This window comes from Miniopterus schreibersii (genome assembly GCF_964146895.1).
Source record: "Miniopterus schreibersii genome assembly, chromosome: 6".
Classification (NCBI taxonomy): domain Eukaryota; kingdom Metazoa; phylum Chordata; class Mammalia; order Chiroptera; family Miniopteridae; genus Miniopterus; species Miniopterus schreibersii.
In genome coordinates this window covers 916,721-1,200,951 of record NC_138107.1, presented here as the reverse complement: position 1 = coordinate 1,200,951, position 284,231 = coordinate 916,721, and the positions used below count along the sequence as shown (strand labels likewise).

At 45.8% G+C, this 284,231-nt stretch overlaps 1 pseudogene across 1 annotated transcript; it reads left to right on the top strand.

The window, feature by feature from the left end:
- Positions 1–12,074: 12,074 nt before the first annotated feature.
- On the top strand, positions 12,075–18,191 carry LOC308558662 (prolactin-releasing peptide receptor pseudogene; annotated as a pseudogene). The gene is made up of 2 exons: positions 12,075–13,179; positions 18,164–18,191. The product of its transcript is annotated as a prolactin-releasing peptide receptor pseudogene (transcript).
- Positions 18,192–284,231: the final 266,040 nt, after the last annotated feature.

Genomic DNA, 284,231 nt, shown 5'->3' with positions numbered 1-284,231 from the left:
CTGGTCCCCTGTCCCCGTCCCCGTGTGTGCAGCCGCCTGGTCCCCTGTCCCCGTCCCCGTGTGTGCAGCATCCTGGTCCCCTGTCCCCGTCCCGTGTGTGCAGCCTGGTCCCCTGTCCCCGTCCCCGTGTGTGCAGCCTGGTCCCCTGTCCCCGTCCCCGTGTGTGCAGCCTGGTCCCCTGTCCCCGTCCCCGTGTGTGCAGCCTGGTCCCCTGTCCCCGTCACTGTGTGTGCAGCCGCCTGGTCCTCTGTCCCCGTCCCCGTGTGTGCAGCCTGGTCCCCTGTCCCCGTCCCCGTGTGTGCAGCTGCCTGGTCCCCTGTCCCCGTCCCCGTGTGTGCAGCATCCTGGTCCCCTGTCCCCGTCCCGTGTGTGCAGCCTGGTCCCCTGTCCCCGTCCCCGTGTGTGCAGCCTGGTCCCCTGTCCCCGTCCCCGTGTGTGCAGCCTGGTCCCCTGTCCCCGTCCCCGTGTGTGCAGCCACCTGGTCCCCTGTCCCCGTCCCCGTGTGTGCAGCCTGGTCCCCTGTCCCCGTCACTGTGTGTGCAGCTGCCTGGTCCCCTGTCCCCGTCCCCGTGTGTGCAGCCTGGTCCCCTGTCCCCGTCCCCGTGTGTGCAGCCTGGTCCTCTGTCCCCGTCCCCGTGTGTGCAGCCTGGTCCCCTGTCCCCGTCCCCGTGTGTGCAGCCTGGTCCTCTGTCCCCGTCCCCGTGTGTGCAGCCGCCTGGTCCCCTGTCCCCGTCCCCGTGTGTGCAGCCTGGTCCCCTGTCCCCGTCCCCGTGTGTGCAGCCTGGTCCTCTGTCCCCGTCCCCGTGTGTGCAGCCGCCTGGTCCCCTGTCCTGGATGAAGAGACATGTGCGCAGGGGCTGGGGACGCAGGTGGAGCCTGTTGCTCTTTCAGGTGGTCATCGGGGTCACAAAACACCCCCCGCCCGGAGGAAGAAGCAGAGAGTCCCCGAGACCCGGGCCAGGCCTCGCTGTGCTGAGGAGCAGGTGCCCCGGCCCCTCACTCCCCCGGCCTGGGTCTCCTCACCTGTAAAAACCCCCTTTGCCCTCAAGTTCCGCGCCCGGCCGTCCCCGGGCCTCAGGAAGAGCCTGGGCGCCCTGGATGGAACCCACAGCTGAGCTCTGCGAGCGGAGCAGCCTCCGGTGGCCTGGTGGCCTGGGAGTGACACCCTTCCCCTGAACGAAAGGATCGGGCTGCTTCTGACGCCTGGGGTCCAGCCTGAGAGAACCGGGTCCCGGGGATAGCCCTGCTCTCGCCCCATGCCCAGCTGGGTGCCAGACTCAGCGCTCTTTTGTTTTATCTCAGTGTAATTTTAATTTGCATCTCTCAAAATCTCAATAGACAGTCTAGATGTGGATGAATGTGAAGGAAATGTGTAAAAATACACCAGCTCTTTTGACCCTGAAAGATGTTCCTGTTTCTCTGCAGATATAACATTGTAGTTTCTGAGTACAGGAAAAATCAATTATTTATTAATTTGGATATTTTCTAAATTGGGCACAGACTCAGCACTTTCTGAATTCAGCCAACCTTCCCCCAATATCGAAAGCCAAATGCCCCTGTGAAAGTATGGGGTTTGCCAGAGGTTGGCAGGAGGGAGAGAAGAGGTCACTTTGTCCAACAGGAAAGCTGTGCTGAACTTCCCTTAGTGCTGAGGGCGCCCAAAGCCCGGCTGTGGCCACGGGATCTTGTTAAAATATAGATTGTGGTTCCTGAGGTCTGGGGTAGGGCAGTGATTCTGATTTCTTTAAAAAAAAAAAATATTTTTATTGATTTCAGAGAGAGGAAAGGAGAGGGAGAGAGAGAGAGAGAGAAACATCAATGATGAGAGAGTCATTGATTGGCTGCCTCCTGCACGTCTCCTGCTGGGGATCGAGCCCGCAACCTGGATATGTGCCTTGACCGGGAATCGAACCCTGATCGCCTGTATCCTAGGTCGACTCTCAACCGCTGAGCCACGCCCGGCTGGGCGCGATTCTGATTTCTAACAAACTCCCCCCAAGGCCGATGCTGCCAGCCGGAGGACCGAGCTTTGAGTAGCAAGTCCCTGAAACATTTAAATCCATTTTTGATAGGCAGTAAATAGTATTGAAAAAATAAAATGAAGACATGAAATCAAGACGGTCTCAAGGCCTAATACGTCACCAGGATTGTCAGCAGCTTAAGCATTTTATTTACGACCATACATTTCCTAGGAAAACACCTTGTTGCCTTGTGTCCTGTGTGTGTCCTTTTTGGTTGCTGTCTATGAAGATATTGCATAAGAAACATCTCAGGGAGCTCTCTAGCTATGTTTAATTTTGTGGGTTTGATGTAAAAAAAGAAACCCCACTGCAGCCTTTAATTATGTTTTTGAAATTTGTGATATGAAAGGAAAGTAGCTGGGGGAATAGTAAACAGACTAGTACAAGGTTTTTAAGTCTTGCCTGCAAAAGCCTCATGGAGCCAGCAGGGTGTTCACATAACCGGAAAAGGCCCCAAGGGCGAGATGAGGAACTGTTTTGAATGGATCTGGTGAATCGTAGGAATCAAACAAAAGCCAACTTACTGAACTCCGAAGCCTGCCAGCAATTACACAGGCCGACTTTGCTCGTGCTGTTTAAAGCTTGAGAGCGGAATCCTTGGGGAGAGCACACGTGGACTGAATTATTTCCCCCAGGGATCCTTCCCTTAGCGAAGCGTGAACCCACGGGCCCAAGGTTACTTCCTAGATGTGTCAGAAGGCCAGCCCCTGGAGAGAAAAACCAAAGCCAGGCTTAAAGGATGGCAGGTGCATCAGATAGAACAGGGGCCGCCTTTTATTAAGCAGACAGGTGTTGCCAGGCAGGTGTGTGGATAGGTAATGTCATCCAGGTGGGTGCAGAAACTGATGTCATCCAGGTGGGTGCAGAAACTGATGTCATCCAGGTGTGTGCAGAAACTGATGTCATCCAGGTGGGTGCAGAAACTGACGTCATCCGGTGGGTGCAGAAACTGATGTCATCCAGGTGGGTGCAGAAACTGACGTCATCCGGTGGGTGCAGAAACTGACGTCATCCAGGTGTGTGCAGAAACTGATGTCATCCAGGTGGGTGCAGAAACTGATGTCATCCAGGTGTGTGCAGAAACTGATGTCATCCGGTGTGTGCAGAAACTGACGTCATCCAGGTGGGTGCAGAAACTGACGTCATCCAGGTGGGTGCAGAAACTGACGTCATCCAGGTGGGTGCAGAAACTGATGTCATCCAGGTGGGTGCAGAAACTGATGTCATCCAGGTGGGTGCAGAAACTGACGTCATCCAGGTGGGTGCAGAAACTGACGTCATCCGGTGTGTGCAGAAACTGATGTCATCCAGGTGGGTGCAGAAACTGATGTCATCCGGTGGGTGCAGAAACTGATGTCATCCAGGTGGGTGCAGAAACTGATGTCATCCAGGTGGGTGCAGAAACTGATGTCATCCGGTGGGTGCAGAAACTGATGTCATCCAGGTGGGTGCAGAAACTGATGTCATCCAGGTGGGTGCAGAAACTGATGTCATCCAGGTGGGTGCAGAAACTGACGTCATCCAGGTGTGTGCAGAAACTGACGTCATGCAGGTGTGTGCAGAAACTGATGTCATCCAGGTGGGTGCAGAAACTGACGTCATCCAGGTGTGTGCAGAAACTGACGTCATGCAGGTGTGTAGATAGTTGACTCTCTCGGGATCAGTCTTGGACTCCTGAACTGTCAGAGCTTGTAGAGACCTTCAGGATGCTCCCTCCCGCTGGCCCCCCGACCTGCTTACAGATGAAGAACAGAGGTCCTGAGCTGGACAGGGCTTGCTCTGGTGCCTGGGCTGTGGCTGTCAGTGTGGGAATTGCACCGGGGGCCTGATTGCAGGCCTGGGAACGTCAGTGGCTCCCCAGGGCCTCTTGCCGCTGCCCCCTCCTCACCCCAGCTCACTCCTGCAACGCCCCGGCTGGCGAGGTCCCGGCCTCTCCCAAAGACTCCACCTGACCCAGGGGGTGGGTGGCTGAGATTTTGTCCTTAGACATTTTATTAACCATGGGATCATGAGCTTAAGTGAAGACACCGGCGGGCACCTAATTTTAAAAACATTAAAACAGAGGTCCCTCTCCAGGTGGAAAGCAGTGTCTGCCTGACACACACACTTTATACAGGTCGTTCCGGGTGAGCCAGTGCCCCCTCCCAGGCCATGAGAATTCATCCTTCCCAGCAGCTGCCATGAGGCCCTGGTTGGCACTGAGCTCTGTGAGGACAGTGGCGGTCTGCTGTGCCCGTGGAGCTCTGGACAAGTGTGCCCACCGGGAGGAAGGGGGACAGGCAGGTGTGGGGTCAGATGAGGAGGTAGCCCGATGTCCCTTCCAGTCGGTGGGATGGAGTCCACCTGGCCAGCGGCCACAAGGGGCAGAGCAGTGCAGACCCAGGTGCCTTCCCACGTCCTTGACAGAGAACAAGCCTCACCAGGCTCTTTGTCCATGGCTCCCCCTCCCCACTCTGCTGGTTAAGCCCCTCTCTGACCCTGGCCTAGTACAGTAACTTACTCATCAGGTCTTAATAAGTAAGTAATAAAGGCTGTGTCCTTCCCCTCTGGTCCCCTGAGTGGCTTTTTCGGACTAGTGAAGGACAGCATGGTGCTCCCGGGATTGGAGCCCTTAGGCCACAGCAGGGAAGACCCAGTTGGGGGGCCGTGGCGGCCAGTCCCAACATCCATGAAGAATGCTGCTTGGTTCAAGGGCAGTGTTCCCATCCACACTCACCTGACCATCATAAGCACTCACGCCGATGTAATGAGCTCTTACAATTCATTCAGCAAAGAGAGTCCCCTGCAGTGTGAATTGGGCCACATCTTGTGACTCAGAAATTTCTCTTTGCTGAATGGACCCCTGAGAAATCCTCCCCAAAGAGGCATATGGAAAAGTGTTTATTTTATTTTTATTTTTCTGAATTTGAATCCTGAGTTTTTACAAAATAGATGATTATTGAGCAGCATTAGAATGTTATGGTCACTGGAAACATCACCACTGATAATATATATGCTTCACTCTTAATCCAAATACTGGAATAGCATATGGATCTTTTGCTACAGATTTATTGAGATATAATTGACATATTGTATAATCGTGAGGTGTTGATTTGACACACTTGTATATTGCAGAATGATTCCCACCATAGCACCTCCGTCATACCACATAACTACCATTTATTTTATTTGTGGTGAGAACATTTCAGATCCACACTCTTAAGCAACTTTCAAGTATATAATACAGTATTATTAACCATGATCACCATGCTGTCCGTTAGATCCCTAGAATTGGTCATCTTAGGGCTGGAAGTTTATAGTCTTTGACCTATATCTGGAACATCTTTATTTTGGTAAAGCCTATAATAGCAAAAAGTTGCAAATAACTTAAATGTCCATCAATACTACTTTTCCGTGGCTTCAGGCATATATATGTTAACACACAGGGAAAGAACAAGTGTAACCTCAGAGAGAGGGACTGAGATGGAGGGTGGAGGTCAAAGGGAGCTTTAGGCTCATCTGTTTCATGTCTATAAAACATGAGAATGTGTTCATGTGCTATTTATGTCACTAAAAATAACTTGAAAAAGACAGAATATAGGAAAAGCACTGAGCTCCTACAGTACAACTGTCTTCCCATATTTATCATGTAAGGGCAGGGGACGGGCTGAGACCCAGTGTGGCTCCTCTGGTGGCAGGCCAGGCTGGGTTTGGTGGCTGCATCTCAGTCACGGTGGGGCCGTAGGGAGCCAGGGTTCCGTAGACTCACTGCCTAGTGGCAGACTGTAGGACACGGTCCTCACACTTGAGTACGCATCAGAACAACCCACAGTGCCTGTGAGATTTTCATTTCCCCAGCTCTCGCTTTCAGCAGTGCTGATTTAATAGGTCTGTCTTGTGGTCCATCAATCTGCAGTTTTTAAAATAAGCACCAGAAGTGATGCTGACATAGGTGGCCTTTGAGCCACAGTGGACGAGAGGCATACAATCCATGTTATTCGCCCTCTGCAGAGACACTGCTCTCGGTGTCCTCAAGGGTGAACGCTGGGCTGTTTCCCTGGTGACAAAGGCCCACTAGCTAAGAAAAAGCACAGGGAGATCACACCTTCCTAGACATCTGAACTGTCAAACTGCCGTCCCTGGATGTCGTGCACGTACACACACGTGTAAATCACTGGGAAAACACAAGGACCATTCCAGTTTTGCATTTTGTTAAAAACTAAACAGGAAGAGGCCCTAGCTCACGAGACAGTAGCACCAGAATGGTGTCTAGAGAACAACTCAGAGGGGGGACCTAGAGAGACGTGGTTTGGGTCCGTCTCTGTGTTTGGTCAGGAGGCAACCGGAATGAGGGGCTTCTACAAGGTCCAGTTTTCTATCTAGATGTGACCACAAAGAGCCCTTACTGCTAAATGCCCTAATGCAAACACAAGATGATTGTAACCAGCCATAAAAGCCATTTCCAGTTGATTATGAAACAGGATTGGAATCAAAAATAGGAAAGCAAATTGCCTGCCTTTGGAAAAGAATGTTATAGAAATGGCTTTCGAGTGTTTTGTTTTATTTATTTATTTATTTAATCATTTATTTATTTATATTTTCTACTCCTGATAGACTAAGCTGAGATATGCCATCCCTGCTGCTCATGTCTGAGCATCGACAAGAATCCAATCAAAAGTTAAAAAATAGAATGTGCTAAGATCTTAAATTGAGTCAATTGGTCAAGCCTTGTGTCTCTTAGTGCTTCTTTTTGGGGTACAGAATGTGACCTGGCTGGGTCCTGAAGAGGAATGCGGTGAGACCCAGGGATGTATGCAATGAGGCTGCCTGTGGCGAGAGGCCCTGGATAGGCCAAGGTCAGGGACTAAAGCTGCCCTAGAGTTTTGGGGGTGGGGGGAAGCAACTCAGCCAGCCTGGGTCTCCCCTCAGCCCTGGATAATCCTATCAAAACAGGCCACACTGTCAGCATCACTCATGGACCACTTGGGATATTATTAAAGGCATGCATTTCAAAATTAAACCACAGAAAGGAGGAGAAGGGAGCTGTGCCATGCAGCAAGCCTGCCTAGTTACTCCACCCCAGGACCTGACAGGGATGCAGGAATCACCGCGAGCCCTCCCCTGGGAAAAGCAGGGCTGGGGAAAGAGGGAGGTGGGTTCCTCACACAAAGCCTCAGCCTGTAGAACATTCTGATGATTAGAGCACTCACTTTTCAGTCATTTCCTGCCACCTGAACACTCATAGAGATTCATAATGGCTCTAAATTGTTGTGTATGTTCTACATAAGCATAGGAAGGAGTCACATTTAAACAACATGTGCAGTGTTGATACAGTTGAGTAGAAAATGTTATGAATACTTTAACGATTCTTGTGAATTAAAATAAATATGCTCTATAAGGGTAAACACAATTCTGATTTGCTAAGGCAATTAGTAAATTTCCCAGTGGTCGTTAATGCGCCCTTTCACAGCAGGTGGTGGCAGGGGCATTTTCCATGGGCCTACATCAGTGACCCACGTGGGCTTCCTTCTTACTCGCTGAAGTGCACATTTCCAGCCAATAATGTTTGGTTGTTGTTTTCTGTCCTTGATTTTTTACACAGTATCTCACCGGGGGCGTTGCATGACTGGTAAACAGTAATACAACGAAGGAGAGCATTTAGACCGAAAAACGGTGAACTCTCCTCACCACAGACAATCTTCTGGAGGAATGTTCAAGTGGAAGGGTTTAGGGAATTGCTCCCCTGAAACCCTCTTGACAAGAGACAGTGACATAAGGCAGGACAAAGGAGCATCCAAGAGTGGTCGCCATTACTAGGTGCCACTATGTGCAGTTCCGTCACATATGGGATCTTCTCAACATCCTCCAGAGGTGGGTATTTTTATGAATTTCTTATATTCTCCAAAACGGGGGTTCTTGCAGAATAAAATGCCCAAGGCCCACATTGAGTGATGGCGGAGCCCCTACACAAGCTCAAGAGCTGTGTCTGTTCCTTACTTGGGCTTTGGGCTTTGGGCCCAGTGATCGCCTCTGTTTGGCAGTCAGCTTGGGCTTATCTTAGGGTTTTCTTAAACATCATCTTTTCCCATTTGCCCCGCTGCTCTTTCAGGAAGCGATGAGTAGACAACCTGGTAAATGCAGGGTTTTTGGAAATACAATTCTGGGGTTCAGATGTCTGAAGAGAGCTGACTGTGAAGGCTGGTAGCGCTTTCAAGCAGAGGACTTTGTGAACTTTTAAAAAATATATGTTTTTATTGATTTCAGAGAGAGGACGGGAGAGGGAGAGAGATAGAAACATCAATGAGAGAGAGTCATTGACCAGCTGACTCCTGCACGCCCCCTGCTGGGGATCGGAACCCGAAACCCAGGCATGTGCCCTGACCGGGAATCGAACTGTGACCTCCTGAGTCATAGGTTGATGCTCAACCGATGAGCCACGCTGGCCAGGCGACTTTGTGAACTTTAAGAGTGCTGAATTGGTGTAAGGCACTGGTTCTCAGCCAGGGGTGATTTGGCCCCCCACTCTCACCCTCAGGGGGATACTTGGCAATTTTTAGAAACATTTTTGGTTGTCACAATTGGGTATGTGCACTCCTGGCATCTAGAGGGTAGAGGCCAGGGATGCTGCTAAACATTCTACAATGCACGGGACAGCCCCACATGACAGAATTACCCTGCCCCCCATGTCACTAGTGTGGAGGGTGAGAAACCCTGGTATGAGGGGCTGCTACATTTCTTATATATTTGGAAGCTAGTTTTTTCGGGGCTTTAGCTAAATTGATTATAACTTGGAGAGCGTGGGTTTAGAATGGATACAGGTGCATAAAATTGATTGCTTTTGTTCCAGTGTTGACTTTTCCTCCTCTATCAGTGAATCATTTGAATTTGGAGGGTGAAATAATTTTACTTCTATCAGCCCTAACAGAGATATCTGCATCCAGAAGACAAAGGACAAGGGCTTGCTGGAGAGGGGCGAGGGAGCTCCACCCTCTGGAAAAAGGCAGTAAGATGTGAGGGGGTGAGATAGCTTCAGAGGAGTGTCGAGTAAGAAACATCTAAACCTGTAGAGAATTTTTATGGGTTTATCTGAGCCAAACTGATGACAATAGGTAGGAAGCAAAATCTCAAAAGATTGAGAAAATGCTCCAGAGGACAATAGCTAGGAAGCAAAATCTCAAAGGATTGAGAAAATGCTCCAGAGAATGGTAGTTTATTTTATACATTACAATCAAAGGAGGAGACATAAGAGGGTTACATGAAGTCCACTGGTGGTATATTAGGGACCAGGGAGAAAGCAAAGCTGGGAAATCTCTAGGGTTGGATAAAGAGTAGAATGGAGAGACGCCTGCTTCTTTTACATTGGTGGGAGTGGGACAGTTACCAATGAACACTTACAGCACTTAGAGGTGTATTCGGAGGACAAGATAGCAATGAGGGGTTCCGTGGTCAAGCCCTCTGGTGTGGTCTGGGCCCTCAGGGGTCTGGAAAAAGAGATTACTCTCATATTTTAAAGGTATGTTGTCTTTGATGCAAAAAGACAATTGAAGGGCTAATTTAAGGTAACGATTCATCTTTGTAAAGGAAGCTACCGACCTGGGGTGTGACTGCCCGCCATAATCCACTTTCAGTTAGGAATTTTCCTGAGCAGGCCACGCTATGCAATTACTTTCAGTCTCTGAGTTTGTAGGGTTTGCCTTGCAGGCCTGTGCTGAGTTGTCAGGTTTAGTATGGGGCCCCTTTTTGCCCACAGAAGGGAGGTTACAAAGCCCCCTCCCCTCCCCTCCCCTCCCCTCCCCTCCCCTCCCCTCCCCTCCCCTCCCCTCCCCTCCCCTCCCCTCCCCTCCCCTCCCCTCCCCTCCCCTCCCCTCCCCTCCCCTCCCCTCCCCTCCCCTCCCCTCCCCTCCCCTCCCCTCCCTTCCCCTCCCACTGTGGTCCAGGCTAATTTGCATTTCAAGGACGACTTAATACAACTAAAATTTTATGTAACTTTTAAGCTTCTCAAACGTTTGTTACTTCTGTTTTCCAAGTGGAAATCCTGCAATTACTAGTATGGACATATTTCACTCTAAAATGAGGTGAGGAGGCCTGGGGGGTGTTCGTACCAGGGGAGAGGGTAGGGTCCGGGCCCAGGAACTTAGATTCTGCCCTGGGAGAGCCACGCAGATGAGGGACAGGGCCTGGCGGCTGAGAAAGAGCGGGAAGGGCGGTTGGGGAGCAGCGGGCCGGGTGTTAAGGTGTCTGTGCAGTGTGGCTGGCCTGAGGGCTGTGTTTTCTGACCTAGAGAGGGGACAGAGTCACACCCTCCGACGCCCAGGGGCCCCTGCTCACTGGCCTGCACTCCACCTGCTGCGCTTGGAGGCGCAGCCGCAGCCCCAGGAACCGGGCTGGACCCTTTTCCCAATGCTTCGCGCCCAGACAGGGGTCGGAACCCCCCGCAGCACCGGGCTCCCGAAGCCCGGGCCGGGAGCTGTCCGCGGTGCTGACCCCTGGGCTGGGGGAGCCGCAGCCCCAGGAACCGGGCTGGCCCCTTTTCCCAATGCTTCGCGCCCAGAGAGGGGTCGGAACCCCCCGCAGCACCGGGCTCCCGAAGCCCGGCCCGGGAGCTGTCCGCGGTGCTGACCCCTGGGCTGGGGGAGCCGCAGCCCCAGGAACCGGGCTGGCCCCTTTTCCCAATGCTTCGCGCCCCGACAGGGGTCGGAACCCCCCGCAGCACCGAGCTCCCGAAGCCCGGCCCGGGAGCTGTCCGCGGTGCTGAACCCTGGGCTGGGCGGAGCCGCAGCCCCAGGAACCGGGCTGGCCCCTTTTCCCAATGCTTCGCGCCCAGAGAGGGGTCGGAACCCCCCGCAGCACCGGGCTCCCGAAGCCGGGCCCGGGAGCTGTCCGCGGTGCTGACCCCTGGGCTGGGGGGAGCCGCAGCCCCAGGAACCGGGCTGGCCCCTTTTCCGAGTGCTTCGCGCCCCGACAGGGGTCGGAACCCCCCGCAGCACCGGGCTCCGGAAGCCCGGCCCGGGAGCTGTCCGCGGTGCTGAACCGTCCTGGGCTGGGGGAGCCGCAGCCCCAGGAACCGGGCTGGCCCCTTTTCCGAGTGCTTCGCGCCCAGACAGGGGTCGGAACCCCCCGCAGCACCGGGCTCCCGAAGCCCGGCCCGGGAGCTGTCCGCGGTGCTGAACCGTCCTGGGCTGGGCGGAGCCGCAGCCGGGGGAGCGCTCGGGGTCCCGGGAGGGCGAGGGCCCGCAGGTCTGCGGGGAGCTCAGGGCTCCCCATTTCAAATCCCTGCAGGAGCCCCCACGCTACTCTCTACCCCCAGCCTGGGCTCTGCGCAGGATCCAGCGCTTAAGGACGGGCCCTCGCTCTCCCCACACCCGTGGTGCATCTCAGTCCCCACCCCGCTCCTCCAGCCCCTTCCCTCTGACACTGCACCAGGTCCCGAGAGACCGGGCGCTTCCCGCCCCACGCTCCCCTCGTCCGCCCCCCCTCGGAGCGGAACTCCCCCGGGGCGCAGCAGCTCCTGCAGTCGCGTCTCTGCCGCCCAGGCTTGTCCACCCCTCCTTCCCTTGCCGTTTCCGTCCTTCTGTCACTCGCCCTTCTCCCCAGTTGTCTAAGCGCCGAGCCTGGTGGTGTGCGCTCCGCCCCCATTTTCCATACAAGGGCGCTGGAGTGGGGGCGCGGCAGGGGGGGCTCCCGGCCCCCCTCAAAGCTGCGAGCCCGCTGGCAACTCCGGCATCTGTTCAGCTCCCGCGGAAAAGCGAGAAGCCGGCACCGCAGTCGCGGGCGGAGCACGCCAGGGGGCAGATCGCGCCTCTCCCTCCCTCGACCGCTCTCCGTCCGCCAAGTCGCACTCGCCAGGTAGGAGCGCGCCCCTGGGTCTAGCCTGCGCCCACTGAGAGCTCTAAATGGGTTAGAAGGCGTTTAAATAACCTGTGCGTGCATAACCACGCACCGATTTATTTTTGCAGAGGTGGGAAGGCAGCACTTTAAATTGTTATTTATCTTGGCCAGTTACTCCAAAGGGAGTATTTGGGTAACTGGGGAGGGAGCGGTTGGGTAGGAGGGGTAGATAGAACATGAGAATTTATGGACTTTGATTCTCTTTGGAAGGTAGCCGTGGCTTCCCTGCCTTCTCAGGAGCCCCTGGTCCCTGACTTATTCTCTGAACTTCCCCGGTGGCCTCAACCCCAGGGAACCAGAGCGCAGGGGCCTCGGTGGCAATGGGTCGGCGGCTGGCCCGGCGCCCAGGGCGCCCTCCGTTCCAGAGCCTGCAGCTGGTGCATCGTCTGAAGGGGCCGATCCTGCTGCTCCACAGCGTCGTGGTGACCGCGGGGCTGGAGGGCAACTGCCTGCTGGTGCCGGCGATCGCGCGCGTGCGCCGGCTGCACAGCGTCACCGACTTTCTCGCCGGCAGCCGGGCCTTGCCCGACGTGCGCACTGCACGGCCTGCGTGCGCTCGCGCTGGCCTAGGCCTCGAGCCGCGCAGCTGGGGGTCCGGCGGGGCCTGTGCCGCCTGGTCTTCTCCCTGCGGCCCGTCACCGTGTACGTGTCGGTGTTCACGCTCACCACCTTCGCCGTGGGCCGCCACGTCGCGCCGGTGCACCCGCTGCGCCCCGCGCGGGGCTGGGCACCTGGGCGCTGTCCGCGGTGCTGGGCACCTGGGCGCTGTCCGCGGTGCTGGCGCTGCCCGCCGCCCCGCACACCCACCACGTCGAGCTCCAGCCGCACCCCGTGCGCCTCTGCGAGCAGTTCTGGGGCCCCAGGAGCGCCAGCGCCAGCTCTACCTTGGGGGCTGGTGCTCGTCACCACCTGCTCCCCTGCTGGGCATCCTCCGTCTTACGTCCGAGCATCGGTGAAGCTGCGAAACCGCGCGGGGCCGGGATGCGTGACCCGAGCCAGGCCGGCTGGGACCGCGCCGCCGCCGCCCCTTCTGCCTCCCGGTGGTGGCCGCGGTGGTGCTCGCCACCTGCTGCGGCCGCTGCACGTCTCCAACCTGCTGCGGGACCTCCGCCCAAGCGCCATCGACCCCTGCGCCCTCGGGTGGAGCAGCTGCTCGGCCACTGGCTCGCCCTGAGCTCGGTCGGCTACAACCCGCTCATGGACGCCTGGCTGCAGGACGGCTCCCGCCAGGAGCTGCGCAAGCTCTTGCTCGCCCGGCCCGCAGGACGGCGCCGCAGGGCCAGAGCATGACGTCAGCGAGGTCATCTGATGCCGCTGCACCTAGGCCAGCCTCATCTGATGCCCTCCAGCCCCGCCCTGGCCTCCGAGGGTGCCCGCGAGGCTGGACTGGGGAACCTGTTCCCAGAGCCAGAGCTAAGCCAACACGGGCAGAACACGCCGCCCAGCCCTCTTACTCAGCCGCCCTGCCTTGTCCTCGAGTCTTTGTAAAACGTTCCATGGGCTTTGCTGCTAGTGCTTTGCTTGGAGGACGCCGGGGAGAGGGAAGGAGATTTACTATTTTCTATTTGTGCTTTAAAGGTCAAGCAAAGCTCTTTCTCTGGTTTTCAAACAGTGTTTCTGAACTGTGGCCGCCTTCCTTGCTTTTCCTTCTGTTTGCCACAGGGTGAGACCAGAAGGGGCAATGAGGTAGGACGTAAAGCCTGTCGGTTTGCCTTTTTAAAAGTTTGCAACTCGGATATAATACCTGATATCGCTTAGCTGACTGGAACCCCGTTTGTTTCTAGAATTCCGGGGAGGCGTGTATTACCAATCGACATCTAGGATGTTAGCGTTTCCTGAATAAGGTCTTGACACATCAAAGGGGGTTTTCATTTTAAATCCACTTGCATTTATAGTGCAAAAGACTTACAAGTCCCCTTCAAGAAGGTCTTGCTATTGTTTTTCCTCTCCTTACCCCCAATTTTATTTGAAAATGATGAGATAAATTAGTCAATGAAGAGATTAAATAGGAACAAAGTGGGAAAGGTACCAGTCACTTAAGGGGACATACAGCTGTGCATAGGACAGACGTCCTACCTGTGGGTATGTTTGTGTGTACGCACCCAGTGTTTGCCACAAGGTGGGCGCTCAGGTATTTGCTTTTCTGAAACTGGGTGTAATCTGTGAGCTACAGCATTCTCCTGCATCGTCTAATTGCTCGGTCCCAGGAGACCCACGGCGGTGGTCTTACAACTGCTCGCCACCTGCTCTGTAGCGACACACCTGGGACACGATCAACTCCGAATACAAGGACCGGGAGAAGCTTACTTAAGGTCAAAAGAGAAAAATAAACTGTCACTCCCCAGGATACACAGAACACGTAATTCCAATCCCATGGTTAAGGGAACAGGTGAAGACTGTTGGGCTGTGATACCAGGCTGATAATTCTCACCGTAACCTCCTGAGAGTTCTGTAAATGAGGACAAGTGCCCAGGGACAGGGGTTTCCCATTGATGTTGCAACAGAGACTGGGCAGTGAGAGCAGGAGTCTTAGGCAATGATACCTGGTATGCAGCTGTCAGATCAGCCCTGTGGCATCCCAGGGACCGGCTCCTGCGCTTCCAGCAGCGCCATTACCGGGAGGCTCAAGGCCACACACCCCATGTTTCCTTAGAGCATTCTTGGGGTATGTGTGGAGAGTGGGGGCGATGGGGAAAGGATGGGATTCGTTGGGGAGAAATATGATTGATTGTGGTCTCTTTGTTGCCAGGTTAAATTCACTGCTTCTTAGCTCTGGTAGCTCCTAGAATCACCTGGGGAGCTTTCAGATAACATCACTGACTAGGCCCTGTCCTCAGAGAGTCCAGTCGATTTGAGATGGGCCTGGGCATAAGGGCTTTTCAAAGCATTTTAGTTGGTTTTAATATACGTTCAAGATTCAACTTTATACTTTTTAAAATTGGCTTTAGAGAGAGAGGAAGGGAGAGGGAGAGAGAAACATCAATGTGTGAAAGAGACATCGACCAGTTGCCTCCTGTACATGCCCCTACTGGGGCTCTAACCTGCAGTCTGGGTACGTGCCCTGACGGGAGTTGAACCTGTGACCCTTTGGTGGACAGGATGACCCTCCAACCAACTGAGCCACATTGGCCAGGGTAAGAAGTATCCTCTTTTTAATTAGTCTCAGAAACATCTGAGTGAAGCTTTCATTGTACCTGTCACAGGTGTTAAGAATTTGAAGTTGAATTCTGACAGTGAGTTACTTGGGGAAAACTCTTTTAAGCCTTCAGACAATACCTGATGAATCACATAGAGACAACTCGTTGTCATCAGGAATATATAGGTATGCTTTCAACAATTTCCTTACATGTCTCCTATGTGTAAGGCACTGCGTGAGTCCAGTCAGATCAATTGCATTATAAAGTTATACACTACAAATTATTCCAAATCCAAAAATTGAAGTGTTCCCTGATTAGCTTGATGTAAGTAAGTCTATATCAACTGTGAGAAGAAGGTATCCCAATAATTAATAGAAAAGCTGCCACCTGTTTCTATCATGCTTACAACTTAACATTTTTAATATTTATATGGATTTTATGGAGAGCCTAATGAGGTTGGAGAATTATGCTGTTTATAAACATTTTTACAAACTAAGCAAATTGGCAAATGAATAGCAACTAATTAATTCTTACCTTATGTGAAATCTCTTTGGGACTAGTTTGGCTATAAAACGAACTTTAGCACTGGCCGGTGTGGCTCAGTTGGGTGAGTGCTGTCCCATGCACCGAGAGGTCGCCAGTTTGATTCTCAGTCAGGGCACATGCCCAGGTTGCAGGCTCCATCTCAAGTAGGCTGCATGCAGAAGGCAGCCGATGGATGTCTCTTTCTCATTGATGTTTCTCTCTCTCTCTCCCTTTCCCTCCCTCTCCCTCTAAAACACATAAAAATATATATTTAAAAAAATTATTCTAAACAATTTAAAAACATATATTTTTAAAATGTTATGAAAAAACTAACTTTAAAAAAATCTATCAGAAGTGAGTCCTAGAGAAATCCACACAGGGTTGAAAGTGGAAAATTTTATTTAATATAATCCACTTGAGGTAATACCAAGCATCCAATCCTCTCCTGCAAGGAGTCATGCAGGCCATAGAACCTGGAACTGAACAAGTCTGGTACTTGGCAGCAGCCCTCTCCGAGGCTGACGGGGGTTTCTGTAATCCGTTTGCAAGCATTGTCACCAGGTCTCACTTTTGGCAGTAAATCAATAGATTTATCACACCAAATCGGCTGGGGAGTGTTTCAACATGTTTTGGCATATATTCATTATGTGATGGTTTCATCGAGAACATGAAGTCAATCATGCTTTTCCACTCTGCAACCGATAGAAATGGCTTTTTGTAATTGCCCGTCTGAATTTCACGGAAAAATGCCCGTCTTTCTGCTTTCTTGCATCTTCTCAATGCATTAGGTGAAAGAGCGTGTTTGAGCAAGAGTGATGACCTGTGCGTTTTCCTGGATTTCAAGTGATTTGGGAAACATAATCCGCGTTTTTCGAAATTTTCTAAGAAACAACATAGATGGCTGCACATGAGGCTTGCAAGAGATTGAAACAATGCATCCCAAAACGTATTCCAGCAGTGAAAACACACGATTCTACAAAGACTTTGAAGGAGCAAGCAAAAGGATAGTGGCTGAGTGTTCTTTCAGAGAGAAACACATGCATTTCATCCTTCTGGAGTGAGTTTTCAGCCTGGAATTCATATGCATTTTGTACTGTGCAGAATGTAGCTACCTGCTAGGGGGTTGTGTCATAGAAGCACCTTTCCTGCAGGAGCTTATTGCAACATTCATTGTTTGGCTAAGTTCTTTAGGGTTGGTGTTGGAAGGTCTTTCAACATTGGCCAAATCTCCCTTTGTACAAAATTTTTTCACAGCGCTGTTTCCAAGTGTCCACAAACAGCTGCTGCTTGAAACTGTCCACATGCACATCTCCCATACTGGTGTGCTGGTTTCACTACCTGGATTTTGGTTTCCTCTTCTTTCTTTGAAATGACAAGCCTTCATTCAGCATGCTACACACACCTTGTAGGAGTTTCAGTTTTAAGCATGTTGGTGCTCTAAGAACGCTGTGTAAGCTGTGTAGAGTGTGTCACTCTCCAGCACTGAATACACAACTTAGAGCTCCTGTCGCCACAGACACGCAAACACATCTTTTTGGGAAAGTCCTAACTCAGGTAACTTGGAAATGTAAGGGTTTCATCGAGAACATGAAGTCAATCATACTTTTGCACTCTGCAACCGATAGAAATGGCTTTTTGTACATGGCCGGCTAAAATTCACTGCAAAATGCCCTTCTTTTCTGCTTTCTTGAATGTTCTCAATGTAATAGGTGAAAGAACGTGTTTGAGCAAGAGTTTAGCCGGGTGCATTTTCCTGGATTTCAAGGGATTTGGGAAACATAATCCGAGTTTTTCAACATTGTCTAAGAAACAACATGAGGCTTGCAAGAGATTGAAACAATGCATCCCATAACGTATTCCAACAGTGAAAACACACGTTTCTACAAAGACTTTGAAGGAGCAAGCAAAAGAATAGTGGCTGAGTGTTCTTTCAGAGAGAAACATCCATTTCACCCTCCGGGAGTGAGTTTTCAGCCTGGAATTCATATGCATTTTGTACTGTGCAGAATGTAGCTACCTGCTCGGGAGTTGTGTCATAGAAGCACCTTTCCTGCAGGAGCTTATTGCAACATTCATTGTTTAGGTAAGTTCTTTAGGGTTGGTTTTGGAAGGTCTTTCAACTTTGGCCAAATCCCACTCTGTACGAAATTTTTTCACAAGCTGTTTCCAAGTGTCCAGAAAGAGCTGCTGCTTGAAACTGTCCACATGCACATCTCCGATACCGGTGTGCTCGTTTCACTACCTGGATTTTGGTTTCCTCTTCTTTCTTTGAAAAGACAAGCCTTCATTCAGCATGCTACACACACCTTGTAGCAGTTTCAGTTTGAAGCATGCTGGTGCTCTCAAAAAGCTGAGTAACCTGTGTAGAGTGTGTCAATCTTCAGCACTGATTACAAAACTTAGAGCTCCTTTTGCCACAGACACGCAAACACATCTTTTTGGGAAAGTCATAATTCAGGTTACTTGGAAAAGTAAGGGTTTCATTGAGAACGTGCAGTCAATCATGCTTTTGCACTCTGCAACCGAAAGAAATGGCTTTTTGTACATGCCCGTCTGAATTTGACTGCAAAATGCTCTTCCTTTCTGCTTTCTTGAATGTTCTCAACGCATTAGGAGAAAGAGCGTGTTGGAGCAAGGGTAATGCCGTTTGCGTTTTTCTGGATTGCAAGTGACTTGGGAAACATACTCCTTATTTTTCCACATCGTCTAAGAAAGAACATGAGGCTTGCAAGAGATTGAAACACTGCATCCCAAAACGTATTCCAGCAGTGAAAACACATGTTTCTACAAAGACTTTAAAGGAGCAAGCAAAAGAATAGTGGCTGAGTGTTCTTTCAGAGACAAACACACGCATTTCTTCCTTCTGGAGTGAGTTTTCAGCCAGGAATTCATATGCATTTTTTACTGTGCAGAATGTAGCTACCTGCTCGGGGGTTGTGTCATGGAAGCACCTTTCCTGCAGGAGCTTATTGCAACATTCATTGTTTGGCTAAGTTCTCTAGGGTTGGTTTTGGAAGGTCTTTCAACTTTGGCCAAATCCCGCTTCCTACCAAATTTTTTCACAGCGCTGTTTCGAAGTGTCCAGAAAGAGCTGCTGCTTGAAACTGTCCACATGCACATCTCCCATACTGGTGTGCTGGTTTCACTACCTGGATTTTGGTTTCCTCTTCTTTCTTTGAAATGACAAGCCTTCATTCAGCATGCTACACACACCTTGTAGCAGTTTCAGTTTGAAGCATGTTGGTGCTCTCAGAACGCTGTGTAACCTATGTAGAGTGTGTCACTCTCCAGCACTGAATACACAGCTTAGAGCTCCTGTCACCAGAGACACGCAATCACATGTTTTTGTAAAAGTCCTACTTCAGGTCACTTGGAAAAGTAAGGGTTTTATTGAGAACATGAAGTCAATCATGCTTTTGCACTCTGCAACCAAGAGAAATGTCCTTTTGAACGTACCCGTATGCATATCACTGCAAAATACCCTTCTTTTCTGGTTTCTTGAATGTTCTCTATGCTTTAGGAGAAAGACGTGTTTGGGCAAGAGTTATGTAGGGTGCGTTTTCCTGAATTTCAAGTGATTTTGGAAACATAATCCGCGTTTTTCCACATTGTGTAAGAAAGAACATGAGGCTTGCAAGAGATTGAAACACTGCATCCCAAAACGTATTCCAACAGAGAAAACACACGTTTCTACAAAGAGTTTGAAGGAGCAAGCAAAAGAATAGTGGCTGAGTGTTCTTTCAGAGAGAAACATGCATTTCATCCTTCTGGAGTGCATTTTCATCCTGGAATTCATATGCATTTTGAACTGTGCAAAATGTAGCTACCTGCTCGGGGGTTGTGTCATAGAAGCACCTTTCCTACAGGAGCTTATTGCAACATTCATTGTTTGGCTAAGTTCTTTAGGGTTGGTGTTGGAAGGTCTTTCAACTTTGGCCAAATCCTGCTTCGAACGAAATGTTTTTACATCGCTGTTTCCAAGTGTCCACAAGGAGCTGCTGCTTGAAACTGTCCACATGCACATCTCCCATACTGGTATGCTCGTTTCACTACCTGGAATTTGGTTTCCGATTCTTTGTTTGAAATGACAAGCCTTCATTCAGCATGCTACACACACCTTGTAGCAGTTTCAGGTTTAAGCATGTTGGTGCTCTAAGAACGCTGTGTAACCTGTGTAGTGTGTGTCACTCTCCAGTACTGAATACACAACTTAGAGCTCCTTTCACCACAGACACGCAAACACATGTTTTTGTGAAAGTCCTACTTCAGGTCACTTGGAAATGTAAGGTTTTCATCGAGAACAAGAAGTCAATCATGCTTTTGCAATCTGCAACCAATAGAAATGTCCTTTAGTTCATACCCGTCTGAATTTCACTGCAAAATGCTCTTCGTTTCTGGTTTGTTGATAGTTCTCAACACATTAGGAGAAAGAACGTGTTTGAGCAAGAGTGATGCAGTGTGCGTTTTCCTGGATTTCAAGTGATTTGGGAAACATACTCCTTATTTTTCCACATCGTGTAAGAAAGAACATGAGGCTTGCAAGAGATTGAAACAATGCATCCCAAAACGTATTCCAACAGTAAAAACAAACGTTTCTACAAAGACTTTGAAGGAGCAAGCAAAAGCCTAGTGGCTGAGTGTCCTTTGAGAGAGAAAAACACGCATTTCTTCCTTCTGGAGTGAGTTTTCAGCATGGAATTCATATGAATTTTGTACTGTGCAGAATGTAGCTACCTGCTCGGGGGTTGTGTCATAGAAGCACCTTTCTTGTAGGAGCTTATTGTAACATTCACTGTTTGGCTAAGTTCTTTAGGGTTGGTGTTGGAAGGTCTTTCAACCTTGGCCAAATCCCGTTTCGAACGAAATGTTTTTACATCCCTGTTTCCAAGTGTCCAGAAGGAGCTGCTGCTTGAAACTGTCCACATGCACATCTCCCACACTGGTGTGCTCGTTTCACTACCTGGATTTTGGTTTCCTCTTCTTTGTTTGAAATGACAAGCCTTCATTCAGCATGCTACACACACCTTGTAGCAGTTTCCGTTTGAAGCATGTTGGTGCTCTAAGAACGCTATGTAACCTGTATAGTGTGTGTGACTCTCCAGTACTGAATACACAACTTAGAGCTTCTTTCACCACAGACACGCAAACACATGTTTTTGTGAAAGTCCTACTTCAGGTCACTTGGAAATGTAAGGTTTTCATCGAGAAAAAGAAGTCAATCATGCTTTTGCACTCTGCAACCAATAGAAATGTCCTTTAGTTCATACCCGTCTGAATTTCACTGCAAAATGCCCTTCGTTTCTGGTTTGTTGAAAGTTCTCAACACATTAGGAGAAAGAACGTGTTTGAGCAAGAGTGATGCAGTGTGCGTTTTCCTGGATTTCAAGTGATTTGGGAAACATACTCCTTATTTTTCCACATTGTGTAAGAAAGAACATGATCCTTGCAAGTTATTGAAACAATGCATCCCAAAACGTATTCCAGCAGTGAAAACACACGATTCTACAAAGACTTTGAAGGAGCAAGCAAAAGAATAGTGGCTGAGCATTCCTTCAGAGAGAAACACATGCATTTCTTCCTTCTGGAGTGAGTTTTCAGCCAGGAATTCATATGCATTTTGTACTGTGCAGAATGTAGCTACCTGCTCGGGAGTTGTGTCATTGAAGCACCTTTCTTGCAGGAGCTTATTGCAACATTCATTGTTTAGCTAAGTTCTCTAGAGTTGGTTTTGGAAAGTCTTTCAACTTTGGCCAAATCCCGCATCGTACGAAATTTTTTCACAGCACTGTTTCCAAGTGTCCACAAAGAGCTGCTGCTTGAAACTATCCACATACACATCTCCCATACTGGTGTGCTCGTTTCACTACCTGGATTTTGGTTTCCTCTTCTTTCTTTGAAATGACAAGCCTTCATTCAGCAGGCTACACACATCTAGTACCAGTTTCAATTTTAAGCATGTTGGTGCTCTAAGAACGTTTTTTAACCTATGTAGACTGTGTCACTCTCCAGCACTGAATACACAACTTAGGGCTCCTTTCACCACAGACACGCAAACACATCTTTTTGGGAAAGTCCTAATTGAGGTAACTTGGAAATGTAGGGGTTTCATCGAGAACATGAAGACCATCATGCTTTTGCACCCTGCAACCGAAAGAAATGGCTTTTTGTACATGCCAGTCTGAATTTCACTGCAAAATGCTCTTCCTTTCTGCTTTCTTGAATGTTCTCAACGCATTAGGAGAAAGAGCATGTTTGGGCAAGAGTGATGCAGTGTGTGTTTTTCTGGATTGAAAAGATTTGGGAAACATACTCCTTGGTTTTCCACATTGTCTAAGAAACAACATGAGGCTTGCAAGAGATTGAAACACTGCATCCCAAAACGTATTCCAGCAGTGAAAACACATGTTTCTACAAAGACTTTAAAGGAGCAAGCAAAAGAATAGTGGCTGAGTTTTCTTTTACAGAGAAACACACGCATTTCTAACTTCTGGAGTGAGTTTTCAGCCAGGAATTCATATGCATTTTGTACTGTGCAGAATGTAGCTACCTGTTCGGGTGTTTTGTCATAGAAGCACCTTTCCTACAGGAGCTTATTGCAACATTCATTGTTTGGCTAAGTTCTTTAGGGTTGGTGTTGGAAGGGCTTTCAACTTTGGCCAAATACCGCTTCGTGCGATATTTTTTCACAGCGCTGTTTCCAAGTGTCCAGAAAGAGCTGCTGCTTGAAACTGTCCACATGCACATCTCCGATACTGGTGTGCTCGTTTCACTACCTGGAATTTGGTTTCCTCTTCTTTGTTTGAAATGACAAGCCTTCATTCAGCATGCTACACACACCTTGTAGCAGTTTCAGGTTTAAGCATGTTGGTGCTCTAAGAACGCTGTGTAACCTGTGTAGTGTGTGTCACTCTCCAGCAATGATAACAACTTAGAGCTCCTTTCACCACAGACACGCAAACACATCTTTTTGGGAAAGTCCTAATTGAGGTAACTTGGAAATGTAAGAGTTTCATCGAGAACATGAAGACCATCATGCTTTTGCACCCTGCAACCGAAAGAAATGGCTTTTTGTACATGCCAGTCTGAATTTCACTGCAAAATGCTCTGCCTTTCTGCTTTCTTGAATGTTCTCAACGCAATAGGAGAAAGAGCGTGTTTGAGCAAGAGTGATGCAGTGTGTGTTTTTCTGGATTTCAAGTGATATGTGAAACATACTCCTTATTTTTCCACATCGTCTAAGAAAGAACATGAGGCTTGCAAGAGATTGAAACAATGCATCCCACAACGTATTCCAGCAGTGGAAACGCACGTTTCTACAAAGACTTTGAAGGAGCAAGCAAAAGAATAGTGGCTGAGCGTTCCTTCAGAGAGAAACACATGCATTTCTTCCTTCTGGAGTGAGTTTTCAGCCAGGAATTCATATGCATTTTGTACTGTGCAGAATGTAGCTACCTGCTCGGGAGTTGTGTCATTGAAGCACCTTTCTTGCAGGAGCTTATTGCAACATTCATTGTTTAGCTAAGTTCTCTAGGGTTGGTTTTGGAAGGTCTTTCAACTTTGGCCAAATCTCGCTTCGTAGGAAATTTTCTCACAGCGCTGTTTCCAAGTGTCCAGAAAGAGCTGCTGCTTGAAACTGTCCACATGCACATCTCCCATACTGGTATGGTCGTTTCACTACCTGGAATTTGGTTTCCTCTTCTTTGTTTGAAATGACAAGCCTTCATTCAGCATTTACACACACCTTGTAGCAGTTTCAGATTTAAGCATGTTGGTGCTCTAAGAACGCTGTGTAACCTGTGTAGTGTTTGTGACTCTCCAGTACTGAATACACAACTTAGAGCTCCTTTCACCACAGACACGCAAACACATGTTTTTGTGAAAGTCCTACTTCAGGTCACTTGGAAATGTAAGGTTTTCATCGAGAACAAGAAGTCAATCATGCTTTTGCACTCTGCAACCAATAGAAATGTCCTTTAGTTCATATCCGTCTGAATTTCACTGCAAAATGCCCTTCGTTTCTGGTTTGTTGAAAGTTCTCAACACATTAGGAGAAAGAACGTGTTTGAGCAAGAGTGATGCAGTGTGCGTTTTCCTGGATTTCAAGTGATTTGGGAAACATACTCCTTATTTTTCCACATCGTGTAAGAAAGAACATGAGGCTTGCAAGATATTGAAACAATGCATCCCAAAACGTATTCAAGCAATGAAAACAAACGATTCTACAAAGACTTTGAAGGAGCAAGCAAAAGCCTAGTGGCTGAGTGTTCTTTCAGAGAGAAACACACCCATTTCTTCCTTCTGGAGTGAGTTTTCAGCCAGGAATTCATATGCATTTTGTACTGTGCAGAATGTAGCTACCTGCTCGGGAGTTGCGTCATTGAAGCACCTTTCCTGCAGGAGCTTATTGCAACATTCATTGTTTGGCTAAGTCCCTTAGGGTTGGTTTTGGAAAGTCTTTCAACTTTGGCCAAATCCCGCATCGTACGAAATTTTTTCACAGCACTGTTTCCAAGTGTCCACAAAGAGCTGCTGCTTGAAACTATCCACATACACATCTCCCATACTGGTGTGCTCGTTTCACTACCTGGATTTTGGTTTCCTCTTCTTTCTTTGAAATGAGAGGCCTTCATTCAGCAGGCTACACACATCTAGTACCAGTTTCAATTTTAAGCATGTTGGTGCTCTAAGAACGTTTTTTAACCTATGTAGACTGTGTCACTCTCCAGCACTGAATACACAACTTAGGGCTCCTTTCACCACAGACACGCAAAGACATCTTTTTGTGAAAGTCCTATTTGAGGTCACTTGGAAATGTAAGGGTTTCATCGAGAACATGAAGACCATCATGCTTTTACACCCTGCAACCGAAAGAAATGGCTTTTTGTACATGCCAGTCTGAATTTCACTACAAAATGCTCTTCCTTTCTGCTTTCTTGAATGTTCTCAACGCATTAGGAGAAAGAGCATGTTTGGGCAAGAGTGATGCAGTGTGTGTTTTTCTGGATTACAAGTGATTTGGGAAACATACTCCTTGTTTTTCCACATTGTCTAAGAAACAACATGAGGCTTGCAAGAGATTGAAACACTGCATCCCAAAACGTATTCCAGCAGTGAAAACACACGATTCTACAAAGACTTTAAAGGAGCAAGCAAAAGAATAGTGGCTGAGTTTTCTTTCACAGAGAAACACACGCATTTCTAACTTCTGGAGTGAGTTTTCAGCCAGGAATTCATATGCATTTTGTACTGTGCAGAATGTAGCTACCTGTTCGGGTGTTGTGTCATAGAAGCACCTTTCTTGTAGGAGCTTATTGCAACATTCATTGTTTGGCTAAGTTCTTTAGGGTTGGTGTTGGAAGGGCTTTCAACTTTGGCCAAATACCCCTTCGTACGATATTTTTTCACAGCGCTGTTTCCAAGTGTCCAGAAAGAGCCGCTGCTTGAAACTGTCTACATGCACATGTCCCATACTGGTGTGCTCGTTTCACTACCTGGAATTTGGTTTCCTCTTCTTTCTTTGAAATGACAAGCCTTCATTCAGCATGCTACACACACCTTGTAGCAGTTTCAGGTTTAAGCATGTTGGTGCTTTAAGAACGCTGTGTATCCTGTGTCGTGTGTGTCACTCTCCAGCAATGAATACACAAGTTAGAGCTCCTTTCACCACAGACACGAAAACACATCTTTTTGGGAAAGTCCTAATTGAGGTAACTTGGACATGTAAGGGTTTCATAGAGAACATGAAGACCATCATGCTTTTGCACCCTGCAACCGAAAGAAATGGCTTTTTGTACATGCCAGTCTGAATTTCACTGCAAAATGCTCTTCCTTTCTGCTTTCTTGAATGTTCTCAACGCATTAGGAGAAAGAGCATGTTTGGGCAAGAGTGATGCGGTGTGTGTTTTTCTGGATTGCAAGTGATTTGGGAAACATCCTCCTTGTTTTTCCACATTGTCTAAGAAACAACATGAGGCTTGCAAGAGATTGAAACACTGCATCCCAAAACGTATTCCAGCAGTGAAAACACATATTTCTACAAAGACTTTAAAGGAGCAAGCAAAAGAATAGTGGCTGAGTTTTCTTTTACAGAGAAACACACGCATTTCTTCCTTCTGGAGTGAGTTTTCAGCCAGGAATTCATATGCATTTTGTACTGTGCAGAATGTAGCTACCTGTTCGGGTGTTGTGTCATAGAAGCACCTTTCCTACAGGAGCTTATTGCAACATTCATTGTTTAGCTAAGTTCTTTAGGGTTGGTGTTGGAAGGGCTTTGAACTTTGGCCAAATACCGCTTCGTACGATATTTTTTCACAGCGCTGTTTCCAAGTGTCCAGAAAGAGCTGCTGCTTGAAACTATCCACATACATATCTCCCTACTGGGGTGCTCGTTTCACCCCCTGAATTTGGTTTCCTCTTCTTTCTTTGAAATGACAAGCCTTCATTCCGCATGCTACACACAACTTGTACCAGTTTCAATTTTAAGCATGTTGGTGCTCTAAGAACGTTTTTTAACCTATGTAGAGTGTGTCACTCCCCAGCACTGAATACACAACTTAGGGCTCCTTTCACCACAGACACGAAAACACATCTTTTTGGGAAAGTCCTAATTGAAGTCACTTGGAAATGTAAGGGTTTCATCGAGAACATGAAGACGATCATGCTTATACACCCTGCAACGGAAAGAAATGGCTTTTTGTACATGCCAGTCTGAATTTCACTACAAAATGCTCTTCCTTTCTGCTTTCTTGAATGTTCTCAACGCATTAGGAGAAAGAGCGTGTTTGAGCAAGAGTGATGCAGCGTGTGTTTTTCTGGATTGCAAGTGATTTGGGAAACATACTCCTTGTTTTTCCACATTGTATAAGAAACAACATGAGGCTTGCAAGAGATTGAAACACTGCATCCCAAAACGTATTCCAGCAGTGAAAACACACGATTCTACAAAGACTTTAAAGGAGCAAGCAAAAGAATAGTGGCTGAGTTTTCTTACACAGAGAAACACACGCATTTCTAACTTCTGGAGTGAATTTTCAGCCAGGAATTCATATGCATTTTGTACTGTGCAGAATGTAGCTACCTGTTCGGGTGTTGTGTCATAGAAGCACCTTTCTTGCAGGAGCTTATTGCAACATTCATTGTTTGGCTAAGTTCTTTAGGGTTGGTGTTGGAAGGGCTTTCAACTTTGGCCAAATACCGCTTCGTACGATATTTTTTCACAGCGCTGTTTCCAAGTGTCCAGAAAGAGCTGCTGCTTGAAACTGTCTACATGCACATGTCCCATACTGGTGTGCTCGTTTCACTACCAGGAATTTGGTTTCTTCTTCTTTGTTTGAAATGACAAGCCTTCATTCAGCATGCTACACACACCTTGTAGCAGTTTCAGGTTTAAGCATGTTGGTGCTTTAAGAACGCTGTGTAACCTGTTAGTGTGTGTCACTCTCCAGCAATGAATACACAACTTAGAGCTCCTTTCACCACAGACACGAAAACACATCTTTTTGGGAAAGTCCTAATTGAGGTAACTTGGACATGTAAGGGTTTCATCGAGAACATGAAGACCATCATGCTTTTGCACCCTGCAACCGAAAGAAATGGCTTTTTGTACATGCCAGTCTGAATTTCACTGCAAAATGCTCTTCCTTTCTGCTTTCTTGAATGTTCTCAATGCATTAGGAGAAAGAGCATGTTTGGGCAAGATTGATGCAGTGTGTGTTTTTCTGGATTGCAAGTGATTTGGGAAACATCCTCCTTGTTTTTCCACATTGTCTAAGAAACAACATGAGGCTTGCAAGAGATTGAAACACTGCATCCGAAAACGTATTCCAGCAGTGAAAACACATATTTCTACAAAGACTTTAAAGGAGCAAGCAAAAGAATAGTGGCTGAGTTTTCTTTTACAGAGAAACACACGCATTTCTAACTTCTGGAGTGAGTTTTCAGCCAGGAATTCATATGCATTTTGTACTGTGCAGAATGTAGCTACCTGTTCGGGTGTTGTGTCATAGAAGCACCTTTCCTACAGGAGCTTATTGCAACATTCATTGTTTGGCTAAGTTCTTTAGGGTTGGTGTTGGAAGGGCTTTGAACTTTGGCCAAATACCGCTTCGTACGATATTTTTTCACCGCGCTGTTTCCAAGTGTCCAGAAAGAGCTGCTGCTTGAAACTATCCAGATACATATCTCCCTACTGGTGTGCTCGTTTCACCCCCTGAATTTGCTTTCCTCTTCTTTCTTTGAAATGACACGCCTTCTTTCTGCATGCTACACACACCTTGTAGCAGTTTTAGTTTGAAGCATGTTGGTGCTCTCAAAAAGCTGAGCAACCTGTGTAGAGTGTGTCAATCTACAGCACTGATTACAAAACTTAGAGCTCCTTTTACCACTGACACTCAAAAACATCTTTTTGTGAAAGTCCTAATTGAGGTAACTTGGAAATGTAGGGGTTTCATCGAGAACATGAAGACGATCATGCTTTTGCACCCTGCAACCGAAAGAAATGGCTTTTTGTACATGCCAGTCTGAATTTCACTGCAAAATGCTCTTCCTTTCTGCTTTCTTGAATGTTCTCAACGCATTAGGAGAAAGAGCGTGTTTGAGCAAGAGTGATACAGTGTGTGTTTTTCTGGATTGCAAGTGATTTTGGAAACATACTCCTTGTTTTCCACATTGTCTAAGAAACAACATGAGGCTTGCAAGAGTTTGAAACACTGCATCCCAAAACGTATTCCAGCTGTGAAAACACATGTTTCTACAAAGACTTTAAAGGAGCAAGCAAAAGAATAGTAGGTGAGTTTTCTTTCACAGAGAAACACACGCATTTCTACCTTCTGGAGTGAGTTTTCAGCCAGGAATTCATAAGCATTTTGTGCTGTGCAGAATGTAGCTACCTGCTCGGGGGTTGTGTCATAGAAGCACCTTTCCTACAGGAGCTTATTGCAACATTCATTGTTTGGGTAAGTTCTTTAGGGTTGGTGTTGGAAGGGCTTTCAACTTTGGCCAAATTCCGCTTCGTACGATATTTTTTCACAGCGCTGTTTCTAAGTGTCCAGAAGGAGCTGCTGCTTGAAACTGTCCACATGCACATCTCCCATACTGGTGTGCTCGTTTCACTACCTGGATTTTTGTTTCCTCTTCTTTCTTTGAAATGACAAGCCTTCATTCTGCATGCTACACACACCTTGTAGCAGTTTCAGTTTGAAGCATGTTGGTGCTCTCAAAAAGCTGAGTAACCTGTGTAGAGTGTGTTTTTGTTGAGAGCTAGGGTTAGAGAGACGGTTCGGGTTAGGATGGGATCTAGGGTTAGGGTTATGTTTAGGGCTAGGGTTAGGTAGACGATTAGGGTTAGGATTGGACCTAGGGTTATGGTTATGTTGAGTGCTAGGGCTAGAGAGATGGTTCGGGTTAGAATTGGACCTAGGGTTAGTGTTACGTTGAGGGCTTGGGTTAAGGAGACGATTAAGTTAGGATTGGAGCTAGGGTTAGGGTTATGTTTAGGGCTAGTGTTAGGTAGATGATTAGGGTTAGGATTGGACCCAGGGTTAGGGTTATGTTGAGGGCTAGTGTTAGGTAGACCATTAGGGTTAGTATTGGACCTCGGGTTAGGGTTATGTTGAGGGCTAGGGTTAGGTAGACGATTACGGTTAGGATTGGACGTAGGGTTAAGTTGATGTTGAGTGCTAGGGTTAGAGAGACGGTTCGGAGTAGGATTGGACCTAGGGTTAGGGTTATGTTTAGGGCTAGGGTTAGATAGACCATTAGTGTTAGGATTGTACCTAGAGTTAGGGTTATGTTGAGGGTTAGGGTTAGAGAGACGATTCGGGTTAGTATTGCTCCTAGGGTTAGGGTTATGTTGAGTGCTAGGGTTAGAGAGATGGTTCGGGATAGGGCTGGACCTAGGGTTAGGTTTATGTTGAGGGCTAGGTTTAGAGAGACGGTTCGGGTTAGGATTGGACCTAGGGTTAGGGATATGTTGAGGGCTAGGTTTAGAGAAATGGTTCGGGTTAGGATTGGACCTAGGGTTAGGGTTAGGTTGAGGGCTAGGGTTAGAGAGACGATTAGGGTTAGGATTGAACCTAGGGTTAGGGTTATATTGAGGGCTAGGTTTAGGTAGACGATTAGGGTTTGTAATGGACCTTGGGTTAGGGTTGTGTTGAGGGCTAGGATTAGAGACTATTAGGGTTAGGATTGGAGCTAGGGTTAGGGTTATGTTGAGGGCTAGGGTCAGAGAGACGATTAGGGTTAGGATTGGACCTAAGGTTAGGGTTATGTTTAGGGCTAGGGTTAAGTAGACCATTAGGGTTAGTATTGGACCTAGGGCTAGGGTTATGTTGAGTGCTAGGGTTAGTGAGACGGTTCGGGTTACGATTAGACCTAGGGTTATGGTTATGTTGAGGGCTAGGGTTAGATAGACGTATAGGGTTAGGATTGCACCTAGGGTTAGGTTTATGTTGAGGGCTAGGGTTAGAGAGACGGTCGGGTTAGGATTGGACCTAGGGTTAGGGTTAGGTTGAGAGCTAGGGTTAGAGAGACGGTTCGGGTTAAGATTGGACCTAGGGTTAGGGTTATGTTGAGGGCTAGGGTTAGAGAGACGATTAGGGTTAGGATTGGACCTAGGGTTAGGGTTATGTTGAGGGCTAGGTTCAGAGAGACGGTTCAGGTTAGGATTGGACCTAGGGTTAGGGTTGTGTTGAGGGCTAGTGTTAGAGAGACTATTAGGGTTTGGATTGGAGCTAGGGTTAGGGTTATGTTGTCGGCTACGGTTAGAGCGTTGATTAGGGTTAGGATTGGACCTAGGGTTAGGGTTATGTTGAGGGGTAGGGTTAGGTAGACTATTTGGGATAGGATTGGACCTAGGGTTAGGGTTATGTTGAGGTCTAGGGTTAGGTAGACGATTAGGGTTAATATTGGACCTAGGGTTAGGGTTATGTTTAGTGCTAGGTTTAGATACACGATTAGGGTTAGGACTGGACCTAGGGTTAGGGTTATGTTGAGGGCTAGGGTTAGGTAGACGATTAGGGTTAGTATTGGACCTAGGGTTAGGGTTTTGTTGAGGGCTAGGGTTAGGTAGACGATAAGGGTTAGGATTGGAGGTAGGGTTAGGGTTATGTTGAGGGCTATGGTTAGGTAGACGATTAGGGTTAGGATTGGATCTAGGGTTAAGGGTATGTTGAGGGCTAGGGTTAGATAGACGATTAGCGTTAGGATTGGACCTAGGGTTAGGGTTATGAAGAGGGCTAGGTTTAGAGAGACGGTTCGGGTTAGGAATTGACTTAGGGTTAGGGTTATGTTTAGGGTTAGGTTTAAATAGACGATTAGGGTTAGGATTGGACCTAGGATTAGGGCAATGTTGATGGGTAGGGTTACAGAGACGATTAGGGTTAGGATTGGAGCTAGGTTTAGGGTTATGTTGAGGGCTAGCTGTAGGTAGACAATTAGGGTTAGGATTGGAGCTAGGGGTAGTGTTATGCTGAGGGCTAGGGTTAGGTAGACGATTAGGGTTAGGATTGGATGTAGGGTTCAGTTTATGTTGAGGGCTAGGTGTAGGTAGACGATTAGGGTTAGGATTGGAGCTAGGGGTAGTGTTATGTTGAGGGCTAGGGTTAGGTAGACGATTAGGGTTAGGATTGGATGTAGGGTTCAGTTTATGTTGAGGGCTAGGGTTAGACAGACGGTTCAGGTTAGGATTGGAGCTAGGGTTAGGGTTATTTTGAGGGCTACGGTTAGAGAGACGGTTCGGGTTAGGATTGGACATAGGGTTAGGGTTATGTTGAGGGCTAGGGTTAGAGAGACGATTAGGGTTAGGATTGGACCTAGGGTTAGGGTTATGTCGAGTGCTAGGGTTAGGTAGACGATTAGGGTTAGGATTGGACCTAGGGTTAGGGTTATGATGAGGGCTACGGTTAGAGAGTCGATTAAGGTTAGGTTTGGACCTAGGGTTAGTGTTATGTTGAGGGCTATGGTTAGGTAGACAATTAGGGTTAGTATTGGACCTAGGGTTAGGGTAATGTTAAGGGCTAGGGTTTGAGAGATGATTCGGGTTAGGATTCAACCTAGGGTTAGGGTTATGTTGAGGGCTAGGTTTAGAGTGTGGGTTCGGGTTAGGATTGGATCTAGGTTTAGGGTTATATTGAGGGCTAGGTTTAGAGAGACGGATCGATTTAGGATTGGACCTAGGGTTAGGGTTATATTGAGGGCTAGGGTTAGGTGGACGATTAGGGTTAGGATTGGACTTAGGGTTATGGTTATGTTGAGGGCTACGGTTAGAGAGAAGGTTCGGGTTAGGATTGGACCTAGGGTTAGGGTTGTGTTGAGGTCTAGTATTAGAGAGACTATTAGGGTTTGGATTGGAGCTAGGGTCAGGGTTATGTTGTCGGCTACGGTTAGAGGGTTGATTAGGGTTAGGATTGGACCTAGGGTTAGGGTTATGTTGAGGGGTAGGGTTAGGTAGACTATTAGGGATAGGATTGGACCTAGGGTTAGGGTTATGTTGAGGGCTAGGGTTAGGTAGACGATTAGGGTTAATATTGGACCTAGGGTTAGGGTTAGGTTGAGGGCTAGGGTTAGGTAGACGATTAGGGTTAAGATTGCAGCTAGGGTTAGGGTTATGTGGAGGGCTAGGGTTAGATAGATGATTAGCGTTAGGATTGGACCTAGGGTTAGGGTTATGAGGAGGGCTAGGTTTAGAGAGACGGTTCGCGTTAGGATTTGACCTAGGGTTAGGGTTATGTGTAGGGCTAGGGTTAAATAGACGATTAGGGTTAGGATTGGACCTAGGATTAGGGTAATGTTGATGGGTAGGGTTACAGAGACGATTAGGGTTAGGATTGGAGCTAGGTTTAGGGTTATGTTGAGGGCTAGGTGTAGGTAGACGATTAGGGTTAAGATTGGAGCTAGGGTTAGTGTTATGTTGAGGGCTAGGTTTAGGTAGACGATTAGGGTTAGGATTGGATGTAGGGTTCAGTTTCTGTTGAGGGCTAGGTGTAGGTATACGATTAGGGTTACGATTGGAGCTAGGGTTAGTGTTATGTTGAGGGCTAGGGTTAGGTAGACAATTAGGGTTAGGATTGGATGTAGGGTTCAGTTTATGTTGAGGGCTAGGGTTAGACAGACGGTTCAGGTTAGGATTGGAGCTAGGGTAGGGTTATGTTGAGGGCTAGGGTTAGAGAGGTGGTTCGGGTTAGGATTGGACCTAGGGTTAGGGTTATGTTTAGGGCTAGGGTTAGATAGACGATTAGTGTTAGGATTGTACCTAGGGTTAAGGTTATGTTGAGGGTTAGGGTTAGAGAGACTATTCAGGTTAGTATTGGACCTAGGCTTAGGGTAATGTTGAGTGCTAGGGTTAGAGAGACGATTAGGGTTAGGATTGGACCTAGGGTTAGGGTTGTGTTGAGGTCTAGGGTTAGAGACACGGTTCTGGTTAGGATTGGACCTAGGGTTAGGGTTACTTTGAGGGCTAGGGTTAGAGAGACGGTTCGGGTTAGGATTGGACCTAGGGTTAGGGTTATGTTGAAGGCTAGGGTTAGGTAGACGATTAGGGTTAGGATTGGACCTAGGGTTAGGGTTGTGTTGAGGGCTAGGATTAGAGAGACTATTAGGGTTAGGTTTGGAGCTAGGGTTAGGGTCATGTTGAGGGCTGGGGTTAGGTGGACGATTAGGTTTGGGATTGGAGCTAGGGTTAGGGTTATATTGAGGGCTAGGGTTAGATAGACGATTAGGGTTAGGATTGCTCCTAGGGTTAGGGTTATGGTGCGGGCTAGGGTTAGATAGATGATTAGGGTTAGGAATACACCTAGGGTTTGGGTTACGTTGAGGGCCAGGTTTATGGAGACAATTAGGGTTATTACTGGATCTAGGGTTAGGGTTATGTTAAGGGCTAGGGTTAGAGAGTCGATTCGGTTTAGGATTGAACCTAGGGTTAGGGTTATGTTGAGGTCTATGTTTAGAGCGACGGTTTGGGTTAGGATTGGATGTAGGGTTAGGGTTTTGTTGAGGGCTAGGTTTAGAGAGACGGATCGGTTTAGGATTGGACCTAGGGTTAGGGTTATATTGAGGGCTAGGGTTAGGTAGACGTTTACGTTTAGGATTGGACCTAGGGTTAGGGTTATGTTGAGGGCTAGGATTAGAGAGACGGTTCGGGTTAGGATTGGACCTAGGGTTAGGGTTGTGTTGAGGGCTAGGGTTAGAGAGACTATTAGGGTTAGGATTGGAGCTAGGGTTAGGGTTATGTTGAGGGCTAGGGTTAGAGAGACGATTAGGGTTAGAATTGGAGCTAGGGTTAGTGTTATGTTGAGGGCTAGGGTTAGGTAGACGATTAGGGTTATTATTGGACCGAGGGTTAGGGTTATGTTGAGGGCTAGGGTTAGGTAGACGATTAGGGTTAGGAGTGGACCTAGGGTTAGGGTTATGTTGAGGGCTAGGGTTAGGTAGACGATTAGGGTTAGGATTGGCTCTAGGGTTAGTGTTATGTTGACGGCTAGGGTTAGGTACATGATTAGTGTTAGGATTGGACGTAGGGATAGGGTTATGTTGAAGGCTAGGGTTAGATAGATGATTAGGGTTAGGATTGGACCTAGGGTTAGGGTTATATTTAGGGCTAGGGTTAGAGAGACGATGAGGTTTAGGATTGTAACTGGGTTAGTGTTAGGTTGAGGGGAAGGGTTAGAGAGACGATTAGGGTTAGGATTGGAGCTAGGGTTGGGGATGTGTTGAGGGCTAGGGTTCGGTGGACGATTAGGGTTATGATTGGCCTTAGGGTTAGGGTTATGTTGAGGGCTAGGGTTAGAGAGAAGATTAGGTTTAGGATTCTACCTGAGTTAGGGTTATGTTGAGGGCTAGGGTTAGAGAGACGGTTAGGGTTAGGATTGGAGCTAGGGTAAGGGTTAATTTGAGGGCTAGGGTTAGGAAGACGATTAGGGTTAGGATTGGACCTAGGGTTAGGGTTATGTTCAGGGCTAGGGTTAGGTAGACGATTAGGGTTAGGATTTGAGCTAGGGTTAGGGTTATGTTGAGGGCTAGGGTTAGAGAGACGGTTCGGGTTAGGATTGGAGGTAGGGTTAGGGTTATGTTGAGGGCTAGTGTTACGTGGACGACTAGGGTTAAGATAGCAGCTAGGGTTAGGGTTATGTTCAGGGCTCGGGTTAGATAGACGATTAGGGTTAGGATTGGTCCTAGGATTAGGGTTATGGTGAGGGCTAGATTAGATAGACGATTAGGGTTAGGAGTAGACCTAGGGTTTGGGTTATGTTGAGGGCTAGGGTTAGAGAGACGATTAGGGTTAGGATTGGAGCTAGGGTTAGGGTTATGTTTAGGGCTAGGATTAGATAGACGATTAGGGATAGGATTGGACCTAGGGTTAGGATTATGTTGAGTGCTACGGTTAGAGAGTCGATTGGGGTAAGGATTGGACCTAGGGTTAGGGTTATGTTGAGGGCCAGGGTTATGAAGACAATTAGGGTTACTATTGGATCTAGGGTTAGGGTTATGTTAAGGGCTAGTGTTAGAGAGTCGATTCGGTTTAGGATTGAACCTAGGGTTAGGGTTATGTTGAGGGCTCGGTTTAGAGAGACAGTTCAGGTTCGGATTGGATCTAGGGTTAGGGTTAGGTGAGGGCTAGGTTTAGAGAGACGGTTCGGGTTAGGATTGGACCTAGGGTTAGGGTTTAGGTTGAGGGCTAGGTTTAGAGAGACGGTTCGGGTTAGGACTGGACCAAGGGTTAGGGTTATGTGGAGGGCTAGGGCTAGAGAGACGATTAGGGTTAGGATTGAACCTAGGGTTAGGGTAATATTGAGGGCTAGGGTTAGGTAGACGATTAGGGATTGGAATGGACCTTGGGTTAGGGATGTGTTAAGGGCTAGGATTAGAGACTATTCGGGTTAGGATTGGAGCTACGTTTAGCGTTATGTTGACGGCTAGGATTAGAGAGACGATTAGGGTTAGGATTGGACCTAAGGTTAGGGTTATGTTTAGGGCTATGGTTAAGTAGACCATTAGGGTTAGGATTGGACCTAGGGTTAGGGTTATATTGAGTGCTAGGGTTAGTGAGCCAGTTCGGGTTAGGGTTAGACCTAGGGTTATGGTTATGTTGAGGGCTAGGGTTAGATAGACGTATAGGGTTAGGATTGCATCTAGGGTTAGGTTTATGTTGAGGGCTAAGGTTAGAGAGACGGTTCGGGTTAGGATTGGACCTAGCGTTAGACTTAGGTTGAGGGCTAGGGTTAGAGAGACGGTTCGGGTTAGGATTGGACCTGGGTTAGGGTTATGTTGAGGGCTACGGTTAGAGAGACGTTTAGGGTTAGGATTGGACCTAGGGTTAGGGTTATGTCGAGGGCTAGGGTTAGGTAGATGATTAGGGTTAGGATTGGATGTAGGGTTAGGGTTATGTTAAGGGGTAGAGTTAGAGAGACGATTCGGGTTAGGTTTGAACCTAGGGTTAGGGTTATGTTGAGGGCTAGGTTTAAAGAGAGGGTTCGGGTTAGGATTGTATCTAGGGTTAGGGTTAAATTGAGGGCTAGGTTTAGAGAGACGGATCGATTTAGGATTGGACCTAGGGTTAGGGTTATATTGAGGGCTAGGGGTAGGTGGACGATTAGGGTTAGGATTGGACTTAGGGTTATGGTTATGTTGAGGGCTAGGTTCAGAGAGACGGTTCCGGTTAGGATTGGACCTAGGGTTAGGTTTGTGTTGAGGGCTAGTGTTAGAGAGACTATTAGGGTTTTGATTGGAGCTAGGGTTAGGGTTATGTTGTCGGCTACGGTTAGAGCGTTGATTAGGGTTAGGATTGGACCTAGGGTTAGGGTTATGTTGAGGGGTAGGGTTAGGTAGACTATTTGGGATAGGATTGGACCTAGGGTTAGGGTTATGTTGAGGTCTAGCGTTAGAGAGACGATACGGGTTATTATTGTACCTAGGGTTAGGGTTATGTTTAGTGCTAGGTTTAGATACACGATTAGGGTTAGGACTGGACCTAGGGTTAGGGTTATGTTGAGGGCTAGGGTTAGGTAGACGATTAGGGTTAGTATTGGACCTAGGGTTAGGGTTTTGTTGAGGGCTAGGGTTAGGTAGACGATAAGGGTTAGGATTGGAGGTAGGGTTAGGGTTATGTTGAGGGCTATGGTTAGGTAGACGATTAGGGTTAGGATTGGATCTAGGGTTAAGGGTATGTTGAGGGCTAGGGTTAGATAGACGATTAGCGTTAGGATTGGACCTAGGGTTAGGGTTATGAAGAGGGCTAGGTTTAGAGAGACGGTTCGGGTTAGGAATTGACTTAGGGTTAGGGTTATGTTTAGGGTTAGGTTTAAATAGACGATTAGGGTTAGGATTGGACCTAGGATTAGGGCAATGTTGATGGGTAGGGTTACAGAGACGATTAGGGTTAGGATTGGAGCTAGGTTTAGGGTTATGTTGAGGGCTAGCTGTAGGTAGACAATTAGGGTTAGGATTGGAGCTAGGGGTAGTGTTATGCTGAGGGCTAGGGTTAGGTAGACGATTAGGGTTAGGATTGGATGTAGGGTTCAGTTTATGTTGAGGGCTAGGTGTAGGTAGACGATTAGGGTTAGGATTGGAGCTAGGGGTAGTGTTATGTTGAGGGCTAGGGTTAGGTAGACGATTAGGGTTAGGATTGGATGTAGGGTTCAGTTTATGTTGAGGGCTAGGGTTAGACAGACGGTTCAGGTTAGGATTGGAGCTAGGGTTAGGGTTATTTTGAGGGCTACGGTTAGAGAGACGGTTCGGGTTAGGATTGGACATAGGGTTAGGGTTATGTTGAGGGCTAGGGTTAGAGAGACGATTAGGGTTAGGATTGGACCTAGGGTTAGGGTTATGTCGAGTGCTAGGGTTAGGTAGACGATTAGGGTTAGGATTGGACCTAGGGTTAGGGTTATGATGAGGGCTACGGTTAGAGAGTCGATTAAGGTTAGGTTTGGACCTAGGGTTAGTGTTATGTTGAGGGCTATGGTTAGGTAGACAATTAGGGTTAGTATTGGACCTAGGGTTAGGGTAATGTTAAGGGCTAGGGTTTGAGAGATGATTCGGGTTAGGATTCAACCTAGGGTTAGGGTTATGTTGAGGGCTAGGTTTAGAGTGTGGGTTCGGGTTAGGATTGGATCTAGGTTTAGGGTTATATTGAGGGCTAGGTTTAGAGAGACGGATCGATTTAGGATTGGACCTAGGGTTAGGGTTATATTGAGGGCTAGGGTTAGGTGGACGATTAGGGTTAGGATTGGACTTAGGGTTATGGTTATGTTGAGGGCTACGGTTAGAGAGAAGGTTCGGGTTAGGATTGGACCTAGGGTTAGGGTTGTGTTGAGGTCTAGTATTAGAGAGACTATTAGGGTTTGGATTGGAGCTAGGGTCAGGGTTATGTTGTCGGCTACGGTTAGAGGGTTGATTAGGGTTAGGATTGGACCTAGGGTTAGGGTTATGTTGAGGGGTAGGGTTAGGTAGACTATTAGGGATAGGATTGGACCTAGGGTTAGGGTTATGTTGAGGGCTAGGGTTAGGTAGACGATTAGGGTTAATATTGGACCTAGGGTTAGGGTTAGGTTGAGGGCTAGGGTTAGGTAGACGATTAGGGTTAAGATTGCAGCTAGGGTTAGGGTTATGTGGAGGGCTAGGGTTAGATAGATGATTAGCGTTAGGATTGGACCTAGGGTTAGGGTTATGAGGAGGGCTAGGTTTAGAGAGACGGTTCGCGTTAGGATTTGACCTAGGGTTAGGGTTATGTGTAGGGCTAGGGTTAAATAGACGATTAGGGTTAGGATTGGACCTAGGATTAGGGTAATGTTGATGGGTAGGGTTACAGAGACGATTAGGGTTAGGATTGGAGCTAGGTTTAGGGTTATGTTGAGGGCTAGGTGTAGGTAGACGATTAGGGTTAAGATTGGAGCTAGGGTTAGTGTTATGTTGAGGGCTAGGTTTAGGTAGACGATTAGGGTTAGGATTGGATGTAGGGTTCAGTTTCTGTTGAGGGCTAGGTGTAGGTATACGATTAGGGTTACGATTGGAGCTAGGGTTAGTGTTATGTTGAGGGCTAGGGTTAGGTAGACAATTAGGGTTAGGATTGGATGTAGGGTTCAGTTTATGTTGAGGGCTAGGGTTAGACAGACGGTTCAGGTTAGGATTGGAGCTAGGGTAGGGTTATGTTGAGGGCTAGGGTTAGAGAGGTGGTTCGGGTTAGGATTGGACCTAGGGTTAGGGTTATGTTTAGGGCTAGGGTTAGATAGACGATTAGTGTTAGGATTGTACCTAGGGTTAAGGTTATGTTGAGGGTTAGGGTTAGAGAGACTATTCAGGTTAGTATTGGACCTAGGCTTAGGGTAATGTTGAGTGCTAGGGTTAGAGAGACGATTAGGGTTAGGATTGGACCTAGGGTTAGGGTTGTGTTGAGGTCTAGGGTTAGAGACACGGTTCTGGTTAGGATTGGACCTAGGGTTAGGGTTACTTTGAGGGCTAGGGTTAGAGAGACGGTTCGGGTTAGGATTGGACCTAGGGTTAGGGTTATGTTGAAGGCTAGGGTTAGGTAGACGATTAGGGTTAGGATTGGACCTAGGGTTAGGGTTGTGTTGAGGGCTAGGATTAGAGAGACTATTAGGGTTAGGTTTGGAGCTAGGGTTAGGGTCATGTTGAGGGCTGGGGTTAGGTGGACGATTAGGTTTGGGATTGGAGCTAGGGTTAGGGTTATATTGAGGGCTAGGGTTAGATAGACGATTAGGGTTAGGATTGCTCCTAGGGTTAGGGTTATGGTGCGGGCTAGGGTTAGATAGATGATTAGGGTTAGGAATACACCTAGGGTTTGGGTTACGTTGAGGGCCAGGTTTATGGAGACAATTAGGGTTATTACTGGATCTAGGGTTAGGGTTATGTTAAGGGCTAGGGTTAGAGAGTCGATTCGGTTTAGGATTGAACCTAGGGTTAGGGTTATGTTGAGGTCTATGTTTAGAGCGACGGTTTGGGTTAGGATTGGATGTAGGGTTAGGGTTTTGTTGAGGGCTAGGTTTAGAGAGACGGATCGGTTTAGGATTGGACCTAGGGTTAGGGTTATATTGAGGGCTAGGGTTAGGTAGACGTTTACGTTTAGGATTGGACCTAGGGTTAGGGTTATGTTGAGGGCTAGGATTAGAGAGACGGTTCGGGTTAGGATTGGACCTAGGGTTAGGGTTGTGTTGAGGGCTAGGGTTAGAGAGACTATTAGGGTTAGGATTGGAGCTAGGGTTAGGGTTATGTTGAGGGCTAGGGTTAGAGAGACGATTAGGGTTAGAATTGGAGCTAGGGTTAGTGTTATGTTGAGGGCTAGGGTTAGGTAGACGATTAGGGTTATTATTGGACCGAGGGTTAGGGTTATGTTGAGGGCTAGGGTTAGGTAGACGATTAGGGTTAGGAGTGGACCTAGGGTTAGGGTTATGTTGAGGGCTAGGGTTAGGTAGACGATTAGGGTTAGGATTGGCTCTAGGGTTAGTGTTATGTTGACGGCTAGGGTTAGGTACATGATTAGTGTTAGGATTGGACGTAGGGATAGGGTTATGTTGAAGGCTAGGGTTAGATAGATGATTAGGGTTAGGATTGGACCTAGGGTTAGGGTTATATTTAGGGCTAGGGTTAGAGAGACGATGAGGTTTAGGATTGTAACTGGGTTAGTGTTAGGTTGAGGGGAAGGGTTAGAGAGACGATTAGGGTTAGGATTGGAGCTAGGGTTGGGGATGTGTTGAGGGCTAGGGTTCGGTGGACGATTAGGGTTATGATTGGCCTTAGGGTTAGGGTTATGTTGAGGGCTAGGGTTAGAGAGAAGATTAGGTTTAGGATTCTACCTGAGTTAGGGTTATGTTGAGGGCTAGGGTTAGAGAGACGGTTAGGGTTAGGATTGGAGCTAGGGTAAGGGTTAATTTGAGGGCTAGGGTTAGGAAGACGATTAGGGTTAGGATTGGACCTAGGGTTAGGGTTATGTTCAGGGCTAGGGTTAGGTAGACGATTAGGGTTAGGATTTGAGCTAGGGTTAGGGTTATGTTGAGGGCTAGGGTTAGAGAGACGGTTCGGGTTAGGATTGGAGGTAGGGTTAGGGTTATGTTGAGGGCTAGTGTTACGTGGACGACTAGGGTTAAGATAGCAGCTAGGGTTAGGGTTATGTTCAGGGCTCGGGTTAGATAGACGATTAGGGTTAGGATTGGTCCTAGGATTAGGGTTATGGTGAGGGCTAGATTAGATAGACGATTAGGGTTAGGAGTAGACCTAGGGTTTGGGTTATGTTGAGGGCTAGGGTTAGAGAGACGATTAGGGTTAGGATTGGAGCTAGGGTTAGGGTTATGTTTAGGGCTAGGATTAGATAGACGATTAGGGATAGGATTGGACCTAGGGTTAGGATTATGTTGAGTGCTACGGTTAGAGAGTCGATTGGGGTAAGGATTGGACCTAGGGTTAGGGTTATGTTGAGGGCCAGGGTTATGAAGACAATTAGGGTTACTATTGGATCTAGGGTTAGGGTTATGTTAAGGGCTAGTGTTAGAGAGTCGATTCGGTTTAGGATTGAACCTAGGGTTAGGGTTATGTTGAGGGCTCGGTTTAGAGAGACAGTTCAGGTTCGGATTGGATCTAGGGTTAGGGTTAGGTGAGGGCTAGGTTTAGAGAGACGGTTCGGGTTAGGATTGGACCTAGGGTTAGGGTTTAGGTTGAGGGCTAGGTTTAGAGAGACGGTTCGGGTTAGGACTGGACCAAGGGTTAGGGTTATGTGGAGGGCTAGGGCTAGAGAGACGATTAGGGTTAGGATTGAACCTAGGGTTAGGGTAATATTGAGGGCTAGGGTTAGGTAGACGATTAGGGATTGGAATGGACCTTGGGTTAGGGATGTGTTAAGGGCTAGGATTAGAGACTATTCGGGTTAGGATTGGAGCTACGTTTAGCGTTATGTTGACGGCTAGGATTAGAGAGACGATTAGGGTTAGGATTGGACCTAAGGTTAGGGTTATGTTTAGGGCTATGGTTAAGTAGACCATTAGGGTTAGGATTGGACCTAGGGTTAGGGTTATATTGAGTGCTAGGGTTAGTGAGCCAGTTCGGGTTAGGGTTAGACCTAGGGTTATGGTTATGTTGAGGGCTAGGGTTAGATAGACGTATAGGGTTAGGATTGCATCTAGGGTTAGGTTTATGTTGAGGGCTAAGGTTAGAGAGACGGTTCGGGTTAGGATTGGACCTAGCGTTAGACTTAGGTTGAGGGCTAGGGTTAGAGAGACGGTTCGGGTTAGGATTGGACCTGGGTTAGGGTTATGTTGAGGGCTACGGTTAGAGAGACGTTTAGGGTTAGGATTGGACCTAGGGTTAGGGTTATGTCGAGGGCTAGGGTTAGGTAGATGATTAGGGTTAGGATTGGATGTAGGGTTAGGGTTATGTTAAGGGGTAGAGTTAGAGAGACGATTCGGGTTAGGTTTGAACCTAGGGTTAGGGTTATGTTGAGGGCTAGGTTTAAAGAGAGGGTTCGGGTTAGGATTGTATCTAGGGTTAGGGTTAAATTGAGGGCTAGGTTTAGAGAGACGGATCGATTTAGGATTGGACCTAGGGTTAGGGTTATATTGAGGGCTAGGGGTAGGTGGACGATTAGGGTTAGGATTGGACTTAGGGTTATGGTTATGTTGAGGGCTAGGTTCAGAGAGACGGTTCCGGTTAGGATTGGACCTAGGGTTAGGTTTGTGTTGAGGGCTAGTGTTAGAGAGACTATTAGGGTTTTGATTGGAGCTAGGGTTAGGGTTATGTTGTCGGCTACGGTTAGAGCGTTGATTAGGGTTAGGATTGGACCTAGGGTTAGGGTTATGTTGAGGGGTAGGGTTAGGTAGACTATTTGGGATAGGATTGGACCTAGGGTTAGGGTTATGTTGAGGTCTAGCGTTAGAGAGACGATACGGGTTATTATTGTACCTAGGGTTAGGGTTATGTTTAGTGCTAGGTTTAGATACACGATTAGGGTTAGGACTGGACCTAGGGTTAGGGTTATGTTGAGGGCTAGGGTTAGGTAGACGATTAGGGTTAATATTGGACCTAGGGTTAGAGTTATGTTGAGGGCTAGGGTTAGGTAGACGATTAGGTTTAGGATTGGAGCTAGGGTTAGGGTTATGTTGAGAGCTAGGGTTAGGTAGACGATTAGGGTTAGGATTGGACCTCGGGTTAAGGTTATGTTGAAGGCTAGGTGTAGAGAGACGATTAGCGTTAGGATTGGACCTAGGGTTAGGGTTATGATGAGGTCTAGGTTTAGAGAGTCGGTTCGGGTTAGGATTTGACCTAGGGTTAGGGTTATTTTTAAGGCTAGGGTTAAATAGACGATTGGGGTTAGGATTGGACCTAGGATTAGGGTAATGTTGAGGGCTAGGGTTAGAGAGACGGTTCGGGTTAGGATTGGACCTAGTGTTAGGGTTGTGTTGAGGGATAGGATTAGATGGACTATTAGGGTTAGGTTTGGAGCTAGGGTTAGGGTTATGTTGAGGGCTAGGGTTAGGTGGACGATTAGGGTTAGGATTGAAGCTATGGTTAGGGTTATGTTGAGGGCTAGGGTTAGATAGACGATTAGTGTTAGGATTGGTCCTAGGGTTAGGGTTATGGTGAGGGCTAGGGTTATATAGACGATTAGGGTTAGGATAAGACCTAGGGTTTGGGTTATGTTGAGGGCTAGGGTTAGAGAGACGATTAAGGTTAGGATTGGAGCTAGGGTTAGGGTTATGTTTAGGGCTAGGATTAGATAGACGATTAGGGTTAGGATTGGACTGAGGGTTAGGGTTATGTTGAGGGCTACGGTTAGAGAGTCGATTAGGTTAGGATTGGACCTAGGGTTAGGGTTATGTTGCGGGCCAGGTTTATGGAGACAATTAGGGTTACTATTGGATCTAGGGTTAGGGTTATGTTAAGTGCTAGGGTAAGAGAGTCGATTCGGGTTAGGATTGAAGCTAGGGTTAGGGTTATGTTGAGGGCTAGGTTTACAGCGACGGTTCGGGTTAGGATTGGATGTAGGGTTCGGGTTTTGTTGAGGGCTAGGTTTAGAGAGACGGATCGGTTTAGGGTTGGACCTAGGGTTAGGGTTATATTGAGGGCTAGGGTTAGGTAGACGATTAGGGTTAGGATTGGACCTAGGGTTAGGGTTATGTTGAGGGCTACGATTAGAGAGACGGTTCGGGTTAGGATTGGACCTAGGGTTAGGGTTGTGTTGAGGGCTAGGGTTAGAGAGACTATTAGGGTTAGGATTGGAGCTAGGGTTAGGGTTATGTTGAGGGCTAGGGTTAGAGAGACGATTAGGGTTAGGATTTGAGGTAGGGTTAGGGTTATGTTGAGGGCTAGCGTTAGGTAGACGATTAGGGATAGGATTGGACCTAGGGTTAGGGTTATGTTGAGGGCTACGGTTCGAGAAACGATTAGGGTTATTAGTGGACCAAGAGTTAGGGTTTTGTTTACGGCTAGGGTTAGATAGACGATTAGTGTTAGGATTGGACCTAGGGTTAGGGTTATGTTGAGTGCTAGGGTTAGGTAGACGATTAGGGTTAGGAGTGGACCTAGGGTTAGGGTTATGTTGAGGTCTAGGGTTAGGTAGACGATTAGGGTTAGGATTGGCTCTAGGGTTAGCGTTATGTTGACGGCTAGGGTTAGGTACATGATTAGGGTTAGGATTGGACCTAGGGATAGGGTTATGTTGAAGGCTAGGGTTATATAGATGATTAGGGTTAGGATTAGACCTAGGGTTAGGGTCATGTTGAAGGCTAGGGTTAGAGAGACGATCAGGTTTAGGATTGTAACTGGGTTAGGGTTAGGTTGAGGGCTAGGGTTAGAGAGTCGATTAGGGTTAGGATTGGAGCTAGGGTTAGGGTTATGTTGAGGGCTAGGGTTAGGAGGACGATTAGGGTTATGATTGGACTTAGGGTTAGGGTTATGTTGAGGGCTAGGGTTAGAGAAAAGATTAGGTTTAGGATTCTACCTGAGTAAGGGTTATGTTGAGGTCTAGGGTTAGGTAGACGATTAGGGTTAGGATTTGAGCTAGGGTTAGGTTGAGGGCTAGGATTAGAGAGAAGGTTCGGGTAAGGATTCGACCTAGGGTTAGGGTTATGTTGAGGGCTAGGGTTAGAGAGACGATTAGGGTTAGGATTGGACCTAGGGTTAGGGTTATGTTGAGGGCTAGGGTTAGGTAGACGATTAGGGTTAGGATTGGACCTAGGGTTAGGGTTATGATGAGGGCTACGGTTAGAGAGTCGATTAAGGTTAGGTTTGGACCTAGGGTTAGGGCTATGTTTAGGGCTAGGGTTAGGTAGACAATTAGGGTTAGTATTGGGCCTAGGGTTAGGGTTATGTTAAGGGCTAGGGTTAGAGAGACGATTCGGGTTAGGATTGAACCTAGGGTTAGGGTTATGTTGAGGGCTAGGTTTAGAGAGAGGGTTCGCGTTAGGATTGGATCTAGGGTTAGGGTTATATTGAGGGCTAGGGTTAGGTGGACGATTAGGGTTAGGATTGGACATAGGGTTATGGTTATGTTGAGGTCTAGGGTTAGGTAGACGATTAGGGTAAGGATCTGAGCTAGGGTTAGGGTTATTTGAGGCTAGGGTTAGGTAGACCATTAGGGTTATAATTGGATGTAGGGTTAAGTTTATGTTGAGGGCTAGGGTTAGACAGACGGTTCAGGTTAGGATTGGAGCTAGGGTTAGGGTTATGTTGAGGGCTAGGGTTAGAGAGACGGTTCGGGTTAGGATTGAACCTAGGGTTCGGGTTATGTTGAGGGTTAGGGTTAGGAGACGATTCGGGTTAGTATTGGACCTAGGGTTAGGGTTATGTTGAGTGCTAGGGTTAGAGAGACGATTAGGGTTAGGATTGGACCTAGGGTTAGGGTTATGATGAAGGCTAGGGTTAGGTAGACGATTAGGGTTAGGATTGGACCTAGGGTTAGGGTTGTGTTGAGGGCTAGGTTTAGAGAGACAGTTCAGGTTAGGATTGGATCTAGGGTTAGGGTTTAGTTGTGGGCTAGGTTTAGAGAGACGGATCGGTTTAGGATTGCAGCTAGGGTTAGGGTTATGTTGAGGTCTAGGGTTAGGTAGACGATTAGGGATAGGATTGGACCTAGGGTTAGGATTATGTTGTGGGCTAGGGTTCGAGAAACGATTAGGGTTATTACTGGACCTAGGGTTAGGGTTTTCTTTAGGGCTAGGGTTAGATTGACGATTAGTGTTAGGATTGGACCTAGGGTAAGGGTTATGTTGAGGGCTAGGGTTAGGTAGACGATTAGGGTTATTATTGGACCTAGGGTTAGGGTTATGTTGAGGGCTAGAGTTAGGTAGACGATTAGGGTTAGGAGTGGACCTAGGGTTAGGGTTATGTTGAGGGCTAGGGTTAGGTAGACGATTAGGGTTAAGATTGGCTCTAGGGTTAGCGTTATGTTGAGGGCTAGGGTTAGGTAGACGATTAGGGTTAGGAGTGGACCTAGGGTTAAGGTTTTATTGAGGACTAGGGTTAGGTAGGCGATTAGGGTTAGGATTGAACCTAGGGATAGGGTTATGTTGAAGGCTAGGGTTAGATAGACGATTAGGGTGAGGACTGGACCTAGGGTTAGGGATATGTTGAGGGCTAGGGTTAGAGAGACGATTAGGTTTAGGATTGTACCTGGGTTAGGGTTATGTTGTGGGCTAGGGTTAGGTAGACGATTAGGGTTAGGATTTGAGCTAGGGTTAGGGTTATTTGAAGGCTAGGGTTAGGTAGACCATTAGGGTTAGTATTGGATGTAGGGTTAAGTTTATGTTGAGGGCTAGGGTTAGACAGACGGTTCAGGTTAGGATTGGAGCTAGGGTTAGGGTTATGTTGAGGGCTAGGGTTAGAGAGACGGTTCGGGTTAAGATTGGACCTAGGGTTAGGCTTATGTTTAGGGCTAGGGTTAGATAGACGATTAGTGTTAGGATTGTACCTAGGGTTAGGGTTATGTTGAGGGTTAGGGTTAGAGAGACGATTCGGGTTAGTATTGGACCTAGGGTTAGGGTTATGTTGAGTGCTAGGGTTAGAGAGACGATTAGTGTTAAGTGGACCTAGGGTTAGGGTTATGATGAAGGCTAGGGTTAGGTAGACGATTAGGGTTAGGATTGGACTTAGGGTTAGGGTTATGTTGAGGGCTAGGGTTAGAGAGACGATTAGGGTTAGGATTGGAGCTAGGGTTAGGGTTAATTTGAGGGCTAGGGTTAGGAAGATGATTAGGGTTAGGATTGGACCTAGGGTTAGGGTTATGTTGAGGTCTAGGGTTAGGTAGACGTATAGGGTTAGAATTTGAGCTAGGGTTAGGGTTATGTTGAGGGCTAGGGTTAGGTAGACCATTAGGGTTAGTATTGGACCTAGGGTTAGGGTTATGTTGAGGGCTAGGCTTAGAGGGACGATTCGGGTTAGGATTGGACCTAGGGTTAGGTTTATGTTGAGTGCTAAGGTTAGAGAGACGGTTCGGGTTAGGATTAGACCTAGGGTTATGGTTATGTTGAGGGCTAGGGTTAGATAGACGTATAGGGTTAGGATTGCACCTAGGGTTAGGTTTATTTTGAGGGCTAGGGTTAGAGAGACGTTTCGGGTTAGGATTGGACCTAGGGTTAGGGTTTGGTTGAGGGCTAGGGTTAGAGAGACGGTTCGGGTTAGGATTGGACCTAGGGTTAGGGTTATGTTGAGGGCTAGGGTTAGAGAGACGATTAGGGTTAGGATTGGACTTGGGTTAGGGTTATGTTGAGGGCTAGGGTTAGGTAGACGATTAGGGTTAGGACTGGACTTAGGGTTATGGTTATGTTGAGGTCTAGGGTTAGTTAGACGATTAGGGTTAGGAATTGAGCTAGGGTTAGGGTTATTTGAGGGCTAGGGTTAGGTAGACGATTAGGGTTAGGATTGGACCTAGTGTTAGGGTTGTGTTGAGGGCTAGGGTTAGAGAGACGGTTCGGGTTAGGATTGGACCTAAGGTTAGGGTTAGGTTGAGGGCTATGGTTAGAGAGATGGTTCGGGTAAGGATTGGACCTAGGGTTAGGGTTAGGTTGAGGGCTAGGTTTAGAGAGACGGTTCGGGTTAGGATTGGACCTAGGGTTAGGGTTATGTGGAAGGCTAGGTTTGGGTAGACGATTAGGGTTAGGATTGACCTAGGGTTAGGGTTGTGTTGAAGGCTAGGATTAGAGAGACTTTTAGGGTTAGGATTGGAGCTAGGGTTAGGGTTATGTTGAGGGCTAGGGTTAGGTGGACGATTGGGGTTAAGATTGGAGCTAGGGTTAGGGTTATGTTGAGGGCTCGCCTTAGATAGACGATTAGGGTTAGGATGGTTCCTAGGGTTAGGGTTATGGTGAGGGCTAGATTCTATAGACGATTAGGGTTAGGATTAGACCTAGGGTTTGGGTTATCTTGAGGGCTAGGGTTAGAGAGACGATTAGGGTTAGGATTGGAGCTAGGGTTAGGGTTATGTTTAGGGCTAGGATTAGATAGAAGATTAGGGTTAGGATTGGACTTACAGGTTAGGGTTATGTTGAGGGCTAGGGTTAGAGAGAAGATTAGGTTTAGGATTGTACCTGGGTTAGGGTTATGTTGAGGGCTAGCGTTAGGTAGACGATTAGGGTTAGGATTGGACCTAGGGATAGGGTTATGTTGAAGGCTAGGGTTATATAGATGATTAGGGTTAGGATTGGACCTAGGGTTAGGGTCATGTTGAAGGCTAGGGTTAGAGAGACGATCAGGTTTACGATTGTAACTGGGTTAGGGTTAGGTTGAGGGCTAGGGTTAGAGAGTCGATTAGGGTTAGGATTGGAGCTAGGGTTAGGGTTATGTTGAGGGCTAGGGTTAGGAGGACGATTAGGGTTATGATTGGACTTAGGGTTAGGTTTATGTTGAGGGCTAGGGATAGAGAGAAGATTAGGTTTAGGATTCTACCTGAGTAAGGGTTATGTTGAGGTCTAGGGTTAGGTAGACGATTAGGGTTAGGATTTGAGCTAGGGTTAGGTTGAGGGCTAGGATTAGAGAGACGGTTCGGGTAAGGATTGGACCTAGGGTTAGGGTTATGTTGAGGGATAGGGTTAGAGAGACGATTAGGGTTAGGATTGGACCAAGGGTTAGGGTTATGTTGAGGGCTAGGGTTAGGTAGACGATTAGGGTTAGGATTGGACCTAGGGTTAGGGTTATGATGAGGGCTACGGTTAGAGAGTCGATTAAGGTTAGGTTTGGACCTAGGGTTAGGGCTATGTTGAGGGCTAGGGTTAGGTAGACAATTAGGGTTAGTATTGGGCCTAGGGTTAGGGTTATGTTAAGGGCTAGGGTTAGAGAGACGGTTCGGGTTAGGATTGAACCTAGGGTTAGGGTTATGTTGAGGGCTAGGTTTAGAGAGAGGGTTCGCGTTAGGATTGGATCTAGGGTTAGGGTTATATTGAGGGCTAGGGTTAGGTGGACGATTAGGGTTAGGATTGGACTTAGGGTTATGGTTATGTTGAGGTCTAGGGTTAGGTAGACGATTAGGGTAAGGATCTGAGCTAGGGTTAGGGTTATTTGAGGCTAGGGTTAGGTAGACCATTAGGGTTAGTATTGGATGTAGGGTTAAGTTTATGTTGAGGGCTAGGGTTAGACAGACGGTTCAGGTTAGGATTGGAGCTAGGGTTAGGGTTATGTTGAGGGCTAGGGTTAGAGAGACGGTTCGGGTTAGGATTGAACCTAGGGTTAGGGTTATGTTGAGGGTTAGGGTTAGGAGACGATTCGGGTTAGTATTGGACCTAGGGTTAGGGTTATGTTGAGTGCTAGGGTTAGAGAGACGATTAGGGTTAGGATTGGACCTAGGGTTAGGGTTATGATGAAGGCTAGGGTTAGGTAGACGATTAGGGTTAGGATTGGACCTAGGGTTAGGGTTGTGTTGAGGGCTAGGGTTAGAGAGACGGTTCGGGTGAGGATTGGACCTACGGTTAGGGTTAGGTTGAGGGCTAGGGTTAGAGAGATGGTTCGGGTTAGGATTGGACCTAGTGTTAGGGTTAGGTTGAGGGCTAGGGTTAGAGAGACGGTTCGGGTTAGGATTGGACATAGGGTTAGGGTTATGTTGAAGGCTAGGTTTGGGTAGACGATTAGGGTTAGGATTGGACCTAGGGTTAGGGTTGTGTTGAGGGCTAGGATTAGAGAGACTTTTAGGGTTAGGATTGGAGCTAGGGTTAAGGTTATGTTGAGGGGTAGGGTCAGGTGGACGATTACGGTTAAGATTGGAGCTAGTGTTAGGGTTATGTTGAGGGCTCGGGTTAGATAGTTGATTAGGGTTAGGATTGGTCCTAGGGTTAGGGTTATGGTGAGGGCTAGATTAGATAGACATTAGGGTTAGGATTAAACCTAGGGTTTGGGTTATGTTGAGGGCTTGGGTTAGATAGACGATTAGAGTTAGGATAGGACTGAGGGTTAGGGTTATGTTGATGGCTAGGGTTAGATAGACGATTAGAGTTAGGATTGGACCTAGGGTTAGGGTTATGTTGAGGGCTAGGGTTAGAGAGACGATTAGGGTTAGGATTGGAGCTAGGGTTAGGGTTAATTTGAGGGCTAGGGTTAGGAAGATGATTAGGGTTAGGATTGGACCTAGGGTTAGGGTTATGTTGAGGTCTAGGGTTAGGTAGACGTATAGGGTTAGAATTTGAGCTAGGGTTAGGGTTATGTTGAGGGCTAGGGTTAGGTAGACCATTAGGGTTAGTATTGGACCTAGGGTTAGGGTTATGTTGAGGGCTAGCGTTAGGTAGACGATTAGGGATAGGATTGGACCTAGGGTTAGGGTTATGTTGAGGGCTACGGTTCGAGAAACGATTAGGGTTATTAGTGGACCTAGAGTTAGGGTTTTGTTTACGGCTAGGGTTAGATAGACGATTAGTGTTAGGATTGGACCTAGGGTTAGGGTTATGTTGAGTGCTAGGGTTAGGTAGACGATTAGGGTTAGGAGTGGACCTAGGGTTAGGGTTATGTTGAGGGCTAGGGTTAGGTAGACGATTAGGGTTAGGATTGGCTCTAGGGTTAGCGTTATGTTGACGGCTAGGGTAGGTACATGATTAGGGTTAGGATTGGACCTAGGGATAGGGTTATGTTGAAGGCTAGGGTTATATAGATGATTAGGGATAGGATTGGACCTAGGGTTAGGGTCATGTTGAAGGCTAGGGTTAGAGAGACGATCAGGTTTAAGATTGTAACTGGGTTAGGGTTAGGTTGAGGGCTAGGGTTAGAGAGTCGATTAGGGTTAGGATTGGAGCTAGGGTTAGGGTTATGTTGAGGGCTAGGGTTAGGAGGACGATTAGGGTTATGATTGGACTTAGGGTTAGGGTTATGTTGAGGGCTAGGGTTAGAGAGAAGATTAGGTTTAGGATTCTACCTGAGTAAGGGTTATGTTGAGGTCTAGGTTTAGGTAGACGATTAGGGTTAGGATTTGAGCTAGGGTTAGGTTGAGGGCTAGGATTAGAGAGAGGGTTCGGGTAAGGATTGGACCTAGGGTTAGGGTTATGTTGAGGGCTAGGGTTAGGTAGACGATTAGGGTTAGGATTGGACCTAGGGTTAGGGTTATGATGAGGGCTACGGTTAGAGAGTCGATTAAGGTTAGGGTTGGACCTAGGGTTAGGGCTATGTTGAGGGCTAGGGTTAGGTAGACAATTAGGGTTAGTATTGGGCCTAGGGTTAGGGTTATGTTAAGGGCTAGGGTTAGAGAGACGATTCGGGTTAGGATTGAACCTAGGGTTAGGGTTATGTTGAGGGCTAGGTTTAGAGAGAGGGTTCGCGTTAGGATTGGATCTAGGGTTAGGGTTATATTGAGGGCTAGGGTTAGGTGGACGATTAGGGTTAGGATTGGACTTAGGGTTATGGTTATGTTGAGGTATAGGGTTAGGTAGACGATTAGGGTAAGGATCTGAGCTAGGGTTAGGGTTATTTGAGGCTAGGGTTAGGTAGACCATTAGGGTAAGTATTGGATGTAGGGTTAAGTTTATGTTCAGGGCTAGGGTTAGACAGACGTTTCAGGTTAGGATTGGACCAAGGGTTAGGGTTATGTTGAGGCCTAGGGTTAGAGAGACGGTTCGGGTTATAATTGAACCTAGGGTTAGGTTGATGTTGAGGGTTAGGGTTAGGAGACGATTCGGGTTAGTATTGAACCTAGGGTTAGGGTTATGTTGAGTGCTAGGGTTAGAGAGACGATTAGGGTTAGGATTGGACCTAGGGTTAGGGTTATGATGAAGGCTAGGGTTAGGTAGACGATTAGGGTTAGGATTGGACCTAGGGTTAGGGTTGTGTTGAGGGCTAGGGTTAGAGAGACGGTTCGGGTGAGGATTGGACCTAAGGTTAGGGTTAGGTTGAGGGCTAGGGTTAGAGAGATGGTTCGGGTTAGGATTGGACCTAGTGTTAGGGTTAGGTTGAGGGCTAGGGTTAGAGAGACGGTTCGGGTTAGGATTGGACATAGGGTTAGGGTTATGTTGAAGGCTAGTTTTGGGTAGACGATTAGGGTTAGGATTGGACCTAGGGTTAGGGTTGTGTTGAGGGCTAGGATTAGAGAGACTTTTAGGGTTAGGATTGGAGCTAGGGTTAAGGTTATGTTGAGGGGTAGGGTCAGGTGGACGATTAGGGTTAAGATTGGAGCTAGTGTTACGGTTATGTTGAGGGCTCGGGTTAGATAGATGATTAGGTTTAGGATTGGTCCTAGGGTTAGGGTTATGGTGAGGGCTAGATTAGATAGACATTAGGGTTAGGATTAAACCTAGGGTTTGGGTTATGTTGAGGGCTACGGTTAGAGAGTCGAATAGGGTTAGGATTGGACCTACGGTTAGGGTTTTGTTGAGGGCCAGGGTTATGAAGACAATTAGGGTTACTATTGGATCTAGGGTTAGGGTTATGTTGAGGGCTAGGGTTAGATAGACGAATAGAGTTAGGATTGGATGTAGTGTTAGGATTATGTTGAGGGCTAGGGTTAGAGAGACGGTTCTGGTTAGGATTGGACCTAGGGGTAGGGTTATGTTTAGGGCTACGGTTAGATAGACGATTAGGGTAGGATTGGACCTAGGGTTAGGGTTATGTTGAGGGCTAGGGTTAGGTAGACGATTAGGGTTAGGATTGGACGTAGGGATATGGTTATGTTGAGGGCTAGGGTTAGAGAGAAGGTTCTGGGTAGGATTGGACCTAGAGTTAGGGTTATGTTGAGGGGTAGGTTTAGAGAGACGGTTCAGGTTAGGATTGGACCTAGGGTTATGGTTATGTTGAGGGCTAGGGTTGGAGAGTCGATTAGGGTTAGCATTTGAGCTAGGCTTAGGGTTATGTTGATTTCTAGGGTTAGAGAGACCGTTCGGGTTAGGATTGCACCTAGGGTTAGGGATATGTTGAGGGCTAGGTTTAGAGAGACGGTTCGGGTTAGGATCGACCTAGGGTTAGGGATATGTTGAGGGCTAGGTTTAGAGAGACGGTTCGGGTTAGGATTGGACCTAGGGTTAGGGTTAGGTTGAGGGCTAGGTTTAGAGACACGGTTCGGGTTAGGACTGGACCTAGGGTTAGGGTTATGTTGAGGGCTAGGGTTAGAGAGATGATTAGGTTTAGGATTGAACCTAGGGTTAGGGTTATATTGAGGGCTAGGGTTAGGTAGACGATTAGGGTTTGGAATGGACCTTGGGTTAGGGTTGTGTTGAGGGCTAGGGTTAGAGACTATTAGGGTTAAGATTGGAGCTAGGGTTAGGGTTATGTTTAGGGCTAGGGTTAAGTAGACCATTCGGGTTAGGATTGGACCTAGGGTTAGGGTTATGTTGAGTGCTAGGGTTAGTGAAACGGTTCAGGTTAGGATTAGACCTAGGGTTATGGTTATGTTGAGGGCTAGGGTTAGATAGACGTATAGGGTTAGGATAGCACCTAGGGTTAGGTTTATGTTGAGGGCTAAGTTTAGAGAGACGGTTCGGGTTAGGATTGGACCTAGGGTTAGGGTTAGGTTGAGGGCTAGGGTTAGAGAGACGTTTCGGGTTAGGATTGGACCTAGGGTTAGGGTTATGTTGAGGGCTAGGGTTAGAGAGACGATTAGGGTTAGGATTGGACCTAGGGTTAGGGTTATGTCGAGGGCTAGGGTTAGGTAGACGATTAGGGTTAGGATTGGACCTAGGGTTAGGGTTATGATGAGGGCTACGGTTAGAGAGTCGATTAAGGTTAGGTTTGGACCTAGGGTTAGGGTTATGTTGAGGGCTAGGGTTAGGTAGACAATTAGGGTTAGTATTGGACCTAGGGTTAGGGTTATGTTAAGGGCTCGGGTTAGAGAGACGATTCGGGTTACGATTGAACCTAGGGTTATGGTTATGTTGAGGGCTAGGTTTAGAGAGACGGTTCGGGTTAGGATTGTATCTAGGGTTAGGGTTATATTGAGGGCTAGGTTTAGAGAGACGGATCGATTTAGGATTGGACCTGGGTTATGGTTATATTGAGGGCTTGGGTTAGGTGGACGATTAGGGTTAGGATTGTACTTAGGGTTATGGTTATGTTGAGGGCTAGTGTTAGAGAGAATGTTCGGGTTAGGATTGGACCTAGGGTTAGGGTTATGTTGAGTGATAGGGTTAGAGAGACGGTTCGGGTTAGGATTGGACGTAGGGTTAGGGTTATGTTGAGGGCTAGGGTTAGATAGACGATTAGGGTTAGGATTGGACCTAGGTTTAGGGTTATGTTTAGGGCTAGTGTTAGATACACGATTAGGGTTAGGACTGGACCTAGGGATAGGGTTATGTTGAGGGCTAGGGTTAGAGAGACGGTTCGGGTTAGGATTGGACCTAGGGTTATGGTTATGTTGAGGGCTAGGGTTAGAGAGACGATTAGGGTTAGGATTGGACCTAGGGTTAGGGTAATGTTGAGGGTTAGGGTTAGAGAGACTATTAGGGTTAGGATTGTAGCTAGGGTTAGGGTTATGTTGACGGCTAGGTTTAAATAGGCGATTAGGGTTAGGATTGGAACTAGGGTTAGGGTGATGTTTAGGGCTAGGGTTAGATAGACTATTAGGGTTAGGATTGGACCTAGGGTTAGGGTTATATTGAGGGATAGGTTTAGGTAGACGATTAGGGTTTGGAATGGACCTTGGGTTAGGGTTGTGTTGAGAGCTAGGATTAGAGACTATTATGGTTAGGATTGGAGCTAGGGTTAGGGTTATGTTGAGGGCTAGGGATAGAGAGACGATTAGGGTTAGGATTGGACCTAAGGTTAGGGTTATGTTTAGGGCTAGGGTTAAGTAGACCATTAGGGTTAGGATTGGACCTAGGGTTAGGGTTATGTTGAGTGCAAGGGTTAGTGAGACGGTTCGGGTTAGGATTAGACCTAGGGTTATGGTTGTGTTGAAGGCAAGGGTTAGATAGACGTATAGGGTTAGGATTGCACCTAGGGTTAGGTTTATGTTGAGGGCTAAGGTTAGAGAGACGGTTCGGGTTAGGATTGGACCTAGGGTTACGGTTAGGTTGAGGGCTAGGGTTAGAGAGACGTTTCGGGTTAGGATTGGACCTAGGGTTAGGGTTATGTTGAGGGCTAGGGTTAGAGAGATGATTAGGGTTAGGATTGGACGTAGGGTCAGGGTTATGTCGAGGGCTAGGGTTAGGTAGACGATTAGGGTTAGGATTGGACCTAGGGTTAGGGTTATGATGAGGGCTACGATTAGAGAGTCGATTAAGATTAGGTTTGGACCTAGGGTTAGGGTTATGTTGAGGGCTAGGTTTAGGTAGACAATTAGGGTTAGTATTGCACCTAGGGTTAGGGTTATGTTAAGGGCTAGGGTTAGAGAGACGATTCGGGTTAGGATTGAACCTAGGGTTAGGGTTGTGTTGAGGGCTAGGTTTAGAGAGAGGGTTCGGGTTAGGTTAAACCTAGGGTTAGGGTTATATTGAGAGCTAGGGTTAGGTGTACGATTAGGGTTAGGATTGGACTTAGGGTTATGGTTATGTTGAGGGCTAGGGTTAGAGAGAAGGTTCGGGTTAGGATTGGACCTAGGGTTAGGGTTGTGTTGAGGGCTAGGTTTAGAGAGAGGGTTCGGGTTAGGTTGAACCTAGGGTTAGGGTTATATTGAGAGCTAGGGTTAGGTGTACGATTAGGGTTAGGATTGGACTTAGGGTTATGGTTATGTTGAGGGCTAGGGTTAGAGAGAAGGTTCGGGTTAGGTTTGGACCTAGGGTTAGGGTTGTGTTGAGGGCTAGTGTTAGAGAGACTATTAGGGCTTGGATTGGAGCTAGGGTAAGGGTTATGTTGTCGGCTATGGTTAGAGCGTTGATTAGGGTTAGGATTGGACCTAGGGTTAGGGTTATGTTGAGGGCTAGGTTTAGATACACGATTAGGGTTAGGACTGGACCTAGGGTTAGGGTTATGTTGAGGGCTAGGGTTAGGTAGACCATTAGGGTTAATATTGGACCTAGGGTTAGGGTTATGTTGAGGGCTAGGGCTAGGTAGACGATTAGGGTTAGGATTGGAGCTAGGGTTAGGGTTATGTTGAGGGCTAGAGTTAGGTAGACGATTAGGGTTAGGATTGGACCTCGGGTTAAGGTTATATTGAGGGCTAGGGTTAGATAGCTGATTAGCGTCAGGATTGAACCTAGGGTTAGGGTTATGATGAGGGCTAGGTTTAGAGAGTCGTTTCGTTTTAGGACTTGACCTAGGGTTAGGGTTATGTTTACGGCTAGGGTTAAATAGACGATTAGGGGTAGGATTGGACCTAGGATTAGGGTAATATTGATGGGTAGGGTTACAGAGATGATTAGGGTTAGGATTGGATGTAGGGTTCAGTTTATGATGAGGGCTAGGTGTAGGTAGACGATTAGGGTTAGGATTGGAGCTAGGGTTAGTGTTATGTTGAGGGCTAGGGTTAGGTAGACGATTAGGGTCAGGATTGGATGTAGGGTTCAGTTTATGTTGAGGGCTAGGTGTAGGTAGACTATTACGGTTAGGCTTGGAGCTAGGGTTAGTGTTATGTTGCGGGCTAGGGTTAGGTAGACGATTAGGGTTAGGATTGGATGTAGGGTTCAGTTTATGTTGAGGGCTAGGGTTAGACAGACGGTTCAGGTTAGGATTGGAGCTAGGGTTAGGGTTATGTTGAGGTCTAGGTTTAGAGAGACGGTTTGGGTTAGGATTGGACCTAGGGTTAGGGTTATGTTTAGGGCTAGGGTTAGATAGACGATTAGTGTTAGGATTGTACCTAGGGTTAAGGTTATGTTGAGGGTTAGGGTTAGAGAGACGATTCGTGTTAGGATTGGATTAGGGTTAGGGTAATGTTGAGTGCTAGGGTTAGAGAGACGATTAGGGTTAGGATTGGACCTAGGGTTAGGGTTAGGTTGAAAGCTAGGGTTAGGTAGACGATTAGGGTTAGGATTGGCCCTAGGGTGAGGGTTGTGTTGAGGGCTAGGGTTAGAGACACGGTTCGGGTTAGGATTGGACCTAGGGTTAGGGTTACGTTGAGGTCTAGGGTTAGAGAGACGGTTCGGGTTAGGATTCTCCCTAGGGTTAGGGTTAGGTTGAGGGCTAGGGTTAGAGAGATGGTTCGGGTTAGGATTGGACCTAGGGTTAGGGTTGTGTTGAGGGCTAGGATTAGAGAGACTATTAGGGTTAGGTTTGGAGCTAGGGTTAGGGTTATGTTGAGGGCTAGGTTTAGAGCTACGGTTCGGGTTAGGATTGGATGTAGGGTTAGGGTTTTGTTGAGGGCTAGGTTTAGAGAGATGGATCTGTTTAGGATTGGACCTAGGGTTTGGGTTATATTGAGGGCTAGGGTTAGGTAGACGATTAGGGTTAGGATTGGACCTAGGGTTAGGGTTATGTTGAGGGCTAGGATTAGAGAGACGGTTCGGGTTAGGATTGGATCTAGGGTTAGGGTTGTTTTGGGGGCTAGGGTTAGAGAGACTCTTAGGGTTAGGATTGGAGCTAGGGTTAGGGTTATGTTGAGGGCTAGGTTTAGAGAGACGATTAGGTTTAGGATTGGAGCTAGCTTTAGGGTTATGTTGAGGGCTAGGGTTAGGTAGACGATTAGGGATAGGATTGGACCTACGGTTAGGGTTATGTTGACGGCTAGGGTTCGAGAAACGATTAGAGTTATTAGTGGACCTAGAGTTAGGGTTTTGTTTACGGCTAGGTTTAGATAGATGATTAGTGTTAGGATTGGACCTAGGGTTAGGGTTATGTTGAGGGCTATGGTTAGGTAGACGATTAGGGTTAGGATTGGAGCTAGGGTTAGGGTTATGTTGAGGGCTAGAGTTAGGTAGACGATTAGGGTTAGGATTGGACCTCGGGTTAAGGTTATGTTGAGGGCTAGGGTTAGAGAGACGGTTCGGGTTAGGATTAGACCTAGGGTTATGGTTATGTTGAGAGCTAGGGTTAGAGAGAGGTATAGGGTTAGGACTGCACCTAGGGTTAGGTTTATGTTGAGGGCTAGGGTTAGAGAGACGGTTCGGGTTAGGATTGGACCTAGGGTTAGGGTTAGGTTGAGGGCTAGGGTTAGAGAGACATTTCGGGTTAGGATTGGACCTAGGGTTAGGGTTATGTTGAGGGCTAGGTTTAGAGAGATGGTTCGGGTTAGGATTGTATCTAGGGTTAGGGTTATATTGAGGGCTAGGTTTAGAGAGACGGATCGATTTAGGATTGGACCTGGGTTATGGTTATATTGAGGGCTAGGGTTAGGTGGACGATTAGGGTTAGGATTGTACTTAGGGTTATGGTTATGTTGAGGGCTAGTGTTAGAGAGAAGGTTCGGGTTAGGATTGGACCTAGGGTTAGGGTTATGTTGAGTGGTAGGGTTAGAGAGACGGTTCGGGTTAGGATTGGACGTAGGGTTAGGGTTATGTTGAGGGCTAGGGTTAGATAGACGATTAGGGTTAGGATTGGACCTAGGGTTAGGGTTATGTTTAGGGCTAGTGTTAGATACACGATTAGGGTTAGGACTGGACCTAGGGATAGGGTTATGTTGAGGGCTAGGGTTAGAGAGACGGTTCGGGTTAGGATTGGACCTAGGGTTATGGTTATGTTGAGGGCTAGGGTTAGAGAGACGATTAGGGTTAGGATTGGACCTAGGGTTAGGGTAATGTTGAGGGTTAGGGTTAGAGAGACTATTAGGGTTAGGATTGGAGCTAGGGTTAGGGTTATGTTGACGGCTAGGGTTAGATAGACGATTAGGGTTAGGATTGGAACTAGGGTTAGGGTGATGTTTAGGGCTAGGGTTAGATAGACTATTAGGGTTAGGATTGGACCTAGGGTTAGGGTTAAGTTGAGGGCTAGGGTTAGAGAGACGATTAGGGTTAGGATTGAACAGAGGGTTAGGGTTATATTGAGGGCTAGGGTTAGGTAGACGATTAGGGTTTGGAATGGACCTTGGGTTATTGTTGTGTTGAGAGCTAGGATTAGAGACTATTATGGTTAGGATTGGAGCTAGGGTTAGGGTTATGTTGAGGGCTAGGGATAGAGAGACGATTAGGGTTAGGATTGGACCTAAGGTTAGGGTTATGTTTAGGGCTAGGGTTAAGTAGACCATTAGGGTTAGGATTGGACCTAGGGTTAGGGTTATGTTGAGTGCAAGGGTTAGTGAGACGGTTCGGGTTAGGATTAGACCTAGGGTTATGGTTGTGTTGAAGGCAAGGGTTAGATAGACGTATAGGGTTAGGATTGCACCTAGGGTTAGGTTTATGTTGAGGGCTAATGTTAGAGAGACGGTTCGGGTTAGGATTGGACCTAGGGTTACGGTTAGGTTGAGGGCTAGGGTTTGAGAGACGGTTCGGGTTAGGATTGGACCTAGGGTTAGGGTTATGTTGAGGGATAGGGTTAGAGAGATGATTAGGGTTAGGATTGGACCTAGGGTCAGGGTTATGTCGAGGGCTAGGGTTAGGTAGACGATTAGTGTTAGGATTGGACCTAGTGTTAGGGTTATGATGAGGGCTACGATTAGAGAGTCGATTAAGATTAGGTTTGGACCTAGGGTTAGGGTTATGTTGAGGGCTAGGTTTAGGTAGACAATTAGGGTTAGTATTGCACCTAGGGTTAGGGTTATGTTAAGGGCTAGGGTTAGAGAGACGATTCTGGTTAGGATTGAACCTAGGGTTAGGGTTGTGTTGAGGGCTAGGTTTAGAGAGAGGGTTCGGGTTAGGATTGAACCTAGGGTTAGGGTTATATTGAGAGCTAGGGTTAGGTGTACGATTAGGGTTAGGATTGGACTCAGGGTTATGGTTATGTTGAGGGCTAGGGTTAGAGAGAAGGTTCGGGTTAGGATTGGACCTAGGGTTAGGGTTATGTTGAGGGCTAGGTTCAGAGAGACGGTTCCGGTTAGGTTTGGACCTAGGGTTAGGGTTGTGTTGAGGGCTAGGGTTAGGTAGACGATTAGGGTTAGGATTGGAGCTAGGGTTAGGGTTATGTTGAGGGCTAGAGTTAGGTAGACGATTAGGGTTAGGATTGGACCTCGGGTTAAGGTTATGTTGAGGGCTAGGGTTAGAGAGACGGTTCGGGTTAGGATTAGACCTAGGGTTATGGTTATGTTGAGAGCTAGGGTTAGAGAGAGGTATAGGGTTAGGACTGCACCTAGGGTTAGGTTTATGTTGAGGGCTAGGGTTAGAGAGACGGTTCGGGTTAGGATTGGACCTAGGGTTAGGGTTAGGTTGAGGGCTAGGGTTAGAGAGACATTTCGGGTTAGGATTGGACCTAGGGTTAGGGTTATGTTGAGGGCTAGGTTTAGAGAGATGGTTCGGGTTAGGATTGTATCTAGGGTTAGGGTTATATTGAGGGCTAGGTTTAGAGAGACGGATCGATTTAGGATTGGACCTGGGTTATGGTTATATTGAGGGCTAGGGTTAGGTGGACGATTAGGGTTAGGATTGTACTTAGGGTTATGGTTATGTTGAGGGCTAGTGTTAGAGAGAAGGTTCGGGTTAGGATTGGACCTAGGGTTAGGGTTATGTTGAGTGGTAGGGTTAGAGAGACGGTTCGGGTTAGGATTGGACGTAGGGTTAGGGTTATGTTGAGGGCTAGGGTTAGATAGACGATTAGGGTTAGGATTGGACCTAGGGTTAGGGTTATGTTTAGGGCTAGTGTTAGATACACGATTAGGGTTAGGACTGGACCTAGGGATAGGGTTATGTTGAGGGCTAGGGTTAGAGAGACGGTTCGGGTTAGGATTGGACCTAGGGTTATGGTTATGTTGAGGGCTAGGGTTAGAGAGACGATTAGGGTTAGGATTGGACCTAGGGTTAGGGTAATGTTGAGGGTTAGGGTTAGAGAGACTATTAGGGTTAGGATTGGAGCTAGGGTTAGGGTTATGTTGACGGCTAGGGTTAGATAGACGATTAGGGTTAGGATTGGAACTAGGGTTAGGGTGATGTTTAGGGCTAGGGTTAGATAGACTATTAGGGTTAGGATTGGACCTAGGGTTAGGGTTAAGTTGAGGGCTAGGGTTAGAGAGACGATTAGGGTTAGGATTGAACAGAGGGTTAGGGTTATATTGAGGGCTAGGGTTAGGTAGATGATTAGGGTTTGGAATGGACCTTGGGTTAGGGTTGTGTTGAGAGCTAGGATTAGAGACTATTATGGTTAGGATTGGAGCTAGGGTTAGGGTTATGTTGAGGGCTAGGGATAGAGAGACGATTAGGGTTAGGATTGGACCTAAGGTTAGGGTTATGTTTAGGGCTAGGGTTAAGTAGACCATTAGGGTTAGGATTGGACCTAGGGTTAGGGTTATGTTGAGTGCAAGGGTTAGTGAGACGGTTCGGGTTAGGATTAGACCTAGGGTTATGGTTGTGTTGAAGGCAAGGGTTAGATAGACGTATAGGGTTAGGATTGCACCTAGGGTTAGGTTTATGTTGAGGGCTAATGTTAGAGAGACGGTTCGGGTTAGGATTGGACCTAGGGTTACGGTTAGGTTGAGGGCTAGGGTTAGAGAGACGGTTCGGGTTAGGATTGGACCTAGGGTTAGGGTTATGTTGAGGGATAGGGTTAGAGAGATGATTAGGGTTAGGATTGGACCTAGGGTCAGGGTTATGTCGAGGGCTAGGGTTAGGTAGACGATTAGTGTTAGGATTGGACCTAGTGTTAGGGTTATGATGAGGGCTACGATTAGAGAGTCGATTAAGATTAGGTTTGGACCTAGGGTTAGGGTTATGTTGAGGGCTAGGTTTAGGTAGACAATTAGGGTTAGTATTGCACCTAGGGTTAGGGTTATGTTAAGGGCTAGGGTTAGAGAGACGATTCTGGTTAGGATTGAACCTAGGGTTAGGGTTGTGTTGAGGGCTAGGTTTAGAGAGAGGGTTCGGGTTAGGATTGAACCTAGGGTTAGGGTTATATTGAGAGCTAGGGTTAGGTGTACGATTAGGGTTAGGATTGGACTCAGGGTTATGGTTATGTTGAGGGCTAGGGTTAGAGAGAAGGTTCGGGTTAGGTTTGGACCTAGGGTTAGGGTTATGTTGAGGGCTAGGTTCAGAGAGACGGTTCCGGTTAGGTTTGGACCTAGGGTTAGGGTTGTGTTGAGGGCTAGGGTTAGGTAGACGATTAGGGTTAGGATTGGAGCTAGGGTTAGGGTTATGTTGAGGGCTAGAGTTAGGTAGACGATTAGGGTTAGGATTGGACCTCGGGTTAAGGTTATATTGAGGGCTAGGGTTAGATAGCTGATTAGCGTTAGGATTGAACCTAGGGTTAGGGTTATGATGAGGGCTAGGTTTAGAGAGTCGTTTCGTTTTAGGACTTGACCTAGGGTTAGGGTTATGTTTACGGCTAGGGTTAAATAGACGATTAGGGGTAGGATTGGACCTAGGATTAGGGTAATATTGATGGGTAGGGTTACAGAGATGATTAGGGTTAGGATTGGATGTAGGGTTCAGTTTATGATGAGGGCTAGGTGTAGGTAGACGATTAGGGTTAGGATTGGAGCTAGGGTTAGTGTTATGTTGAGGGCTAGGGTTAGGTAGACGATTAGGGTCAGGATTGGATGTAGGGTTCAGTTTATGTTGAGGGCTAGGTGTAGGTAGACTATTACGGTTAGGCTTGGAGCTAGGGTTAGTGTTATGTTGCGGGCTAGGGTTAGGTAGACGATTAGGGTTAGGATTGGATGTAGGGTTCAGTTTGTGTTGAGGGCTAGGGTTAGACAGACGGTTCAGGTTAGGATTGGAGCTAGGGTTAGGGTTATGTTGAGGTCTAGGTTTAGAGAGACGGTTTGGGTTAGGATTGGACCTAGGGTTAGGGTTATGTTTAGGGCTAGGGTTAGATAGACGATTAGTGTTAGGATTGTACCTAGGGTTAAGGTTATGTTGAGGGTTAGGGTTAGAGAGACGATTCGTGTTAGGATTGGATTAGGGTTAGGGTAATGTTGAGTGCTAGGGTTAGAGAGACGATTAGGGTTAGGATTGGACCTAGGGTTAGGGTTAGGTTGAAAGCTAGGGTTAGGTAGACGATTAGGGTTAGGATTGGCCCTAGGGTGAGGGTTGTGTTGAGGGCTAGGGTTAGAGACACGGTTCGGGTTAGGATTGGACCTAGGGTTAGGGTTACGTTGAGGTCTAGGGTTAGAGAGACGGTTCGGGTTAGGATTCTCCCTAGGGTTAGGGTTAGGTTGAGGGCTAGGGTTAGAGAGATGATTCGGGTTAGGATTGGACCTAGGGTTAGGGTTGTGTTGAGGGCTAGGATTAGAGAGACTATTAGGGTTAGGTTTGGAGCTAGGGTTAGGGTTATGTTGAGGGCTAGGGTTAGGTGGACGATTAAGTTTAGGATTGGAGCTAGGGTTAGGGTTATGTTGAGGGCTAGGGTTAGATAGACGATTAGGGTTATTATTGGTCCTAGGGTTAGGGTTATGGTGAGGGCTAGGGTTAGATAGACGATTAGGGTTAGGATTAGACCTAGGGTTTGGGTTATGTTGAGGGCTAGGGTTAGAGAGACGATTACGGTTAGGATTGGAGCTAGGATTAGGGTTATGTTTAGGGCTAGGTTTAGATAGACGATTAGGGTTAGGATTGGACCGAGGGTTAGGGTTATATTGAGGGCTACGGTTAGAGAGTCGATTAGGGTTAGGATTGGACCTAGGGTTAGGGTTATGTTGCGGGCCAGGTTTATGGAGACAATTAGTGTTACTATTGGATCTAGCGTTAGGGTTATATTAAGGGCTAGGGTTAGAGAGTCGATTCGGTTTATGATTGAACCTAGGGTTAGAGTTATGTTGAGGGCTAGGTTTAGAGCTACGGTTCGGGTTAGGATTGGATGTAGGGTTAGGGTTTTGTTGAGGGCTAGGTTTAGAGAGATGGATCTGTTTAGGATTGGACCTAGGGTTTGGGTTATATTGAGGGCTAGGGTTAGGTAGACGATTAGGGTTAGGATTGGACCTAGGGTTAGGGTTATGTTGAGGGCTAGGATTAGAGAGACGGTTCGGGTTAGGATTGGATCTAGGGTTAGGGTTGTTTTGGGGGCTAGGGTTAGAGAGACTCTTAGGGTTAGGATTGGAGCTAGGGTTAGGGTTATGTTGAGGGCTAGGTTTAGAGAGACGATTAGGTTTAGGATTGGAGCTAGCTTTAGGGTTATGTTGAGGGCTAGGGTTAGGTAGACGATTAGGGATAGGATTGGACCTACGGTTAGGGTTATGTTGACGGCTAGGGTTCGAGAAACGATTAGAGTTATTAGTGGACCTAGAGTTAGGGTTTTGTTTACGGCTAGGTTTAGATAGATGATTAGTGTTAGGATTGGACCTAGGGTTAGGGTTATGTTGAGGGCTATGGTTAGGTAGACGATTAGGGTTAGGATTGGAGCTAGGGTTAGGGTTATGTTGAGGGCTAGAGTTAGGTAGACGATTAGGGTTAGGATTGGACCTCGGGTTAAGGTTATGTTGAGGGCTAGGGTTAGAGAGACGGTTCGGGTTAGGATTAGACCTAGGGTTATGGTTATGTTGAGAGCTAGGGTTAGAGAGAGGTATAGGGTTAGGACTGCACCTAGGGTTAGGTTTATGTTGAGGGCTAGGGTTAGAGAGACGGTTCGGGTTAGGATTGGACCTAGGGTTAGGGTTAGGTTGAGGGCTAGGGTTAGAGAGACATTTCGGGTTAGGATTGGACCTAGGGTTAGGGTTATGTTGAGGGCTAGGTTTAGAGAGACGGTTCGGGTTAGGATTGTATCTAGGGTTAGGGTTATATTGAGGGCTAGGTTTAGAGAGACGGATCGATTTAGGATTGGACCTGGGTTATGGTTATATTGAGGGCTAGGGTTAGGTGGACGATTAGGGTTAGGATTGTACTTAGGGTTATGGTTATGTTGAGGGCTAGTGTTAGAGAGAAGGTTCGGGTTAGGATTGGACCTAGGTTTAGGGTTATGTTGAGTGGTAGGGTTAGAGAGACGGTTCGGGTTAGGATTGGACGTAGGGTTAGGGTTATGTTGAGGGCTAGGGTTAGATAGACGATTAGGGTTAGGATTGGACCTAGGGTTAGGGTTATGTTTAGGGCTAGTGTTAGATACACGATTAGGGTTAGGACTGGACCTAGGGATAGGGTTATGTTGAGGGCTAGGGTTAGAGAGACGGTTCGGGTTAGGATTGGACCTAGGGTTATGGTTATGTTGAGGGCTAGGGTTAGAGAGACGATTAGGGTTAGGATTGGACCTAGGGTTAGGGTAATGTTGAGGGTTAGGGTTAGAGAGACTATTAGGGTTAGGATTGGAGCTAGGGTTAGGGTTATGTTGACGGCTAGGGTTAGATAGACGATTAGGGTTAGGATTGGAACTAGGGTTAGGGTGATGTTTAGGGCTAGGGTTAGATAGACTATTAGGGTTAGGATTGGACCTAGGGTTAGGGTTAAGTTGAGGGCTAGGGTTAGAGAGACGATTAGGGTTAGGATTGAACAGAGGGTTAGGGTTATATTGAGGGCTAGGGTTAGGTAGACGATTAGGGTTTGGAATGGACCTTGGGTTAGGGTTGTGTTGAGAGCTAGGATTAGAGACTATTATGGTTAGGATTGGAGCTAGGGTTAGGGGTATGTTGAGGGCTAGGGATAGAGAGACGATTAGGGTTAGGATTGGACCTAAGGTTAGGGTTATGTTTAGGGCTAGGGTTAAGTAGACCATTAGGGTTAGGATTGGACCTAGGGTTAGGGTTATGTTGAGTGCAAGGGTTAGTGAGACGGTTCGGGTTAGGATTAGACCTAGGGTTATGGTTGTGTTGAAGGCAAGGGTTAGATAGACGTATAGGGTTAGGATTGCACCTAGGGTTAGGTTTATGTTGAGGGCTAAGGTTAGAGAGACGGTTCGGGTTAGGATTGGACCTAGGGTTACGGTTAGGTTGAGGGCTAGGGTTAGAGAGACGGTTCGGGTTAGGATTGGACCTAGGGTTAGGGTTATGTTGAGGGATAGGGTTAGAGAGATGATTAGGGTTAGGATTGGACCTAGGGTCAGGGTTATGTCGAGGGCTAGGGTTAGGTAGACGATTAGTGTTAGGATTGGACCTAGTGTTAGGGTTATGATGAGGGCTACGATTAGAGAGTCGATTAAGATTAGGTTTGGACCTAGGGTTAGGGTTATGTTGAGGGCTAGGTTTAGGTAGACAATTAGGGTTAGTATTGCACCTAGGGTTAGGGTTATGTTAAGGGCTAGTGTTAGAGAGACGATTCTGGTTAGGATTGAACCTAGGGTTAGGGTTGTGTTGAGGGCTAGGTTTAGAGAGAGGGTTCGGGTTAGGATTGAACCTAGGGTTAGGGTTATATTGAGAGCTAGGGTTAGGTGTACGATTAGGGTTAGGATTGGACTCAGGGTTATGGTTATGTTGAGGGCTAGGGTTAGAGAGAAGGTTCGGGTTAGGATTGGACCTAGGGTTAGGGTTATGTTGAGGGCTAGGTTCAGAGAGACGGTTCCGTTTAGGTTTGGACCTAGGGTTAGGGTTGTGTTGAGGGCTAGTGTTAGAGAGACTATTAGGGTTTGGATTGGAGCTAGGGTAAGGGTTATGTTGTCGGCTATGGTTAGAGCGTTGATTAGGGTTAGGATTGGACCTAGGGTTAGGGTTATGTTGAGGGCTAGGTTTAGATACACGATTAGGGTTAGGACTGGACCTAGGGTTAGGGTTATGTTGAGGGCTAGGGTTAGGTAGACCATTAGGGTTAATATTGGACCTAGGGTTAGGGTTATGTTGAGGGCTAGGGTTAGGTAGACGATTAGGGTTAGGATTGGAGCTAGGGTTAGGGTTATGTTGAGGGCTAGAGTTAGGTAGACGATTAGGGTTAGGATTGGACCTCGGTTTAAGGTTATATTGAGGGCTAGGTTTAGATAGCTGATTAGCGTTAGGATTGAACCTAGGGTTAGGGTTATGATGAGGGCTAGGTTTAGAGAGTCGTTTCGTTTTAGGACTTGACCTAGGGTTAGGGTTATGTTTACGGCTAGGGTTAAATAGACGATTAGGGGTAGGATTGGACCTAGGATTAGGGTAATATTGATGGGTAGGGTTACAGAGATGATTAGGGTTAGGATTGGATGTAGGGTTCAGTTTATGATGAGGGCTAGGTGTAGGTAGACGATTAGGGTTAGGATTGGAGCTAGGGTTAGTGTTATGTTGAGGGCTAGGGTTAGGTAGACGATTAGGGTCAGGATTGGATGTAGGGTTCAGTTTATGTTGAGGGCTAGGTGTAGGTAGACTATTACGGTTAGGCTTGGAGCTAGGGTTAGTGTTATGTTGCGGGCTAGGGTTAGGTAGACGATTAGGGTTAGGATTGGATGTAGGGTTCAGTTTATGTTGAGGGCTAGGGTTAGACAGACGGTTCAGGTTAGGATTTGAGCTAGGGTTAGGGTTATGTTGAGGTCTAGGTTTAGAGAGACGGTTTGGGTTAGGATTGGACCTAGGGTTAGGGTTATGTTTAGGGCTAGGGTTAGATAGACGATTAGTGTTAGGATTGTACCTAGGGTTAAGGTTATGTTGAGGGTTAGGGTTAGAGAGACGATTCGTGTTAGGATTGGATTAGGGTTAGGGTAATGTTGAGTGCTAGTGTTAGAGAGACTATTAGGGTTAGGATTGGACCTAGGATTAGGGTTAGGTTGAAGGCTAGGGTTAGGTAGACGATTAGGGTTAGGATTGGTCCTAGGGTGAGGGTTACGTTTAGGTCTAGGGTTAGAGAGACGGTTCGGGTTAGGATTCTCCCTAGGGTTAGGGTTAGGTTGAGGGCTAGGGTTAGAGAGATGGTTCGGGTTAGGATTGGACCTAGGGTTAGGGTTGTGTTGAGGGCTAGGATTAGAGAGACTATTAGGGTTAGGTTTGGAGCTAGGGTTAGGGTTATGTTGAGGGCTAGGGTTAGGTGGACGATTAGGTTTAGGATTGGAGCTAGGGTTAGGGTTATGTTGAGGGCTAGGGTTAGATAGACGATTAGGGTTATTATTGGTCCTAGGGTTAGGGTTATGGTGAGGGCTAGGGTTAGATAGAAGATTAGGGTTAGGATTAGACCTAGGGTTTGGGTTATGTTGAGGGCTAGGGTTAGAGAGACGATTACGGTTAGGATTGGAGCTAGGGTTAGGGTTATGTTTAGGGCTAGGTTTAGATAGACGATTAGGGTTAGGATTGAACCGAGGGTTAGGGTTATATTGAGGGCTACGGTTAGAGAGTCGATTAGGGTTAGGATTGGACCTAGGGTTAGGGTTATGTTGCGGGCCAGGTTTATGGAGACAATTAGTGTTACTATTGGATCTAGCGTTAGGGTTATATTAAGGGCTAGGGTTAGAGAGTCGATTCGGTTTATGATTGAACCTAGGGTTAGAGTTATGTTGAGGGCTAGGTTTAGAGCTACGGTTCGGGTTAGGATTGGATGTAGGGTTAGGGTTTTGTTGAGGGCTAGGTTTAGAGAGACGGATTTGTTTAGGATTGGACCTAGGGTTTGGGTTATATTGAGGGCTAGGGTTAGGTAGACGATTAGGGTTAGGATTGGACCTAGGGTTAGGGTTATGTTGAGGGCTAGGATTAGAGAGACGGTTCGGGTTAGGATTGGATCTAGGGTTAGGGTTGTTTTGGGGGCTAGGGTTAGAGAGACTATTAGGGTTAGGATTGGAGCTAGGGTTAGGGTTATGTTGAGGGCTAGGTTTAGAGAGACGATTAGGTTTAGGATTGGAGCTAGCTTTAGGGTTATGTTGAGGGCTAGGGTTAGGTAGACGATTAGGGATAGGATTGGACCTAGGGTTAGGGTTATGTTGACGGCTAGGGTTCGAGAAACGATTAGAGTTATTCGTGGACCTAGAGTTAGGGTTTTGTTTACGGCTAGGTTTAGATAGACGATTAGTGTTAGGATTGGACCTAGGGTTAGGGTTATGTTGAGGGCTAGGGTTAGGTAGACGATTAGGGTTAGGATTGGAGCTAGGGTTAGGGTTATGTTGAGGGCTAGAGTTAGGTAGACGATTAGGGTTAGGATTGGACCTCGGGTTAAGGTTATGTTGAGGGCTAGGGTTAGAGAGACGGTTCTGGTTAGGATTGGACCTAGGGTTAGGGTTAGGTTGAGGGCTAGGGTTAGAGAGACAGTTCGGGTTAGGATTGGACCTAGGGTTAGGGTTATGATGAGGGCTACGGTTAGAGAGTCGATTAAGGTTAGGTTTGGACCTAGGGTTAGGGCTATGTTGAGGGCTAGGGTTAGGTAGACAATTATGGTTAGTATTGGACCTAGGGTTAGTGTTATGTTAAGGGCTAGGGTTAGAGAGGCGATTCGGGTTAGGATTGAACCTACGGTTAGGGTTATATTGAGGGCTAGGTTTAGAGAGATGGATCGATTTAGGATTGGCCTAGGGTTAGTGTTATATTGAGGGCTAGGGTTAGGTGGACGATTAGGGTTAGGATTGGACTTAGGGTTATGGTTATGATGAGGTCTATGGTTAGGTAGACGATTAGGGTTAGGATTTGAGCTAGGGTTAGTGTTATTTGAGGGCTAGGGTTAGGTAGACCATTAGGGTTAGTATTGGATGTAGGGTTAAGTTTATGTTGAGGGCTAGGGTTAGACAGACAGTACAGGTTAGGATTGGAGCTAGGGTTAGGGTTAATTTGAGGGCTAGGGTTAGGATGACGATTAGGGTTAGGATTGGACCTAGGGTTAGTGTTATGTTGAGGTCTAGGGTTAGGTAGACCATTAGGGTTAGGATTTGAGCTAGGGTTAGGGTTATGTTGAGGGCTAGGGTTAGAGAGACGGTTCGGGTTAGGATTGGACCTAGGGTTAGGCTTATGTTTAGGGCTAGGGTTAGAGAGACGATTCGGGTTAGTATTGGACCTAGGGTTAGGGTTATGTTGAGTGCTAGGGTTAGAGAGACGATTAGTGTTAGGTGGACCTAGGGTTAGGGTTATGATGAAGGCTAGGTTTGGGTAGACGATTAGGGTTAGGATTGGACCTAGGGATAGGGTTATGTTGAGGGCTAGGGTTAGGAAGACGATTAGCGTTAGGATTGGACTTAGGGTTTGGATTATGTTGAGGGCTAGGTTTAGAGAGACGATTAAGGTTAGGATTGGAGCTACGGTTAGGGATATGTTGAGGGCTAGGGTTAGAAGGACGATTAGGGTTATGATTGGACTTAGGGTTAGGGTTATGTTGAGGGCTAGGGTTAGAGAGAAGATTAGGTTTAGGATTCTACCTGAGTTAGGGTTATGTTGAGGGCTAGGGTTAGAGAGATGATTAGGGTTAGGATTGGAGCTAGGGTTAGGGTAAATTTGAGGGCTAGGGTTAGGATGACGATTAGGGTTAGGATTGGACCTAGGGTTAGGGTTATGTTGAGGTCTAGGGTTAGGTAGACGATTAGGGTTAGGATTTGAGCTAGGGTTAGGGTTATGTTGAGGGCTAGGGTTAGGTAGACCATTAGGGTTAATATTGGACCTTGGGTTAGGGTTATGTTGAGGGCTAGGCTTAGAGAGACGATTCGGGTTAGGATTGGACCTAGGGTTAGGGTTATGTTGAGTCCTAGGGTTAGAGAGACGGTTCGGGTTAGGATTGGAGCTAGGGTTAGGGTTATGTTGAGGGCTAGGGTTAGGTAGACGATTAGGGTTAGGATTAGAGCTAGGGTTAGGGTTATGTTGAGGGCTAGGGTTAGGTAGACGATTAGGGTTAGGATTGTACCTCGGGTTAAGGTTATGTTGAGGGCTAGGTTTAGATAGACGATTAGCGTTAGGATTGAACCTAGGGTTAGGGTTATGATGAGGGCTAGGTTTAGAGAGTCGGTTCGGGTTAGGACTTGACCTAGGGTTAGGGTTATGTTTAGGGCTAGGGTTAAATAGACGATTAGGGGTAGGATTGGACCTAGGATTAGGGTAATGTTGATGGGTAGGGTTACAGAGACGATTAGGGTTAGGATTGGAACTGGGTTTAGTGTTATGTTGAGGGCTAGGGTTAGGTAGACGATTAGGGTTAGGATTGGATGTAGGGTTCAGTTTATGATGAGGGCTAGGTGTAGGTAGACGATTAGGGTTAGGATTGGAGCTAGGGTTAGTGTTATGTTGAGGGCTAGGGTTAGGTAGACGATTAGGGTCAGGATTGGATGTAGGGTTCAGTTTATGTTGAGGGCTAGGTGTAGGTAGACGATTATGGTTAGGATTGGAGCTAGGGTTAGTGTTATGTTGAGGGCTAGGGTTAGGTAGACTATTAGGGTTAGGATTGCATGTAGGGTTCAGTTTATGTTGAGGGCTAGGGTTAGACAGACGGTTCAGGTTAGGATTGGAGCTAGGGTTAGGGTTATGTTGAGGGCTAGGTTTAGAGAGACGGTTCGGGTTAGGATTTTACCTAGGGTTAAGGTTATGTTGAGGGTTAGGGTTAGAGACGATTCGTGTTAGGATTGGATTAGGGTTAGGGTAATGTTGAGTGCTAGGGTTAGAGAGACGATTAGGGTTAGGATTGGACCTAGGGTTAGGGTTATGTTGAAGGCTAGGTTTAGGTAGACGATTAGGGTAGGATTGGACCTAGGGTGAGGGTTGTGTTGAGGGATAGGGTTAGAGACAGGGTTCGGGTTAGGATTGGACCTAGGGTTAGGGTTACGTTGAGGCCTAGGGTTAGAGAGATGGTTCGGGTTAGGATTCTACGTAGGGTTAGGGTTAGGTTGAGGGCTAGGGTTAGAGAGATGGTTCGGGTTAGGATTGGACCTAGGGTTAGGGTTATGTTGAGGGCTAGGGTTACAGAGACGAGTAGGGTTAGGGATGGACCTAGGGTTAGGGTTATGTTGAAGGCTAGGGTTAGGTAGACGATTAGGGTTAGGATTGGACCTAGGGTTAGGGTTGTGTTGAGGGCTAGGATTAGAGAGACTATTAGGGCTAGGTTTGGAGCTAGGGTTAGGGTTATGTTGAGGACTAGGGTTAGGTGGACGATTAGGGTTAGGATTGGAGCTAGGGTTAGGGTTATGTTGAGGGCTAGGGTTAGATAGACGATTAGGGTTAGGATTGGTCCTAGGGTTAGGGTTATGGTGAGGGCTAGGGTTAGATAGACGATTAGGGTTAGGATTAGACTACGGTTTGGGTTATTTTGAGGGCTAGGGTTAGATAGACGATTAGGGTTAGGATTAGACTACGGTTTGGGTTATTTTTAGGGCTAGGGTTAGAGACACGATTACGGTTAGGATTGGTGCTAGCGTTAGGGTTATGTTTAGGGCTAGGTTTAGATAGACGATTAGGGTTATGATTGGACCGAGGGTTAGCGTTATGTTGAGGGCTACGGTTAGAGAGTCGATTAGGGTTAGGATTGGACCTAGGGTTAGGGTTATGTTGCGGGCCAGGTTTATGGAGACAATTAGGGTTACTATTGGATCTAGGGTTAGGGTTATGTTAAGGGCTAGGGTTAGAGAGTCGATTCGGTTTAGGATTGAACCTAGGGTTAGGGATATGTTGAGGGATAGGTTTAGAGCTACGGTTCGGGTTAGGATTGGATGTAGGGTTAGGGTTTTGTTGAGGGCTAGGTTTAGAGAGAGGGATCTGTTTAGGATTGGACCTAGGGTTTGGGTTATATTGAGGGCTAGGGTTAGGTAGACGATTAGGGTTAGGATTGGACCTAGGGTTAGGGTTATGTTGAGGGCTAGGATTAGAGAGACGGTTCGGGTTAGGATTGGACCTAGGGTTAGGGTTGTGTCGAGGGCTAGGGTTAGAGAGACTATTAGGGTTAGGATTGGAGCTAAGGTTAGGGTTATGTTGAGGGCTAGGTTTAGAGAGACGATTAGGGTTAGGATTGGAGCTAGGGTTAGGGTTATGTTGATTTCTAGGGTTAGGTAGACCATTAGGGTTAATATTGGACCTAGGGTTAGGGTTATGTTGAGGGCTAGGCTTAGAGAGACGATTCGGGTTAGGATTGGACCTAGGGTTAGGGTTATGTTGAGTGCTAGGGTTAGAGAGACGGTCGGGTTAGGATTAGACCTAGGGTTATGGTTATGTTGAGAGCTAGGGTTAGAGAGAGGTATAGGGTTAGAACTGCGCCTAGGGTTAGGTTTATGCTGAGGGCTAGGGTTAGAGAGACGGTTCGGGTTAGGATTGGACCTAGGGTTAGGGTTAGGTTGAGGGCTAGGGTTAGAGAGACGGTTCGGGTTAGGATTGGACGTAGGGTTAGGGTTATGTTGAGGGCTAGGGTTAGAGAGACGATTAGGGTTAGGATTGGACCTAGGGTTAGGGTTATGTTGAGGGCTAGGGTTAGGTAGACGATTACGGTTAGGATTGGACCTAGGGTTAGGGTTATGATGAGGGCTACGGTTAGAGAGTCGATTAAGGTTAGGTTTGGACCTAGAGTTAGGGCTATGTTGAGGGCTAGGGTTAGGTAGACAATTAGGGTTAGTATTGGACCTAGGGTTAGTGTTATGTTAAGGGCTAGGGTTAGTGAGGCGATTCGGGTTAGGATTGAACCTACGGTTAGGGTTATGTTGAGGGCTAGGTTTAGAGAGAGGGTTCGGGTTAGGATTGGATCTAGGGTTAGGGTTATATTGAGGGCTAGGTTTAGAGAGACGGATCGATTTACGATTGGCCTAGGGTTAGTGTTATATTGAGGGCTAGGGTTAGGTGGACGATTAGGGTTAGGATCGGACTTAGGGTTATGGTTATGATGAGGTCTAGGGTTAGGTAGACGATTAGGGTTAGGATTTGAGCTAGGGTTAGGGTTATTTGAGGGCTAGGGTTAGGTAGACCATTAGGGTTAGTATTGGATGTAGGGTTAAGTTTATGTTGAGGGCTAGGGTTACACAGACAGTTCAGGTTAGGATTGGAGCTAGGGTTAGGGTTAATTTGAGAGCTAGGGTTAGGAAGACGATTAGGGTTAGGATTGGACCTAGGGTTAGTGTTATGTTGAGGTCTAGGGTTAGGTAGACGATTAGGGTTAGGATTTGAGCTAGGGTTAGGGTTATGTTGAGGGCTAGGGTTAGGTAAACCATTAGGGTTAGTATTGGACCTAGGGTTAGGGTTATGTTGAGGGCTAGGGTTAGAGAGACGGTTCGGGTTAGGATTGGACCTAGGGTTAGGCTTATGTTTAGGGCTAGGGTTAGATAGACGATAAGTGTTAGGATTGTACCTAGGGTTAGGGTTATGTTGAGGGTTAGGGTTAGAGAGACGATTCGGGTTAGTATTGGACCTAGGGTTAGGGTTATGTTGAGTGGTAGGGTTAGAGAGACGATTAGGGTTAGGATTGGACCTAGGGTTAGGGTTATGATGAAGGCTAGGGTTAGGTAGACGATTAGGGTTAGGATTGCTCCTAGGGTTAGGGTTGTGTTGAGGGCTAGGGTTAGAGAGACGGTTCGGGTTAGGATTGGACCTAGGGTTAGGGTTAGGTTGAGGGATAGGGTTAGAGAGATGGTTCGGGTTAGGATTGGACCTAGGGTTAGGGTTAGGTTGAGGGCTAGGGTTAGAGAGACGGTTCGGGTTAGTATTGGACATAGGGTTAGGGTTATGTTGAAGGCTATGTTTGGGTAGACGATTAGGGTTAGGATTGGACCTAGGGTTAGGGTTGTGTTGAGGGCTAGGATTAGAGAGACTTTTAGGGTTAGGATTGGAGCTAGGGTTAGGGTTATGTTGAGGGCTAGGGTTAGGTGGACGATTAGGGTTAAGATTGGAGCTAGGCTTAGGGTTATGTTGAGGGCTCAGGTTAGATAGACGATTAGGGTTAGGATTGGTCCTAGGGTTAGGGTTATGGTGAGGGCTAGATTAGATAGACATTAGGGTTAGGATTAAACCTAGGGTTTGGGTTATGTTGAGTGCTAGGGTTAGAGAGACGATTAGGGTTAGGATTGGAGCTAGGGTTAGGGTTATGTTTAGGGCTAGGATTAGATAGACGATTAGGGTTAGGATTGGACCTAGGGTTAGGGTTGTGTTGAGGGCTACGGTTAGAGAGTCCAATAGGGTTAGGATTGGACCTAGGGTTAGGGTTATGTTGAAGATCAGGGTTATGAAGACAATTAGGGTTACTATTGGATCTAGGGTTAGGGTTATGTTAAGGCCTAGGGTTAGAGAGTCGATTCGGTTTAGGATTGAACCTAGGGTTAGGGTTATGTTGAGGGCTAGGTTTAGAGAGATGGTTCGGGTTATGATTGGATCTAGGGTTAGGGTTTTGTTGAGGGCTAGGTTTAGAGAGACGGATCGGTTAGGATTGGACCTAGGGTTAGGGTTATATTGAGGGCTAGGGTTAGGTAGACGATTAGGGATAGGATTGGACCTAGGGTTAGGGTTATGTTGGGGGCTATGGTTCGAGAAACGATTAGGGTTATTACTGGACCTAGGGTTAGGGTTTTGTTTAGGGCTAGGGTTAGATTGACGATTAGTGTTAGGATTGGACCTAGGGTTAGGGTTATGTTGAGGGCTAGGCTTAGGTAGCCAATTAGGGTTATTATTGGACCTAGGGTTAGGGTTATGTTGAGGGCTAGAGTTAGGTAGACGATTACGGTTAGGAGTGGACCTAGGGTTAGGGTTATGTTGAGGGCTAGGGTTAGGTAGACGATTAGGGTTAGGAGTGGACCTAGGGTTAGGGTTATATTGAGGGCTAGGGTTAGGTAGACGATTAGGGTTAGGACTGGACCTAGGGATAGGGTTATGTTGAGAGCTAGGTTTAGGAGGACGATTAGGGTTAGGAGTGGACCTAGGGTTAGGGTTATATTGAGGGCTAGGGTTAGGAAGACGATTAGCGTTAGGATTGGACTTAGGGTTTGGATTATGTTGAGGGCTAGGTTTAGAGAGACGATTAATGTTAGGATTGGAGCTAGGGTTAGGGTTAATTTGAGGGCTAGGGTTAGGAGGACGATTAGGGTTAGGATTGGACCTAGGGTTAGGGTTATGTTGAAGTCTAGGGTTAGGTAGACGTATAGGGTTAGGATTTGAGCTAGGGTTAGGGTTATGTTGAGGGCTAGGGTTAGGTAGACCATTAGCGTTAGTATTGGACCTAGGGTTAGGGTTATGTTGAGGGCTAGGCTTAGAGAGACGATTCGGGTTAGGATTGGACCTGGGGTTAGGGTTATGTTGAGTGCTAAGGTTAGAGAGACGGTTCGGGTTAGGATTAGACCTAGGGTTATGGTTATGTTGAGGGCTAGGGTTAGATAGACGTATAGGGTTAGGATTGCACCTAGGGTTAGGTTTATGTTGAGGGCTAGGGTTAGAGAGACGGTTCGGGTTAGGATTGGACCTAGGGTTAGGGTTTGGATGAGGGCTAGGGTTAGAGAGACGGTTCGGGTTAGGATTGGACTAGGGTTAGGGTTATGTTGACGGCTAGGGTTAGGTAGATGATTAGGGTTAGGATTTGTGCTAGGCTTAGGTTTATTTGAGGGCTTGGGTTAGGTAGATCATTAGGGTTAGTATTGGATGTAGGGTTAAGTTTATGTTGAGGGCTAGGTTTAGACAGACGGTTCAGGTTAGGATTGGCGCTAGGGTTAGGGTTGTGTTGAGGGCTACGGTTAGAGAGTCGATTAGGGTTAGGATTGGACCTAGGGTTAGGGTTATGTTGAGGGCCAGGGTTAAAAACAATTAGGGTTACTATTGGATCTAGGGTTAGGGTTATGTTAAGGGCTAGGGTTAGAGAGTCGATTCGGTTTAGGATTGAACCTAGGGTTAGCGTTATTTTGGGGGCTAGGTTTAGAGAGACGGTTCAGGTTAGGATTGGATCTAGGGTTAGGGTTTTGTTGAGGGCTAGGTTTAGAAAGACGGATCGGTTTAGGATTGGACGTAGGATTAGGGTTATATTGAGGGCTAGGGTTAGGTAGACGATTAGGGATAGGATTGGATCTAGGGTTAGCGTTATGTTGGGGGCTAGGGTTTGAGAAACGATTAGTGTTATTAATGGACCTAGGGTTAGGGTTTTGTTTAGGGCTAGGGTTAGATTGACGATTAGTGTTAAGATTGGACCTAGGGTTAGGGTTATGTTGAGGGGTAGGGTTAGGTAGCCAATTAGGGTTATTATTGGACCTAGGGTTAGGGTTATGTTGAGGGCTAGTGTTTGGTAGACGATTAGGGTTAGGAGTGGACCTAGGGTTAGGGTTATGTTGAGGGCTAAGGTTAGGTAGACGATTAGGTTTAGGATGGGCTCTAGGGTTTGCGTTATGTTGAGGGCTAGGGTTAGGAAGACGAATAGGGTTAGGATTCGACCTAGGGTTAGGGTTATATTGAGGGCTAGGGTTGGGTAGACGATTAGGGGTAGGATTGGAACTAGGGATAGGGTTATGTTGAAGGCTAGGGCTAGATAGATGATTAGGGTCAAGAGTGGACCTAGGGTTAGGGTTATGTTGAGGGCTAGGGTTAGAGAGACGATTAGGTTTAGGATTGTATATGGGTTAGTGTTATGTTGAGGGCTAGGGTTAGAGAGACGATTAGGGTTAGGATTGGAGCTAGGGTTAGGGTTAATTTGAGTGCTAGGGTTAGGAAGACGATTAGGGTTAGGATTGGACCTAGGGTTAGGGTTATGTTGATCTCTAGGGTTAGGTAGACGTATAGGGTTAGGATTTGAGCTAGGGTTAGGGTTATGTTGAGGGCTAGGGTTATGTAGACCATGAGGGTTAGTTTAGGACCAAGGGTTAGTGTTATGTTGAGGGCTAGGCTTAGAGAGACGATTCGGGTTAGGATTGGACCTGGGGTTAAGGTTATGTTGAGTGCTAAGGTTAGAGAGACGGTTCGGGTTAGGATTAGACCTAGGGTTATGGTTATGTTGAGGGCTAGGGTTAGATAGACGATTAGTGTTAGGATTGTACCTAGGGTTAGGGTTATGTTGAGCTTTAGGGTTAGAGAGACGATTCGGGTTAGTATTGGACCTAGGGTTAGGGTTATGTTGAGTGCTAGGGTTAGAGAGACGATTAGGGTTAGAATTAGACCTAGGGTTTGGGTTATGTTGAGGGCTAGGGTTAGAGAGACGATTACGGTTAGGATTGGAGCTAGGGTTAGGGTTATGTTTAGGGCTAGGATTAGATAGACGATTAGGGTTAGGATTGGACCGAGGGTTAGGGTTATGTTGAGGGCTTGGTTAACCAGTCGATTAGGGTTAGGATTGGACCTAGGGTTAGGGTTATGTTGAGGGCCAGGTTTATGGAGACAATTAGGGTTACTATTGGATCTAGGGTTAGGGTTATGTTAAGGGCTAGGGTGAGAGAGTCGATTCGTTTTAGGATTGAACCTAGGGTTAGGGTGATATTGAGGGCTAGGTTTAGAGCGACGGTTCGGGTTAGGCTTGGATGTAGGGTTAGGGTTTTGTTTAGGGCTAGGTTTAGAGAGACGGTTCGGGTTAGGATTGGACCTAGCGTTAGGGTTGTGTTGAGGGCTAGGGTTAGAGAGACTATAAGGGTTAGGATTGAAGCTAGGGTTAGGGTTATGTTGAGGGCTAGGGTTAGAGAGACAATTAGGGTTAGCATTGGAGCTAGGGTTAGGGTTATGTTGAGGGCTAGGGTTAGGTAGACGATTAGGGTTATTATTGGACCTAGGATTAGGGTTATGTTGAGGGCTAGAGTTAGGTAGACGATTAGGTTTAGGAGTGGACCTAGGGTTAGGGTTATGTTGAGGGCTAGGTTTAGGTAGACGATTACTGTTAGGATTGGCTCTAGGGTTAGCGTTATGTTGAGGGCTAGGGTTAGGAAGACGATTAGGGTTAGGAGTGGACCTAGGGTTAGGGTTATATCGAGGGCTAGGGTTAGGTAGACGATTAGGGTTAGGATTGGACCTAGGGATAGGGTTTTGTTGAAGGCTAGGGTTAGATACACGATTAGGTCAGGAGTGGACCTAGGGTTAGGGTTATGTTGAGGGTTAGGGTTAGAGAGACGATTAGGTTTAGGATTGTACCTGGGTTAGGGTTATGTTGAGGGCTAGGGTTAGAGAGACGATTAGGGTTAGGATTGGAGCTAGGGTTAGGGTTATGTTGAGGGCTAGGGTTAGGAAGACGATTAGGGTTAGGATTGGACTTAGGGTTAGGGTTATGTTGAGGGCTAGGGTTAGAGAGAGGATTAGGTTTAGGATTGTACCTGAGTTAGGGTTATGTTGAGGGCTAGGGTTAAACAGACGATTAGGGTTAGGATTGGAGCTAGGGTTAGGGTTGATTTGAGCGCTAGGGTTAGGAAGACGATTACGGTTAGGATTAGACCTAGGGTTAGGGTTATGTTGAGGGCTAGGGTTAGGTAGATCATTAGGGTTAGTATTGGACCAAGGGTTAGGGTTATGTTGAGGGCTAGGTTTAGAGAGACGATTCGGGTTAGGATTGGACTTAGGTTTAGGGTTATGTTGAGTACTAAGGTTAGAGAGACGGTTCGGGTTAGGATTAGACCTAGGGTTATGGTTACGTTGAGGGCTAGGGTTAGATAGACGTATAGGGTTAGGATTGCACCTAGGGTTAGGTTTATGTTGAGGGCTAGGGTTAGAGAGACGGTTCGGGTTAGGATTGGACCTAGGGTTAGGGTTTGGTTGAGGGCCAGGGTTAGAGAGACGATTAGGGTTAGGATTGGACTAGGGTTAGGGTTATGTTGAGGGCTAGGGTTAGGTAGATGATTAGGGTTAGGATTGGACTTAGGGTTATGGTTATGTTGAGGTCTAGGGTTAGGTAGACGATTAGGGTTAGGATTTGAGCTAGGGTAGGGTTATTTGAGGGCTAGGGTTAGGTAGACCATTAGGGTTAGTATTGGATGTAGGGTTAAGTTTATGTTGAGGGCTAGGTTTAGACAGACGGTTCAGGTTAGGATTGAAGCTAAGGTTAGGGTTATGTTGAGGACTAGGGTTAGAGAGGCGGTTCGGGTTAGGATTGGACCTAGTGTTAGGCTTATATTTAGTGCTAGGGTTAGATAGACGATTAGTGTTAGGATTGTTCCTAGGGTTAGGGTTATGTTGAGGGTTAGGGTTAGAGAGACTATTCGGGTTAGTATTGGAACTAGGGTTAGGGTTATGTTGAGTGCTAGGGTTAGAGAGACGATTAGGGTTAGGATTGGACCTAGGGTTAGGGTTATGATGAAGGTTAGGGTTAGGTATACGATTAGGGTTAGGATTGGACTTAGGGTTAGGGTTGTGTTGAGGGCTAGGCTTAGAGAGATGGTTCGGGTTAGGATTGGACCTATGGTTAGGGTTAGGTTGAGGGCTAGGGTTAGAGAGATTGTTCGGGTTAGGATTGGACCTAGGGTTAGGTTTAGGTTGAGGGCTACGTTTCGAGAGACGGTTCGGGTTAGGATTGTACCTACGTTTAGGGTTATGTTGAAGGCTAGGTTTGGGTAGACGATTGGGGTTAGGATTGGACCTAGGGTTAGGGTTGTGTTGAGGGCTAGGGTTAGAAAGACAGTTCGGGTTAGGATTGGACCTAAGGTTAGGGTTAGGTTGAGGGCTAGGGTTAGAGAGATGGTTCGGGTTAGGATTGGACCTAGGGTTAGGGTTAATTTGAGGGCTAGGCTTAGAGAGACGATTCGGGTTAGGATTGGACGTAGGGTTAGGGTTATGTTGAGTGCTAAAGTTATAGAGACGGTTCGGGTTAGGATTAGACCTAGAGTTATGGTTATGTTGAGGGCTAGGGTTAGATAGACGTATAGGGTTAGGATTGCACCTAGGGTTAGGTTTATGTTGAGGGCTAGGGTTAGAGAGACGCTTAGGGTTAGGATTGGACTAGGGTTAGGGTTATGTTGACGGCTAGGGTTAGGTAGACGATTAGGGTTAGGATTGGACTTAGGGTTATGGTTATGTTGAGGTCTAGGGTTAGGTAGACTATTAGGGTTAGGATTTGAGCTAGGGTTAGGGTTATTTGAGGGCTAGGGTTAGGTAGACCATTAGGGTTAGTATTCGATGTAGGGTTAAGTTTACGTTGAAGGCTAGGGTTAGATAGACGGTTCAGGTTAGGATTGGAGCTAGGGTTAGGGTTAGGTTGAGGGCTAGGGTTAGAGAGACGATTAGGGTTAGGATTGGAGGTAGGGTTAGGGATATGTTGGAGGCTAGGGTTAGGAGGACGATTAGGGTTATGAATGGACTTAAGGTTAGGGTTATGTTGAGGGTTAGGGTTAGAGAGACGATTCGGGTTAGTATTGGACCTAGGGTTAGGGTTATGTTGAGTGGTAGGGTTAGAGAGACGATTAGGGTTAGGATTGGACCTAGGGTTAGGGTTATGATGAAGGCTAGGGTTAGGTAGACGATTAGGGTTAGGATTGCTCCTAGGGTTAGGGTTGTGTTGAGGGCTAGGGTTAGAGAGACGGTTCGGGTTAGGATTGGACCTAGGGTTAGGGTTAGGTTGAGGGATAGGGTTAGAGAGATGGTTCGGGTTAGGATTGGACCTAGGGTTAGGGTTAGGTTGAGGGCTAGGGTTAGAGAGACGGTTCGGGTTAGGATTGGACATAGGGTTAGGGTTATGTTGAAGGCTATGTTTGGGTAGACGATTAGGGTTAGGATAGGACCTAGGGTTAGGGTTGTGTTGAGGGCTAGGATTAGAGAGACTTTTAGGGTTAGGATTGGAGCTAGGGTTAGGGTTATGTTGAGGGCTAGGGTTAGGTGGACGATTAGGGTTAAGATTGGAGCTAGGGTTAGGGTTATGTTGAGGGCTCAGGTTAGATAGACGATTAGGGTTAGGATTGGTCCTAGGGTTAGGGTTATGGTGAGGGCTAGATTAGATAGACATTAGGGTTAGGATTAAACCTAGGGTTTGGGTTATGTTGAGTGCTAGGGTTAGAGAGACGATTAGGGTTAGGATTGGAGCTAGGGTTAGGGTTATGTTTAGGGCTAGGATTAGATAGACGATTAGGGTTAGGATTGGACCTAGGGTTAGGGTTGTGTTGAGGGCTACGGTTAGAGAGTCGAATAGGGTTAGGATTGGACCTAGGGTTAGGGTTATGTTGAGGATCAGGGTTATGAAGACAATTAGGGTTACTATTGGATCTAGGGTTAGGGTTATGTTAAGGCCTAGGGTTAGAGAGTCGATTCGGTTTAGGATTGAACCTAGGGTTAGGGTTATGTTGAGGGCTAGGTTTAGAGAGATGGTTCGGGTTAGGATTGGATCTAGGGTTAGGGTTTTGTTGAGGGCTAGGTTTAGAGAGACGGATCGGTTTAGGATTGGACCTAGGGTTAGGGTTATATTGAGGGCTAGGGTTAGGTAGACGATTAGGGATAGGATTGGACCTAGGGTTAGGGTTATGTTGGGGGCTATGGTTTGAGAAACGATTAGGGTTATTACTGGACCTAGGGTTAGGGTTTTGTTTAGGGCTAGGGTTAGATTGACGATTAGTGTTAGGATTGGTCCTAGGGTTAGGGTTATGTTGAGGGCTAGGCTTAGGTAGCCAATTAGGGTTATTATTGGACCTAGGGTTAGGGTTATGTTGAGGGCTAGGGTTAGGTAGACCATTAGGGTTAGTATTGGATGTAGGGTTAAGTTTATGTTGAGGGCTAGGGTTAGACAGACGGTTCAGGTTAGGATTGGAGGTAGGGTTAGGGTTATGTTGAGGGCTAGGGTTGGAGAGACGGTTCGGGTTAGGATTGGACCTAGGGGTTTGCTCATGTTTAGGGCTAGGGTTACATAGACTATTAGTGTTAGGATTGTACCTAGGGTTAGAGTTATGTTGAGGGTTAGGGTTAGAGAGACGATTCGGGTTAGTATTGGACCTAGGGTTAGGGCTTATGTTGAGTGCTAGGGTTAGAGAGATGATTAGGGTTAGGATTGGACCTAGGGTTAATGTTATGATGAAGGCTAGGGTTAGGTAGACGATTAGGGTTAGAATTGGAACAAGGGTTAGGGTTGTGTTGAGGGCTAGGGTTAGAAAGACAGTTCGGGTTAGGATTGGACCTAGGGTTAGGTTTAGGTTGAGGGCTAGGGTTAGAGAGATGGTTCGGGTTAGGATTGGACCTAGGGTTAGGGTTATGTTGAGGGCTAGGGTTAGAGAGACGATTAGGTTTAGGATTGGAGCTAGGGTTAGGGTTATGTTGAGGGCTAGGGTTCCAGAAACGATTAGGGTTATTACTGGACCTAGGGTTAGGGTTTTGTTTAGGGCTAGGGTTAGATTGACGATTAGTGTTAGGATTGGACCTAGGGTTAGGGTTATGTTGAGGGCTAGGTTTTGGTAGACGATTAGGGTTATTATTGGACCTAGGGTTAGGGTTATGTTGAGGGCTAGAGTTAGGTAGACGATTAGGGTTAGGAGTGGACCTAGGGTTAGGGTTATGTTGAGGGCTAGGGTTAGGTAGAGGATTGGGGTTAGGATTGGCTCTAGGGTTAGCGTTATGTTGAGGGCTAGGGTTAGGAAGACGATTAGGGTTAGGATTGGCTCTAGGGTTAGCGGTATGTTGAGGCCTAGGGTTACGTAGACGATTAGGGTTAGGATTGGACCTAGGGATAGGGTTATGTTGAAGGCTAGGGTTAGATACACGATTAGGGTTAGGAATTTACCTGAGGTTAGGGTTATGTTTAAGGCTAGGGTTAAATAGACGATTAGGGTTAGGATTGGACCTAGCTTAGGGTAATGTTGAGGGCTAGGTTTACAGAAACGATTAGGGTTAGGATTGGAGCTAGGTTTAGGTTTATGTTGAGGGCTAGGTTTAGGTAGACGATTAGGGTTAAGATTGGGGCTAGGGTTAGTGTTATGTTGAGGCCTAGGGTTACGTAGACGATTAGGGTTAGGATTGGACGTGGGGTTAAGCTTATGTTGAGGGCTAGGGTTAGAGAGACGGTTCAGGTTAGGATTGGAGCTAGGGTTAGGGTTGTGTTGAGGGCTAGGGTAGAGAGACTATTAGGGTTAGGATTGGACCTAGGGTTAGGGTTATGTTGAGGGCTCGGGTTACGTGGACGATTAGGGTTAGGAATTGAGCTAGGGTTAGGGTTATCTTGAAGGCTAGGGTTAGATAGACGATTAGGGTTAGGATTGGTCCTAGGGTTAGGGTTAAGTGAAGGCTAGGGTTAGATAGATGATTAGGGTTAGGATTGGACCTAGGGATAGGGTTATGTTGAGTGCTAGGTTTAGGTCGACAATTAAGGTTAGGATTGGACCTAGGGTTAGGGTTATGTTGAGGGCTAAGGTTAGAGCGACGGTTTGGGTTTGGATTGTACCTAGGGTTAGTGTTATGTTTAGGGATAGTTTTAGATAGACGATTAGGGTTAGGATTGGACCTAGGTTTAGGGTTATGTTGAGGGCTACGTTAGAGAGACGGTTAGGGTTAGAATTGGAGCTAGGGTTAAGGTTATGTTGAGGGCTAGGGCTAGGTAGACAATTAGGGTTTATGAATGGACCTAGGGTTATGGTTATGTTTAGGGCTAGGGTTAGAGATAAGGTTCGGGTTAGGATTGGACCGAGGGTTAGGGTTATGTTGAGGGCTAGGTTTAGAGAGACGAATAGGGTTAGGATTGCACCTAGTGTTAGGGTTGTGTTGAGGGCTAAGTTTAGGTAGACGACTAGGGTTAGGATTGGAGCTAGGCTTAGGGTTATGTTGAGGGCTACGGTTAGAATGGATTAGGGTAGGTTTCGAGCTAGTGTTAGGGTTATGATGAGGGCTAGGGTTCGGATGATGATCTGGAATATGATTGGAGCTAGGGTTAGGGTTATGTTGAGGGGTAGGGTTAGATAGACGATTAAGGTTAGGATTGGACCTAAGTTTAGGGTTATGTTTAGGGCTAGGGTTAGGTAGACGATTAGGGTTAGGATTGGACCTAGGGTTACGGTTGTGTTGAGTGTTAGGGTAGAGAGACTATTAGGGTTAGGATTGGACCTAGGATTACCTTTATGTTGAGGGCTAGGGTTACGTGGACGATTAGGGTTAGGAATGGAGCTAGGGTTAGGGTTATCTTGAAGGTTAGGGTTAGATAGACTATTAGGGTTAGGATTGGTCCTAGGGTTAGGGTTAGGGTGAGGGCTAGGGTTAGATAGATGATTAGGGTTAGGATTGGACCTAGGGTCAGGGTTATATGGACGGCTAGGGTTAGAGAGACGATTAGGGTTAGGATTGGACCTAGGGTTAGGGTTATGTTGAGGGTAGGGTTAGGTCGACAATTAGGGTTAGGATTGGACCTAGGGTTAGGGTTATGTTGAGGGCTAGTGTTAGGTAGATGATTAGGGTTAGTATTGGAGCTAGGGTTAGGGTTATGTTGAGGGATACGGTTAGAGAGTCGATTAGGCTTAGGTTTGGACCTAGGGTTAGGGTTATGTTGAGGGTTACGGTTAGAGAGACGATTAGGGTTAAAATTGGACCTAGGGTTAGGGTTTTGTTGAGGGCTAGCATCAGAGAGACGGTTCGGGTTAGGATGGGACCTAGGGTTAGGGTTATGTTTAGGGCTAGGGTTAGGTAGACGATTAGAGTTAGGATCGGACCTAGGGTTAGGGTTATGTTGAGTGCTAGGGTTGGAGAGACGATTCGGGTTAGAATTGGACCTCGGGTTAGGGTTACGTTGAGGGCTTGTGTTAGAGAGACGATTAGGTTAGGAGTGGAGCTAGGGTTAGGGTTATGTTGACGGCTAGTGTTAGGTAGACCATTAGGGTTATTATTGGACGTAGGGTTATGGTTATGTTGAGGGCTAGGGTTAGGTAGACGATTAGGGTTAGGATTCGACCTAGGGTTAAGTTTATGTTGAGTGCTAGGGTTAGAGAGATGCTTCAGGATAGGACTGGACCTAGGGTTAGGGTTATGTTGAGGGCTAAGTTTAGAGAGACGGTTCGGGTTAGGTTTTGACCTAGGGTTAGGGTTAGGTTGAGGGCAAGGTTTAGAGAGACGGTTCGGGTTAGGACTGGACCTAGGGTTAGGGTTATGTTGAGGGCTATGGTTAGAGAGACGATTAGGGTTAGGAGTGAACCTAGTGTTAGGGTTATATTGAGGGCTAGGGTTAGGTAGACGATTAGGGTTTGGAACGGACTTTGGGTTAGGGTAGTGTTGAGGGCTAGGATTAGAGAGACTATTAGGGTTAGGATTGGAGCTAGGGTTAGGGTTATGTTGAGGGCTAGGGTTAGAGAGACGATTAGGGTTAGGATTGGACCTAAGGTTAGGGTTATGTTTAGGGGTAGGGTTAAGTAGACGATTAGGGTTAGGATTGGACCTAGGGTTAGGGTGGTGTGAGGGCTAGGCTTAGAGATACTATTAGGGTTAGGACTGGAGCTAGGGTTAGGGTTATGTTGAGGGGTAGTGTTAGGTAGACCATTAGGGTTAGAATTGGAGCTAGGGTTAGGGTTATGTTGAGGGCTACGGTTAGAGAGTCGATTAGGCTTAGGTTTGGACCTAGGGTTAGGGTTTTGTTGAGGGCAAGGGTTAGAGAGACGGTTCCGGGTTAGGATGGGACCTAGGGTTAGGGTTATGTTGAGGGCTAGGGTTAGGTAGACGATTAGTGTTCGGATTGGACCTAGGGTTAGGGTTATGTTGAGGGCTAGGGTTAGAGAGACGGTTCGGGTTAGAATTGGACATAGGTTTAGGGTTACCTTGAGGGCTAGGGTTAGAGAGACGATTATGTTAGGATTGGAGCTAGGGTTAGGGTTATGTTGAGGTCTAGGGTTAGGTAGACGATTAGGGTTAGTATTTGAGCTAGGGTTAGGGTTATGTTGAGGGCTAGGGTTAGAGAGAGGATTAGGTTAAGATTGGAGCTAGGGTTAGGGTTACGTTGAGGTCTAGGGTTAGGTAGACGATTAGGGTTTGGATTTGAGCTAGGGTTAGGGTTATGTTGATGGCTAGGTTTAGGTAGACCGTTAGGGTTAGTATTGGACCTAGTGTTAGGGTTATGTTGAGGGCTAGGCTTAGAGAGACGATTCGGGTTAGGATTGGACCTAGGGTTAGGGTTATTTTGAGTGCTAGGGTTAGAGAGACGGTTGGGGTTAGGATTAGACCTAGGGTTATGGTTATGTTGAGGGCTAGGGTTAGATAGATGTATAGAGTTAGCATTGCACCTAGGGTTAGGTTTATGTTGAGGGCTAGGGTTAGATAGACGATTAGAGTTAGGATTGGACCTAGGGTTAGGGTTATGTTGAGGGCAAGGTTTAGAGAGACGATTAGGGTTAGAATTGGACGTACGGTTCGGGTCATGTAGAGGGGTAGGGTTAGGTAGACGATTAGGGATAGGATTCGACCTAGGGTTAGGGTTCGGTTGAGCGCTAGGGTTAGAGAGACGATTAGGATTATTATTGGACCTAGTGTTAGGGTTTTTCTTAGGGCTAGGGTTAGATACACGATTAGGGTTAGGACTGGACCTAGGGTTAGGGTTATGTTGACGGCTAGGGTTAGGTAGACGATTTCGGTTAGGATTGGACGTAGGGTTAAGTTTATGTTGAGGGCTAGGGTTAGAGAGACGGTTCACGTTAGGATTGGAGCTAGGATAGTGTTATGTTGAGGGCTAGGGTGAGAGAGACGTTTCGGGTTAGGATTGGACCTAGGGTTAGGGTTATGTTTAGGGCTAGGGTTAGATAGACCATTAGTGTTAGGATTGTACCTAGGGTTAGGGTTATGTTGAGGGTTACGGTTAGAGAAACGATTCGGGTTAGTATTGGTCCTAGGGTTAGGGTTATGTTGAGTGCTAGGGTTAGAGAGACGGTTCGGGTTAGGACTGGACCTAGGGTTAGGGTTATGTTGAGGACTAGGGTTAGAGAGACGGTTCGGGTTAGGATTGGACCTAGGGTTAGGGTTATGCTGAGGGCTAGGGTTACAGAGACGGTTCGGTTTACGATTGGACCTAGGGTTAGGGTTAGGTTGAGGGCTAGGGTTAGAGAGACTGTTCGGGTTAGGATTGGACCTAGGGTTAGGGTTATGTTGAGGGCTAGGTTTAGAGAGATGATTAGTGTTAGGATTGGACCTAAGGTTAGAGTTATGTTGAAAGCTAAGGTTAGGTAGACGATTAGGGTTAGGTTGGACCTAAGCTTAGGGTTTTGTTGAGGGCTAGTGTTACAGAGACGATTAGGGTTAGGACTGGACCTAGAGTTAGGATTATGTTGAAGGCTGGGCTTAGGTAGATGATTAGGGTTAGGATTGGACCTAGGGTTAGGGTTGTGTTGAGGGCTAGGATTAGAGAGAGTATTAGGGATAGGATTGGAGCTAGGGTTAGGGTTATGTTGAGGGCTAGGGTTAGGTGGACGATTAGGGTTAAGATTGGAGCTTGTGTTAGGGTTATGTTGAGGGCTAGGGTTAGATAGACGATTAGGGTTAGGATTGGTCCTAGGTTAGGGTTATGGTGAGGGCTGGGTTAGATAGACGATTAGGGTTAGGATTAGACTGAGGGTTATGGTTATGTTGAGGGCTAGGGTTAGAGAGAACGTTCGGGTTAGGATTGGACCTAGGGTTAGGGTTATGTTTAGGGCTAGGATTATAGAGACAGTTCGTGTTAGGATTGGACGTAGGGTTAGGGTTGTGTTGAGGGCTAGGGTTAGGTAGACGATTAGGGTTATTATTGGACCTAGGGATAGGGTTATGTTGAGGGCTAGGGTTAGAGAGACGATTAGGTTTAGGATTGGACCTAGGGTTAGGTTTATGTTGAGGGCTAGGGTTCGAGAAACGATTAGGGTTATTACTGGACCTAGGGTTAGGGTTTTGTTTAGGGCTAGGGTTAGATGACGATTAGTGTTAGGATTGGACCTAGGGTTAGGGTTATGTTGAGGGCTAGGGTTAGGTAGACGATTAGGGTTATTATTGGACCTAGGGATAGGGTTATGTTGAGGGCTAGGGTTAGGTAATCGATTAGGGTTAGGAGTGGACCTATGGTTAGGGTTATGTTGAGGGCTAGGGTTAGGTAGACGATTAGGGTTAGGATTGGTCCTAGGGTTAGGGTTATGGTGAGGGCTAGGGTTAGGTAGACAATTAGGGTTAGGATTAGACTTAGGGTTATGGTTATGTTGAGGGATAGGGTTAGAGAGAACGTTCGGGTTAGGATTGGACCTAGGGTTAGGGTTATGTTTAGGGCTAGGATTATAGAGACAGTTCGCGTTAGGATTGGACGTAGGGTTAGGGTTGTGTTGAGGGCTAGGTTTAGAGAGACTATTAGGGTTAGGATTGGAGGTAGGGTTAGGGTTATGTTGAGGGCTAGGGTTAGAGAGACGATTAGGTTTAGGATTGGAGCTAGGGTTAGGGTTATGTTGAGGGCTAGGGTTAGGTAGACGATTAGGATTAGGATTGGACCTAGGGTTAGGTTTATGTTGAGGGCTAGGGTTCGAGAAACGATTAGGGTTATTACTGGACCTAGGGTTACGGTTTTGTTTAGGGCTAGGGTTAGATGACGATTAGTGTTAGGATTGGACCTAGGGTTAGGGTTATGTTGAGGACTAGGGTTAGGTAGACGATTAGGGTTATTATTGGACCTAGGGATAGGGTTATGTTGAGGGCTAGAGTTAGGTAATCGATTAGGGTTAGGAGTGGACCTATGGTTAGGGTTATGTTGAGGGCTAGGGTTAGGTAGACGATTAGGGTTAGGATTGGCTCTAGGGTTAGCGTTATGTTGAGGGCTAGGGTTAGGTACATGATTAGGATTAGGATTGGACCTAGGAATAGGGTTATGTTGAAGGCTAGGGTTAGATAGACGAATAGGGTTAGGATTGGACCTAGGGTTATGGTTATGTTGAGGACTAGGTTTAGAGAGACGATTAGGGTTAGGATTGGAGCTAGTGTTAGGGTTATGTTGAGGGCTAGGGTTAGGAAGACGATTAGGTTTAGGACTGGACATAGGGTTAGGGTTATGTTGAGGGCTAGGGTTAGAGAGAAGATTAGGTTTAAGATTGTACCTGAGTTAGGGTTATGTTGAGGGCTAGGGTTAGAGAGACGATTAGGGTTAGGATTGGAGCTAGGGTTAGCGTTAATTTGAGGGCTAAAGTTAGGAAGACGATTAGGGTTAGGATTGGACCTAGGGTTAGGATTATGTTGAGGTCTAGGGTTAGGTAGACGATTAGGGTTTTTATTTGAGGTAGGGTTAATGTTATGTTGAGGGCTAGGGTTAGGTAGACCATTAGGGTTAGTATTGGACCTAGGGTTAGGGTTATGTTGAGTGTTAGGGTTAGTGAGACCTAGGGTTATGGTTATGTTGAGGGCTAGGGTTAGATAGACGTATAGGGTTAGGATTGCACCTAGGGTTAGGTGTATGTGGAGGGCTAGGGTTAGAGAGACGCTTCGGGTTAGGATTGTACCTAGGGTTAGGGTTAGGTTCACGGCTAGGGTTAGATGACGATTAGTGTTAGGGTTATGTTGAGGGCTAGGGTTAGAGAGACGATTAGGATTATTATTGGACCTAGTGTTAGGGTTTTGTTTAGGGCTAGGGTTAGATACACGATTAGGGTAGGACTGGACCTAGGGTTAGGGTTATATTGAGGGCTAGGGTTAGGTAGACGATTACGGCTAGGATTGGACGTAGGCTTAAGTTTATGTTGAGGGCTAGGGTTAGAGAGACGGTTCACGTTAGGATTGGAGCTATGGTTAGGGTTATGTTGAGGGCTAGGGTTAGAGAGACGATTAGGTTTAGGATTGGAGCTAGGGTTAGGGTTATGTTGAGGGCTAGGGTTAGGTAGACGATTAGGGTTAGGATTTGACCTAGGGTTAGGGTTATGATGAGAGCTACGGTTTGAGAGTCGATTAAGGTTAGGTTTGGACCTAGGGTTAGGGTTATGTTGAGCGCTAGGGTTATGTAGAAAATTAGGCTTAGTATTGGACCTAGGGTTAGGGTTATGTTAAGGGCTAGGCTAAGAGAGACACGATTCAGGTTAGGATTGGACCTAGGGTTAGGGTTATATTGAGGGCTAGGGTTAGGTGGACCATTAGGGTTAGGATTGGACTTAGGGTTATGGTTATGTTGAGGGCTAGAGTTAGAGAGAAGTTGCGGGGTAGGATTTGACCTAGGGTTAGGGTTATGTTGAGGGCTAGGATTATAGAGACGGTTCGGTTTAGGATTTCACCTAGGGTTTGGGTTGTGTTGAGGGCTAGTGTTAGAGAGACTATTAGGGGTTGGATTGGAGCTAGGGTTAGGGTTATGTTGTCGGCTACCGTTAGAGTGTTAATTAGGTTTAGGATTGGACCTAGGGTTAGGGTTATGTTGAGGGCTAGGATTACCGAGATGGTTCGGGTTAGGATTGGACCGAGGGTTATGGTTATGTTAAGGGCTAGAGTTAGAGAGATGATTAGGGTGAGGATTGGACCTAGGGTTATGGTTATGTTGAGGGCTAGGGTTAGAGAGACGGTTAGGGTTAGGATTGGAGCTAGGGTTAGCGTTATGTTGACGGCTAGGGATAGGTAGACAATTAGGGTTTATGAATGGACCTAGGGTTATGGTTATGTTTAGGGCTAGGGTTAGAGAGAAGGTTCGGGTTAGGATTGGCCCGAGGGTTAGGGTTAGGTTGAGGGCTAGGTTTAGAGAGAGGGTTCGGATTAGGATTGGATCTAGGGTTAGGGTTATATCGAGGGCTAGGTTTAGAGAGACGGATCCATTTAGGTTTGGACCTAGGGTTAGGGTTATATTGAGGGCTAGGGTTAGGTGGACGATTAGGGATAGGATTGGACTTAGGGTTATGGTCATGTTGAGGGCTAGGTTCAGAGAGACGGTTCTGGTTAGGATTGGACCTAGGGTTAGTGTTATGTTGAGGGGTAGGGTTAGGTAGACTATTTGGGATAGGATTGGACTTAGGGTTAGGGTTATGTTGAGGTCTTGGGTTAGAGAGACGATACGGGTTATTATTGTACCTAGGGTTAGGGTTATGTTTAGGGCTAGGGTTAGATACACGATTAGGGTTAGGACTTGACCTAGGGTTAGGGTTATGTTGAGGGCTAGGGTAAGGTAGACGATTAGGGTTAATATTGGACCTAGGGTTAAGGTTATGTTGAGGGCTAGGGTTAGGTAGACGATTAGGGTTAGGATTGGAGCTAGGGTTAGGGTTATGTTGATGGCTAGGTTTAGGTAGACGATTAGGGTTAGGATTGGACCTAGGGTTAAGGTTTTGTTGAGGGCTAGGGTCAGATAGACGATTAGCGTTAGGATTGGACCTAGGGTTAGGGTTATGATGAGGGCTAGGTTTAGAGAGAAGGTTCGGGTTAGGATTTGATCTAGGTTTAGGGTTATGTTTAGGGCTAGGGTTAAATAGACGATTAGGGTTAGGATTGGTCCTAGGATTAGGGTAATGTTTATGGCTAGGGTTACAGAGACGATTAGGGTTAGGATTGAACCTAGGGTTAGGGTTTTATTGAGGGCTAGGGTTAGGTAGACGATTAGGGTTTGGAATGGACCTTGGGTTAGGGTTGTGTTGAGGGCTAGGATTAGAGAGACTATGAGGGTTAGGATTGGAGCCAGGGTTAGGGTTATGTTGAGGGCTAGGGTTAGAGAGACGATTAGGGTTAGGATTGGACCTAAGGTTAGGGTTATGTTTAGGGCTAGGGTTAAGTAGACGATTAGGGTTAGGATTGGACCTAGGGTTAGGGTTGTGTGAGGGCTACGGTTAGAGATACTATTAGGGTTAGGACTGGAGCTAGGGTTAGGGTTATGTTGAGGGCTACGGTTAGAGAGTCGATTAGGCTTAGGTTTGGAGCTAGGGTTAGGGTTATGTTGAGGGTTAGGGTTAGAGAGACGATTAGGGTTAGAATTGGACCTAGGGTTAGGGTTTTGTTGAGGGCTAGGGTTAGATAGATGGTTCCGGGTTAGGATGGGACCTAGGGTTAGGGTTATGTTTAGGGCTAGGTTTATGTAGAAGATTAGGGTTAGGATTGGACCTAGGGTTAGGGTTATTTTGATGGCTAGGGTTAGAGAGACGGTTCGGGTTAGAATTGGACCTAGGGTTAGGGTTACGTTGAGGGCTAGGGATAGAGAGACGACTGGGTTAGGATTGGAGCCAGGGTTAGGGCTATGTTGAGGTCTAGGGTTAGGTAGACGGTTAGGGTTAGGATTTGATCTAGGGTTAGGGTTATGTTGAGGGCTAGGGTTGAGAGAGGATTAGGTTAGGATTGGAGCTAGGGTTAGGGTTATGTTGAGTGCTAGGGTTAGAGAGACGGTTGGGGTTAGGATTAGACCTAGGGTTATGGTTATGTTGAGGGCTATGGTTAGATAGACTTATAGGGTTAGCATTGCACCTAGGGTTAGGTTTATGTTGAGGGCTAGGGTTAGATAGATGATTAGAGTTAGGATTGGACCTAGGGTTTGGGTTATGTTGAGGGTAAGGTTTAGAGAGACGATTAGTGTTAGAATTGAACCTACGGTTAGGGTTATGTTGAGGGGTAGGTTCAGGTAGACGACTAGGGATAGGATTGGACCTAGGGTTAGGGTTATGTTGAGGGCTAGGGTTAGAGAGACGATTAGGATAATTATTGAACCTATTGTTAGGGTTATGTTTAGGGCTAGGGTTAGATACACGATTAGGGTTAGGACTGGACCTAGGGTTAGGGTTATGTTGAGGGCTAGGGTTAGGTAGACGATTACGGTTAGGATTGGACGTAGGGTTAAGTTTATGTTGAGGGCTAGGGTTAGAGAGACGGTTCAGGTTAGGATTGGACCTATGGTTAGGGTTATGTTGAGGGGTAGGGTTAGAGAGACGTTTCGGGTTAGGATTGGACCTAGGGATAGGCTTATGTTTAGGGCTATGGTTAGAGATAGGATTAGGTTAGGATTGGACCTAGGGTTAGGGTTATGTTGAGTGCTAGGGTTAGAGAGACGCTTGGGGTTAGGATTAGACCTAGGGATAGGCTTATGTTTAGGGTTAGGGTTAGAGAGACGAATAGGGTAGGATTGGAGCTAGGGTTAGGGTTATGTTGAGGGCTAGGCTTAGTTAGACGATTAGGGTTAGGATTGGTCCAAGGGTTAGGGTTATGTTTAGGGCTAGGGTTAGATACACGATTAGGGTTAGGACTGGACCTAGGGTTAGGGTTATGTTCACGGCTACGGTTAGGTAAACGATTAGGGTTAGGATTCAACCTAGACTTAGGGTTATGTTGAGGGCTATGGTTAGAGAGACGGTTCGGGTTAGGATTGGACCAAGGGTTAGGGTTATGTTTAGGGCTAGGGTTATATAGACGATTAGAGTTAGGATTGGACCTAGGGTTAGGGTTATGTTGTGGGCTAGGGTTAGAGAGACGGTTAGGGTTAGAATTGTACCTAGGGTTAAGTTTATCTTGAGGGCTACGGTTAGAGAGACGGTTCGGGTTAGGATTGGACCTAGGGTTAGGGTTATGTTTAGGGCTAGGGTTAGATAGACGATTAGGGTTAGGATTGAACCTAGGGTTAGGGTTAGGTTGAGGTCTATGGTTAGAGAGACGGTTCGGGTTATGATTCGACCTAGGGTTAGCGTTATGTTTAGGGCTAGGGTTAGAGATACGGTTAGGGTTAGGATTGGAGCTAGGGTTAGCGTTATGTTGAGGGCTAGGGCTAGGTAGACCATTAGGGTTTATGAATGGACCTAGGGTTATGGTTATGTTTAGGCCTAGGGTTAGAGAGAAGGCTCGGGTTAGGATTGGACCGAGGGTTAGGGTTATGTTGAGGGCTAGGTTTCGAGAGACGAATAGGGTTAGGATTGCACCTAGGATTAGGGTTGTGTTGAGGGCTAAGTTTAGGTAGACGACTAGGGTTAGGATTGGATCTAGGGTTAGGGATATGTTGAGGGCTAGGGTTAGAGAGACAATTAGGGTTAGGATTGAAGCTAGGGTTAGGGTTATGTTGAGGGCTAGGGTTAGACAGACGATTAGGGTTAGGATTGGAGCCAGGGTTAGGGTTATTTTGAGCGCTACGGTTCGGTTGACGATTAGGGATAGGAATGGAACTAGGGTTAGGGTTATGTTGAAGGCTAGGGTTAGATAGTCGATTATGGTTAGAATTGGACCTAGGGATAGGGTTATGTTTAGGGCTAGGGTTAGATACACGATTAGGGTTAGGACTGGACCTAGGGTTAGCGTTATGTTGACGGTTAGGGTTACCAAGGCGATTAGGGTTAAGATTGGAGCTAGGGTTAGGGTTATGTTGACGGCTAGGTTTAGGTAGACGATTAGGGTTAGGATTGGACCTAGGTTTAGGGTTATGTTGAGGGCTACGTTAGAGTGACGGTTAGGGTTAGAATTGGAGCTAGGGTTAAGGTTATGTTGAGGGCTAGGGTAGGTAGACAATTAGGGTTTATGAATGGACCTAGGGTTATGGTTATGTTGAGGGCTAGGGTTAGAGAGAAGTTTAGGGTTAGGATTTGACCGAGGGTTAGGGTTATGTTGAGGGCTAGGTTTAGAGAGACGAATAGGGTTAGGATTGCACCTAGTGTTAGGGTTGTGTTGATGGCTAAGATTAGGTAGACGACTAGGGTTAGGATTGGAGCTAGGCTTAGGGTTATGTTGAGGGGTAGGGTTAGAGAGAAGATTAGCGTTACGATTGAAGCTAGGGTTAGGGTTAAGTTGAGGGCTAGGCTTAGAGAGACGATTAGGGTTAGGATTGGACCTAGGGTTAAGGTTATGTTGAGGGTTAGGGTTAGAGAGACGATTAGGGTTAGGATTGGAGCTAGGGTTACGGTTATTTTGAGCGCTAGGGTTCGGTTGACGATTACGGATAGGATTGGAGCTAGGGTTAGGGTTATGTTGAGGGGTAGGGATAGACAGACGATTATGGTTAAAATTGGACCTAGGTTTAGGGTTATGTTTAGAGCTAGGGTTAGATACACGATTAGGGTTAGGACTGGACCTAGGTTTAGGGTTATGTTGAGGGCTACGGTTAGGTAGACGATTAGGGATAGGATTGGTCCTAGGGTTTGGGTTATGGTGAGGGCTAGGGTTAGATAGATGATTATTGTTAGGATTGGACCTAGTGTTAGGGTTATGTTGACGGCTAGCTTTAGAGAGAAGATTAGGGTTAAGATTGGAGCTAGGGTTAGGGTTATGTTGACGGCTAGGTTTAGGTAGACGATTAGGGTTAGGATTGGACCTAGGTTTAGAGTTATGTTGCGGGCTAGGGTTAGAGAGAATGTTCGGGTTAGGATTGGACCTAGGGTTAGTGTCATGTTGAGGCCTAGGATTAGTGAGACGGTTCGGGTTAGGATTGGACCGAGGGTTAGGGTTATGTTGAGAGTGAGGGTTAGAGAGACAGATTGGGTTTGGATTGGTCCTAGGGTTAAGGTTATATTGAGGGCTAGGATTAGAGTGACGATTAGGGTTAGGATTGGAGCTAGGGTTAGGGTTATGTTGAGGGCTAGAGTTAGGTAGACGATTAGGGTTAGGATTGGACCTAGGTTTAGGGTTTTGTTGAGTGCTAGGGTTAGAGAGACTATTAGGGTTAGTATTGGAGCTACGGTTAGGGTTATGTTGAGGGCTAGGGTTAGGTGGACGATTAGGGTTAGGATTGGACCTAGGGTTAGGGTTGTGTTGAGGGCTAGGGTTAGAGAGACGATTAGGTTAGGATTGGAGCTAGGGTTAGGGTTACGTTGAGGTCTAGGGTTAGGTAGACGATTAGGGTTAGGATTTGACCTAGAGTTAGGGTTATGTTGAGGGCTAGGGTTAGGTAGACCATAGGGGTTAGTATTGGAGCTAGGATTAGGGTTATGTTGAAGGCTAGGGTTAGAGAGACGGTTCGCGTTAGGATTGGACCTAGAGGTAGGGTTATGTTTAGTGCTAGGGTTAGATAGACGATTAGGGTAGGATTGGACCTAGGGTTAGGGTAATGTTGATGGCTAGGGTTACAGAGACGATTAGGGTTAGGATTGGAGCTAGGGTTAGGGTTACGTTGAGGGCTAGGCTTAGGTAGACGATTAGGGTTAGGATTGGAGCTATGGTTAGGGTTATGTTGAGGGCTAGGGTTAGAGAGAAGGTTCTGGTTAGGATTGGACCTAGGGTTAGTGTTATGTTGAGGGCTAGGTTTAGAGAGACCATTCAGGTTAGGATTGGACCTAGGCTTATGGTTATGTTGAGGGCTAGGGTTGGAGAGACGATTACGGTTAGCATTTGAGCTAGGCTTAGGGTTATGTTGAGGGCTAGGTTTAGAGAGACGGTTCGGGTTAGAATTGTTACCTAAGGTTAGGGTTATGTTGAAGGCTAGGGTTAGACAGATGGTTCGGGTTAGGATTGAACCTAGGGTTAGGGTTATGTTTAGGGCTATGGTTAGATAGACGATTAGGGTTAGGACTGGACCTAGGGTTAAGGTTATGTTGAGGGCTAGGGTTAGGTATAACATTAGGGTTAGTATTGGACTTAGGTTTAGGGTTTTGTTGAGGACTACGGTTAGAGATTCGATTAGGGTTAGGATTCGACCTAGCGTTAGGGTTACGTTGAGGGCTAGGGTTAGAGAGATGAATAGGTTAGGATTGGAGCTAGGGTTAGGGTTATGTTGAGTGCTAGGGTTAGAGAGACCTTTCGGATTAGGATTGGAAGAAGGGTTATGGTTATGATGAAGGCTAGGGTTAGATAGATGATTAGGGTTAGGATTGGGCCTAGGGTTAGGGTTATGTTTAGGGCTAGGGTTAGATAGACGATTAGGGTTAGGATTGGAACTAGGGTTAGGGTTATGTTGAGGGCTACGGTTAGAGAGTCGATTAGGGTTCGGATTGGCCCTAGGGTTAGGGTAATGTTGAGGGTTAGGGTTAAAGAGACGATTAGGGTTCGGATTTGAGCTAGGGTTAGGGTTATGTTGAGGGCTAGTGTTACGTAGACCATTAGGGTTAGAATTGGAGCTAGGGTTAGGGATATGTTGAGGGCTACGGTTAGAGAGTCGATTAGGCTTAGGTTTGGACCTAGGGTTAGGGTTTTGTTGAGGGCTAGAGTTAGAGAGACGGTTCCGGGTTAGGATGGGACCTAGGGTTGGGTTATATTTAGGGCTAGCGTTAGGTAGACGATTAGGGTTAGGATTGGACCTAGGGTTAGGGTTATGTTGAGGGCTAGGGTTAGAGAGACGGTTCGGGTTAGAATTGGACCTGGGGTTAGGGTTACCTTGAGGGCTAGGGTTAGAGAGAAGATTATGTTAGGATTGGAGCTAGGGTTAGGGTTATGTTGAGGTCTAGGGTTAGGTAGACGATTAGGGTTAGGATTTGAGCTAGGGTTAGGGTTATGTTGAGGGCTAGGGTTAGAGAGAGGATTAGGTTAGGATTGGAGCTAGGGTTTGGGTTACGTTGAGGTCTAGGGTTAGGTAGACGATTAGGGTTAGGATTTGAGCTAGGGTTAGGGTTATGTTGAGGGCTAGGGTTAGGTAGACCATTAGGGTTAGTATTGGACCTAGTGTTAGGGTTATGTTGAGGGCTAGGCTTAGAGAGACGATTCGGGTTAGGATTGGACGTAGGGTTAGGGTTATGTTGAGTGCTAGGGTTAGAGAGACGGTTGGGGTTAGGATTAGACCTAGGGTTATGGTTACGTTGATGGCTAGGGTTAGATAGATGTATAGGGTTAGCATTGCACTTAGGGTTAGGTTTATGTTGAGGGCTAGGGTTAGATAGACGATTAGAGTTAGGATTGGACCTAGGGTTAGGGTTATGTTGAGGGCAAGGTTTAGAGAGACGATTAGGGTTAGAATTGGACCTACGGTTAGGGTTATGTTGAGGGTAGGGTTAGGCAGATGATTAGGGATAGGATTGGACCTAGGGTTAGGGTTATGTTGAGGGCTAGGGTTAGAGAGACGATTAGGATTATTATTGGACCTAGTGTTAGGGTTTTGTTTAGGGCTAGGGTTAGATACACGATTAGGGTTAGGACTGGACCTAGGGTTAGGGTTATGTTGAGGGCTAGGGTTAGAGAGACGGTTCGCGTTAGTATTCGAGCTAGGGTTAGGGTTATGTTGAGGGCTAAGGTTAGAGAGACGTTTCGGGTTAGGATTGGACCTAGGGTTAGGGTTATGTTTAGGGCTAGGGTTAGATAGACCATTAGTGTTAGGATTGTACCTAGGGTTAGGGTTATGTTGAGGGTTACGGTTAGAGAGACGATTCGGGTTAGTATTGGTCCTATGGTTAGGGTTATGTTGAGTGCTAGGGTTAGAGAGACGGTTCGAGTTAGGACTGGACCTAGGGTTAGGGTTATGTTGAGGACTAGGGTTAGAGAGACGGTTCGGGTTAGGATTGGCCCTAGGGTTAGGGTTATGTTGAGGGCTAGGGTTAGAGAGACGGTTCGGTTTACGATTGGACCTAGGGTTAGGGTTAGGTTGAGGGCTAGGGTTAGAGAGACTGTTCGGGTTAGGATTGGACCTAGGGTTAGGGTTATGTTGAGGGCTATGTTTAGAGAGACGATTAGGGTTAGGATTGGACCTAAGGTTAGGGTTATGTTGAAGGCTAAGTTAGGTAGGCGATTAGGGTTAGGTTGGACCTAGGGTTAGGGTTTTGTTGAGGGCTAGTGTTAGAGAGACGATTAGGGTTAGGATTGGACCTAGGGTTAGGGTTATGTTGAAGGCTAGGCTTAGGTAGACGATTAGGGTTAGGATTGGACCTAGGGTTAGGGTTGTGTTGAGGGCTAGGATTAGAGAGAGTATTAGGTTTCGGATTGGAGCTAGGGTTAGGGTTATGTTGAGGGCTAGGGTTAGGTGGACGATTAGGGTTAGGATTGGAGCTAGGGTTAGGGTTATGTTGAGGGCTAGGGTTAGATAGACGATTAGGGTTAGGATTGGTCCTAGGGTTAGGGTTATAGTGAGGGCTAGGGTTAGATAGACGATTAGGGTTATGATTAGACTTAGGGTTTGGGTTATGTTGTGGGCTAGGGTTAGAGAGACGATTAGGGTTAGGATTGGAGCTAGGGTTAGGGTTATGTTTAGGGCTAGGATTAGATAGACGATTAGGGTTAGGATTGGACCTAGGGTTAGGGTTATGTTGAGGGCTACGGTTCGAGAGTTGATTAGGGTCAGGATTGGACCTAGGGTTAAGGTTATGTTGAGGGCCAGGGTTATGTAGACAATTAGGGTTACTATTTAATCTAGGTTTAGGGTTATGTTGAGGGCTAGGTTTAGAGAGACGGTTCGGGTTAGGATTGGACCTAGGGTTAGGGTTATGTTGAGGGCTAGGATTATAGAGACGGTTCGGGTTACGATTAGACCTAGGGTTAGGGTTGTGTTGAGGGCTAGGGTTAGAGAGACGATTAGGTTTAGGATTGGAGCTAGGGTTAGGGTTATGTTGAGGGATAGGGTTAGGTAGACGATTAGGGTTAGGATTGGACCTAGGGTTAGGTTTATGTTGAGGGCTAGGGTTCGAGATACGATTAGGGTTATTACTGGACCTAGGGTTAGGGTTTTGTTTAGGGCTAGGGTTAGATAGACGATTAGTGTTAGGATTGGACCTAGGGTTAGGGTTATTATGAGGGCTAGGGTTAGGTAGACGATTAGGGTTATTATTGGACCTAGGGTTAGGGTTATGTTGAGGGCTAGGGTTAGGTAGACGATTAGGGTTAGGAGTGGACCTAGGGTTAGGGTTATGTTAAGGGCTAGGGTTAGGTAGACGATTAGGGTTAGGATTGGCTCTAGGGTTAGCGTTATGTTGAGGGCTAGGGTTAGGTACATGATTAGGGTTCGGTTTGGACCTAGGGATAGGGTTATATTGAAGGCTATGGTTTGATAGACGATTAGGGTTAGGGTTGGACCTAGGGTTATGGTTATGTTGAGGACTAGGGTTAGAGAGATGATTAGGTTTAGGATAGTACCTGGGTTAGGGTTATGTTGAGGGCTAGGGTTAGAGAGACGATTAGGGTTAGGATTGGAGCTAGGGTTAGGGTTATGTTGAGGGCTAGGTTAGGAAGACGATTAGGGTTAGGATTCGACATAGGGTTACGGTTATGTTGAGGGCTAGGGTTAGAGAGAAGATTAGGTTTAGGATTGTACCTGAGTTAGGGTTATGTTGAGGGCTAGGGTTAGAGAGACGATTAGGGTTAGGATTGGAGCTACGGTTAGCGTTAATTTGAGGGCTAGAGTTAGGAAGACGATTAGGGTTAGGATTGGACCTAGGGTTAGGGTTATGTTGAGGTCTAGGGTTAGGTAGACGATTAGGGTTAGGATTTGAGCTACGGTTAGGGTTATGTTGAGGGCTAGGGTTAGGTAGACCATTAGGGTTAGTATTGGACCTAGGGTTAGGGTTATGTTGAGTGCTAGGTTTAGTGAGACGGTTCGCGTTAGGATTAGACCTAGGGCTATGGTTATGTTGAGGGCTAGGGTTAGATAGACGTATAGGGTTAGGATTGCACCTAGGGTTTGGTGTATGTGGAGGGCTAGGGTTAGAGAGACGGTTCGGGATAGGATTGGACCTAGGGTTAGGGTTATGTTGAGGGCTACGGTTCGAGAGTTGATTAGGGTCAGGATTGGACCTAGGGTTAAGGTTATGTTGAGGGCCAGGGTTATGTAGACAATTAGGGTTACTATTGGATCCAGGTTTAGGGTTATGTTGAGGGCTAGGTTTAGAGAGACGGTTCAGTTTAGGATTGTACCTAGGGTTAGGGTTACGTTGAGGGCTAGGATTATAGAGACGGTTCGTTTTAGGATTGGACCAAGGGTTTGGGCCCTTCTTTTCTGCTTTCTTGAATTTTCTCAATGCATTAAGTGAAAAGCGTGTTTGAGCAAGAGTGATGCACTGTGCGTTTTTCTGGATTGCAAGTGATTTGGGAAACATACTCCTTGTTTATCCACATCGTCTAAGAAAGAACATGAGGATTGCAAGAGATTGAAACAATGCATCCGAAAACGTATTCCAGCAGTGAACACACACGTTTCTACAAAGACTTTGAAGGAGCAAGCAAAAGAATAGTGGCTGAGTGTTCTTTCAGAGAGAAACACATGCATTTCTTCCTTCTGGAGTGAGTTTCCAGCCAGGAATTCATATGCATTTTGTACTGTGCAGAATGTAGCTACCTGCTCGGGAGTTGTGTCATTGAAGCACCTTTCCTGCAGGAGCTTATTGCAACATTCATTGTTTGGCTAAGTCCTTTAGGGTTGGTTTTGGAAAGTCTTCCAACTTTGGCCAAATCCCGCTTCCTAGGAAATTTTTTCACAGCGGTGTTTCCCAGCGTCCACAAAGAGCTGCTGCTGGAAACTGTCCACATGCACATCTCCCACACTGGCATGCTCGTTTCACTACCTGGAATTTGGTTTCCTCTTCTTTCTTTGAAATGACAAGCCTTCATTCAGCATGCTACACACATCTCGTAGCAGTTTCTATTTTAAGCATGTTGGTGCTCTAAGGACGCTGTCTAACCTGTGTAGAGTGTGTCACTCTCCACCACTGAATACACAACTTACAGCTCCTTTCACCACAGACACGCAAACGCATGTTTTTGTGAAAGTCCTACTTCAGGTCACTTGGAAATGTAAGGCTTAAATTGAGAACATGAAGTCAATCATGCTTTTGCACTCTGCAACCGAAATAAATGGCTTTTTGTACATACCAGTGTGAAATTCACTGCAAAAGGCCCTTCTTTTCTGCTTTCTTGAATGTTCTGAATGCATTAGGTGAAAGAGCGTGTTTGAGCAAGAGTGATGCAGGGTGCGTTTTCCTGGATTTCAAGTGATATGGGAAACATAATCCGCGTTTTTCCACATTGTGTAAGAAAGAACATGAGGCTTGCAAGAGATTGAAACAATGCATCCGAAAACGTATTCCAGCAGTGAAAACACACGTTTCTACAAAGACTTTGAAGGAGCAAGCAAAAGAATAGTGGCTGAGTGTTCTTTCACAGAGAAACAAGCGCATTTCTTCCTTCTGCAGTGAGTTTTCAGCCTGGAATTCATATGTATTTTGTACTGTGCAGAATGTAGCTACCTGCTCGGGGGTTGTGTCATAGAAGCACCTTTCCTACAGGAGCTTATTGCAACATTCATTGTTTCGCAAAGTTCTTTAGGGTTGGTGTTGGAAGGTCTTTAAACTTTGGCCAAATCCCGCTTCGAACGAAATGTTTTTACATTGCTGTTTCCAAGTGTCCAGAAGGAGCTGCTTCTTGAAACTGTCCACATGCACATCTCCCATACTGATGTGCTAGTTTCAGTACCTGGATTTTGGTTTCCTCTTCTTTCTTTGAAACGATTAGCCTTCTTTCTGCATGCTACACACATCTTGTAGCAGTTTCAATTTTAAGCATGTTGGTGTTCTAAGAACGTTTTTTAACCTATGTAGAGTGTGTCACTCTCCAGCAGTGAATACACAACTTAGAGCTCCTTTAGCCTCAGAGACGCAAACACATGTTTTTGGGAAAGTCCTAATTGTGGTCACTTGGAAAGGTAAGGGTTTCATCGAGAACAAGAAGACCATCATGCTTTTTCACCCTGCAACCGAAAGAAATGGCTTTTTGTACATGCCAGTCTGAATTTCACTACCAAATGCTCTTCCTTTCTGCTTTCTTGAATGTTCTCAATGCATTAGGAGAAAGAGCATGTTTGGGCAAGAGTGATGCAGTGTGTGTTTTTCTGGATTTCAAGTGATTTGGGAAACATACTCCTTGTTTTTCCACATCGTCTAAGAAAGAACATGAGGCTTGCAAGAGATTGAAACAATGCATCCCAAAACGTATTCCAGCAGTGAAAACACACGATTCTGCAAAGACTTTGAAGGAGCAAGCAAAAGAATAGTGGCTGAGTGTTCTTTCAGAGAGAAACACACGCATTTCTTCCTTCTGGAGTGAGTTTTCAGCCTGGAATTCATATGCATTTTGTACTGTACAGAATGTAGCTACCTGCTCGGGGGTTGTGTCATAGAAGCACCTTTCCTACAGGAGCTTATTGCAACATTCATTGTTTGGCTAAGTCCTTTAGGGTTGGTTTTGGAAGGTCTTTAAACTTTGGCCAAATCCCGCTTCCTACGAAATTTTTTCACACCGCTGCTTCCAAGTGTCTACAAAGAGCTGCTGCGTGAAACTGTCCACAGGGACATCTCCCATACTGGTATGCTCGTTTCACTACCTGGAATTTGGTTTCCTCTTTTTTCTTTGAAAAAAACAAGCCTTCATTCAGCATGCTACACACATCTTGTAGCAGTTTCAATTTTAATCATGTTGGTGCTTTAAGAAAGCTGTCCAACCTGTGTAGGGTGTGTCACTCTCCAGCACTGAATACAGAACTTACAGCTCCTTTCACCACGGACACGCAAACACATGTTTTTGTGAAAGTCCTACTTCAGGTCACTTGGAAATGTAAGGGTTTCATTGAGAACATGAAGTCAATCATGCTTTTGCACTCTGCAACCGAAATAAATGGCTTTTTGTACATACCAGTGTAAAATTCACTGCAAAAGTCCCTTCTTTTCTGCTTTCTTGAATGTTCTCAATGCATTAGGTGAAAGAGCGTGTTTGAGCAAGAGTGATGCAGTGTGCGTTTTCCTGGATTTTAAGTGATTTGGGAAACATAATCCGCGTTTTTCACATCGTGTAAGAAAGAACATGAGGCTTGCAAGAGATTGAAACAATGCATCCCAAAACTTATTCCAGCAGTGAAAACACACGTTTCTGCAAAGACTTTGAAGGAGCAAGCAAAAGAATAGTGGCTGAGTGTTCTTTCAGAGAGAAACACACGCATTTCTTCCTTCTGGAGTGAGTTTTCAGCCTGGAATTCATATGCATTTTGTACTGTGCAGAATGTAGCTACCTGCTCGGGGGTTGTGTCATAGAAGCACCTTTCCTACAGGAGCTTATTGCAACATTCATTGTTTGGCTAAGTTCTTTAGGGTTGGTGTTGGAAGGACTTTCAACTTTGGCCAAATCCCGCTTCGAACGAAATGTTTTTACATTGCTTTTTCCAAGTGTCCAGAAGGAGCTGCTGCTTGAAACTGTCCACATGCACATCTCCCATACTGGTGTGCTCCTTTCAGTACCTGGATTTTGGTTTCCTCTTCTTTCTTTGAAATGACAAGCCTTCTTTCTGCATGCTACACACATCTTGTAGCAGATTCAATTTTAAGCATGTTGGTGCTTTAAGAACGTTTTTTAACCTATGTAGAGTGTGTCACTCTCCTGCACTGAATACACAACTTAGAGCTCCTTTCGCCTCAGACACGCAAACACATGTTTTTGGGAAAGTCCTAATTGTGGTCACTTGGAAAGGTAAGGGTTTCATGGAGAACATGAAGACCATCATGCTTTTATAACCTGCAACCGAAAGAAATGGCTTTTTGTACATTCCAGTCTGAATTTCACTACCAAATGCTCTTCCTTTCTGCTTTCTTGAATGTTCTCAACGCATTAGGAGAAACAGCATGTTTGGGCAAGAGTGATGCAGTGCGTGTTTTTCTGGATTGCAAGTGATTTGGGAAACATACTCCTTGTTTATCCACATCGTCTAAGAAAGAACATGAGGCTTGCAAGAGATTGAAACAATGCATCCGAAAACATATTCCAGCAGTGAAAACACACGTTTCTACAAAGACTTTGAAGGAGCAAGCAAAATAGTGGCTGAGTGTTCTTTCAGAGAGAAACACACGCATTTCTTCCTTCTGGCGTGAGGTTCCAGCCAGGAATTCATATGCATTTTGTACTGTGCAGAATGTAGCTTCCTGCTCGGGAGTTGTGTCATTGAAGCACCTTTCCTGCAGGAGCTTATTGCAACGTTCATTGTTTGGCTAAGTCCTTTAGGGTTGGTTTTGGAAAGTCTTCCAACTTTGGCCAAATCCCGCTTCCTAGGAAATTTTTTCACAGCGCTGTTTCCCAGCGTCCACAAAGAGCTGCTGCTTGAAACTGTCCACATGCACATCTCCCACACTGGCATGCTCGTTTCACTACCTGGAATTTGGTTTCCTCTTCTTTCTTTGAAATGACAAGCCTTCATTCAGCATGCTACACACATCTTGTAGCAGTTTCTATTTTAAGCATGTTGGTGCTCTAAGAACGCTGTCTAACCTGTGTAGAGTGTGTCACTCTCCACCACTGAATACACAACTTACAGCTCCTTTCACCACAGACACGCAAACGCATGTTTTTGTGAAAGTCCTACTTCAGGTCACTTGGAAATGTAAGGCTTAAATTGAGAACATAAAGTCAATCATGCTTTTGCACTCTGCAACCGAAATAAATGGCTTTTTGTACACACCAGTGTGAAATTCACTGCAAAAGGCCCTTCTTTTCTGCTTTCTTGAATGTTCTGAATGCATTAGGTGAAAGAGCGTGTTTGAGCAAGAGTGATGCAGGGTGCGTTTTCGTGGATTTCAAGTGATATGGGAAACATAATCCGCGTTTTTCCACATTGTGTAAGAAAGAACATGAGGCTTGCAAGAGATTGAAACAATGCATCCGAAAACGTATTCCAGCAGTGAAAACACACGTTTCTACAAAGACTTTGAAGGAGCAAGCAAAAGAATAGGGGCTGAGTGTTCTTTCACAGAGAAACAAGCGCATTTCTTCCTTCTGGAGTGAGTTTTCAGCCTGGAATTCATATGAATTTTTTACTGTGCAGAATGTAGCTACCTGCTCGGGGGTTGTGTCATAGAAGCACCTTTCCTACAGGAGCTTATTGCAACATTCATTGTTTGGCTAAGTTCTTTAGGGTTGGTGTTTGAAGGTCTTTCAACTTTGGCCAAATCCCGCTTCGAACGAAATGTTTTTCATTGCTGTTTCCAAGTGTCCAGAAGGAGCTGCTGCTTGAAACTGTCCACATGCACATCTCCCATACTGGTGTGCTCCTTTCAGTACCTGGATTTTGGTTTCCTCTTCCTTCTTTGAAATGACAAGCCTTCTTCCTGCATGCTACACACCTTGTAGCAATTTCAGTTTGAAGCATGTTGCTGCTCTCAAAACGCTCTGTAACCTACGTAGAGTGTGTCACTCTCCAGAACTTAATACTCAACTAAGAGCTACTTTCACCACAGACACGCAAAGACATCTCTTTGTGAAAGTCCTACTTCAGGTCACTTGGAAAAGTAAGGGTGTCATAGAGAACATGAAGTCAATCGTGCTTTTGCACTCTGCTACCAATAGAAATGTCTTTTTGAACATACCCGTCTGAATTTCACTGCAAAATGCACTTCTTTTCTGGTTTCTTGAATGTTCTCAACACATTAGGAGAAAGAGCGTGTTTTGGCAAGAGTGATGCAGTGTGCGTTTCTCTGGATTACAAGTGATTTGGGAAACATACTCTTTGTTTTTCCACATTGTCTAAGAAAGAACATGAGGCTTGCAAGAGATTGAAACAATGCATCCCACAACGTATTCCAACGGTGAAAACACACGTTTCTACAAAGACTTTGAAGGAGAAAGCAAAAGACTAGTGGCTGAGTGTACTTTCAGAGAGAAACACATGCATTTCATTCTTCTGGAGTGAGTTTTCAGCCAGGAATTCATATGCCTTTTGTACTGTGCAGAATGTAGCTACCTGCTCGGGGATTGTGTCATAGAAGCACCTTTCCTGCAGGAGCTTATTGCAACATTCATTGTTGGGCTAAGTCCTTTAGGGTAGGTTTAGGAAAGTCTTTCAACTTTGGCCAAATCCCGCTTCCTACTAAATTTTTTCACAGCGCTGTTTCCAAGTGTCCAGAAGGAGCTCCTGCTTGAAACTGTCCACATGCACATCTCCCATACCGGCATGTTCGTTTCACTACCTGGAATTTGGTTTCCTCTTCTTTCTTTGAAATGACAAGCCTTCATTCAGCATGCTACACACATCGTGTAGCAGTTTCAATTTTAAGCATGTTGGTGCTCTAAGAACGCTGTCTAACCTGTGTAGAGTGTGTCACTCTCCAGCACTGAATACACAAATTAGAGCTCCTTTCACCACAGACACGCAAACGCATGTTTTTGTGAAAGTCCTACTTCAGGTCACTTGGAAATGTAAGGGTTTCATTGAGAACATGAAGTCAATCATGCTTTTGCACTCTGCCACCGAAATAAATGGCTTTTTGTACATACCAGTGTGAAATTCACTGCAAAAGGCCCTTCTTTTCTGCTTTCTTGAATGTTCTCAATGCATTAGGTGAAAAGCGTGTTTGAGCAAGAGTGATGCAGGGTGCATTTTCCTGGATTTCAAGTGATTTGGGAAACATAATCCGCGTTTTTCCACATCGTGTAAGAAAGAACATGAGGCTTGCAAGAGATTGAAACAATGCATCCGAAAACGTATTCCAGCAGTGAAAACACACGTTTCTACAAAGACTTTGAAGGAGCAAGCAAAAGAATAGTGGCTGAGTGTTCTTTCAAAGAGAAACACACGCATTTCTTCCTTCTGGAGTGAGTTTTCAGCCTGGAATTCATATGCATTTTGTACTGTGCAGAATGTAGCTACCTGCTCGGGGGTTGTGTCATAGAAGCACCTTTCCTACAGGAGCTTATTGCAACATTCATTGTTTGGCTAAGTTCTTTAGGGTTGGTGTTGGAAGGTCTTTCAACTTTGGCCAAATCCCGCTTCGAACATAAGGTTTTTACATTGCTGTTTCCAAGTGTCCAGAAGAAGCTGCTGCTTGAAACTGTCCACATGCACATCTCCCATACTGGTGTGCTCCTTTCAGTACCTGGATTTTGGTTTCCTCTTCTTTCTTTGAAATGACAAGCCTTCTTTCTGCATGCTACACACATCTTGTAGCAGATTCAATTTTAAGCATGTTGGTGCTTTAAGAACGTTTTTTAACCTATGTAGAGTGTGTCACTCTCCTGCACTGAATACACAACTTAGAGCTCCTTTCGCCTCAGACACGCAAACACATGTTTTTGGGAAAGTCCTAATTGTGGTCACTTGGAAAGGTAAGGGTTTCATCTAGAACATGAAGACCATCATACTTTTATAACCTGCAACCGAAAGAAATGGCTTTTTGTACATGTCAGTCTGAATTTCACTACCAAGTGCTCTTCCTTTCTGCTTTCTTGAATGTTCTCAACGCATTAGGAGAAACAGCATGTTTGGGCAAGAGTGATGCAGTGCGTGTTTTTCTGGATTGCAAGTGATTTGGGAAACATACTCCTTGTTTATCCACATCGTCTAAGAAAGAACATGAGGCTTGCAAGAGATTGAAACAATGCATCCGAAAACATATTCCAGCAGTGAAAACACACGTTTCTACAAAGACTTTGAAGGAGCAAGCAAAAGAATAGTGGCTGAGTGTTCTTTCAGAGAGAAACACACGCATTTCTTCCTTCTGGAGTGAGGTTCCAGCCAGGAATTCATATGCATTTTGTACTGTGAAGAATGTAGGTACCTGCTCGGGAGTTGTGTCATTGAAGCACCTTTCCTGCAGGAGCTTATTGCAACGTTCATTGTTTGGCTAAGTCCTTTAGGGTTGGTTTTGGAAAGTCTTCCAACTTTGGCCAAATCCCGCTTCCTAGGAAATTTTTTCACAGCGCTGTTTCCCAGCGTCCACAAAGAGCTGCTGCTTGAAACTGTCCACATGCACATCTCCCACACTGGCATGCTCGTTTCACTACCTGGAATTTGGTTTCCTCTTCTTTCTTTGAAATGACAAGCCTTCATTCAGCATGCTACACACATCGTGTAGCAGTTTCAATTTTAAGCATGTTGTTGCTCTAAGAACGCTGTCTAACCTGTGTAGAGTGTGTCACTCTCCAGCACTGAATACACAAATTAGAGCTCCTTTCACCACAGACACGCAAACACATGTTTTTGTGAAAGTCCTACTTCAGGTCACTTGGAAATGTAAGGGTTTCATTGAGAACATGAAGTCAATCATGCTTTTGCACTCTGCCACCGAAATAAATGGCTTTTTGTACATACCAGTGTGAAATTCACTGCAAAAGGCCCTTCTTTTCTGGTTTCTTGAAAGTTCTCAATGCATTAGGTGAAAAGCGTGTTTGTGCAAGACTGATGCAGGGTGCATTTCCTGGATTTCAAGTAATTTGGGAAACATACTCCTTGTTTTTCCACAGTGTCTAAGAAACAACCTGAGGCTTGCAAGAGTTTGAAACAATGCATCCCAAAACGTATTCCAGCAGTGAAAACACAAGTTTCTGCAAAGACTTTGAAGGAGCAAGCAAAAGACTAGTGGCTGAGTGCTCTTCCAGAGAGAAACACATGCATTTCATTCTTCTGTGGAGAGTTTTCAGCCTGGAATTCATTTGCATTTTGTACTGTGCAGAATGTAGCTACCTGCTTGGGGGTTGTGTCATAGAAGCACCTTTCCTGCAGGAGCTTATTGCAACATTCATTGTTGGCTAAGTTCTTTAGGGCTGGTTGGAAGGTCTTTCAACTTTGGCCAAATCCCGCTTCCTACGAAATTTTTTCACAGCGCTGTTCCCAAGTGTCGACAAAGAACTCCTGCTTGAGACTGTCCACATGCACATCTCCCATACTGGTGTGCTCCTTTTACTACCTGGATTTTGGTTTCGTCTTCTTTCCTTGAAATGACAAGCCTTCTTCCTGCATGCTACACACATTGTAGCAGTTTCAGTTTGAAGCATGTTGCTGCCCTCAAAATGCTGTGTAACCTACGTAGAGTGTGTCACTCTCCAGCAGTGAATACACAAGTTAGAGCTCCTTTAACCACAGACCCGCAAACACATCTTTTTGTGAAAGTCCTTCTTCAGGTCACTTGGAAATGTAAGCGTGTCCTCGAGAACATGAAGTCAATCGTGCTTTTGCACTCTGCAACCAATAATAATGTCATTTTGAACATACCCGTCTGAATTTCACTAAAAAATGCAATTCTTTTCGGGTTTCTTGAATGTTCTCAAAACATTATGAGAAAGAGCATGTTTCAGGAACAGTGATGCAGTGTGCCTTTTTCTAGATTACAAGTGATTTGGGAAACATACTCTTTGTTTTTCCATATTCTCTTAGAAACAACATGAGGCTTGCAAGAGATTGAAACAATGCATCCCAAAACGTATTCCGGCAGTGAACACACACGTTGGGTTTGGATTGGTCCTAGGGTTGAGGTTATATTGAGGGCTAGGGTTAGATAGACGATTAGGGTTAGGATTGGACCTAGGGTTAGGGTTATGTTTAAGGCTAGGGTTAGATACACTATTAGGGTTAGGACTGGACCATAGGGTTAGGGTTTTGTTGAGGGCTAGGGTTAGGTAGACGATTAGGGTTAGGATTGGCCCTAGGGTTAAATTTATGTTGAGTGTTATGGTTATGTTGAGGGCTAGGGTTAGAGAGAAGATTCGGGTTAGATTTGCACCTAAGGTTAGGATTATGTTGAGGGCTAGGGTTAAATAGACGGTTAGGGTTAGGATTGGACCTAGGTTTAAGGTAATGTTGAGGGCTAGGGTTAGAGAGACGATTAGGGTTAAGATTAGAGCTAGGTTTAGGGTTATGTTGAGGGCTAGGGTTAGGTAGACGATTAGGGATAGGATTGGACCTAGGGTTAGGTTTATGTTGACGGCTAGGGTTTGAGAAACAATTAGGGTTATTACTGGACCTAGGGTTAGGGTTTTGTTTAGGGCTAAGGTTAGATAGACGATTAGTGTTAGAATTGGACCTAGGCTTAGGGTTATGTTGCGGGCTAGGGTTAGGTAGACGATTAGGGTTAGGATTAGACCTAGGGTTAGGGTTATGATGAGGGCTATGGTTTGAGAGTCGATTAAGGTTAGGTTTGGACCTAGGGTTAGGGTTATGTTGAGGGCTAGGGTTAGGTAGAAAATTAGGGTTAGTATTGGACCTAGGGTTAGGGTTACGTTGAGGGCTAGGTTTAGAGAGACGATTGGGTTAGGATTGGAGCTAGGGTTAGGGTTATGTTGAGGTCTAGGGTTAGGTAGACGATTAGGTTTCGGATTTGAGCTAGGGTTAGGGTTATGTTGAGGGCTAGGGTTAGGTAGACTATTAGGGTTAGTATTGGACCTAGGGTTAGGATTATGTTGAGGGCTAGGCCTAGAGAGACTATTCGGGTTAGGATTGGACCTAGGGTTAGGGTTATTTTGAGTGCTAGGGTTAGATAGACGTATAGGGTTAGCACTGCACCTAGGGTTAGGTTTATGTTGAGGGCTAGGGTTAGATAGACGATTAGAGTTAGGATTGGACCTAGGGTTAGGGTTATGGTGAGGGCAAGGTTTAGAGAGACGATTGGGGTTAGAATTGGACCTACGGTTAGGGTTATGTTGAGGGGTAGGGTTAGGTAGACTATTAGGGATAGGATTGGACCTAGGGTTAGGGTTATGTTGAGGGCAAAGGTTAGAGAGAAGATTAGGATTATTATTGGACCTAGTGTTAGGGTTATGTTTAGGGCTAGGGTTAGATACACGATTAGGGCTAGGACTGGACCTAGGGTTAGTGTTATGTTGAGGGCTAGGGTTAGGTAGACGATTACGGTTAGGATTGGCCGTAGGGTTAAGTTTATGTTGAGGGCTAGGTTTAGAGAGACGGTTCAGGTTAGGATTGGAGCTAGGGTTAGGGTTATGTTGAGGGCTAGGATTAGAGAGACGTTTCAGGTTAGGATTGGACCCAGGGTTAGGGTTATGTTTAGGGCTAGGGTTAGATAGACCATTAGTGTTAGGATTGTACCTAGGGTTAGGGTTATGTTGAGGGTTAGGGTTAGAGAGACGATTCGGGTTAGTATTGGTCCTAGGGTTAGGGATATGTTGAGGGCTAGGGTTAGAGAGACGGTTCGGGTTAGGATTGGTCCTAGGGTTAGGGTTATGTTGAGGGCTAGGGTTAGAGAGACGGTTCGGGTTAGGATTGGACCTAGGGTTAGGGTTAGGTTGAGGGCTAGGGTTAGAGAGACGGTTCGGGTTAGGATTGGACCTAGGGTTAGGGTTATGTGGAGGGCTACGGTTAGAGAGTCGATTAGGGTTAGGATTGGACCTAGGGTTAGGGTTATGTTGAGGGCCAGGGTTATGTAGACAATTAGGGTTACTATTGGATCTAGGGTTAGGGTTATGTTAAGGGATAACGTTAGAGAGTCGATTCGGTTTAGGATTGAACCTAGGGTTAGGGTTATATAGAGTGCTAGGGTTAGGTAGACCATTAGGGTTAGGATAAGACTTAGGATTATGGTTATGTTGAGGGCTAGGGTTAGAGAGTCTATTAGGGTTAGAAATGGACCTAGGGTTAGGGTTATGTTGAGGGCTAGGATTATAGAGACGGTTCCGGTTAGGATTGGACCTAGGGTTAGGGTAGTGTTGAGGGCTAGGTTTAGAGAGACTATTAGGTTTAGGATTGGAGCTAGCGTTAGGGTTATGTTGAGGGCTAGGTTTAGAGAGACGATTAGGTTTAGGATTGGAGCTAGCGTTAGGGTTATGTTGAGGGCTAGGGTTAGGTAGACGATTAAGGATAGGATTGGACTTAGGGTTAGGTTTATGTTGAGGGCTAGGGTTCGAGAAACGATTAGGGTTATTACTGGACCTAGGGTTAGGGTTTTGTTTAGGGCTAGGATTAGATAGACGATTAGTGTTAGAATTGGACCTAGGGTTAGGTTTATGTTGAGGGCTATGGTTAGGTAGACGATTAGGGTTAGGATTGGACCTAGGGTTAGGGTTATGATGAGGGCTACGGTTAGAGAGTCGATTAAGGTTAGGTTTGGACCTAGGGTTAGGGTTATGTTGAGGACTAGGGTTAGAGAGACGGTTCGGGTTAGAATTGGACCTAGGGTTAGGTTTACGTTGAGGGCTAGGGTTAGAGAGAGGATTAAGTTAGGATTGGACCTAGGGTTAGGGTTATGTTGAGTGCTAGGGTTAGAGAGACGGTTGGGGTTAGGATTAGACCTAGGGTTATGGTTATGTTGAGGGCTAGGGTTAGATAGACGTATAGGGTTAGCATTGCACCTTGGGTTAGGTTTATGTTGAGGGCTAGGGTTAGATAGACAATTAGAGTTAGGATTGGACCTAGGGTTAGGCTTATGTTGAGGGCAAGGTTTAGAGAGACGATTAGGGTTAGAATTGGACCTACGGTTAGGGTTATGTTGAGGGGTAGGTTTAGGTAGACGATTAGGGATAGGATTGGACCTAGGGTTAAGGTTATGTTGAGGGCTAGGGTTAGAGAGTCGATTAGGATTATTATTGGACCTAGTGTTAGCTTTAAGTTTGGGGCTAGCGTTAGATACACGATTAGGGTTAGGACTGGACCTAGGGTTAGGGTTATGTTGAGGGCTAGAGTTAGGTAGACGATTACGGTTAGGATTGGACGTAGGGTTAAGTTTATGTTGAGGGCTAGGGTTAGAGAGACGGTTCAGGTTAGGATTGTAGCTATGGTTAGGGATATGTTGAAGGCTAGGGTTAGAGAGACGTTTCGGGTTAGGATTGGACCTAGGGTTAGGGTTATGTTTAGGGCTAGGGTTAAATAGACCATTAGTGTTAGGATTGTACCTAGGGTTAGGGTTATGTTGAGGGTTAGGGTTAGAGAGACGATTTGGGTTAGTATTGGTCCTGGGGTTAGGGTTATGTTGAGTGCTAGGGTTAGAGAGACGGTTCGGGTTAGGATTGGTCCTAGGGTTAGGGTTAGGTTGAGGGCTAGGGCTGGAGAGACGGTTCGGGTTAGGATTGGACCTAGGGTTAGGGTTATGTTGAGGGCTAGTGTTAGAGAGACGATTACGGTTTACGATTGGACCTAGGGTTAGGGTTATGTTGAAGGCTAGGCTTAGGTAGACGATTAGGGTTAGGATTGGACCTAGGGTTAGGGTTATGTTGAGGGCTAGGGTTCGGTGGACGATTAGGGTTAGGATTGGAGCTAGGGTTAGGGTTATGTTGAGGGCTAGGGTTAGATAGACGATTAGGGTTAGGATTGGTCCTAGGGTTAGGGTTATGGTGAGGGCTAGGGTTAGAGAGTGGATTAGGGTTAGGATTGGACCTAGGGTTAGGGTTATGTTGAGGGCCACGATTATGTAGACAATTGGGGTTACTATTGGATCTAGGGTTAGGGTTATGTTTAGGGCTAGGGTTAGAGAGTCGATTCGGTTTAGGATTGAACCTAGGGTTAGGGTTATGTTGAGGGCTAGCTTTAGAGAGACGGTTCGGGTTAGGATTGGACCTAGGTTTAGGGTTATATTGAGGGCTAGGGTTAGGTAGACCATTAGGGTTAGGATAAGACTTAGGGTTATGGTTATGTTGAGGGCTAGGGTTAGAGACGCTATTAGGGTTAGGATTGGACCTAGGGTTAGGGTTACGTTGAGGGCTAAGGTTAGATAGACGATTTGGTTTAGGATTGGACCTAGGGTTAGGGTTATGGTAACGCCTAGGGCTAGGTAGATGATTAGGGTTAGGATAGGACCTAGGGTTAGGGTTATGTTAAGGGCTAGGTTTAGAGAGATGATTACCTTTAGGATTGTACCTAGGGTTAGGTTTATGTTGAGGGCTAGGGTTAGACAGACGATTAGGGTTAGGATTGGAGCTAGGGTTAGGGTTAATATGAGGGTTAGGTTTAGAGAGACGATTCGGGTTAGTATTGGTCCTAGGGTTAGGTTTAGGTTGAGGGCTAGGTTTAGAGAGACGGTTCGGGTTAGGACCGGACCTAGGCTTAGGGTTATGTTGAGGGCTAGGGTTAGAGAGACGGTTCCGGGTTAGGATGGGACCTAGGGTTAGGGTTATGTTTAGGGCTAGGTTTATGTAGAAGATTAGGGTTAGGATTGGACCTAGGGTTAGGGTTATGTTGAGGGCTAGGGTTAGAGAGACTGTTCGGGTTAGAATTGGACCTAGGGTTAGGGTTGGGTTGAGGGCTAGGGTTAGAGAGTCGATTGGGTTAGGATTGGAGCCAGGGTTAGGGCTATGTTGAGGTCTAGGGTTAGGTAGACGGTTAGGGTTAGGATTTGATCTAGGGTTAGGGTCATGTTGAGGGCTAGGGTTAGAGAGAGGATTAGGTTAGGATTGGAGCTAGGGTTAGGGTTATGTTGAGGGCAAGGTTTAGAGAGACGATTAGGGTTAGAATTGGACCTACGGTTAGGGATATGTTGAGTGGTAGGGTTAGGTAGACGATTAGGGATAGGATTGGACCTAGGGTTAGGGTTATGTTGAGCGCTAGGGTTAGAGAGACGATCAGGATAATTATTGGACCTAGTGTTAGCTTTATGGTTAGGGCTAGGGTTAGAGACACGACCTAGGGTTAGGGTTATGTTGAGGTCTAGGGTTAGGTAGACGATTACGGTTAGGATTGGACGTAGGGTTAAGTTTATGTTGAGGTCTAGGGTTAAAGAGACGGTTCAGGTTAGGAATGGAGCTAGGGTTAGGGTTATGTTGAGGGCTAGGGTTAGAGATACGTTTCGGGTTAGGATTGGACCTAGGGATAGGCTTATGTTTAGGGCTAGGGTTAGAGAGAGGATTAGGTTAGGATTGGACCTAGGGTTAGGGTTATGTAGAGTGCTAGGGTTAGAGAGACGGTTGGGGTTTGGATTAGACCTAGGGTTATGGTTATGTTGATGGCTAGGGTTAGATAGACGTATAGGGTTAGCATTGCACCTTGGGTTATGTTTATGTTGAGGGCTAGGGTTAGATAGACGATTAGAGTTAGGATTGGACCTAGAGTTAGGGTTATGTGGAGGGCAAGGTTTAGAGAGACGATTAGGGTTAGAATTGGACCTAGGGTTAGGGTTACGTTGAGGGGTAGGGTTAGGTAGACGATTAGGGATAGGATTGGACCTAGGGTTAGGGTTATGTTGAGGGCTAGGGTTAGAGAGACGATTAGGATTATTATTGGACCTAGTGTTAGCGTTATGTTTAAGGCTAGCGTTAGATACACGATTAGGGTTAGGACTCTACCTAGGGTTATGGTTATGTTGAGGGGTAGGGTTAGGTAGACGATTACGGTTAGGATTGGAAGTAGGGTTAAGTTTATGTTGAAGACTAGGGTTAGAGAGACGGTTCAGGTTAGGATTGTAGCTAGGGTTAGGGTTATGTTGAGGGCTAGGTTTAGAGAGAGGTTTCGGGTTAGGATTGGACCTATGGTTAGGCTTATGTTTAGGGCTAGGGTTAGATAGACCATTAGTGTTAGGATTGTACCTAGGGTTAGGGTTATGTTGAGGGTTAGGGTTAGAGAGACGATTTGGGTTAGTATTGGACCTAGGGTTAGGGTTATGTTGAAGGCTAGCTTAGGTAGACGATAAGGGTTAGGATTGGTCCTAGGGTTAGGGTTGTGTTGAGGGCTAGGATTAGAGAGAGTATTAGGGATAGGATGGAGCTAGGGTTAGGGTTATGTTGAGGGCTAGGGTTAGATAGACGATTAGGGTTAGGATTGGTCCTAGGGTTAGGGTTATGGTGAGGGCTAGGGTTAGATAGACGATTAGGTTTAGGATTGGACCTAGGGTTAGGGTTATGTGGAGGGCTACGGTTAGAGAGTCGATTAGGGTTAGGATTGGACCTAGGGTTAGGGTTATGTTGAGGGCCAGGGTTATGTAGACAATTAGGGTTACTATTGGATCTAGGGTTAGGGTTATGTTAAGGGATAACGTTAGAGAGTCGATTCGGTTTAGGATTGAAACTAGGGTTAGGGTTATATAGAGTGCTAGGGTTAGGTAGACCATTAGGGTTAGGATAAGACTTAGGGTTATGGTTATGTTGAGGGCTAGGGTTAGAGAGTCTATTAGGGTTAGAAATGGACCTAGGGTTAGGGTTATGTTGAGGGCTAGGATTATAGAGACGGTTCGGGTTAGGATTGGACCTAGGGTTAGGGTAGTGTTGAGGGCTAGGTTTAGAGAGACTATTAGGTTTAGGATTGGAGCTAGCGTTAGGGTTATGTTGAGGGCTAGGGTTAGGTAGACGATTAAGGATAGGATTGGACTTAGGGTTAGGTTTATGTTGAGGGCTAGGGTTCGAGAAACGATTAGGGTTATTACTGGACCTAGGGTTAGGGTTTTGTTTAGGGCTAGGGTTAGATAGACGATTAGTGTTAGAATTGGACCTAGGGTTAGGTTTATGTTGAGGGCTATGGTTAGGTAGACGATTAGGGTTAGGATTGGACCTAGGGTTAGGGTTATGATGAGGGCTACGGTTAGAGAGTCGATTAAGGTTAGGTTTGGACCTAGGGTTAGGGTTATGTTGAGGGCTAGGGTTAGAGAGACGGTTCGGGTTAGAATTGGACCTAGGGTTAGGTTTACGTTGAGGGCTAGGGTTAGAGAGACAACTGGGTTAGGATTGGAGCCAGGGTTAGGGCTATGTTGAGGTCTAGGGTTAGGTAGACGGTTAGGGTTAGGATTTGATCTAGGGTTAGGGTTATGTTGAGGGCTAGGGTTAGAGAGAGGATTAGGTTAGGATTGGACCTAGGGTTAGGGTTATGTTGAGTGCTAGGGTTAGAGAGACGGTTGGGGTTAGGATTAGACCTAGGGTTATGGTTATGTTGAGGGCTAGGGTTAGATAGACGTATAGGGTTAGCATTGCACGTTGGGTTAGGTTTATGTTGAGGGCTAGGGTTAGATAGACAATTAGAGTTAGGATTGGACCTAGGGTTAGGCTTATGTTGAGGGCAAGGTTTAGAGAGACGATTAGGGTTAGAATTGGACCTACGGTTAGGGTTATGTTGAGGGGTAGGTTTAGGTAGACGATTAGGGATAGGATTGGACCTAGGGTTAAGGTTATGTTGAGGGCTAGGGTTAGAGAGTCGATTAGGATTATTATTGGACCTAGTGTTAGCTTTATGTTTCGGGCTAGCGTTAGATACACGATTAGGGTTAGGACTGGACCTAGGGTTAGGTTTATGTTGAGGGCTAGGGTTAGGTAGACGATTACGCTTAGGATTGGACGTAGGGTTAAGTTTATGTTGAGGGCTAGGGTTAGAGAGACGGTTCAGGTTAGGATTGTAGCTATGGTTAGGGATATGTTGAAGGCTAGGGTTAGAGAGATGTTTCGGGTTAGGATTGGACCTAGGGTTAGGGTTATGTTTAGGGCTAGGGTTAAATAGACCATTAGTGTTAGGATTGTACCTAGGGTTAGGGTTATGTTGAGGGTTAGGGTTAGAGAGACGATTTGGGTTAGTATTGGTCCTGGGGTTAGGGTTATGTTGAGTGCTAGGGTTAGAGAGACGGTTCGGGTTAGGATTGGTCCTAGGGTTAGGGTTAGGTTGAGGGCTAGGGCTGGAGAGACGGTTCGGGTTAGGATTGGACCTAGGGTTAGGGTTATGTTGAGGGCTAGTGTTAGAGAGACGATTACGGTTTACGATTGGACCTAGGGTTAGGGTTATGTTGAAGGCTAGGCTTAGGTAGACGATTAGGGTTAGGATTGGACCTAGGGTTAGGGTTATGTTGAGGGCTAGGGTTCGGTGGACGATTAGGGTTAGGATTGGAGCTAGGGTTAGGGTTATATTGAGGGCTAGGGTTAGATAGACGATTAGGGTTAGGATTGGTCCTAGGGTTAGGGTTATGGTGAGGGCTAGGGTTAGAGAGTGGATTAGGGTTAGGATTGGACCTAGGGTTAGGGTTATGTTGAGGGCCACGATTATGTAGACAATTGGGGTTACTATGGATCTAGGGTTAGGGTTATGTTTAGGGCTAGGGTTAGAGAGTCGATTCGGTTTAGGATTGAACCTAGGGTTAGGGTTATGTTGAGGGCTAGGTTTAGAGAGACGGTTCGGGTTAGGATTGGTCCTAGGTTTAGGGTTATATTGAGGGCTAGGGTTAGGTAGACCATTAGGGTTAGGATAAGACTTAGGGTTATGGTTATGTTGAGGGCTAGGGTTAGAGAGGCTATTAGGGTTAGGATTGGACCTAGGGTTAGGGTTATGTTGAGGGCTAAGGTTAGATAGACGATTTGGTTTAGGATTGGACCTAGGGTTAGGGTTATGTTAACGCCTAGGGCTAGGTAGATGATTAGGGTTAGGATAGGACCTAGGGTTAGGGTTATGTTAAGGGCTAGGTTTAGAGAGATGATTAGCTTTAGGATTGTACCTAGGGTTAGGTTTATGTTGTGGGCTAGGGTTAGACAGACGATTAAGGTTAGGATTGGAGCTAGGGTTAGGGTTAATATGAGGGTTAGGTTTAGAGAGACGATTCGGGTTAGTATTGGTCCTAGGGTTAGGTTTAGGTTGAGGGCTAGGTTTAGAGAGACGGTTCGGATTAGGACCGGACCTAGGCTTAGGGTTATGTTGAGGGCTAGGGTTAGAGAGACGGTTCCGGGTTAGGATGGGACCTAGGGTTAGGGTTATGTTTAGGGCTAGGTTTATGTAGAAGATTAGGGTTAGGATTGGACCTAGGGTTAGGGTTATGTTGAGGGCTAGGGTTAGAGAGACTGTTCGGGTTAGAATTGGACCTAGGGTTAGGGTTGGGTTGAGGGCTAGGGTTAGAGAGTCGATTGGGTTAGGATTGGAGCCAGGGTTAGGGCTCTGTTGAGGTCTAGGGTTAGGTAGACGGTTAGGGTTAGGATTTGATCTAGGGTTAGGGTCATGTTGAGGGCTAGGGTTAGAGAGAGGATTAGGTTAGGATTGGAGCTAGGGTTAGGGTTATGTTGAGGGCAAGGTTTAGAGAGACGATTAGGGTTAGAATTGGACCTACGGTTAGGGATATGTTGAGTGGTAGGGTTAGGTAGACGATTAGGGATAGGATTGGACCTAGGGTTAGGGTTATGTTGAGCGCCTGGGTTAGAGAGACGATCAGGATAATTATTGGACCTAGTGTTAGCTTTATGGTTAGGGCTAGGGTTAGAGACACGACCTAGGGTTAGGGTTATGTTGAGGTCTAGGGTTAGGTAGACGATTACGGTTAGGATTGGACGTAGGGTTAAGTTTATGTTGAGGGCTAGGGTTAAAGAGACGGTTTAGATTAGGAATGGAGCTAGGGTTAGGGTTATGTTGAGGGCTAGGGTTAGAGATACGTTTCGGGTTAGGATTGGACCTAGGGATAGGCTTATGTTTAGGGCTAGGGTTAGAGAGAGGATTAGGTTAGGATTGGACCTAGGGTTAGGGTTATGTTGAGTGCTAGGGTTAGAGAGACGGTTGGGGTTTGGATTAGACCTAGGGTTATGGTTATGTTGATGGCTAGGGTTAGATAGACGTATAGGGTTAGCATTGCACCTTGGGTTATGTTTATGTTGAGGGCTAGGGTTAGATAGACGATTAGAGTTAGGATTGGACCTAGAGTTAGGGTTATGTGGAGGGCAAGGTTTAGAGAGACGATTAGGGTTAGAATTGGACCTAGGGTTAGGGTTACGTTGAGGGGTAGGGTTAGGTAGACGATTAGGGATAGGATTGGACCTAGGGTTAGGGTTATGTTGAGGGCTAGGGTTAGAGAGACGATTAGGATTATTATTGGACCTAGTGTTAGCGTTATGTTTAAGGCTAGCGTTAGATACACGATTAGGGTTAGGACTCTACCTAGGGTTATGGTTATGTTGAGGGGTAGGGTTAGGTAGACGATTACGGTTAGGATTGGAAGTAGGGTTAAGTTTATGTTGAGGACTAGGGTTAGAGAGACGGTTCAGGTTAGGATTGTAGCTAGGGTTAGGGTTATGTTTAGGGCTAGGGTTAGATAGACCATTAGTGTTAGGATTGTACCTAGGGTTAGGGTTATGTTGAGGGTTAGGGTTAGAGAGACGATTTGGGTTAGTATTGGACCTAGGGTTAGGGTTATGTTGAAGGCTAGCTTAGGTAGACGATAAGGGTTAGGATTGGTCCTAGGGTTAGGGTTGTGTTGAGGGCTAGGATTAGAGAGAGTATTAGGGATAGGATGGAGCTAGGGTTAGGGTTATGTTGAGGGCTAGGGTTAGATAGACGATTAGGGTTAGGATTGGTCCTAGGGTTAGGGTTATGGTGAGGGCTAGGGTTAGATAGACGATTAGGTTTAGGATTGGAGCTAGGGTTAGGGTTATGTTGAGGGCTAAGGTTAGGTAGACGATTAGGGATAGGATTGGACCTAGGGTTAGGTTTATGTTGACGGCTAGGGTTCGAGAAACAATTAGGGTTATTACTGGACCTAGGGTTAGGGTTTTGTTTAGGGCTAGGGTTAGATAGACGATTAGTGTTAGGATTGGACCTAGGGTTAGGGTTATGTTGAGGGCTAGGGTTAGGTAGACGATTAGGGTTATTATTGGACCTAGGGTTAGGGTTATGTTGAGGGCTAGGGTTAGGTAGACGATTAGGGTTAGGAGAGGACCTAGGATTAGGGTTATGTTGAGGCCTAGGGTTAGGTAGACGATTAGGGTTAAGATTGGCTCCAGGGTTAGCGGTATGTTGAGGGCAAGGTTAGGTACATGATTAGGGTTAGGATTGGACCTAGGGATAGGGTTATGTTGAAGGCTAGGGTTAGATAGACGATTAGGGTTAGGATTGGACCTAGGGTTATGGTTATGTTGAGGACTAGGGTTAGAGAGACGATTAGGTTTAGGATTGTACCTGGGTTAGGGTTATATTGAGGGCTAGGGTTAGAGAGACGATTAGGGTTAGGATTGGAGCTAGGGTTAGGGTTATGTTGAGGGCTAGGGTTAGGAAGACGATTAGGGTTAGGATTGGACTTAGGGTTAGGGTTATGTTGAGGGCTAGGTTTAGAGAGAAGATTGGGTTTAGGATTGTACCTGAGTTAGGGTTTTGTTGAGGGCTAGGGTTAGAGAGACGATTAGGGTTAGGATTGGAGCTAGGGTTAGGGTTAATTTGAGGGCTAGAGTTAGGAGGACGATTAGGGTTAGGATTGGAACTAGGGTTAGGGTTATGTTGAGGTCTAGGGTTAGGTAGACGATTAGGGTTAAGATTTGAGCTAGGGTTAGGGTTATGTTGAGGGCTAGGGTTAGGTAGACCATTAGGGTTAGTATTGGACCTAGGGTTAGGGTTATGTTGAGTGCTAGGGTTATTGAGACGGTTCGCGTTAGGATTAGACCTAGGGTTATGGTTATGTTGAGGGGTAGGATTAGATAGACGTATAGGGTTAGGATTGGACCTAGGGTTAAGGTTATGTTGAGGGCTAGGGTTAGAGAGACGGTTCGGGTTAGGATTGGATCTAGGGTGAGGGTTATGTTGAGGGCTAGGTTTAGAGAGACGGTTCGGGTTAGGATTGGATCTAGGGTTAGGGTTTTGTTGAGGGCTACGTTTAGAGAGACGGGTCGGTTTAGGATTGGAAATAGGGTTAGGGTTATATTGAGGGTTAGGGTTAGGTAGACGATTAGGGTTAGGATAAGACTTAGGGTTATGGTTATGTTGAGGGCTAGGGTTAGAGAGAACGTTCGGGTTAGGATTGGACCTAGAGTTAGGGTTATGTTGACGGCTAGGATTATAGAGACGGTTCGTGTTAGGATTGGACCTAGGGTTAGGGTTGTGTTGAGGGCTAGGTTTAGAGAGACTATTAGGGTTAGGATTGGAGCTAGGGTTAGGGTTATGTTGAGGGCTAGGGTTAGGTAGACGATTAGGGATTGGATTGGACCTAGGGTTAGTTTTATGTTGACGGCTAGGGTTCGAGAAACAATTAGGGTTATTACTGGACCTAGGGTTAGGGTTTTGTTTAGGGCTAGGGTTAGATAGACGATTAGTGTTAGAATTGGTCCAAGGGTTAGGGTTATGTTGAGGGCTAGGGTTAGGTAGACGATTAGGGTTAGGATTAGACCTAGGGTTAGGGTTATGATGAGGGCTATGGTTTGAGAGTCGATTAAGGTTAGGTTTGGACCTAGGGTTAGGGTTATGTTGAGCGCTAGGGTTAGGTAGAAAATTAGGGTTAGTATTGGACCTAGGGTTAGGGTTAAATTGAGGGCTAGGGTTAGGTGGACGATTAGGGTTAGGATTGGACTTAGGGTTATGGTTATGTTGAGGTCTAGGGTTACAGAGACGATACTGGTTATTATTGTACCTAGGGTTAGGGTTATGTTTAGGGCTAGGGTTAGATACACGATTAGGGTTAGGACTGGACCTAGGGTTAGGGTTATGTTGAGGGCTAGGGTTAGGTAGACCATTAGGGTTAATATTGGACATAGGGTTAGGGTTATGTGGAGGGCTAGGGTTAGGTAGACGATTAGGGTTAGGATTGGAGCGAGGGTTAGGGTTATGTTGAGGGCTAGGGTTAGGTAGACCATTAGGGTTAATATTGGACATAGGGTTAGGGTTATGTTGAGGGCTAGGGTTAGGTAGACGATTAGGGTTAGGATTGGACCTAGGGTTAAGGTTATGTTGAGAGCTAGGGTTAGATACACGATTAGCGTTAGGATTGGACCTAGGGATAGGGTTATGATGAGGGCTAGGTTTAGAGAGACGGTTCGGGTTAGGATTTGATCTAGGGTTAGGGTTATGTTTAGGCCTAGGGTTAAATAGACGATTAGGGTTAGGATTGGACCTAGGATTTGGGTAATGTTTATGGCTAGAGTTACAGAGACGATTATGGTTAGGATTGAACCTAAGGTTAGGGTTATATTGAAGGCTAGGATTAGGTAGACGATTAGGGTTTGGAATGGACCTTGGGTTAGGGTTGTGTTGAGGGCTAGGATTAGAGATACTATGAGGGTTAGGATTGGAGCTAGGGTTAGGGTTATGTTGAGGGCTACGGTTAGAGTGTCGATTAGGGTTAGGTTTGGAGGTAGGGTTAGAGTTATGTTGAGGGTTAGGGTTAGAGAGACGATTAGGGTTTGAATTTGACCTAGGGTTAGGGTTTTGATGAGGGCTAGGGTTAGAGAGACGGTTCCGGGTTAGGATGGAACCTAGGGTTAGGGCTATGCTTAGGGCTAGGGTTATGTAGAAAATTAGGGTTAGGATTGGACCTAGGGTTAGGGTTACGTTGAGGGCTAGGATTAGAGACACGATTGGGTTAGGATTGGAGCCAGGGTTAGGGCTATGTTGAGGTCTAGGGTTAGGTAGACGGTTAGGGTTAGGATTTGATCTAGGGTTAGGGTTATGTTGAGGGCTAGGGTTAGAGAGAGGATTAGGTTAGGATTGGAACTAGGGTTAGGGTTATGTTGAGTGCTAGGGTTAGAGAGACGGTTGGGGTTAGGATTAGACCTAGGGTTATGGTTATGTTTAGGGCTATGGTTAGATAGACGTATAGGGTTAGCATTGCACCTCGGGTTAGGTTTATGTTGAGGGCTACGGTTAGAGAGACGGTTGGGGTTAGGATTAGACCTAGGGTTATGGTTATGTTGAGGGCTAGGTTTAGATAGACGTTTCGGGTTAGAATTGGACCTAGGGATAGGCTTATGTTTAGGGCTAGGGTTAGAGAGAGGATTAGGTTAGGATTGGACCTAGGGTTAGGGTTATGTTGAGTGCTAGGGTTAGAGAGACGGTTGGGGTTAGGATTAGACCTAGGGTTATGGTTATGTTGAGGGCTAGGGTTAGATAGACGTATAGGGTTAGCATTGCACCTTGGGTTATGTTTATGTTGAGGGCTAGGGTTAGATAGACGATTAGAGTTAGGATTGGACCTAGGGTTAGGGTTATGTTGAGGGCAAGGTTTAGAGAGACGATTAGGGTTAGAATTAGACCTACGGTTAGGGTTATGTTGAGGGGTAGGGTTAGGTAGAGGATTAGGGTTAGGATTGGACTTAGGGTTATGGATATGTTGAGATCTAGGTTCAGAGAGACGGTTCGGGTTAGAATTCGACCTAGAGTTAGGGTTGTGTTGAGGGCTAGTGTTAGAGAGACTATTAGGGTTAGGATTGGACCTAGGGTTAGGGTTATGTTGAGGGGTAGGGTTAGGTAGACTATTTGGGATAGGATTGGACCTAGGGTTAGGGTTATGTTGAGGTCTAGGGTTAGAGAGACGATACGGGTTATTATTGTACCTAGGGTTAGGTTATGTTTAGGGCTAGGGTTAGATACACGATTAGGGTTAGGACTGGACCTAGGGTTAGGGTTATGTTGAGGGCTAGGGTTAGGTAGACGACTGGGTTAATATTGGACCTAGGGTAGGGTTTTCTGTGGGCTAGGGTTAGGTAGACGATTAGGGTTAGGATTGGAGCTAGGGTTAGGGTTATGTTGAGGGCTAGGTTTAGGTAGACGATTAGGGTTAGGATTGGAACTAGGGTTAAGGTTATGTTGAGGGCTAGGGTTAGATGGACGATTAGCGTTAGGATTGGACCTAGGGTTAGGGTTATGATGAGGGCTAGGTTTAGAGAGACGGTTCGGGTTAGGATTTGATCTAGGGTTAGGGTTATGTTTAGGGCTAGGGTTAAATAGACAATTAGGGTTAGGATTGGACCTAGGATTAGGGTAATGTTTATGGCTAGGGTTACAGAGACGATTAGGGTTAGGATTGAACCTAGGGTTAGGGTTATATTGAGGGCTAGGGTTAGGTAGACGATTTGGGTTTGGAATGGACCTTGGGTTAGGGTTGTGTTGAGGGCTAGGATTATAGAGACTATGAGGGTTAGGATTGAAGCTAGGGTTAGGGTTATGTTGAGGGCTAGGGTTAGAGAGACGATTACGGTTAGGATTGGAAGTAGGGTTAGGGTTGTGTGAGGGCTAGGGTTAGAGATACTATTAGGGTTAGGACTGGAGCTAGGGTTAGGGTTATGTTGAGGGCTAGTGTTAGGTAGACGATTAGGGTTAGAATTGGAGCTAGGGTTAGGGTTATGTTGAGGGCTACGGTTAGAGAGTCGATTAGACTTAGGTTTGGAGCTAGGGTTAGGGTTATGTTGAGGGTTAGGGTTAGAGAGACGATTAGGGTTAGAATTGGACCTAGGGTTAGGTTTTTGTTAAGGGCTAGGATTAGAGAAACGGTTCCGGGTTAGGATGGGACCTAGGGTTAGGGTTATGTTTAGGGCTAGGGTTATGGAGAAGATTAGGTTTAGGATTGGACCTAGGGTTAGGGTTATGTTGAGGACTAGGGTTAGAGAGACTGTTCGGGTTAGAATTGGACCTAGGGTTAGGGTTACGTTGAGGGCTAGGGTTAGAGAGACGATTGGGTTAGGACTGGAGCCAGGGTTAGGGTTATGTTGAGGTCTAGGGTTAGGTAGACGGTTAGGGTTAGGATTTGATCTAGGGTTAGGGTTATGTTGAGGGCTAGGGTTAGAGAGAGGATTAGGTTAGGATTGGAGCTAGGGTTAGGGTTATGTTGAGGGCTATGGTTAAAGAGACATATAGAGTTAGCATTGCACCTAGGGTTAGGTTTATTTTGAGGGCTAGGGTTAGATAGATGATTAGAGTTAGGATTGGACCTAGGGTTAGGGTTATGTTGAGGGCAAGGTTTAGAGAGACGATTAGGGTTAGAATTGGACCTACGGTTAGGGATATGTTGAGGGGTAGGGTTAGGTAGACGATTAGGGATAGGATTGGACCTAGGGTTAGGGTTATGTTGAGGGCTAGGGTTAGAGAGACGGTTAGGATAATTATTGGACCTAGTGTTAGCTTTATGGTTAGGGCTAGGGTTAGAGACACGATTAGGGTTAGGACTGGACCTAGGGTTAGGGTTATGTTGAGGTCTAGGGTTAGGTAGACGATGACGGTTAGGATTGGACGTAGGGTTAAGTTTATGTTGAGGGCTAGGGTTAAAGAGACGGTTCAGGTTAGGAATGGAGCTAGGGTTAGGGTTATGTTGAGGGCTAGGGTTAGAGAGACGTTTCAGGTTAGGATTTGACCTACGGATAGGCTTATGTTTAGGGCTAGGGTTAGAGAGAGGATAAGGTTAGGATTGGACCTAGGGTTAGGGTTATGTTGAGTGCTAGGGTTAGAGAGACGGTTGGGGTTAGGATTAGACCTAGGGTTATGGTTATGTTGAGGGCTAGGGTTAGATAGACGTACAGGGTTAGCATTGCACCTTGGGTTATGTTTATGTTGAGGGCTAGGGTTAGATAGACGATTAGAGTTAGGATTTGACCTAGAGTTAGGGTTATATTGAGGGCAAGGTTTAGAGAGACGATTAGGGTTAGAATTGGACCTACGGTTAGGGTTATGTTGAGGGGTAGGGTTAGGTAGACGATTAGGGATAGGATTGGACCTAGGGTTAGGGTTATGTTGAGGGCTAGGGTTAGAGAGACCATTAGGATTATTATTGGACCTAGTGTTAGCGTTATGTTTAGGGCTAGCGTTAGATACACGATTAGGGTTAGGACTGGACCTAGGGTTATGGTTATGTTGAGGGCTAGGGTTAGGTAGACGATTACGGTTAGGATTGGACGTAGGGTTAAGTTTATGTTCAGGACTAGGGTTAGAGAGACGGTTCAGGTTAGGATTGTAGCTAGGGTTAGGGTTATGTTGAGGGCTAGGGTTAGAGAGACGTTTCGGTTTAGGATTGGACCTAGGGTTAGGGTTATGTTTAGGGCTAGGGTTAGAGAGACCATTAGTGTTAGGATTGTACCTAGGGTTAGGGTTATGTTGAGGGTTAGGGTTAGAGAGACGATTTGGGTTAGTATTGGTCCTAGGGTTAGGGTTATGTTGAAGGCTAGCTTAGGTAGACGATTAGGGTTAGGAGTGGTCCTAGGGTTAGGGTTGTGTTTAGGGCTAGGATTAGAGAGAGTATTAGGGATAGGATTGGAGCTAGGGTTAGGGTTATGTTGATGGATAGGGTTAGGTGGACGATTAGGGTTAGGATTGGAGCTAGGGTTAGGGTTATGTTGAGGGCTAGGGTTAAATAGACGATTAGGGTTAGGATAGGACCTAGGGTTAGGGTTATGTTGAGGGCTATGGTTAGAGAGTGGATTAGGGTTAGGATTGGACCTAAGGTTAGGGTTATGTTGAGGGCCAGGATTATGTAGACAATTAGGGTTACTATTGGATCTAGGATTAGGGTTATGTTAAGGGATAACGTTAGAGAGTCGATTCGGTTTAGGATTGAACCTAGAGTTAGGGTTATGTTGAGGACTAGGTTTAGAGAGACGGTTCGGGTTAGGATTGGAGCTAGGTTTAGGGTTATATAGAGGGCTAGGGTTAGGTAGAACATTAGGGTTAGGATAAGACTTAGGGTTATGGTTATGTTGAGGGCTAGGGTTAGAGAGTCTATTAGGGTTACGAATGGACCTAGGGTTAGGGTTATGTTGAGGGCTAGGATTATAGAGACGGTTCGGGTTATGATTGGACCTAGGGTTAGGGTTGTGTTGAAGGCTATGTTTAGAGAGACTATTAGGGTTAGGATTGGAGCTAGGGTTAGGGTTATGTTGAGGGCTATGTTTAGGTAGACGATTAGGGTTAGGATTGGACCTAGGGTTAGGGTTATGATGAGGGCTACGGTTAGAGAGTCGATTAAGGTTAGGTTTGGACTTAGGGTTAGGGTTATGTTGAGGGCTAGGGTTAGGTAGAAAATTAGGGTTAGTATTGGATCTAGGGTTAGGGTTATGTTAAGGGCTAGGGTTAGAGAGACGATTCGGGTTAGGATTGAACCTAGGGTTAGGGTTATGTTGAGGGCTAGGTTTAGAGAGAGGGTTCGGATTAGGATTGGATCTAGGGTTAGGGTTATATTGAGGGCTAGGTTTAGAGAGACGGATCGATTTAGGATTGGACCTAGGGTTAGGGTTATATTGAGGGCTAGGGTTAGGTGGACGATTAGGGTTAGGATTGGACTTAGGGTTATGGTTATCTTGAGGGCTAGGTTCAGAGAGACGGTTCGGGTTAGGATTGGACCTAGAGTTAGGGTTGTGTTGAGGGCTAGTGTTAGAGAGACTATTATGGTTAGGATTGGACCTAGGGTTAGGGTTATGTTGAGGGGTAGGGTTAGGTAGACTATTTGGGATAGGATTGGACCTAGGGTTAGGGTTATGTTCAGGTCTAGGGTTAGAGAGACGATACGGGTTATTATTGTACCTAGGGTTCGGGTTATGTTTAGTGCTAGGGTTAGATACACGATTAGGGTTAGGACTGGACCTAGGCTTAGGGTTATGTTGAGGGCTAGGGTTAGGTAGACGATTAGGGTTAATATTGGACCTAGGGTTAGGGTTATGTTGAGGGCTAGGGTTAGGTAGACGATTAGGGTTAGGATTGGAGCTAGGGTTAGGGTTATGTTGAGGGCTAGGTTTAGGTAGACAATTAGGTTTAGGATTGGACCTAGGGTTAAGGTTATGTTGAGGGCTAGGGTTAGATAGACGATTAGCGTTAGGATTGGACCTAGGGTTAGGGTTATGATGAGGGCTAGGTTTAGAGAGACGGTTCGGGTTAGGATTTGATCTAGGGTTATGGTTATGTTTAGGGCTAGGGTTAAATAGACGATTAGGGTTAGGATTGGACCTAGGATTAGGGTAATGTTTATGGCTAGAGTTACAGAGACGATTAGGGTTAGGATTGAACCTAGGGTTAGGGTTATATTGAAGGCTAGGATTAGGTAGACGATTAGGGTTTGGAATGGACCTTGGGTTAGGGTTGTGTTGAGGGCTAGGAGTAGAGATATTATGATGGTTAGGATTGGAGCTAGGGTTAGGGTTATGTTGAGGGCTAGGGTTAGAGAGACGATTAGGGTTAGGATTGGACCTAAGGTTATGGTTATGTTTAGGGCTAGAGTTAAGTAGACGATTAGGGTTAGGATTGGACCTAGGGTTACGGTTGTGTGAGGGCTAGGGTTAGAGATACTATTAGGGTTAGGACTGGAGCTAGGGTTAGGGTTATGTTGAGGGCTAGTGTTAGGTAGACGATTAGGGTTAGAATTGGAGCTAGGGTTAGGGTTATGTTGAGGGCTACGGTTAGAGTTTCGATTAGGGTTAGGTTTGGAGGTAGGGTTAGGGTTATGTTGAGGGTTAGGATTAGATAGACGATTAGGGTTAGGATAGGACCTAGGGTTAGGGTTATGTTGAGGGCTATGTTTAGAGAGTGGATTAGGGTTAGGATTGGACCTAGGGTTAGGGTTATGTTGAGGGCCAGGATTATGTAGACAATTAGGGTTACTATTGGATCTAGGATTAGGGTTATGTTAAGGGATAACATTAGAGAGTCGATTCGGTTTAGGATTCAACCTAGAGTTAGGGTTATGTTGAGGGCTAGGTTTAGAGAGACGGTTCGGGTTAGGATTGGAGCTAGGGTTAGGGTTATATAGAGGGCTAGGGTTAGGTAGATCATTAGGGTTAAGATAAGACTTAGGTTTATGGTTATGTTGAGGGCTAGGGTTAGAGAGTCTATTAGGGTTAGGAATGGACCTAGGGTTAGGGTTATGTTGAGGGCTAGGATTATAGAGACGGTTCGGGTTAGGATTGGACCTAGGGTTAGGATTGTGTTGAAGGCTATGTTTAGAGAGACTATTAGGGTTAGGATTGGAGCTAGGGTTAGGGTTATGTTGAGGGCTATGGTTAGGTAGACGATTAGGGTTAGGATTGGACCTAGGGTTAGGGTTATGATGAGGGCTACGGTTAGAGAGTCGATTAAGGTTAGGTTTGGACCTAGGGCTGGGTTATGTTGAGGGCTAGGGTTAGGTAGAAAATTACGGTTAGTATTGGATCTAGGGTTAGGGTTATGTTAAGGGCTAGGGTTATAGAGACGATTCGGGTTAGGATTGAACCTAGGGTTAGGGTTATGTTGAGGGCTAGGTTTAGAGAGAGGGTTCGGATTAGGATTGGATCTAGGGTTAGGGTTATATTGAGGGCGAGGTTTAGAGAGACGGATCGATTTAGGATTGGACCTAGGGTTATGGTTATATTGAGGGCTAGGGTAAGGTGGACGGTTCGGGTTAGAATTGGACCTAAGGTTAGGGTTATGTTGAGGGCTAGTTTTAGAGAGACTATTAGGGTTGGATTGGAGCTAGGGTTAGGGTTATGTTGTCGGCTACGGTTAGAGCGTTGATTACTGTTAGGATTGGACATCGGGTTAGGGTTATGTTGAGGGTTAGGGTTAGGTAGACTATTTGGGATAGGATTGGACCTAGGGTTAGGGTTATGTTGAGGTCAAGGGTTAGAGAGACGATACGGGTTATTATTGTACCTAGGGTTAGGGTTATGTTTAGGGCTAGGGTTAAATACACGATTAGGGTTAGGACTGGAACTAGGGTTAGGGTTATGTTGATGGCTAGGGTTACGGAGACGATTAGGGTTAGGATTGGAGCTAGGTTTAGGGTTATGTTGAGGGCTAGGTGTAGGTAGACGATTAGGGTTAGCCCTGGAGCTAGGGTTAGTGTTATGTTGAGGGCTAGGGTTAGGTAGACGATTAGGGTTAGGATTGGATGTAGGGTTCAGTTTATGTTGAGGGCTAGGGTTAGACAGACGGTTCAGGTTAGGATGGGAGCCAATGTTAGGGTTATGTTGAGGGCTAGGCTTAGAGAGACGGTTCGGTTAGGGTTATGTTTAGGGCTAGGGTTAGATAGACGATTAGTGTTAGGATTGTACCTAGGGTTAGGGTTATGTTGAGGGCTAGGGTTAGGTAGACGATTAGGGTTAGGATTGGACCTAGGGTTAAGGTTATGTTTAGGGCTAGGTTTAGATAGACGATTAGCATTAGGATTGGACCTAGGGTTAGGGTTATGATGAAGGCTAGGTTTAGAGAGACGGTTCGGGTTAGGATTTGACCTAAGGTTAGGGTTATGTTTAGGGCTAGGGTTAGATACACGATTAGGGTTAGGACTGGACCTAGGGTTAGGGTTATGTTGAGGTCTAGGGTTAGGTAGACAATTAGGGTTAGGATTGGTCCGAGGGTTAGGGTTATGGTGAGGGCTAGGGTTACATAAATGATTATGGTTAGGATTGGACCTACGATTAGGGTTATGTTGACGGCTAGCGTTACCGAGACGATTAGGGTTAAGATTGAAGCTAGGGTTAGGGTTACGTTGACGGCTAGGTTTAGGTAGACGTTTAGGGTTAGGATTGGACCTACGTTTAGGGTTATGTTGAGGGCTAGGGTTAGAGAGACGGTTAGGTTTAGGATTGGAGCTAGGGTTAATGTTATGTTGAGGGCTAGGGCTAGGTAGACAATTAGGGTTTATGAATGGAGCTAGGGTTATGGTTATGTTTAGGGCTAGGGTTAGAGAGAAGGTTCGGGTTAGGATTGGACCGAGGGTTAGGGTTATGTTGAGGGCTAAGTTTAGAGAGACGTCTAGGGTTAGGATTGCACCTAGGGTTAGGGTTGTGTTGAGGCCTAAGTTTAGGTAAACGACTAGGGTTAGGATTGGAGCTAGGGTTCGGGTTATGTTGAGGGCTAGGGTTAGAGAGACGATTAGGGTTAGGGTTGGAGCTAGGGTTCGGGTTATGTTGAGGGCTAGGGTTAGAGAGAGGATTAGGGTTAGGATTGGACCCAGGGTTAGGGTTGTGTTGAGGGCTAGGGTTAGAGAGACTATTAGGGTTAGGATTGGAGCTCCGGTTAGGGTTATGTTGAGGGCTAGGGTTAGGTGGATGATTAGGGTTAGGATTGTACCTACGGTTAGGGTTATGTTGAGAGCTAGGGTTAGGTAGACCATAAGGGTTAGTATTGGACCTAGGGTTAGGGTAATGTTGAAGGCTAGGGTTACATACACGATTATGGTTAGGATTGGAGCTAGGTTTAGGGTTATGTTGAGGGCTACGTTTAGGTAGACGATTAGGGTTAGGATTGGACCTAGAGTTAAGTTTATGTTGAGGGCTAGGTTTAAAGAGTCACTTCAGGTTAGGATTGGAACTAGGGTTAGGGCTATGTTGACTGCTAATTTTCGGTAGACGACTAGGGTTACGATTGGAGCTAGGGTTAGGGATATGTTGAGGGCTAGGGTTAGAGAGACGATTAGGGTTAGGATTGAAGCTAGGGTTAGGGTTTTGTTGAGGGCTAGGTTTAGAGAGACGATTAGGATTAGGATTGGACCTAGGGTTAGGTTTATGTTGAGGGCTACGGTTAGATAAACGATTAGAGTTAGTATTGGACCTAGGGTTAGGGGTATGTTGAGGGCAAGGTTTAGAGAGACGATTAGGGTTAGAATTGGACCTACGGTTAGGGTTATGTTGAGGGGTAGGGTTAGGTAGACGATTAGGGATAGGATTGGACCTAGGGTCAGGGTTATGTTGAGGGCTAGGGTTAGAGAGACGATTAGGATTATTATTGGCCCTAGTGTTAGGGTTTTGTTTAGGGCTAGGGTTAGATACACGATTAGGGTTAGGACTGGACCAGGGTTAGAGTTATGTTGAGGGCTAGGGTTAGGTAGACGATTATGGTTAGGATTGGACGTAGGGTTAAGTTTATGTTGAGGGCTAGGGTTAGAGAGACGATTAGGATTATTATTGGACCTAGTGTTAGCGTTATGTTTAAGGCTAGCGTTAGATACACGATTAGGGTTAGGACTCTACCTAGGGTTATGGTTATGTTGAGGGGTAGGGTTAGGTAGACGATTACGGTTAGGATTGGAAGTAGGGTTAAGTTTATGTTGAGGACTAGGGTTAGAGAGACGGTTCAGGTTAGGATTGTAGCTAGGGTTAGGGTTATGTTTAGGGCTAGGGTTAGATAGACCATTAGTGTTAGGATTGTACCTAGGGTTAGGGTTATGTTGAGGGTTAGGGTTAGAGAGACGATTTGGGTTAGTATTGGACCTAGGGTTAGGGTTATGTTGAAGGCTAGCTTAGGTAGACGATAAGGGTTAGGATTGGTCCTAGGGTTAGGGTTGTGTTGAGGGCTAGGATTAGAGAGAGTATTAGGGATAGGATGGAGCTAGGGTTAGGGTTATGTTGAGGGCTAGGGTTAGATAGACGATTAGGGTTAGGATTGGTCCTAGGGTTAGGGTTATGGTGAGGGCTAGGGTTAGATAGACGATTAGGTTTAGGATTGGAGCTAGGGTTAGGGTTATGTTGAGGGCTAAGGTTAGGTAGACGATTAGGGATAGGATTGGACCTAGGGTTAGGTTTATGTTGACGGCTAGGGTTCGAGAAACAATTAGGGTTATTACTGGACCTAGGGTTAGGGTTTTGTTTAGGGCTAGGGTTAGATAGACGATTAGTGTTAGGATTGGACCTAGGGTTAGGGTTATGTTGAGGGCTAGGGTTAGGTAGACGATTAGGGTTATTATTGGACCTAGGGTTAGGGTTATGTTGAGGGCTAGGGTTAGGTAGACGATTAGGGTTAGGAGAGGACCTAGGATTAGGGTTATGTTGAGGCCTAGGGTTAGGTAGACGATTAGGGTTAAGATTGGCTCCAGGGTTAGCGGTATGTTGAGGGCAAGGTTAGGTACATGATTAGGGTTAGGATTGGACCTAGGGATAGGGTTATGTTGAAGGCTAGGGTTAGATAGACGATTAGGGTTAGGATTGGACCTAGGGTTATGGTTATGTTGAGGACTAGGGTTAGAGAGACGATTAGGTTTAGGATTGTACCTGGGTTAGGGTTATATTGAGGGCTAGGGTTAGAGAGACGATTAGGGTTAGGATTGGAGCTAGGGTTAGGGTTATGTTGAGGGCTAGGGTTAGGAAGACGATTAGGGTTAGGATTGGACTTAGGGTTAGGGTTATGTTGAGGGCTAGGTTTAGAGAGAAGATTGGGTTTAGGATTGTACCTGAGTTAGGGTTTTGTTGAGGGCTAGGGTTAGAGAGACGATTAGGGTTAGGATTGGAGCTAGGGTTAGGGTTAATTTGAGGGCTAGAGTTAGGAGGACGATTAGGGTTAGGATTGGAACTAGGGTTAGGGTTATGTTGAGGTCTAGGGTTAGGTAGACGATTAGGGTTAAGATTTGAGCTAGGGTTAGGGTTATGTTGAGGGCTAGGGTTAGGTAGACCATTAGGGTTAGTATTGGACCTAGGGTTAGGGTTATGTTGAGTGCTAGGGTTATTGAGACGGTTCGCGTTAGGATTAGACCTAGGGTTATGGTTATGTTGAGGGGTAGGATTAGATAGACGTATAGGGTTAGGATTGGACCTAGGGTTAAGGTTATGTTGAGGGCTAGGGTTAGAGAGACGGTTCGGGTTAGGATTGGATCTAGGGTGAGGGTTATGTTGAGGGCTAGGTTTAGAGAGACGGTTCGGGTTAGGATTGGATCTAGGGTTAGGGTTTTGTTGAGGGCTACGTTTAGAGAGACGGGTCGGTTTAGGATTGGAAATAGGGTTAGGGTTATATTGAGGGTTAGGGTTAGGTAGACGATTAGGGTTAGGATAAGACTTAGGGTTATGGTTATGTTGAGGGCTAGGGTTAGAGAGAACGTTCGGGTTAGGATTGGACCTAGAGTTAGGGTTATGTTGACGGCTAGGATTATAGAGACGGTTCGTGTTAGGATTGGACCTAGGGTTAGGGTTGTGTTGAGGGCTAGGTTTAGAGAGACTATTAGGGTTAGGATTGGAGCTAGGGTTAGGGTTATGTTGAGGGCTAGGGTTAGGTAGACGATTAGGGATTGGATTGGACCTAGGGTTAGTTTTATGTTGACGGCTAGGGTTCGAGAAACAATTAGGGTTATTACTGGACCTAGGGTTAGGGTTTTGTTTAGGGCTAGGGTTAGATAGACGATTAGTGTTAGAATTGGTCCAAGGGTTAGGGTTATGTTGAGGGCTAGGGTTAGGTAGACGATTAGGGTTAGGATTAGACCTAGGGTTAGGGTTATGATGAGGGCTATGGTTTGAGAGTCGATTAAGGTTAGGTTTGGACCTAGGGTTAGGGTTATGTTGAGCGCTAGGGTTAGGTAGAAAATTAGGGTTAGTATTGGACCTAGGGTTAGGGTTAAATTGAGGGCTAGGGTTAGGTGGACGATTAGGGTTAGGATTGGACTTAGGGTTATGGTTATGTTGAGGTCTAGGGTTACAGAGACGATACTGGTTATTATTGTACCTAGGGTTAGGGTTATGTTTAGGGCTAGGGTTAGATACACGATTAGGGTTAGGACTGGACCTAGGGTTAGGGTTATGTTGAGGGCTAGGGTTAGGTAGACCATTAGGGTTAATATTGGACATAGGGTTAGGGTTATGTGGAGGGCTAGGGTTAGGTAGACGATTAGGGTTAGGATTGGAGCGAGGGTTAGGGTTATGTTGAGGGCTAGGGTTAGGTAGACCATTAGGGTTAATATTGGACATAGGGTTAGGGTTATGTTGAGGGCTAGGGTTAGGTAGACGATTAGGGTTAGGATTGGACCTAGGGTTAAGGTTATGTTGAGAGCTAGGGTTAGATACACGATTAGCGTTAGGATTGGACCTAGGGATAGGGTTATGATGAGGGCTAGGTTTAGAGAGACGGTTCGGGTTAGGATTTGATCTAGGGTTAGGGTTATGTTTAGGCCTAGGGTTAAATAGACGATTAGGGTTAGGATTGGACCTAGGATTTGGGTAATGTTTATGGCTAGAGTTACAGAGACGATTATGGTTAGGATTGAACCTAAGGTTAGGGTTATATTGAAGGCTAGGATTAGGTAGACGATTAGGGTTTGGAATGGACCTTGGGTTAGGGTTGTGTTGAGGGCTAGGATTAGAGATACTATGAGGGTTAGGATTGGAGCTAGGGTTAGGGTTATGTTGAGGGCTACGGTTAGAGTGTCGATTAGGGTTAGGTTTGGAGGTAGGGTTAGAGTTATGTTGAGGGTTAGGGTTAGAGAGACGATTAGGGTTTGAATTTGACCTAGGGTTAGGGTTTTGATGAGGGCTAGGGTTAGAGAGACGGTTCCGGGTTAGGATGGAACCTAGGGTTAGGGCTATGCTTAGGGCTAGGGTTATGTAGAAAATTAGGGTTAGGATTGGACCTAGGGTTAGGGTTACGTTGAGGGCTAGGATTAGAGACACGATTGGGTTAGGATTGGAGCCAGGGTTAGGGCTATGTTGAGGTCTAGGGTTAGGTAGACGGTTAGGGTTAGGATTTGATCTAGGGTTAGGGTTATGTTGAGGGCTAGGGTTAGAGAGAGGATTAGGTTAGGATTGGAACTAGGGTTAGGGTTATGTTGAGTGCTAGGGTTAGAGAGACGGTTGGGGTTAGGATTAGACCTAGGGTTATGGTTATGTTTAGGGCTATGGTTAGATAGACGTATAGGGTTAGCATTGCACCTCGGGTTAGGTTTATGTTGAGGGCTACGGTTAGAGAGACGGTTGGGGTTAGGATTAGACCTAGGGTTATGGTTATGTTGAGGGCTAGGTTTAGATAGACGTTTCGGGTTAGAATTGGACCTAGGGATAGGCTTATGTTTAGGGCTAGGGTTAGAGAGAGGATTAGGTTAGGATTGGACCTAGGGTTAGGGTTATGTTGAGTGCTAGGGTTAGAGAGACGGTTGGGGTTAGGATTAGACCTAGGGTTATGGTTATGTTGAGGGCTAGGGTTAGATAGACGTATAGGGTTAGCATTGCACCTTGGGTTATGTTTATGTTGAGGGCTAGGGTTAGATAGACGATTAGAGTTAGGATTGGACCTAGGGTTAGGGTTATGTTGAGGGCAAGGTTTAGAGAGACGATTAGGGTTAGAATTAGACCTACGGTTAGGGTTATGTTGAGGGGTAGGGTTAGGTAGAGGATTAGGGTTAGGATTGGACTTAGGGTTATGGATATGTTGAGATCTAGGTTCAGAGAGACGGTTCGGGTTAGAATTCGACCTAGAGTTAGGGTTGTGTTGAGGGCTAGTGTTAGAGAGACTATTAGGGTTAGGATTGGACCTAGGGTTAGGGTTATGTTGAGGGGTAGGGTTAGGTAGACTATTTGGGATAGGATTGGACCTAGGGTTAGGGTTATGTTGAGGTCTAGGGTTAGAGAGACGATACGGGTTATTATTGTACCTAGGGTTAGGTTATGTTTAGGGCTAGGGTTAGATACACGATTAGGGTTAGGACTGGACCTAGGGTTAGGGTTATGTTGAGGGCTAGGGTTAGGTAGACGACTGGGTTAATATTGGACCTAGGGTAGGGTTTTCTGTGGGCTAGGGTTAGGTAGACGATTAGGGTTAGGATTGGAGCTAGGGTTAGGGTTATGTTGAGGGCTAGGTTTAGGTAGACGATTAGGGTTAGGATTGGAACTAGGGTTAAGGTTATGTTGAGGGCTAGGGTTAGATGGACGATTAGCGTTAGGATTGGACCTAGGGTTAGGGTTATGATGAGGGCTAGGTTTAGAGAGACGGTTCGGGTTAGGATTTGATCTAGGGTTAGGGTTATGTTTAGGGCTAGGGTTAAATAGACAATTAGGGTTAGGATTGGACCTAGGATTAGGGTAATGTTTATGGCTAGGGTTACAGAGACGATTAGGGTTAGGATTGAACCTAGGGTTAGGGTTATATTGAGGGCTAGGGTTAGGTAGACGATTTGGGTTTGGAATGGACCTTGGGTTAGGGTTGTGTTGAGGGCTAGGATTATAGAGACTATGAGGGTTAGGATTGAAGCTAGGGTTAGGGTTATGTTGAGGGCTAGGGTTAGAGAGACGATTACGGTTAGGATTGGAAGTAGGGTTAGGGTTGTGTGAGGGCTAGGGTTAGAGATACTATTAGGGTTAGGACTGGAGCTAGGGTTAGGGTTATGTTGAGGGCTAGTGTTAGGTAGACGATTAGGGTTAGAATTGGAGCTAGGGTTAGGGTTATGTTGAGGGCTACGGTTAGAGAGTCGATTAGACTTAGGTTTGGAGCTAGGGTTAGGGTTATGTTGAGGGTTAGGGTTAGAGAGACGATTAGGGTTAGAATTGGACCTAGGGTTAGGTTTTTGTTAAGGGCTAGGATTAGAGAAACGGTTCCGGGTTAGGATGGGACCTAGGGTTAGGGTTATGTTTAGGGCTAGGGTTATGGAGAAGATTAGGTTTAGGATTGGACCTAGGGTTAGGGTTATGTTGAGGACTAGGGTTAGAGAGACTGTTCGGGTTAGAATTGGACCTAGGGTTAGGGTTACGTTGAGGGCTAGGGTTAGAGAGACGATTGGGTTAGGACTGGAGCCAGGGTTAGGGTTATGTTGAGGTCTAGGGTTAGGTAGACGGTTAGGGTTAGGATTTGATCTAGGGTTAGGGTTATGTTGAGGGCTAGGGTTAGAGAGAGGATTAGGTTAGGATTGGAGCTAGGGTTAGGGTTATGTTGAGGGCTATGGTTAAAGAGACATATAGAGTTAGCATTGCACCTAGGGTTAGGTTTATTTTGAGGGCTAGGGTTAGATAGATGATTAGAGTTAGGATTGGACCTAGGGTTAGGGTTATGTTGAGGGCAAGGTTTAGAGAGACGATTAGGGTTAGAATTGGACCTACGGTTAGGGATATGTTGAGGGGTAGGGTTAGGTAGACGATTAGGGATAGGATTGGACCTAGGGTTAGGGTTATGTTGAGGGCTAGGGTTAGAGAGACGGTTAGGATAATTATTGGACCTAGTGTTAGCTTTATGGTTAGGGCTAGGGTTAGAGACACGATTAGGGTTAGGACTGGACCTAGGGTTAGGGTTATGTTGAGGTCTAGGGTTAGGTAGACGATGACGGTTAGGATTGGACGTAGGGTTAAGTTTATGTTGAGGGCTAGGGTTAAAGAGACGGTTCAGGTTAGGAATGGAGCTAGGGTTAGGGTTATGTTGAGGGCTAGGGTTAGAGAGACGTTTCAGGTTAGGATTTGACCTACGGATAGGCTTATGTTTAGGGCTAGGGTTAGAGAGAGGATAAGGTTAGGATTGGACCTAGGGTTAGGGTTATGTTGAGTGCTAGGGTTAGAGAGACGGTTGGGGTTAGGATTAGACCTAGGGTTATGGTTATGTTGAGGGCTAGGGTTAGATAGACGTACAGGGTTAGCATTGCACCTTGGGTTATGTTTATGTTGAGGGCTAGGGTTAGATAGACGATTAGAGTTAGGATTTGACCTAGAGTTAGGGTTATATTGAGGGCAAGGTTTAGAGAGACGATTAGGGTTAGAATTGGACCTACGGTTAGGGTTATGTTGAGGGGTAGGGTTAGGTAGACGATTAGGGATAGGATTGGACCTAGGGTTAGGGTTATGTTGAGGGCTAGGGTTAGAGAGACCATTAGGATTATTATTGGACCTAGTGTTAGCGTTATGTTTAGGGCTAGCGTTAGATACACGATTAGGGTTAGGACTGGACCTAGGGTTATGGTTATGTTGAGGGCTAGGGTTAGGTAGACGATTACGGTTAGGATTGGACGTAGGGTTAAGTTTATGTTCAGGACTAGGGTTAGAGAGACGGTTCAGGTTAGGATTGTAGCTAGGGTTAGGGTTATGTTGAGGGCTAGGGTTAGAGAGACGTTTCGGTTTAGGATTGGACCTAGGGTTAGGGTTATGTTTAGGGCTAGGGTTAGAGAGACCATTAGTGTTAGGATTGTACCTAGGGTTAGGGTTATGTTGAGGGTTAGGGTTAGAGAGACGATTTGGGTTAGTATTGGTCCTAGGGTTAGGGTTATGTTGAAGGCTAGCTTAGGTAGACGATTAGGGTTAGGAGTGGTCCTAGGGTTAGGGTTGTGTTTAGGGCTAGGATTAGAGAGAGTATTAGGGATAGGATTGGAGCTAGGGTTAGGGTTATGTTGATGGATAGGGTTAGGTGGACGATTAGGGTTAGGATTGGAGCTAGGGTTAGGGTTATGTTGAGGGCTAGGGTTAAATAGACGATTAGGGTTAGGATAGGACCTAGGGTTAGGGTTATGTTGAGGGCTATGGTTAGAGAGTGGATTAGGGTTAGGATTGGACCTAAGGTTAGGGTTATGTTGAGGGCCAGGATTATGTAGACAATTAGGGTTACTATTGGATCTAGGATTAGGGTTATGTTAAGGGATAACGTTAGAGAGTCGATTCGGTTTAGGATTGAACCTAGAGTTAGGGTTATGTTGAGGACTAGGTTTAGAGAGACGGTTCGGGTTAGGATTGGAGCTAGGTTTAGGGTTATATAGAGGGCTAGGGTTAGGTAGAACATTAGGGTTAGGATAAGACTTAGGGTTATGGTTATGTTGAGGGCTAGGGTTAGAGAGTCTATTAGGGTTACGAATGGACCTAGGGTTAGGGTTATGTTGAGGGCTAGGATTATAGAGACGGTTCGGGTTATGATTGGACCTAGGGTTAGGGTTGTGTTGAAGGCTATGTTTAGAGAGACTATTAGGGTTAGGATTGGAGCTAGGGTTAGGGTTATGTTGAGGGCTATGTTTAGGTAGACGATTAGGGTTAGGATTGGACCTAGGGTTAGGGTTATGATGAGGGCTACGGTTAGAGAGTCGATTAAGGTTAGGTTTGGACTTAGGGTTAGGGTTATGTTGAGGGCTAGGGTTAGGTAGAAAATTAGGGTTAGTATTGGATCTAGGGTTAGGGTTATGTTAAGGGCTAGGGTTAGAGAGACGATTCGGGTTAGGATTGAACCTAGGGTTAGGGTTATGTTGAGGGCTAGGTTTAGAGAGAGGGTTCGGATTAGGATTGGATCTAGGGTTAGGGTTATATTGAGGGCTAGGTTTAGAGAGACGGATCGATTTAGGATTGGACCTAGGGTTAGGGTTATATTGAGGGCTAGGGTTAGGTGGACGATTAGGGTTAGGATTGGACTTAGGGTTATGGTTATCTTGAGGGCTAGGTTCAGAGAGACGGTTCGGGTTAGGATTGGACCTAGAGTTAGGGTTGTGTTGAGGGCTAGTGTTAGAGAGACTATTATGGTTAGGATTGGACCTAGGGTTAGGGTTATGTTGAGGGGTAGGGTTAGGTAGACTATTTGGGATAGGATTGGACCTAGGGTTAGGGTTATGTTCAGGTCTAGGGTTAGAGAGACGATACGGGTTATTATTGTACCTAGGGTTCGGGTTATGTTTAGTGCTAGGGTTAGATACACGATTAGGGTTAGGACTGGACCTAGGCTTAGGGTTATGTTGAGGGCTAGGGTTAGGTAGACGATTAGGGTTAATATTGGACCTAGGGTTAGGGTTATGTTGAGGGCTAGGGTTAGGTAGACGATTAGGGTTAGGATTGGAGCTAGGGTTAGGGTTATGTTGAGGGCTAGGTTTAGGTAGACAATTAGGTTTAGGATTGGACCTAGGGTTAAGGTTATGTTGAGGGCTAGGGTTAGATAGACGATTAGCGTTAGGATTGGACCTAGGGTTAGGGTTATGATGAGGGCTAGGTTTAGAGAGACGGTTCGGGTTAGGATTTGATCTAGGGTTATGGTTATGTTTAGGGCTAGGGTTAAATAGACGATTAGGGTTAGGATTGGACCTAGGATTAGGGTAATGTTTATGGCTAGAGTTACAGAGACGATTAGGGTTAGGATTGAACCTAGGGTTAGGGTTATATTGAAGGCTAGGATTAGGTAGACGATTAGGGTTTGGAATGGACCTTGGGTTAGGGTTGTGTTGAGGGCTAGGAGTAGAGATATTATGATGGTTAGGATTGGAGCTAGGGTTAGGGTTATGTTGAGGGCTAGGGTTAGAGAGACGATTAGGGTTAGGATTGGACCTAAGGTTATGGTTATGTTTAGGGCTAGAGTTAAGTAGACGATTAGGGTTAGGATTGGACCTAGGGTTACGGTTGTGTGAGGGCTAGGGTTAGAGATACTATTAGGGTTAGGACTGGAGCTAGGGTTAGGGTTATGTTGAGGGCTAGTGTTAGGTAGACGATTAGGGTTAGAATTGGAGCTAGGGTTAGGGTTATGTTGAGGGCTACGGTTAGAGTTTCGATTAGGGTTAGGTTTGGAGGTAGGGTTAGGGTTATGTTGAGGGTTAGGATTAGATAGACGATTAGGGTTAGGATAGGACCTAGGGTTAGGGTTATGTTGAGGGCTATGTTTAGAGAGTGGATTAGGGTTAGGATTGGACCTAGGGTTAGGGTTATGTTGAGGGCCAGGATTATGTAGACAATTAGGGTTACTATTGGATCTAGGATTAGGGTTATGTTAAGGGATAACATTAGAGAGTCGATTCGGTTTAGGATTCAACCTAGAGTTAGGGTTATGTTGAGGGCTAGGTTTAGAGAGACGGTTCGGGTTAGGATTGGAGCTAGGGTTAGGGTTATATAGAGGGCTAGGGTTAGGTAGATCATTAGGGTTAAGATAAGACTTAGGTTTATGGTTATGTTGAGGGCTAGGGTTAGAGAGTCTATTAGGGTTAGGAATGGACCTAGGGTTAGGGTTATGTTGAGGGCTAGGATTATAGAGACGGTTCGGGTTAGGATTGGACCTAGGGTTAGGATTGTGTTGAAGGCTATGTTTAGAGAGACTATTAGGGTTAGGATTGGAGCTAGGGTTAGGGTTATGTTGAGGGCTATGGTTAGGTAGACGATTAGGGTTAGGATTGGACCTAGGGTTAGGGTTATGATGAGGGCTACGGTTAGAGAGTCGATTAAGGTTAGGTTTGGACCTAGGGCTGGGTTATGTTGAGGGCTAGGGTTAGGTAGAAAATTACGGTTAGTATTGGATCTAGGGTTAGGGTTATGTTAAGGGCTAGGGTTATAGAGACGATTCGGGTTAGGATTGAACCTAGGGTTAGGGTTATGTTGAGGGCTAGGTTTAGAGAGAGGGTTCGGATTAGGATTGGATCTAGGGTTAGGGTTATATTGAGGGCGAGGTTTAGAGAGACGGATCGATTTAGGATTGGACCTAGGGTTATGGTTATATTGAGGGCTAGGGTAAGGTGGACGGTTCGGGTTAGAATTGGACCTAAGGTTAGGGTTATGTTGAGGGCTAGTTTTAGAGAGACTATTAGGGTTGGATTGGAGCTAGGGTTAGGGTTATGTTGTCGGCTACGGTTAGAGCGTTGATTACTGTTAGGATTGGACATCGGGTTAGGGTTATGTTGAGGGTTAGGGTTAGGTAGACTATTTGGGATAGGATTGGACCTAGGGTTAGGGTTATGTTGAGGTCAAGGGTTAGAGAGACGATACGGGTTATTATTGTACCTAGGGTTAGGGTTATGTTTAGGGCTAGGGTTAAATACACGATTAGGGTTAGGACTGGAGCTAGGGTTAGGGTTATGTTGATGGCTAGGGTTACGGAGACGATTAGGGTTAGGATTGGAGCTAGGTTTAGGGTTATGTTGAGGGCTAGGTGTAGGTAGACGATTAGGGTTAGCCCTGGAGCTAGGGTTAGTGTTATGTTGAGGGCTAGGGTTAGGTAGACGATTAGGGTTAGGATTGGATGTAGGGTTCAGTTTATGTTGAGGGCTAGGGTTAGACAGACGGTTCAGGTTAGGATGGGAGCCAATGTTAGGGTTATGTTGAGGGCTAGGCTTAGAGAGACGGTTCGGTTAGGGTTATGTTTAGGGCTAGGGTTAGATAGACGATTAGTGTTAGGATTGTACCTAGGGTTAGGGTTATGTTGAGGGCTAGGGTTAGGTAGACGATTAGGGTTAGGATTGGACCTAGGGTTAAGGTTATGTTTAGGGCTAGGTTTAGATAGACGATTAGCATTAGGATTGGACCTAGGGTTAGGGTTATGATGAAGGCTAGGTTTAGAGAGACGGTTCGGGTTAGGATTTGACCTAAGGTTAGGGTTATGTTTAGGGCTAGGGTTAGATACACGATTAGGGTTAGGACTGGACCTAGGGTTAGGGTTATGTTGAGGTCTAGGGTTAGGTAGACAATTAGGGTTAGGATTGGTCCGAGGGTTAGGGTTATGGTGAGGGCTAGGGTTACATAAATGATTATGGTTAGGATTGGACCTACGATTAGGGTTATGTTGACGGCTAGCGTTACCGAGACGATTAGGGTTAAGATTGAAGCTAGGGTTAGGGTTACGTTGACGGCTAGGTTTAGGTAGACGTTTAGGGTTAGGATTGGACCTACGTTTAGGGTTATGTTGAGGGCTAGGGTTAGAGAGACGGTTAGGTTTAGGATTGGAGCTAGGGTTAATGTTATGTTGAGGGCTAGGGCTAGGTAGACAATTAGGGTTTATGAATGGAGCTAGGGTTATGGTTATGTTTAGGGCTAGGGTTAGAGAGAAGGTTCGGGTTAGGATTGGACCGAGGGTTAGGGTTATGTTGAGGGCTAAGTTTAGAGAGACGTCTAGGGTTAGGATTGCACCTAGGGTTAGGGTTGTGTTGAGGCCTAAGTTTAGGTAAACGACTAGGGTTAGGATTGGAGCTAGGGTTCGGGTTATGTTGAGGGCTAGGGTTAGAGAGACGATTAGGGTTAGGGTTGGAGCTAGGGTTCGGGTTATGTTGAGGGCTAGGGTTAGAGAGAGGATTAGGGTTAGGATTGGACCCAGGGTTAGGGTTGTGTTGAGGGCTAGGGTTAGAGAGACTATTAGGGTTAGGATTGGAGCTCCGGTTAGGGTTATGTTGAGGGCTAGGGTTAGGTGGATGATTAGGGTTAGGATTGTACCTACGGTTAGGGTTATGTTGAGAGCTAGGGTTAGGTAGACCATAAGGGTTAGTATTGGACCTAGGGTTAGGGTAATGTTGAAGGCTAGGGTTACATACACGATTATGGTTAGGATTGGAGCTAGGTTTAGGGTTATGTTGAGGGCTACGTTTAGGTAGACGATTAGGGTTAGGATTGGACCTAGAGTTAAGTTTATGTTGAGGGCTAGGTTTAAAGAGTCACTTCAGGTTAGGATTGGAACTAGGGTTAGGGCTATGTTGACTGCTAATTTTCGGTAGACGACTAGGGTTACGATTGGAGCTAGGGTTAGGGATATGTTGAGGGCTAGGGTTAGAGAGACGATTAGGGTTAGGATTGAAGCTAGGGTTAGGGTTTTGTTGAGGGCTAGGTTTAGAGAGACGATTAGGATTAGGATTGGACCTAGGGTTAGGTTTATGTTGAGGGCTACGGTTAGATAAACGATTAGAGTTAGTATTGGACCTAGGGTTAGGGGTATGTTGAGGGCAAGGTTTAGAGAGACGATTAGGGTTAGAATTGGACCTACGGTTAGGGTTATGTTGAGGGGTAGGGTTAGGTAGACGATTAGGGATAGGATTGGACCTAGGGTCAGGGTTATGTTGAGGGCTAGGGTTAGAGAGACGATTAGGATTATTATTGGCCCTAGTGTTAGGGTTTTGTTTAGGGCTAGGGTTAGATACACGATTAGGGTTAGGACTGGACCAGGGTTAGAGTTATGTTGAGGGCTAGGGTTAGGTAGACGATTATGGTTAGGATTGGACGTAGGGTTAAGTTTATGTTGAGGGCTAGGGTTAGAGAGACGGTTCAGGTTAGGATTGGAACTAGGGTTAGGGTTATGTTGAGGGTTAGGGTTAGAGAGAAGTTTCGGGTTAAGATTGGACCTAGGGTTAGGGTTATGTTTAGGGCTAGGGTTAGATAGACCATTAGTGTTAGGATTGTACCTAGGGTTAGGGTTATGTTGAGTGTTAGGGTGAGAGAGACGATTCGGGTTAGTATTGGTCCTAGGGTTAGGGTTATGTTGAGTGCTAGGCTGAGAGAGATGGTTCGGGTTAGGATTGGACCTAGGGTTAGGGTTATGTTGAGGACTAGGGTTAGAGAGACCGTTCGGGTTAGGATTGGACCTAGGGTTAGGGTTATGTTGAGGGCTAGGGTTAGAGAGACGGTTCGGGTTAGGATTGGACCTAGAGTTAGGGTTAGGTTGAGGGCAAGGGTTAGAGAGACTGTTCGGGTTAGGATTGGACCTACAGTTAGGGTTAGGTTGAGGGCTAGGGTTAGAGAGACTGTTCGGGTGAGGATTGGACCTAAGGTTAGGGTTATGTTGAAGGCTAAGTTTAGGTAGACGATTAGGGTTTGGTTGGACCTAGGGTTAGGGTTTTGTTGAGGGCTAGTGTTAGAGAGACGATTAGGGTTAGGATTGGACCTAGGGTTAGGGTTGTGTTGAGGGCTAGGATAAGAGAGAGTATTAGGGATAGGATTGGAGCTAGTGTTAGGGCTATGTTGAGGGCTAAGGTTAGGTGGACGATTAGGGTTAGGATTAGAGCTAGGGTTAGGGTTATGTTTAGGGCTAGGATTAGATAGACGATTAAGGTTAGTATTGGACCTAGGGTTAGGGTTATGTTGAGGGATACGGTTAGAGAGTCGATTAGGGTTATGATTAGACCTAGGGTTAGGGTTATGTGGAGGGCTAGGGTTAGGTTGACGATTAGGGTTATTATTGGACCTAGGTTTAGGGTTATGTTGAGGGCTAGGGTTAGGTAGACGATTAGGGTTAGGAGTGGACCTAGGGTTAGGGTTATGTTGAGGGCTAGGGTTAGGTAGACGATTAGGGTTAGGATTGGCTCTAGGGTTAGCGTTATGCGAGGGCTAGGGTTAGGTACATGATTAGGGTTAGGATTGGACCTAGGGATAGGGTTATGTTGAAGGCTAGGGTTAGATAGACAATTAGGGTTAGGATTGGATCTAGGGTTATGGTTATGTTGAGGACTAGGGTTAGAGAGACGATTAGGTTTAGGATTGTACCTGGGTTAGGGTTATGTTGAGGGCTAGGGTTAGAGACACGATTAGGGTTAGGATTGGAGCTAGGGTTAGGGTTATGTTGAGGGCTAGGGTTAGAGAGAAGATGAGGTTTAGGATTGTACCTGAGTTAGGGTTATGTTGAGGGCTAGTGTTAGAGAGACGATTAGGGTTAGGATTGGAGCTAGGGTTAGGGTTAATTTGACGGCTAGAGTTAGGGATACGATTAGGGTTAGGATTGGACCTAAGGTTAGGGTTATGTTGAGGGCTAGGCTTAGGTAGACCATTAGGGTTAGTATTGGACCTAGGGTTAGGGTTATGTTGAGTGCTAGGTTTAGTGAGAAGGTTCGCGTTAGGATTAGACCTAGGGTTATGGTTATGTTGAGGGCTAGGGTTATAGACGTATAGGGTTAGGATTGCACCTAAGGTTAGGTTTATGTGGAGGGCTAGGGTTAGAGAGATGGTTCGGGTTAGGATTGGACCTATGCTTAGGGTTAGGTTGAAGGCTAGGGTTAGATAGACCATTAGTGTTAGGATTGTACCTAGGGTTAGGGTTATGTTGAGGTTTAGGGTTAGAGAGACGATTCGGGTTAGTATTGGTCCTAGGGATAGGGTTATGTTGAGTGCTAGGCTGAGAGAGATGGTTTGGGTTAGGATTGGACCTAGGGTTAGGGTTATGTTGAGGACTAGGGTTAGAGAGACGGTTCGGGTTAGGATTGGTCCTAGGGTTATGGTTATGTTAGGGCTAGGGTTAGAGAGACGGTTCGGTTTGCGATTGGACCTAGGGTTAGGGTTAGGTTGAGGGCTAGGGTTAGAGAGACTTTCGGGTTAGGATTGTACCTAGGGTTAGGGTTAGGTTGAGGGCTAGGGTTAGAGAGACTGTTCGGGTAAGGATTGGACCTAGGGTTAGGGTTATGTTGGGGTTAGAGAGACGATTAGGGTTAGGATTGGTGCTAAGGTTAGGGTTATGTTGAGGCCTAGGGTTAGGTAGACGATTAGGGTTAGGATTGGACCGAGGGTTAGGGTTGTGTTGAGGGCTAGGTTTAGAGAGACTATTAGTGTTAGGATTGGAGCTAGGGTTAGGGTTATGTTAAGGGCTAGGGTTAGAGAGACGATTAGGGTTAGGATTGCACCTAGGGTTAGGATTATGTTGAGGGCTAGGGTTAGGTAGACGATTAGGGTTATTATTGGACCTAGGTTTAGGGTTATGTTGAGGGCTAGGGTTAGGTAGACGATTAGGGTTAGGATTGGCTCTAGGGTTAGCGTTATGCGAGGGCTAGGGTTAGGTACATGATTAGGGTTAGGATTGGACCTAGGGATAGGGTTATATTGAAGGCTAGGGTTAGATAGACGATTAGGGTTAGGATTGGACCTAGGGTTATGGTTATGTTGAGGACTAGGGTTAGAGACACGATTAGGGTTAGGATTGGTGCTAGAGTTAGGGTTATGTTGAGGGCTAGGGTTAGAGAAGATGAGGTTTAGGATTGTACCTGAGTTAGGGTTATGTTGAGGGCTAGGGTTAGAGAGACGATTAGGGTTAGGATTGTAGCTAGGGTTAGGGTTAATTTGAGGGCTAGAGTTAGGAAGACGATTAGGGTTAGGATTGGACCTAAGGTTAGGGTTATGTTGAGGTCTAGGGTTAGGTAGAATATTAGGGTTAGGATTTGAGCTAGGGTTAGAGTTATGTTGAGGGCTAGGGTTAGGTAGACCATTAGGGTTAGTATTGGACCTAGGGTTAGGGTTATGTTGAGTGCTAGCGTTAGTGAGAAGGTTCGCGTTAGGATTAGACCTAGGGTTATGGTTATGTTGAGGGCTAGGGTTATAGACGTATAGGGTTAGGATTGCACCTAGGGTTAGGTTTATGTGGAGGGCTAGGGTTAGAGAGATGGTTCGGGTTATGATTGGACCTAGGGTTAGGGTTAGGTTGAGGGCCAGGTTTAGAGAGATGGTTCGGGTTAGGATTGGACCTAGGGTTAGGGTTATGTTGAGGGGTAGGGTTAGAGAGACGGTTCGGGTTAGGATTGGATCTAGGGTTAGGGTTTTGTTGAGGGCTAGGTTTAGAGAGACGGGTCGGTTTAGGATTTGACCTAGGGTTAGGGTTATATTGAGGGCTAGGGTAAGGTAGACGATTACGGTTAGGATAAGACTTAGGGTTATGGTTATGTTGAGGGCTAGGGTTAGAGAGAACGTTCGGGTTAGGATTGGACCTAGGGTTAGGGTTGTGTTGAGGGCTAGGTTTAGAGAGACTATTAGGGTTAGGATTGGAGCTAGGGTTAATGTTATGTTGAGGGCTAGGGTTACAGAGAAGATTAGGTTTAGGATTGGAGCTAGGGTTAGGGTTATGTTGAGGGCTAGGGTTAGGTAGACAATTAGGGATAGGATTGGACCTAGGGTTAGGTTTATGTTGACGGCTAGGGTTCGAGAAACGATTAGGGTTATTACTGGACCTAGGGTTAGGGTTTTGTTTAGGGCTAAGGTTAGATAGACGATTATTGTTAGGATTGGACCTAGGGTTAGGGTTATGTTGAGGGCTAGGGTTAGGTAGACGACTAGGGTTAGGATTGGACCTAGCGTTAGGGTTATGTTAACGGCTATGGTTAGAGAGACGATTCGGGTGAGGATTTGACCTAGCGTTAGGGTTATATTGAGGGCTAGGGTTAGGAGGACGATTAGGGTTAGGATTGGACTTAGGGTTATGGTTATGTTGACGGCTAGGGTTAGAGAGAAGTTGCGGGTTAGGATTGGACCTAGGGTTAGGGTTATGTTGAGGGCTACGTTCAGAGAGACGGTTCAGGTTAGAATTGGACCTAGGGTTAGGGTTGTGTTGAGGGCTAGTGTTAGAGAGACTATTAGGGTTTGGATTGGAGCTAGGGTTAGGGTTATGTTGTCGGCTACGGTTAGAGCGTTAATTAGGGTTAGGATTGGACCTAGGGTTAGGGTTATGTTGAGGGGTAGGGTTAGGTAGACTATTTGGGATAGGATTGCACCTAGGGTTAAGGTTATGTTGAGGTCTAGGGTTAGAGAGACGATACGGGTTATTATTGTACCTAGGGTTAGGGTTATGTTTAGGGCTAGGGTTAGATACACGATTAGGGTTAGGACTAGACCTAGGGTTAGGGTTATGTTGAGGGCTAGGGTTAGGTACACGATTAGGGTTAGGATTGGAGCTAGGGTTAGGGTTATGTTGAGGGCTAGGGTTAGGTAGACGATTAGGGTTAGGATTGGACCTAGGATTAGGGTAATGTTGATGGCTAGGGTTACAGAGACGATTAGGGTTAGGATTGGAGCTAGGTTTAGGGTTATGTTGAGGGCTAGGTGTAGGTAGACGATTAGGGTTAGCATTGGAGCTAGGGTTAGTGTTATGTTGAGGGCTAGGGTTAGGTAGACGATTAGGGTTAGATTTGGTAGTAAGGTTCAGTTTATGTTGAGGGCTAGGGTTAGAGAGACGGTTCAGGTTAGGATTGTAGCTAGGGTTAGGGTTATGTTGAGGGCTCGGGTTAGATAGACTGTTCCGGATAGGATTGGACCTAGTGTTAAGGTTATGTTTAGGGCTAGGGTTAGATAGACCATTAGTGTTAGGATTGTACGTAGGGTTAGGGTTATGTTGAGGGTTAGGTTTAGAGAGACGATTCGGGTTAGTATTGGTCCTAGTGTTAGGGTTATGTTGAGGGTTAAGTTTAGAGAGACGGTTCGGGTTAGGATTGGACCTAGGGTTAGGGTTAGGTTGAGGGCTAGGTTTAGAGAGACGGTTCGGGTTAGGACTGGACCTAGGGTTAGGGTTATGTTGAGGGCTAGGCTTAGAGAGACGATTAGGGTTAGGATTGAACCTAGGGTTAGGGTTATATTGAGGGCTAGGGTTAGGTAGATATTAGGTTTTGGAATGGACCTTGGGTTAGGGTTGTGTTGAGGGCTAGGATTAGGGAGACTTTGAGGGTGAGATTGGAGCTAGGGTTAGGGTTATGTTGAGGGCTAGGGTTAGAGAGACGGTTCGGGTTCGGATTGGACCTAAGGTTAGGGTTATGTTTAGGGCTAGAGTTAAGTAGACGATTAGGCTTAGGATTGGACCTAGGGTTAAGGTTGTGTGAGGGCTAGGGTTCGAGATACTATTAGGGTTAGGACTGGAGCTAGGGTTAGGGTTATGTTGAGGGCTAGTGTTAGGTAGACGATTAGGGTTAGATTTGGAGCTAGTGTTAGAGTTATGTTGAGGGCTACGGTTAGAGAGTCGATTAGGCTTAGGTTTGGACCTAGGGTTAGGGTTATGTTGAGGGATTGGGTTAGAGAGAGGATTAGGGTTAGAATTGGACCTAGGGTTATCGTTTTGTTAAGGGCTAGGGTTAGGTAGACCATTAGGGTTAGTATTGGACCTAGAGTTAGGGTTATGTTGAGGGTAAGGATTAGGTAGACTATTTGGGATAGGATTAGACCTAGGGTTAGGGTTATGTTGAGGGCTAGGGTTAGAGAGACGATACGGGTTACTATTGTACGTAGGGTTAGGGTTATGTTGAGGGCTAGAGTTAGGTAGAAGATTAGGGTTAGGATTGGAGCTAAGGTTATGGTTATGTTGAGGACTAGGGTTAGAGAGACGATTAGGTTTAGGATTGTACCTGGGTTAGGGTTATGTTGAGGGTAGGGTTAGAGACACGATTAGGGTTAGGATTGGAGCTAGGGTTAGGGTTATGTTGAGGGCTAGGGTTAGAGAGAAGATGAGGTTTAGGATTGTACCTGAGTTAGGGTTATGTTGAGGGCTACGGTTAGAGAGATGATTAGGGTTAGGATTGGAGCTAGGGTTAGGGTTAATTTGAGGGCTAGAGTTAGGAAGACGATTAGGGTTACGATTGGAACTAGGGTTATGATTATGTTGAGGGCTAGGGTTAGAGAGAAGGTTAGGGTTAGGATTGGACCCAGTGTTAGGGTTATGTTGAGGGCTAGGTTTAGAGAGACGAATAGGGTTAGGATTGGACCTAGGGTTAGTGTTGTGTTGAGCGCTAAGGTTAGGTAGACGACTAGGGTTAGGATTGGAGCTAGGGTTAGGGTTATGTTGAGGGCTAGGGATAGAGAGACGATTAGGGTTAGGATTGAAGCTAGTGTTAGGGTTATGTTTAGGGCTAGGGTTAGATACACTATTAGGGTTGGGACTGGACCATAGGGTTAGGGTTATGTTGAGTGGTAGGTTTAGGTAGACGATTAGGGTTAGGATTGGCCCTAGGGTTAAGTTTAGGTTGAGGGCTAGTGTTAGAGAGACGGTTTAGTTAGGATTGGAGCTAGGGTTAGGGTTAATCTTGAGGGATAGGTTTAGTTAGACGATTAGGGTTAGGATTGGAGCTAGGGTTAGGGTTATGTTGAGGGCTTCGGTTAGAGAGTCGATTAGGGTTAGGATTTGACCTAGGGTTAGGGTTATGTTGAGGGCTAGGAGAAGGTAGACCATTAGGGTTAGTATTGGACCTAGGGTTAGGGTTATGTTTAGGGCGAGGGTTACATACACTATTAGGGTTAGGACTGGACCATAGTGTTAGGGTTTTGTTGAGGGCTAGGGTTACATAGACGATTAGGGTTAGGATTGGCCCTAGGGTTAAGTTTATGTTGAGGGTTATGGTTATGTTGAGGGCTAGGGTTAGAGAGAAGGTTCGGGTTAGATTTGCACGTAGGGTTAGGGTTATGTTGAGGGCTAGGGTTAGAGAGACGATTAGGGTTAGGATTGGACCTGGGTTAGTGTTAGGTTGAGGGCTAGGGTTAGAGAGACAGTTCGGGTTAGGATTGGATCTAGGGTTAGGGTTATGTTGAGGGCTCGGGTTCAAGAGACGATTAGGGTTAGAATTGGACCTAGGGTTATCGTTTTGTTGAGGGCTAGGGTTAGGTAGACCATTAGGGTTAGGTTTGGACCTAGGCATAGGGTTATGTTGAGGGCTAGAGTTAGAGAGACGGTTCGGGTTAGAATTGGACCTAGGGTTAGGGTTACGTTGAGGGCTAGGGTTAGAGAGACGATTGGGTTAGGGTTGGAACTAGGGTTAGGGTTATGTTGAAGTCTAGGGTTAGGTAGACGATTAGGGTTAGGATTTGATCTAGGGTTAGGTTTATGTTGAGGGCTAGGGTTAGAGAGAGGATTAGGTTAGGATTGGAGCTAGGGTTAGGGTTACGTTGAGGTCTAGGGTTAGGTAGACGATTAGGTTTAGGATTTGAGCTAGGGTTAGGGTTATGTTGAGGGCTAGGGTTAGGTAGACCATTAGGGTTAGTATTGGACCTAGAGTTAGGGTTATGTTGAGGGTAAGGATTAGGTAGACTATTTGGGATACGATTAGACCTAGGGTTAGGGTTATGTTGAGGGCTAGGATTAGAGAGACGATACGGGTTACTATTGTACGTAGGGTTAGGGTTATGTTGAGGGCTAGAGTTAGGTAGAAGATTAGGGTTAGGATTGGAGCTAAGGTTATGGTTATGTTGAGGTCTAGGGTTAGAGAGACGATTAGGTTTAGGATTGTACCTGGGTTAGGGTTATGTTGAGGGTAGGGTTAGAGACACGATTAGGGTTAGGATTGGAGCTAGGGTTAGGGTTATGTTGAGGGCTAGGGTTAGAGAGAAGATGAGGTTTAGGATTGTACCTGAGTTAGGGTTATGTTGAGGGCTACGGTTAGAGAGATGATTAGGGTTAGGATTGGAGCTAGGGTTAGGGTTAATTTGAGGGCTAGAGTTAGGAAGACGATTAGGGTTACGATTGGAACTAGGGTTATGATTATGTTGAGGGCTAGGGTTAGAGAGAAGGTTAGGGTTAGGATTGGACCCAGTGTTAGGGTTATGTTGAGGGCTAGGTTTAGAGAGACGAATAGGGTTAGGATTGGACCTAGGGTTAGTGTTGTGTTGAGCGCTAAGGTTAGGTAGACGACTAGGGTTAGGATTGGAGCTAGGGTTAGGGTTATGTTGAGGGCTAGGGATAGAGAGACGATTAGGGTTAGGATTGAAGCTAGTGTTAGGGTTATGTTTAGGGCTAGGGTTAGATACACTATTAGGGTTGGGACTGGACCATAGGGTTAGGGTTATGTTGAGTGGTAGGTTTAGGTAGACGATTAGGGTTAGGATTGGCCCTAGGGTTAAGTTTAGGTTGAGGGCTAGTGTTAGAGAGACGGTTTAGTTAGGATTGGAGCTAGGGTTAGGGTTAATCTTGAGGGCTAGGTTTAGTGAGACGATTAGGGTTAGGATTGGAGCTAGGGTTAGGGTTATGTTGAGGGCTTCGGTTAGAGAGTCGATTAGGGTTAGGATTTGACCTAGGGTTAGGGTTATGTTGAGGGCTAGGAGAAGGTAGACCATTAGGGTTAGTATTGGACCTAGGGTTAGGGTTATGTTTAGGGCGAGGGTTACATACACTATTAGGGTTAGGACTGGACCATAGTGTTAGGGTTTTGTTGAGGGCTAGGGTTACATAGACGATTAGGGTTAGGATTGGCCCTAGGGTTAAGTTTATGTTGAGGGTTATGGTTATGTTGAGGGCTAGGGTTAGAGAGAAGGTTCGGGTTAGATTTGCACGTAGGGTTAGGGTTATGTTGAGGGCTAGGGTTAGAGAGACGATTAGGGTTAGGATTGGACCTGGGTTAGTGTTAGGTTGAGGGCTAGGGTTAGAGAGACAGTTCGGGTTAGGATTGGATCTAGGGTTAGGGTTATGTTGAGGGCTCGGGTTCAAGAGACGATTAGGGTTAGAATTGGACCTAGGGTTATCGTTTTGTTGAGGGCTAGGGTTAGGTAGACCATTAGGGTTAGGTTTGGACCTAGGCATAGGGTTATGTTGAGGGCTAGAGTTAGAGAGACGGTTCGGGTTAGAATTGGACCTAGGGTTAGGGTTACGTTGAGGGCTAGGGTTAGAGAGACGATTGGGTTAGGGTTGGAACTAGGGTTAGGGTTATGTTGAAGTCTAGGGTTAGGTAGACGATTAGGGTTAGGATTTGATCTAGGGTTAGGTTTATGTTGAGGGCTAGGGTTAGAGAGAGGATTAGGTTAGGATTGGAGCTAGGGTTAGGGTTACGTTGAGGTCTAGGGTTAGGTAGACGATTAGGTTTAGGATTTGAGCTAGGGTTAGGGTTATGTTGAGGGCTAGGGTTAGGTAGACCATTAGGGTTAGTATTGGACCTAGAGTTAGGGTTATGTTGAGGGTAAGGATTAGGTAGACTATTTGGGATAGGATTAGACCTAGGGTTAGGGTTATGTTGAGGGCTAGGGTTAGAGAGACGATACGGGTTACTATTGTACGTAGGGTTGGGGTTATGTTGAGGGCTAGAGTTAGGTAGAAGATTAGGGTTAGGATTGGAGCTAAGGTTATGGTTATGTTGAGGTCTAGGGTTAGAGAGACGATTAGGTTTAGGATTGTACCTGGGTTAGGGTTATGTTGAGGGTAGGGTTAGAGACACGATTAGGGTTAGGATTGGAGCTAGGGTTAGGGTTATGTTGAGGGCTAGGGTTAGAGAGAAGATGAGGTTTAGGATTGTACCTGAGTTAGGGTTATGTTGAGGGCTACGGTTAGAGAGATGATTAGGGTTAGGATTGGAGCTAGGGTTAGGGTTAATTTGAGGGCTAGAGTTAGGAAGACGATTAGGGTTACGATTGGAACTAGGGTTATGATTATGTTGAGGGCTAGGGTTAGAGAGAAGGTTAGGGTTAGGATTGGACCCAGTGTTAGGGTTATGTTGAGGGCTAGGTTTAGAGAGACGAATAGGGTTAGGATTGGACCTAGGGTTAGTGTTGTGTTGAGCGCTAAGGTTAGGTAGACGACTAGGGTTAGGATTGGAGCTAGGGTTAGGGTTATGTTGAGGGCTAGGGATAGAGAGACGATTAGGGTTAGGATTGAAGCTAGTGTTAGGGTTATGTTTAGGGCTAGGGTTAGATACACTATTAGGGTTGGGACTGGACCATAGGGTTAGGGTTATGTTGAGTGGTAGGTTTAGGTAGACGATTAGGGTTAGGATTGGCCCTAGGGTTAAGTTTAGGTTGAGGGCTAGTGTTAGAGAGACGGTTTAGTTAGGATTGGAGCTAGGGTTAGGGTTAATCTTGAGGGCTAGGTTTAGTTAGACGATTAGGGTTAGGATTGGAGCTAGGGTTAGGGTTATGTTGAGGGCTTCGGTTAGAGAGTCGATTAGGGTTAGGATTTGACCTAGGGTTAGGGTTATGTTGAGGGCTAGGAGAAGGTAGACCATTAGGGTTAGTATTGGACCTAGGGTTAGGGTTATGTTTAGGGCGAGGGTTACATACACTATTAGGGTTAGGACTGGACCATAGTGTTAGGGTTTTGTTGAGGGCTAGGGTTACATAGACGATTAGGGTTAGGATTGGCCCTAGGGTTAAGTTTATGTTGAGGGTTATGGTTATGTTGAGGGCTAGGGTTAGAGAGAAGGTTCGGGTTAGATTTGCACGTAGGGTTAGGGTTATGTTGAGGGCTAGGGTTAGAGAGACGATTAGGGTTAGGATTGGACCTGGGTTAGTGTTAGGTTTAGGGCTAGGGTTAGAGAGACAGTTCGGGTTAGGATTGGATCTAGGGTTAGGGTTATGTTGAGGGCTCGGGTTCAAGAGACGATTAGGGTTAGGATTGGACCTAGGGTTAGTGTTAGGTTGAGGGCTAGGGTTAGAGAGACAGTTAGGGTTAGGATTGGACCTAGGGTTAGGGTTATATTGAGGGCTAGGGTTAGAGACGGTTAGGGTTAGGATTGGAGCTAGGGTTAGGCTTATGTTTACGGCAAGGGCTAGGTAGACAATTAGGGTTTATGAATGGACCTAGGGTTATGGTTATGATTAGGGCTGGGGTTAGAGAGAAGGTTAGGGTTAGGATTGGACCGAGGGTTAGGGTTATGTTGAGGGCTAGGTTTAGAGAGACGAATACGGTTAGTATTGCACTTGGGGTTAGGGTTGTGGTGAGTGCTAAGGTTAGGTAGACGACTAGGGTTAGGATTGGAGCTAGGGTTAGGGTTATGTTGAGGTTTAGGGTTAGAGAGACGATTAGGGTTAGGATTGGAGCTAGGGTTAGGGTTATTTTGAGGGCTAGGGTTCGGTTGACGATTAGAGATAGGATTGGAGCTAGGTTTAGGGTTATGTTGAGGGCTAGGGTTAGATAGACGATTATGGTTAGAATTGGACATAGGGATAGGGTTATGTTTAGGGCTAGGGTTAGATACACGATTAGGGATAGGATTCGACCTAGGGTTAGGGTTTTGTTGTGGGCTAGGGTTAGAGAGACGGTTCGGGTTAGAATTGGACCTAGGGATAGGGTTATGTTGAGGGCTAGGGTTAGAGAGGCGGTTCGCGTTAGGATTGGACCTCGGGGCTGGGATATGTTGAGGGCTAGGTTAGAGAGACGGTTCGGGTTATGATTTGACCTAGGGTTAGGGTTATGGTTACGGCTAGAGTTACATAGACGATTAGGGTTAGGATTGGACCTAGGGTTATGGTTAGGTTGAGGGCTAGGGTTAGAGAGATGGTTCGGGTTAGGATTGGACCTAGGGTTAGGGTTATGTTGATGGCTAGGGTTAGGTAGACGATTAGGGTTAGGATTGGAGCTAGGGTTAGGGTTATGTTGAGGGCTAGGGTAAGATAGACGATTAGGGTTAGGATTGGACCTAAGGTTAGGATTATTTTTAGGGCTAGGGTTCGGTAGACGATTAGGGTTAGGATTGGACCTAGGGTTAGGGTTGTGTTGAGGGCTAGGGTAGAGAGACTATTAGGGTTAGGATTGGAGCTAGGGTTAGGGTTATGTTGAAGGCTAGGGTTGTTGGACGATTAGGGTTAGGATTGGAGCTAGGGTTAGGGTTATGTTTAGGGCTAGTGTTAGATACACGATTAGGGTTAGGACTGGACCTAGGGATAGGATTATGTTGAGGGCTATGGTTAGAGAGACGGTTCGGGTTAGGATTGGACCTAGGGTTAAGGTTAGGTTGAGGGCTAGGGTTAGAGAGAGTTCAGGTTAGGATTGGACCTAGGGTTAGGGTTATGTTGAGGGCTAGGGTTAGAGAGACGTTTAGGGTTAGGATTGGACTGAGGGTTAGGGTTATGTTGAGGGATAGGTTTAGAGAGACGAATAGGGTTAGGATTGGACCTAGGGTTAGGGTTTTGTTATAGTTAAGGATAGGTAGACGACTAGGGTTATAATTGGAGCTAGGGTTAGGGTTATGTTGAGGGCTACGGTTAGAGAGATGATTAGGGTTAGGATTGAAGCTACGGTTAGGGTTATGTTGATGGCTAGGGTTCGGTTGACGATTCGGGATAGTATTGTAGCAAGTGTTAGTGTTATGTTGAGGGCTAGGGTTAGATAGACGATTATGGTTAGAATTGGACCTAGGGTTAAGGTTATGTTTAGGGTAGGGTTAGATACACGATTAGGGTTAGGATTGGACCTAGGGTTAGGGTTAGGTTGAGGGCTAGGGTTAGAAAGACAGTTCGGGTTAGGATTAGACCGGGGTTAGGCTTATATTGAGGACTAGGGTTAGAGAGACGGTTAGGGTTAGGATTGGAGCTAGGGTTAGCGTTATGTTGAGGGCTAGGGCTAGGTAGACAATTAGGGTTTATGAATGGACCTAGGGTTATGGTTATGTTTAGGGCTAGGGTTAGAGAGAAGGTTCGGGTTAGGATTGGACCGACCGTTAGGGTTATGTTGAGGGCTAGGGTTAGATAGACGATTGGAGTTAGGATTGGACTTAGTGTTAGGATTATGTTGAGGGCTAGGGTTAGAGAGACGATTAGAGTTAGGATTGGACCTACGGTTAGGGTTATGTTGAGGGCTAGGTTTAGAGAGACGATTAGGGTTAGGATTGGACCTAGGGTTAGGGTTATGTTGAGGGGTAGGGTCAGAGAGACGATTAGGGTTATTATTGGACCTAGGGTTAAGGTTATGTTTAGGGCTATTGTTAGATAGACGATTAGTGTTTGGATTGTACCTAGGGTTAGGGTTATGTTGAGGGCTAGGGTTAGAGAGACGGTTCGGTTTAGGATTGGAACTAGGGTTAGGGTTATGTTGAGTGCTAGGGTTAGAGAGACGGTTCGGGTTAGGATTGGACATAGGGTTAGGGTTATGTTTAGGGCTAGTGTTAGATACACGGTTAGGGTTAGGACTGGACCTAGGGATAGGGTTATGTTGAGGGCTAGAGCTAGAGAGACGGTTCGGGTTATGATTGGACCTAGGGTTATGGTTATGTTGAGGGCTAGGGTTAGAGAGACGATTAGGGTTAGGATTGGACCTAGGGTTAGGATTAGGTTTGAGGGCTAGGGTTAGAGAGACAGTGCGGGTTAGGATTGGACCTGGTGTTAGGGTTATGTTGAGGGCTAGGGTTAGAGAGATGGTTAGGGTTAGTATTGGAGCCAGGGGTAACGTTATGTTGACGGCTAGGGGTAGGTAGGCAATTAGGGTTTAAAAATGGACCTAGGGTTATGGTTATGTTTAGGCCTGGGGTTAGAGAGAAGTTTCGGGTTAGGATTGGACCGAGGGTTAGGGTTATGTTGAGGGCTAGGTTTAGACAGACGAATCGGGTTAGGATTGCACCTAGGGTTAGGGGTATGTTGAGGGCTAGGGTTAGAGAGACGATACGGGTTATTTTTTACCTAGGGTTAGGGTTATGTTTAGGGCTAGGGTTAGATACACGATTAGGGTTAGGAGTGGACCTAGGGTTAGGGTTATGTTGATGGCTAGGGTTAGGTACACGATTAGGGTTAATATTGGACCTAGGGTTAGGGTTATTTTGAGGGCTAGGGTTAGATAGACGATTAGCGTTAGGATTGGACCTAGGGTTAGGGTTATGATGAGGGCTAGGTTTAGAGAGACGGTTCGGGTTAGGATTTGACCTAGGGTTAGGGTTATGTTTAGGGCTAGGGTTAAATAGACGATTAGGGTTAGGATTGTACCTAGGATTAGGGTAATGTTGATGGCTAGAGTTACAGAGACGATTAGGGTTAGGATTGGAGCTAGGTTTAGGGTTATGTTGAGGGCTAGGTGTAGGTAGACGATTAGGGTTAGGATTGGAGCTAGGGTTAGTGTTATATTGAGGGCTAGGGTTAGGTAGACGATTAGGGTTAGGAATGGATGTAGGGTTCAGTTTATGTTTAGGGCTAGGTTTAGATAGACGTTTCAGGTTAGGATTGGAGCTAGTGTTAGGGTTATGTTGAGGGCTAGGTTTAGAGAGATGGTTCGGTTAGGGTTATGTTTAGGACTAGGGTTAGATAGACGATTAGTGTTAGGATTGTACCTAGGGTTAGGGTTATGTTGAGGGTTAGGGTTAGAGAGACGATTCGGGTTAGTATTGGAGCTATGGTTAGGGTTATGTTGAGTGCCAGGGTGAGAGAGACGATTAGGGTTAGGATTGGACCTAGGGTTAGGGTTATGTTGAAGGCTAGGGTTAGGTAGACGATTAGGGTTAGGATTGGACCCAGGGTTAGTGTTTTGTTGAGGGCTAGGGTTAGGTGGACGATTAGGGTTAGGATTGGAGCTAGGGTTAGGGTTATGTTTAGGGGTAGGATTAGATAGACGATTAGGGTTAGGATTGGTCCTAGGGTTAGGATTATGGTGAGGGCTAGGGTTAGATAGACGATTAGGGTTAGGATTGGACCGAGGGTTAGGGTTATGTTGAGGGCTACGGTTAGATAGTCGATTAGGGTTAGGATTGGACCTAGGGTTAGGGTTGTGTTGAGGGCTAGGGTTAGAGAGACGATTAAGTTAGGATTGGAGCTAGGGTTAGGGTTACGTTGAGGTCTAGGGTTAGGTAGAAGATTAGGGTTAGGATTTGACCTAGGGTTAGGGTTATGTTGAGGGCTAGGTTTAGGTAGACCATAAGGGTTAGTATTGGACCTAGGGTTAGGGTTATGTTGAGGACTAGGGTTAGGTAGACTATTAGGGATAGGATTGGAGCTAGAGTTAGGGTTATGTTGAGGGCTAGGGTTAGGTAGACGATTTGGGTTAGGATTGGCCCTAGGGTTACGATTATGTTGAGGGCTAGGATTAGGTAGACCATTAGGGTTAGTATTGGACGTAGGGTTAGGGTTATGTTGACGGCTAGGGTTAGAGAGACGATTCGGGTTAGGATTGGACCTAGGGTTAGGGTTATGGTGAGTGCTAGGGTTAGAGAGACGGTTCGGGTTAGGATTGCACCCAGGGTTATGGTTATGTTGAGGGCTAGGGTTAGAGGGACGATTAGGGTTAGGATTGGATCTAGGGTTAGGGTTATGTTTAGGGCTAGTGTTAGATACACGATTAGGGTAAGGACTGGACCTAGGGATAGGGTTATGTTGAGGGCTAGGGTTAGAGAGACGGTTAGGGTTAGGATTGGAGCCAGGGGTAGCGTTATGTTGAGGGCTAGGTTTAGAGAGACGAATCGGGTTAGGATTGCACCTAGGGTTAGGGTTGTGTTGAGGGCTAAGATTAGGTAAACGACTAGGGTTAGGATTGCAACTAGGGTTCGGGTTATGTTGAGGGCTAGGGTTAGAGAGACCATTAGGGTTAGGATTGAAGCTAGGGTTAGGGTTATGTTGAGGGCTAGGGTTAGAGAGACGATTAGGGTTAGGATTTAAGCTAGGGTTAGGGTTATGTTGAGGGCTAGGGTTAGAGAGACGATTAGGGTTAGCATTGGACCTAGGGTTAACGTTATGTTGAGGGTTAGGGTTAGAGAGACGATTAGGGTTAGGATTCGAGCTAGGGTTAGGGTTATGTTGAGCGCTAGGGTTCGGTGGACGATTACGGATAGGATTGGAGCTATGGTTAGGGTTATATTGAGGGCTAGGGTTAGGTAGACTATTAGGGTTAGGATGGACCTAGGGTTAGGATTATGTTGAGGGCTAGGATTAGGTAAACCATTATGGTTAGTATTGGATGTAGGGTTAGGGTTATGTTGACGGCTAGGGTTAGAGAGACGATTCGGGTTAGGATGGGTCCTAGGGTTAGGGTTATGTTGAGTGCTAGGGTTAGAGAGACGGTTCGGGTTAGGATTGGACGTAGGGTTAGGGTTATGTTGAGAGCCAGGGTTAGATAGACTATTAGGGTTAGGATTGGACCTAGGGTTAGGGTTATGTTTAGGGCTAGTGTTAGATACACGATTAGGGTTAGGACTGGACCTAGGGATAGGCATATGTTGAGGGCTAGGGTTAGAGAGACGGTTCGGGTTAGGATTGGACCTAGGATTATGGTTATGTTGAGGGCTAGGGTTAGAGAGACGATTAGGTTTAGGATTGGACCTAGGGTTAGGGTTAGGTTGAGGGCTAGGGTTAGAAAGACAGTTCGGGTTAGGATTGGACCTTGGGTTAGGGTTATGTTGAGGGCTAGGGTTAGAGAGACGGTTAGGGTTAGGATTGGAGCTAGGGTTAGCGTTATGTTGAGGGCTAGGGCTAGGTAGACAATTAGGGTTTATGAATGGACCTAGCGTTATGGTTATGTTTAGGGCTAGGGTTAGAGAGAAGTTTCGGGTTAGGATTGGACCGAGGGTTAGGGTTATGTTGAGGGCTAGGGTTAGATAGACGATTAGAGTTAGGATTGGACCTAGGGTTAGGGTTATGTTGAGGGCTAGGGTTAGATAGACGATTAGAGTTAGGATTGTACATAGTGTTAGGATTATGTTGAGGGCTAGGGTTAGAGAGAGGATTAGAGTTAGGATTGGACCTAGGGTTAGGGTTATGTTGAGGGCTAGGTTTAGAGAGACGATTAGGGTTAGGATTGGACCTTGGGTTAGGGTTATGTTGAGGGCTAGGGTCAGAGAGACGATTAGGGTTATTATTGGACCTAGGTTTATGGTTTTGTTTAGGGCTAGGGTTAGAGAGAAGGTTCGGGTTAGGTTTGGACCGAGGGTTAGGGTTATGTTGAGGGCTAGGGTCAGAGAGACGATTAGGGTTATTATTGGACCTAGGGTTAAGGTTATGTTTAGGGTTAGGGTTAGATAGACGATTAGTGTTTGGATTGTACCTAGGGTTAGGGTTATGTTGAGGGCTAGGGTTAGAGAGACGGTTCTGGTTAGGATTGTTACCTAGGTTTAGGGTTATGTTGAGGGCTAGAGTTAGAGAGACCGTTCAGGTTAGGATTGCACCTAAGGTTAGGGTTATGTTTAGGGGTATGGTTAGATAGACGATAAGGGTTAGGATTGGACCTAGGGTTAGGGTTATGTTGAGGGCTAGTGTTAGGTACAACATTAGCGTTAGTATTGGACCTAGGGTTAGAGTTATGTTGAGGACTACGGTTAGAGATTCGATTAGGGTTACGATTGGACCTTGCGTTTGGGTTACGTTGAGGGCTAGGTTTAGAGGGACGAATAGGTTAGGATTGGAGTTAGGGTTAGGGTTATGTTGAGTGCTATGGTTAGAGAGACTTTTCGGATTAGGATTGGACGTAGGGTTATGGTTATGATGAGGGCTAGGGTTAGATAGACGATTAGGGTTAGGATTGGGCCTAAGGTTAGGGTTATGTTTAGGGCTAGGGTTAGATAGACGATTAGGGTTTGGATTTGAACTAGGGCTAGGGTTATGTTGAGGGCTACGGTTAAAGAGTCGATTAGGGTTAGGATTGGACCTAGGGTTAGGGTTATGTTGAGGGTTAGGGTTAGAGAGATGATTAGGGTGAGGATTGGAGCTAGGGTTAGTGTTAATTTAAGGGCTAGGGTTAGGTAGACGATTAGGTTAGGATTGGACCTAGGGTTAGGGTTATGTAGAGGGCTAGGGTTAGAGAGACGGTTCAGCTTAGGATTGGACCTAGGGTTAGGGTTATGTTTAGGGCTAGGGTTAGATGGACGATTAGGTTTAGGATTGGAACTAGGGTTAGGGTTATGTTTAGGGCTAGGGTTAGATAGACGATTAGGTATAGGATTGGACCTAGGGTTAGGGTTATGTTGAGGGCTAGGTATAGAGAGACGATTAGGTTAGGATTGGACCTAGGGTTAGGGTTATGTTGAGGGCTAGGGTTAGGTAGACGATTAGGGTTAGGATTGGACCAAGGGTTAGGATTATATTGCGGGCTCGGGCTAGAGAGACGATTAGGGTTATTATTGGACTTAGGGTTAGGGTTATGTTTAGGGATAGGGTTAGATAGACGTTTAGTGTTAGGAGTGTACCTAGGGTAAGGGTTATGTTGAGGGCTAGGGTTAGAGAGATGATTAGGGTTAGGATTGGAGGTAGGGTTAGGGTTAATTTGAGGGCTAGGGTTAGGTAGACGATTAGGGTTAGGATTGGACCTAGGGTTAGGGTTATGTTGAGGGCTAGGGTTAGAGAGACGATTAGGGTTAGGATTGGACCTAGGGTTAGGGTTAGGTTGAGGGCTAGGGTTAGAGAGACTGTTCGGGTTAGGATTGGACCTGGTGTTAGGGTTATATTGAGGGCTAGGTTTAGAGAGACAATTAGGGTTGGGATTGGAGCTAGGGGTAGCGTTATGTTGAGCGCTAGGGCTAGGTAGACAATTAGGGTTTATGAATGGACTTAGGGTTATGCTTATGTTTAGGCCTGGGGTTAGAGAGAAGTTTCGTGTTAAGACTGGACCGAGGGTTAGGGTTAAGTTGAGGGCTAGGTTTAGAGAGACGAATAGGGTTAGGCCTGGACCTAGGGTTAGCGTTATGTTGATGGCTAGGGTTAGGTAGACCATTAGGGTTAGGATTGGTCCTAGGGTTAGGGTTATCGTGAGGGCTAGGGTTACATAGAAGATTATGGTTAGGATTGGTCCTACGGTTATGGTTATGTTGATGGCTAGGGTTACCGAGACAATTAGGGTTAAGATTGGAACTAGGTTTAGGCTTATGTTGACGGCAAAGTTTAGGTAGACGATTAGGGTTAGGATTGGACCTAGGTTTAGGGTTATGTTGAGGGCTAGGTTTAGAGAGACGAATAGGGTTAGGATTGCACCTAGGGTTAGGGTTGTGTTGAGGGCTAAGGTTAGGTAGACGACTAGGGTTAGGATTGGAGCTAGGGTTCGGGTTATGTTGAGGGCTAGGTTTAGAGAGACGATTAGGGTTAGGATTGAAGCTAGGGTGAGGGTTATGTTGAGGGCTAGGGTTAGAGAGGCTATTAGGGTTTGCATTGGACCTAGGGTTAAGGTTATGTTGAGGGTTAGGGTTAGAGAGACGATTAGGGTTAGGATTGTAGCTAGGGTTAGGGTTATTTTGAGGGCTAGGGTTCGGTTGACGATTACGGATAGGATTGGAGCTAGGGTTAGGGTTATGTTGAGGGCTAGGGTTAGATAGACGATTATGGTTAGAATTGGACCTAGGTTTAGGGTTATGTTTAGAGCTAGTGTTAGATACACGATTAGGGTTAGGACTGGACCTAGGGTTAGGGATATGTTGAGAGCGAGGGTTAGAGAGACAGATTGGGTTTGGATTGGTCCTAGGGTTAAGGTTATATTGAGTGCTAGGATTAGAGAGACGATTAGGGTTAGGATTGGAGCTAGGGTTAGGGTTATGTTGAGGGCTAGAGATAGGTAGACCATAAGGGTTAGTATTGGACCTAGGGTTAGGGTTATGTTGAGGGCTAGGGTTAGGTAGACGATTAGGGTTAGGATTGGACCTAGGGTTAGGATTATGTTGAGGGCTAGGATTACGTAGACCATTAGGGTTAGTATTGGATGTAGGGTTAGGGTTATGTTGACGGCTAGAGTTAGAGATACAGTTCTGGTTAGGATTGGACGTAGGGTTAGGGTTATGTTGAGGGCTAGGGTTAGATAGACGATTAGGGTTAGGATTGGACCTAGGGTTAGGGTTATGTTTAGTGCTAGTGTTAGATACACGATTAGGGTTAGGACTGGACCTAGGGATAGGGTTATGTTGAGGGCTAGGGTTAGAGAGACGGTTCGGGTTAGGATTGGACCTAGGGTTATGGTTATGTTGAGGGCTAGGGTTAGAGAGACGATTAGGGTTAGGATTGTACCTAGGGTTAGGGATAGGTTGAGGGTTAGGGTTAGAAAGACAGTTCGGGTTAGGATTGGACCTGGGGTTAGGGTTATGTTGAGGGCTAGGATTATAGAGACGGTTAGGGTTAGGATTGGAGCTAGGGTTAGCGTTATGTTGAGGGCTAGGGCTAGGTAGACAATTAGGGTTTATGAATGGATCTAGGGTTATGGTTATGTTTAGGGCTAGGGGTAGAGAGAAGGTTCAGGTTAGGATTGGACCAAGGGTTAGGGTTATGTTGAGGGCTAGGGTTAGATAGACGATTAGAGTTAGGATTGGACCTAGGGTTAGGGTTATGTTGAGGGCTAGGGTTAGATAGACGATTAGAGTTAGGATTGGACGTAGTGTTAGGATTATATTGAGGGCTAGGGTTAGAGAGACGATTAGAGTTAGGATTGGACCTAGGGTTAGGGTTATGTTGAGAGCTAGGTTTAGAGAGACGATTAGGGTTATTATTGGACCTAGTGTTATGGTTATGTTTAGGGCTAGGGTTAGAGAGAAGGTTCTGGTTAGGAATGGACCGAGGGTTAGGGTTATGTTGAGGGCTAGTGTTAGATACACGATTATGGTTAGGACTGGACCTAGGGATAGGGTTATGTTGAGGGCTAGGGTTAGAGAGACTGTTCGGGTTAGGATTGGAAGTAGGGTTATGGTTATGTTGAGGGTGAGGGTTAGAGAGACGATTAGGGTTAGGATTGGATGTAGGGTTAGGGTTAGGTTGAGGGCTAGGGTTAGAAAGACAGTTCGGGTTAGGATTGGACCTGGGGTTAGGGTTATGTTGAGGGCTAGGGTTAGAGACACGGTTAGGGTTAGGATTGGAGCTAGGGTTAGCGTTATGTTGAGGGCTAGGACTAGGTAGAGAATTAGGGTTTATGAATGGACCTAGGGTTATAGTTATGTTTAGGGCTAGGGGTAGAGAGAAGGTTCAGGTTAGGATTGGACCAAGGGTTAGGGTTATGTTGAGGGCTAGGGTTAGATAGACGATTAGAGTTAGGATTGGACCTAGGCTTAGGGTTATGTTGAGGGCTAGGGTTAGATAGACGATTAGAGTTAGGATTGGACGTAGTGTTAGGATTATGTTGAGGGCTAGGTTTAGAGAGACGGTTAGAGTTAGGATTGGACCTAGGGTTAGGGTTATGTTGAGGGCTAGGTTTAGAGAGACGATTAGGGTTGGGACTGGACCTTGGGTTAGGGTTATGTTGAGGGCTAGGGTCAGAGAGACGATTAGGGTTATTATTGGACCTAGGGTTAAGGTTATGTTTAGGGCTAGGGTTTGATAGACGATTAGTGTTTCGATTGTACCTAGGATTAGGGTTATGTTGAGGGCTAGGGTTAGAGAGACGGTTCTGGTTAGGATTGGACCTAGGCGTAGGGTTATGTTTAGGGCTACGGTTAGATAGACGATTAGGGTAGGATTGGACCTAGGGTTAGTCTAATGTTGATGGGTAGGGTTACAGAGACGATTAGGGTTAGGATTGGAGCTAGGGTTAGGGTTATGTTGAGGGCTAGGGTTAGAGAGATGATTCGGGTTAGGAGTGGACCTAGGGTTAGGGTTATGTTGAGGGCTAGGTTTAGAGAGACGGTTCGTGTTAGGATTGGACCTAGGTTTAGAGTTATGTTGAGGGCTACGGTTAGAGAATCGATTAGGGTTACTATTGGACCTAGGGTTATGGTTGTGTTGAGGGCTAGGGTTAGGTAGACGATTAGGGTTAGGATTGGAGCTAGGGGTAGGGTTATGTTGAGGGCTAGGGTTACATAGACAATTAGGGTTATGATTGGACCTAGGGTTAGGGTTATGTTTAGGGCTAGGGTTAGATAGACGATTAGGTTTAGGATTCGGCCTAGGGTTAGGGTTATGTTGAGGGCTAGGGTTACGTCGACAATTAGGGTTAGGATTGGACCTAGGGTTAGGGTTATGTTGAGGGCTAAGGCTAGAGAGACGGTTCGGGTTAGGATTGTACCTAGGGTTAGTGTTGTTTAGGGCTAGTTTTAGATAAACGATTAGGGATAGGATTGGACCTAGGGTTAGGGTTTTGTTGAGGGCTAGGGTTAGAGATACTATTAGGGTTAGGACTGGACCTAGGGTTAGGGTTATGTTGAGGGCTAGTGTTAGGTAGTCGATTAGGCTTAGGATTGGAGCGAGGGTTAGGGTTATGCTGAGGGCTAGGGTTCGGATGATGATCTGGGATATGATTGGAGCTACGGTTAGGGTTATGTTGAGGGATAGGGTTAGATAGACGATTAGGGTTAGGATTGGACCTAAGGTTAGGGTTATGTTTAGGGCTAAGGTTAGATACACGATTAGGGTTAGGACTGGACCTAGGGTTAGGGTTATGTTGACAGCTATGGTTAGGTACACGATTAGGGTTAGGATTGGACCTAGAGTTAGGGTTATGTTGAGGGCTAGGTTTAGGGAGACGGTTCGGTTTAGGATTGGACCAAGGTTATGGCCCTTCTTTTCTGCTTTCTTGAATGTTCACAATGCATTAGGTGAAAAACGTGTTTGAGCAAGACTGATGCAGGGTGCGTTTTCCTGGATTTCAAGTGGTTTGGGAAACATAATCCGCGTTTTTCCACATTGTGTAAGAAAGAACATGAGGCTTGCAAGAGATTGAAACAATGCATCCCAAAACGTATTCCAGCAGTGAAAACACACCTTTCTAAAAAGTCTTTGAAGGAGCAAGCAAAAGAATAGTGGCTGAGTGTTCTTTCAGAGAGAAACACATGCATTTCTTCCTTCTGGAGTGAGTTTTCAGCCTGGAATTCATTTGCATTTTGTACTGTGCAGAATGTAGCTACCTGCTCGGGGTTTGTTTCATAGAATCATCTTTCCTACAGGAGCTTATTGCAACATTCATTTTTTGGCTAAGTTCTTTAGGGTTGGTGTTGGAAGGTCTTTCAACTTTGGCCAAATCCCGCTTCCTACTAAATTTTTTCACAGCGCTGTTTCCAAGTGTCCCGAAGTAGCGGCTGCTTGAAACTGTAAACATGCACATCTCCCATAATGGTGTGCTCGTTTCATACCTGGATTTTGGTTTCCTCTTCTTTCTTTGAAATGACAAGCCTTCATGCAGCATGCTACACACATCTTGTAGCAGTTTCAATTTTAAGCATGTTGGTGCTCTAAGAACGTTTCTTAACCTATGTATTCCAGCAGTGAAAACACACGTTTCTACAAAGACTTTGAAGGAGCAAGCAAAAGAATACTGGCTGAGTGTTCTTTCAGAGAGAAACACACGCATTTCTTCCTTTTGGAGTGAGTTTCCAGCCAGGAATTCATATGTATTTTGTACTGTGCATAATGTAGCTACCTGCTCGGGGTTTGTGTCATAGAAGCACCTTTCCAGCAGGAGCTTATTGCAACGTTCATTGTTTGGCTAAGTCCTTTAGGGTTGCTTTTGGAAGGTCTTTCAACTTTGGCTAAATCCCGCTTCCTACGAAATTTTTTCACACCGTTGCTTTCAAGTGTCCACAAAGAGCTGCTGCTTGAAACTGCCCACAGGGACATCTCCCATACTGGTATGCTCGTTTCACTACCTGGAATTTGGTTTCCTCTTTTTTCTTTGAAAAAACAAGCCCTCATTCAGCATGCTACACACATCTTGTACTAGTTTCAATTTTAAGCATGTTGGTGCTTTAAAAACGCTGTCCAAACTGTGTAGGGTGTGTCACTCTCCAGCACTGAATACACAACTTAGAACTCCTTTCGCCACAGACACGCAAACACATGATTTGGGAAAGTCCTACTTCAGGTCACTTGGAAATGTAAGGGTTTCATAGAGAACATGAAATCAATCATGCTTTTGCACTCTGCAAGAGAAATAAATGGCTTTTCTACATACCAGTCTGAAATTCACTGCAAAAGGCCCTTCTTTTCTGCTTTCTTGAATGTTCTCAACGCATTAGGTGAAAGAGCGTGTTTGAGCAAGAGTGATGCAGGTTGCGATTTCCTGGATTTCAAGTGATTTGGGAAACATAATCCGCGTTTTTCCACATTGTGTAAGAAAGAACATGAGACCTGCAAGAGATTAAAACAATCCATCCCACAACGCATTCCAGCAGTGAAAACACACGTTTCTACAAAGACCTTGAAGGAGCAAGCAAAAGAGTAGTGGCTGAGTGTTCTTTCAGAGAGAAACGCACGCATTTCTTCCTTCTGGAGTGAGTTTCCAGCCAGGAATTCATATGTATTTTGTACTGTGCATAATGTAGCTACCTGCTCGGGAGTTGTGTCATTGAAGCACCTTTCCTACAGGAGCTTATTGCAACATTCATTGTTTGGCTAAGTCCTTTAGGTTTGGTTTTGGAAAGTCTTTCAACTTTGGACAAATCCCGCTTCGTACGAAATATTTTCAGAGTGCTGTTTCCAAGTGTCCACAAAGAGCTGCTGCTTGAAACTGTCCACATGCACATCTCCCATACTGGTGGGCTCGTTTCACTTCCTGGAATTTGGTTTCCTCTTCTTTGCTTGAAATGAGAAGCCTTCATTCAGCATGCTACGCACATCTTGTAGCAGTTTCAATTTTAAGCATGTTGGTGCTCTAAGAACGTTTTTTAACCTATGTAGAGTGTGTCACTCTCCAGCATTGAATACACAACTTAGAGCTCCTTTCGCCACAGACACGCAAACATCTTTTTGGGAAAGTCCTAATTGTGGTCACTTGGAAAAGTAAGGGTTTCATCGAGAACATGAAGACCATCATACTTTTACACCCTGCAACCGAAAGAAATGGCTTTTTGTACATGCCAGTCTGAATTTCACTACCAAATGCTCTTCCTTTCTGCTTTCTTGAATGTTCTCAACACATTAGGAGAAAGAGCATGTTTGGGCAAGAGCGATGCAGTGTGTGTTTTTCTGGATTGCAAGTGATTTGGGAAACATACTCCTTGTTTTTCCACATCGTCTAAGAAAGAACATGAGGCTTGCAAGAGACTGAAACAATGCATCCCATAACGTATTCCAGCAGTGAAAACACACGTTTCTACAAAGACTTTGAAGGAGCAAGCAAAAGCCTAGTGGTTGAGTGTTCTTTCAGAGAGAAACACACGCATTTCTTCCTTCTGGAGTGAGTTTCCAGCCAAGAATTCATATGCATTTTGTACTGTGCAGAATGTAGCTACCTGTTCGGGTGTTGTGTCATAGAAGCCCCTTTCTTGCAGGAGCTTATTGCAACATTCATTGCTTGGCTAAGTCCTTTAGGGTTGCTTGTGGAAGGTCTTTCAACTTTGGCCAAATCCCGCTTCCTACGAAATTTTTTCGCAGCGCTGCTTCCAAGTGTCCACAAAGAGCTGCTCCTAGAAACTGTCCAAATGCACATCTCCCATACTGGCATGCTCGTTTCACTACCTGGAATTTGGTTTCCTCTTTTTTCTTTGAAATGACAAGCCTTCATTCAGCATGCTACACACATCTTGTAGCAGTTTCTATTTTAAGCATGTTGGTGCTCTAAGGACGCTGTCTAACCTGTGTAGAGTGTGTCACTCTCCAGCACTGAATACACAACTTAGAGCTCCTTTCGCCACAGACACGCAAACACATGTTTTTGTGAAAGTCCTACTTCAGGTCACTTGGAAATGTAAGGGTTTCATAGAGAACATGAAATCAATCATGCTTTTGCACTCTGCAAGAGAAATAAATGGCTTTTCTACAAACCAGTCTGAAATTCACTGCAAAAGGCCCTTCTCTTCTGCTTTCTTGAATGTTCTCAACGCATTAGGTGAAAGAGCGTGTTTGAGCAAGAGTGATGCAGGTTGCGATTTCCTGGATTTCAAGTGATTTGGGAAACATAATCCGCGTTATTCCACATTGTGTAAGAAAGAACATGAGGCCTGCAAGAGATTAAAACAATCCATCCCACAACGCATTCCAGCAGTGAAAACACACGTTTCTACAAAGACCTTGAAGGAGCAAGCAAAAGAGTAGTGGCTGAGTGTTCTTTCAGAGAGAAACACAAGCATTTCTTCCTTCTGGAGTGAGTTTTCACCCTGGAATTCATATGCATTTTGTACTTTGCAGAATGTAGCTACCTGCTCGGGAGTTGTGTCATTGAAGCACCTTTCCTACAGGAGCTTATTGCAACATTCATTGTTTGGCTAAGTCCTTTAGGTTTGGTTTTGGAAAGTCTTTCAACTTTGGACAAATCCCGCTTCGTACGAAATATTTTCAGAGTGCTGTTTCCAAGTGTCCACAAAGAGCTGCTGCTTGAAACTGTCCACATGCACATCTCCCATACTGGTGGGCTCGTTTCACTTCCTGGAATTTGGTTTCCTCTTCTTTGCTTGAAATGAGAAGCCTTCATTCAGCATGCTACGCACATCTTGTAGCAGTTTCAATTTTAAGCATGTTGGTGCTCTAAGAACGTTTTTTAACCTATGTAGAGTGTGTCACTCTCCAGCATTGAATACACAACTTAGAGCTCCTTTCGCCACAGACACGCAAACATCTTTTTGGGAAAGTCCTAATTGTGGTCACTTGGAAAAGTAAGGGTTTCATCGAGAACATGAAGACCATCATACTTTTACACCCTGCAACCGAAAGAAATGGCTTTTTGTACATGCCAGTCTGAATTTCACTACCAAATGCTCTTCCTTTCTGCTTTCTTGAATGTTCTCAACACATTAGGAGAAAGAGCATGTTTGGGCAAGAGCGATGCAGTGTGTGTTTTTCTGGATTGCAAGTGATTTGGGAAACATACTCCTTGTTTTTCCACATCGTCTAAGAAAGAACATGAGGCTTGCAAGAGACTGAAACAATGCATCCCATAACGTATTCCAGCAGTGAAAACACACGTTTCTACAAAGACTTTGAAGGAGCAAGCAAAAGCCTAGTGGTTGAGTGTTCTTTCAGTGAGAAACACACGCATTTCTTCCTTCTGGAGTGAGTTTCCAGCCAAGAATTCATATGCATTTTGTACTGTGCAGAATGTAGCTACCTGTTCGGGTGTTGTGTCATAGAAGCCCCTTTCTTGCAGGAGCTTATTGCAACATTCATTGCTTGGCTAAGTCCTTTAGGGTTGCTTTTGGAAGGTCTTTCAACTTTGGCCAAATCCCGCGTCCTACGAAATTTTTTCGCAGCGCTGCTCTCAAGTGTCCACAAAGAGCTGCTCCTAGACACTGTCCACATGCACATCTCCCATACTGGCATGCTCGTTTCACTACCTGGAATTTGGTTTCCTCTTCTTTCTTTGAAATGACAAGCCTTCATTCAGCATGCTACACACATCTTGTAGCAGTTTCTATTTTAAGCATGTTGGTGCTCTAAGGACGCTGTCTAACCTGTGTAGAGTGTGTCACTCTCCAGCACTGAATACACAACTTAGAGCTCCTTTCGCCACAGACACGCAAACACATGTTTTTGTGAAAGTCCTACTTCAGGTCATTTGGAAATGTAAGGGTTTCATAGAGAACATGAAATCAATCATGCTTTTGCACTCTGCAAGAGAAATAAATGGCTTTTCTACAAACCAGTCTGAAATTCACTGCAAAAGGCCCTTCTTTTCTGCTTTCTTGAATGTTCTCAACGCATTAGGTGAAAGAGCGTGTTTGAGCAAGAGTGATGCAGTTTGCGATTTCCTGGATTTCAAGTGATTTGGGAAACATAATCCGCGTTTTTCCACATTGTGTAAGAAAGAACATGAGGCTTGCAAGAGATTGAAACAATGCATCCGAAAACGTATTCCAGCAGTGAAAACACACGTTTCTACAAAGACCTTGAAGGAGCAAGCAAAAGAGTAGTGGCTGAGTGTTCTTTCAGAGAAAAACACATGCATTTCTTCCTTCTGGATTGAGTTTCCAGCCAAGAATTCATATGCATTTTGTACTTTGCAGAAAGTAGCTACCTGCTCGGGAGTTGTGTCATTGAAGCACCTTTCCTACAGGAGCTTATTGCAACATTCATTGTTTGGCTAAGTCCTTTAGGTTTGGTTTTGGAAAGTCTTTCAACTTTGGACAAATCCCGCTTCGTACGAAATATTTTCAGAGTGCTGTTTCCAAGTTTCCACAAAGAGCTGCTGCTTGAAACTGTCCACATGCACATCTCCCATACTGGTGGGCTCGTTTCACTTCCTGGAATTTGGTTTCCTCTTCTTTGCTTGAAATGAGAAGCCTTCATTCAGCATGCTACGCACATCTTGTAGCAGTTTCAAGTTTAAGCATGTTGGTGCACTAAGAACGTTTTTTAACCTATGTAGAGTGTGTCACTCTCCAGCATTGAATACACAACTTAGAGCTCCTTTCGCCACAGACACGCAAACATCTTTTTGGGAAAGTCCTAATTGTGGTCACTTGGAAAAGTAAGGGTTTCATCGAGAACATGAAGACCATCATACTTTTACACCCTGCAACCGAAGAAATGGCTTTTTGTACATGCCAGTCTGAATTTCACTACCAAATGCTCTTCCTTTCTGCTTTCTTGAATGTTCTCAACACATTAGGAGAAAGAGCATGTTTGGGCAAGAGCGATGCAGTGTGTGTTTTTCTGGATTGCAAGTGATTTGGGAAACATAATCCGCGTTTTTCCACATTGTATAAGAAACAACATGAGGATTGGAAGAGATTGAAACAATGTATCCCAAAATGTATTCCACCAGTGAAAACACACGTTTCTACAAAGACTTTGAAGGAGCAAGCAAAAGAATAGTGGCTGAGTGTTCTTTCAGAGAGAAACACACGCATTTCTTCCTTCTGGAGTGAGTTTCCAGCCAGGTATTCATACGCATTTTTACTGTGCAGAATGTAGCTACTTGCTCGGGAGTTGTGTCATTGAAGCACCTTTCCAGCAGGAGCTTATTGCAACATTCATTTTTGGGCTAAGTCCTTTAGGGTAGGTTTTGGAAGATCTTTCACCTTTGGCCAAATCCCGCTTCCTACGAAATTTTTTCACAGCGCTGTTTCCAAGTGTCCACAAGGAGCTGCTGCTTGAAACTGTCCACATGCACATCTCCCATACTGGCATGCTCGTTTCACTACCTGGAATTTGGTTTCCTCTTCTTTCTTTGAAATGACAAGGCTTCATTCAGCATGCTACACACATCGTGTAGCAGTTTCAATTTTAAGGATGTTGGTGCTCTAAGAACGCTGTCTAACCTGTGTAGAGTGTGTCACTCTACAGCACTGAATACACAACTTAGAGCTCCTTTCATCACAGACACGCAAACACATCTTTTTGGGAAAGTCCTACTACAGGTCACTTGGAAATGTAAGGATTTCATCGAGAACATGAAGACCATCATGCTTTTACAACCTGCAACCGAAAGAAATGGCTTTTTCTACATGCCAGTCTGAATTTCACTACAAAATGCTCTTCCTTTCTGCTTTCTTGAATGTTCTCAACGCATTAGGAGAAAGAGCATGTTTGGGCAAGAGTGATGCAGTGTGTGTTTTTCTGGATTGCAAGTGATTTGGGAAACATACTCCTTGTTTTTCCACATCGTCTAAGAAAGTACATGAGGCTTGCAAGAGATTGAAACAATGCATCCCAAAACTTATTCCCGCAGTGAAAACACACGTTTCTACAAAGACTTTGAAGGAGCAAGCAAAAGAATAGTGGCTGAGTGTTCTTTCAGCGAGAAACACACGCATTTCTTCCTTCTGGAGTGTGTTTTCAGCCAGGTATTCATACGCATTTTTACTGTGCAGAATGTAGCTACTTGCTCCGGAGTTGTGTCATTGAAGCACCTTTCCAGCAGGAGCTTATTGCAACATTCATTTTTGGGCTAAGTCCTTTAGGGTAGGTTTTGGAAGATCTTCCAACTTTGGCCAAATCCCGCTTCCTGGGAAATTTTTTCACAGCGCTGTTTCCAAGTGTCCACAAGGAGCTGCTACTTGAAACTGTCCACATGCACAACTCCCATACTGGTATGCTCGTTTCAATACCTGGAATTTGGTTTCCTCTTCTTTCTTTGAAATGACAAGGCTTCATTCAGCATGCAACACACATCTTGTAGCAGTTTCAATTTTAAGCATGTTGGTGCTCTAAGAACGCTGTCTAACCTGTGTAGAGTGTGTCACTCTCCAGCACTGAATACACAACTTAGAGCTCCTTTCACCACAGACAGGCAAACGCATGTTTTTGTGAAAGTCCGACTTCAGGTCACTTGGAAATGTCAGGGTTTCATTGGGAACATGAAGTCAATCATGCTTTTGCACTCTGCAACCGAAATAAATGGCTTTTTGTACATACCAGTGTGAAATTCACTGCAAAAGGCCCTTCTTCTCTGCTTTCTTGAATGTTCTCAATGCATTAGGTGAAAGAGCGTGTTTGAGCAACAGTGATGCAGGGTGCGTTTTCCTGGATTTCAAGTGATTTGGGAAACATAATCCGCGTTTTTCCACATCGTCTAAGAAAGAACATGAGGCTTGCAAGAGACTGAAACAATGCATCCCATAACGTATTCCAGCAGTGAAAACACACGTTTCTACAAAGACTTTGAAGGAGCAAGCAAAAGCCTAGTGGTTGAGTGTTCTTTCAGTGAGAAACACACGCATTTCTTCCTTCTGGAGTGAGTTTCCAGCCAAGAATTCATATGCATTTTGTACTGTGCAGAATGTAGCTACCTGTTCGGGTGTTGTGTCATAGAAGCCCCTTTCTTGCAGGAGCTTATTGCAACATTCATTGCTTGGCTAAGTCCTTTAGGGTTGCTTTTGGAAGGTCTTTCAACTTTGGCCAAATCCCGCTTCCTACGAAATTTTTTCGCAGCGCTGCTCTCAAGTGTCCACAAAGAGCAGCTCCTAGACACTGTCCACATGGACATCTCCCATACTGGCATGCTCGTTTCACTACCTGGAATTTGGTTTCCTCTTCTTTCTTTGAAATGACAAGCCTTCATTCAGCATGCTACACACATCTTGTAGCAGTTTCTATTTTAAGCATGTTGGTGCTCTAAGGACGCTGTCTAACCTGTGTAGAGTGTGTCACTCTCCAGCACTGAATACACAACTTAGAGCTCCTTTCGCCACAGACACGCAAACACATGTTTTTGTGAAAGTCCTACTTCAGGTCATTTGGAAATGTAAGGGTTTCATAGAGAACATGAAATCAATCATGCTTTTGCACTCTGCAAGAGAAAGAAATGGCTTTTCTACAAACCAGTCTGAAATTCACTGCAAAAGGCCCTTCTTTTCTGCTTTCTTGAATGTTCTCAACGCATTAGGTGAAAGAGCGTGTTTGAGCAAGAGTGATGCAGTTTGCGATTTCCTGGATTTCAAGTGATTTGGGAAACATAATCCGCGTTTTTCCACATTGTGTAAGAAAGAACATGAGGCCTGCAAGAGATTAAGACAATCCATCCCACAACGCATTCCAGCAGTGAAAACACACGTTTCTACAAAGACCTTGAAGGAGCAAGCAAAAGAGTAGTGGCTGAGTGTTCTTTCAGAGAGAAACACACGCATTTCTTCCTTCTGGAGTGAGTTTTCAGCCTGGAATTCATATGCATTTTGTACTTTGCAGAATGTAGCTACCTGCTCCGGAGTTGTGTCATTGAAGCACCTTTCCTACAGGAGCTTATTGCAACATTCATTGTTTGGCTAAGTCCTTTAGGTTTGGTTTTGGAAAGTCTTTCAACTTTGGACAAATCCCGCTTCGTACGAAATATTTTCAGAGTGCTGTTTCCAAGTGTCCACAAAGAGCTGCTGCTTGAAACTGTCCACATGCACATCTCCCATACTGGTGGGCTCGTTTCACTTCCTGGAATTTGGTTTCCTCTTCTTTGCTTGAAATGAGAAGCCTTCATTCAGCATGCTACGCACATCTTGTAGCAGTTTCAATTTTAAGCATGTTGGTGCTCTAAGAACGTTTTTTAACCTATGTAGAGTGTGTCACTCTCCAGCATTGAATACACAACATAGAGCTCCTTTCGCCACAGACACGCAAACATCTTTTTGGGAAAGTCCTAATTGTGGTCACTTGGAAAAGTAAGGGTTTCATCGAGAACATGAAGACCATCATACTTTTACACCCTGCAACCGAAAGAAAAGGCTTTTTGTACATGCCAGTCTGAATTTCACTACCAAATGCTCTTCCTTTCTGCTTTCTTGAATGTTCTCAACACATTAGGAGAAAGAGCGTGGTTGAGCAAGACTGATGCAGGGTGCGTTTTCCTGGATTTCAAGTGATTTGGGAAACATAATCCGCGTTTTTCCACATTGTATAAGAAACAACATGAGGATTGGAAGAGATTTAAACAATGCATCCCAAAATGTATTCCACCAGTGAAAACACACGTTTCTACAAAGACTTTGAAGGAGCAAGCAAAAGAATAGTGGCTGAGTGTTCTTTCAGCGAGAAACACACGCATTTCTTCCTCTGGAGTGAGTTTCCAGCCAGGTATTCATACGCATTTTTACTGTGCAGAATGTAGCTACTTGCTCGGGAGTTGTGTCATTGAAGCACCTTTCCAGCAGGAGCTTATTGCAACATTCATTTTTGGGCTAAGTCCTTTAGGGTAGGTTTTGGAAGATCTTTCAACTTTGGCCAAATCCCGCTTCCTACGAAATTTTTTCACAGCGCTGTTTCCAAGTGTCCACAAGGAGCTGCTGCTTGAAACTGTCCACATGCACAACTCCCATACTGGCATGCTCGTTTCAATACCTGGAATTTGGTTTCCTCTTCTTTCTTTGAAATGACAAGCCTTCATTCAGCATGCTACACACATCTTGTAGCAGTTTCAATTTTAAGCATGTTGGTGCTCTAAGAATGCTGTCTAACCTGTGTAGAGTGTGTCACTCTCCAGCACTGAATACACAACTTAGAGTTCCTTTCACCACAGACACGCAAACGCATGTTTTTGTGAAAGTCCGACTTCAGATCACTTGGAAATGTCAGGGTTTCATTGCGAACATGAAGTCAATCATTCTTTTGCACTCTGCAACCGAAATAAATGGCTTTTTGTACATACCAGTGTGAAATTCACTGCAAAAGGCCCTTCTTCTCTGCTTTCTTGAATGTTCTCAATGCATTAGGTGAAAGAGCGTGTTTGAGAAACAGTGATGCAGGGTGCGTTTTCCTGTATTTCAAGTGATTTGGGAAACATAATCCGCGTTTTTCCACATTGTGTAAGAAAGAACATGAGGCTTGCAAGAGATTGAAACAATGCATCCGAAAACGTATTCCAGCAGTGAAAACACACGTTTCTACAAAGACCTTGAAGGAGCAAGCAAAAGAGTAGTGGCTGAGTGTTCTTTCAGAGAGAAACACATGCATTTCTTCCTTCTGGATTGAGTTTCCAGCCAAGAATTCATATGCATTTTGTACTTTGCAGAAAGTAGCTACCTGCTCGGGAGTTGTGTCATTGAAGCACCTTTCCTACAGGAGCTTATTGCAACATTCATTGTTTGGCTAAGTCCTTTAGGTTTGGTTTTGGAAAGTCTTTCAACTTTGGACAAATCCCGCTTCGTACGAAATATTTTCAGAGTGCTGTTTCCAAGTTTCCACAAAGAGCTGCTGCTTGAAACTGTCCACATGCACATCTCCCATACTGGTGGGCTCGTTTCACTTCCTGGAATTTGGTTTCCTCTTCTTTGCTTGAAATGAGAAGCCTTCATTCAGCATGCTACGCACATCTTGTAGCAGTTTCAAGTTTAAGCATGTTGGTGCACTAAGAACGTTTTTTAACCTATGTAGAGTGTGTCACTCTCCAGCATTGAATACACAACTTAGAGCTCCTTTCGCCACAGACACGCAAACATCTTTTTGGGAAAGTCCTAATTGTGGTCACTTGGAAAAGTAAGGGTTTCATCGAGAACATGAAGACCATCATACTTTTACACCCTGCAACCGAAGAAATGGCTTTTTGTACATGCCAGTCTGAATTTCACTACCAAATGCTCTTCCTTTCTGCTTTCTTGAATGTTCTCAACACATTAGGAGAAAGAGCATGTTTGGGCAAGAGCGATGCAGTGTGTGTTTTTCTGGATTGCAAGTGATTTGGGAAACATAATCCGCGTTTTTCCACATTGTATAAGAAACAACATGAGGATTGGAAGAGATTGAAACAATGTATCCCAAAATGTATTCCACCAGTGAAAACACACGTTTCTACAAAGACTTTGAAGGAGCAAGCAAAAGAATAGTGGCTGAGTGTTCTTTCAGAGAGAAACACACGCATTTCTTCCTTCTGGAGTGAGTTTCCAGCCAGGTATTCATACGCATTTTTACTATGCAGAATGTAGCTACTTGCTCGGGAGTTGTGTCATTGAAGCACCTTTCCAGCAGGAGCTTATTGCAACATTCATTTTTGGGCTAAGTCCTTTAGGGTAGGTTTTGGAAGATCTTTCACCTTTGGCCAAATCCCGCTTCCTACGAAATTTTTTCACAGCGCTGTTTCCAAGTGTCCACAAGGAGCTGCTGCTTGAAACTGTCCACATGCACATCTCCCATACTGGCATGCTCGTTTCACTACCTGGAATTTGGTTTCCTCTTCTTTCTTTGAAATGACAAGGCTTCATTCAGCATGCTACACACATCGTGTAGCAGTTTCAATTTTAAGGATGTTGGTGCTCTAAGAACGCTGTCTAACCTGTGTAGAGTGTGTCACTCTACAGCACTGAATACACAACTTAGAGCTCCTTTCATCACAGACACGCAAACACATCTTTTTGGGAAAGTCCTACTACAGGTCACTTGGAAAGCTAAGGATTTCATCGAGAACATGAAGACCATCATGCTTTTACAACCTGCAACCGAAAGAAATGGCTTTTTCTACATGCCAGTCTGAATTTCACTACAAAATGCTCTTCCTTTCTGCTTTCTTGAATGTTCTCAACGCATTAGGAGAAAGAGCATGTTTGGGCAAGAGTGATGCAGTGTGTGTTTTTCTGGATTGCAAGTGATTTGGGAAACATACTCCTTGTTTTTCCACATCGTCTAAGAAAGAACATGAGGCTTGCAAGAGATTGAAACAATGTATCCCAAAATGTATTCCACCAGTGAAAACACACGTTTCTACAAAGACTGTGAAGGAGCAAGCAAAAGAATAGTGGCTGAGTGTTCTTTCAGCGAGAAACACACGCATTTCTTCCTTCTGGAGTGTGTTTTCAGCCAGGTATTCATACGCATTTTTACTGTGCAGAATGTAGCTACTTGCTCCGGAGTTGTGTCATTGAAGCACCTTTCCAGCAGGAGCTTATTGCAACATTCATTTTTGGGCTAAGTCCTTTAGGGTAGGTTTTGGAAGATCTTTCAACTTTGGCCAAATCCCGCTTCCTAGGAAATTTTTTCACAGCGCTGTTTCCAAGTGTCCACAAGGAGCTGCTGCTTGAAACTGTCCACATGCACAACTCCCATACTGGTATGCTCGTTTCAATACCTGGAATTTGGTTTCCTCTTCTTTCTTTGAAATGACAAGGCTTCATTCAGCATGCAACACACATCTTGTAGCAGTTTCAATTTTAAGCATGTTGGTGCTCTAAGAACGCTGTCTAACCTGTGTAGAGTGTGTCACTCTCCAGCACTGAATACACAACTTAGAGCTCCTTTCACCACAGACAGGCATACGCATGTTTTTGTGAAAGTCCGACTTCAGGTCACTTGGAAATGTCAGGGTTTCATTGGGAACATGAAGTCAATCATGCTTTTGCACTCTGCAACCGAAATAAATGGCTTTTTGTACATACCAGTGTGAAATTCACTGCAAAAGGCCCTTCTTCTCTGCTTTCTTGAATGTTCTCAATGCATTAGGTGAAAGAGCGTGTTTGAGCAACAGTGATGCAGGGTGCGTTTTCCTAGATTTCAAGTGATTTGGGAAACATAATCCGCGTTTTTCCACATTGTGTAAGAAAGAACATGAGGCTTGCAAGAGATTGAAACAATGCATCCGAAAACGTATTCCAGCAGTGAATACACACGTTTCAACAAAGACTTTGAAGGAGCAAGCAAAAGAATAGTGGCTGAGTGTTCTTTCAGAGAGAAACACACGCATTTCTTCCTTCTGGAGTGAGTTTTCAGCCTGGAATTCATATGCATTTTGTACTGTGCAGAATGTAGCTACCTGCTCGGGGGTTGTGTCATAGAAGCACCTTTCCTACAGGAGCTTATTGCAACATTCTCTCTTTGGCTAAGTTCTTTATGGTTGGTGTTGGAAGGTCTTTCTACTTTGGCCAAATCCCGCTTCGAACAAAATGTTTTTACATCGCTGTTTCCAAGTGTCCAGAAGGAGCTGCTGCTTGAAACTGTCCACACGCACATCTCCCATACCCCCTTGTGCTCATTTCAGTACCTGGATTTTGGTTTCCTATTCTTTCTTTGAAATGACCTGCCTTCTTTCTGCATCCCACACACCTTGTAGCATTTTCAGCTTTGAGCATTTTGGTGCTCTTAAAACGCTGTTAAACCTATGTAGAGTGTGTCACACTCCAGCACTGAATACACAACTTAGAGCTCCTTTCGCCACAGACACGCAAACACATCTTTTTGGGAAAGTCCTAATTGTGGTCACTTGGAAATGTAAGGGTTTCATCGAGAACATGAAGACAATCATGCTTTTACACCCTGCAACCGAAAGAAATGGCTTTTTGTACATGCCAGTCTGAATTTCACTACAAAATGCTCTTCCTTTCTGCTTTCTTGAATGTTCTCAACGCATTAGGAGAAAGAGCATGTTTGGGCAAGAGTGATGCGGTGTGTGTTTTTCTGGATTGCAAGTGATTTGGGAAACATACTCCTTGTTTTTCCACATCGTCTAAGAAAGAACATGAGGCTTGGAAGAGATTGAAACAATGCATCCCACAATGTATTCCAGCAGTGAAAACACACGTTTCTAAAAAGACTTTGAAGGAGCAAGCAAAAGCCTATTGGCTGAGTGTTCGTTCTGAGAGAAACACATGCATTTCATTCTTCTGTTGTGAGTTTTCAGCCTGGAATTCATTTGCATTTTGTACTGTGCAGAATGTAGCTACCTGCTCGGGGGTTTTGTCATAGAAGCACCTTTCCTGCAGGAGCTTATTGCAACATTCATTGTTTGGCTAAGGTCTTTAGGGCTGGTTTTGGAAGGTCTTTCATCTTTGGCCAAATCCTGCTTCGTACGAAATTTTTTCACAGAGCTGTTCCCAAGCGTCGACAAAGAGCTGCTGCTTGAAACTGTCCACATGCACATCTCCCATACTGGCATGCTCCTTTCACTACCTGGAATTTGGTTTCCTCTTCTTTCTTTGAAACGAGAAGCCTTCTTTCTGCATGCTACACACACCTTGTAGCAGTTTCAGTTTGAAGCATGTTGCTGCTCTCAAAACGCTGTGTAACCTACGTAGAAAGTGTCACTCTCCAGCACTGAATACACAACTGAGAGCTCCTTTCACCACAGACACGCAAACATATTTTTTTGTGAAAGTCCTACTGCAGGTCAGTTGGAAATGTAAGGGTGTCATGGAGAACGTGAAGGCAATCGTGCTTTTACACTCTGCAACCAATACAAATGTCATTTTGAACATACCCGTCTGAATTTCACTGCAAAATGCACTTCTTTTCAGGTTTCTTGAATGTTCTCAAAACATTATGAGAAAGAGCGTGTTTTGGCAAGAGTGATGCAGTGTGCCTTTTTCTGGATTACAAGTGATTTGGGATACATACTATTTGTTTTTCCATATTGTCTAAGAAACAACATGACGCTTGAAAGAGATTGAAACAATGCACCCCAAAACGTATTCCAGCAGTGAAAACACACGTTGGGTTTGGATTGGTCCTAGGGTTAAGGTTATATTGAGGGCTAGGATTAGAGAGACGATTAGGGTTCGGTTGTCGATTAGGGATAGGATTGGAGCTAGTGTTAGAGTTATGTTCATGGCTAGTGTTAGATAGACGATTAGGGTTAGGATTGGACCTAGGGTTAGGGTTATGTTTAGGGCTAGGGTTAGATACACTTTTAGGGTTAGGACTGGACCATAGGGTTAGGGTTATGTTGAGGGCTAGGGTTAGGTAGACGATTAGGGTTAGGATTGGCCCTAGGGTTAAGTTTATGTTGAGGGTTATGTTTATGTTGAGGGCTAGGGTTAGAGAGAAGGTTCGGGTAGGTTTGCACCTAGGGTTAGGGTTATGTTGAGGGCTAAGGTTAGAGAGACCGTTAGGGTTAGGATTGGACCTAGGGTTAGTGTTAGGTTGAGGGCTAGGGTTAGAGAGACGGTTGGGTTTAGGATGGGACCTAGGGTTAGGGTTATGTTTAGGGCTAGGGTTAGAGAGACGTTTCGGGTTAGGATTGGAACTAGGGATAGGGTTAGGTTGATGGCTAGGGTTAGATAGATGGTTCGGGTTAGTATTGGACCTAGGGTTAGGGTTATGTTGAGGGCTAGGATTTGAGAGACGATTATGGTTAGGATTTGAGCTAGGTTTAGGGTTAGGTTGAGGGCTAGGTTTAGGTGGACGATTAGGGTTAGGATTGGAGCTAGGGTTAGGGTTATGTTGAGGGCTAGGGTTAGATAGACGATTAGGGTTAGGATTGGTCCTAGGTTTAGCGTTATGGTGAGGGCTAGGGTTAGATAGACCATTAGGGTTAGGATTGGAGCTAGGGTTGGGGTTATGTTGAGGGCTAGGTTTAGAGAGACGATTAGGGGTAGGATTAGAGCTATGGTTAGGGTTCTGTTGAGGGCTAGGGTTAGAGAGACGGTTCGGGTTAGGATTTGACCTAGGATTAGGGTTATGTTTAGGGCTAGTGTTAAATAGACGATAAGGGTTAGGATTGGACCTAGGGTTAGGGTAATGTTGAGGGCTAGGGCTACAGAGACGATTAGGATTGGAGCAAGGTTTAGGGTTATGTTGAGGGCTAGGTTTAGGTAGACGATTAGGGTTAGGGTTGGAGCTAGGGTTAGTGTTATGTTGAGGGCTAGGGTTAGGTAGACTATTAGGGTTAGGATTGGAGCTAGGGTTACGGTTATGTTGAGGGCTAGGGTTAGGGAGACCGTTCAGGTTAGGATAGGACCTAGAGTTAGGGTTATGTTGAGGGATAGGTTTAGAGAGACGGTTCGGGTTAGGATTGGACCTAGGGTTAGGGTTATGTTTAGGGCTAGTGTTAGATACACGTATAGGGTAAGGACTGGACCTAGGGATAGGGTTATGTTGAGGGCTAGGGTTAGAGAGACGGTTCGGGTTAGGATTTGACCTAGGGTTATGGTTATGTTGAGGGCTAGGGTTAGAGGGACGATTAGTGTTAGGATTGGACCTAGGGTTAGGGTTATGCTGAGGGCTAGGGTTAGAGATCCGGTTAGGGTTAGGATTGGACCTAGGGTTAGGGTTATGTTGAAGGCTTGGGTTAGAGATCCGGTTAGGGATAGGATTGGACCTAGGGTTAGGGTTATGTTGAGGGCTAGGGTTAGAGATACGGTTAGGTTTACTGTTTGACTTGGGTTAGGGTTATGTTGAGGGCTAGGGTTAGATTTGCGGTAAGGGTTAGGATTGGAGCTAAGGTTAGGGTTATGTTGAGGGCTAGGGTTAGAGATACGGTTAGGGTTACGATTGGACCTAGGGTTAGGGTTATGTTGAGGGCTAGGGTGAGAGACCCGGTTAGGGTTAGGATTGGACCTAGGGTTAGGGTTATGTTGAGGGCTAGGGTTAGAGAGACGGTGAGGGTTAGTATTTGACATAGGGTTAGGGTTATGTTGAGGGCTAGGGTTAGATATCCAGTTAGGGTTAGGATTGGACCTAGGGTTAGCGTTCTGTTGAGGGCTAGGGTTAGAGATCCGGTTAGGGTTACGATTGTACCTAGGGTTAGGGTTATGTTGAGGGCTAGGTTTAGAGATTCTGTTAGGGTTAGAGATCCGGTTAGAGATACGGTTAGGGTTACTATTTACCCTAGGGTTAGGGTTATGTTGAGGGCTAGGGTTAGAGATCCGGTTAGGGTTATGATTGGACCTAGGGTTAGGGTTATGTTGAGGGCTAGGGTTAGAGATCGGGTTAGGGATAGGATTGGACCTAGGGTTAGGGTTATGTTGAGGGCTAGGGTTAGATTTGCGGTAAGGGTTAGGATTGGACCTAAGGTCAGGGTTATGTTGAGGGCTAGGGTTAGAGATACGGTTAGGGTTACTGTTTGACCTAGGGTTAGGGTTATGTTGAGGGCCAGGGTTAGAGATCCGGTTAGGGTTACGATTGGACCTAGGGTTAGGGTTATGTTGAGGGCTAGGGTGAGAGACCCGGTTAGGGTTAGGATTAGACCTAGGGTTAGGGTTATGTTGAGGGCTAGGGTTAGAGAGACGGTGAGGGTTAGTATTTGACATAGGGTTAGGGTTATGTTGAGGGCTAGGGTTAGATATCCGGTTAGGGTTAGGATTGGACCTAGGGTTAGCGTTCTGTTGAGGGCTAGGGTTAGAGATCCGGTTAGGGTTACGATTGTACCTAGGGTTAGGGTTATGTTGAGGGCTAGGGTTAGAGATTCTGTTAGGGTTAGAGATCCGGTTAGAGATACGGTTAGGGTTACTATTTACCCTAGGGATAGGGTTATGTTGAGGGCTAGGGTTTGAGATCCGGTTAGGGTTATGATTGGACCTAGGGTTAGGGTTATGTTGAGGGCTAGGATTAGAGATCCAGTTATTGTTAGGATTGGACCTAGGGTTAGTGTTATGTTGAGGGCTAGGGTTAGAGAGACGGTTAGGGTTACTATTTGACCTAGGGTTAGGGTTATGTTGAGGGCTGGGGTTAGAGATCCGGGTAGGGTTAGGATTGGACCTAGGGTGAGGGTTATGTTGAGGGCTATGGTTAGAGATTCAGTTAGGGTTACGATTGGACCTACGGATAGGGTTATGTTGAGGGCTAGGGTTAGAGATACGGTAAGGATAAGAATTGGACCTAGGGTTAGGGTTATGTTGAGGGCTAGGGTTAGAGAGACGGTTAGGGTTTGGACTGGACCTAGGGTTAGGTTGAGTGCTAGGGTTAGAGAGACAGTTCTTGTTAGGATTGGACCTCGGGTTAGGGTTTTGTTGAGGGCTAGGGTTAGACAGACTGTTAGGGTTAGGATTGGAGCTAGGGTTAGCGTTATGTTGAGGGCTAGGGCTAGGTAGAAAATTAGGGTTTATGAATGGACCTAGGGTTATGGTTATGTTTAGGGCTAGGGTTAGAGAGAAGGTTCGGGTTAGGATTGGACCGAGGGTTAGTGTTATGTTGAGGGCTAGGGTTAGATAGACCTTTAGAGTTAGGATTGGACCTCGGGTTAGGGTTATGTTGATGGCTAGGGTTATATAGAATATTAGAGTTAGGATTGGACCTAGGGTTAGGGTTATGTTGAGGGCTAGGGTCAGAGATCCGGTTAGGGTTAGGATTGGACCTAGGGTTAGGGTTATGTTGAGGGCTAGGGTTAGAGATCCGGTTAGGGTTAGGATTGGACCTAGGGTTAGGGTAATGTTGAGGGCTAGGGTTAGAATTGTTACCTAGGGTTAGGGTTATGTTGAGGGCTAGGGTTAGAGAGACCGTTCGGGTTAGGATTGCACCTAGGTTTAGGGTTATGTTGAGGGCTTGGGTTAGAGATCCGGTTAGGGTTAGGATTGGACCTAGGGTTAGTGTTATGTTGAGGGCTAGGGTTAGAGATCCGGTTAGGGTTACGATTGGACCTAGGGTTAGGGTTATGTTGAGGGCTAGGGTTAGAGATCCGGTTAGGTTTAGGATTGGACATAGGGTTAGGGTTATGTTGAGGGCTAGGGTTAGAGAGACGGTTAGGGCAAGGACTGGACGTAGGGTTAGGGTTATGCTGAGGGCTACGGTTAGAGATCCGTTTAGGGTTAGGATTGAACCTAGGGTTAGGGTTATTTTGAGGGCTACGGTTTGACATCCGTTTAGGGATAGTATTGGACCTAGGGTTAGGGTTATGTTGAGGGCTAGGGTTAGAGATCCGGTTAGGGTTATTATTTGACCTAGGGTTATGGTTATGTTGAGGGCTAGGGTTAGAGATCCGGTTAGGGTTAGGATTGGACCTAGGGTTAGGGTTATGTTGAGGGCTAGGGTTAGAGATCCGGTTAGGGTTAGGATTGGAACTACGGTTAGGGTTATGTTGAGGGCTAGGGTTAGAGAGTCGGTTAGGGTTACTATTTGACCTAGGGTTAGGGTTATGTTGAGGACAAGGGTTAGAGTTCCGGTTAGGGTTAGGATTGGACCTAGGGTTAGGGTTATGTTGAGGGCTAGGGTTAGGTAGACGATTAGGGTTAGGATTGGACCAAGGGTTAGGATTATGTTGCGGGCTAGGGTTAGAGAGACGATTAGGGTTATTATTGGACCTAGGGTTAGGGTTATGTTTAGGGCTAGGGTTAGATAGAAGATTAGGGTTAGGATTGAACCTAGGGTTAGGGTTAGGGTAAGGTTGACGTCTAGGGTTAGAGAGACAGTTTGGGTTAGGATTGGACCTAGGGTTAGGGTTATGTTGAGGGCTAGGGTTAGGTAGACGATTAGGGTTAGGATTGGACCTAGGGTTAGGGTTATGTTGAGGACTAGGGTTAGGTAGACCATTAGGGTTAGTATTGGACGTAGGATTAGGGTTATGTTGACGGCTAGGGTTAGAGAGACGATTCGGGTTAGGATTGGACCTAGGGTTAGGGTTATGTTGAGTGCTAGGGTTAGAGAGACGGTTCGGGTTAGGATTGGACCTAGGGTTAGGGTTATGTTGAGTCCTAGGGTTAGAGAGACGGTTCGGGTTAGGATTGGACATAGGGTTAGGGTTATGTTTAGGGCTAGTGTTAGATACACGATTAGGGTTAGACAGGACCTAGGGATAGGGTTATGTTGAGGGTTAGGGTTAGAGAGACGGTTCGGGTTATGATTGGACCTAGGGTTATGGTTATGTTGAGGGCTAGGGTTAGAGAGACGAATAGGGTTAGGATTGCACCTAGGGTTAAGGTTATGTTGAGGGTTAGTGTTAGGGAGACGATTAGGGTTAGGATTGGAGCTAGGTTTAGCGTTATTTTGAGCGCTAGGGTTCGGTTGACGATTACGGATAGGATTGGAGCTAGGGTTAGGGTTATGTTGAGGGCTAGGGTTAGAGAGACGGTTCGGGTTAGGATTGGACCTAGAGTTAGGGTTAGATACACGATTAGGGTTAGGATTAGAGCTAGGGTTAGGGTTATGTTGAGGGCTAGGGTTAGGTAGACGATTAGGATTAGGATTTGTCCTAGGGTTAGGGTTATGGTGAGGGCTAGGGTTAGAGAGACGATTAGGGTTAAGATTGGAGCTAGGGTTAGGGTTATGTTGACGGCTAGGTTTAGGTAGACGATTAGGGTTAGGATTGGACCTGGTTTAGGGTTATGTTGAAGGCTAGGGTTAGAGAGACGTTTAGGGTTAGAATTGGAGCTAAGGTTAAGGTTATGTTGAGGGCTAGGGTTAGATAGACGGTTCGAGTTAGGATTGGACCTAGGGTTAGGGTTATGTTTAGGGCTAGGGTTAGATAGACGATTAGGGTTAGGATTGGACCTAGGGTTAGGGTTATGTTGAGGGCTAGGGTTAGAGAGACGATTAGGGTTAGGATTGGAGCTAGGGTTAGGGTTATGTTGAGAGCTAGGGTTAGGTAGATGATTAAGGTTAGGATTAGATCTAGGGTTAGGGTTATGTTGAGGGCTAAGGTTAGAGAGAAGTTTCAGGTTAGGAATGGACCTAGGGTTAGTATCATGTTGAGGGCTAGGGTTAGAGAGACAGTTCGGGTAAGGATTGGACCGAGGGTTAGGGTTATGTAGAGAGGTAGGGTTAGAGAGATGGATTTGGTTTGGATTGGACCTAGGATAAGGTTCTATTGAGGGCTATGATTAGAGAGACGATAGGGTTAGGATTGGAGCCAAGGTTAGGGTTATGTTGAGGGCTAACGTTAGAGGGAATATTAGGGTTAGGATTGGTGCTAGGGTTAGGGTTATGTTGAGGCCTAGGGTTAGGTAGACGGTAAGGGATAGGATTGGACCTAGGGTTAGAGTTATGTTGAGGGCTAAGGTTAGAGAGACTGTTCCTGTAGTATTGTACCTAGGGTTAGTGTTATGGTTAGGGTTAGTTTTAGATAGACGATTAGGGATAGGATTGGACCTAGGGTTAGGGTTTTGTTGAAGGCTAGGGTTAGACATACTTTTAGGGTTAGGACTGGACCTAGGGTTAGGGTTATGTTGAGGGCTAGGGTTAGGTAGACGATTATGGTTAGGATTGGACGTAGGGTTAGGACTGGCGCTAGCGTTAGGTTTATGTTGACGGCTCCTGTTAGGTACACGATTAGGGTAAGGATTAGACCTAGGGTTAGGGTTATGTTGACGGCTAGACTTAGGGAGACGGTTCGGTTTAGGATTGGACCAAGGGTTAGGGTTATGTTTAGGGCTAGGGATAGAGAGATGGTTCGGGTTAAGATTGGACCTAGGGTTAGGGTTATGTTTAGGGCTAGGGTTAGATAGAAGATTAGGGTTAAGATTGAACCTAGGGTTAGGGTTAGGTTGACGTCTAGGGTTAGAGAGACAGTTCGGGTTAGGATTGGACCTAGGGTTAGGGTTATGGTTATGTTGAGGGCTAGGGTTAGAGAGACGATTACCGTTAGGATTTAATCTAGGGTTAGGGTTATGTTGAGGGCTAGGGTCAGGTAGACGATTAGGGTTAGGATTGGAGCTAGGGTTAGGGTTATGCTGAGGGGAGGGTTACATAGACGATTAAGGTTATGATTGGACCTAAGGTTAGGGTTATGTTTAGGGCTAGGGTTAGGTAGACGATTAGGGTTAGGATTGGACCTAGGGTTAGGGTTTTGTTGAGGGCTAGGGTTAGAGAGACGTTTCCGGGTTAGGATGGGACCTAGGGTTAGGGTTATGTTTAGGGCTATGGTTAGGTAGACGATTAGGGTTAGGATTGGACCTAGGGTTAGGGTTATGTTGAGGGCTAGGGTTAGAGAGACGGTTCGGGTTAGAATTGGACCTAGGGTTAGGGTTACGTTGAGGGATAGGGTTAGAGAGACGATTGGGTTAGGATTGGAGCTAGGGTTAGGGTTACATTGAGGTCTAGGGTTAGGTAGACGATTAGGGTTAGGATTTGAGCTAGGGTTAGGGTTATGTTGAGGGCTAGGATTAGGTAGACCATTTGGGTTAATATTGGACCTAGGGTTAGGGTTATGTTGAGGGCTAGGCTTAGAGAGACGATTCGGGTTAGGATTGGACCTAGGGTTAGGGTTATGTTGAGTGCTAGGGATAGAGAGACAGTTGGGGTTAGGATTAGACCTAGGGTTATGGTTATGTTGAGGGCTACGGTTAGATAGACGTATAGGGTTAGCATTGCACCTAGGGTTAGTATTATGTTGAGGGCTAGGGTTAAACGATTAGAGTTCGGATTGGACCTAGGGTTAGGGTTATGTTGAGGGCAAGGTTTGGAGAGTCGATTAGGGTTAGAATTGGACCTACGGTTAGGGTTATGTTGAGGGGTAGGGTTAGGGAAAGGATTGGACCTAGGGTTAGGGTTATGTTGAGGGTAAGGGTTAGAGAGACGATGAGGATTATTATTGGACCTAGTGTTAGGGTTATGTTTAGGGCTAGGGTTAGATACACGATTAGGGTTAGACCTGGACCTAGGGTTAGGGTTATGTTGAGGGCTAGGGTTAGGTAGACGATTACGGTTAGGATTGGACGTAGAGTTAAGTTTATGTTGAGGTCTAGGGTTAGGTAGACGGTTCAGGTTAGGATTGGAGCTACGGTAGGGTTATGTTGAGGGCTAGGGTTAGAGAGACGTTTCGGGTTAGGATTGGACCTAGGGTAAGAGTGATGTTTAGGGCAAGGGTTAGAGAGAGGATTAGGTTAGGATTGGACCTAGGGTTAGGGTTATGTTGAGTGCTAGGGTTAGAGAGACGGTTGGGGTTAGGATTAGACCTAGGGTTATGGTTATGTTGAGGGCTAGGGTTAGATAGACGTATAGGGTTAGCATTGCAACTAGGGTTAGGTTTATGTTGAGGGCTATGGTTAGATAGACGATTAGAGTTAGGATTGGACCTAGGGTTAGGGTTATGTTGAGGGCAAGGTTTAGAGAGACGATTAGGGTTAGAATTGGACCTATGGTTATGGTTATGTTGAGCGGTATGGTTAGGTAGACGATTAGGGATAGGATTGGACCTAGGGTTAGGGTTATGTTGAGGGCTAGGGTTAGGTAGACGATTAAGGTTAGGATTGGACGTAGGGTTAAGTTTATGTTGAGGGCTAGGGTTAGAGAGACGGTTCAGGTTAGGATTAGAGCTAGGGTTAGCCTTATGTTGAGGGCTAGGGTTAGAGAGACGTTTCGGGTTTGGATTGGACCTAGGGTTAGGGTTATGTTTAGGGCTAAGGTTAGATAGACCATTAGTGTTAGGATTGTACCTAGGGTTAGGGTTATGTTGAGGGTTAGGGTTAAAGAGATGATTCGGGTTAGCATTGATCTTAGGGTTAGGGTTATGTTGAGTGCTAGGGTTAGAGAGACGGATCGGGTTAGGATTGGACCTAGGGTTAGGGTTATGTTGAGGGCTAGGTTTAGAGAGACGGTTCGGGTTAGCATTGGACCTAGGGTTAGGGTTATATTGAGGGCTAGGTTTAGGTAGACCATTAGGGTTAGGATAAGACTTAGGGTTATGGTTATGTTGAGGGCTAGGGTTAAGGAGGCTATTAGGGTTAGGATTGGACCTAGGGTTAGTGTTATGTTGAGGGCTAGGATTATAGAGACGGTTCGGGTTAGGATTAGACCTAGGGTTAGGGTTGTGTTGAGCCCTAGGTTTAGAGACACTATTAGGGTTAGGATTGGAGCTATGGTTAGGGTTATATTGAGGGCTAGGGTTAGAGAGACGATTCGGTTTAGGATTGGACCTAGGGTTAAGGTTATGTTGAGGGCTAGGCTTAGAGAGACGGTTCGGTTAGGGTTATGTTTAGGGCTAGGGTTAGATAGACGATTAGTGTTAGGATTGTACCTAGGGTTAGGGTTATGTTGAGGGCTAGGGTTAGGTAGACGATTAGGGTTAGGATTTGACCTAGGGTTAAGGTTATGTTGAGGGCTAGGTTTAGATAGACGATTAGCATTAGGATTGGACCTAGGGTTAGGGTTATGATGAGGGCTAGGTTTAGAGAGACGGTTCGGGTTAGGATTTGACCTAGGGTTAGGGTTATGTTTAGGGCTAGGGTTAAATAGACGATTAGGGTTAGGATTGGAGCTAGGGTTAGTGTTATGTTGAGGGCTAGGGTTAGGTAGATGATTAGGGTTAGGATTGGATGTAGGGTTCAGTTTATGTTGAGGGCTAGGGTTAGAGAGACGGTTCAGGTTCGGATTGGAGCTAGGGTTAGGGTTATGTTGAGGGCTAGGGTTAGAGAGACGGTTCGGGTTAGGATTGTACCTAGGGTTAGGGTTATGTTGAGGGTTAGGGTTAGAGAGACGATTCGGGTTAGTATTGGTCCTAGGGTTAGGGTTATGTTGAGTGCTAGGGTTAGAGAGATGGTTCGGGATAGGACTGGAGCTAGGTTAGGGTTATGTTGAAAGCTAGGGTTAGGTGGACGATTAGGGTTAGGGTTGGAGCTAGGGTTAGGGTTATGTTGAGGGCTAGGGTTAGATAGACGATTAGGGTTAGGAGTGGTCCTAGGGTTAGGGATATGGTGAGGTCTAGGGTTAGATAGACGATTAGGGTTAGGATTGGACCTAGGGTTAGGGTTATGTTGAGGGCTACGGTTAGAGAGTCGATTAGGGTTAGGATTGGACCGAGGGTTAGGGTTGTGTTGAGGGCTAGGTTTAGGGAGACTATTAGTGTTAGGATTGGAGCTAGGGTTAGGGTTATGTTAAGGGCTAGGGTTAGAGAGACGATTAGGTTTAGGATTGGAGCTAGGGTTAGGGTTATGTTGAGGGCTAGGGTTAGGTAGACGATTAGGGATAGGATTGGACCTAGGGTTAGGTTTATGTTGAGGGCTAGGGTTAGGTAGACGATTAGGGTTATGATTGGCTCTAGGGTTAACGTTATGTTGAGGGCTAGGGTTAGGTACATGATTAGGGTTAGGATTGGACCTAGGGTTATAGTTAGGTTGAGGAGTAGGGTTAGAGAGACGATTAGGTTTAGGATTTTACCTGGGTTAGGTTTATGTTGAGGGCTAGGGTTAGAGAGACGATTAGGGTTAGGATTGGAGCTAGGGTTAGGGTTATGTAGAGGGCTAGGGTTAGGAAGACGATTAGGGTTAGGATTGGAGCTAGGGTTAGTGTTAATTTGAGGGATAGAGTTAGGAAGACGATTAGGGTTAGGATTGGATCTAGGGTTAGGGTTATGTTGAGGTCTAGGGTTAGGTAGAGGATTAGGGTTAGGATTTGAGCTAGGGTTAGGGTTATGTTGAGTGCTAGGGTTAGTGAGATGGTTCGCGTTAGGATTAGACCTAGGGTTATGTTTATGTTGAGGGCTGGGGTTAGATAGACGTAAAGGGTTAGGATTGCACCTAGGGATAGGTTTATGTGGAGGGCTAGGGTTAGAGAGACCGTTCGGGTTAGGATTGGACCTAGGGTTAGGGTTAGGTTGAGGGCTAGGAGTAGAGAGATGGTTCGGGTTAGGAATGGACCTAGGGTTAGGGTTATTTTGAGGGCTAGGGTTAGAGACGGTTCGGGTTAGGATTGGATCTAGGGTTAGGGTTATTTTGGGGACTAGGTTTAGAGAGACGGTTCGGGTTAGGATTGGATCTAGGGTTAGGGATTTGTTGAGGGCTAGGTTTAGAGAGACGGGTCGGTTTAGGATTGGACCTAGGATTAGGGTTATATTGAGGGCTAGGGTTAGGTAGACGATTAGGGTTAGGATAAGACTTAGGGTTATGGTTATGTTGAGGGCTAGGGTTAGAGAGAACGTTCGGGTTAGGATTGGACCTAGGGTTAGGGTTATGTTGAGGGCTAGGATTAAGAGACGGTTCAGTTTAGGATTGACCTAGGGTTAGGGTTGTGTTGAGGGCTAGGTTTAGAGAGACTATTAGGGTTAGGACTGGAGCTAGGGTTAGGGTTATGTTGAGGGCTAGGGTTAGAGAGACGATTAGGTTTAGGATTGGAGCTAGGGTTAGGGTTATGTTGAGGGCTAGGGTTAGGTAGACTATTAGGGATAGGTTGGACCTAGGGTTAGGTTTATGTTGAGGGCTAGGGTTCGAGAAACAATTAGGGATATTACTGGACCTAGGGTTATGGTTTTGTTTAGGGCTAGGGTTAGATAGACGATTAGTGTTAGGATTGGACCTCGGGTTACGGTTATGTTGAGGGCTAGGGTTAGGTAACGATTAGTGTAAGGATTGGAACTAGGGTTAGGGTTATGATGAGGGCTACGGTTAGAGAGTCGATTAAGGATAGGTTTGGACCTAGGGTTAGGGTTATGTTGAGGGCTAGGGTTAGGTAGAAAATTAGGGTTATTATTGGACCTAGGGTTAGGGTTATGTTTAGGGCTAGGGTTAGATAGAAGATTAGGGTTAAGATTGAACCTAGGGTTAGGGTTAGGTTGACGTCTAGGGTTAGAGAGACAGTTCGGGTTAGGATTGGACCTAGGGTTAGGGTTATGGTTATGCTGAGGGCTAGGGTTAGAGAGACGATTACCGTTAGGATTTAATCTAGGGTTAGGGTTATGTTGAGGGCTAGGGTCAGGTAGACGATTAGGGTTAGGATTGGAGCTAGGGTTAGGGTTATGCTGAGGGGAGGGTTACATAGACGATTAAGGTTATGATTGGACCTAAGGTTAGGGTTATGTTTAGGGCTAGGGTTAGGTAGACGATTAGGGTTAGGATTGGACCTAGGGTTAGGGTTTTGTTGAGGGCTAGGGTTAGAGAGACGTTTCCGGGTTAGGATGGGACCTAGGGTTAGGGTTATGTTTAGGGCTATGGTTAGGTAGACGATTAGGGTTAGGATTGGACCTAGGGTTAGGGTTATGTTGAGGGCTAGGGTTAGAGAGACGGTTCGGGTTAGAATTGGACCTAGGGTTAGGGTTACGTTGAGGGATAGGGTTAGAGAGACGATTGGGTTAGGATTGGAGCTAGGGTTAGGGTTACATTGAGGTCTAGGGTTAGGTAGACGATTAGGGTTAGGATTTGAGCTAGGGTTAGGGTTATGTTGAGGGCTAGGATTAGGTAGACCATTTGGGTTAATATTGGACCTAGGGTTAGGGTTATGTTGAGGGCTAGGCTTAGAGAGACGATTCGGGTTAGGATTGGACCTAGGGTTAGGGTTATGTTGAGTGCTAGGGTTAGAGAGACGGCTGGGGTTAGGATTAGACCTAGGGTTATGGTTATGTTGAGGGCTACGGTTAGATAGACGTATAGGGTTAGCATTGCACCTGGGGTTAGTATTATGTTGAGGGCTAGGGTTAAACGATTAGAGTTCGGATTGGACCTAGGGTTAGGGTTATGTTGAGGGCAAGGTTTGGAGAGTCGATTTGGGTTAGAATTGGACCTACGGTTAGGGTTATGTTGAGGGGTAGGGTTAGGGAAAGGATTGGACCTAGGGTTAGGGTTATGTTGAGGGTAAGGGTTAGAGAGACGATGAGGATTATTATTGGACCTAGTGTTAGGGTTATGTTTAGGGCTAGGGTTAGATACACGATTAGGGTTAGACCTGGACCTAGGGTTAGGGTTATGTTGAGGGCTAGGGTTAGGTAGACGATTACGGTTAGGATTGGACATAGAGTTAAGTTTATGTTGAGGTCTAGGGTTAGGTAGACGGTTCAGGTTAGGATTGGAGCTACGGTAGGGTTATGTTGAGGGCTAGGGTTAGAGAGACGTTTCGGGTTAGGATTGGACCTAGGGTAAGGGTGGTGTTTAGGGCACGGGTTAGAGAGAGGATTAGGTTAGGATTGGACCTAGGGTTAGGGTTATGTTGAGTGCTTGGGTTAGAGAGACGGTTGGGGTTAGGATTAGACCTAGGGTTATGGTTATGTTGAGGGCTAGGGTTAGATAGACGTATAGGGTTAGCATTGCAACTAGGGTTAGGTTTATGTTGAGGACTATGGTTAGATAGACGATTAGAGTTAGGATTGGACCTAGGGTTAGGGTTATGTTGAGGGCAAGGTTTAGAGAGACGATTAGGGTTAGAATTGGACCTATGGTTAGGGTTATGTTGAGGGGTATGGTTAGGTAGACGATTAGGGATAGGATTGGACCTAGGGTTAGGGTTATGTTGAGGGCTAGGGTTAGGTAGACGATTAAGGTTAGGATTGGACGTAGGGTTAAGTTTATGTTGAGGGCTAGGGTTAGAGAGACGGTTCAGGTTAGGATTAGAGCTAGGGTTAGCCTTATGTTGAGTGCTAGGGTTAGAGAGACGTTTCGGGTTTGGTTTGGACCTAGGGTTAGGGTTATGTTTAGGGCTAAGGTTAGATAGACCATTAGTGTTAGGATTGTACCTAGGGTTAGGGTTATGTTGACGGTTAGGGTTAAAGAGATGATTCGGGTTAGCATTGGTCTTAGGGTTAGGGTTAAGTTGAGTGCTAGGGTTAGAGAGACGGATCGGGTTAGGATTGGACCTAGGGTTAGGGTTATGTTGAGGGCTAGGTTTAGAGAGACGGTTCGGGTTAGCATTGGACCTAGGGTTAGTGTTATATTGAGGGCTAGGGTTAGGTAGACCATTAGGGTTAGGATAAGACTTAGGGTTATGGTTATGTTGAGGGCTAGGGTTAAGGAGGCTATTAGGGTTAGGATTGGACCTAGGGTTAGTGTTATGTTGAGGGCTAGGATTATAGAGACGGTTCGGGTTAGGATTAGACCTAGGGTTAGGGTTGTGTTGAGCCCTAGGTTTAGAGACACTATTAGGGTTAGGATTGGAGCTATGGTTAGGGTTATATTGAGGGCTAGGGTTAGAGAGACGATTCGGTTTAGGATTGGAGCTAGGGTTAAGGTTATGTTGAGGGCTAGGCTTAGAGAGACGGTTCGGTTAGGGTTATGTTTAGGGCTAGGGTTAGATAGACGATTAGTGTTAGGATTGTACCTAGGGTTAGGGTTATGTTGAGGGCTAGGGTTAGGTAGACGATTAGGGTTAGGATTTGACCTAGGGTTAAGGTTATGTTGAGGGCTAGGTTTAGATAGACGATTAGCATTAGGATTGGACCTAGCGTTAGGGTTATGATGAGGGCTAGGTTTAGAGAGACGGTTCGGGTTAGGATTTGACCTAGGGTTAGGGTTATGTTTAGGGCTAGGGTTAAATAGACGATTAGGGTTAGGATTGGAGCTAGGGTTAGTGTTATGTTGAGGGCTAGGGTTAGGTAGATGATTAGGGTTAGGATTGGATGTAGGGTTCAGTTTATGTTGAGGGCTAGGGTTAGAGAGACGGTTCAGGTTCGGATTGGAGCTAGGGTTAGGGTTATGTTGAGGGCTAGGGTTAGAGAGACGGTTCGGGTTAGGATTGGACCTAGGGTTAGGGTTATGTTGAGGGCTACGGTTAGATAGACCATTAGTGTTAGGATAGTACCTAGGGTTAGGGTTATGTTGAGGGTTAGGGTTAGAGAGACGATTCGGGTTAGTATTGGTCCTAGGGTTAGGGTTATGTTGAGTGCTAGGGTTAGAGAGATGGTTCGGGATAGGACTGGAGCTAGGTTAGGGTTATGTTGAAAGCTAGGGTTAGGTGGACGATTAGGGTTAGGGTTGGAGCTAGGGTTAGGGTTATGTTGAGGGCTAGGGTTAGATAGACGATTAGGGTTAGGAGTGGTCCTAGGGTTAGGGATATGGTGAGGTCTAGGGTTAGATAGACGATTAGGGTTAGGATTGGACCTAGGGTTAGGGTTATGTTGAGGGCTAGGGTTAGGTAGACGATTAGGGTTAGGATTGGACCGAGGGTTAGGGTTGTGTTGAGGGCTAGGTTTAGAGAGACTATTAGGGTTAGGATTGGAGCTAGGGTTAGGGTTATGTTAAGGGCTAGGGTTAGAGAGACGATTAGGTTTAGGATTGGAGCTAGGGTTAGGGTTATGTTGAGGGCTAGGGTTAGGTAGACGATTAGGGATAGGATTGGACCTAGGGTTAGGTTTATGTTGAGGGCTAGGGTTAGGTAGACGATTAGGGTTATGATTGGCTCTAGGGTTAACGTTATGTTGAGGGCTAGGGTTAGGTACATGATTAGGGTTAGGATTGGACCTAGGGTTATAGTTAGGTTGAGGAGTAGGGTTAGAGAGACGATTAGGTTTAGGATTTTACCTGGGTTAGGTTTATGTTGAGGGCTAGGGTTAGAGAGACGATTAGGGTTAGGATTGGAGCTAGGGTTAGGGTTATGTAGAGGGCTAGGGTTAGGAAGACGATTAGGGTTAGGATTGGAGCTAGGGTTAGTGTTAATTTGAGGGATAGAGTTAGGAAGACGATTAGGGTTAGGATTGGATCTAGGGTTAGGGTTATGTTGAGGTCTAGGGTTAGGTAGAGGATTAGGGTTAAGATTTGAGCTAGGGTTAGGGTTATGTTGAGGGCTAGGGTTAGGTAGACCATTAGGGGTAGTATTGGACCTAGGGTTACGGTATGTTGAGTGCTAGGGTTAGTGAGATGGTTCGCGTTAGGATTAGACCTAGGGTTATGGTTATGTTGAGGGCTAGGGTTAGAGAGACGTAAAGGGTTAGGATTGCACCTAGGGATAGGTTTATGTGGAGGGCTAGGGTTAGAGAGACCGTTCGGGTTAGGATTGGACCTAGGGTTAGGGTTAGGTTGAGGGCTAGGAGTAGAGAGACGGTTCGGGTTAGGAATGGACCTAGGGTTAGGGTTATGTTGAGGGCTAGGGTTAGAGACGGTTCGGGTTAGGATTGGATCTAGGGTTAGGGTTATTTTGGGGGCTAGGTTTAGAGAGAAGGTTCGGGTTAGGATTGGATCTAGGGTTAGGGATTTGTTGAGGGCTAGGTTTAGAGAGACGGGTCGGTTTAGGATTGGACCTAGGATTAGGGTTATATTGAGGGCTAGGGTTAGGTAGACGATTAGGGTTAGGATAAGACTTAGGGTTATGGTTATGTTGAGGGCTAGGGTTAGAGAGAACGTTCGGGCTAGGATTGGACCTAGGGTTAGGGTTATGTTGAGGGCTAGGATTAAGAGACGGTTCAGTTTAGGATTGACCTAGGGTTAGGGTTGTGTTGAGGGCTAGGTTTAGAGAGACTATTAGGGTTAGGACTGGAGCTAGGGTTAGGGTTATGTTGAGGGCTAGGGTTAGAGAGACGATTAGGTTTAGGATTGGAGCTAGGGTTAGGGTTATGTTGAGGGCTAGGGTTAGGTAGACTATTAGGGATAGGTTGGACCTAGGGTTAGGTTTATGTTGAGGGCTAGGGTTCGAGAAACAATTAGGGATATTACTGGACCTAGGGTTATGGTTTTGTTTAGGGCTAGGGTTAGATAGACGATTAGTGTTAGGATTGGACCTCGGGTTAGGGTTATGTTCAGGGCTAGGGTTAGGTAACGATTAGTGTAAGGATTGGAACTAGGGTTAGGGTTATGATGAGGGCTACGGTTAGAGAGTCGATTAAGGATAGGTTTGGACCTAGGGTTAGGGTTATGTTGAGGGCTAGGGTTAGGTAGAAAATTAGGGTTATTATTGGACCTAGGGTTAGGGTTATGTTAAGGGCTAGGGTTAGAGAGACGATTCGGGTTAGGATTGAACCTAGGGTTAGGGTTATGTTGAGGGCTAGGTTTAGAGAGAGGGTTCGGATTAGGATTGGATCTAGGGTTAGGGTTATATTGAGGGCGAGGTCTAGAGAGACGGATCGTTTTAGGATTGGACCTAGGGTTCGGGTTATATTGAGGGCTAGGGTTAGGTGGACGATTAGGGTTAGGATTGGACATAGGGTTATGGTTATGTTGAGGGCTAGGGTTAGAGAGAAGTTGCGGGTGAGGATTGGACCTAGGGTTAGGGTTATGTTGAGGGCTAGGTTCAGAGAGACGGTTCGGGTTAGGATTGGACCTAGGGTTAGGGTTTTGTTGAGGGCTAGTTTTAGAGAGACTATTAGGGTTTGGATTGGAGCTAGGGTTAGGGTTATGTTGTCGGCTACGGTTAGAGCGTTGATTAAGGTTGGGATTGGACCTCGGGTTAGGGTTATGTTGAGGGGTAGGGTTAGGTAGACTATTTGGGATAGAATTGGACCTAGGGTTAGGGTTATGTTGAGGTCAAGGGTTAGAGAGATGATACGGGTTATTACTGTACCTAGGGTTAGGTTTATGTTTAGGGCTAGCTTAGATACACGATTAGGGTTAGGACTGGAGCTAGGGTTAGGGTTATGTTGAGGGCTAGGTGTAGGTAGACGATTGGGGTTAGCATTGGAGCTAGGGTTAGTGTTATGTTGAGGGCTAGGGTTAGGGAGATGATTAGGGTTAGGATTGGATGTAGGGTTCAGTTTATGTTGAGGGCTAGGGTTAGACAGACGGTTCAGGTTAGGATGGGAGCCAATGTTAGGGTTATGTTGAGGGCTAGGCTTAGAGAGACGGTTCGGTTAGGGTTATGTTTAGGGCTAGGGTTAGATAGACGATTAGTGTTAGGATTGTACCTAGGGTTAGGGTTATGTTGAGGGCTAGGGTTAGGTAGACGATTAAGGTTAGGATTGGACCTAGGGTTAAGGTTATGTTGAGGGCTAGGTTTAGATAGACGTTTAGCATTAGGATTGTACCTAGGGTTAGGGTTATGATGAGGGCTAGGTTTAGAGAGACGTTTCGGGTTAGGATTTGACCTAGGGTTAGGGTTATGTTTAGGCTAGGGTTAAATAGACGATTAGGGTTAGGATTGGAGATAGGGTTAGTGTTATGTTGAGGGCTAGGGTTAGGTAGATGATTAGGGTTAGGATTGGATGTAGGGTTCAGTTTATGTTGAGGGCTAGGGTTAGAGAGACGGTTCAGGTTCGGATTGGAGCTAGGGTTAGGGTTATGTTGAGGGCTAGGGTTAGGGAGACGGTTCGGGTTAGGATTGGACCTAGGGTTAGAGTTATGTTGAGGGCTAGGTTTAGATAGACGATTAGGGTTAGGAGTGGTCCTAGGGTTAGGGTTATGGTGAGGTCTAGGGTTAGATAGACGATTAGGGTTAGGTTTGGAGCTAGGGTTAGGGTTATGTTTAGGGATAAGATTAGATAGACGATTAGGGTTAGGATTGGACCTAGGGTTAGGGTTATGTTGAGGGCTACGGTTAGAGAGTCGATTGGGGTTAGGATTGGACCTAGGGTTAGGGTTATGTTGAGTGCTAGAGTTAGAGAGATGTTTCGGGATAGGACTGGACCTAGGGTCAGGGTTATGTTGAGGGCTAGGGTTAGAGAGACGGTTCGGGTTAGGATTGGACCTAGGGTTAGGGTTGTGTTGAGGGCTAGGTTTAGAGAGACTATTAGGGTTAGGATTGGAGCTAGGGTTACGGTTATGTTGAGGGCTAGGGTTAGGGAGACGATTAGGTTTAGGATTGGACTAGGGTTAGGGTTATGTTGAGGGCTAAGGTTAGGTAGACTATTAGGGATAAAATTGGACCTAGGGTTAGGTTTATGTTGAGTGCTAGGGTTCGAGAAACGATTAGAGTTATTACTGGGCCTAGGGTTAGGGTTTTGTTTAGGGCTCGGGTTAGATAGACGATTAGTGTTAGGATTGGACCTAGGGTTAGGGTAATGTTGAGGGCTAGGGTTAGGTAGACGATTAGGGTTAGGATTGGCTCTACGGTTAGGGTTATGTTGAGGGTTAGGGTTAGGTACATGATTAGGGTTAGGATTGGACCTAGGGTTAGGGTTATGTTGAGGGTTAGGGTTAGAGAGACGATTAGAGTAGGATCGGAGCTAGGGTTAGGGGTATGTTGAGGGCTAGGGTTAGGATGACGATTAGGGATTGGATTGGAGCTAGGGTTAGGGTTATTTTGAGGGCTAGGCTTAGATAGACGATTAGGGTTAGGATTGGACCTAGGGTTAGGGTTATATTTAGGTCTAGGGTTAGATACACGATTAGGGTTAGGACTGGACCTAGGGTTAGGGTTATGTTGAGGCCTGGGGTTAGAGAGAATGTTTGGGTTTGGAATGGACGTAGGGTTAGTGTCATGTTGAGGGCTAGGGTTAGAGAGACGGTTCGGGTTAAGATTGGACCGAGGGTTAGGGTTATGTTGAGAGCTAGGGTTAGAGAGACGGATTGGGTTTGGATTGGACCAAGGGTTAAGGTTGTATTGAGGGCTAGGATTAGAGAGACGACAGGGTTAGGATTGGAGCCAAGGTTAGGGTTATGTTGAGGGCTAGGGTTAGAGGGACGATTAGGGTTAGGATTGGACCTAGTGTTAGGGTTGTGTTGAGGGCTAGGGATAAAGAGACGATTAGGGTTAGGATTGAACCTAGGGTTAGTGTTAGGTTGAGGGCTAGGGTTAGAGAGACAGTTCTGGTTAGGATTGGACCCAGGGTTAGGGTTATGTTGAGTGCTAGGTTTAGGGAGACAATTACTGTTAGGATTTAAGCTAGGGTTAGGGTTATGTTGAGGGCTAGGGTTAGGTAGACGATTAGGGTTAGGATTGGGGCTAGGGTTAGGGTTATGTTGAGGGCTAGGGTTAGGTAGACGATTAGGGTTAGGATTGGACCTAGGGTTAGGGTAATGTTGAGGGTTAGGGTTAGAGAGTCGAGGAGGGTTAGGATTGGAGCTAGGGTTAGGGTTATGTTGAGGGCTAGGTTTCGGTTGTCGATTAGAGATAGGATTGGAGCTAGATTTAGGGTTATCTTGAGGGCTAGGGTTAGAGAGACGATTAGGGTTATTATTGGTGCTAGGGTTAGTGTTATGTTTAGGGCTAGGGTTAGATACATGATTAGTGTTAGGCGTGGACCTAGGGTTAGGGTTATGTTGGGGTTAGAGAGACGATTAGGGTTAGGATTGGTGCTAAGGTTAGGGTTATGTTGAGGCCTAGGGTTAGGTAGACGATTAGGGTTAGGATTGGACCGAGGGTTAGGGTTGTGTTGAGGGCTAGGTTTAGAGAGACTATTAGTGTTAGGATTGGAGCTAGGGTTAGGGTTATGTTAAGGGCTAGGGTTAGAGAGACGATTAGGTTTAGGATTGGAGCTAGGGTTAGGGTTATGTTGAGGGCTAGGGTTAGGTAGACGATTAGGGATAGGATTGGACCTAGGGTTAGGTTTATGTTGAGGGCTAGGGTTAGGTAGACGATTAGGGTTATGATTGGCTCTAGGGTTAACGTTATGTTGAGGGCTAGGGTTAGGTACATGATTAGGGTTAGGATTGGACCTAGGGTTATAGTTAGGTTGAGGAGTAGGGTTAGAGAGACGATTAGGTTTAGGATTTTACCTGGGTTAGGTTTATGTTGAGGGCTAGGGTTAGAGAGACGATTAGGGTTAGGATTGGAGCTAGGGTTAGGGTTATGTAGAGGGCTAGGGTTAGGAAGACGATTAGGGTTAGGATTGGAGCTAGGGTTAGTGTTAATTTGAGGGATAGAGTTAGGAAGACGATTAGGGTTAGGATTGGATCTAGGGTTAGGGTTATGTTGAGGTCTAGGGTTAGGTAGAGGATTAGGGTTAGGATTTGAGCTAGGGTTAGGGTTATGTTGAGTGCTAGGGTTAGTGAGATGGTTCGCGTTAGGATTAGACCTAGGGTTATGTTTATGTTGAGGGCTGGGGTTAGATAGACGTAAAGGGTTAGGATTGCACCTAGGGATAGGTTTATGTGGAGGGCTAGGGTTAGAGAGACCGTTCGGGTTAGGATTGGACCTAGGGTTAGGGTTAGGTTGAGGGCTAGGAGTACAGAGATGGTTCGGGTTAGGAATGGACCTAGGGTTAGGGTTATTTTGAGGGCTAGGGTTAGAGACGGTTCGGGTTAGGATTGGATCTAGGGTTAGGGTTATTTTGGGGGCTAGGTTTAGAGAGACGGTTCGGGTTAGGATTGGATCTAGGGTTAGGGATTTGTTGAGGGCTAGGTTTAGAGAGACGGGTCGGTTTAGGATTGGACCTAGGATTAGGGTTATATTGAGGGCTAGGGTTAGGTAGACGATTAGGGTTAGGATAAGACTTAGGGTTATGGTTATGTTGAGGGCTAGGGTTAGAGAGAACGTTCGGGTTAGGATTGGACCTAGGGTTAGGGTTATGTTGAGGGCTAGGATTAAGAGACGGTTCAGTTTAGGATTGACCTAGGGTTAGGGTTGTGTTGAGGGCTAGGTTTAGAGAGACTATTAGGGTTAGGACTGGAGCTAGGGTTAGGGTTATGTTGAGGGCTAGGGTTAGAGAGACGATTAGGTTTAGGATTGGAGCTAGGGTTAGGGTTATGTTGAGGGCTAGGGTTAGGTAGACTATTAGGGATAGGTTGGACCTAGGGTTAGGTTTATGTTGAGGGCTAGGGTTCGAGAAACAATTAGGGATATTACTGGACCTAGGGTTATGGTTTTGTTTAGGGCTAGGGTTAGATAGACGATTAGTGTTAGGATTGGACCTCGGGTTACGGTTATGTTGAGGGCTAGGGTTAGGTAACGATTAGTGTAAGGATTGGAACTAGGGTTAGGGTTATGATGAGGGCTACGGTTAGAGAGTCGATTAAGGATAGGTTTGGACCTAGGGTTAGGGTTATGTTGAGGGCTAGGGTTAGGTAGAAAATTAGGGTTATTATTGGACCTAGGGTTAGGGTTATGTTTAGGGCTAGGGTTAGATAGAAGATTAGGGTTAAGATTGAACCTAGGGTTAGGGTTAGGTTGACGTCTAGGGTTAGAGAGACAGTTCGGGTTAGGATTGGACCTAGGGTTAGGGTTATGGTTATGCTGAGGGCTAGGGTTAGAGAGACGATTACCGTTAGGATTTAATCTAGGGTTAGGGTTATGTTGAGGGCTAGGGTCAGGTAGACGATTAGGGTTAGGATTGGAGCTAGGGTTAGGGTTATGCTGAGGGGAGGGTTACATAGACGATTAAGGTTATGATTGGACCTAAGGTTAGGGTTATGTTTAGGGCTAGGGTTAGGTAGACGATTAGGGTTAGGATTGGACCTAGGGTTAGGGTTTTGTTGAGGGCTAGGGTTAGAGAGACGTTTCCGGGTTAGGATGGGACCTAGGGTTAGGGTTATGTTTAGGGCTATGGTTAGGTAGACGATTAGGGTTAGGATTGGACCTAGGGTTAGGGTTATGTTGAGGGCTAGGGTTAGAGAGACGGTTCGGGTTAGAATTGGACCTAGGGTTAGGGTTACGTTGAGGGATAGGGTTAGAGAGACGATTGGGTTAGGATTGGAGCTAGGGTTAGGGTTACATTGAGGTCTAGGGTTAGGTAGACGATTAGGGTTAGGATTTGAGCTAGGGTTAGGGTTATGTTGAGGGCTAGGATTAGGTAGACCATTTGGGTTAATATTGGACCTAGGGTTAGGGTTATGTTGAGGGCTAGGCTTAGAGAGACGATTCGGGTTAGGATTGGACCTAGGGTTAGGGTTATGTTGAGTGCTAGGGTTAGAGAGACGGCTGGGGTTAGGATTAGACCTAGGGTTATGGTTATGTTGAGGGCTACGGTTAGATAGACGTATAGGGTTAGCATTGCACCTGGGGTTAGTATTATGTTGAGGGCTAGGGTTAAACGATTAGAGTTCGGATTGGACCTAGGGTTAGGGTTATGTTGAGGGCAAGGTTTGGAGAGTCGATTTGGGTTAGAATTGGACCTACGGTTAGGGTTATGTTGAGGGGTAGGGTTAGGGAAAGGATTGGACCTAGGGTTAGGGTTATGTTGAGGGTAAGGGTTAGAGAGACGATGAGGATTATTATTGGACCTAGTGTTAGGGTTATGTTTAGGGCTAGGGTTAGATACACGATTAGGGTTAGACCTGGACCTAGGGTTAGGGTTATGTTGAGGGCTAGGGTTAGGTAGACGATTACGGTTAGGATTGGACATAGAGTTAAGTTTATGTTGAGGTCTAGGGTTAGGTAGACGGTTCAGGTTAGGATTGGAGCTACGGTAGGGTTATGTTGAGGGCTAGGGTTAGAGAGACGTTTCGGGTTAGGATTGGACCTAGGGTAAGGGTGGTGTTTAGGGCACGGGTTAGAGAGAGGATTAGGTTAGGATTGGACCTAGGGTTAGGGTTATGTTGAGTGCTTGGGTTAGAGAGACGGTTGGGGTTAGGATTAGACCTAGGGTTATGGTTATGTTGAGGGCTAGGGTTAGATAGACGTATAGGGTTAGCATTGCAACTAGGGTTAGGTTTATGTTGAGGACTATGGTTAGATAGACGATTAGAGTTAGGATTGGACCTAGGGTTAGGGTTATGTTGAGGGCAAGGTTTAGAGAGACGATTAGGGTTAGAATTGGACCTATGGTTAGGGTTATGTTGAGGGGTATGGTTAGGTAGACGATTAGGGATAGGATTGGACCTAGGGTTAGGGTTATGTTGAGGGCTAGGGTTAGGTAGACGATTAAGGTTAGGATTGGACGTAGGGTTAAGTTTATGTTGAGGGCTAGGGTTAGAGAGACGGTTCAGGTTAGGATTAGAGCTAGGGTTAGCCTTATGTTGAGTGCTAGGGTTAGAGAGACGTTTCGGGTTTGGTTTGGACCTAGGGTTAGGGTTATGTTTAGGGCTAAGGTTAGATAGACCATTAGTGTTAGGATTGTACCTAGGGTTAGGGTTATGTTGACGGTTAGGGTTAAAGAGATGATTCGGGTTAGCATTGGTCTTAGGGTTAGGGTTAAGTTGAGTGCTAGGGTTAGAGAGACGGATCGGGTTAGGATTGGACCTAGGGTTAGGGTTATGTTGAGGGCTAGGTTTAGAGAGACGGTTCGGGTTAGCATTGGACCTAGGGTTAGTGTTATATTGAGGGCTAGGGTTAGGTAGACCATTAGGGTTAGGATAAGACTTAGGGTTATGGTTATGTTGAGGGCTAGGGTTAAGGAGGCTATTAGGGTTAGGATTGGACCTAGGGTTAGTGTTATGTTGAGGGCTAGGATTATAGAGACGGTTCGGGTTAGGATTAGACCTAGGGTTAGGGTTGTGTTGAGTCCTAGGTTTAGAGACACTATTAGGGTTAGGATTGGAGCTATGGTTAGGGTTATATTGAGGGCTAGGGTTAGAGAGACGATTCGGTTTAGGATTGGAGCTAGGGTTAAGGTTATGTTGAGGGCTAGGCTTAGAGAGACGGTTCGGTTAGGGTTATGTTTAGGGCTAGGGTTAGATAGACGATTAGTGTTAGGATTGTACCTAGGGTTAGGGTTATGTTGAGGGCTAGGGTTAGGTAGACGATTAGGGTTAGGATTTGACCTAGGGTTAAGGTTATGTTGAGGGCTAGGTTTAGATAGACGATTAGCATTAGGATTGGACCTAGCGTTAGGGTTATGATGAGGGCTAGGTTTAGAGAGACGGTTCGGGTTAGGATTTGACCTAGGGTTAGGGTTATGTTTAGGGCTAGGGTTAAATAGACGATTAGGGTTAGGATTGGAGCTAGGGTTAGTGTTATGTTGAGGGCTAGGGTTAGGTAGATGATTAGGGTTAGGATTGGATGTAGGGTTCAGTTTATGTTGAGGGCTAGGGTTAGAGAGACGGTTCAGGTTCGGATTGGAGCTAGGGTTAGGGTTATGTTGAGGGCTAGGGTTAGAGAGACGGTTCGGGTTAGGATTGGACCTAGGGTTAGGGTTATGTTGAGGGCTACGGTTAGATAGACCATTAGTGTTAGGATAGTACCTAGGGTTAGGGTTATGTTGAGGGTTAGGGTTAGAGAGACGATTCGGGTTAGTATTGGTCCTAGGGTTAGGGTTATGTTGAGTGCTAGGGTTAGAGAGATGGTTCGGGATAGGACTGGAGCTAGGTTAGGGTTATGTTGAAAGCTAGGGTTAGGTGGACGATTAGGGTTAGGGTTGGAGCTAGGGTTAGGGTTATGTTGAGGGCTAGGGTTAGATAGACGATTAGGGTTAGGAGTGGTCCTAGGGTTAGGGATATGGTGAGGTCTAGGGTTAGATAGACGATTAGGGTTAGGATTGGACCTAGGGTTAGGGTTATGTTGAGGGCTAGGGTTAGGTAGACGATTAGGGTTAGGATTGGACCGAGGGTTAGGGTTGTGTTGAGGGCTAGGTTTAGAGAGACTATTAGGGTTAGGATTGGAGCTAGGGTTAGGGTTATGTTAAGGGCTAGGGTTAGAGAGACGATTAGGTTTAGGATTGGAGCTAGGGTTAGGGTTATGTTGAGGGCTAGGGTTAGGTAGACGATTAGGGATAGGATTGGACCTAGGGTTAGGTTTATGTTGAGGGCTAGGGTTAGGTAGACGATTAGGGTTATGATTGGCTCTAGGGTTAACGTTATGTTGAGGGCTAGGGTTAGGTACATGATTAGGGTTAGGATTGGACCTAGGGTTATAGTTAGGTTGAGGAGTAGGGTTAGAGAGACGATTAGGTTTAGGATTTTACCTGGGTTAGGTTTATGTTGAGGGCTAGGGTTAGAGAGACGATTAGGGTTAGGATTGGAGCTAGGGTTAGGGTTATGTAGAGGGCTAGGGTTAGGAAGACGATTAGGGTTAGGATTGGAGCTAGGGTTAGTGTTAATTTGAGGGATAGAGTTAGGAAGACGATTAGGGTTAGGATTGGATCTAGGGTTAGGGTTATGTTGAGGTCTAGGGTTAGGTAGAGGATTAGGGTTAAGATTTGAGCTAGGGTTAGGGTTATGTTGAGGGCTAGGGTTAGGTAGACCATTAGGGGTAGTATTGGACCTAGGGTTACGGTATGTTGAGTGCTAGGGTTAGTGAGATGGTTCGCGTTAGGATTAGACCTAGGGTTATGGTTATGTTGAGGGCTAGGGTTAGAGAGACGTAAAGGGTTAGGATTGCACCTAGGGATAGGTTTATGTGGAGGGCTAGGGTTAGAGAGACCGTTCGGGTTAGGATTGGACCTAGGGTTAGGGTTAGGTTGAGGGCTAGGAGTAGAGAGACGGTTCGGGTTAGGAATGGACCTAGGGTTAGGGTTATGTTGAGGGCTAGGGTTAGAGACGGTTCGGGTTAGGATTGGATCTAGGGTTAGGGTTATTTTGGGGGCTAGGTTTAGAGAGAAGGTTCGGGTTAGGATTGGATCTAGGGTTAGGGATTTGTTGAGGGCTAGGTTTAGAGAGACGGGTCGGTTTAGGATTGGACCTAGGATTAGGGTTATATTGAGGGCTAGGGTTAGGTAGACGATTAGGGTTAGGATAAGACTTAGGGTTATGGTTATGTTGAGGGCTAGGGTTAGAGAGAACGTTCGGGCTAGGATTGGACCTAGGGTTAGGGTTATGTTGAGGGCTAGGATTAAGAGACGGTTCAGTTTAGGATTGACCTAGGGTTAGGGTTGTGTTGAGGGCTAGGTTTAGAGAGACTATTAGGGTTAGGACTGGAGCTAGGGTTAGGGTTATGTTGAGGGCTAGGGTTAGAGAGACGATTAGGTTTAGGATTGGAGCTAGGGTTAGGGTTATGTTGAGGGCTAGGGTTAGGTAGACTATTAGGGATAGGTTGGACCTAGGGTTAGGTTTATGTTGAGGGCTAGGGTTCGAGAAACAATTAGGGATATTACTGGACCTAGGGTTATGGTTTTGTTTAGGGCTAGGGTTAGATAGACGATTAGTGTTAGGATTGGACCTCGGGTTAGGGTTATGTTCAGGGCTAGGGTTAGGTAACGATTAGTGTAAGGATTGGAACTAGGGTTAGGGTTATGATGAGGGCTACGGTTAGAGAGTCGATTAAGGATAGGTTTGGACCTAGGGTTAGGGTTATGTTGAGGGCTAGGGTTAGGTAGAAAATTAGGGTTATTATTGGACCTAGGGTTAGGGTTATGTTAAGGGCTAGGGTTAGAGAGACGATTCGGGTTAGGATTGAACCTAGGGTTAGGGTTATGTTGAGGGCTAGGTTTAGAGAGAGGGTTCGGATTAGGATTGGATCTAGGGTTAGGGTTATATTGAGGGCGAGGTCTAGAGAGACGGATCGTTTTAGGATTGGACCTAGGGTTCGGGTTATATTGAGGGCTAGGGTTAGGTGGACGATTAGGGTTAGGATTGGACATAGGGTTATGGTTATGTTGAGGGCTAGGGTTAGAGAGAAGTTGCGGGTGAGGATTGGACCTAGGGTTAGGGTTATGTTGAGGGCTAGGTTCAGAGAGACGGTTCGGGTTAGGATTGGACCTAGGGTTAGGGTTTTGTTGAGGGCTAGTTTTAGAGAGACTATTAGGGTTTGGATTGGAGCTAGGGTTAGGGTTATGTTGTCGGCTACGGTTAGAGCGTTGATTAAGGTTGGGATTGGACCTCGGGTTAGGGTTATGTTGAGGGGTAGGGTTAGGTAGACTATTTGGGATAGAATTGGACCTAGGGTTAGGGTTATGTTGAGGTCAAGGGTTAGAGAGATGATACGGGTTATTACTGTACCTAGGGTTAGGTTTATGTTTAGGGCTAGCTTAGATACACGATTAGGGTTAGGACTGGAGCTAGGGTTAGGGTTATGTTGAGGGCTAGGTGTAGGTAGACGATTGGGGTTAGCATTGGAGCTAGGGTTAGTGTTATGTTGAGGGCTAGGGTTAGGGAGATGATTAGGGTTAGGATTGGATGTAGGGTTCAGTTTATGTTGAGGGCTAGGGTTAGACAGACGGTTCAGGTTAGGATGGGAGCCAATGTTAGGGTTATGTTGAGGGCTAGGCTTAGAGAGACGGTTCGGTTAGGGTTATGTTTAGGGCTAGGGTTAGATAGACGATTAGTGTTAGGATTGTACCTAGGGTTAGGGTTATGTTGAGGGCTAGGGTTAGGTAGACGATTAAGGTTAGGATTGGACCTAGGGTTAAGGTTATGTTGAGGGCTAGGTTTAGATAGACGTTTAGCATTAGGATTGTACCTAGGGTTAGGGTTATGATGAGGGCTAGGTTTAGAGAGACGTTTCGGGTTAGGATTTGACCTAGGGTTAGGGTTATGTTTAGGCTAGGGTTAAATAGACGATTAGGGTTAGGATTGGAGATAGGGTTAGTGTTATGTTGAGGGCTAGGGTTAGGTAGATGATTAGGGTTAGGATTGGATGTAGGGTTCAGTTTATGTTGAGGGCTAGGGTTAGAGAGACGGTTCAGGTTCGGATTGGAGCTAGGGTTAGGGTTATGTTGAGGGCTAGGGTTAGGGAGACGGTTCGGGTTAGGATTGGACCTAGGGTTAGAGTTATGTTGAGGGCTAGGTTTAGATAGACGATTAGGGTTAGGAGTGGTCCTAGGGTTAGGGTTATGGTGAGGTCTAGGGTTAGATAGACGATTAGGGTTAGGTTTGGAGCTAGGGTTAGGGTTATGTTTAGGGATAAGATTAGATAGACGATTAGGGTTAGGATTGGACCTAGGGTTAGGGTTATGTTGAGGGCTACGGTTAGAGAGTCGATTGGGGTTAGGATTGGACCTAGGGTTAGGGTTATGTTGAGTGCTAGAGTTAGAGAGATGTTTCGGGATAGGACTGGACCTAGGGTCAGGGTTATGTTGAGGGCTAGGGTTAGAGAGACGGTTCGGGTTAGGATTGGACCTAGGGTTAGGGTTGTGTTGAGGGCTAGGTTTAGAGAGACTATTAGGGTTAGGATTGGAGCTAGGGTTACGGTTATGTTGAGGGCTAGGGTTAGGGAGACGATTAGGTTTAGGATTGGACTAGGGTTAGGGTTATGTTGAGGGCTAAGGTTAGGTAGACTATTAGGGATAAAATTGGACCTAGGGTTAGGTTTATGTTGAGTGCTAGGGTTCGAGAAACGATTAGAGTTATTACTGGGCCTAGGGTTAGGGTTTTGTTTAGGGCTCGGGTTAGATAGACGATTAGTGTTAGGATTGGACCTAGGGTTAGGGTAATGTTGAGGGCTAGGGTTAGGTAGACGATTAGGGTTAGGATTGGCTCTACGGTTAGGGTTATGTTGAGGGTTAGGGTTAGGTACATGATTAGGGTTAGGATTGGACCTAGGGTTAGGGTTATGTTGAGGGTTAGGGTTAGAGAGACGATTAGAGTAGGATCGGAGCTAGGGTTAGGGGTATGTTGAGGGCTAGGGTTAGGATGACGATTAGGGATTGGATTGGAGCTAGGGTTAGGGTTATTTTGAGGGCTAGGCTTAGATAGACGATTAGGGTTAGGATTGGACCTAGGGTTAGGGTTATATTTAGGTCTAGGGTTAGATACACGATTAGGGTTAGGACTGGACCTAGGGTTAGGGTTATGTTGAGGCCTGGGGTTAGAGAGAATGTTTGGGTTTGGAATGGACGTAGGGTTAGTGTCATGTTGAGGGCTAGGGTTAGAGAGACGGTTCGGGTTAAGATTGGACCGAGGGTTAGGGTTATGTTGAGAGCTAGGGTTAGAGAGACGGATTGGGTTTGGATTGGACCAAGGGTTAAGGTTGTATTGAGGGCTAGGATTAGAGAGACGACAGGGTTAGGATTGGAGCCAAGGTTAGGGTTATGTTGAGGGCTAGGGTTAGAGGGACGATTAGGGTTAGGATTGGACCTAGTGTTAGGGTTGTGTTGAGGGCTAGGGATAAAGAGACGATTAGGGTTAGGATTGAACCTAGGGTTAGTGTTAGGTTGAGGGCTAGGGTTAGAGAGACAGTTCTGGTTAGGATTGGACCCAGGGTTAGGGTTATGTTGAGTGCTAGGTTTAGGGAGACAATTACTGTTAGGATTTAAGCTAGGGTTAGGGTTATGTTGAGGGCTAGGGTTAGGTAGACGATTAGGGTTAGGATTGGGGCTAGGGTTAGGGTTATGTTGAGGGCTAGGGTTAGGTAGACGATTAGGGTTAGGATTGGACCTAGGGTTAGGGTAATGTTGAGGGTTAGGGTTAGAGAGTCGAGGAGGGTTAGGATTGGAGCTAGGGTTAGGGTTATGTTGAGGGCTAGGTTTCGGTTGTCGATTAGAGATAGGATTGGAGCTAGATTTAGGGTTATCTTGAGGGCTAGGGTTAGAGAGACGATTAGGGTTATTATTGGTGCTAGGGTTAGTGTTATGTTTAGGGCTAGGGTTAGATACATGATTAGTGTTAGGCGTGGACCTAGGGTTAGGGTTATGTTGGGGTTAGAGAGACGATTAGGGTTAGGATTGGTGCTAAGGTTAGGGTTATGTTGAGGCCTAGGGTTAGGTAGACGGTTAGGGATAGTATTGGACCTAGGGTTAGGGTTATGTTGACGGCTAGGGTTAGGTAGACTATTAGGGTTAGGATTGGAGCTAGGGTTAGGGTTCGGTTGAGGGCTAGGGTTAGGTAGAAGATTAGGGTTAGGATTGGACCTAGGGTTAGGGTTATGATGAGGGCTAGGTTTTGAGAGACCGTTCGGGTTAGGATTTGACCTAGGGTTAGGGTTATGTTTAGGGCTAGGGTTAAATAGACGATTAGGGTTAGGATTGGGCCTAGGATTAGGGTAATGTTGATGGCTAGGGTTACAGAGACGATTAGGGTTAGGGTTGGAGCTAGGTTTAGGGTTATGTTGAGGGCTAGGTGTAGGTAGACGATTAGGGTTAGGATTGGAGCTACGGTTAATGTTATGTTTAGGGCTAGGGTTAGGTAGATGATTAGGGTTAGGATTGGATGTAGGGTTCAGTTTATGTTGAGGGCTAGGGTTAGAGAGACGGTTCAGGTTCGGATTGGAGCTAGGGTTAGGGTTATGTTGAGGGCTAGGGTTAGAGAGACGGTTCGGGTTAGGATTGGACCTAGGGTTAGGGTTATGTTGAGGGCTAGGGTTAGACAGACCATTAGTGTTAGGATTGTACCTAGGGTTAGGGTTATGTTGAGGGTTAGGGTTAGAGAGACGATTCGGGTTAGTATTGGTCCTAGGGTTAGGGTTATGTTGAGTGCTAGAGTTAGAGAGATGATTCGGGATAGGACTGGACCTAGGGTTAGGGTTATGTTGAGGGCTAGGGTTAGAGAGACGGTTCGGGTTAGGATTGGACCTAGGGTTAGGGTTATGTTGAGGGCTAAGTTTAGAGAGACGGTTCGGGTTAGGATTGGACCTAGGGTTAGGGTTAGGTCGAGGGCTAGGTTTAGAGAGACGGTTCGGGTTAGGACTGGACCTAGGGTTAGGGTTATGTTGAGGGCTAGGGTTAGAGAGACGATTAGGGTTAGGATTGAACCTAGGGTTAGGGTTATATTGAGGGCTAGGGTTAGGTAGACGATTAGGGTTTGGAATGGACCTTGGGTTAGGGTTGTGTTGAGGGCTAGGATTAGAGAGACTATAGGGTTAGGATTGGAGCTAGGGTTAGGGTTATGTTGAGGGCTGGGGTTAGAGAGACGATTAGGGTTAGGATTGGACCTACGGTTAGGGTTATGTTGAGGGGTAGGGTTAGGTAGACTATTAGGGATAGGATTGGACCTAGGGTTAGGGTTATGTTTAGGGCTAGGGTTAGATACACGATTAGGGTTAGGACTGGACCTAGGGTTAGGGTTATATTGAGGGCTAGGGTTAGGTAGACCATTAGGGTTAGGATAAGACTTAGGGTTATGGTTATGTTGAGGGCTAGGGTTAGAGAGATGTTTCGGGTTAGGATTGGACCTAGGGATAGGCTTATGTTTAAGGCTAGGGTTAGAGAGAGGATTAGGTTAGGTTTGGACCTAGGGTTAGGGTTATGTTGAGTTCTAGGGTTAGAGAGACGGTTGGGGTTAGTATTAGACCTAGGGTTATGGTTATGTTGAGGGCTAGGTTTAGATAGACGTTTAGGGTGAGCATTGCACCTTGGGTTAGGTTTATGTTGAGGGCTATGGTTAGATAGACGATTAGAGTTAGGATTGGACCTAGGGTTAGGGTTATGTTGAGTGCTACGGTTAGAGAGTCGATTAGGGTTAGGATTGGACCTAGGGTTAGGGTTATGTTGAGGGCCAGGGTTATGTAGACAATTAGGGTTACTATTGGATCTAGGGTTATGGTTATGTTAAGGGCTAGGGTTAGAGAGTCAATTCGGTTTAGGATTGAACCTAGGGTTAGGGTTATGTTGAGGACTAGGTTTAGAGAGACGGTTCGGGTTAGGATTGGACCTAGGGTTAGGGTTATATTGAGGGCTAGCGTTAGGTAGACCATTCGGGTTAAGATAAGACTTAGGGTTATGGTTATGTTGAGGGCTAGGGTTAGAGAGGCTATTAGGGTTAGGATTGGACCTAGGGTTAGGGTTATGTTGAGGGCTAGGTTTAGAGAGACTATTAGCGTTAGGATTGGAGCTAGGGTTAGGGTTATGTTGAGGGCTAGGGTTAGAGAGACGATTAGGTTTAGGATTGGACTAAGGTTAGGGTTATGTTGAGGGCTAGGGTTAGGTAGACGATTAGGGATAGGATTTGACCTAGGGTTAGGTTTATGATGAGGGCTAGGGTTCGAGAAACGATTAGGGTTATTACTGGACCTAGGGTTAGGGTTTTGTTTAGGGCTAGGGTTAGATAGACGATTAGTGTTAGTATTGGACCTAGGGTTAGGGTAATGTTGAGGCCTGGGGTTAGAGAGAATGTTCGGGTATGGAATGGACCTATGGTTAGTGTCATGTTGAGGGCTAGGGTTAGAGAGACGTTTCGGGTTAAGTTTGGACCGAGGGTTTGGGTTATGTTGAGAGCTAGGGTTAGAGAGACGGATTGGGTTTGGATTGGACCAAGGGTTAAGGTTGTATTGAGGGCTAGGATTAGAGAGAAGATAGGGTTAGGATTGGAGCCAAGGTTAGGGTTATGTTGAGGGCTAGGGTTAGAGGGACGATTAGGGTTAGGATTGGACCTAGACTTAGGGTTGTGTTGAGGGCTAGGAATAGAGAGACTAATAGGGTTAGGATTGGAGCTAGGGTTAGGGTTATGTTGAGGGCTACGGTTAGAGAGTGGATTAGGGTTAGGATTGGACCTAGGGTTAGGGTTATGTGTAGGGCTAGGGTTAGATAGACGATTAGGGTTAGGATTGAACCTAGGGTTAGTGTTAGGTTGAGGGCTAGGGTTAGAGAGACAGTTCTGGTTAGGATTGGACCCAGGGTTAGGGTTATGTTGAGTGCTAGGGTTAGGTAGACGATTAGGGTTAGGATTGGGGCTAGGGTTAGGGTTATGTTGAAGGCTAGGGTTAGGTAGACGATTAGGGTTAGGATTGGGGCTAGGGTTAGGGTTATGTTGAGGGCTAGGGTTAGGTAGACGATTAGGGTTAGGATTGGAGCTAGGGTTAGGGTTATGTTGAGGGCTGGGTTTCGATTGTCGATTAGAGATAGGATTGGAGCTAGATTTAGGGTTATGTTGAGGGCTAGAGTTAGAGAGACGATTAGGGTTATTATTGGTGCTAGGGTTAGTGTTATGTTTAGGGCTAGGGTTAGATACACGATTAGTGTTAGGCGTGGACCTAGGGTTAGGGTTATGTTGGGGTTAGAGCGACGATTAGGGTTAGGATTTGTGCTAGGGTTAGGGTTATGTTGAGGCCTAGGTTTAGGTAGACGGTTAGGGATAGTATTGGACCTAGGGTTAGGGTTATGTTTAGGGATAGGGTTAGATAGACGATTATTGTTAGGATTATACCTAAGGTTAGTGTTATGTTTTGGGCTAGGGTTGGAGAGACGATTAGGGTGAGGAGAGGACCTAGGGTTAGGGTTATGTTGAGGGCTAGGGTTAGAGAGACGGGTCATGTTAGGATTGGACCTAGGTTTAGGGTTATGTTGAGGGCTACGGTTAGAGAGTCGATTAGGGTTACGATTGGACCTAAGGTTAGGGTTCTGTTGAGGGCTAGGGTTAGGTAGACGATTAGGGTTAGGATTGGAGCTATGGGTAGGGTTATGTTGAGGGCTAGGGTTAGATAGACGATTAGGGTTAGGATTGGAACTAGGGTTAGGGTTATGTTGAGGGCTAGGGTTAGGTCGACAATTAGGGTTAGGATTGGACCTAGGGTTAGGGTTATGTTAAGGGCTAAGGTTAGAGAGACGGTTTGGGTTAGGATTGTACCTAGGGTTAGTGTTATGTTTAGGGATAGTTTTAGATAGACGATTAGGTTTAGGATTGGACCTAGGGTTAGTGTTGTTTGAGGTGTAGGGTTAGAGATACTATTAGGGTTAGGACTGCACCTAGGGTTAGGTTTATGTTGAGAGCTAGGGTTAGGTAGACGATTAGGGTTAGGATTGGAGCTAGGGTTAGGGTTATGTTGAGGGTTAGGGTTAGAGAGACGATTAGGGTAGGATTGGAGCTAGGGTTAGGGTTATGTTGAGGGCTCGGGTTCGGATGACGATTAGGGATATGATTGGAGCTGGGGTTAGGGTTACGTTGAGGGCTAGGCTTATATAGACGATTAGGGTTAGGATTGGTCCAAGGGTTAGGGTTATGTTTAGGGCTAGGGTTAGATACACGATTAGGGTCAGGACTGGACCTAGGGTTAGGGTTATGTTGACGGCTACGGTTAGGTACACGAATAGGGTTTGGATTGGACCTAGGGTTAGGGTTATGGTGAGGGCTAGGGTTAGAGAGACGGTTCGGGTTAGGATTGGACCAAGGGTTAGGGTTATGTTTAGGGCTAGGTTTATATAGACGATTAGGGTTAGGATTGGTCCAAGGGTTAGGGTTATGTTGTGGGCTAGGGTTAGAGAGACAGTTCGGGTTAGAATTGGACGTAGGGTTAGGTTTATGTTGAGGGCTAGGGTTAGAGAGACAGTTCTGGTTAGGATTGGACCTAGGGTTAGGGTTATGTTGAGGGTTAGGGTTAGGTAGACGATTAGGGTTAGGATTGGGGCTAGGGTTAGGGTTGTGTTGAGGGCTACGTTTAGGTGGACGATTAGGGTTAGGATTGGTCCTAGGGTTACTGTTATGGTGAGGGCTAGGCTTAGATAGATGATTAGGGTTAGGATTGTACCTAGGGTCATTGTTATATTGACTGCTAGGGTTAGAGAGAGGATTAGGGTTAGGACTGGAGCTAGGGTTAGGGTTATGATGACGGCTAGGGTTAGGTAGACGATAAGGGTTGCGTTTGGACCTAGGGTTAGGGTTATGTTGAGGGCTAGGGTTAGAGCGAAGGTTCCGGTTAGGATTGGACCCAGTGTTAGGGTCATGTTGAGGGCTAGGGTTAGAGAGACGGTTCGGGTTAAAATTGGACAGAAGGTTATTGTTATGTTGAGAGCTAGGGTTGGAGAGACGGATTGGATTTGGATTGGACCTAGGGTTAAGGTTATATTGAGGGCTAGGATTAGAGAGACGATTAGGGTTAGGCTTGGAGCTAGGGATAGCGTAATGTTGAGGGCTAGGGTTACAGAGACGATTAGGGTTAGGATTTGAGCTAGGGTTAGGGTTATGTTGAGGGCTAGGTTTCGGATCACGATTAGGGATAGGATTGGAGCTAGGGTTAGGGTTATGTTGAGGGCTAGGCTTAGATAGACGATTAGGGTTAGGATTGGACCTAGGGTTAGGGTTATGTTTTGGGCTAGGGTTAGATACACGTTTAGGGTTAGGACTGGACCTAGGGTTAGGGTTATGTTGACGGCTACGGTTAGGTACAGGATTAGGGTTAGGATTGGACCTAGGGTTAGGGTTATGTTGAGGGCTAGGGTTAGAGAGACGGTTCGGGTTAGGAATGGACCAAGGGTTAGGGTTATGTTTAGAGCTAGGGTTATATAGACGATTAGGGTTAGGATTGGATATAGGGTTAGAGTTATGTTGTGGGCTAGGGTTAGAGAGACCGTTCGGGTGAGAATTGGACCTAGGGTTAGGGTTATGTTGAGTGCTAGGGTTCGAGAGACGATTACGGTTAGGATTTAATCTAGGGTTAGTGTTATGTTTAGGTCTAGGGTTAGGTAGACTATTAGGGTTAGGATTGGACCTAGTGGTAGGTTTATGTTGAGGGCTAGGGTTAGATAGACGATTAGGGTTAGGATTGGACCTAAGGTTAGGGTTATGTTTAGGGCTAGGGTTAGGTAGACGATTAGGATTAGCATTGGACCTAGGGTTAGGGTTGTGTTGAGGGCTAGGGTAGAGAGACTATTAGGGTTAGGACTGGACCTAGGGTTATGGTTATGTTGAGGGCTTGGTTTAGGTGGACGATTAGCGTTAGGATTCGAGCTAGGGTTAGGGTTATGTTGAAGGCTAGTGTTAGATAGAGGATTAGGGTTAGGGTTGATCCTAGGGTTAGGGTTATGGTGAGGGCTAGGTTTAGATAGATGATTAGGGTTAGTATTGGACCTAGGGTCATTGTTATATTGACGGCTAGGTTTAGAGAGACGATTTGGGTTAGGATTGGAGCTAGGGTTAGGTTTATGTTGACGGCTAGGGTTAGAGAGAAGGTTCTGGTTAGGATTGAACCCAGTGTTAGGGTCATGTTGAGGGCTAGGTATAGAGAGACGGTTCGGGTTAGAATTGGATCTAGGGTTAGGGTTATGTTGAGGGCTAGGTTTAGAGAGACGATTAGGGTTATAATTGGACCTAGGGTTAGGGTTATGTTGAGGGTTAGGGTTAGAGAGAAGATAAGGTTTAGGATTCTACCTGAGTTAGGGTTATGTTGAGGGCTAGGGTTACAGAGACGATTAGGGTTAGGATTGGACTTAGGGTTAGGGTTATGTTGAGGACTAAGGTTAGAGAGTGGATTAAGGTTAGAATTGGACCTAGGGTTAGGGTTCTGTTGAGGGCTAGGGTTAGATAGACGATTAGGGTTAGGATTGGACCTAGGGTTAGGGTTATGTTAAGGGCTAGGGTTAGAGAGACGATTCGGGTTAGGATTGGAGCTAGGGTTAGGGTTATGTTGAGGGCTAGGCTTAGAGAGAAGGTTCGGGTTACGATTGGACCTAGGGTTAAGGTTATGTTGAGGGCTAGGTTTAGAGAGAAGGTTCGGGTTAGGATTGGACCTAGGGTTAGGTTTATATTGAAGGCTAGGGTTAGGTAGACGATTAGGTTTAGGAGTGGACCTAGGGTTAGGGTTATGTTGAGTGCTAGGGTTAGTTAGACGATTAGGGTTAGGATTGGAACTAGGGTTAGGGTTATGTTCAGGGCTAGGTTTAGAGAGAAGGTTCGGGTTAGGATTGGACCTAGGGTTAGGGTTGTGTTGAGGGCTACGGTTAGAGAGTCGATAAGGGTTAGGATTCGACCTAGGGTTAGGGTTATGTTGGGGGCTAGGGATAGGGAGACAATTAGGGTTAGGATTGGAACTAGGATTAGGGTCATGTTGAGGGCTAGGGTTAGATAGATGATTTGGGCAAGGTTTGGACCTAGAGTTAGGGTTATTTTGACGGCTCGGGTTAGGTCGACGATTAGGGTTGGGATTGGACCTAGGGATAGGGTTATGTTTAGCGCTAGGTTTAGAGAGTCGATTGGCTTTAGGATTGTACCTAGGGTTACGGTTATGTTGAGGGCTAGGATTAGAGAGACGATTAGCATTAGGATTGGAGCTAGGGTTAGGGTTAATTTGAGGGCTAGGGTTAGGTAGACGATTAGGGTTAGGATTGGATCTAGGGTTAGGGTTATGTTCAGGGCTAGGGTTAGAGATACGGTTCGGGTTATGAATTTACCTGGGGTTAGGGTTATGTTTAGGGCTAGGGTTAAGTAGACGATTAGGGTTAGGATTGGACCTAGGGTTAGGTTAATGTTGAGGACTAGGGTTACAGAGACGAGTAGGGTTAGTATTGGAGCTAGGTTTAGGTTTATGTTGAGGGCTAGGTTTAGGTAGAAGATTACGGTTAGGATTGGGGCTAGGGTTAGTGTTATGTTGAGGCCTAGGGTTAGGTAGACGATTAGGGTTAAGAATGGACGTAGGGTTAAGTTTATGTTGAGGGCTAGGGTTAGAGAGACGGTTCAGGTTAGGAGTGGAGCTAGGGTTAGGGTTATCTTGAGGGCTAGGGTTAGATAGATGATTAGTGTTACGATTGCACCTAGGGTTAGGGTTATGTTGAGGGTTAGGGTTAGAGAGACGATTCGGGTTATGATTGGACCTAGGGTTAGGGTTATGAGGAATGCTAGAGTTAGAGAGACTGTTCAGGTTAGGATTGGACCTAGGGTTAATGTTATGTTGAGGGCTAGGGGTAGAGAGATGGTTCAGGTTATAATTGGACCTAGGGTTTGGGTTAGGTTGAGGGCTAGGGTTAGAAAGACGGTTCGGGTTAGGATTGGACCTAGGGTTTGGGTTATGTTGAGGGCTAGGGTTAGAGAGACGATTAGGGTTAGGATTTGAGCTAGGGTTAGGGTTATGTTGAGGGCTAGGGTTAGAGAGAAGGTTCGGGTTAGAAATGAACCTAGAGTTAGAGTTATATTTAGGGCTAGGGTTAGAGAGTCTATTAGGGTTAGGATTGGACCTAGGGTTAGGGTTGTGTTGAGGGCTACAGTTAGAGAGACTATTAGGGTTAGGATTGGAGCGAGGGTTAAGGTTATGTTGAGGTCTAGGGTTAGGTGGACCATTAGGGTTAGGATTGGAGCTAGGGTTAGGGTTATGTTGAGGGCTACGCTTAGAGAGTCGATTATGGTTAGGATTGGACCTAGGTTTAGGGTTATGTTGAGGGCTAGGGTTAGATAGGCGATTAGGGTTAGGACTGGACCTAGGGTTAGGGTTATGTTGAGGGCTAGGGTTAGAGAGTCGATTAGGGTTGGATTGGACCTAGGGTTAGGGTTATGTTGAGGGCTAGGGTTAGGTAGACGATTAGGGTTAGGATTGGACCTAGGGTTAAGTTTATGTTGAGGGCTAGGGTTAGAGAGTCGCTTCAGGTTAGGATTGGACCTAGGGTTAGGGTTATTTTGAGGGCTAGGCATAGAGAGACTGTTAGGTTAGGATTGGACCTAGGGTTAGGGTTATGTTGAGGGCTAGGGTTAGGTAGACGATTAGTGTTAGGAGTGTACCTAGGGTTAGGGTTATGTTGAGGGCTAGGGTTAGGTAGACGATTAGGGTTAGGATTGGAGCTAGGGTTAGGGTTACGTTGAGGGCTAGGGTTAGGTAGATGAATAGGGTTAGGATTGGACCTAGGGTTAGGGTTATGTTGAGGGCTAGGGTTAGAGAGACGGTTCGGGTTAGGATTTGACCTAGGGTTAGGGTTATGTTCAGAGCTAGGGTTAAATAGACCATTAGGGTTAGGATTGGATCTAGGGTTAGGGTAATGTTGAGGGCTAGGGTTACATAGAGGATTAGGGTTAGGATTGGAGCTAGGTTTAGGGTTATGTTGAGGGCTAGGTTTAGGTAGACGATTAGGGTTACATTGGACCTAGGGTTAAGTTTATGTTGAGGGCTAGGGTTAAAGAGTCGCTTCAGGTTAGGATTGGACCTAGGGTTAGGGCTATGTTGACTGCTAAGGTTAGGTAGACGACTAGGGTTAGGATTGGAGCTAGGGTTAGGGATATGTTGAGGGCTAGGGTTAGAGAGACGATTAGGGTTAGGATTGAAGCTAGGGTTAGGGTTATGTTGAGGGCTAAGGTTAGAGAGACGATTAGGGTTAGGATTGGACCTAGGGTTAAGGTTATGTTGAGGGTTAGGGTTAGTCAGACGATTAGGGTTAGGAATGGAGCTAGGGTTAGGGATATTTTGAGCGCTAGGGTTCGGTTGACGATTAGGGATAGGATTGGAGCTAGGGTTAGGGTTATGTTGAGGGCTATGGTTAGATAGACGATTATGGTTAGAATAGGACCTAGGGATAGGGTTATGTTTAGGGCTAGGGTTAGATACACGATTAGGGTTAGGACTGGACCTAGGGTTAGGGTTATGTTGAGGGCTAGGGTTAGGTAGACCATTAGGGTTAGGATTGGTCCGAGGGTTAGGGTTATGGTGAGGGCTAGGGTTACATAAATGATTATGGTTAGGATTGGACCTACGATTAGGGTTATGTTGACGGCTAGCGTTACCGAGACGATTAGGGTTAAGATTGGAGCTAGGGTTAGGGTTATGTTGACGGCTAGGTTTAGGTAGACGTTTAGGGTTAGGATTGGACCTACGTTTAGGGTTATGTTGAGGGCTAGGGTTAGAGAGACGGTTAGGTTTAGGATTGGAGCTAGGGTTAATGTTATGTTGAGGGCTAGGGCTAGGTAGACAATTAGGGTTTATGAATGGAGCTAGGGTTATGGTTATGTTTAGGGCTAGGGTTAGAGAGAAGGTTCGGGTTAGGATTGGACCGAGGGTTATGGTTATGTTGAGGGCTAAGTTTAGAGAGACGTATAGGGTTAGGATTGCACCTAGGGTTAGGGTTGTGTTGAGGCCTAAGGTTAGGTAAACGACTAGGGTTAGGATTGGAGCTAGGGTTCGGGTTATGTTGAGGGCTAGGGTTAGACAGACGATTAGGTTTAGGATTGGAGCTAGGGTTCGGGTTATGTTGAGGGCTAGGGTTAGAGAGATGATTAGGGTTAGGATTGGAGCTAGGGTTGGGTTATGTTGAGGGCTAGGGTTAGAGAGACATTTAGGGTTAGGATTGGACCCAGGGTTAGGGTTGTGTTGAGGGCTAGGGTTAGAGAGACTATTAGGGTTAGGATTGGAGCTCCGGTTAGGGTTATGTTGAGGGCTAGGGTTCGGTGGACGATTAGGGTTAGGATTGTACCTAGGGTTAGGGTTATGTTGAGGGCTAGGGTTAGGTAGACCATAAGGGTTAGTATTGGACCTAGGGTTAGGGTAATGTTGAAGGCTAGGGTTACATACACGATTATGGTTAGGATTGGAGCTAGGTTTAGGGTTATGTTGAGGGCTACGTTTAGGTAGACGATTAGGGTTAGGATTGGACCTAGAGTTAAGTTTATGTTGAGGGCTAGGTTTAAAGAGTAGCTTCAGGTTAGGATTGGAACTAGGGTTAGGGCTATGTTGACTGCTAAGTTTAGGTAGACGACTAGGGTTACGATTGGAGCTAGGGTTAGGGATATGTTGAGGGCTAGGGTTAGAGAGACGATTAGGGTTAGGATTGAAGCTAGGGTTAGGGTTATGTTGAGGGCTAGGTTTAGAGAGACGATTAGGGGTAGTATTGGACCTAGGGTTAGGGTTATGTTGAGGGCAAGGTTTAGAGAGACGATTAGGGTTAGAATTGGACCTACAGTTATGGTTATGTTGAGGGGTAGGGTTAGGTAGACGATTAGGGATAGGATTGGACCTAGGGTCAGGGTTATGTTGAGGGCTAGGGTTAGAGAGACGATTAGGATTATTATTGGACCTAGTGTTAGGGTTTTGTTTATGGCTAGGGTTAGATACACGATTAGGGTTAGGACCGGACCAGGGTTAGAGTTATGTTGAGGGCTATGGTTAGGTAGACGATTATGGTTAGGATTGGACGTAGGGTTAAGTTTATGTTGAGGGCTAGGGTTAGAGAGACGGTTCAGGTTAGGATTGGAGCTAGGGTTAGGGTTATGTTGAGGGTTAGGGTTAGAGAGAAGTTTCGGGTTAGGATTGGACCTAGGGTTAGGTTTATGTTTAGGGCTAGGGTTAGATAGACCATTAGTGTTAGGATTGTACCTAGGGTTAGGGTTATGTTGAGGGTTAGGGTTAGAGAGACGATTCGGGTTAGTATTGGTCCTAGGGTTAGGGTTATGTTGAGTGCTAGGCTGAGAGAGATGGTTCGGGTTAGGATTGGACCTAGGGTTAGGGTTATGTTGAGGACTGGGGTTAGAGAGACCGTTCGGGTTAGGATTGGACCTAGGGTTAGGGTTATGTTGAGGGCTAGGGTTAGAGAGACGGTTCGGTTTGCGATTGAACCTAGGGTTAGGGTTAGGTTGAGGGCTAAGGTTAGAGAGACTGTTCGGGTTAGGATTGGACCTAGGGTTAGGGTTAGGTTGAGGGCTAGGGTTAGAGAGACTGTTCGGGTGAGGATTGGACCTAAGGTTAGGGTTATGTTGAAGGCTAAGGTTAGGTAGACGATTAGGGTTTGGTTGGACCTAGGGTTAGGGTTTTGTTGAGGGCTAGTGTTAGAGAGACGATTAGGGTTAGGATTGGACCTAGGGTTAGGGTTGTGTTGAGGGCTAGGATTAGAGAGAGTATTAGGGATAGGATTGGAGCTAGTGTTAGGGTTATGTTGAGGGCTAGGGTTAGGTGGACGATTAGGGTTAGGATTAGAGCTAGGGTTAGGGTTATGTTTAGGGCTAGGATTAGATAGACGATTAAGGTTAGGATTGGACCTAGGGTTAGGGTTATCTTGAGGGATACGGTTAGAGAGTCGATTAGGGTTATGATTGGACCTAGGGTTAGGGTTATGTTGAGGGCTAGGGTTAGGTAGACGATTAGGGTTATTTTTGGCCCTAGGTTTAGGGTTATGTTGAGGGCTAGGGTTAGGTAGACGATTAGGGTTAGGAGTGGACCTAGGGTTAGGGTTATGTTGAGGGCTAGGGTTAGGTAGACGATTAGGGTTAGGATTGGCTCTAGGGTTAGCGTTTTGCGAGGGCTAGGGTTAGGTACATGATTAGGGTTAGGATTGGACCTAGGGATAGGGTTATGTTGAAGGCTAGGGTTAGATAGACGATTAGGGTTAGGATTGGACCTAGGGTTATGGTTATGTTGAGGACTAGGGTTAGAGAGACGATTAGGTTTAGGATTGTACCTGGGTTAGGGTTATTTTGAGGGCTAGGGTTAGAGACACGATTAGGGTTAGGATTGGAGCTAGGGTTAGGGTTATGTTGAGGACTAGGGTTAGAGAGAATATGAGGTTTAGGATTGTACCTGAGTTAGGGTTATGTTGAGGGCTAGTGTTAGAGAGACGATTAGGGTTAGGATTGGAGCTAGGGTTAGGGTTAATTTGACGGCTAGAGTTAGGGATACGATTAGGGTTAGGATTGGACCTAAGGTTAGGGTTATGTTGAGGCCTAGGTTTAGGTAGACCATTAGGGTTAGTATTGGACCTAGGGTTAGAGACTTTCGGGTTAGGATTGGACCTAGGGTTAGGTTTAGGTTGAGGGCTAGGGTTAGAGAGACTGTTCGGGTAAGGATTGGACCTAAGGTTAGGGTTATGTTGAAGGCTAAGGTTATGTAGACGATTAGGGTTAGGTTGGACCTAGGGTTAGGGTTTTGTTGAGGGCTAGTGTTAGAGAGACGATTAGGGTTAGGATTGGACCTAGGGTTAGGGTTGTGTTGAGGGCTAGGATTACAGAGAGTATTAGGGATAGGATTGGAGCTAGTGTTAGGGTTATGTTGAGGGCTAGGGTTAGGTGGAAGATTAGGGTTAGGATTGGAGCTAGGGTTAGGGTTATGTTGATGGCTAGGGTTAGAGAGACGATTAGGGTTAGGATTGGAGCTAGGGTTAGGGTTATGTTTAGGGCTAGGATAGATAGACGATTAGGGTGAGGATTGGACCTAGGGTTAGGGTTATGTTGAGGGCTACGCTTAGAGAGTCGATTAGGGTTAGGATTGGACTTAGGGTTAGGATTATGTTGAGGGCTAGGGTTAGGTGGAAGATTAGGGTTAGGATTGGAGCTAGGGTTAGGGTTATGTTGATGGCTAGGGTTAGAGAGACGATTAGGGTTAGGATTGGAGCTAGGGTTAGGGTTATGTTGAGGGCTACGCTTAGAGAGTCGATTAGGGTTAGGATTGGACCTAGGGTTAGGATTATGTTGAGGGCTAGGGTTAGGTGGAAGATTAGGGTTAGGATTGGAGCTAGGGTTAGGGTTATGTTGATGGCTAGGGTTAGAGAGACGATTAGGGTTAGGATTGGAGCTAGGGTTAGGGTTATGTTTAGGGCTAGGATAGATAGACGATTAGGGTTAGGATTGGACCTAGGGTTAGGGTTATGTTGAGGGCTAGGGTTAGAGGGACGGTTAGGGTTAGGATTGGAACTAGGGTTAGGGTTTTGTTGAGGGCTAGGGAGGGAGAGTCGGTTAGGGTTAGGATTGGAGCTAGGGTTAGGGTTATGTTGAGGGCTAGGGTTAGAGAGACGGTCAAATTTAGGTTGGACCTAGGGTTAGTGTTATGTTGAGGGCTAGGGTTAGAGAGACGGTCAGGTTTAGGATTGGACCTAGGGTTAGGGTTCTGTTGAGGGCTAAGTTTAGAGAGACGGTTAGGGTTAGGAGTGGACGTAGGGTTAGGGTTATGTTGAGTGCTAGGGTTAGAGAGACGGTTAGGGTTAGGATTGGACCTAGGGTTAGGGTTATGTTGAGGGCTAGGGTTAGAGAGACGGTTAGGGTTAGGATTGGACCTAGGGTTAGGGTTATGTTGAGGGCTAGGGAGGGAGAGTCGGTTAGGGTTAGGATTGGAGCTAGGGTTAGGATTATGTTGAGGGCTAGGGTTAGGTAGACGATTAGGGTTATTATTGGACCTAGGTTTAGGGTTATGTTGAGGGCTAGGTTTAGGTAGACTATTAGGGTTAGGAGTGGACCTAGGGTAGGGTTATTTTGAGGGCTAGGGTTAGGTAGACGATTAGGGTTAGGATTGGCTCTAGGGTTAGCGTTATGCGAGGGCTAGGGTTAGGTACATGATTAGGGTTAGGATTGGACCTAGGGATAGGTTTATATTGAAGGCTAGGGTTAGATAGACGATTAGGGTTAGGATTGGACCTAGGGTTATGGTTATGTTGAGGACTAGAGTTAGAGACACGATTAGGGTTAGGATTGGAGCTAGGGTTAGGGTTAATTTGAGGGCTAGAGTTAGGAAGACGATTAGGGTTAGGATTGGACCTAGGGTTAGGGTTTTGTTTAGGGCTAAGTTAGATAGACGATTATTGTTAGGATTGGACCTAGCGTTAGGGTTATGTTAAGGGCTTTGGTTAGAGAGACGATTCGGGTTAGGATTTGACCTAGCGTTAGGGTTATATTGAGGGCTAGGGTTTGAGGACGATTAGGGTTAGGATTGGACTTAGGGTTATGGTTATGTTGAGGGCTAGGGTTAGAGGGAAGTTGCGGGTTAGGATTGGACCTAGGGTTAGGGTTATGTTGAGGGCTACGTTCAGAGAGACGGTTCAGGTTAGAATTGGACCTAGGGTTAGGGTTGTGTTGAGGGCTAGTGTTAGAGAGACTATTAGGGTTTGGATTGGAGCTAGGGTTAGGGTTATGTTGTCGGCTACGGTTAGAGCGTTAATTAGGGTTAGAATTGGACCTAGGGTTAGGGTTATGTTGAGGGGTAGGGTTAGGTAGACTATTTGGGATAGGATTGCACCTAGCGTTAAGGTTATGTTGAGGTCTAGGGTTAGAGAGACGATACGGGTTATTATTGTACCTAGGGTTAGGGTTATGTTTAGCTCTAGGGTTATATACACGATTAGGGTTAGGAGTGGACCTAGGGTTAGGGTTATGTTGAGGGCTAGGGTTAGGTAGACGATTAGGGTTAGGATTGGAGCTAGGGTTAGGGTTATGTTGAGGGCTAGGTTTAGGTAGACGATTAGGGTTAGGATTGGACCTAGGATTAGGGTAATGTTGATGGCTAGGGTTACAGAGACGATTAGGGTTAGGATTGGAGCTAGGTTTAGGGTTATGTTGAGGGCTAGGTGTAGGTAGACGATTAAGGTTAGGATTGGAGCTAGGGTTAGTGTTATGTTGAGGGCTAGGGTTAGGTTGACGATTAGGGTTAGATTTGGTAGTAAGGATCAGTTTATGTTAAGGGCTAGGGTTAGAGAGACGGTTCAGGTTAGGATTGGAGCTAGGGTTAGGGTTATGTTGAGGGCTCGGGTTAGATAGACCATTAGTGTTAGGATTGTACGTAGGGTTAGGGTTATGTTGAGGGTTAGGTTTAGAGAGACGATTCGGGTTAGTATTGGTCCTAGTGTTAGGGTTATGTTGAGGGTTAAGTTTAGAGAGACGGTTCGGGTTAGGATTGGAGCTAGGGTTAGGGTTAGGTTGAGGGCTAGGTTTAGAGAGACGGTTCGGGTTAGGACTGGACCTAGGGTTAGGGTTATGTTGAGTGCTAGGCTTAGAGAGACGATTCGGGTTAGGATTGAAACTAGGGTTAGGGTTATATTGAGGGCTAGGGTTAGGTAGACGATTAGGTTTTGGAATGGACCTTGGGTTAGGGTTGTGTTGAGGGCTAGGATTAGAGAGACTTTGAGGGTGAGATTGGAGCTAGGGTTAGGGTTATGTTGAGGGCTAGGGTTAGAGAGACGGTTCGGTTTCGGATTGGACCTAAGGTTAGGGTTATGTTTAGGGCTAGAGTTAAGTAGACGATTAGGTTTAGGATTGTACCTAGGGTTAAGGTTGTTGAGGGCTAGGGTTAGAGATACTATTAGGGTTAGGACTGGAGCTAGGGTTAGGGTTATGTTGAGGGCTAGGGTTAGGTAGACGATTAGGGTTATTATTGGACCTAGGTTTAGGGTTATGTTGAGGGCTAGGGTTAGGTAGACGATTAGGGTTAGGAGTGGACCTAGGGTTAGGGTTATGTTGAGGGCTAGGGTTAGGTAGACGATTAGGGTTAGGATTGGCTCTAGGGTTAGCGTTATGCGAGGGCTAGGGTTAGGTACATGATTAGGGTTAGGATTGGACCTAGGGATAGGGTTATGTTGAAGGCTAGGGTTAGATAGACGATTAGGGTTAGGATTGGACCTAGGGTTATGGTTATGTTGAGGACTAGGGTTAGAGAGACGATTAGGTTTAGGATTGTACCTGGGTTAGGGTTATGTTGAGGGCTAGGGTTAGAGACACGATTAGGGTTAGGATTGGAGCTAGGGTTAGGGTTAGGTTGAGGGCTAGGTTTAGAGAGAATGTTCGGGTAAGGATTGGACCTAAGGTTAGGGTTATGTTGAAGGCTAAGGTTATGTAGACGATTAGGGTTAGGTTGGACCTAGGGTTAGGGTTTTGTTGAGGGCTAGTGTTAGAGAGACGATTAGGGTTAGGATTGGACCTAGGGTTAGGGTTGTGTTGAGGGCTAGGATTAGAGAGAGTATTAGGGATAGGATTGGAGCTAGTGTTAGGGTTATGTTGAGGGCTAGGTTTAGGTGGAAGATTAGGGTTAGGATTGGAGCTAGGGTTAGGGTTATGTTGATGGCTAGGTTTAGAGAGACGATTAGGGTTAGGATTGGACCTAGTGTTATGGTTATGTTGAGGACTAGAGTTAGAGACACGATTAGGGTTAGGATTGGAGCTAGGGTTAGGGTTATGTTGAGGGCTAGGGTTAGAGAAGATGAGGTTTAGGATTGTACCTGAGTTAGGGTTATGTTGAGGGCTAGGGTTAGAGAGACGATTAGGGTTAGGATTGGAGCTAGGGTTAGGGTTAATTTGAGGGCTAGAGTTAGGAAGACGATTAGGGTTAGGATTGGACCTAAGGTTAGGGTTATGTTGAGGTCTAGGGTTAGGTAGAATATTAGGGTTAGGATTTGAGCTAGGGTTAGAGTTATGTTGAGGGCTAGGGTTAGGTAGACCATTAGGGTTAGTATTGGACCTAGGGTTAGGGTTATGTTGACTGCTAGGGTTAGTGAGAAGGTTCGCGTTAGGATTAGACCTAGGGTTATGGTTATGTTGAGGGCTAGGGTTATAGACGTATAGGGTTAGGATTGCACCTAGGGTTAAGTTTATGTGGAGGGCTAGGGTTAGAGAGATGGTTCGGGTTAGGATTATACCTAGGGTTAGGGTTAGGTTGAGGGCCAGGGTTAGAGAGATGGTTCGGGTTAGGATTGGACCTAGGGTTAGGGTTGTGTTGAGGGCTAGGTTTAGAGAGACTATTAGGATTAGGATTGGAGCTAGGGTTAATGTTATGTTGAGGGCTAGGGTTACAGAGAAGATTAGGTTTAGGATTGGAGCTAGGGTTAGGGTTATGTTGAGGGCTAGGGTTAGGTAGACAATTAGGGATAGGATTAGACCTAGGGTTAGGTTTATGTTGACGGCTAGGGTTCGAGAAACGATTAGGGTTATTACTGGACCTAGGGTTAGGGTTTTGTTTAGGGCTAAGGTTAGATAGACGATTATTGTTAGGATTGGACCTAGCGTTAGGGTAATGTTAAGGGCTATGGTTAGAGAGACGATTCGGGTTAGGATTTGACCTAGCGTTAGGGTTATATTGAGGGCTAGGGTTTGAGGACGATTAGGGTTAGGATTGGACTTAGGGTTATGGTTATGTTGAGGGCTAGGGTTAGAGAGAAGTTGCGGGTTAGGATTGGACCTAAGGTTAGGGTTATGTTGAGGGCTACGTTCAGAGAGACGGTTCAGGTTAGAATTGGACCTAGGGTTAGGGTTGTGTTGTCGGCTACGGTTAGAGCGTTAATTAGGGTTAGAATTGGACCTAGGGTTAGGGTTATGTTGTGGGGTAGGGTTAGGTAGACTATTTGGGATAGGATTGCACCTAGGGTTAAGGTTATGTTGAGGTCTAGGGTTAGAGAGACGATACGGGTTATTATTGTACCTAGGGTTAGGGTTATGTTTAGGGCTAGGGTTAGATACACGATTAGGGTTAGGAGTGGACCTAGGGTTAGGGTTATGTTGAGGGCTAGGGTTAGGTAGACGATTAGGGTTAGGATTGGAGCTAGGGTTAGGGTTATGTTGAGGGCTAGGGTTAGGTAGACGATTAGGGTTAGGATTGGACCTAGGATTAGGGTAATGTTGATGGCTAGGGTTACAGAGACGATTAGGGTTAGGATTGGAGCTAGGTTTAGGGTTATGTTGAGGGCTAGGTGTAGGTAGACGATTAAGGTTAGGATTGGAGCTAGGGTTAGTGTTATGTTGAGGGTTAGGGTTAGGTTGACGATTAGGGTTAGATTTGGTAGTAAGGTTCAGTTTATGTTGAGGGCTAGGGTTAGAGAGACGGTTCAGGTTAGGATTGGAGCTAGGGTTAGGGTTATGTTGAGGGCTGGGGTTAGATAGACCATTAGTGTTAGGATTGTACGTCGGGTTAGGGTTCTGTTGAGGGTTAGGTTTAGAGAGGCGATTCGGGTTAGTATTGGTCCTAGTGTTAGGGTTATGTTGAGGGTTAAGTTTAGAGAGACGGTTCGGGTTAGGATTGGACCTAGGGTTAGGGTTAGGTTGAGGGCTAGGTTTAGAGAGACGGTTCGGGTTAGGACTGGACCTAGGGTTAGGGTTATGTTGAGGGCTATGCTTAGAGAGACGATTAGTGTTAGGATTGAACCTAGGGTTAGGGTTATATTGAGGGCTAGGGTTAGGTAGACGATTAGGTTTTGGAATGGACCTTGGGTTAGGGTTGTGTTGAGGGCTAGGATTAGAGAGACTTTGAGGGTCAGATTGGAGCTAGGGTTAGGGTTATGTTGAGGGCTAGGGTTAGAGAGACGGTTCGGTTTCGGATTGGACCTAAGGTTAGGGTTATGTTTAGGGCTAGAGTTAAGTAGACGATTAGGGTTAGGATTGTACCTAGGGTTAAGGTTGTGTGAGGGCTAGGGTTAGAGATACTATTAGGGTTAGGACTGGAGCTAGGGTTAGGGTTATGTTGAGGGCTAGTGTTAGGTAGACGATTAGGGTTAGAATTGGAGCTAGTGTTAGAGTTATGTTGAGGGCTACGGTTAGAGAGTCGATTAGGCTTAGGTTTGGACCTAGGGTTATCGTTTTGTTGAGGGCTAGGGTTAGGTAGACGATTAGGGTTAGGATTGGACCTAGGCTTAGGGTTATGTTGAGGGCTAGGGTTAGAGAGACGGTTCGGGTTAGAATTGGACCTAGGGTTAGGGTTACGTTGAGGGCTAGGGTTAGAGAGACGATTGGGTTAGGGTTGGAACTAGGGTTAGGGTTATGTTGAAGTCTAGGGTTAGGTAGACGATTAGGGTTAGGATTTGATCTAGGGTTAGGTTTATGTTGAGGGCTAGGGTTAGAGAGAGGATTAGGTTAGGATTGGAGCTAGGGTTAGGGTTACGTTGAGGTCTAGGGTTAGGTAGACGATTAGGTTTAGGATTTGAGCTAGGGTTAGGGTTATGTTGAGGGCTAGGGTTAGGTAGACCATTAGGGTTAGTATTGGACCTAGAGTTAAGGTTATGTTGAGGGTAAGGGTTAGGTAGACTATTTGGGATAGGATTAGACCTAGGGTTAGGGTTATGTTGAGGGCTAGGGTTAGAGAGACGATACGGGTTACTATTGGACCTAGGGTTAGGGTTATGTTTAGGGCTAGGGTTAGATACACGATAAGGGTTAGGACTGGACTTGGGTTAGGGTTATGTTGAGGGCTAGGATTAGGTAGACGATTAGGGTTAATAGTGGACCTAGGGTTAGGGTTATGTTGAGGGCTAGGGTTAGGTAGAAGATTAGGGTTAGGATTGGAGCTAAGGTTATGGTTATGTTAAGGACTAGGGTTAGAGAGACGATTAGGTTTAGGATTGTACCTGGGTTAGGGTTATGTTGAGGGTAGGGTTAGAGACACGATTAGGGTTAGGATTGGAGCTAGGGTTAGGGTTATGTTGAGGGCTAGGGTTAGAGAGAAGATGAGGTTTAGGATTGTACCTGAGTTAGGGTTATGTTGAGGGCTACGGTTAGAGAGACGATTAGGGTTAGGATTGGAGCTAGGGTTAGGGTTAATTTGAGGGCTAGAGTTAGGAAGACGATTAGGGTTACGATTGGAACTAGGGTTATGATTATGTTGAGGGCTAGGGTTAGAGAGAAGTTTAGGGTTAGGATTGGACCCAGTGTTAGGGTTATGTTGAGGGCTAGGTTTAGAGTGACGAATAGGGTTAGGATTGGACCTAGGGTTAGTGTTGTGTTGAGCGTTAAGGTTAGGTAGACGACTAGGGTTAGGATTGGAGCTAGGGTTAGGGTTATGTTGAGGGCTAGGGTTAGAGAGACGATTAGGGTTAGGATTGAAGCTAGTGTTAGGGTTATGTTTAGGGCTAGGGTTAGATACACTATTAGGGTTGGGACTGGACCATAGGGTTAGGGTTATGTTGAGTGGTAGGTTTAGGTAGACGATTAGGGTTAGGATTGGCCCTAGGGTTAAGTTTAGGTTGAGGGCTAGTGTTAGAGAGACGGTTCAGTTAAGATTGGAGCTAGGGTTAGGGTTAATGTTGAGGGCTAGGTTTAGTTATACGATTAGGGTTAGGATTGGAGCTAGGGTTAGGGTTATGTTGAGGGCTTCGGTTAGAGAGTCGATTAGGGTTAGGATTTGACCTAGGGTTAGGGTTATGTTGAGGGCTAGGAGAAGGTAGACCATTAGGGTTAGTATTGGACCTAGGGTTAGGGTTATGTTTAGGGCGAGGGTTACATACACTATTAGGGTTAGGAATGGACCATAGGGTTAGGGTTTTGTTGAGGGCTAGGGTTACATAGACGATTAGGGTTAGGATTGGCCCTAGGGTTAAGTTTATGTTGAGGGTTATGGTTATGTTGAGGGCTAGGGTTAGAGAGAAGGTTCGGGTTAGATTTGCACGTAGGGTTAGGGTTATGTTGAGGGCTAGGGTTAGAGAGACAGTTCGGGTTAGGATTGGATCTAGGGTTAGGGTTATGTTGAGGGCTAGGGTTCGAGAGACGATTAGGGTTAGGATTGGACATAGGGTTAGTGTTAGGTTGAGGGCTAGGGTTAGAGAGACAGTTCGGGTTAGGATTGGACCTAGGGTTAGGGTTATATTGAGGGCTAGGGTTAGAGACGGTTAGGGTTAGGATTGGAGCTAGGGTTAGGCTTATGCTTACGGCAAGGGCTAGGTAGACAATTAGGGTTTATGAATGGACCTAGGGTTATGGTTATGATTAGGGCTGGGGTTAGAGAGAAGGTTAGGGTTAGGATTGGACCGAGGGTTAGGGTTATGTTGAGGGCTAGGTTTAGAGAGACGAATACGGTTAGTATTGCACTTGGGGTTAGGGTTGTGGTGAAGGCTAAGGTTAGGTAGACGACTAGGGTTAGGATTGGAGCTAGGGTTAGGTTTATGTTGAGGGTTAGGGTTAGAGAGACGATTAGGGTTAGGATTGGAACTAGGGTTAGGGTTATTTTGAGGGCTAGGGTTCGGTTGACGATTAGAGATAGGATTGGAGCTAGGTTTAGGGTTATGTTGAGGGCTAGGGTTAGAGAGACGATTCGGGTTAGGATTGAACCTAGGGTTAGGGTTATATTGAGGGCTAGGGTTAGGTAAACGATTAGGTTTTGGAATGGACCTTGGGTTAAGGTTGTGTTGAGGGCTAGGATTAGAGAGACTTTGAGGGTGAGATTGGAGCTAGGGTTAGGGTTATGTTGAGGGCTAGGGTTAGAGAGACGGTTCGGTTTCGGATTGGACCTAAGGTTAGGGTTATGTTTAGGGCTAGAGTTAAGTAAACGATTAGGGTTAGGATTGGACCTAGGGTTAAGGTTGTGTGAGGGCTAGGGTTAGAGATACTATTAGGGTTAGGACTGGAGCTAGGGTTAGGGTTATGCTGAGGGCTAGTGTTAGGTAGACGATTAGGGTTAGAATTGGAGCTAGTGTTAGAGTTATGTTGAGGGCTACGGTTAGAGAGTCGATTAGGCTTAGGTTTGGACCTAGGGTTAGGGTTATGTTGAGGGATAGGGTTAGAGAGAGGATTAGGGTTAGAATTGGACCTAGGGTTATCGTTTTGTTGAGGGCTAGGGATAGGTAGACGATTAGGGTTAGGATTGGACCTAGGCTTAGGGTTATGTTGAGGGCTAGGGTTAGAGAGACGGTTCGGGTTAGAATTGGACCTAGGGTTAGGGTTACGTTGAGGGCTAGGGTTAGAGAGAGGATTAGGTTAGGATTGGAGCTAGGGTTAGGGTTACGTTGATTGCTAGGGTTAGGTAGACGATTAGGTTTAGGATTTGAGCTAGGGTTAGGGTTATGTTGAGGGCTAGGGTTAGAGAGAGGATTAGGTTAGGATTGGACCTAGGGTTGAGGTTATGTTGAGGGTTAGGGTTAGAGAGACGATTAGGGTTAGGATTGGAGCTAGGGTTAGGGTTATTTTGAGGGCTAGGGTTCGGTTGACGATTAGAGATAGGGTGGAGCTAGGTTTAGGGTTATGTTGAGGGCTAGGGTTAGAGAGACGATTCGGGTTAGTATAGGTCCTAGGGTTAGGGTTATGTTGAGTGCTAGGCTGAAAGAGATGGTTTGGGTTAGGATTGGACCTAGGGTTAGGGTTATGTTGAGGACTAGGGTTAGAGAGACGGTTCGGGTTAGGATTGGACCTAGGGTTAGGGTTATGTTAGGGCTAGGGTTAGAGAGACGGTTCGGTTTGCGATTGGACCTAGAGTTAGGGTTAGGTTGAGGGCTAGGGTTAGAGAGACTTTCGGGTTAGGATTGGACCTAGGGTTAGGGTTAGGTTGAGGGCTAGGGTTAGAGAGACTGTTCGGGTAAGGATTGGACCTAAGGTTAGGGTTATGTTGAAGGCTAAGGTTATGTAGACGATTATGGTTAGGTTGGACCTAGGGTTAGGGTTTTGTTGAGAGCTAGTTTTAGAGAGACGATTAGGGTTAGGATTGGACCTAGGGTTAGGGTTGTGTTGAGGGCTAGGAGTAGAGAGAGTATTAGGGATAGGATTGGAGCTAGTGTTAGGGTTATGTTGAGGGCTAGGGTTAGGTGGAAGATTAGGGTTAGGATTGGAGCTAGGGTTAGGGTTATGTTGATGGCTAGGGTTAGAGAGACGATTAGGGTTAGGATTGGAGCTAGGGTTAGGGTTATGTTTAGGGCTAGGATTAGATAGACGATTAGGGTTAGGATTGGACCTAGGTTTAGGATTATGTTGAGGGCTAGGGTTAGGTAGACGATTAGGGTTATTATTGGACCTATGTTTAGGGTTATGTTGAGTGCTAGGGTTAGGTAGACGATTAGGGTTAGGAGTGGACCTAGGGTTAGGGTTATTTTGAGCGCTAGGGTTAGGTAGACGATTAGGGTTAGGATTGGCTCTAGGGTTAGCGTTATGCGAGGGCTAGGGTTAGGTACATGATTAGGGTTAGGATTGGACCTAGGGATAGGGTTATATTGAAGGCTAGGGTTAGATAGACGATTAGGGTTAGAATTGGACCTAGGGTTATGGTTATGTTGAGGACTAGGGTTAGAGACACGATTAGGGTGAGGATTGGACCTAGGGTTAGGGTCATGTTGAGGGCTAGGGTTAGAGAGACGGTTAGGGTGAGGATTGGACCTAGGGTTAGGGTTATGTTGAGGGCTAGGGTTAGAGAGACGGTTAGGGTTAGGATTTTACCTAGGGTTAGGGTTATGTTGAGGGCTAGGGTTAGAGAGACGGTTTGGGTGAGGATTGGACCTAGGGTTAGGGATATGTTGAGGGCTAGGGTTAGAGAGACGGTTAGGGTTAGGATTGGACCTAGGGTTAGGGTTATGTTGAGGGCTAGGGTTAGACAGACGGTTAGGGTTAGGATTGGACCTAGGGTTAGGGTTAGGTTGAGGGCTAGGGTTAGAGAGACGGTTAGTGTTAGGATTGGACCTAGGGTTAGAGTTAGGTAGAGGGCTAGGTTTAGAGAGACGGTTATGGTTAAGACTGGACCTAGGGTTAGGGTTATGTTGAGGGCTAGGGTTAGAGAGACGGTTAGGGTGAAGATTGGACCTAGGGTTAGTGTTATGTTGACGGCTAGGGTTAGAGAGACGGTTAGGGTGAGGATTGGACCTAGGGTTAGCGTTATGTTGAGGGCTAAGGTTAGAGAGACGGTTAGTGTTAGGATTGGACCTAGGGTTAGGGTTATGTTGAGGGCTAGGGTTAGAGAGACGGTTAGTGTTAGGTTTGGACCTAGGGTTAGGGTTATGTTGAGGGCTAGGGTTAGAGAGACGGTTAGGGTGAGGATTGGACCTAGGGTTAGGGTTATGTTGAGGGCTAGGGTTAGAGAGACGGTTAGGGTGAGGATTGGACCTAGGGTTAGGGTTATGTTGAGGGCTAGGGTTAGAGAGACGGTTTGGGTTAGGATTGGACCTAGGGTTAGGGTTATGTTGAGGGCTAGGTTTAGAGAGACGGTTAGGGTGAGGATTGGACCTAGGGTTAGGGTTATGTTGAGGGCTAGGGTTAGAGAGACGGTTAGGGTGAGGATTGGAGCTAGGGTTAAGGTTATGTTGAGGTCTAGGGTTAGGTAGAATATTAGGGTTACGATTTGATCTAGGGTTAGAGTTATGTTCAGGGCTAGGGTTAGGTAGACCATTAGGGTTAGTATTTTACCTAGGGTTAGGGTTATGTTGAGTGCTAGGGTTAGTGAGAAGGTTCGCGTTAGGATTAGACCTAGGGTTATGGTTATGTTGAGGGCTAGGGTTATAGACATATAGGGTTAGGATTGCACCTAGGGTTAGGTTTATGTGGAGGGCTAGGGTTAGAGAGATGGTTCGGGTTAGGATTGGACCTAGGGTTAGGGTTAGGTTGAGGGCCAGGGTTAGAGAGATGGTTCGGGTTAGGATTGGATCTAGGGTTAGGGTTTTGTTGAGGGCTAGGTTTAGAGAGACGGGTCGGTTTAGGATTTGACCTAGGGTTAGGGTTATATTGAGGGCTAGGGTAAGGTAGACGATTAGGGTTAGGATAAGACTTAGGGTTATGGTTATGTTGAGGACTAGGGTTAGAGAGAACGTTCGGGTTAGGATTGGACCTAGGGTTAGGGTTGTGTTGAGGGCTAGGTTTAGAGACTATTAGGGTTAGGATTGGAGCTAGGGTTAATGTTATGTTGAGGGCTAGGGTTACAGAGAAGATTAGGTTTAGGATTGGAGCTAGGGTTAGGGTTATGTTGAGGGCTAGGGTTAGGTAGACAATTAGGGATAGGATTGGACCTAGGGTTAGGTTTATGTTGACGGCTAGGGTTCGAGAAACGATTAGGGTTATTACTGGACCTAGGGTTAGGGTTTTGTTTAGGGCTAAGGTTAGATAGACGATTATTGTTAGGATTGGACCTAGGGTTAGGGTTATGTTGAGGGCTAGGGTTAGGTAGACGACTAGGGTTAGGATTGGACCTAGCGTTAGGGTTATGTTAAGGGCTATGGTTAGAGAGACGATTCGGGTTAGGATTTGACCTAGCGTTAGGGTTATATTGAGGGCAAGGGTTAGGAGGACGATTAGGGTTAGGATTGGACTTAGGGTTATGGTTATGTTGAGGGCTAGGGTTAGAGAGAAGTTGCGGGTTAGGATTGGACCTAGGGTTAGGGTTATGTTGAGGGCTACGTTCAGAGAGACGGTTCAGGTTAGAATTGCACCTAGGGTTAGGGTTGTGTTGACGGCTAGTGTTAGAGAGACTATTAGGGTTTGGATTGGAGCTAGGGTTAGGGTTATGTTGTCGGCTACGGTTAGAGCGTTAATTAGGGTTAGAATTGGACCTAGGGTTAGGGTTATGTTGAGGGGTAGGGTTAGGTAGACTATTTGGGATAGGATTGCACCTAGGGTTAAGGTTATGTTGAGGTCTAGGGTTAGAGAGACGAAACGGGTTATTATTGTACCTAGGGTTAGGGTTATGTTTAGGGCTAGGGTTAGATACACGATTAGGGTTAGGACTGGACCTAGGGTTAGGGTTATGTTGAGGGCTAGGGTTAGGTAGACGATTAGGGTTAGGATTGGACCTAGGATTAGGGTAATGTTGATGGCTAGGGTTACAGAGACGATTAGGGTTAGGATTGGAGCTAGGTTTAGGGTTATGTTGAGGGCTAGGTGTAGGTAGACGATTAGGGTTAGGATTGAAGCTACTGTTAGTGTTATGTTGAGGGCTAGGGTTAGGTAGACGATTAGGGTTAGATTTGGTAGTAAGGTTCAGTTTATGTTGAGGGCTAGGGTTAGAGAGACGGTTCAGGTTAGGATTGGAGCTAGGGTTAGGGTTATGTTGAGGGCTCGGGTTAGAGAGACGGTTCCGGATAGGATTGGACCTAGTGTTAGGGTTATGTTTAGGGCTAGGGTTAGATCGACCATTAGTGTTAGGATTTTACGTAGGGTTAGGGTTATGTTGAGGGTTAGGTTTAGAGAGACGATTCGGGTTAGTATTGGTCCTAGTGTTAGGGTTATGTTGAGGGTTAAGTTTAGAGAGACGGTTCGGGTTAGGATTGGACCTAGGGTTAGGGTTAGGTTGAGGGCTAGGTTTAGAGAGACGGTTCGGGTTAGGACTGGACCTAGGGTTAGGGTTATGTTGAGGGCTAGGCTTAGAGAGACGATTAGGGTTAGGATTGAACCTAAGGTTAGGGTTATATTGAGGGCTAGGGTTAGGTAGACGATTAGGTTTTGGAATGGACCTTGGGTTAGGGTTGTGTTGAGGGCTAGGATTAGAGAGACTTTGAGGGTGAGATTGGAGCTAGGGTTAGGGTTATGTTGAGGGCTAGGGTTAGAGAGACGGTTCGGGTTCGGATTGGACCTAAGGTTAGGGTTATGTTTAGGGCTAAAGTTAAGTAGACGATTAGGGTTAGGATTGGACCTAGGGTTAAGGTTGTGTGAGGGCTAGGGTTAGAGATACTATTAGGGTTAGGACTGGAGCTAGGGTTAGGGTTATGTTGAGGGCTAGTGATAGGTAGACGATTAGGGTTAGAATTGGAGCTAGTGTTAGAGTTATGTTGAGGGCTACGGTTAGAGAGTCGATTAGGCTTAGGTTTGGACCTAGGGTTAGGGTTATGTTGAGGGATAGGGTTAGAGAGAGGATTAGGGTTAGAATTGGACCTAGGGTTATCGTTTTGTTGAGGGCTAGGGTTAGGTAGACGATTAGGGTTAGGATTGGACCTAGGCTTAGGGTTATGTTGAGGGCTAGGGTTAGAGAGACGGTTCGGGTTAAAATTGGACCTAGGGTTAGGGTTACGTTGAGGGCTAGGGTTAGATAGACGATTGGGTTAGGGTTGGAACTAGGGTTAGGGTTATGTTGAAGTCTCGGGTTAGGTAGACGATTAGGGTTAGGATTTGATCTAGGGTTAGGTTTATGTTGAGGGCTAGGGTTAGAGAGAGGATTAGTTTAGGATTGGAGCTAGGGTTAGGGTTACGTTGAGGTCTAGGGTTAGGTAGACGATTAGGTTTAGGATTTGAGCTAGGGTTAGGTTTATGTTGAGGGCTAGGGTTAGGTAGACCATTAGGGTTAGTATTGGACCTAGAGTTAGGGTTATGTTGAGGGTAAGGGTTAGGTAGACTATTTGGGATAGGATTAGACCTAGGGTTAGGGTTATGTTGAGGGCTAGGGTTAGAGAGACGATACGGGTTACTATTGGACCTAGGGTTAGGGTTATGTTTAGGGCTAGGGTTAGATACACGATAAGGGTTAGGACTGGACTTGGGTTAGGGTTATGTTGAGGGCTAGGATTAGGTAGACGATTAGGGTTAATAGTGGACCTACGGTTAGGGTTATGTTGAGGGCTAGGGTTAGGTAGAAGATTAGGGTTAGGATTGGAGCTAAGGTTATGGTTATGTTGAGGACTAGGGTTAGAGAGACGATTAGGTTTAGGATTGTACCTGGGTTAGGGTTATGTTGAGGGTAGGGTTAGAGACACGATTAGGGTTAGGATTGGAGCTAGGGTTAGGGTTATGTTGAGGGCTAGGGTTAGAGAGAAGATGAGGTTTAGGATTGTACCTGAGTTAGGGTTATGTTGAGGGCTACGGTTAGAGAGACGATTAGGGTTAGGATTGGAGCTAGGGTTAGGGTTAATTTGAGGGCTAGAGTAGGAAGACGATTAGGGTTACGATTGGAACTAGGGTTATGATTATGTTGAGGGCTAGGGTTAGAGAGAAGGTTAGGGTTAGGATTGGACCCAGTGTTAGGGTTATGTTGAGGGCTATGTTTAGAGAGACGAATAGGGTTAGGATTGGACCCAGGGTTAGTGTTGTGTTGAGCGCTAAGGTTAGGTAGACGACTAGTGTTAGGATTGGAGCTAGGGTTAGGGTTATGTTGAGGGCTAGGGTTAGAGAGACGATTAGGGTTAGGATTGAAGCTAGTGTTAGGGTTATGTTTAGGGCTAGGGTTAGATACACTATTAGGGTTGGGACTGTACCATAGGGTTAGGGTTATGTTGAGTGGTAGGTTTAGGTAGACGATTAGGGTAGGATTGGCCCTAGGGTTAAGTTTAGGTTGAGGGCTAGTGTTAGAGAGACGGTTCAGTTAGGATTGGAGCTAGGGTTAGGGTTAATGTTGAGGGCTAGGTTTAGTTAGACGATTAGGGTTAGGATTGGAGCTAGGGTTAGGGTTATGTTGAGAGCTTCGGTTAGAGAGTCGATTAGGGTTAGGATTTGACCTAGGGTTAGGGTTATGTTGAGGGCTAGGAGAAGGTAGACCATTAGGGTTAGTATTAGACCTAGGGTTAGGGTTATGTTTAGTGCGAGGATTACATACACTATTAGGGTTAGGACTGGACCATAGGGTTAGGGTTTTGTTGAGGGCTAGGGTTACATAGACGATTAGGGTTAGGATTGGCCCTAGGGTTAAGTTTATGTTGAGGGTTATGGTTATGTTGAGGGCTAGGGTTAGAGAGAAGGTTCGGGTTAGATTTGCACGTAGGGTTAAGGTTATGTTGAGGGCTAGGGTTAGAGAGACGATTAGGGTTAGGATTGGACCTGGGTTAGTGTTAGGTTGAGGGCTAGGGATAGAGAGACAGTTCGGGTTAGGATTGGACCTAGGGTTAGGGTTATATTGAGGGCTAGGGTTAGAGACGGTTAGGGTTAGGATTGGAGCTAGGGTTAGGCTTATGTTTACGGCAAGGGCTAGGAAGACAATTAGGGTTTATGAATGGAATTAGGGTTATGGTTATGATTAGGGTTGGGGTTAGAGAGAAGGTTAGGGAAGGATTGGACCAAGGGTTAGGGTTATGTTGAGGGCTAGGTTTAGAGAGACGAATACGGTTAGTATTGCACTTTGGGTTAGGGTTGTGGTGAGGGCTAAGGTTAGATAGACGACTAGGGTTAGGATTGGAGCTAGGGTTAGGGTTATGTTGAGGGTTAGGGTTAGAGAGACGATTAGGGTTAGGATTGAAGCTAGGGTTAGGGTTATGTTGAGGCCTAGTTTAGAGAGACGAATAGGGTTAGGATTGCACCTAGGGTTATGGTTAGGTTGAGGGCTAGGGTTAGAGAGATGGTTCGGGTTAGGATTGGACCTAGGGTTAGGGTTATGTTGAGGGCTAGGGTTAGGTAGACGATTAGGGTTAGGATTGGAGCTAGGGTTAGGGTTATGTTGAGGGCTAGGGTAAGATAGACGATTACGGTTAGGATTGGACCTAAGGTTAGGATTATTTTTAGGGCTAGGGTTCGGTAGACGATTAGGGTTAGGGTTGGACCTAGGGTTAGGGTTGTGTTGAGGGCTAGGGTAGAGAGACTATTAGGGTTAGGATTGGAGCTAGGGTTAGGGTTATGTTGAAGGCTAGGGTTGTTGGATAATTAGGGTTAGGATTGGAGCTAGGGTTAGGGTTATGTTTAGGGCTAGTGTTAGATACACGATTAGGGTTAGGACTGGACCTAGGGATAGGATTATGTTGAGGGCTAGGGTGAGAGAGACGGTTCGGGTTAGGATTGGACCTAGGGTTAAGGTTAGGTTGAGGGCTAGGGTTAGAGAGACAGTTCAGGTTAGGATTGGACCTAGGGTTAGGGTTATGTTGAGTGCTAGGGTTAGAGAGACGTTTAGGGTTAGGATTGGATTGAGGGTTAGGGTTATGTTGAGGGATAGGTTTAGAGAGACGAATAGGGTTAGGATTGGACCTAGGGTTAGGGTTTTGTTATAGTTAAGGATAGGTAGAAGACTAGGGTTATAATTGGAGCTAGGGTTAGGGTTATGTTGAGGGCTACGGTTAGAGAGATGATTAGGGTTAGGATTGAAGCTACGGTTAGGGTTATGTTGAGGGGTAGGTTTCGGTTGACGATTCGGGATAGTATTGGAGCAAGTGTTAGTGTTATGTTGAGGGCTAGGGTTAGATAGACGATTATGGTTAGAATTGGACCTAGGGTTAAGGTTATGTTTAGGGTAGGGTTAGATAAACGATTAGGGTTAGGATTGGACCTAGGGTTTAGGGTTATGTTGAGGGCTAGAGTTAGAGAGACGGTTCGGGTTAGGATTTGACCTAGGGTTAGGGATATGTTGAGGCCTAGGGTTAGAAAGACGGTTCGGGTTAGGATTTGACCTAGGGTTAGGGTTATGTTTAAGGCTAGGGTTAGATAGACGATTAGGGTTAGGATTGGACCTAGGGTTATGGTTAGGTTGAGGGCTATTTTTAGAGTGACGGTTAGGGTTAGGATTGGACCTAGGGTTAGGGTTATGTTGAGGGCTAGGGTTAGAGAGACGATTACGATTAGGATTTAAGCTAGGGTTAGAGTTATGTTGAGGGCTAGGGTTAGGTAGACTATTAGGATTAGGATTGGAGCTAGGGTTAGGGTTATGTTGAGGTCTAGGACTAGGTATACTATTAGGGTTTATGAAAGGACCTAGGGTTATGGTTATGTTTAGGGCTAGGGTTAGGGAGAAGGTTAGGGTTAGGATTGGACCGAGGGTTAGGGTTATGTTGAGGGATAGGTTTAGAGAGACGAATAGGGTTAGGATTGCACCTAGAGTTAGGGTTGTGTTGAGGGCTAGGGTAGAGAGACTATTAGGCCTAGGAATGGAGCTGGGTTAGGGTTATGTTGAGGGCTAGGGTTAGATAGATGATTAGGGTTAGGATTGGTCCTAGGGTCAGGATTATGTTGAAGGCTAGGATTAGAGAGACGATTAGGGTTAGGATTGGAGCTAGGGTTAGGGTTATGTTGACGCCTAGGGTTAGGTTGACGATTAGGGTTACGATTGGAACTAGGGTTATGGTTATGTTGAGGGCTAGGGTTAGAGAGAAAGTTCTGGTTAGGATGGGACCCAGTGTTAGGGTTATGTTGAGGGCTAGGTTTATAGAGACGAATAGGGTTAGGATTGGACCTAGGGTTAGTGTTGTGTTGAGCGCTAAGGTTAGGTAGACGACTAGGGTTAGGATTGGAGCTAGGGTTAGGGTTATGTTGAGGGCTAGGGTTAGAGAGACGATTAGGGTTAGGATTGAAGCTAGGGTTAGGGTTATGTTGAGGGCTAGTTTAGAGAGACGAATAGGGTTAGGATTGCACCTACGGTTGAGGTTATGTTGAGTGTTAGGGTTAGAGAGACGATTAGGGTTAGGATTGGAGCTCGGGTTAGGGTTATGTTGAGGGCTAGGGTTAGAGAGACTATTAGGGTTAGGATTGGACCTAGGGTTGAGGTTATGTTGAGGGTTAAGGTTAGAGAGACGATTAGGGTTAGTATTGGAGCTAGGGTTAGGCTTATTTTGAGGGCTAGGGTTCGGATGACGATTAGGGATAGGATTGGAGCTAGGTTTAGGGTTATGTTGAGGGCTAGGGTTAGATAGACGATTATGGTTAGAATTGGACATAGGGTTAGTGTTATGTTTAGGGCTAGGGTTAGATACACGATTAGGGTTAGGATTGGACCTAGGGTTAGGGTTATGTTGTGGGCTGGGGTTAGAGAGACGGTTCGGGTTAGAATTGGACCTACGGTTAGGGTTATGTTGAGGGCTAGGGTTAGAGAGGCGGTTCGGGTTAGGATTGGACCTCAGGTTAGGAATATGTTAAGGGCTAGGTTTAGAGAGACGGTTCGGGTTAGGATTTGACCTAGGGTTAGGGTTATGTTTAAGGCTAGGGTTAGATAGACGATTAGGGTTAGGATTGGACCTAGGGTTATGGTTAGGTTGAGGGCTAGGGTTAGAGAGACGGTTCAGGTTAGGATTGGACGTAGGGTTAGGGTTATGTAGAGGGCTAGGGTTAGAGAGACGATTACGATTAGGATTTAAGCTAGGGTTAGGGTTATGTTGAGGGCTAGGGTTAGGTAGACGATTAGGGTTAGGATTAGAGCTAGGGTTAGGGTTATGTTGAGGGCTAGGTTTAGATAGACGATTACGGTTAGGATTGGACCTAAGGTTAGGGTTATGTTTAGGGCTAGGGTTAGGTACCCGAGTAGGGTTAGGATTGGACCTAGGGTTAGGGTTGTGTTGAGGTCTAGGGTAGAGAGATTATTAGGGTTAGGATTGGAGCTAGGGTTAGGGTTATGTTGATGCCTAGGGTTAGGTAGACGATTAGGGTTACGATTGGAACCAGGGTTAGGGTTATGTTGAGGGCTAGGGTTAGAGAGAAGGTTCTGGTTAGGATTGGACCCAGTGTAAGGGTTATGTTGAGGGCTAGGTTTAGAGATAAGAATAGGGTTAGGATTGGACCTAGGGTTAGGGTTGTGTTGAGGGCTAATGTTAGGTAGACGACTAGGGTTAGGATTGGAGCTAGGGTTAGGGTTATGTTGAGGGCTAGGGTTAGAGAGACGATTAGGGTTAGGATTGGAGCTAGGGTTAGGGTTATGTTGACGCCTAGGGTTAGGTAGACGATTAGGGTTACGACTGGAACCAGGGTTAGGGTTATGTTGAGGGCTAGGGTTAGAGAGAAGGTTCTGGTAAGATTGGACCCAGTGTTAGGGTTATGTTGAGGGCTAGGTTTAGAGAGACGAATAGGGTTAGGATTGGACCTAAGGTTAGGGTTGTGTTGAGGGCTAAGGTTAGGTAGACGACTAGGGTTATGATTGGAGCTAGGGCTGGGGTCATGTTGAGGGCTAGGGTTAGAGAGACGATTAGGGTTAGGATTGAAGCTAGGGTTAGGGTTATGTTTAGGGCTAGGGTTAGATACACTATTAGGGTTAGGACTGGACCATAGGGTTAGGGATATGTTGAGTGGTAGGTTTAGGTAGACGATTAGGGTTAGGATTGGCCCTAGGGTTAAGTTTATGTTGAGGGCTAGGGTTAGAGAGACGGTTCAAGTTAGGATTGGACTTAGCGTTAGGGTTATGTTGAGGGCTAGGGTTAGATAGACGATTACTGTTAAGAGTGGACCTAGGGTTAGGGTTTTGTTGAGGGCTAGGGTTAGAGAGACGGTTCGGGTTAGGATTGGACCTAGGGTAGGGTTATGTTGAGGGCTAGGGTTAGAGAGATGATTAGGGTTAGGAGTGGACCGAGGGTTAGGGTTATGTTTTATGGCTAGATTTAGACAGATGATTAGGGTAAGGACTGGACCTAGGGTTAAGTTTATGTTGAGGGCTAGGTTTAAAGAGACTATTCGGGTTAGGATTGGACCTAGGGTTAGGGTTATGTTGAGAGATAGGGATAGAGAGACGGTTAGGTTAGGATTGGAGCTAGGGTTATGTTAATGTTGAGAGGTAGGGTTAGGTAGACGATTGGGGTTAGGATTGGACCTAGGGTTAGGGTTATGTTGAGGGCTAGGAGTATGTAGACCATTAGGGTTAGTATTGGACGTAGGGTTAGGTTTATGTTGAGGGCTAGGGTTAGAGAGACGATTCGGGTAGGGATTGGAACTAGGATTAGGGTTATGTTGAGTGCTAGGGTTAGAGAGACGGTTTGGGTTAGGATGGACATAGGGTTAGGGTTATTTTGAGGGCTAGGGTTAGAGAGACGATTAGGCTTAGGATTGGACCTAGGGTTAGGGTTAGGTTGAGGGCTATGGTTAGAGAGACAGGTCGGGTTAGGATTGGACCTAGGGTTAGAGTTATGTTGAGGGCTAGGGTTAGAGAGACGGTTAGGGTTAGGATTGGAGCTAGGGTTAAGGTTATGTTAAGGGCTAGGGCTAGGTAGACAATTAGGGTTTATGAATGAACCTAGGGTTATGGTTATGTTTAGGGCTAGTGTTAGAGACAAGGTTCGGGTTAGGATTGGACCGAGGGTTAGGGTTATGTTGAGGGCTAGGTTTAGAGAGACGAATAGGGTTAGGATTGCACCTAGTGTTAGGGTTGTGTTGAGGGCTAAGGTTAGGTAGACGACTAGGGTTAGGATTGGAGCTAGGGTTAGGCTTATTTTGAGGGCTAGGGTTCGGATGACGATTAGGGATAGGATTGGAGCTAGGTTTAGGTTTATGTTGAGGGCTAGGGTTAGATAGACGATTATGGTTAGAATTGGACATAGGGTTAGTGTTATGTTTAGGGCTAGGGTTAGATACACGATTAGGGTTAGGATTGGACCTAGGGTTAGGGTTATGTTGTGGGCTGGGGTTAGAGAGACGGTTCCGGTTAGAATTGGACCTAGGGTTAGGGTTATGTTGAGGCTAGGGTTTGAGAGGCGGTTCGGGTTAGGATTGAACCTCGGGTTAGGGTTGTGTTGAGGGCTAAGGTTAGGTAGACGACTAGGGTTAGGATTGGAGCTAGGGTTAGGGTTATGTTGAGGGCTAGGGTTAGAGAGACGATTAGGGTTAGGATTGGACGTAGGGTTAGGGTTATTTTGAGCGCTAGGGTTAGAGAGACGATTAGGGTTAGGATTGGACCTAGGGTTAAGGTTATGTTGAGGGTTAGGGTTAGAGAGACGATTAGGGTTAGGATTGGAGCTAGGGTTAGGGTTATGTTGACGCCTAGGGTTAGGTAGACGACTAGGGTTAGGATTGGAGCTAGGGTTAGGGTTATGTTGACGGCTAGGTTTAGGTAGACGATTAGGGTTACGATTGGACCTAGGTTTAGGGTTATGTTGAGGGCTAGGGTTAGAGAGAATGTTCGGGTTAGGATTGTACCTAGGGTTAGTGTCATGTTGAGGGCTAGGATTACAGAGACGGTTCGGGTTAGGATTGGACCGAGTGTTAGGGTTATGTTGAGAGCGAGGGTTAGAGAGACAGATTCGGTTTGGATTGGTCCTAGGGTTAAGGTTATATTGAGGGCTAGGATTAGAGAGACGATTAGGGTTAGGATTGGAGCTAGGGTTAGGGTTATGTTGAGGGCTAGGGTTAGAGAGACGATTAGGGTTAGGATATGACCTAGGGTTAGGGTTATGTTTAGGGCTAGTGTTAGATACACGATTAGGGTTTGGACTGGACCTAGGGATAGGAATTTGTTGAGGGCTAGGGTTAGATAGACGGTTCGGGTTAGGATTGGACCTAGGGTTAGTGTTATGTTCAGGGCTAGTTTTAGATAGACTATTAGGCCTAAGATTGGACCTAGGGTTACGGTTAGGTTGACTGCTAGGTTTAGGGAGACGGTTCGGGTTAGGATTAGACGTATCGTTAGGGTTATGTTGAGGGCTAGGTTTAGGTAGACGATTAGGGTTAGGATTGGACCTAGGGTTAGGGTTATGTTGAGGGCTAGGGTTAGAGAGACGGTTCGGGTTAGGATTGTACCTAGGGTTAGTGTTATGTTTAGGGCTAGTTTTAGATAGACTATTAGGTTTAGGATTGGACCTACGGTTAGGGTTAGGTTCAGTGCTAGGGTTAGGGAGACGGTTCGGGTTAGGATTGGATCTATGGTTAGTGTTATGTTGAGGGCAAGGGTTAGAGAGACCATTAGGTTAGGATTGGAACTAGGGTTAGGGTCATGTTGAGGGCTAGGCTTAGATAGACGATTAGGGTTAGGATTGGACCTATGGTTAGGGTTATGTTGAGGGCTAGTGTTAGGTAGACCATTAGGGTTAGTATTGGACCTAGGGTTAGGGTGATGTTGAGGACTATGGTTAGAGATACGATTCGGATTAGGAGTGGACCTAGGGTTAAGATTATATTGAGTGCTAGGGTTAGAGAGACTGTTCTGGTTAGGATTAGACCTAGGGATATGGTTGTGTTGAGGTCTAGGGTTAGAGAGACGATTAGGTTAGGATTGGAGCTAGGGTTAGGGTTATGTTGAGGTCTAGGGTTAGGTAGACGATTAGGGTTAGGATTGGAGCTAGGGTTAGGGTTAAGTTTAGGGCTAGGGTTAGACGGACGATTAGGGTTAGGATTGGACCTAAGGTAAAGGTTATGTTTAGGGCTAGGGTTAGGTAGACGATTAGGGTTAGGATTGGACCTAGGGTTAGGGTTGTGTTGAGGACTAGGGTAGGGAGACTATTAGGGTTAGGATTGGAGCTAGGGTTAGGGTTATGTTGAGGGCTAGTGTTAGAGAGACGGTCAGGGTTAGGATTGGTCCTAGAGTTAGGGTTATGGTTAGGGCTAGGGTTAGATAGATGATTAGGGTTAGGATTGGACCTAGGGTCATTGTTATATTGACTGCTAGGGTTAGAGAGACGATTAGGGTTAGGATTCGAGCTAGGGTTAGGGTTATGTTGACGGGTAGGGTTAGAGAGAAGGTTCTGGTTAGGATTGGACTCACTTTAGGGTCATGTTGAGGGCTAGGGTTAGAGAGACGGTTCGGGTTAGGATTGGACCGGGGTTAGGGTTATGTTGAGAGCTAGGATTAGAGAGACGATTAGGGTTAGACTTCGAGCTAGGGTTAGGGTAATGTTGAGGGCTAGGGTTACAGAGACGATTAGGGTTAAAATTGGTTTATAGGGTTAGGATTATGATGAGGGCTAGGGTTAGGTAGACTATTAGGTTTAGGATTGGACCTAGGGTTAGGGTTAAGTTGAGTGCTAGGGTTAGGGAGACGCTTCGGGTTGGGATGGGACCTAGGGTTAGGGTTATGTTTTGGGCTAGGGTTAGGTAGACGATTAGGGTTAGGATTGGACCTAGGGTTAGGTTTATGTTGAGGGCTAGGGTTAGAGAGACGGTTCGGGTTAGAATTGGACCTAGGGTTAAGGTTACGTTGAGGGCTAGGATTACAGAGACCATTAGGTTAGGATTGTGGCTAGGGTTAGGGTTATGTTGAGGGCTAGGGTTAGGTATATGATTAGGGTTAGGATTTGAGCTAGGGTTAGGGTTATGTTGAAGGCTACGGTTAGGTAGACCATTAGGGTTAGTATTGGACCTAGGGATAGGGTTATGTTGAGGGCAATGCTTAGAGAGACAGTTTAGGTAAGGATTAGACCTAGGGTTATGGTTATGTTTAGGGCTAGGGTTAGATAGACGTATAGGGTTAGGATTGCTCCTAGGGTTTGGTTTATGTTGAGGGCTAGGGTTAGATAGACGATTAGAGTTCGGAATGGATCTAGGGTTAGGGTTATGTTGAGGGCTAGGTTTAGACAGACGATTAGGGTTATTATTGGACCTAGGGATAGGGTTATGTTTAGGGTTAGTGTTAGAGAGACGATTCGGGTTAGTATTGGTCCTAGGGTTAGGGTTATGTTGAGTGCTAGGGTTAGAAAGATGGTTCGGGTTAGGACTGGACCTAGGGTTAGGGTTATGTTGAGGTCTAGGGTTAGAGAGACGATTAGGTTTAGGATTGTACCTGGGTTAAGGTTATGTTGAGAGCTAGGGTTAGAGAGACGATTAGGGTTAGGATTGGAGCTAGGGTTAGGGTTATGTTGAGGGCTAGGGTTAGGAAGACAATTAGAGTTAGGACTGGACTTAGGGTTAGGGTTACGTTGAGGGATAGGGTTAGAGAGACGTTTAGGTTAGGATTGTACCTGAGTTAGGGTTATGCTGAGGGCTAGGGTTAGAGAGACTATTAGGGTTAGGATTGGAGCCAGGGTTAGGGTTAATTTGAGTGCTAGGGTTAGGAAGACTATTAGGGTTATGATTGGACCTAGGGTTAGAGTTATGTTGAGGTATTGGGTTAGAGAGACGGTTCGGGTTAGGATTAGTCCTAGGGTTATGGTTATGTTGAGGGCTAGGGTTAGATAGACGTATAGGGTTAGGATTGCACATAGGTTTAGGGTTATGTTGAGGGGTAGGGTTAGGTAGATGCCTAGGGATAGGATTGGACCTAGGGATAGGGTTATGTTGAGGGCTAGGGTTCGAGATACGATTAGGGTTATTATTGGACCTAGGGTTAGGGTTATGTTTAGGGCTAGGGTTAGATACACGATTAGGGTTAGGACTGGACCTAGGGTTACGTTATGTTGAGAGCTAGGGTTAGGTAGACGATTAGGGTTAGGATTGGACGTAGGGTTAAGTTTATGTTGAGAGCTAGGGTTAGAAAGACGGTTCAGGTTAGGATTGGAGCTAGGGTTAGGTTTATGTTGAGGGGTAGCGTTAGAGAAACGGTTCCGGTTAGGATTGGACCTAGGGTTAGGGGTATGTTTAGGGCTAGGGTTAGATAGACCATTAAGGTTAGGATTGGACCTAGGGTTAGGGTTGTGTTGAGGGCTAGGTTTAGAGAGACGATTAGGTTAGGATTGGAGCTAGGGTTAGGGTTATGTTGAAGTCTAGGGTTAGGTAGACGATTAGGGTTAGGATTTGAGCTAGGGTTAGGGTTATGTTGAGGGCTACGCTTAGAGAGACGATTCGGGTTAGGATTGGACCTAGGGTTAGGGTTATGTTGAGGGCTAGGTTCAGAGAGACGGTTCGGGTTTGGATTGTTTCTAGGGTTAGTGTTGTGTTGAGGGTAGTGTTAGAGAGACTATTAGGTTTTGGATTGGTGCTACGGTTAGGGTTATGTTGTGGGCTAAGGTTAGAGAGTTGATTAGGGTTAGGATTGGACCTAGGGTTAGGGTTATGTTGAGGGGAAGGGTTAGAGAAACGATACGGGTTACTATTGGACCTAGGGTTAGGGTTATGTTTAGGGCTAGGGTTAGATACACGATTAGGGTTAGGACTGGACCTAGGATTAGGGTTATGTTGAGGGCTAAGGTTAGGTAGACGATTAGGGTTAATATTGGACCTAGGGTTAGGGTTATGTTGAGGGCTAGGGTTAGGTAGACAATTAAGGTTAGGATTGGAGCTAGGGTTAGGGTTATGTTGAGGGCTAGGGTTAGGTAGACGATTAGGGTTAGGATTGGACCTAAGGTTAAGGTTATTTTGAGGGCTAGGGTTAGATAGACGATTAGCGTTAGGATTGGACCTAGGGTAAGTGTTATGATGAGGGCTAGGTTTAGAGAGACGGTTCTGGTTAGGATTTGACCTAGGGTTAGGGTTATGTTTAGGGCTAGGGTTAAATAGACGATTAGGGTTAGGATTGGACCTAGGATTAGGGTAATGTTGATGGCTAGAGTTACAGAGACGATTAGGGTTAGGGTTGGAGCTAGGTTTAGGGTTATGTTGAGGGCTAGGTGTAGGTAGACGATTAGGGTTAGGATTGGAGCTAGGGTTAGTGTTATATTGAGGGCTAGGGTTAGGTAGACGATTAGGGTTAGGATTGGATGTAGGGTTCAGTTTATGTTTAGGGCTAGGTTTAGATAGACGGTTCAGGTTAGGATTGAAGCTAGTGTTAGGGTTATGTTGAGGGCTAGGGTTAGAGAGATGGTTCGGTTAGGGTTATGTTTAGGGCTAGGGTTAGATAGACGATTAGTGTTAGGATTGTACCTAGGGTTAGGGTTATGTTGAGGGTTAGCGTTAGAGAGACGATTCGGGTTAGTATTGGAGCTAAGGTTAGGGTTATGTTCAGTGCCAGGGTTAGAGAGACGATTAGGGTTAGGATCGGACCTAGGGTTAGGGTTATGTTGAAGGCTAGGGTTAGGTAGACGATTAGGGTTAGGATTGGACCCAGGGTTAGTGTTTTGTTGAGGGCTAGGGTTAGAGAGACGGTTCGGGTTAGGATTGGACCTAGGGTTAGGGTTACGTTGAGGGCTATGTTTAGAGAGACGGTTCGGGTTAGGATTGGACCTAGGGTTAGGGTTACGTTGAGGGCTAGGGATAGAGAGACGGTTCGGGTTAGGATTAGACCTAGGGTTAGGGTTATGTTGAGGGCTAGGGTTACAGAGACGATTAGGGTTAGGATTGGATCTAGCGTTAGGGTTATGTTGAAGGCTAGGGTTAGGTAGACGATTAGGGTTAGGATTGGACCTAGGGTTAGGGTTGTGTTGAGGGCTAGGATTAGAGAGAATATTAGGGTTAAGTTTGGAGATAGGGTTAGGGTTCTGTTGAGCGCGAGGGTTAGGTGGACGATTAGGGTTAGGATTGGAGCTAGGTTTAGGGTTATGTTGAGGGCTAGGGTTAGATAGACGATTAGGGTTAGGATTGGTCCTAGGGTTAGGGTTATGGTGAGGGCTAAGGTTAGATAGACGGTTAGGGTTAGGATTAGTCTTAGAGTTTAGTTTATGTTGAGGGCTAGGGTTAGAGAGACGATTACGGTTAGGATTGGAGCTAGGGTTATGGTTATGTTTAGGGCTAGTGTTAGATACACGATTAGGGTAAGGACTGGACCTAGGGATAGGGTTATGTTGAGGGCTAGGGTTAGAGAGACGGTTAGGGTTAGGATTGGAGCCAGGGGCAGCGTTATGTTGAGGGCTAGGTTTAGAGAGACGAATCGGGTTAGGATTGCACCTAGGGTTAGGGTTGTGTTGAGGGCTAAGATTAGGTAGACGACTAGGGTTAGGATTGCAACTAGGGTTCGGGTTATGTTGAGGGCTAGGGTTAGAGAGACGATTAGGGTTAGGATTGAAGCTAGGGTTAGGGTTATGTTGAGGGCTAGGGATAGAGAGACGATTAGGGTTAGGATTTAAGCTAGGGTTAGGGTTATGTTGAGGGCTAGGGTTAGAGACGATTAGGGTTAGCATTGGACCTAGGGTTAACGTTATGTTGAGGGTTAGGGTTAGAGAGACGATTAGGGTTAGGATTGGACTTGGGTTAGGGTTATGTTGAGCGCTAGGGTTCGGTGGACGATTACGGATAGGATTGGAGCTATGGTTAGGGTTATATTGAGGGCTAGGGTTAGGTAGACGATTAGGGTTAGGATGGACCTAGGGTTAGGATTATGTTGAGGGCTAGGATTAGGTAAACCATTAGGGTTAGTATTGGATGTAGGGTTAGGTTTATGTTGACGGCTAGGGTTAGAGAGACGATTCGGGTTAGGATTGGTCCTAGGGTTAGGATTATGTTGAGTGCTAGGGTTAGAGAGACGGTTGGGGTTAGGATTGGACGTAGGGTTAGGGTTATGTTGAGAGCCAGGGTTAGATAGACGATTACGGTTAGGATTGGACCTAGGGTTAGGGTTATGTTTAGGGCTAGTGTTAGATACACGATTAGGGTTAGGACTGGACCTAGGGATAGGCATATGTTGAGGGCTAGGGTTAGAGAGACGGTTCGGGTTAGGATTGGACCAAGGATTATGGTTATGTTGAGGGCTAGGGTTAGAGAGACGATTAGGTTTAGGATTGGACCTAGATTAGGGTTAGGTTGAGGGCTAGGGTTAGAAAGACAGTTCGGGTTAGGATTGGACCTGGGGTTAGGGTTATGTTGAGGGCTAGGGTTAGAGAGACGGTTAGGGTTAGTATTGGAGCTAGGGTTAGCGTTATGTTGAGGGCTAGGGCTAGGTAGACAATTAGGGTTTATGAATGGACCTATCGTTATGGTTATGTTTAGGGCTAGGGTTAGAGAGAAGTTTCGGGTTAGGATTGGACCGAGGGTTAGGGTTATGTTGAGGGCTAGGGTTAGATAGACGATTAGAGTTAGGATTGGACCTAGGGTTAGGGTTATGTTGAGGGCTAGGGTTAGATAGACGATTAGAATTAGGATTGGACATAGTGTTAGGATTATGTTGAGGGCTAGGGTTAGAGAGACGATTAGAGTTAGGATTGGACCTAGGGTTAGGGTTATGTTGAGGGCTAGGGTCAGAGAGACGATTAGGTTTATTATTGGACCTAGGTTTATGGTTATGTTTAGGGCTAGGGTTAGAGAGAAGGTTCGGGTTAGGATTGGACCGAGGGTTAGGGTTATGTTGAGGGCTAGTGTTAGATACACGATTAGGGTTGGGGCTGGACCTAGGGATAGGGTTATGTTGAGGGCTAGGGTTAGAGACAGTTCGGGTTAGGATTGGACCTAGGGTTATGGTTATGTTGAGCGCTATGGTTAGAGAGACGATTAGGGTTAGGATTGGACCTAGGGTTAGGGTTAGGTTGAGGGCTAGGGTTAGAAAGACAGTTCGGGTTAGGATTGGACCTGGGGTTAGGGTTATATTGAGGACTAGGGTTAGAGAGACGGTTAGGGTTAGGATTGGAGCTAGGGTTAGCGTTATCTTGAGCGCTAGGGCTAGGTAGACAATTAGGGTTTATGAATGGACGTAGGGTTATGGTTATGTTTAGGGCTAGGGTTAGAGAGAAGGTTCGGGTTAGGATTGGACCGACGGTTAGTGTTATATTGAGGTCTAGGGTTAGATAGACGATTAGAGTTAGGATTGGACCTAGGGTTAGGGTTATGTTGAGGGCTCGGGTTAGATAGACGATTAGAGTTAGGATTGCACGTAGTGTTAGGATTATGTTGAGGGCTAGGGTTAGAGAGACGATTAGAGTTAGGATTGGACCTAGGGTTAGGGTTATGTTGAGGGCTAGGTTTAGAGAGACGATTAGGGTTAGGATTGGACCTAGGGTTAGGGTTATGTTGAGGGGTAGGGTCAGAGAGACAATTAGGGTTATTATTGGACCTAGGGTTAAGGTTATGTTTAGGGCTAGGGTTAGAGAGACGGTTCTGGTTAGGATTGTTAACTAGGTTTAGGGTTATGTTGAGGGCTAGAGTTAGAGAGACCGTTCAGGTTAGGATTGCACCTAGGGTTAGGGTTATGTTGAGGGCTAGGGTTAGAGAGACGGTTCTGGTTAGGATTGTTAACTAGGTTTAGGGTTATGTTGAGGGCTAGAGTTAGAGAGACCGTTCAGGTTAGGATTGCACCTAGGGTTAGGGTTATGTTTAGGGGTATGGTTAGATAGACGATAAGGGTTAGGATTGGACCTAGGGTTAGGGTTATGTTGAGGGCTAGTGTTAGGTACAACATTAGGGTTAGTATTGGACCTAGGGTTAGAGTTATGTTGAGGACTACGGTTAGAGATTCGATTAGGGTTACGATTGGACCTAGCGTTAGGGTTACGTTGAGGGCTAGGTTTAGAGGGACGAATAGGTTAGGATTGGACCTAGGGTTAGGGTTATGTTGAGGGCTCGGGTTAGATAGACGATTAGAGTTAGGATTGCACGTAGTCTTAGGATTATGTTGAGGGCTAGGGTTAGAGAGACGATTAGAGTTAGGATTGGACCTAGGGTTAAGGGTTATGTTGAGGGCTAGGTTTAGAGAGACGATTAGGGTTAGGATTGGACCTAGGGTTAGGGTTATGTTGAGGGGTAGGGTCAGAGAGACCATTAGGGTTATTATTGGACCTAGGGTTAAGGTTATGTTTAGGGCTAGGGTTAGAGAGACGGTTTTGGTTAGGATTGTTAACTAGGTTTAGGGTTATGTTGAGGGCTAGAGTTAGAGAGACCGTTCAGGTTAGGATTGCACCTAGGGTTAGGGTTATGTTGAGGGCTAGGGTTAGAGAGACGGTTCTGGTTAGGATTGTTAACTAGGTTTAGGGTTATGTTGAGGGCCAGAGTTAGAGAGACCGTTCAGGTTAGGATTGCACCTAGGGTTAGGGTTCTGTTTAGGGGTATGGTTAGATAGACGATAAGGGTTAGGATTGGACCTAGGGTTAGGGTTATGTTGAGGGCTAGTGTTAGGTACAACATTAGGGTTAGTATTGGTCCTAGGGTTAGAGTTATGTTGAGGACTACGGTTAGAGATTCGATTAGGGTTACGATTGGACCTAGCGTTAGGGTTACGTTGAGGGCTAGGTTTAGAGGGACGAATAGGTTAGGATTGGAGCTAGGGTTAGGGTTATGTTGAGTGCTTGGGTTAGAGAGACCTTTCGGATTAGGATTGGACGTAGGGTTATGGTTATGATGAGGGCTAGGGTTAGATAGACGATTAGGGTTAGGATTGGGCCTAAGGTTAGGGTTATGTTTAGGGCTAGGGTTAGATAGACGATTAGGGTTTGGATTGGAACTAGGGCTAGGGTTATGTTGAGGGCTACGGTTAAAGAGTCGATTAAGGTTAGGATTGGACCTAGGGTTAGGGTAATGTTGAGGGTTAGGGTTAGAGAGACGATTAGGGTTAGGATTGGAGCTAGGGTTAGTGTTAATTTAAGGGCTAGGGTTAGGTAGACGATTAGGTTAGGATTGGACCTAGGGTTAGGGTTATGTAGAGGGCTAGGGTAGAGAGACGGTTCAGCTTAGGATTGGACCTAGGGTTAGGGTTATGTTTAGGGCTAGGGTTAGATAGACGATTAGGTTTAGGATTGGAACTAGGGTTAGGGTTATGTTTAGGGCTAGGGTTAGATAGACGATTAGGTATAGGATTGGACCTAGGGTTAGGGTTATGTTGAGGGCTAGGTATAGAGAGACGATTAGGTTAGGATTGGACCTAGGGTTAGGGTTATGTTGAGGGCTAGGGTTAGGTAGACGATTAGGGTTAGGATTGGACCAAGGGTTAGGATTATATTGCGGGCTCGGGCTAGAGAGACGATTAGGGTTATTATTGGACTTAGGGTTAGGGTTATGTTTAGGGATAGGGTTAGATAGACGTTTAGTGTTAGGAGTGTACCTAGGGTAAGGGTTATGTTGAGGGCTAGGGTTAGAGAGATGATTAGGGTTAGGATTGGAGGTAGGGTTAGGGTTAATTTGAGGGCTAGGGTTAGGTAGACGATTAGGGTTAGGATTGGACCTAGGGTTAGGGTTATGTTGAGGGCTAGGGTTAGAGAGACGATTAGGGTTAGGATTGGACCTAGGGTTAGGGTTAGGTTGAGGGCTAGGGTTAGAGAGACAGTTCGGGTTAGGATTGGACCTGGTGTTAGGGTTATATTGAGGGCTAGGTTTAGAGAGACAGTTAGGGTTGGGATTGGAGCTAGGGGTAGCGTTATGTTGAGCGCTAGGGCTAGGTAGACAATTAGGATTTATGAATGGACCTAGGGTTATGGTTATGTTTAGGCCTGGGGTTAGAGAGAAGTTTCGTGTTAAGACTGGACCGAGGGTTATGGTTAAGTTGAGGGCTAGGTTTAGAGAGACGAATAGGGTTAGGACTGGACCTAGGGTTAGCGTTATGTTGATGGCTAGGGTTAGGTAGACCATTAGGGTTAGGATTGGTCCTAGGTTTAGGGTTATCGTGAGGGCTAGGGTTACATAGAAGATTATGTTTAGGATTGGTCCTACGGTTATGGTTATGTTGATGGCTAGGGTTACCGAGACAATTAGGGTTAAGATTGGAGCTAGGGTTAGGCTTATGTTGACGGCAAAGTTTAGGTAGACGATTAGGGTTAGGATTGGACCTAGGTTTAGGGTTATGTTGAGGGCTAGGTTTAGAGAGACGAATAGGGTTAGGATTGCACCTAGGGTTAGGGTTGTGTTGAGGGCTAAGGTTAGGTAGACGACTAGGGTTAGGATTGGAGCTAGGGTTCGGGTTATGTTGAGGGCTAGGGTTAGAGAGACGATTAGGGTTAGGATTGAAGCTAGGGTTAGGGTTATGTTGAGGGCTAGTGTTAGAGAGGCTATTAGGGTTAGCATTGGACCTAGGGTTAAGGTTATGTTGAGGGTTAGGGTTAGAGAGACGATTAGGGTTAGGATTGGAGCTAGGGTTAGGGTTATTTTGAGGGCTAGGGTTCGGTTGAAGATTACGGATAGGATTGGAGCTAGGGTTAGGGTTATGTTGAGGGCTAGGGTTAGATAGATGATTATGGTTAGAATTGGACCTAGGTTTAGGGTTATGTTTAGAGCTAGGGTTAGATACACGATTAGGGTTAGGACTGGACCTAGGGTTAGGGACATGTTGAGAGCGAGGGTTAGAGAGACAGATTGGGTTTGGATTGGTCCTAGGGTTAAGGTTATATTTAGGGCTAGGATTAGAGAGAAGATTAGGGTTAGGATTGGAGCTAGGGTTAGGGTTATGTTGAGGGCTAGGGATAGGTAGACCATAAGGGTTAGTATTGGACCTAGGGTTAGGGTTATGTTGAACGCTAGGGTTAGGTAGGCGATTAGGGTTAGGATTGGAGCTAGGGTTAGGGTTATGTTGAGGGCTAGGGTTAGGTAGACGATTAGGGTTAGGATTGGACCTAGGGTTAGGATTATGTTGAGGGCTAGGATTACGTAGACCATTAGGGTTAGTATTGGATGTAGGTTTAGGGTTATGTTGACGGCTAGGGTTACAGAGACGATTCTGGTTAGGATTGGTCCTAGGGTTAGGGTTATGTTGAGTGCTAGAGTTAGAGATACAGTTCGGGTTAGGATTGGACGTAGGGTTAGGGTTATGTTGAGGGCTAGGGTTAGATAGACGATTAGGGTTAGGATTGGACTAGGGTTAGGGTTATGTTTAGGGCTAGTGTTAGATACACGATTATTCTTAGGACTGGACCTAGGTATAGGGTTATGTTGAGGGCTAGGGTTAGAGAGATGGTTCGGGTTAGGATTGGACCTAGGGTTATGGTTATGTTGAGCGCTAGGGTTAGAGAGACGATTAGTGTTAGGATTGTACCTAGGGTTAGGGATAGGTTGAGGGTTAGGGTTAGAAAGACAGTGCGGGGTAGGATTGGACCTGGGGTTAGGGTTATGTTGAGGGCTAGGATTATAGAGACGGTTAGGGTTAGGATTGGAGCTAGGGTTAGCGTTATGTTGAGGGCTAGGGCTAGGTAGACAATTAGGGTTTATGAATGGACCTAGGGTTATGGTTATGTTTAGGGCTAGGGTTAGAGAGAAGGTTCGGGTTAGGAACGGACCGAGGGTTAGTGTTATGTTGAGAGCTAGGGTTAGATAGACGATTAGAGTTAGGATTGGACCTAGGGTTAGGGTTATGTTGAGGGCTAGGGTTAGATAGACGATTAGATTTAGGATTGGACGTAGTGTTAGGATTATGTTGAGGGCTAGGGTTAGAGAGACGATTAGAGTTAGGATTTGACCTAGGGTTAGGGTTATGTTGAGAGCTAGGTTTAGAGAGACGATTAGGGTTATTATTGGACCTAGGGTTATGGTTATGTTTAGGGCTAGGGTTAGAGAGAAGGTTCTGGTTAGGAATGGACGGAGGGTTAGGGTTATGTTGAGGGCTAGTGTTTGATACACGATTAGGGTTAGGACTGGACCTAGGGATAGGGTTATGTTGAGGGCTAGGGTTAGAGAGACTGTTCGGGTTAGGATTGGAACTAGGGTTATGGTTATGTAAAGGGCGAGGGTTAGAGAGACGATTAGGGTTAGGATTGGATGTAGGGTTAGGTTTAGGTTGAGGGCTAGGGTTAGAAAGACAGTTCGGGTTAGGATTGGACCTGGGGTTAGGGTTATGTTGAGGGCCAGGGTTAGAGACACGGTTAGGGTTAGGTTTGGAGCTAGGGTTAGCGTTATGTTGAGGGCTAGGACTAGGTAGACAATTAGGGTTTATGAATGGACCTAGGGTTATAGTTATGTTTAGGGCTAGGGGTAGAGAGAAGGTTCGGGTTAGGATTGGACCGAGGGTTAGGGTTATGTTGAGGGCTAGGGTTAGATAGACGATTAGAGTTAGGATTGGACGTAGTGTTAGGATTATGTTGAGGGCTAGGTTTAGAGAGACGATTAGAGTTAGGATTGGACGTAGGGTTAGGGTTATGTTGAGGCTAGGTTTAGAGAGACGATTAGAGTTAGGATTGGACCTAGGGTTAGGTTATGTTGAGGGCTAGGGTCAGAGAGTCGATTAGGGTTATTATTGGACCTAGGTTTAAGGTTATGTTTAGGGCTAGGGTTGATAGACGATTAGTGTTTGGATTGTACCTAGGGTTAGGGTTATGTTGAGGGCTAGGGTTAGAGACGGTTCTGGTTAGGATTGGACCTAGGGGTAGGGTTATGTTTAGGGCTACGGTTAGATAGACGATTAGGGTAGGATTGGACCTAGGGTTAGGCTAATGTTGATGGGTAGGGTTACAGAGACGATTAGGGTTAGGATTGGAGCTAGGGTTAGGGTTATGTTGAGGGCTAGGGTTAGAGAGATGATTCGGGTTAGGAGTGGACCTAGGGTTAGGGTTATGTTGAGGGCTAGGGTTAGAGAGACGGTTCGTGTTAGGATTGGACCTAGGTTTAGGGTTATGTTGAGGGCTACGGTTAGAGAATCGATTAGGGTTACTATTGGACCTAGGGTTATGGTTGTGTTGAGGGCTAGGGTTAGAAAGACGATTAGGGTTAGGATTGGAGCTAGGGGTAGGGTTATGTTGAGGGCTAGGGTTACATAGACAATTAGGGTTATGATTGGACCTAGGTTTAGGGTTATGTTTAGGGCTAGGGTTAGATAGACGATTAGGTTTAGGATTGGGCCTAGGGTTAGGGTTATGTTGAGGGCTAGGGTTACGTCGACAATTAGGGTTAGGATTGGACCTAGGGTTAGGGTTATGTTGAGGGCTAAGGCTAGAGAGACGGTTCGGGTTAGGATTGTACCTAGGGTTAGTGTTGTTTAGGGCTAGTTTTAGATAAACGATTAGGGATAGGATTGGACCTAGGGTTAGGGTTTTTTTGAGGGCTAGGGTTAGAGATACTATTAGGGTTAGGACTGGACCTAGGGTTAGGGTTATGTTGAGGGCTAGTGTTAGGTAGACGATTAGGCTTAGGATTGGAGCGAGGGTTAGGGTTATGCTGAGGGCTAGGGTTCGGATGATGATCTGGGATATGATTGGAGCTACGGTTAGGGTTATGTTGAGGGATAGGGTTAGATAGACGATTAGGGTTAGGATTGGACCTAAGGTTAGGGTTATGTTTAGGGCTAAGGTTAGATACACGATTAGGGTTAGGACTGGACCTAGGGTTAGGGTTATGTTGACAGCTATGGTTAGGTACACGATTAGGGTTAGGATTGGACCTAGAGTTAGGGTTATGTTGAGGGCTAGGTTTAGGGAGACGGTTCGGTTTAGGATTGGACCAAGGTTAGGGCCCTTCTTTTCTGCTTTCTTGAATGTTCTCAATGCATTAGGTGAAAAGCGTGTTTGAGCAAGACTGATGCAGGGTGCGTTTTCCTGGATTTCAAGTGGTTTGGGAAACATAATCCGCGTTTTTCCACATTGTGTAAGAAAGAACATGAGGTTTGCAAGAGATTGAAACAATGCATCCCAAAACGTATTCCAGCAGTGAAAACACACGTTTCTAAAAAGACTTTGAAGGAGCAAGCAAAAGAATAGTGGCTGAGTGTTCTTTCAGAGAGAAACACACGCATTTCTTCCTTCTGGAGTGAGTTTCCAGCCAGGAATTCATTTGCATTTTGTACTGTGCATAATGTAGCTACCTGCTCGGGGTTTGTGTCATAGAAGCACCTTTCCTGCAGGAGCTTATTGCAACGTTCATTGTTTGGCTAAGTCCTTTAGGGTTGGTTTTGGAAGGTCTTTCAACTTTGGCTAAATCCCGCTTCCTACGAAATTTTTTCACACTGTTGCTTTCAAGTGTCCACAAAGAGCTGCTGCTTGAAACTGCCCACAGGGACATCTCCCATACTGGTATGCTCGTTTCACTACCTGGAATTCGGTTTCCTCTTTTTTCTTTGAAAAAACAAGCCTTCATTCAGCATGCTACACACATCTTGTACTAGTTTCAATTTTAAGCGTGTTGGTGCTTTAAGGACGCTGTCCAACCTGTGTAGGGTGTGTCACTCTCCAGCACTGAATACACAACTTAGAGCTCCTTTCGCCACAGACACGCAAACACATGATTTGGGAAAGTCCTACTTCAGGACACTTGGAAATGTAAGGGTTTCATAGAGAACATGAAATCAATCATGCTTTTGCACTCTGCAAGAGAAATAAATGGCTTTTCTACATACCAGTCTGAAATTCACTGCAAAAGGCCCTTCTTTTCTGCTTTCTTGAATGTTCTCAACGCATTAGGTGAAAGAGCGTGTTTGAGCAAGAGTGATGCAGGTTGCGATTTCCTGGATTTCAAGTGATTTGGGAAACATAATCCGCGTTTTTCCACATTGTGTAAGAAAGAACATGAGGCCTGCAAGAGATTAAAACAATCCATCCCACAACGCATTCCAGCAGTGAAAACACACGTTTCTACAAAGACCTTGAAGGAGCAAGCAAAAGAGTAGTGGCTGAGTGTTCTTTCAGAGAGAAACACACGCATTTCTTCCTTCTGGAGTGAGTTTCCAGCCAGGAATTCATATGTATTTTGTACTGTGCATAATGTAGCTACCTGCTCGGGAGTTGTGTCATTGAAGCACCTTTCCTACAGGAGCTTATTGCAACATTCATTGTTTGGCTAAGTCCTTTAGGTTTGGTTTTGGAAAGTCTTTCAACTTTGGACAAATCCCGCTTCGTACGAAATATTTTCAGAGTGCTGTTTCCAAGTGTCCACAAAGAGCTGCTGCTTGAAACTGTCCACATGCACATCTCCCATACTGGTGGGCTCGTTTCACTTCCTGGAATTTGGTTTCCTCTTCTTTGCTTGAAATGAGAAGCCTTCATTCAGCATGCTACGCACATCTTGTAGCAGTTTCAATTTTAAGCATGTTGGTGCTCTAAGAACGTTTTTTAACCTATGTAGAGTGTGTCACTCTCCAGCATTGAATACACAACTTAGAGCTCCTTTCGCCACAGACACGCAAACATCTTTTTGGGAAAGTCCTAATTGTGGTCACTTGGAAAAGTAAGGGTTTCATCGAGAACATGAAGACCATCATACTTTTACACCCTGCAACCGAAAGAAATGGCTTTTTGTACATGCCAGTCTGAATTTCACTACCAAATGCTCTTCCTTTCTGCTTTCTTGAATGTTCTCAACACATTAGGAGAAAGAGCATGTTTGGGCAAGAGCGATGCAGTGTGTGTTTTTCTGGATTGCAAGTGATTTGGGAAACATACTCCTTGTTTTTCCACATCGTCTAAGAAAGAACATGAGGCTTGCAAGAGACTGAAACAATGCATCCCATAACGTATTCCAGCAGTGAAAACACACGTTTCTACAAAACTTTGAAGGAGCAAGCAAAAGCGTAGTGGTTGAGTGTTCTTTCAGAGAGAAACACACGCATTTCTTCCTTCTGGAGTGAGTTTCCAGCCAAGAATTCATATGCATTTTGTACTGTGCAGAATGTAGCTACCTGCTCGGGTGTTGTGTCATAGAAGCCCCTTTCTTGCAGGAGCTTATTGCAACATTCATTGCTTGGCTAAGTCCTTTAGGGTTGCTTTTGGAAGGTCTTTCAACTTTGGCCAAATCCCGCTTCCTACGAAATTTTTTCGCAGCGCTGCTTCCAAGTGTCCACAAAGAGCTGCTCCTAGAAACTGTCCACATGCACATCTCCCATACTGGCATGCTCGTTTCACTACCTGGAATTTGGTTTCCTCTTCTTTCTTTGAAATGACAAGCCTTCATTCAGCATGCTACACACATCTTGTAGCAGTTTCTATTTTAAGCATGTTGGTGCTCTAAGGACGCTGTCTAACCTGTGTAGAGTGTGTCACTCTCCAGCACTGAATACACAACTTAGAGCTCCTTTCGCCACAGACACGCAAACACATGTTTTTGTGAAAGTCCTACTTCAGGTCACTTGGAAATGTAAGGGTTTCATAGAGAACATGAAATCAATCATGCTTTTGCACTCTGCAAGAGAAATAAATGGCTTTTCTACAAACCAGTCTGAAATTCACTGCAAAAGGCCCTTCTCTTCTGCTTTCTTGAATGTTCTCAACGCATTAGGTGAAAGAGCGTGTTTGAGCAAGAGTGATGCAGGTTGCGATTTCCTGGATTTCAAGTGATTTGGGAAACATAATCCGCGTTTTTCCACATTGTGTAAGAAAGAACATGAGGCCTGCAAGAGATTAAAACAATCCATCCCACAACGCATTCCAGCAGTGAAAACACACGTTTCTACAAAGACCTTGAAGGAGCAAGCAAAAGAGTAGTGGCTGAGTGTTCTTTCAGAGAGAAACACACGCATTTCTTCCTTCTGGAGTGAGTTTCCAGCCAGGAATTCATATGTATTTTGTACTGTGCATAATGTAGCTACCTGCTCGGGAGTTGTGTCATTGAAGCACCTTTCCTACAGGAGCTTATTGCAACATTCATTGTTTGGCTAAGTCCTTTAGGTTTGGTTTTGGAAAGTCTTTCAACTTTGGACAAATCCCGCTTCGTACGAAATATTTTCAGAGTGCTGTTTCCAAGTGTCCACAAAGAGCTGCTGCTTGAAACTGTCCACATGCACATCTCCCATACTGGTGGGCTCGTTTCACTTCCTGGAATTTGGTTTCCTCTTCTTTGCTTGAAATGAGAAGCCTTCATTCAGCATGCTACGCACATCTTGTAGCAGTTTCAATTTTAAGCATGTTGGTGCTCTAAGAACGTTTTTTAACCTATGTAGAGTGTGTCACTCTCCAGCATTGAATACACAACTTAGAGCTCCTTTCGCCACAGACACGCAAACATCTTTTTGGGAAAGTCCTAATTGTGGTCACTTGGAAAAGTAAGGGTTTCATCGAGAACATGAAGACCATCATACTTTGACACCCTGCAACCGAAAGAAATGGCTTTTTGTACATGCCAGTCTCAATTTCACTACCAAATGCTCTTCCTGTCTGCTTTCTTGAATGTTCTCAACACATTAGGAGAAAGAGCATGTTTGGGCAAGAGCGATGCAGTGTGTGTTTTTCTGGATTGCAAGTGATTTGGGAAACATACTCCTTGTTTTTCCACATCGTCTAAGAAAGAACATGAGGCTTGCAAGAGACTGAAACAATGCATCCCATAACGTATTCCAGCAGTGAAAACACACGTTTCTACAAAGACTTTGAAGGAGCAAGCAAAAGCCTAGTGGTTGAGTGTTCTTTCAGAGAGAAACACACGCATTTCTTCCTTCTGGAGTGAGTTTCCAGCCAAGAATTCATATGCATTTTGTACTGTGCAGAATGTAGCTACCTGCTCGGGTGTTGTGTCATAGAAGCCCCTTTCTTGCAGGAGCTTATTGCAACATTCATTGCTTGGCTAAGTCCTTTAGGGTTGCTTTTGGAAGGTCTTTCAACTTTGGCCAAATCCCGCTTCCTACGAAATTTTTTCGCAGCGCTGCTTCCAAGTGTCCACAAAGAGCTGCTCCTAGAAACTGTCCACATGCACATCTCCCATACTGGCATGCTCGTTTCACTACCTGGAATTTGGTTTCCTCTTCTTTCTTTGAAATGACAAGCCTTCATTCAGCATGCTACACACATCTTGTAGCAGTTTCTATTTTAAGCATGTTGGTGCTCTAAGGACGCTGTCTAACCTGTGTAGAGTGTGTCACTCTCCAGCACTGAATACACAACTTAGAGCTCCTTTCGCCACAGACACGCAAACACATGTTTTTGTGAAAGTCCTACTTCAGGTCACTTGGAAATGTAAGGGTTTCATAGAGAACATGAAATCAATCATGCTTTTGCACTCTGCAAGAGAAATAAATGGCTTTTCTACAAACCAGTCTGAAATTCACTGCAAAAGGCCCTTCTCTTCTGCTTTCTTGAATGTTCTCAACGCATTAGGTGAAAGAGCGTGTTTGAGCAAGAGTGATGCAGGTTGCGATTTCCTGGATTTCAAGTGATTTGGGAAACATAATCCGCGTTTTTCCACATTGTGTAAGAAAGAACATGAGGCCTGCAAGAGATTAAAACAATCCATCCCACAACGCATTCCAGCAGTGAAAACACACGTTTCTACAAAGACCTTGAAGGAGCAAGCAAAAGAGTAGTGGCTGAGTGTTGTTTCAGAGAGAAACACACGCATTTCTTCCTTCTGGAGTGAGTTTCCAGCCAGGAATTCATATGTATTTTGTACTGTGCATAATGTAGCTACCTGCTCGGGAGTTGTGTCATTGAAGCACCTTTCCTACAGGAGCTTATTGCAACATTCATTGTTTGGCTAAGTCCTTTAGGTTTGGTTTTGGAAAGTCTTTCAACTTTGGACAAATCCCGCTTCGTACGAAATATTTTCAGAGTGCTGTTTCCAAGTGTCCACAAAGAGCTGCTGCTTGAAACTGTCCACATGCACATCTCCCATACTGGTGGGCTCGTTTCACTTCCTGGAATTTGGTTTCCTCTTCTTTGCTTGAAATGAGAAGCCTTCATTCAGCATGCTACGCACATCTTGTAGCAGTTTCAATTTTAAGCATGTTGGTGCTCTAAGAACGTTTTTTAACCTATGTAGAGTGTGTCACTCTCCAGCATTGAATACACAACTTAGAGCTCCTTTCGCCACAGACACGCAAACATCTTTTTGGGAAAGTCCTAATTGTGGTCACTTGGAAAAGTAAGGGTTTCATCGAGAACATGAAGACCATCATACTTTTACACCCTGCAACCGAAAGAAATGGCTTTTTGTACATGCCAGTCTGAATTTCACTACCAAATGCTCTTCCTTTCTGCTTTCTTGAATGTTCTCAACACATTAGGAGAAAGAGCATGTTTGGGCAAGAGCGATGCAGTGTGTGTTTTTCTGGATTGCAAGTGATTTGGGAAACATACTCCTTGTTTTTCCACATCGTCTAAGAAAGAACATGAGGCTTGCAAGAGACTGAAACAATGCATCCCATAACGTATTCCAGCAGTGAAAACACACGTTTCTACAAAGACTTTGAAGGAGCAAGCAAAAGCCTAGTGGTTGAGTGTTCTTTCAGAGAGAAACACACGCATTTCTTCCTTCTGGAGTGAGTTTCCAGCCTGGAATTCATATGCATTTTGTACTGTGCAGAATGTAGCTACCTGCTCGGGTGTTGTGTCATAGAAGCCCCTTTCTTGCAGGAGCTTATTGCAACATTCATTGCTTGGCTAAGTCCTTTAGGGTTGCTTTTGGAAGGTCTTTCAACTTTGGCCAAATCCCGCTTCCTACGAAATTTTTTCGCAGCGCTGCTTCCAAGTGTCCACAAAGAGCTGCTCCTAGAAACTGTCCACATGCACATCTCCCATACTGGCATGCTCGTTTCACTACCTGGAATTTGGTTTCCTCTTCTTTCTTTGAAATGACAAGCCTTCATTCAGCATGCTACACACATCTTGTAGCAGTTTCTATTTTAAGCATGTTGGTGCTCTAAGGACGCTGTCTAACCTGTGTAGAGTGTGTCACTCTCCAGCACTGAATACACAACTTAGAGCTCCTTTCGCCACAGACACGCAAACACATGTTTTTGTGAAAGTCCTACTTCAGGTCACTTGGAAATGTAAGGGTTTCATAGAGAACATGAAATCAATCATGCTTTTGCACTCTGCAAGAGAAATAAATGGCTTTTCTACAAACCAGTCTGAAATTCACTGCAAAAGGCCCTTCTCTTCTGCTTTCTTGAATGTTCTCAACGCATTAGGTGAAAGAGCGTGTTTGAGCAAGAGTGATGCAGGTTGCGATTTCCTGGATTTCAAGTGATTTGGGAAACATAATCCGCGTTTTTCCACATTGTGTAAGAAAGAACATGAGGCCTGCAAGAGATTAAAACAATCCATCCCACAACGCATTCCAGCAGTGAAAACACACGTTTCTACAAAGACCTTGAAGGAGCAAGCAAAAGAGTAGTGGCTGAGTGTTCTTTCAGAGAGAAACACACGCATTTCTTCCTTCTGGAGTGAGTTTCCAGCCAGGAATTCATATGTATTTTGTACTGTGCATAATGTAGCTACCTGCTCGGGAGTTGTGTCATTGAAGCACCTTTCCTACAGGAGCTTATTGCAACATTCATTGTTTGGCTAAGTCCTTTAGGTTTGGTTTTGGAAAGTCTTTCAACTTTGGACAAATCCCGCTTCGTACGAAATATTTTCAGAGTGCTGTTTCCAAGTGTCCACAAAGAGCTGCTGCTTGAAACTGTCCACATGCACATCTCCCATACTGGTGGGCTCGTTTCACTTCCTGGAATTTGGTTTCCTCTTCTTTGCTTGAAATGAGAAGCCTTCATTCAGCATGCTACGCACATCTTGTAGCAGTTTCAATTTTAAGCATGTTGGTGCTCTAAGAACGTTTTTTAACCTATGTAGAGTGTGTCACTCTCCAGCATTGAATACACAACTTAGAGCTCCTTTCGCCACAGACACGCAAACATCTTTTTGGGAAAGTCCTAATTGTGGTCACTTGGAAAAGTAAGGGTTTCATCGAGAACATGAAGACCATCATACTTTTACACCCTGCAACCGAAAGAAATGGCTTTTTGTACATGCCAGTCTGAATTTCACTACCAAATGCTCTTCCTGTCTGCTTTCTTGAATGTTCTCAACACATTAGGAGAAAGAGCATGTTTGGGCAAGAGCGATGCAGTGTGTGTTTTTCTGGATTGCAAGTGATTTGGGAAACATACTCCTTGTTTTTCCACATCGTCTAAGAAAGAACATGAGGCTTGCAAGAGACTGAAACAATGCATCCCATAACGTATTCCAGCAGTGAAAACACACGTTTCTACAAAGACTTTGAAGGAGCAAGCAAAAGCCTAGTGGTTGAGTGTTCTTTCAGAGAGAAACACCCGCATTTCTTCCTTCTGGAGTGAGTTTCCAGCCAGGAATTCATATGCATTTTGTACTGTGCATAATGTAGCTACCTGCTCGGGAGTTGTGTCATTGAAGCACCTTTCCTACAGGAGCTTATTGCAACATTCATTGTTTGGCTAAGTCCTTTAGGTTTGGTTTTGGAAAGTCTTTCAACTTTGGACAAATCCCGCTTCGTACGAAATATTTTCAGAGTGCTGTTTCCAAGTGTCCACAAAGAGCTGCTGCTTGAAACTGTCCACATGCACATCTCCCATACTGGTGGGCTCGTTTCACTTCCTGGAATTTGGTTTCCTCTTCTTTGCTTGAAATGAGAAGCCTTCATTCAGCATGCTACGCACATCTTGTAGCAGTTTCAATTTTAAGCATGTTGGTGCTCTAAGAACGTTTTTTAACCTATGTAGAGTGTGTCACTCTCCAGCATTGAATACACAACTTAGAGCTCCTTTCGCCACAGACACGCAAACATCTTTTTGGGAAAGTCCTAATTGTGGTCACTTGGAAAAGTAAGGGTTTCATCGAGAACATGAAGACCATCATACTTTTACACCCTGCAACCGAAAGAAATGGCTTTTTGTACATGCCAGTCTCAATTTCACTACCAAATGCTCTTCCTTTCTGCTTTCTTGAATGTTCTCAACACATTAGGAGAAAGAGCATGTTTGGGCAAGAGCGATGCAGTGTGTGTTTTTCTGGATTGCAAGTGATTTGGGAAACATACTCCTTGTTTTTCCACATCGTCTAAGAAAGAACATGAGGCTTGCAAGAGACTGAAACAATGCATCCCATAACGTATTCCAGCAGTGAAAACACACGTTTCTACAAAGACTTTGAAGGAGCAAGCAAAAGCCTAGTGGTTGAGTGTTCTTTCAGAGAGAAACACACGCATTTCTTCCTTCTGGAGTGAGTTTCCAGCCTGGAATTCATATGCATTTTGTACTGTGCAGAATGTAGCTACCTGCTCGGGTGTTGTGTCATAGAAGCCCCTTTCTTGCAGGAGCTTATTGCAACATTCATTGCTTGGCTAAGTCCTTTAGGGTTGCTTTTGGAAGGTCTTTCAACTTTGGCCAAATCCCGCTTCCTACGAAATTTTTTCGCAGCGCTGCTTCCAAGTGTCCACAAAGAGCTGCTCCTAGAAACTGTCCACATGCACATCTCCCATACTGGCATGCTCGTTTCACTACCTGGAATTTGGTTTCCTCTTCTTTCTTTGAAATGACAAGCCTTCATTCAGCATGCTACACACATCTTGTAGCAGTTTCTATTTTAAGCATGTTGGTGCTCTAAGGACGCTGTCTAACCTGTGTAGAGTGTGTCACTCTCCAGCACTGAATACACAACTTAGAGCTCCTTTCGCCACAGACACGCAAACACATGTTTTTGTGAAAGTCCTACTTCAGGTCACTTGGAAATGTAAGGGTTTCATAGAGAACATGAAATCAATCATGCTTTTGCACTCTGCAAGAGAAATAAATGGCTTTTCTACAAACCAGTCTGAAATTCACTGCAAAAGGCCCTTCTCTTCTGCTTTCTTGAATGTTCTCAACGCATTAGGTGAAAGAGCGTGTTTGAGCAAGAGTGATGCAGGTTGCGATTTCCTGGATTTCAAGTGATTTGGGAAACATAATCCGCGTTTTTCCACATTGTGTAAGAAAGAACATGAGGCCTGCAAGAGATTAAAACAATCCATCCCACAACGCATTCCAGCAGTGAAAACACACGTTTCTACAAAGACCTTGAAGGAGCAAGCAAAAGAGTAGTGGCTGAGTGTTCTTTCAGAGAGAAACACACGCATTTCTTCCTTCTGGAGTGAGTTTCCAGCCAGGAATTCATATGTATTTTGTACTGTGCATAATGTAGCTACCTGCTCGGGAGTTGTGTCATTGAAGCACCTTTCCTACAGGAGCTTATTGCAACATTCATTGTTTGGCTAAGTCCTTTAGGTTTGGTTTTGGAAAGTCTTTCAACTTTGGACAAATCCCGCTTCGTACGAAATATTTTCAGAGTGCTGTTTCCAAGTGTCCACAAAGAGCTGCTGCTTGAAACTGTCCACATGCACATCTCCCATACTGGTGGGCTCGTTTCACTTCCTGGAATTTGGTTTCCTCTTCTTTGCTTGAAATGAGAAGCCTTCATTCAGCATGCTACGCACATCTTGTAGCAGTTTCAATTTTAAGCATGTTGGTGCTCTAAGAACGTTTTTTAACCTATGTAGAGTGTGTCACTCTCCAGCATTGAATACACAACTTAGAGCTCCTTTCGCCACAGACACGCAAACATCTCTTTGGGAAAGTCCTAATTGTGGTCACTTGGAAAAGTAAGGGTTTCATCGAGAACATGAAGACCATCATACTTTTACACCCTGCAACCGAAAGAAATGGCTTTTTGTACATGCCAGTCTGAATTTCACTACCAAATGCTCTTCCTTTCTGCTTTCTTGAATGTTCTCAACACATTAGGAGAAAGAGCATGTTTGGGCAAGAGCGATGCAGTGTGTGTTTTTCTGGATTGCAAGTGATTTGGGAAACATACTCCTTGTTTTTCCACATCGTCTAAGAAAGAACATGAGGCTTGCAAGAGACTGAAACAATGCATCCCATAACGTATTCCAGCAGTGAAAACACACGTTTCTACAAAGACTTTGAAGGAGCAAGCAAAAGCCTAGTGGTTGAGTGTTCTTTCAGAGAGAAACACACGCATTTCTTCCTTCTGGAGTGAGTTTCCAGCCTGGAATTCATATGCATTTTGTACTGTGCAGAATGTAGCTACCTGCTCGGGTGTTGTGTCATAGAAGCCCCTTTCTTGCAGGAGCTTATTGCAACATTCATTGCTTGGCTAAGTCCTTTAGGGTTGCTTTTGGAAGGTCTTTCAACTTTGGCCAAATCCCGCTTCCTACGAAATTTTTTCGCAGCGCTGCTTCCAAGTGTCCACAAAGAGCTGCTCCTAGAAACTGTCCACATGCACATCTCCCATACTGGCATGCTCGTTTCACTACCTGGAATTTGGTTTCCTCTTCTTTCTTTGAAATGACAAGCCTTCATTCAGCATGCTACACACATCTTGTAGCAGTTTCTATTTTAAGCATGTTGGTGCTCTAAGGACGCTGTCTAACCTGTGTAGAGTGTGTCACTCTCCAGCACTGAATACACAACTTAGAGCTCCTTTCGCCACAGACACGCAAACACATGTTTTTGTGAAAGTCCTACTTCAGGTCACTTGGAAATGTAAGGGTTTCATAGAGAACATGAAATCAATCATGCTTTTGCACTCTGCAAGAGAAATAAATGGCTTTTCTACAAACCAGTCTGAAATTCACTGCAAAAGGCCCTTCTCTTCTGCTTTCTTGAATGTTCTCAACGCATTAGGTGAAAGAGCGTGTTTGAGCAAGAGTGATGCAGGTTGCGATTTCCTGGATTTCAAGTGATTTGGGAAACATAATCCGCGTTTTTCCACATTGTGTAAGAAAGAACATGAGGCCTGCAAGAGATTAAAACAATCCATCCCACAACGCATTCCAGCAGTGAAAACACACGTTTCTACAAAGACCTTGAAGGAGCAAGCAAAAGAGTAGTGGCTGAGTGTTGTTTCAGAGAGAAACACACGCATTTCTTCCTTCTGGAGTGAGTTTCCAGCCAGGAATTCATATGTATTTTGTACTGTGCATAATGTAGCTACCTGCTCGGGAGTTGTGTCATTGAAGCACCTTTCCTACAGGAGCTTATTGCAACATTCATTGTTTGGCTAAGTCCTTTAGGTTTGGTTTTGGAAAGTCTTTCAACTTTGGACAAATCCCGCTTCGTACGAAATATTTTCAGAGTGCTGTTTCCAAGTGTCCACAAAGAGCTGCTGCTTGAAACTGTCCACATGCACATCTCCCATACTGGTGGGCTCGTTTCACTTCCTGGAATTTGGTTTCCTCTTCTTTGCTTGAAATGAGAAGCCTTCATTCAGCATGCTACGCACATCTTGTAGCAGTTTCAATTTTAAGCATGTTGGTGCTCTAAGAACGTTTTTTAACCTATGTAGAGTGTGTCACTCTCCAGCATTGAATACACAACTTAGAGCTCCTTTCGCCACAGACACGCAAACATCTTTTTGGGAAAGTCCTAATTGTGGTCACTTGGAAAAGTAAGGGTTTCATCGAGAACATGAAGACCATCATACTTTTACACCCTGCAACCGAAAGAAATGGCTTTTTGTACATGCCAGTCTGAATTTCACTACCAAATGCTCTTCCTTTCTGCTTTCTTGAATGTTCTCAACACATTAGGAGAAAGAGCATGTTTGGGCAAGAGCGATGCAGTGTGTGTTTTTCTGGATTGCAAGTGATTTGGGAAACATACTCCTTGTTTTTCCACATCGTCTAAGAAAGAACATGAGGCTTGCAAGAGACTGAAACAATGCATCCCATAACGTATTCCAGCAGTGAAAACACACGTTTCTACAAAGACTTTGAAGGAGCAAGCAAAAGCCTAGTGGTTGAGTGTTCTTTCAGAGAGAAACACCCGCATTTCTTCCTTCTGGAGTGAGTTTCCAGCCAGGAATTCATATGCATTTTGTACTGTGCATAATGTAGCTACCTGCTCGGGAGTTGTGTCATTGAAGCACCTTTCCTACAGGAGCTTATTGCAACATTCATTGTTTGGCTAAGTCCTTTAGGTTTGGTTTTGGAAAGTCTTTCAACTTTGGACAAATCCCGCTTCGTACGAAATATTTTCAGAGTGCTGTTTCCAAGTGTCCACAAAGAGCTGCTGCTTGAAACTGTCCACATGCACATCTCCCATACTGGTGGGCTCGTTTCACTTCCTGGAATTTGGTTTCCTCTTCTTTGCTTGAAATGAGAAGCCTTCATTCAGCATGCTACGCACATCTTGTAGCAGTTTCAATTTTAAGCATGTTGGTGCTCTAAGAACGTTTTTTAACCTATGTAGAGTGTGTCACTCTCCAGCATTGAATACACAACTTAGAGCTCCTTTCGCCACAGACACGCAAACATCTTTTTGGGAAAGTCCTAATTGTGGTCACTTGGAAAAGTAAGGGTTTCATCGAGAACATGAAGACCATCATACTTTTACACCCTGCAACCGAAAGAAATGGCTTTTTGTACATGCCAGTCTGAATTTCACTACCAAATGCTCTTCCTTTCTGCTTTCTTGAATGTTCTCAACACATTAGGAGAAAGAGCATGTTTGGGCAAGAGCGATGCAGTGTGTGTTTTTCTGGATTGCAAGTGATTTGGGAAACATACTCCTTGTTTTTCCACATCGTCTAAGAAAGAACATGAGGCTTGCAAGAGACTGAAACAATGCATCCCATAACGTATTCCAGCAGTGAAAACACACGTTTCTACAAAGACTTTGAAGGAGCAAGCAAAAGCCTAGTGGTTGAGTGTTCTTTCAGAGAGAAACACACGCATTTCTTCCTTCTGGAGTGAGTTTCCAGCCTGGAATTCATATGCATTTTGTACTGTGCAGAATGTAGCTACCTGCTCGGGTGTTGTGTCATAGAAGCCCCTTTCTTGCAGGAGCTTATTGCAACATTCATTGCTTGGCTAAGTCCTTTAGGGTTGCTTTTGGAAGGTCTTTCAACTTTGGCCAAATCCCGCTTCCTACGAAATTTTTTCGCAGCGCTGCTTCCAAGTGTCCACAAAGAGCTGCTCCTAGAAACTGTCCACATGCACATCTCCCATACTGGCATGCTCGTTTCACTACCTGGAATTTGGTTTCCTCTTCTTTCTTTGAAATGACAAGCCTTCATTCAGCATGCTACACACATCTTGTAGCAGTTTCTATTTTAAGCATGTTGGTGCTCTAAGGACGCTGTCTAACCTGTGTAGAGTGTGTCACTCTCCAGCACTGAATACACAACTTAGAGCTCCTTTCGCCACAGACACGCAAACACATGTTTTTGTGAAAGTCCTACTTCAGGTCACTTGGAAATGTAAGGGTTTCATAGAGAACATGAAATCAATCATGCTTTTGCACTCTGCAAGAGAAATAAATGGCTTTTCTACAAACCAGTCTGAAATTCACTGCAAAAGGCCCTTCTCTTCTGCTTTCTTGAATGTTCTCAACGCATTAGGTGAAAGAGCGTGTTTGAGCAAGAGTGATGCAGGTTGCGATTTCCTGGATTTCAAGTGATTTGGGAAACATAATCCGCGTTTTTCCACATTGTGTAAGAAAGAACATGAGGCCTGCAAGAGATTAAAACAATCCATCCCACAACGCATTCCAGCAGTGAAAACACACGTTTCTACAAAGACCTTGAAGGAGCAAGCAAAAGAGTAGTGGCTGAGTGTTGTTTCAGAGAGAAACACACGCATTTCTTCCTTCTGGAGTGAGTTTCCAGCCAGGAATTCATATGTATTTTGTACTGTGCATAATGTAGCTACCTGCTCGGGAGTTGTGTCATTGAAGCACCTTTCCTACAGGAGCTTATTGCAACATTCATTGTTTGGCTAAGTCCTTTAGGTTTGGTTTTGGAAAGTCTTTCAACTTTGGACAAATCCCGCTTCGTACGAAATATTTTCAGAGTGCTGTTTCCAAGTGTCCACAAAGAGCTGCTGCTTGAAACTGTCCACATGCACATCTCCCATACTGGTGGGCTCGTTTCACTTCCTGGAATTTGGTTTCCTCTTCTTTGCTTGAAATGAGAAGCCTTCATTCAGCATGCTACGCACATCTTGTAGCAGTTTCAATTTTAAGCATGTTGGTGCTCTAAGAACGTTTTTTAACCTATGTAGAGTGTGTCACTCTCCAGCATTGAATACACAACTTAGAGCTCCTTTCGCCACAGACACGCAAACATCTTTTTGGGAAAGTCCTAATTGTGGTCACTTGGAAAAGTAAGGGTTTCATCGAGAACATGAAGACCATCATACTTTTACACCCTGCAACCGAAAGAAATGGCTTTTTGTACATGCCAGTCTGAATTTCACTACCAAATGCTCTTCCTTTCTGCTTTCTTGAATGTTCTCAACACATTAGGAGAAAGAGCATGTTTGGGCAAGAGCGATGCAGTGTGTGTTTTTCTGGATTGCAAGTGATTTGGGAAACATACTCCTTGTTTTTCCACATCGTCTAAGAAAGAACATGAGGCTTGCAAGAGACTGAAACAATGCATCCCATAACGTATTCCAGCAGTGAAAACACACGTTTCTACAAAGACTTTGAAGGAGCAAGCAAAAGCCTAGTGGTTGAGTGTTCTTTCAGAGAGAAACACCCGCATTTCTTCCTTCTGGAGTGAGTTTCCAGCCAGGAATTCATATGCATTTTGTACTGTGCATAATGTAGCTACCTGCTCGGGAGTTGTGTCATTGAAGCACCTTTCCTACAGGAGCTTATTGCAACATTCATTGTTTGGCTAAGTCCTTTAGGTTTGGTTTTGGAAAGTCTTTCAACTTTGGACAAATCCCGCTTCGTACGAAATATTTTCAGAGTGCTGTTTCCAAGTGTCCACAAAGAGCTGCTGCTTGAAACTGTCCACATGCACATCTCCCATACTGGTGGGCTCGTTTCACTTCCTGGAATTTGGTTTCCTCTTCTTTGCTTGAAATGAGAAGCCTTCATTCAGCATGCTACGCACATCTTGTAGCAGTTTCAATTTTAAGCATGTTGGTGCTCTAAGAACGTTTTTTAACCTATGTAGAGTGTGTCACTCTCCAGCATTGAATACACAACTTAGAGCTCCTTTCGCACAGACACGCAAACATCTCTTTGGGAAAGTCCTAATTGTGGTCACTTGGAAAAGTAAGGGTTTCATCGAGAACATGAAGACCATCATACTTTTACACCCTGCAACCGAAAGAAATGGCTTTTTGTACATGCCAGTCTGAATTTCACTACCAAATGCTCTTCCTGTCTGCTTTCTTGAATGTTCTCAACACATTAGGAGAAAGAGCATGTTTGGGCAAGAGCGATGCAGTGTGTGTTTTTCTGGATTGCAAGTGATTTGGGAAACATACTCCTTGTTTTTCCACATCGTCTAAGAAAGAACATGAGGCTTGCAAGAGACTGAAACAATGCATCCCATAACGTATTCCAGCAGTGAAAACACACGTTTCTACAAAGACTTTGAAGGAGCAAGCAAAAGCCTAGTGGTTGAGTGTTCTTTCAGAGAGAAACACACGCATTTCTTCCTTCTGGAGTGAGTTTCCAGCCTGGAATTCATATGCATTTTGTACTGTGCAGAATGTAGCTACCTGCTCGGGTGTTGTGTCATAGAAGCCCCTTTCTTGCAGGAGCTTATTGCAACATTCATTGCTTGGCTAAGTCCTTTAGGGTTGCTTTTGGAAGGTCTTTCAACTTTGGCCAAATCCCGCTTCCTACGAAATTTTTTCGCAGCGCTGCTTCCAAGTGTCCACAAAGAGCTGCTCCTAGAAACTGTCCACATGCACATCTCCCATACTGGCATGCTCGTTTCACTACCTGGAATTTGGTTTCCTCTTCTTTCTTTGAAATGACAAGCCTTCATTCAGCATGCTACACACATCTTGTAGCAGTTTCTATTTTAAGCATGTTGGTGCTCTAAGGACGCTGTCTAACCTGTGTAGAGTGTGTCACTCTCCAGCACTGAATACACAACTTAGAGCTCCTTTCGCCACAGACACGCAAACACATGTTTTTGTGAAAGTCCTACTTCAGGTCACTTGGAAATGTAAGGGTTTCATAGAGAACATGAAATCAATCATGCTTTTGCACTCTGCAAGAGAAATAAATGGCTTTTCTACAAACCAGTCTGAAATTCACTGCAAAAGGCCCTTCTCTTCTGCTTTCTTGAATGTTCTCAACGCATTAGGTGAAAGAGCGTGTTTGAGCAAGAGTGATGCAGGTTGCGATTTCCTGGATTTCAAGTGATTTGGGAAACATAATCCGCGTTTTTCCACATTGTGTAAGAAAGAACATGAGGCCTGCAAGAGATTAAAACAATCCATCCCACAACGCATTCCAGCAGTGAAAACACACGTTTCTACAAAGACCTTGAAGGAGCAAGCAAAAGAGTAGTGGCTGAGTGTTCTTTCAGAGAGAAACACACGCATTTCTTCCTTCTGGAGTGAGTTTCCAGCCAGGAATTCATATGTATTTTGTACTGTGCATAATGTAGCTACCTGCTCGGGAGTTGTGTCATTGAAGCACCTTTCCTACAGGAGCTTATTGCAACATTCATTGTTTGGCTAAGTCCTTTAGGTTTGGTTTTGGAAAGTCTTTCAACTTTGGACAAATCCCGCTTCGTACGAAATATTTTCAGAGTGCTGTTTCCAAGTGTCCACGAAGAGCTGCTGCTTGAAACTGTCCACATGCACATCTCCCATACTGGTGGGCTCGTTTCACTTCCTGGAATTTGGTTTCCTCTTCTTTGCTTGAAATGAGAAGCCTTCATTCAGCATGCTACGCACATCTTGTAGCAGTTTAAATTTTAAGCATGTTGGTGCTCTAAGAACGTTTTTTAACCTATGTAGAGTGTGTCACTCTCCAGCATTGAATACACAACTTAGAGCTCCTTTCGCACAGACACGCAAACATCTCTTTGGGAAAGTCCTAATTGTGGTCACTTGGAAAAGTAAGGGTTTCATCGAGAACATGAAGACCATCATACTTTTACACCCTGCAACCGAAAGAAATGGCTTTTTGTACATGCCAGTCTCAATTTCACTACCAAATGCTCTTCCTGTCTGCTTTCTTGAATGTTCTCAACACATTAGGAGAAAGAGCATGTTTGGGCAAGAGCGATGCAGTGTGTGTTTTTCCGGATTGCAAGTGATTTGGGAAACATACTCCTTGTTTTTCCACATCGTCTAAGAAAGAACATGAGGCTTGCAAGAGACTGAAACAATGCATCCCATAACGTATTCCAGCAGTGAAAACACACGTTTCTACAAAGACTTTGAAGGAGCAAGCAAAAGCCTAGTGGTTGAGTGTTCTTTCAGAGAGAAACACACGCATTTCTTCCTTCTGGAGTGAGTTTCCAGCCTGGAATTCATATGCATTTTGTACTGTGCAGAATGTAGCTACCTGCTCGGGTGTTGTGTCATAGAAGCCCCTTTCTTGCAGGAGCTTATTGCAACATTCATTGCTTGGCTAAGTCCTTTAGGGTTGCTTTTGGAAGGTCTTTCAACTTTGGCCAAATCCCGCTTCCTACGAAATTTTTTCGCAGCGCTGCTTCCAAGTGTCCACAAAGAGCTGCTCCTAGAAACTGTCCATATGCACATCTCCCATACTGGCATGCTCGTTTCACTACCTGGAATTTGGTTTCCTCTTCTTTCTTTGAAATGACAAGCCTTCATTCAGCATGCTACACACATCTTGTAGCAGTTTCTATTTTAAGCATGTTGGTGCTCTAAGGACGCTGTCTAACCTGTGTAGAGTGTGTCACTCTCCAGCACTGAATACACAACTTAGAGCTCCTTTCGCCACAGACACGCAAACACATGTTTTTGTGAAAGTCCTACTTCAGGTCACTTGGAAATGTAAGGGTTTCATAGAGAACATGAAATCAATCATGCTTTTGCACTCTGCAAGAGAAATAAATGGCTTTTCTACAAACCAGTCTGAAATTCACTGCAAAAGGCCCTTCTCTTCTGCTTTCTTGAATGTTCTCAACGCATTAGGTGAAAGAGCGTGTTTGAGCAAGAGTGATGCAGGTTGCGATTTCCTGGATTTCAAGTGATTTGGGAAACATAATCCGCGTTTTTCCACATTGTGTAAGAAAGAACATGAGGCCTGCAAGAGATTAAAACAATCCATCCCACAACGCATTCCAGCAGTGAAAACACACGTTTCTACAAAGACCTTGAAGGAGCAAGCAAAAGAGTAGTGGCTGAGTGTTCTTTCAGAGAGAAACACACGCATTTCTTCCTTCTGGAGTGAGTTTCCAGCCAGGAATTCATATGTATTTTGTACTGTGCATAATGTAGCTACCTGCTCGGGAGTTGTGTCATTGAAGCACCTTTCCTACAGGAGCTTATTGCAACATTCATTGTTTGGCTAAGTCCTTTAGGTTTGGTTTTGGAAAGTCTTTCAACTTTGGACAAATCCCGCTTCGTACGAAATATTTTCAGAGTGCTGTTTCCAAGTGTCCACAAAGAGCTGCTGCTTGAAACTGTCCACATGCACATCTCCCATACTGGTGGGCTCGTTTCACTTCCTGGAATTTGGTTTCCTCTTCTTTGCTTGAAATGAGAAGCCTTCATTCAGCATGCTACGCACATCTTGTAGCAGTTTCAATTTTAAGCATGTTGGTGCTCTAAGAACGTTTTTTAACCTATGTAGAGTGTGTCACTCTCCAGCATTGAATACACAACTTAGAGCTCCTTTCGCCACAGACACGCAAACATCTTTTTGGGAAAGTCCTAATTGTGGTCACTTGGAAAAGTAAGGGTTTCATCGAGAACATGAAGACCATCATACTTTTACACCCTGCAACCGAAAGAAATGGCTTTTTGTACATGCCAGTCTCAATTTCACTACCAAATGCTCTTCCTGTCTGCTTTCTTGAATGTTCTCAACACATTAGGAGAAAGAGCATGTTTGGGCAAGAACGATGCAGTGTGTGTTTTTCTGGATTGCAAGTGATTTGGGAAACATACTCCTTGTTTTTCCACATCGTCTAAGAAAGAACATGAGGCTTGCAAGAGACTGAAACAATGCATCCCATAACGTATTCCAGCAGTGAAAACACACGTTTCTACAAAGACTTTGAAGGAGCAAGCAAAAGCCTAGTGGTTGAGTGTTCTTTCAGAGAGAAACACACGCATTTCTTCCTTCTGGAGTGAGTTTCCAGCCAGGAATTCATATGTATTTTGTACTGTGCATAATGTAGCTACCTGCTCGGGAGTTGTGTCATTGAAGCACCTTTCCTACAGGAGCTTATTGCAACATTCATTGTTTGGCTAAGTCCTTTAGGTTTGGTTTTGGAAAGTCTTTCAACTTTGGACAAATCCCGCTTCGTACGAAATATTTTCAGAGTGCTGTTTCCAAGTGTCCACAAAGAGCTGCTGCTTGAAACTGTCCACATGCACATCTCCCATACTGGTGGGCTCGTTTCACTTCCTGGAATTTGGTTTCCTCTTCTTTGCTTGAAATGAGAAGCCTTCATTCAGCATGCTACGCACATCTTGTAGCAGTTTCAATTTTAAGCATGTTGGTGCTCTAAGAACGTTTTTTAACCTATGTAGAGTGTGTCACTCTCCAGCATTGAATACACAACTTAGAGCTCCTTTCGCACAGACACGCAAACATCTCTTTGGGAAAGTCCTAATTGTGGTCACTTGGAAAAGTAAGGGTTTCATCGAGAACATGAAGACCATCATACTTTTACACCCTGCAACCGAAAGAAATGGCTTTTTGTACATGCCAGTCTCAATTTCACTACCAAATGCTCTTCCTGTCTGCTTTCTTGAATGTTCTCAACACATTAGGAGAAAGAGCATGTTTGGGCAAGAGCGATGCAGTGTGTGTTTTTCCGGATTGCAAGTGATTTGGGAAACATACTCCTTGTTTTTCCACATCGTCTAAGAAAGAACATGAGGCTTGCAAGAGACTGAAACAATGCATCCCATAACGTATTCCAGCAGTGAAAACACACGTTTCTACAAAGACTTTGAAGGAGCAAGCAAAAGCCTAGTGGTTGAGTGTTCTTTCAGAGAGAAACACACGCATTTCTTCCTTCTGGAGTGAGTTTCCAGCCTGGAATTCATATGCATTTTGTACTGTGCAGAATGTAGCTACCTGCTCGGGTGTTGTGTCATAGAAGCCCCTTTCTTGCAGGAGCTTATTGCAACATTCATTGCTTGGCTAAGTCCTTTAGGGTTGCTTTTGGAAGGTCTTTCAACTTTGGCCAAATCCCGCTTCCTACGAAATTTTTTCGCAGCGCTGCTTCCAAGTGTCCACAAAGAGCTGCTCCTAGAAACTGTCCACATGCACATCTCCCATACTGGCATGCTCGTTTCACTACCTGGAATTTGGTTTCCTCTTCTTTCTTTGAAATGACAAGCCTTCATTCAGCATGCTACACACATCTTGTAGCAGTTTCTATTTTAAGCATGTTGGTGCTCTAAGGACGCTGTCTAACCTGTGTAGAGTGTGTCACTCTCCAGCACTGAATACACAACTTAGAGCTCCTTTCGCCACAGACACGCAAACACATGTTTTTGTGAAAGTCCTACTTCAGGTCACTTGGAAATGTAAGGGTTTCATAGAGAACATGAAATCAATCATGCTTTTGCACTCTGCAAGAGAAATAAATGGCTTTTCTACAAACCAGTCTGAAATTCACTGCAAAAGGCCCTTCTCTTCTGCTTTCTTGAATGTTCTCAACGCATTAGGTGAAAGAGCGTGTTTGAGCAAGAGTGATGCAGGTTGCGATTTCCTGGATTTCAAGTGATTTGGGAAACATAATCCGCGTTTTTCCACATTGTGTAAGAAAGAACATGAGGCCTGCAAGAGATTAAAACAATCCATCCCACAACGCATTCCAGCAGTGAAAACACACGTTTCTACAAAGACCTTGAAGGAGCAAGCAAAAGAGTAGTGGCTGAGTGTTCTTTCAGAGAGAAACACACGCATTTCTTCCTTCTGGAGTGAGTTTCCAGCCAGGAATTCATATGTATTTTGTACTGTGCATAATGTAGCTACCTGCTCGGGAGTTGTGTCATTGAAGCACCTTTCCTACAGGAGCTTATTGCAACATTCATTGTTTGGCTAAGTCCTTTAGGTTTGGTTTTGGAA